The sequence below is a fragment of the Megalops cyprinoides genome, chromosome 7, assembly GCF_013368585.1.
Source record: "Megalops cyprinoides isolate fMegCyp1 chromosome 7, fMegCyp1.pri, whole genome shotgun sequence".
Taxonomy (NCBI): domain Eukaryota; kingdom Metazoa; phylum Chordata; class Actinopteri; order Elopiformes; family Megalopidae; genus Megalops; species Megalops cyprinoides.
In genome coordinates this window covers 29,721,540-29,986,555 of record NC_050589.1, presented here as the reverse complement: position 1 = coordinate 29,986,555, position 265,016 = coordinate 29,721,540, and the positions used below count along the sequence as shown (strand labels likewise).

At 43.4% G+C, this 265,016-nt stretch overlaps 10 protein-coding genes across 11 annotated transcripts; 7 read left to right on the top strand and 3 right to left on the bottom strand.

Moving 5' to 3' along the window:
* Positions 1-21,093: 21,093 nt before the first annotated feature.
* LOC118780971 (calcium/calmodulin-dependent protein kinase II inhibitor 1-like) lies at positions 21,094-23,467 on the bottom strand. Its single transcript, XM_036533780.1, has 2 exons — positions 22,427-23,467; positions 21,094-21,700 (listed from the first exon to the last, which is right to left on the bottom strand). Exons 1-2 carry the CDS (start codon positions 22,590-22,592, stop codon positions 21,630-21,632), a joined length of 237 nt encoding a protein of 78 aa, XP_036389673.1. The 5' UTR covers positions 22,593-23,467; the 3' UTR covers positions 21,094-21,629.
* A 14,950-nt stretch (positions 23,468-38,417) lies between these two features.
* Positions 38,418-40,484, top strand: fam43b (family with sequence similarity 43 member B). Its single transcript, XM_036533635.1, has one exon. It carries the CDS (start codon positions 38,540-38,542, stop codon positions 39,482-39,484), a length of 945 nt encoding a protein of 314 aa, XP_036389528.1. The 5' UTR covers positions 38,418-38,539; the 3' UTR covers positions 39,485-40,484.
* A 40,660-nt stretch (positions 40,485-81,144) lies between these two features.
* On the bottom strand, positions 81,145-89,727 carry LOC118780589 (trypsin). Its single transcript, XM_036533175.1, has 5 exons — positions 89,673-89,727; positions 87,263-87,422; positions 85,191-85,332; positions 84,067-84,333; positions 81,145-81,315 (listed from the first exon to the last, which is right to left on the bottom strand). The coding sequence occupies exons 1-5, from the start codon at positions 89,725-89,727 to the stop codon at positions 81,145-81,147; spliced, it is 795 nt and encodes a 264-aa protein (XP_036389068.1).
* A 5,421-nt stretch (positions 89,728-95,148) lies between these two features.
* Positions 95,149-99,780, top strand: LOC118781037 (trypsin I-P1). Its single transcript, XM_036533880.1, has 5 exons — positions 95,149-95,203; positions 96,759-96,909; positions 97,789-97,930; positions 98,880-99,137; positions 99,622-99,780. The coding sequence occupies exons 1-5, from the start codon at positions 95,149-95,151 to the stop codon at positions 99,778-99,780; spliced, it is 765 nt and encodes a 254-aa protein (XP_036389773.1).
* A 3,727-nt stretch (positions 99,781-103,507) lies between these two features.
* cdaa (cytidine deaminase a) lies at positions 103,508-108,103 on the top strand. The gene is made up of 4 exons (XM_036534331.1): positions 103,508-103,731; positions 106,737-106,848; positions 107,263-107,320; positions 107,792-108,103. The coding sequence occupies exons 1-4, from the start codon at positions 103,584-103,586 to the stop codon at positions 107,900-107,902; spliced, it is 429 nt and encodes a 142-aa protein (XP_036390224.1). The 5' UTR covers positions 103,508-103,583; the 3' UTR covers positions 107,903-108,103.
* A 475-nt stretch (positions 108,104-108,578) lies between these two features.
* Positions 108,579-114,305, top strand: pink1 (PTEN induced kinase 1). The gene is made up of 8 exons (XM_036533189.1): positions 108,579-109,314; positions 109,969-110,244; positions 110,714-110,817; positions 110,927-111,109; positions 111,525-111,688; positions 112,053-112,180; positions 112,536-112,772; positions 113,303-114,305. Exons 1-8 carry the CDS (start codon positions 108,958-108,960, stop codon positions 113,579-113,581), a joined length of 1,728 nt encoding a protein of 575 aa, XP_036389082.1. The 5' UTR covers positions 108,579-108,957; the 3' UTR covers positions 113,582-114,305.
* Positions 114,306-117,088: 2,783 nt separating this feature from the next.
* agmat (agmatine ureohydrolase (agmatinase)) lies at positions 117,089-121,349 on the top strand. Its single transcript, XM_036533802.1, has 7 exons — positions 117,089-117,500; positions 118,172-118,374; positions 118,939-118,987; positions 119,133-119,328; positions 119,952-120,131; positions 120,482-120,566; positions 120,736-121,349. Exons 1-7 carry the CDS (start codon positions 117,181-117,183, stop codon positions 120,807-120,809), a joined length of 1,107 nt encoding a protein of 368 aa, XP_036389695.1. The 5' UTR covers positions 117,089-117,180; the 3' UTR covers positions 120,810-121,349.
* A 549-nt stretch (positions 121,350-121,898) lies between these two features.
* On the bottom strand, positions 121,899-131,928 carry dnajc16 (DnaJ (Hsp40) homolog, subfamily C, member 16). The gene is made up of 15 exons (XM_036533193.1): positions 131,798-131,928; positions 130,756-130,935; positions 130,482-130,548; positions 129,982-130,312; positions 129,515-129,699; positions 129,239-129,343; positions 128,972-129,130; positions 128,377-128,507; positions 127,780-127,957; positions 126,741-126,923; positions 125,702-125,778; positions 125,213-125,293; positions 125,014-125,103; positions 124,495-124,665; positions 121,899-124,186 (listed from the first exon to the last, which is right to left on the bottom strand). The coding sequence occupies exons 2-15, from the start codon at positions 130,923-130,925 to the stop codon at positions 123,739-123,741; spliced, it is 2,376 nt and encodes a 791-aa protein (XP_036389086.1). The 5' UTR covers positions 130,926-130,935; positions 131,798-131,928; the 3' UTR covers positions 121,899-123,738.
* An 82-nt stretch (positions 131,929-132,010) lies between these two features.
* Positions 132,011-139,558, top strand: casp9 (caspase 9, apoptosis-related cysteine peptidase). 2 transcript variants are annotated; one of them, XM_036533190.1, is made up of 11 exons: positions 132,011-132,142; positions 132,763-132,895; positions 133,031-133,229; positions 133,987-134,085; positions 134,422-134,489; positions 134,833-135,009; positions 135,125-135,214; positions 135,717-135,864; positions 137,378-137,566; positions 138,237-138,346; positions 139,023-139,558. In XM_036533190.1, exons 2-11 carry the CDS (start codon positions 132,764-132,766, stop codon positions 139,152-139,154), a joined length of 1,344 nt encoding a protein of 447 aa, XP_036389083.1. In that variant the 5' UTR covers positions 132,011-132,142; position 132,763; the 3' UTR covers positions 139,155-139,558. The 2 variants fall into 2 exon arrangements, with proteins under 2 accessions (XP_036389083.1, XP_036389085.1); XM_036533192.1 differs by lacking the exon at positions 132,011-132,142 and adding an exon at positions 132,611-132,665.
* Positions 139,559-147,025: 7,467 nt separating this feature from the next.
* On the top strand, positions 147,026-263,528 carry hspg2 (heparan sulfate proteoglycan 2). The gene is made up of 83 exons (XM_036532836.1): positions 147,026-147,321; positions 181,985-182,120; positions 182,758-182,829; positions 196,035-196,144; positions 196,969-197,027; positions 197,544-197,704; positions 198,029-198,061; positions 199,564-199,689; positions 200,040-200,231; positions 200,371-200,490; positions 201,188-201,319; positions 201,495-201,639; positions 202,184-202,335; positions 202,556-202,702; positions 202,941-203,104; positions 203,498-203,677; positions 205,295-205,491; positions 205,805-205,952; positions 206,572-206,699; positions 206,887-206,973; positions 207,193-207,251; positions 207,518-207,579; positions 208,050-208,190; positions 208,833-209,006; positions 209,417-209,596; positions 209,804-209,922; positions 210,292-210,403; positions 210,608-210,721; positions 211,138-211,265; positions 211,354-211,440; positions 217,945-218,012; positions 218,771-218,838; positions 219,129-219,269; positions 219,474-219,665; positions 224,570-224,662; positions 224,779-224,868; positions 225,250-225,480; positions 225,689-225,802; positions 226,332-226,459; positions 226,786-226,872; positions 226,974-227,032; positions 227,479-227,643; positions 228,179-228,289; positions 229,457-229,557; positions 229,975-230,155; positions 235,428-235,487; positions 238,355-238,477; positions 238,934-239,086; positions 239,180-239,322; positions 239,580-239,657; positions 242,203-242,338; positions 242,740-242,891; positions 243,632-243,761; positions 244,445-244,588; positions 244,982-245,116; positions 245,894-246,075; positions 246,729-246,924; positions 247,653-247,832; positions 248,062-248,322; positions 248,710-248,872; positions 248,973-249,070; positions 249,405-249,671; positions 250,259-250,371; positions 250,605-250,752; positions 250,857-250,973; positions 251,256-251,273; positions 252,132-252,216; positions 252,694-252,838; positions 253,193-253,295; positions 253,460-253,569; positions 253,766-253,874; positions 254,430-254,528; positions 255,136-255,357; positions 256,034-256,278; positions 256,413-256,584; positions 257,078-257,200; positions 258,093-258,149; positions 259,331-259,406; positions 259,688-259,766; positions 261,463-261,533; positions 261,743-261,826; positions 262,450-262,553; positions 263,263-263,528. The coding sequence occupies exons 1-83, from the start codon at positions 147,247-147,249 to the stop codon at positions 263,433-263,435; spliced, it is 10,623 nt and encodes a 3,540-aa protein (XP_036388729.1). The 5' UTR covers positions 147,026-147,246; the 3' UTR covers positions 263,436-263,528.
* Positions 263,529-265,016: the final 1,488 nt, after the last annotated feature.

The following is a 265,016-nucleotide window of genomic DNA, read 5'->3' as shown; positions in this document are numbered from 1 at the left end:
TCCAGTGATTGCATCGTACTTTGCCCTCTTCATCTCATTGTGACGCATCACCTATGCATGCAGCCAGTGGGGAGCAGGAGGGAGATAATCAGTTAGGCCAACTCGAAATAGGCTGCCCGTGTGCCACCTTCGCTCTCGTTCTGTAATGTGTTCTCTTCCTCCTGGAATCTCCCACATCTTTTCCCTGGTGGTTTTCGCCATCTTCCTTTGCAACTCCAACAAGTACAAAAAAAGCACACTCTATATGATTAGCTTGTCCAATAGCATAGCCTTGCATTGAGTTCAACTCAAGGCTGACAGTTGTCTGTGACCAACAAGTGGCTGGTTTAGAAGAGCATTCTGACAAAGACCCCATTGCTTCAAACATTCAAGGGTTTTTCTACATCATTTTCACAATACAATGCATTTAATTAAATTCCTAGTTTCTCATGGAAATTAATTACTTTAAAAGGCTTATTAAACTGCTGTATAGATGATTTTTAATTTGATAAATTGTTCTCTTCAGTCAGTAATTTAAGTTCTCTTTTCCCTCTGTAATATGTAGACAATGATGGAAAAAAACATTTCATAATGCACTAAAAGAAGGCTTGACATATTCCCACAGAAATATTTTTTTGTCTTATGAAGCCTCCAAAGTACTGTACCATTATGATGTCTGCATGCAGTTCCATAAAATATTTATAAATACTTTACATAAGCATCCACAAATCTCAGGTGAACTGACAAGCATTGCTTTTGACAACTTAACTGGTTTTATCTGTAGTTATCTGTGATCTGTGTCACCATAAGCAATCAAGATCTTCACAAATTGCATTTGTTTGTTTATTTGTTTTGATCCATGCCCAAAAATCTAGGTCACATCTACAGCTTTACTGTCAGTTATCATAAAAACACACCGCTATGTTTTTAGATAATAAAATGATCTATGTAATGGCACACTTGGAAGGATTTTGTCATTATCCAGCATAGAGTGTAGGGTCTTGGCGTACTTTAACACAAAGGTGATGTATTGGGTATCAGCATAATAATGGAACTGATGAATAATTTACATTAGATTTAATTGTTACTATTAATAAATGATTAGGGAAATTAAAATAGCCTGGTGAGAACTTTAATTTGTAACACACAAGACTTGAATTTCTGCTAAATAGATGAAAATATGCAATTTAACAAAAGAAACCAGCTATTACTGTTAAACTACTATCAGTGGTATACTTTTATGTCTATTAACATAATTTCACATGCACAAAGTCTTCTGTGTTGTTGTATCCTACGAGGAGTTCATTTGTTTAAATTTCTTAAAGAACAAAAAGCATAACAGAAGATGAGGTAGTAATCAAAAGTCCAAGGAGCTGGTTGCACATACTGTAGTAGTAAGACATTTTCCTCTCACAGATATTCTACCTTCTGTGGTGGGAAAAAAAACCCCTTCCAGTCTAGGCCTGTTAGACCAGGGGCTCCCTCCACACTTGGACAATTATTCACCAAGTTATGCAATTTATATATACTTTTTTGTAATAATTTCAGAAAGTAAATTCCAGTGCCCAACAAAGAACAAATATAATTTTCAAGAGTCTGCTGTAACAATTCTGAATTAAACAATGTTATAAAATAATCGCAGGAAATGAGTACAGGAAATAATCTTAAGAGTCTGATGCAATAGATTTATTGTATATGTGCGCAAATCACATACAGTAAACCTGGGCTGGTCCGCGGAGCAGTCTGTCTGTCAGTCAATTCCCCAAGCAGTCTGAAAAACCCCAAAATACATTTTTCTTTTATGTCTTTACCTTAGCCCCTCCTGTTTTGGAACTTAGATTCAGACCCCTCCTGTAGTCTCACGCCTTCTTCTCCTGTTTTCTTGCATGCTTTTTCAATACACCATTATTTTCACGCTTTCTGTTCACCTTTATTTTATTTTTTCAAGCAGCCTGAGGTTCCCCATTATTCTCCAAACAGCTCTTCATATATCTTTTTTTAGCCCTAAAAGCAACCTGAATTTACCCATTATTCTCCAGGCCGCACCTGTTACAATTTTTTTTAAACTTAAGTGTCTGGCCAATTTACCAGGGTCATCCTTACTGATACCAACTCCTTGTTTTTCTTACCTAAAGTAACCCTGTATATGTGTTTTTATGAGCTAACATAATCCCGGGCAAACTGAAAAACCCCTAAATGCATCTTTCTTTTATGCTTTTACCCTTAGCTCCTCTTGGAGCTTAGACTCAGACCACCTCCTTCAGTTTCATAACACATTTTCTTGTACACCATTGTTTTTCATTCTGGCATCATTTTCATTCCATGTCTGGCTTTTCCTGATCCAGTCCACACCTGTTTAATTATAAAAAACAATTATTCTGCCTCGGCTGTACACCATTATCTCCAAGGCTGCACATATCTAGTATATATAAAAAAATAATATAGCTAGGCCCTAATAACAAGCCTTACTTGGAATACAGTATCACGGCTGCTTACCCTCCCATCTCTTCTTTTAGTTTCTGCTCACTTGCATACAAAGTATAATAGGATACATATTGTTTATTAAGGCTAACATTAAATTATCTGTGCATAGTTAAATTAAAGTGGTTAAAATCAAAAACTAACATATACTGGCAATGCTTAGAATTTACATATGGGGTATACATTTAGTCAAAAATTTTTCACCACACTTCCATCATCACAAACCCCAGTGTGGCATTCAGCAATCAAGCAATCACCAGCTACAGCTTCCAACTGCAAGTGCTAATGTCCAAACCATGCACAGATCATGTACAATTCACCTGCGTACAAGCACTGAATTATTTTCGTTACCCAATACATATGCATTTTCTTGTGTAGTTAACTACAGTTGTCTAGTGTCCTTGTGATAGCAAGTTTGTTGATCCAATCTGATCCTGGTCCATCCTGAGGTGGACTCTGAAGTTTTGAATGTCTTCCTACAGGTCAGTGGAGGTCTGGGAGTTTGACACAGGAGTGGATAAAGTCTTACTTTTAAGATGATAGTCCTGACACCATTTTTGTTGTGTGACAAACCATAAGCAGCTGATTCAGGTTTAGTGTTATTTATAACATGAAAGATTGGAATGATGTTAACATAGATCCCTAGTCTCTTATTTACAATGAAATCATTCAATGTGCTAAAGTTTTCAGATGTGAGGTACACAAAGGTATGTAACGTATTACTATCTACTACTAAGTAACTGAGTCAGCTACCAAGGAAATACCCATTCTTAAACTGACACTTGTGAATCACTTTGATTGTAATGATCAAAAACAGATTCAGGACAGTTAACACTTTAAGAGTAAATTTTTAGCTTTCCCTGTTTCAAACCCAAAAGCTCATAAGCCTCATGCTGCTACAGTCCTGTCAGTTCACCCCTGCCCTGCCAATCAGCAGAAAAATAAATCACCAAAAAAGCACCAGGGACTCAGGAGCTGTTAAGCTGCTTCATGCACTGTGGAGGAAGTGAGGCTGACCCTGAAGGAAGCGGGCTGGTATTTGAAGCTGTCTGTCTGGTTCCGCACTGATGCGGAGCGGGACGGATTCGCCTCAGCAGATGCGTAATGAACAGATGAGTGAGACTCACCCTGCTCACTTTAATTAAAAAAGGGTTGATTACCAGATGACCCCCATCAGGGACTGTGCCCGCACTTGGTGTGCGCCTGTATTAGTCCTCCCTCTCACCTGGCTGCTGTGGGTAGGAAGGGAGCGAATCACTGCCCCTGCCCGCATTTGAATTCGAGCCCTGCTCCAAAAAAAGCTCCCGGGATTGGCTGGGAGACCTGGGGTTGCCATGGCAACACTTGGAGGAGAGGAACGGGAGACGGCAAGGTGGCGTACTTCAGTTTTAATTAAAGCTGAACCACGGCAAGTTGCGATAACCTGCGTGTTCACGGTTCAAACATTTCTGTTGATTACATTCACCAGTGGTCGTCTGGTGGCAACCAATATGCTGTTGCTTGGCTATTGCGTTATGCCGCTGATTAGCTTTGAAATAACAAGTGTTTATCGAAATGAGGACAGGGCATGCTGAACTGAATTCATCATCATGCAAGATGTTTAATGTGTTGTATTTTCCTCAGGAGCATAACATCATCACGGAAACTCTTAGGACTTCAGAGAATTCACCGTAAAGGATCAAGTCTTGTCATGTGGGATTCCAAAACAATCATAAAAATAACACTGATGGTTAGGGAGCAGAATCTGTCTTTATGGGTGTTTTTATTTTCTATTGGTTTTTGATCTACACCCCAGCACAGCAGGTGGGGCTATGTATCCGTAAGATGGTTTGAAATCCACCAGTAAATGCACTGAAGAAGACAAGAGCAGCTACATATATTTATACAATGCTGGGGTTAACCTGCAACCCCAGTTAAACACATTTGCAACGGTTGTTACCCAGCATGCTCTTGAAAAGCTACATATTTCGCACTAAATTGCACAACATGGAGTTACTTCTTCACCTACGTCTCAGTGAATCTCCAGACAAATGAACAGTGGGAGCTGAAAACAAGAGCACAAATCATAGAGTTCTTCTCTCTGTCTGGGGAACACTGGTCTTGATGCAGTTTAATTTGAAATAATATGAGGGTTTCTCTGTCCAGGGAATTTATCTGAACCCAACAAGGAGTGAGATATTTTTCAACAGCATTAAAAGAAAAAAAAAATCCAGCATAACTAATTGGCCTTTTTCTCTTTCAGATACACTGGCACAAATCTTATTGTGTATCTAGGCAACCAAAGCCTCTAGTTGAGCCTCTAGTTGATTTTTTTAGGTAAGCATATGAGCTTTCTGAGCATGTAAGATTTAGTATAAAAGCCTTGCTTCTAGTTCTCTATTTAAAATTGATATCTTGTAAGACACAGCAGAGTAGCCTTATTATCTAACTATGAGAACAGTCAGAGGTTTGAGCACACCACCCTACCATTCTGAAATGAGCTCTTTAACCAATTGTCACCTTGTTATGGAATCCTTGTGAGAATATTATGGTTTGCTTGGGTATAACAGTGACAGGTAACCTAGACACTCTTTACACCTACTCACATGCAAATTTCCCACTGTACATATGCATCACTCAGAATTAATCTTTATTATGAAACAGTTCATGCAAAAGAAAGAGATTTTAAAGGTCATTATTACATTATAATACCCCTTGGCCAAGAATCTCAAGCCTGAATTACATCATTGTATTCTGCCTGACAGGAGCTATACCTAAGTGATGCCAAGTGGGGGTTTAAAGCTGTGATTGTTGCTGCTTCAGCTAAAATGCTAACAACACTCTCATTGTGTTTAATGTCAGGAAAGCCATAATAGTTGGGCAAATTTCAATGCCAATGATAAATGGTCAATTTTGCAACAGTATCTTGGTTGTTTGAAAGACATACCTAACTATCAGTTTGAAATTATTACCTCTTGGGTCTTTGCGCGTGCTTTTCAACCTTGTCTATTTACGTCCTGTTTTCCAACAAGTAAGCTCCACATGCTATACAGGGGATATTAGGAGGAGAGGAAAAACCAGAGAAGGGAATCGATTAGCTCTCAGCTCTCAAAGCTGCTGAACACTACAGGGCAATGACAATGTCAGCCACACTGCAGAGAGCAAAAGCTGGAAGGTTTACTGCTATTGCTCTGGAAACTTTATTCACTTCAAATTGGCAATGTAAATGTGTCAACAAATCTGTATAGCATATGTCAATTCCCAAACACGGTCTTTATAAACAGCTATTCCTCTAAACAATGCCTGTCAGCCATACAGGAAGTGGCTATGCACAGCTATCACTGCCTGAGCCCCAGCTGCCCCGAACCATAATAGCCTTCCTCAGGGACGCTCCCGGGAAACCACGGCGGGTTCTAATTGGACAACAGCAGGTGGCTGTAGCTCTAAATTAATCATGATGGACACATGACTGATTCCATTACTCTGCCGAAATCGTGGAGGATTGGGTGACCGTTGGTGACATAACCCTGGCAGACTTGTAGGGCTCTAATTAAGCTACCAGTGGCGACGCTCCATCTTAGGGGCCATCATTTATTCAAGGGGCTCAGTGACAACCCCCATCTCTCCAACAGGGTCAGCCTAGTTTTTCAGCGCTCAGGAATAATGGAGAACCACTTTGCGCTGTTGCAAGAATCACCACTTTGCTTGTTATTCCGAAGCGTGTGTTTTATTTCAAGTAATATTTTGAAGGGCTTTGTGTCCGCTATCTGTGATTATGAGAGATTTGAGATTTCACAGAGATACAAAATTACTCACTTCCTGACTGGATACGTCAAACTCTCCACCGTTAGAACAAGCAAATATATTGTGCAATGTATTGTACACCATGTTGTCTGTGGCACACATTTTAGTGGAAGAGGTACGGAGATTCTGTAAAATCTCACTCATCCCATTTCTGGTTTAAGTCGTCAGGGGATCACTGTCGTCCCACCTCCACATAGGCTCATGAAATACTCCAGTTACAACAATATTGCAGACAAGTGGTTTTTGACAACAGTCATCAACTTGCAATTTTAATTAGTCTTGTTTAAGGCAAGCCACTGATACATTCCACATAGCTTGTTATTGGCAAAAGCAATGCACTTGGACAGCTTAGAAAGTGAAACAGTTTGTTGCCGGGACAACAGCAGGAACCAGGTTATAGCCATTCAAAATTACAGGCAATAACGTGACAACAGAATAGCATGGTGATTAAGGGACTCCATCCTCAAACTGATTATAGAAAAGCTCTTGTAAGCAACTCGGGGCTTACCAAACCTCAGTCTCCATCTGGAGCAGCATTCTTGGGATGTCCAAGTGCTCAAATGTATTCATATCATGTATGTAATGAGTTCCAATTCTCATATTTCTGGGTTGCTCAAATGCAATGCATAACCTGAACTGATTGCAAAAACGGAATGGATTTTTAATACCCTTGTTTTACAGGTACAGCTAGCTTTTGCAGCAGAAGCACACCATTAATAACATTGTATATATAATGTATATGTTGTAGGCGCCCCACTGACCTCTGTAATTCAGAACCCTTTCGGACCCGCCTCTTCTCAGTACTTGCTCCACACTGGTGGAATGACCTCGCTGCTGGGATTGGTACAACAGAATCCCTGGGTAACCTCAAGAGAAAGCTGAAAATCATCTCTTCAGGCTGTATCTCTAGTCTACCTTCCTGCCTATCTATCCCATCTATCCCTATTTTCTATTAAAAAAGCACTCTACAGTAATTTATCACTTAATTCAGTATCTTACTGACCTCTTGTAATACTTCTCGATAATTTCTCTTAGTGTAGTGATGCACTTATTTGGAAGTTGGTCTGGATAGGAGCATCTGCTAAATGATGTAATGTAATGTAGGCAGGTTTCAGTGAACATTTTAGGAAGATTTCTATGGCAGATCTCTAGGGAAGATTTCTATGGCAGCTCTGTTATTGAATCAGCTCACAAAGGCCAGTCTGCTATTCCAGCTGCCCCAGGGTGGTGAAGTGAGAGACCAGTCTGAACCTGTCACTGGAATGGATGCTAAAAGCTGGCATAATTGCCAAATATATAAAGATGTTTGCATCAAAGAACAAAGGATATCTATTTCATAAATGTCCTACTGCTTTTGAAATTGAGTGTGTTGAAAAAAAAAAAAGGTAATTGATATTTCAGTAGTGACATATACTTAATCCTGACAGATGCACCATATATTAGCTAAGTGAAACAGTGATGTTCTACTCTGCCAAACAGATTCCACATTTCTATCTAAAACCAGGGTTCTGATATTAAACACTGTTCATTATTCTGATGAACTCAGTTTCAGACACATCCACAGTGAGTCTGCCATGTGTCTGCTTCACAGCTTTAGACAAGGTGAACTTGGATAGGATTTAAGGGTGAATTTGGAGAACTTCACTAATCCCTCAGTGCCTTATACATGTTTAATTTGCAGGCATCTGTAAATGAGTGGACTCAGGGATTGAACTGAATGCCTGCTAGGGCATTTTAACTCAGAAGTGACACTATTTCCATGCATGATTATATTACATTTAATTTGGTTGTTCTGTCTTGTCATATTGTTAGCTTGGATTTGCATGGAATTTCCAGTCACCGTGATCACCTGAAAGAGCTTTTACAGGGCATGCTATGTGCATGGGTCAAACCTAGTAACTCAGTGAAGCTACATGCTGTCATTGAACTGTCATTCAAGCAGTTTTGCCTTGAAATAAAAGAGCTCAAAATAACCACAGGGTCTCAGATACTGCCAGATGGAACATAACAATGAATTTGAATGAGTATGAACAATGAATTTGAATCAGAATTTGAATATAAACACTGTCTCAAAATATATTTGTCTACAGTTTTAATTGCAACTCCTCTCTGCCAGGTGAACTAGTGTCCACGGGTTTCAGATCTAATAATAATGAGGAAACTGGACAGTTATAGTTTCCCTGTCCCTTGGACACAAGAACAGATTTTGGTAAAGGTGAAACTCTCTCTGAGTAAGGCTGCATCATTCATTTTATACGACCAGACATACTTCAAGGCCAACATCTCTGTTAAATTTAACAAGAATTAAAATGCATGTTTTCATACATCTTCCATTGCTGTGAGTCGTTAATTATTTTGAGCTGCAGCCCAGAGGGAGCATGCCATCCCTCTCTTTACAGAACCCTCTGGAGTGCAGACCTCTTAAAAAGTGTTACAGTCTGCAGTATACTCCATAAAACTCAATTACAGCTTTATCTTCCATTTTCCATACATGTTGATGTTGCAGCAAGGACATTTACTGGCTAGTATTTAAACATTTTCTTTAAATTAGTTTTTGAGATTGAATGTCTGATTGCATTTGCATTTTGCATAGGCTATGCAATTTTCTGTCTTTGCACTATTGAGAATGTGCACAAGTTAAACACAAGATAATCAAAAGGTTTTGAGTTTTAGTAACTTTCAAATGAATGTAAACAGATCAACCATTCATAGTGGCAGATAATAGCAATGCTTTCCCTGTCCTGATCTTATTCTGTGATCTCTGGCTCCCTCCACCTCTCTAAAGTTGTGCCTTCTATTGCATTCTCAGACTCTTGATTATGCTCAAAACCTTTGCACCCCAGTGGTTTTCAAAATGAAAAAGTGCAATAAGAATCAGTCCAGGAGTTCTACATAAATTACCCCAAAAGAAATGGCCAGTCATCATTGGCTGCAACAGATTCTCCACAAAATTAGATATCATTTTCTAGCTCAGTGCAGAGAAATTTCACAAGGTATATTAAGTAGATGTACCAGAGTATACTGGAAACAACAGCAAAGGAATACTCCCATGCAGCCAGACTGCGCATTTGCAAAAAAATGGTCAAATGCAGGCAGAGTCAGCAAAGCTCAACAGAGGTGTGGCTCTGTCACTTTTTGGTTTGAAGCATCTGCTATTCCTGTCATAAGACATTACTCTAATTCCAGCTTGCTTGTCAGGATTCAATTTAAACAGGGAATTGACATTAAGCATCATATTTATGTACAACTCGCAGCTACATGGAGGGTATTTTTTAGATCTTGTTATGCACTTATCCTGAGCTCATGTAAGTGTATGTCAGTACAAAAGTGACACACGCTTCAGAGGGAGAAGACAAGAGAGAGCACACAGGTAAGATAGAATCATTCAGTTTTACATGGTGTTATTAAGACATCAAAACAGATGTTGCTTTTTGATCTTAAGTATGTAGACAGTTTTCAAAACATAGCTCTAGTTTGAGTAAACTGTTCTCCCTCTCATATTATGACAGGATGACACTTCACATATGGTCCCATTAATAAACCATTTATATGGCGTTATAAACGTGTAATAATATTATCAATTACATATTGTAACATTAGATACTTGCTTTTCAGTTCCTGTAATCAATATGCATTACTTTTGCTATCCTTTGCCAAGGTAGACATCTCACCCTTGTAACTGACTTACAAATGCCAGTCTGACACTGATTAATGCAATGAAACACTAATTGATTTGTTTTATGGTTCTTGAGCTAAAGTAATTTGTAAAGGGTAATGATGTCTGCTGTAGTCACTGAAATAAATGTTAATGTTTTAACACTGACAAAATGTACTATTGCTCTCAATTAAAAAACAATGAATTTTCATTTCACTTTAAGGAAATGATGTAAGGCAAAAAAAAAGAAATAGGTGGCAAATTAGAAAATACAAAGAGATGTGTGGCTTGCACATTAAATTCAAATAACTATTTGACTTTAGTTTTCCCATGTCGTAGACAGCCAAAGACCAAGCGGAGGGCAGGACACAATAAAATTGCTCATGGGTTTATTAGAATTTCAGTCTTCAAGCCATGCTCATTTATCTGTTGGTTTAGTATGTGAGGCTAATTTGTGTGTGGTGCTAGGATGGTCCAGAACAGCATCTGTCATGGGGGTAATTAAACATGCAAATCAGTTCCAAGGACAAGTTTGCTTGAAAGTTCAGTTTGTTGCCTGGATTATGTCCTAATGCATGCTTTAATTAAAGCACACATAAAATAACACAGTGAAGGCACTGTTGTTCTATGCCAAGATAGATGTGAGGAAGTCTGAAGAAAATGAGGATGGCACAATTTATGCATTTGGAAAAGCAATACTCCTCTCTATAATGTCTCTGCATGGTAATAACTCTGGGCAATATGACATAGCTTTGTGCAAGCTATTGCTTGTGTCACAGGCTAAATCTAGTGTGACCTTTTACGAACAACAGAATATGCTGTCAGCATTGCAAATGGATTTGAATTTAAGTTTGCTGTTCAGTTAGTTTAAGGCTGCAGGCTCAAATAGAAGACACATTCAACCATTAATTTTCTTAAGTGCCCTTTTCCTCTCTTAACACACTCTGTCTCTCTCTCTGACTCTCTGCCTATCTCTCTCTCTCTCTCTTTCTCTCTCTCTCACACACACACACACACACACACAAACATACACACACGCATTTTCATAACTATCCTGGATGACCTAAAGCTGCAGTAGGCCAAAAAAGCCCCATATAAAGTTCCTCGGAATGCAAAAAAATTTTAACACTAAAATGGCCAGTCTCCCGCATTGACAGCGGCGTTTGTGTAAGCTTTAACGTTCGGTGTGGTCTCCTTCTATTTTTGCCACGCCTCATTTAATATACAGTTCTCGAGCTCTTCATTTCAGGCATCCCAGAATTCTCAAAGGCCTGGATGAAATTGTTGTGACCTAGCCATCACTACTGGGCAGATGTGCCTGCTGTGGACTGCTGGATGGTGCTGAGAGGCCATCTGGAAACTTGAGAGCTGGTGAGGACAGGCGCCAAATGTTTTTTTTTTTTTTTTTTTGCGTCGTGATACTCAACCTCAGCAGCATGCGTGGGCAGGTTTGAGAATCGCTCCAAAGAACACCAGGTTTTGTGACTTTGCCGACAGACAGTTCTTTGGAAAGGAATAAAAGAAGGGCGAGAATAACTTTGTGTGTATTGAAATGTGTGAAATTCTGTCTCATTCTTGGCCTAGTTCTGGCTAGAATGGAACTATTGCACATTGTAACGATATTGGAATGTATCTGCGGTGAGTTTGTTCTCCATGTTCATACTTGCACTTCTGCTTGGGAGACATGACACTCTCTATTCCTGAAGGAGAAGAATGTTTTTAATTATAACTTGAATGGCATAGTTGTGAATATGTAATTGTCATAATTTGTCACAAGATGGCTGCACTCTCATACACAGTATAAACTTTTCATGGATTTCTGTGTAGCTGGATTAATCAAAATAATCAACTGAGAGTGTTCAATCATAAATATGGAACACGCACGCACAGGAACGCACACACACACACACACACACACACACCACATCAGTAAAGAAAACGCTCTCGCAGTGCCACTGCGGAGAATTTCCATTTTGGCTTCGCTGCGACTGCAGCGGGAGCGCCGAGCAGGCTCGGAGGAGAGGTTACCATGGAAACAGTCCAGGCAGCCTGTGTTGTGTTTCTTGGGCTTGCAGTTGTCATATCGAGAGTGCCTCCGTGTGTTGTCACAGCTTCCTGGGAATGTAGCGAGTCCCGCGGCGAAACACAAGATGTCCCTGTCGCAACTTCCTAATCACCACAGGGGAGGGACATCAAAAGCCAGCCAGTGGAAAAGGACACCAGGCCCTCTGAGAGGATTTCCTCAGGTGGAGGGAACCGTGAAAAGGAAGTGGGTTCATCTAACCCTTAAATCCTGTATGATCAATGCTGAACATTATTATGTACACAAATTATTGTAAAAAGCCAACACTGACGTTGACTTTGGATTGAAAAGTGACGTTATACAGAGAGTTTTTTTTTTCCATTTTTGACCAAAACTTTCAATTTGGATGGATAGGTTCTGTTTACAATGTTCACATTGCAGTGCCACTCTTAGAAAAGCATCCTGCATTGTTCTTAAAGTGCCACCATTGACGTGGCACTTCATGTCTGCTTAACTGTTATTCTCAGTTCTGATCCTTGTTTTTTGTTCCTTTCTGTGGTGAAAATGCCTTGTTTTTGTACAGTTCGTAGGTCTGAATCACTTCAAATTAAGCAGTCCAGTGCATTTGCCGTGAGTCTGAAAGAGCCCAGCTGTCAAGCTGCCCACCTCTGTGATTCTCCTGACAAACGCAAGGTTATCTGTACGTTGTGGGGGGGGGGGGGGGGGGGGGATAGAGCTGACCGACAGTTTTAAGGAGCATGGATCCCAGTTCCCTCACATGTAACAGACCCTCTTCCATCTGCCATATAATGTGAAGCATCCACTTCAATCAAAGGGGCTTGATTTGAAAAGTGTCTGTGGAAAAGACCGGATGGACAGAAGAGGGGCCGAGAGCATTGCACCAGACTCTTTTGATCTCCGTGATCAAAGACTGCTTGACATTTTAACCCGGCTTTGATGAGGGAGTTGAATCGAAGTTTGGACACTTTGCAGCAGCATTGAGACCATCTCTGTGATGCGTAAGATGCACATATACGCATGATAGTCTGATTGGTGCGTGGGCAATAATGAGACTGAGCCAGGAATGCAGATGGCCGTGTCAGTAATTGTGTTTACCAAAATCTTCAGGATATGTTTTAAAGCTGTTTGTCTCAGCTCCCAGAAGGTCTTTTCATGAAGGAAGTTAGCAAAATCTTGAGGTTTTGGTGAGATATAAAATTGTAATAATAACAAAAGTTCATCGATACTGCTAAAATTAAAGCTAAGAAAGATAACTAAGGCTAACCTCCTTTTTGATTAATTTTTTATTATTCTTTCCTCTGTTCATCTCAACTTTCGGAATGACCAATCATCTATTAAGCTGGCCTCATCATGGTGCTTTTATGGTCTCCTTTGCCTCTCGCTGTCACGAGTACTGAGATGGCCGTGTGGTGATGTCACACCATGGCACGCTGTTTGATCACTCCCTGTAGGTGTAGAGAATAACTCCGCATTCCAGCGTCCAATGAAGCTCTTTCCATTTTCAAATACTAACTGCTTTCTCAAAGATATTTTTATTTATGGTTGTAATGCAATGTTGTTTATCCTGTTCTAATTCTTGCTGTCTTGTAGTCTCTAATATGCAAATTAAACCTGTAAATAAACTTCAGGAGCATAAAATATTCAATAGTTCTTTTCAAAGCATGTTCCCATGAGCTACCGGGAAGTATTTTCCTTTGAGTTTCATGGGGTTGTTTCAGATTTTTTTTGAAAGTAGAAATCAGTAATGACATTCATCAACATGGTAGAAAGTGTGTATGTGTCTCTGAAAAACATTTTTTCGTATTTGAATCCATTCAAAATCTTTTAATTTTAATCATTTTAATTCAAGCTTCCAAATTATATACCCATTCATACAGCCCATCCAATCAATTTTAAGTGTGAAGGTAGATATTGCAATATAAGGCAATAAATATGACAGGCAGAATTGCAATATAAGATATTGTCTATTCAAGGGTCTATCAGCAATGACTCTACCTGTGGATAAAAGTTAATTTCATCACACTGCATTGCCATCAGTTACTCTTCACACTAGATCAGACCAAACCAGCCAATTCAAATATTTAAAACAAACAATTGCAACACCAAAAAATTTCCACTTGAAACACACATTCCAATGAGTCAGCCAGTTAGCCAAATTCCCTCTAGAATGGATAGAGTTCATTTGTTTCTGTATTTTTTTGGATTTCATTTAGCACACACCCATAAACTGATTCATAGACATTCATACATGTATACACAGATTGTCCAGTGGCAATAAAGAAAAGATTTTAATTCAGTGATACTGTTAGGAAGGACAGGACGGTAGCAGTGCATACACTTTGAACACTTCACTGCATAACAATGCATACACTTTGAATATCTCACTGCATGTTGATGCCGGCTGCTTTTATTTCGGCGGGCCATAATTTCCTTCTTCTGGTGCGAAGAGGCCTCGGGAGGAGGTCTGTTCCATAGCTGAAGGCCATTTCTCTTTGGCCATTATCGTGTTCTCCTTCACCAACAGGCTCAGCTGAAAACACAATCGAATGGATCACTGCTGAGGGACAAATGATTTACAGAGGGTGGCATTGTGGGAAGAAAAGTGACAATTTAAGAGGCTCTGCCAGATCAACGATCCGGTGAGAACGGGTTTAAAAAGCACGAGTGGCTGACTGCCCCTTCCTAACAGAAGCAGCACAATAAATCATGATGGGTGTTGCTTTGTTAGATTAAGTGCCCATTGGTTTGAGCCTATAACGGGCCACCACTATGGTCAGTGTGACCTTAGCAATCTGAATTTTTTATGAACGTTTATGAGTTGTACCCAATCTGACCAGCAGAGATAGAGACAAGATCATAGATGAGTTATTGTTTACCACACATAGGTGTTAGCCAATGGTCTGGCACATACTGCTGAGGGAACTTCAAAATAAAATCTCTGCTTGTCTAACAACATTTAAGCTGTAAACGTGAGTCAAAACTGCTTTCTTTACATGGTTCATTACATTTCATGATGCAATTTTCACATTCGGAATAATGGTCAGAGAACAAAATGTTCAACCAGAAGGTAACAAATTTGTAGCCTTTATTGAGGAACTGAACTTGACTGGCATGGAAACATACAGCAAGTAGAACTATCTGTAGACTGTCCTCATTTAGATTCTTTTTTGAGAGTGCATTTTTGATGTCTCCTGTCTCTACGAGTATTGTGTACATTCAACTCTTCCAGAACAACTGCATGACAGCACTGAAGCCATATAAGTTTCTCATGTGACACAATCAGTAACTGATTAATAATAACCAGAGATAGCCCTATAACCACTTTTGCAGTTCACCAGACTCCTTCATAAGACAAAGAAAATGGAATCACTGGAAATAAAGCAGAGCCCTTTTGTATGGCTTTTTCACCAGTATAACAGTGGCAACCAGCAGTAATGGTAAATGGTCACGACTGCTGATTACACAATAGTATTCTTTCTCTCTTTCGTCTCATCCCTGTCCTGTCCATAGCAGTGGATTTAATTAGCTTCATGTAACCAGCTTCAGTGAAGCATAATTCGTTTTCTCTGTCGTGCGGACTTCACCGCGGCTCGTGCTGGTTACCAATATCCACATCACCCTCCACGGCAGTGCTTACATAACTTTTACCCCCCAGCCCTAATTCACTACCCACCCTCTGAAGCACACATGGTGATCAATCTCAAAAGCATCTCTTTAACTCCTGCTAAAGGCAGTGGATTTAAGCCTCTCTGTAAAAAACAAGGCTGGCTGCCCAAAACCAGCTTATTCCACACTGGCAGCACAAAGGCTCAGACAACGACTAGGCCTGCAATAACAGAAAGGTAAGCTAATCATCACAGCTCAGAGCCCAATAGTCTTAGGAAGATTTTCCCCTCAGTCAGGGCATTTACCCATTGATTTTAACTTAGCTAAATGTCAGTGACCAGGAAAACCTGCTGGACGCAGGCTCTTTCGGACACAAGCTACACTGCTTTGAATGGAGGGGCTTCAAACGCGCTCTCAGCGTGGCCTCTTCGGGAGCTGCGGGGGCAAGCCGCAACACACCAGCAAATTGTGTGAAGCCAGGCAGTGTATGATTAAAGTCACATGGATCAATACCAGGGCCCCAGCTTCCTGGGTTAGAAGCATAATCACTCTGCGAAAGAATTTGGCAAGACAGCGTTTTACCGAGGTGTCTGTTCCACCACATGGTCACTGAAGAGCTTTTGACAAAGACTGTCGACTCCCTGCTGACGAACAGTAATTCCCCTTTTCATTATATTTATTTTATTCTATTGAGGAGTAAACACCATTATGATGTTTCAGAGTCAGTGCAGTGTCACCCTCTTCTCACATTGCTCTCAATAGATTCTGATGGGCTGAATTTGCGTGACTTCAGATGCCTTGCTGCCTGAAACAATAAACAGATATTTCAAAGGCAATATTTGAAAATAAGAAGTGGGACAGGCTGGAGCTGCCGGCTTGCCAAGACACCTCCGTATCTCAGCAAACAAGTTTCCATAGCAACAGTGAACTTTTCCCCTCAGACAAAACTTTAATCCCTGATTGAAGTTAATGGGAAGCCATTAAGTACAAGAAGCGTGAGGGAGTCGGACATGCCTGAATGAATGAACCTGAAAAAGATGCGAGCCGTGAAATGTACCGCTGGGTATTCCACACTAACTCTAAGAGACTGGGGCCAGAACAGGTACAGACAGGTGCGTGGGGGGAATTGATGCACCATTGGGAAAGGTAATATGTTTGGGTTGAGAAGTACAATGCCATGCTGTTGACTGGAGTATAAAGGCAGGAAGGCAGAAAGGTGATGGTAAGAAAGAATGGAATAGGGAGGGGAGAGCAAGAATAAGGACTGTACACGCTGCAGGGCAAATAAGACACCAGTGAAAGAATATGAGAAAATGAAGAGAGGTAAAGTGTGATAAGCACAGTGGATATCAGCAAACTACTCTTAAACAAGTTGTTCTTCCAAACCCTGCAGATGACTTTAGCTTTCAGGCTTTTGGGGTCTCTTGGCCATTATTTATTGGTGCAATGAAGATTCTCTGTATGTCATCTACTGCCACCAGATGTGTGAAACAGGAAAATTGGGCTACTTAGCCTTTGAGCTATGAAAAGGCTGGGACTTTAAACTGCGAATGATGGAGAGCAGACGCGTTGCTTTGATGGAGAGTCTGTGTGCATGGAGGGCTTCTCTTTAAGAAGCTCTGCCACACTCGCCATGCCGTTTCCATGGCAGCAAACCCAGGCAGTACTTTCATGTCCATGGAACTCAAAGGATGAGCAGCTACTGTAGGTGAATTTATGCCAGCTTCCAGCCCAGCATTTTTGGAAACAGATATTTTGAGTCTCCTTCAAGAATCATGCGCAAGTCAGAATGTGTCTTCATGATCTCAGCACATGGAAGCCAAAACACAACATGCTGATAGAAAACAATGCCAGATCATTAAACATTTAAGCACAGACAATTCTGGAAATGTCATGTATTATGATTTAATGTGCATTGCTGTTTACGCATACCGAGAATGAATTGATGTTAGAGGAACTGGGTGTTCTGTTCTTTTGCCCTCGCTGCTTCTGAACTATTTTAAAATATATCCACTTATCCAACGAGAGCAGAGAAACTAAATACTCAAGATGGCAGATTCTGTATTTGTCATTGATTACTCTGCATGGATGAACCTTCCTCTATCAGAGCTCCTGTGTTTGATCATTTCAACAGCAACCAGAGCTCCTTGACCAAGAACAAATAGAGTGCATAGACCTCCTAGTTAAAAAAAAAAATCTCTAAAGAGAGCCTGAACAAATCAAACGTAGAACTTTGAGAATAAAAACAGGAAATCATTATTTTGTCCTAGAACAATATGACTAAACTGAAATTATACGGCAGTGAGAACTTTAGTATTTGCATTGTGTTAGTCTACATTACACAGTAATTGGGGTGTTTATGCTTTTTGTTGTTGTTGATTTCCACCTCTTATATTCTCCAGATGCTGATCAAATCTGCAACTCAATTCACATTTAACTGAATTAATATAACAGTATAATTTAACGGTTGATTCATGATTTTATACTGGATGAAACAGCGATCAGTGGGATATTTTGCTGGTCCAAGCAACGTTTTTAGCTGGGATTTCAGGTTCTCTTTCACAGGATCCAAGATCATATTTAATGTATTTAGTTTTATGCTCCATCCATGTTATGAGGCATAGCAGGCTAGCAGGCAGATAGGTGGAGCTATGTGAAATATCCTAACAAACATGACTGGTTTACAGTGTCTTTCACTGGCTGCTATGTGCTGTGAACATGGATTTAATGTGCTTTTCTGAGAGCATGATTCAGAGTCAGATTCTTGTACACTTTTATTAAGTGGTGGATTAGGCAACAATGCTGGTTGGTTGTAGAATGACAAATGTGGAGTATCTAAATGTATATGTTCAGCAGGTATAAATACATATAATTATTTTCTGCACACCAGCATTCCCCCCCACACACACACACCACCACCACCACAACCAAAATAAATATCAGAAAGTCTTTGCATTTCAGACTGAAAAAATAACTACTGCGCACTGTTTATTTAAAAATGAAATGTACAAAATGAATCTGATGGTCTCATAAAAATGAGTCACACTCTAAACTTCTCAAAGAAGTAAGTTCTGCTGAGTGCTCCAAACAATGACATGTTTCCAGAAATGAAATCGCTTTTGATAAATAAAAAAAAAAGACCAAAGGGAGTGCCGGCAATTGATGAGCTGAACAAGTTGGAGTGCAGGTGAATCATTGGGAGCAATCCAACTAACAACAATGTGGGTTTTGAAATGCATTTAAAAGTACATCAGGAAAGATCGGAGGCCCATTAGATTCCCTTTGCTTGATTACTCTACCCACTCACCTCATACCCTCGGCAAGCTGTTACAGAATGCCATCTTCTGAAATAAGTCCACTCAGCATCCCTCAGTGTTATTGCACCTGTAGGCTGGCACAGAGGGTGGCATGCTCCCATGGAAGCCTGCCTTTGTGGCCAAATACAAGGCCATTGGCTAGAGTCATATGGATATATGTGGACATGTGGCTGAGTGGATGGGTGTTAGCGCCATTCGTCACCTTTCGTCAGGTGGCCTGTGAGGCAGGTACATAGTGTGATTTACTGTGACTGTGTGTCACTTGCTGTGTGTCATGTAAGAGTTTAACAGCCTGTCTCTTTGGAGGTCAGGGTGGCATTAGAGTGGTTTAAATAAAAGGAGGTTTGCAAGGCAAAACTGATGCCTTTGCCTTTGCAAATTCAATGGCATTGCACAAAGGAAAGTACATGATAGGTCAGACTGTTGCTGTCAGATCCAACCCGTGGAACAGCGTCTCCATTGTCAACACAATTTGAACTGTTTTATGTGTTGAAAAGGCTGGTAGGAATAATATGGAAAAGGAAAGAGTAATATGAATACGCCAGTATCTATTACAATGTTTAAGAGCCTATGATAAAAAAGCAATTTCCGGAGCTTATTTGCAGGTGAAATGTGCCTTTGAAAGTAAAACTAAAAACAGAATCGGTTAGATTTTCAGCACTGAAGCTCCAGGAAATCCGTTCCTTTAATGGAACCTTGTTGACTGAATTGATTCTGTGGAGCATTTTCCCCGTTTTCTTTCTGCGTGTTCAATACTGCATCGCACCAACTGCTCTGCAGCTATAGCTACGCTAAGGGCCACAATGGCAGCGCATATTACGGCAGATTGGCAGCTCTGAAAGTAATTACTAGTACACTGATCTGTTTCAGTTTCAAAAGGGGTCAGCGCTGAAGGGTTGAGAACAACAGGCTAACAGCTCCTCCATTGTGGTTTTCAGCTCTGATGACTTCCTTTCTGTCATCAGAAGAGTAAATGATGCTGCAATCATGTAGTTTAAAGTCATTTTGTTATCATACCTCAAGCTGCAGGGGAAAGGGTTTTGCTGTGATAGGTGTAATAAAGCCAAGCTCAGTGTGTGTTTGTGATGTTGAGGTTATGGCAACTCCAAAGCAAGAAAACTGTGAGGCTGATTCTCTCTCCGCTTTGATGTGTTATTTTGTGTGACCCTTCCAATGCTGACATAAATATGAATGTATATGTCTGTGTCCTGTTTACTTGGTAAACCGGACTGAACACCTCTTAGGAATCAGTGTCATGATTTTCACTTTCAAGATTAGTATTATCACTATTATGAATTATGATCATACTGTGGACCTCAAAGGTGTATTTTTCTCTAGGATCCAGGGCATTAAATTTCACTGAGATAAGATAGCTGGGTGACAGATATATATGATCTTTTTTTCCCCTGTTAACAATTTCTTTTATGTTGAAGCACATCATCACAAAGCACGGCTCATTAATCATCTGCAGAGTTCAAGAGCGAAATAATTCTCAGGGTTAGCTGAGTACATATTTATATTTGTGTGAGATGATGATGATGACGCAGTGGTAGCTCCCTGCCCAGCAATTCAGCTCTCTCTCTCTCTCTCCATCAATGAGGCGAAAAGGAACATGAAGAAAAGGAAGTACAAACCACACCATTCCTGCTGCGTTTAATTTGTCCTTTTAATGTTATCATTACATTGCAGAAATAGCCCTGTTCGGTGAATAAAGAGGTGCAACATACACAATATTCAAATAAGTTCTCGAGGTCTGTCATTCAATGTTGCAAACAAGTGTCCTATAGTTGACAAGTTTCTTTGCCACAAAAGGCTTTTAAGCCTGTTTCATGCAAGAGCAGATATTTCACCATTAGGAAGAAAAGCCCTGTAACATAAACATGACAGCCAGAATAGCAAAACTTTACATTTACTGAGAGCACAGAAATCCAGGTTGGCTGGCCTCTTCAATGATATTTGGCACAGTTGTGATTATGTTTCCATACAATATACTCATTATTTAGAAAAAATGTAATGACTACCACCTTTTTCAAAAACATGAAATGAGCCTTGCTACGTTGTAAACAGCTCCCTAATATAAAAAATAAGCTTTCTCACTTTAAAATGAGCAGGCAGTTTGAAACGACGACAATATATAAGTCGAGCAACATCAAAAATTCATACTTAAAAAAGTTAAAACCTTCATTTTATCATTTCATATAAAACATGTTGTTCAGTCTTTTCAGCACTGCAAAAAAAGGTATCCAAAAGTTAATAAATGGTGCATTTTTACAGGTGAAGAACATCGAAATGCGTTTTACTTCCATTGTGCACAGAAAAAAAACGATCATAGTATATCATTTTGCAAGATATGGAGAGTAAACAAAGTGCTCAGTCACAGCCAGCATACAGCGACAGAATGCAACAGGGGTTGAGATATACAGTGGTGTGCTTATCTGTGTCATTTTTCCTTCTTCCTGCTCGCTTAGGTGTACAATACTGGCTGCACTTGGGGGGGGGCACAATTCCTTCTCAGCCTTCAGCATATTCGGATTGGGTTAAATTGATCGATAAGGGTTTAATTGCACGCTGTCAACAAGAAAAAGCTCAGCGCTCGAAGCCGATTCGCTCAGCCTTTTCTGTTTGCAAGCCTGCACCAGGACACTGACCGCTGATCGCACAGTGGACCGCAGCCCCGCTCTGTGAGGGATTTCAAAGTGCTTTGTTGCCAAACGTGGGTGGTGCATGGTCATTAGTCTCCTCTAACAACGTCTTTGGGATCCTTCTAGACACCTGGGGGTGCTTTCTCTGTCGTGTTCTCCAGCACGCCGTCGATGCTATCATCTTCAATCACAACTGCAAGGAAGAGAAAAGAACACAATAGAAAGGCAAACTTGTAGCTCACACCTTAGCCTATGTGACAATGGGTGGTGGCGGCATGCAAACCGTACTGCAGCATTGCCACTACAATGTTTAGAATTTAAAATGATTTCTTGTGCTGGGGTGGGGGTATTGGGTGTGTGTGTGTGTGTGTGTGTGCTTGTGTCGGGGGGGGAGTCTTAACTGAGTGATTTACATAATGATAAATGTCAGTGATATATCTTCAAGATTAACAATTAAATTTGAAACCATGCACAGTGCCATAAAATTAAACAGGACACATTGGATATCAAGGCTTTTCCAGAGCTATAGCCTCTTCACACAACACCTTAATAAACATTACTAATGAAAACAGGATTTATGAATCCTTTGTAATGACACACTGTGCAATTTGAGAATGTCAGACATTTAACATTGCAACATTGCTTAGAACTGATATAAGGAACACCGGGTACCATTCCTGACAAGGTAATATTATGCAGAAAACGCGTAAGTCATTTGGTATCAAACTCTTTCGAAACCACCTAAAAATAGCTATGTTTCTTTAAAACAGCATCCTCGTATTTTCTTCTTACATAAACTACAATACAGAGCATTTCATTGAAACGACCATGTCATTGTGTCATATAATGGTTTTACGTAAATAACACTGATAACTTCAACTGACATATTATTGTCGTGAGATTTGAAAAATTCCCTCACCTCGTTTACTTCTTCCAATCTGGCCGAGTTTAGGGGGTCTTTTGTTCTGGGAACCACCGAAGAAGTTACTGGTATCCTGCAGACGACAGGTGAGGGAGATTTGCCCCACGTCCCCATCATCGCCATAGTGAGTAATTTTCTCCTCGTAAGGCAGCACCTCCGACATGATGTCTCCTACTCTCACCTTACCGAACACACTCGACGCTAATCAATACAAAATTTAAAAAAAAAAAAAAACTTCCAAAGAAAAAAAATGAAACGGCTGAGTAGCACGTCTGTATGTAGACTAGCTGTCGCTGGTTACAGCAGCATATACGAGCGGTTCACCTGCGGCTGAAATGCGATGAAGCCAGTGTATTTCGCCTGGCCGCCCTCACATCATTTAAACTTTCCACTTGTTTCTATCCGCATACAAAGCTATTAAAGGGATGACAGTAACGTACACAATTGCCGAGGCACGCGCAGGTTCGGACGCGTGGAAACTCGCGCGGAAAAAGGCTAATGTAAAAAATGCAAATTGCAGAGCGATGCAAAACACGGATCCTGGGAGAGTTGGCAGCGAGAACACGTCACAGAGCCTGAATTTTCCTGGTGCATCCAGCAACTCTCCCCCAATTCCCTCCGCTTCGCATTGATTTTTTACTGTCTGCGTTCAGAGGGAGGCGTTCCTCCCAGTTGTCCTATTGTTTCTATCTAGCACTTCTTCATGGAAGACATTCCCCGTCGCTCCGATCATATGTATGACCATTCAAAAGTTACTTTAATTTTTACGGATATGTACGCAGTCTAAGACTCCCAGCCGTGTTCTGTGTGGATCGTGGTAAATTAAACACGTGTTTGTTCGAGGTGCAGTGGTTGCAGCATACTATGCAAAGCGCTGAAGCCTACCAAAGCGCGTTCACCTAAACTCTTGTGTACAGTGTGGGTTTTCACTTGGCAAGCCTTGTAGCAAGATAACGAGGTGTAAACTGCAGAGGGAGAATTAGGCGGTATTCAAACAGTGTCTCGATGAAGAAAAATGATCTTGTGGCAGTGGCAGATGTCAACAATTACAGATGTGCAGCTGTGCCGACGCACGTCACTTAACGTCCAACGATATTAGGCAAAACGTGCCTTCCCTGTGCGTTTGTATGCGTATGATAATTTAGTAATTTGGCAGTGGGCTGTGACTGCGTGGGAAATGCTAATTACCCCAACGTTATACTGTTCTATCATGCAGCATCCATTAGGTGAATGCACGCATGTACATTATTGTGGCCGATAACGAAGTTATCATTTCTGAAAATTTGTAACACGTTTCGAACACACTATTATTTTATGAAAAAAAATCGATTTACATGATCTAGCAAAAACCGCTATATTAGTCAAATTCAGTTTGAAAAATGCATTCATCATATCACTAAATCATTTAGATAATGTCCTTAATGTATTGCCCACGTATGCACTTGCAGTCACTAATGATTTTAACCATTCAGTACCTGCCGCACGTGTTTCCTCCACAACACCACGCCTGCAGCAGCAGACAAATAATGCGAAATATGGCTTTTGAATGCAATTATCACCCTCTTCTGGTAGAATGTGATACATTCCCTTAACACCACGCATAATTTATGCAAAATGGAAATTGCCAGAGTAGCTTTCATTCAAGTATTAGATTTGTTTTATCCAAGAGGAATAAATGCGAATACAGGCACCAATAAGGGTTATAAACACCTTTGCGTGTATGTAGGTGCTGAATTTGGACCGTTACGTCATTAACATCATTTAAATGTGATCTCTGCTATAACCGAATTTATCTTCAACAGCTCAACAACCATGACGTCTGATCCCATGATTTACCTTAATGAACACCCAGCTAGATGAAGGGGTAGTTTCCCAAAATGAATAAGAGGTCGCAGTACCCTTTGGCCCCAATTTTTTGCTGCCTATAATTTAACGTCTTCAGATTGGACTGGTGCATGCGGCCATCGTCCTAACTGTAATCACCACGGACTCTATGTGAGAGACCGGATCAAAGGGAGGAGGTATATAGGTATATAGATTTTCCATCGCGCTGTTGTTTTTGGAGCACTGCAAAGCACAGATTTACTGGTGCCCCCTCCCCCCCCCCCAAAAAAGGGGGGCCTGGACATGTTATATCAAACAATAGAACCTGTCTGCATTGGGTACACTCTAAAGCTTACATACATCTCTAGTAAAATTGTGACAGTCGTTTTATGACAGTCCACACTGTACCAGAGAAGATGCCTTATTATTATATAAATAAGATACTCTTATTTTCTGATACCTGATATTCTGATATTAATAAACTATGAAATATGAACTGACAAGAGAGATTGTATGAACGAAGTAAACAATCCATAATTTTATGACTTTCAACCTATAATAAATAGGAGTTATTTTTTCCTGTTTTCTGATTGGAAGACAGCAGTCAAAGCTGAGCTGGTGTTCGAGTCATTTCAAAACAAGTCTCAGTCTGTATTTTACCATTTCTTCCGAATTTATTTGCATTCAACAATTAAGATTCTTAGTTAAATTCGTGGGTATATATTGCCACCCAAAGGCAATAATGAGAATTGCAAGTAATTGCATAAAATTTGATCAAAAGTAAGCAAAATAAATATTCATTGCTGTATCCCTGTTACCTTATCAGACTATTACAGTCCCTCCTAACCCTATAACAATGCCAACAGCCAACAGCCAACAGCTGGGAGGGTTTTGGACTGTTTATTTTCGGTTATTACCCCAAAATAGCTGTTGTTAAGTCATAGTAAATATACTGGGGTGGCAGTGTAGCATAGGTGCGAGGATCAGAGCTTGTAACCTAAAAGTTGTTGGTTCCACTGGAACACTGCCACTATACCCTTGGGCAAGATAATTAAACCTGAATTGCCTCAGTAAATATCCAGCTGTAGAAATGAATACGATGTAAAAATGTAACCTTGTAGTTGCTATGGATAAAAGCATCTGTCAAATGCCAATAATGTAATGTAATAAGGCAACATGAAAATCCATTGGCTTTGATAACCAATAAAAATCCATTGGTTGTGGTTGAGATGATGGTCTTGGTTATTAGCCATTCAAAACTGATCAATACTCAAATGTGACAACGTTTCACATTTGTCACCAAATAACTGAACTGTGGCAATGTAGAGAAAATAACCCTATACATACACTATATCCGCTTAAAAACCTAAACTACCAATTAAGAAAAAATTAAACACTGCAAATAACATTTTTGCAGTTATTGACTGGACGTGATTGTGGTAACACAGTAACACTCTGGTAAAGTGTGCCACCTCTGACTGTGCAACGTGTGAATACTCTATGCCAGCAGATGGCAGTATGTACACATATAAAATGAACTAATACCCACCCCTTGTACAATTTTTTAAAAACATTTATGTGCCTGCTTGTGTGTGTGTTTGTGTGTGTGTGTGTGTGTGTGTGTGTGTGTGTGTGTGTGTGGTTGTCATGTTAATCAGCACTGATAAAAAAAATTGGTTGAATTAATGAAGGCAGCACAGTTCATTTGTAAACCTTGGATGGAATCAACTGCATAAAGGCACAGAGAAGCTGCACAAAAGCGGTTTTCAGTGCAGTTCAGTTCCAATTGATTTATTTTTACTCAGCTGACAAGTTTACTGTCCAAGGAAATTCATGCATGACCCTCTTCTTAGGGTTGGATTGGCTCCATTCAACTCTGTGTAGTATAGCATAAGTGGAGGAAAAGATTAATTGTGAAAATAATTTGAATTCACCACAAGAGTTGAATTAATTATAGCCTTCCATCCAGATGAAAGCTAATCGTCTGCTAACGGTTTCATAAAACTGGGTCATGGTCTCTTGCCTTTTAATTGAACAAAAGGGGGCAATGAAAATAATATTAAACCCAAAACAAACACTTTGACATGCAATCATGTGTGACCCAAAGGGATGGCACAGCAAAACAAAGCAAAAACCTGGCATAATGGTTTGCCATGACTGTAGCACGCAGTTAAACACAGGGCATGTTGTGCAAAGACAAAGGGATGGACTCAAACAGAACCTTTATGCTCTTTACAGGCATTGTACAAGGACACCTCCTGTATTCCGTACAGCAGGAGCTTTTAGGAAGACTCTTGTCTCTCTTTACTCTTGCTTGCTCTAACACCATACTTGGCAGAGTCCATCTGCGCCCCCACTGGCCCGCCCCTGGGTTTGGGTTTTTCGGCTTACCAGGATGTATTCAAGCATGGCTGTAACCAGGCCACCTCTGGGTGCTGTTCAATCTATTCCGTAGATTGAATCTGGGCCCAGCTATATTTGCTCACTCTTAAGGATCAGTCTTGCTAGACCATGTCAGGCTGAAGACGACAGTTAAAGCTGTGTGCTCACAGCCCCCTCAGAAGCCCGCTATACCTCAGCGAGACCTCTTATCTAATGGACTTCCGCCAATATATTCCAATATTGCATGTCAATCATTTCATTTTGCTCAAACTTTTAATAAGGAAATATACTGCTTCTTTCTTATTGGTAATCATCACCTTTTTGGCTTTTAAGTCACAGCTGATTGGTTCTGAGTATGTAATGTGTCATTCATAGACTATCCTTTTTCAGGTCCTGGTCTTGGCAGTGTGACAGCTAGTCTTCCTTTGAAAACTCACAAATACTTCAACACTTAAAATTGCACTGCTGAACAGCACAGGGCAGCAAATTATACATCTGGTAGGAAAGGTTGCAGTATCACAAAACACCATCTCTATGTATATGTAGCCACTGATAGGGTACTGTGGATTTAACCAGGTGGAAACATTAAGAAGATAATTCTTAACAGCTCACTCTATGACTTCAATCAAACAGACAGGGCACCACAAATCATTTCATCTATATACTGCAGGGGACACTGGGAGATGAAGTTCAGAGCTTTAGGTTGTGGATTATGAACAGTATGCTCTGGACTTTGTGTCATATCAATCTCCCTGCAGAGCATTTTGTGACAGTTTGCCCAGTGCTCAAAGGGATTTTTTTCCACTTCTGTTCCTCATTTTTTAGCAGAGTCCCTTTTTTCCAACAGGGAGTCAATCAACACAGCATTCAGGGTGTAGAACAGCAGGCCTCTGGTGAGCTGCCTATCTCAGCAATGAATCATAAGAAGCTGTACTAGATCAGCACATGAAGCAGACGATCCAAGGAGAGCAAGTGGACGATGACGCAAGGTCACATTTGAGGATATTGTACGTCAACAGAGGAGACATTATGTAATCATTCTCAATTTATGGCTATACTAGATTACGAAGCAGAAGGTCAAGTCTGAGTAACTGATTGATATACAATTTCCTCTCACCCTTATAAAGACATTTGCCGCGACAGCCCCCGTTACCTGTCGCCCTAGGTGTAATGGCATCACGGAGATGGATGGCATTGCGCCTGGCAACATCCTCATTGTTGCTTTGGAAATTACACTGTCACTTTACCCAGCGATCCAACAATTTAATGAAATGGAGCAGCCGGCCCGTGGCTCTTTCACGCCCGAGAGCTCAACGCGACCTCTGACCTCGTCACTAAGAGGATTGCATCTTGCGCAAACGGTGTGATGGTCAGGTGTACAGTGGGCACCAGCCCCGGTAATATATCTGAAGGGCACTCGGGCTCCTCAGCGGATCATCGGGAAGTGTCAGCGGGGGTCAAGAGCGGAGTGATCCGTGTGATGGTAACCACTTGAAGATGCTCAGTGGAGCCGTGGCGATCTGAGCCCAATAAATCCATACGCTCAGGCTTCTCCTGTTTCTGCTCTAGCCTGGGCGTCTGGCAACAGCTCTGCTCTAGCAGCGGCTTTGTGAGCCAATCATAATTGAGGGCAAATTAGCATAATATTGTCCTGCCTTGTCAGCTCATTTCCAGACTCACCAGCCACAGCCAATTTGCAATCATGTCTGAGGCAAGAATTTGCATTTATCAGCAAACAATAACCGTTGTGAAGTGTAAACTGGGGTGGGTGGCCAGAATGTAAACTGGGGTGGGTGGCCAGAACATAAAGTGACCTAACTGTGAATACCCCCCCCCCACACACACACACACTTTTAATATCAGGTTACCCATTTATCCACATTTATACATTTCTTGGACATTTAAATGTGCAGTGATGGTCTTTCTGCCTGGGGCACTGTTTAGGTTGCAGAATAAGAATGCCCAGGCATAAAACATGTCACCCATCCTTGAAAGTATGCCTACAAGATATTTAAACCAGGATTACATGAGTTCATCTACACTAAACACACAAACACTGTACTAAACAGTAAGCGTTCTTTCTCTTTAAGATCGGAACACCTGGCCAGCAAGTAAATAATGGTTATACACAACATGCCCCGAAGCAAGGTGGTCTTTAGGAAGGATACAACCTTCTCTCTGCCCACCTGTGTCAAAGTGTGACTCAGCACAGTCAAAAGACAAAACATGCCTGTAGGCTTCGGCCAAACATTAGTCATCGAGCTGAGCCGGCAGTCAAAGAGTCTCTCTCTTTCTCTCTCTCTCTCTCTGTCTCTGTCTCTCATGAAATGGGAACCACTGAGGCAGCGCAGTGATAACATTTTGCACAAAGCACTTAGCGCCTCTGGCCTATCTATCCCTCTACACAGGTTTCAAGACAGATATAGCACAGGTAGGTGGGGGGTCGAGGGGCTACGAGGGACAGCCGCCAGGCGATGACAGGGAGCGCCACCGGGGGCAACGCACCCATTTCACCTCCTCTCCATTCACCGATTACCTCTGAACACCCCGCCCCCTCCCACCCTGGATGAACTCACTGATGACGTCAGGGACCAGCACAGGTGCGACCGGTATATTTTTTGTGGCGGCACAGACATCACCTCAATTGATAAAACCAGTCAAAATGCATTTGTTATATTACATTTGTAGAATTGCATTGTCCCAAAGCACTGTGCTTTGACAATAAAACAGTAACCCAGTTGGGGAAAAAGGGAAAATGATTCCCAGGTAATCCAGAGACACTCTGAGAGAACAGACACATGTGGAAAACAGGGTCGTAAATATAATAAAATGATTAATTGATTTAAATATCTGTGGTTCAGGAGCTGAACAAGATGGTGGTACTGTGTACAGTTGTATGACTGATGGGCTAATGCTTCCTATGTGATATGCCTGACCATCAAGGGTAAGTACCTGCCATTGTAAATACTGTAATACTTGAATGCTCTGATATATGTCAACCACCATTTTATAAAAAGCATCCAAGGAAAACCGTCAAATGGTTCATAATTCTTACATAAGAATTTTCAAGCTCCTCTTTGTTTCGTGCTCTCATAAACATCTTGTTCATTTAATGGCCTCTCATGGCTTTGTTATGGCTCTCCAGTGTAGCTCTTCTTCATAAAAAAGCAGAAATGAGCTCATTCCTCGCTGGTGCACTTGTTAAGTGGGCTGCTTCTCAATTGCCTGCAAGAGAATCTACATCGTTTCATATGGCACCGGCTCTCTGATTGGACCATGCAGGCTGCCTAATTGCAACAGACAAGAGCTTTGCGACTTCCTGTTCTTTGTCTTCCGTGAGAGTGCTATCCCTGGGCAGACAGCTCCCTTATGCTTTTTCGCTGTTCCACAGGGACCAACACATTGGAAGCAATTACACACCTCCTGCAGGATTTATGCTTCTGAATTTAAGAGATTTTCTCATGTCGAAAAGATAGTCCCACAGTGCTGTGGACGCACTCGGGACTGCATTTAATCTGACTGGTATCACCAGTGTTAAGATTTTCCTTTTCTTAAAAAAAGCTACTATGTTAAGCTACTATGTTAGTTCAGCGGTCATGGAAAATATTTTTTACATGAAAGTGAATGACAGCGCTCCTCACATTATTTGCTGAAGTCTATTCCTCAAAGCTAAGGATTACGCAGACTGCAGTTAGGTGGAATCAGCACCTTGAAATATTAAACAAATTGTGGTAACAACAGGATGAAAAAAGGGGTCTACAGTTCAATCAGGCACTCATTAACTCCCCACAACATCTGCCGAGAGGACTGAGTGCCCATCATGTTGTCATAAATCAAACAACGATGTGACCTTTTTATTAGTCTACATTGAATGAGAAGAAGGAATTATGGTGCTTTCCTTTTGCTCCATTTCTTTCTCCTTTTGAGAGCAGCAATGTATCCATTAACTTCAGAGTGCATCGGTTTGGGCAGTAGTGCACATTGTCTAAAAAAGGGATAAGTAGATGCTAACTCATTGTAGCAATAGACTTTTCCTGAGGTAAATTTACTTTCTACCTGTTTACCTGCTGGATCCTGGAGTGACCTCAGAGAGGTGCTACATTATGACATAAATAAGGTATAAATAAAACACACCAAGGACACTGACCATTATAAAACTCATTGTCAGTTGTGTTTTGTGAATCATTCGAAGGTAGCAACTGCATATGAAGGCAACATCAAATGATGTGTGAGGACACACCCTCAAGCTCAAAGTGAGTCACAAAGCGTAATTATCTAGGGACAAATTACACACTTAGACTCGGTGACTGCCCTTGTGTGATGTAGTCACCAATTGCGACGCTCGGCGGTTTGTGAAAAACACACCAAAATAGACCTGGAAGTTTTGAACCTGTCTCTTTTCTATACTCTGGTCCACTCTCTGCTCCTTTAAGATTCTGATGTATTCCGGTCTTTTTCCAGCCAGTGAATGCAAGTGATGAGAAAACATCTCTGCCACTCAAAGATATTAAAATCAAACCAATTTTTGAGAGAGGAAGAAAGGACCCCAGTGAGTGCTTCTGAGGCTTACCAAACAAAAGCCTCTAAAATTCTAAAGAAGAATAATAAAGCTGTTTGGCAGGGCTCACATCACCGAGCTGCTCATTTCCTGGCTTTAGAAACCACTAATAACATCTGGTCCATTTTGTACTCTATCCTGCAAATTTAGCCAAAATCAAATCCTCTGCTGCCACAAAAAAAGTCTTTAGGTATCCATTCTTCCTAATAGGTATATATTCATAACAATATTCATGCTGATATAGAAATGCATACTGTTTGGAGTTGGGTTAAGTCCAAATGGGAGAACTTTGTTACTGCCGGTGAGTTTCGGGGAATTAAAATTATGTTTGGCCTGAACGTGAGCTGGATGTGGCCGGCCATTGTGAATTGAAGTGTTTTGAGATTAGTATTTATTGAGAAGTAATAAAAATGAAATTGACCCCCTGAGCACCATTTTCCAGGTCTGACACCTTTGGAAATGAATGTATACTGTATGTACAAAGCAAGTATGACTGAAGTGGGTGGGTTTTATTTTCATCCGTATTCCCTCATTGAATGCAATTTTATGTACAATCTCCTCCAAACCACTCCCCCTAGACTACTGTGCAAGTCTGCCTCCAACCATGTATTTTCTGTGCTCAGCACCTAACTAAGAGGGATGTTCCTTGTTCTATTCAAAATGGACACACATAGACACACACAAACACACACACACACACACACACACACACACACACACACAAACTCACAATGACACACACAAACACATTTCCTATTCCCTCCATAGATTGGCCCTCAGCTCCTCAGCGTCCAGCTCATGTTACATCCTCCTAATCAATACCCCACTTCTCAACATCGTAAATCACCACTGGCACTCGCACTGATGCTGTTCCGATATACGTTGGGGAAAGCTACCTTCTTATTATCCCCCCAGGTCACTCCCGCTCCTCTATTAAAAAAGGCCTGCCTGCTCATTAAGTCAATTTCCTCAGCCTCCACCCCGGTTTCCTGTAAATCCTCATTCTGAAAAGCACTACAAAGAAAAACCCCAGCGCTCTGCTCACAGAAGCGAGATGCCATGTGATTCTGTTGACAAGCGACCCACACAGTCAAAGACATCTATGACCCCGCTTTTGCGCTCTTTTGTTTGTCTGAGGCTTGCCCGTGTCACAGTTTGCGGCGGCAGCTGATCCAACCTCATCAATCTACTTTCTGGTCCTGTGTGACTTATTTTTTTGGCAACAGAAACAAAGCAGAAAGTTACTTGCGGTGGCCCGTACGCAGCCTCTTAAGGGAGTGCGTGCTCCTGTCTTCGATTGGGCACCAGTGGGGAGCCGGCCTGCGACAGGATGCTGACTGAGGAGTTACACGGTGCGCTCTCTCTCATTTTCCTGGCTCATTTTTTCCCCCGGCGAGCACCGGCGCTCGGCGTGAGACCATAAATCAACTGTCTATTAGACGAAGCCTTTTCTTCCTGGCCCCTCTCGTTGATTACGGTGCATCGGATAAGCGGAACGTGATGAAGAGGGGTCCAGATTCTATTAGCCTGCCCAAGCGGAGGGAAATATGTGGCGAGAGGTGCACTGGTGTAGGGGAGCGTTTCCGAGCGCAAAATGAAGTGAGGAAATAATAAAGACGAATGTATCCACTTTTTGGGTTTAGATAACGGTAATTGTATTGATTCAGTAGCGTTCTGCACCCTGGGCCACACATATGCGAACGGAGGCGGGGTACTGAATGGGTTTTGGCAGAGGTGCCCAACAAGCTGGTCTGTTTGCTCTGGCGAAACTTCCAGCTAAACATGACAAATAAAAAAAAAAAAACAAAATGCATCCTCGAGATGTATCGTGCAGGCCTCCCTTCCAGATTGCCTTGTAAAACAGTGACATGGTATGTGCCATTTGCCAGTGCCCTTCAGTGTCATTTGACCAACAGACAGTGAGACCTTTTTTGCTCATTAGATAAGGGTTTCCTCCTCTCCTGGCAGCACCATTAATTAGCACAATTTGGATGCTGCCCTTAAACTCTCAGAAGAGGTTTGTTAAACACACTGAACAGTTGAAGATATTTTTCACAAATACAATGAAAAAATGCACAACATGAACTTTCTGAGAAGTAAGTATGAATGTAAGTATGAAACAACAAGTGCTATTCATATTCTTTTACTGAATATTCCTTGACAGATTCAACTCAGTCACTTGATTCAGTCTGTCCATGGCGCTTGAGGTCTGTCAACCACTAAATGCCCTCTGTCTACTTTTTAGAGTTGCCTATTTCCTCCATTGTCTTAATAATAGTAAACTTCAAAAGTATGACATAAGCATAGGTGATTTTGGTGTCCTACAAAAGGACCCCCCATGGGAAGAAAGAGGCATAATCAATCAATATTTGACATACCCTAAGATATGGGAGATACTGTCAAAGACAAATGAACTGTTTTAAAAATGTTGTCAAAGTACTGTAATTTAAAATGCATATCTCTGTTTTTTTCCTGTCTGTGATTTATTAGGCTTGCAAGTGAACAGGATAAAAACTGGGGCTGATTGAACAAGTACTCATTGGTGGCATGAGTTTCTATATTACAGGGCACAAACCTCTAAAAACCTTTCCAGATTTCTCAGAAGTATCATATTCGTCTCAGTGCCTCTTAATAATGGCAATTGATCCATTATATGCAGCCAGAAGATGTTAGGGTTTGTCTTCAGTGGCAGACAGCTTGTCACTATGGAAACAAACTGACCGTCAAAGCTCACGTAGGGAGAGGAAAGGAAAGGTCAGGATATGTATGACATCCAAATCTCATGGTTGTATCAGATAGGAAACCAGAGTCTTCTTCCAAGAACGGTTTTGTCCCAGTATACATCGCAAACTTCAAAAGGAAGTTAAGGGATTAAGACAACTTGTTGTTCACTTTAAGATATGTGACTTCATTATGCAACTAACTTGTCTCAATCTAAGAAGCCATCATTAGGCATATTGGATATGGTAGTATGCTTTTAGCTGAAGAGCCACAGTATGATTAGATTACATCTGTTGCAGGGGTGGGCACAGGCATTTGAAATGGAAAAAGGAGGGGGGAATTATGGGTGATGTCATTTTTTGGCATTAGTTTGACAGAATTCCTATAAGTTCCCCCCGGAGAGGGCTGTGTGCATAGCAAATACTTTCACAGTGGAATGAGTACGCTGTGAAAGCCCTTGTGCTCTCCTCCTCTCCCGCTGTATGGGTAAGTGTACAGATCGCTGAAGGAGCCTTCAGCCACACCATCACCTGCATTTGGAACCGAGAAGCCTGCTACAACACATCTCACTCCACACAATCCAGTGTAATACAACCTTCAGAGTGCAAGTGAAAGATTCACTCCCTAAGATGACACCACTAGCAGCATGCGAAACAGAGACCTGCTCGGGCAGCGGAGAAACACAACATTGCTGGGAATAAATCCAGCCTCCGCTGACATTTACTAATTTTACTCACAGTTACAGCCATAACCTCACGGGCAGATAAGTCAATATAAGATGCTGCCATCAATCTCTGTAAAGGCCAGCCAGCAGCGGATGACTTCAATGCGCAAACGCCTAGGTTTAATCACCTAAACAGGAAGACGGACACTTCAAATTAAAACGGTAATTTATTAAACCTTTGCTATGAAAAACAGCTGGATAGTAGGCCTGTACAGACCCCCTCTAACTGTCTTTTATTTATCTTCCTCTATCTCCCTTTCCCCTCTCTCTCATGTCCCTGTAGAGTCTGACAAAGAAGTGCTCCTTCTTACCTCAGTTCTCAGACATGTTTCATACAGAAAAAGGTTCTATAACCACAGGTCCAAAGAAATAATTACATAAGAGAAGGTCACACATAACAGCTAAACAATGCTGAACTCTGAAAGGAAAGTTTTTTTTCTGAATTTTGTAAATTTGACCCCTGACCACTGTAGATAGGACATGTGGAAGCTTAGAGCTTGTGACTTAAGTTGGTTATTGAACTGTGATAGTGCTGCTGAACGTGGATTCAATTTGCATTTTTCCATCCAATCCCCCGGTATGAATCTCATTGCAGGAATAAAAGGCAATTGAATTCAGGGTTAAGGACACAGGCATTTGTATGCAGATGTGCGTAAGGGACACCTTGAAAAACACACTGTCGTTTGATCAATTCTTATCAACTTTATATATACAGTATATAAATATATACATATATTTATATAGTTCTTAAGAATATTTTAGAGGATATATTCAAGAATATTTTAGAGGATATATTTTTTAGCTCAAAAAATGTATTTAAAATATGCAAATCCTTTCCATTTTGTTATGTTGCAATACATTTCTGCCTTGAATTAATGTATTTAAATGCATTTGCAATATATTCTTGTGTTCAACAACATATTATTTTATTACAATATATTTCATTTCTGTACGGATCTCTCGTTGCCATAAGAGCTTATGTGCAAAGGCCTCAGAAAAGTGTGGCAATTTGTAATGAACCTTCACACAGTATTATGGTTCCTTGTAAAATATTTAGAATTCAAGTAGTGTTCAACTTGATAAGGGTGTCGGCAAAGCAGATACATACATAATGCAATGTACTCACAAATGACAGTGATTCTTCGTAAATTGAAATTGCTTCAGCATTTGTGATGCTCACACAGTGTTATTTTAGTGTCTAATAGAGGATCTATAGCTGATAAGTTTGTGACAAATGAACAAGACCACGGTATGAAGATACATGTCTAGTGTTTCTATCCTATCTCAACACTCAGCATTCCATGTCTGCATTCCAGCATCTCATGCTCACTTTCACAGCCCCAATCTTCTGCACATCCCCACTGCCTCCTACATCCCCTTAACACCCCCAACTTCCCATAACCCTCTGTTCTTCCAACTTCCTATGACCCTCTGTTCTGCTTACCACATTTTCTCACATTTTCTTTGAAAAAACAAGAATGGAGATGCCCACAAATGCATATTTTTATAAATAAATACAATAGGCATATGTAAAAGGGATAAAATGTGTAAGACAAGGACAAAATAAATTAAACAAGGGAGCCCTTTTCTCTAATCTTACAAGCCACAACTCATTTATATCACTTGATGGGCGTGGCCAGTCAATAATACAATTAACTCACTATCCAATACCTGCAACAGCCACTCACACACATTCAAGTGCATCTGAATCAACAAAGTCAAAACCAACAACAAAGCCTTTTGAAAGACAGCACCTTCAACACACACACACACACACACACAAATGCACCTTCATACATTAAAACAGGAAGGCAAATACATCTCAATATCTGTGAATACTACCCTGTCTTCACACTCCAACTTCCCAAATTCCCCCTTAATCATCAATGTCCTATACCTTCCCTATCTCCCACCTCTCTACCAACCACATACCGTTCCCCCAACTACTGCAATGTCCTACACACTCTCATGATGGCTAAAATTCTCAGTCCCCTTTCCGCCTTCAACATCCTAATGCCCCTGTTCACCTCACATTACATCATTTGCTAGCTTAAAAGATGCCCTGATATTCTTTGTTTTCAGTGATTGTACAGTGAATTGCAACATTCAATGTTATTACTAGATAGATGTATTGTAGAATTAATTAAGATCAGTGCAATTTGTTAGTGAATTTGATCTCATCAGGACATATTTGACAGACAGTTGGAAAGGTAATAATAAGCAAGCGTTGATAAAAGTATTTATTTAATGCAAAAACTAGTGGGGGTGACAAGGTTTTTTTTTTAAGAATATACATAAAACATGGCTTTGGAAATTGGGGTTATTTATATGAGCTTATTGCTCTCTCACTCTACACTGTGACCTAGAATGAAGAAATGACCAGTGCATTTCTCCGGGCAAGATTTTTTCCTTTTCAGTCCATCTCTCTCATGAAAAGATTTCATCGTCTGTACCTGTCAAAATGCAATCCCATTTGCTCTCCCGGCTCACCCCACCCAGTAGGTAGAAATGACCCACGAAATGAATCATCTCAGCTGATTGGCCTACTGGGGCAGCACCCCTCTGACTGCATCCTCTGAATAAGCGTATCTCCCTTTTACTGCCGAAAGAAGAAAAAAAATGACAGAGAGGACGACAAAACAGTGAAAAAGACAAAGGAAAATAGCAAAAGACAAATGAGTGTACACTTTATGATAGAAGAATGCTCACAGCAATGACAATAGAACAGGCGGCTGGTCTGATTGATGTCTGGATGTAAAAATGTAGAGTACGCCCTGGTTATAAAGGAAGATGAGCACACAACCTTCTCTGCAGCACTGCTTTGGGATTTTTTTAACTACCACAGAAAAAAAGCATTGCTTTTGAATTGTTGTCATTGACAGAGGGGTGCAGTCTAACGATGATTCATAAGTGCATTATGAGGGAGAGGAAGAGCCTTTTTTTGGTATGAATTCCCCTGTGATGGAAAGCCAAAGGCCAGGATGTATCATTATACAGTAGTAGCACTCATGAAATGCTAAAATAATAAATGTATATTTGGACAACAGTTTTATTGTGTATTAAAGGCAAACTTAAAAATACATGTTTGTTTTGTGGAAATGTAGGTCCAGCTACATCCAATGTACCTCACATTATGATGCATAAAATTGGCACATATTTGCACAAAATTCTCAATCAACACAGTGAGGTTTTGGTTGTTTTTCTGCGTGCCGAAGTTCCCTGTTTTCATGCTTTCATGGGATTAGGCATGCCTTATGTGAAAAGAACCAGGAGGGAGTGCGGGGGCTTCCGGAACTCTTAGCGATACAGAGTTCTCCGGTAGCCATGGTGACGTTTCATTTCATAAAGCCTGCGTTAGTGTGTTTTCTTTTTTTCTCCCAAATAAAAAAAAAAAAAACAATTAGAAAAGGTGTCACCCCCTGACCTCTCTGACGCCTCGATCGATAACACAAATCAGTCCCTGGAGGCATGCCGATCTCTCCTCCCTGCCTGAGCGTGTGAAGCGGTGCCGACTGGTTCTTAAAAAGCGAGAAACAAACAGAGGTCCGGATGGGTGCGATGTGTCCGCAAGAAGGTGAGCAGGCCAAAATGCGCAGGGCTGAAGGAGTTAAGGGGAACGTGGTGGAGAGGGTTCTCAGCGCTGCTCGGAGCTGTGTGATGTAGGCAGGAGAGCAGGAGGAGGAGGAGGAGGAGGAGCAAATAAGGGAACGGACTGGCTGGTGCTTGCTGCTCTCACTCTCGCTCTCCCCTCCGAACGCAGCAGAGCTGTTTCTCAATCTCTTTCTCTCCCTCTCTCTCTCTCCCTCTCCCTCTCCCTCTCTGTCTCTCTCACTCTTTCTCTCAGTAGAACTCAGATCCTGAGCCAGCAGAGGGACTGCCCTCCCTCCAGCCTGTCCCAGCCATGCTGCCCTGGCGGAGGAGCAAGTTTGTGCTCGTGGAGGAGGAGGCGAAGGGGAAGCCCAAGAGCCTCAGCGCGGGCCTCACCTACCACTCCATCCTGTCCTCGCTGGTGCGCTCCTGCCCGGATCTGCTGCCCGACTACCCCTTCGAGAGGCTGGGGAGTGTCTTCCGCACCAAGCGGCAGAAGGTGGAGCTCAACAAGGAGGAGCCCACCTACACCGTGCGCTACCTGGGAAACGCCGTCACCCTGACCGCCAAGGGCGAGGGCTGCACCGAGGAGGCCGTCGCCAAGATCTGGAGCCGGAGCGACTACGGCGGCCAGAGCACCAAGATGAAGCTGACCGTGGGGCCTCAGGGCATCCGGATGAGCCACGACAAGGGTTCCAAGAAGCCCGGCCACCTCTACGTGCTCCACCGCATCACCTACTGCGCCGCCGACCCGCGCCGGCCCAAGATCTTCGCCTGGGTCTACCGGCACCAGATTAAGAACAAGGCGGTGGTGCTGCGCTGCCACGCCGTGCTGGTCACCAAGGCGGAGAAGGCCCGCGCGCTGGCCCGCAGCCTCTACCAGACCTCCACTTCCGCCTTCAATGAGTTCAAGCGCCTCAAGAGGCAGAACGACTTCCGCCACTGCCAGCAGCAGCTGCTCGGGGGCGACATGGTCCCCCTCATGCCCCTGCGGAAGCTGCTCAACGGGCAGTGCCACTACCGGCCGCCCACGGACAAGCCGCGCAGCGCCTCCCGGCTCTGCTCCATCGAGGAGGAGGACGAGGAGGAGGAGGAGGAGGAAGGGGAGAACCGTGCCGGGGCCCGGCCTGACAGCCGCCGCACTCAGCTGCCCCCCGAGAAGGACATGGGGAAGATAGTTAATGGACTGGGCGCCTGCAGCATCAGCAGTGGTGGCAGGTGCTCGGACAGACGCCTCACCGTCAGCAGACTCTTGTGAGGGGCACATGGACGTCCTTCTGAGCCTGTAAACTGCCCCCCACCTCCACCCCCCACCCCCTAGCACAGCGACCTATTCCAGGATCTGTCCCTTTTTTTAAATCAAGGACCCCGCAGTCTCTCCAAGGAACTGCCTATCCACTTCTCTGGCACTTTCCCCACAAAGCGAAAACAAAGGAGACCCAGAAACAACTTTTCCCTTTTTTTTGTCCCTCTCAGCTCCAATCTCTGCTGCACTGCCAGCACCAGTGTGTCCCGTCGAGCTGTTTCTAGAAGGGCTGGAATGTTTGGACTGACAATAGCACAACGTGGTGAGGGGGAGACGGTCACGGAAATAAGCGGACTGTGGAGAGGAAAACAATCTACTGACTCGATGCACATCCGTCCCCCCGTGCAAGAAGTACACATTTCACACCGAACCAGAATGTGAGACGTGCATTTCACTTTCTTTCCTCGATGTTATTTGTATCTTTTCAACACTGTGCTTGTTATTTATTGGCTGTCAGGAGTTTTTGACGGACTTGTAATTCATTTGTGAGTACGTTAATTTGTGCAGAAGGCGCATTTTTGCAAATCAACTCATCCTGTTCTTTTCCGCGTCTGATTTAATCTCTCTAAGTGGGCAAACGCTAACTGCGTGTACTCAGTTCTGATGGGAACAAACAATCTAATACATTTTTTTTTTCTGTAACCAGGGAACTGTTTCCACTAATGAATTAAGCCATAATTCAAGTATCGAACGGTGGAGCTGACATGTTTATAGCAGCTATTTGTTAGAGCCCTGCTTCTCTTATGTGCATGACAACTAGAGATGCGAGTCCCATTTCAATGTCAGCTTTCCTTTTGTTTTAATTTTTTTTAAATGTACAACTATTAATATCGGGAGTGTTTTAGCTCTACACTGTGACACCAGTGCACTTGCGGTGAAAATATTGAGACTGGTGATTGGTTTGTGTTACATCTTTACAGTGCCATGCAATAAAGTGAGATGAATTAAAGAATCAAAGACTTCTTATCTATTCTGTTGAAACGGTGGACACATCACATGCTGGGCTTTAAGAAGGGTTTTTTTTTTAATGATGTTAGGTGGGTAGCAGCTGTGACAGAAGTGTCTACGGCTCTGTGGCAGGGATCTTTTTGTTCCCCTCCGAAGGAAAATGCAATTTTAGTAGCTTGTATTGATTGCTTGATTGCATTACTGCCAGATCGCCGTTTCTGTGAGTTAATTGCTAAGGTGTGCACATGCCTTGATGCGAAGGGGGTCAGATTATCAGGAATTCTTTCATCTAATGCCCAGGTGTATTGGACTGGATGTTTTTTTTTTTTTTGCTTTGGTGGCATCAGGTCTTTGTGAATGAGGGGGTTTGATGGAAATGCCACATTTGTTGAGAATTTCTGATGCAATCTGGCTGAAACACTGTAATTACGTATGCATTTATTTACTGAAGTGTAAATTTAAGAACTGTATACTTGGAAAGAGATTTTTTCCCCATCAAAGGAAAACACCACTTGTGTGAGAAAACCAATATTCCCCAGGCTGCTGTTTGAATTTATTTAATCATGCTAATATGAAGGATTACATGATTATATGAGCTAATATGAGAGATTGGTCTCTGAGGTCACAGCAGATGAGCACCTCATCACTGGCCCGCCGTAAAAGGCAGGGGGTCGTGTCACAGTAATGGGAAGTCGAATCGTTACTCGCCATTTGTCCAGGGTGGACCGCGGGGCTGTTGGAGCTGGCTGCTCAGCACAGGCACTCTGACTGGAACAATTAATCAGCTGATTGGATTGCTCAGAGAACCGCGAGGAGAGCAAACACCGGGATTCAATAGGGTCTCAGACAGACGCAACACCATCAAGACATGAGTACCTACAAGGACAGTGTCCACAAACTGCACCGTTACTGTAACAGGATTACAGGATTATGGTTGCAGAAGTCACAAACAAAAAAATGATGGACTAAAGAATTAAGGGATTATTTCAGTGATGTTCCCACAAGAGCTACAGTAACAGATAATGGGTTTTGGGCAGAAGCATTTCAGTTGTATAGAATAACTGACCAAACACCGCTTGAGTTGGCCATCTTGATTTTATGTTGTTGCTGTTGTAGGTGTCTGAAAAGAGTTTTTGTACTGTGATTTTATTTTTTCAAAAATTTCAAGTTCTTAACTCTGACTCATAACTGAATACAAGTGGTTCTTTGTTCACTGATCAAATTCACCAAAAATGAATGAGAGAAAAAAGAAAAAAGATAGACTTGCATTTATTTTTAAATTGAATTTAAGGAAGAAGGTTAATAAAAGTTACTGCATTTTATACTTTCGTTCTGAATGTACTCGTGCATCAGCATTTAATAAAGATAAAGGGGGTATGTCAGCCCATTCATTAATCAGAGAGGAGATCCTTTGCAGTATTAGGTCTGGGCTCATTTTGCAGATCTTTGAGAACACACAGTCCGTTAAATTCACTGAGCTTTAAACTGCTTAGACAGATTTGTCTTTGGGGACTGCTTCCAGATCTTTTATATTCAGTATATTCCCAAATTAAGTTTCCTGGACTGTACTGCATATGACAGGAGCAAGAAAAAAGGGCTATCAGAGTCCAGTGAGTCCAAAAGAGAAGATAAAACTTTTAATCAGTGGAAAACAAAAAAATCGTATTGTTATTGCGTGCATAATGTGTGCATATTTATTTCAAAGCAATCGGGTTCCCGTCAATCAAAAACACCTAAGCAGTGTGCATTTTCAGAGTCAGAAGGATATTTTTAAAAAAATAAGATGCCCCCCCTGGCACTCGGCTGTGTAGTGTAGGTTGTGTAACTGAACATATGCAGCTACTGCGGGAGCCGTCCCGTGTTTGGCAAGCGCGCCTTTCACAGAGACAAACAAGCGCACGCACAGATGGTGCGATCTCCACACATCCTTCATCACGGGCGTCTCCTGCCACACCGCCGCATGCTCACACCGGCGGTTTTAACCCGGCTCCGCCTGGCACCGCCACCTGGAATGCTGTACCACGTCTGAATCAGACCTGCATCATGTACAATGCCGCCAAGCTTTAGTCATTATATTATTTGCTTAGCAGACAGGCTTTTCCATACAGTAGAGTACATTTTACATGCTATTCATTTATGTTGCTAGATGTTCTATAAAGCGGTTTGGTTTAATGACTTGCTTAAGGGTACAACAGCACTGCCCCTTCCAGGAATTGAACCTGCAACCTAAGAGCTACAAGCCCTGGTCCTTGCCATACCACTACCGCGTAAACAGACGCCTCAAAAAAGCACAGAGAGCTCAACATCTGGCAGCCCCGTATGGGATAACGCTGGTGATCAAAGTGAACCCTTAAAAAGGGGTGGGCAGTAGTGCCTCCACGACCATCATTGAACTTCTCTCAGGGGTGGCTGGGGCTGTTTGACACCCCCCCAGAGCAGTCCGGTCCCCCCTTCTCACGACAGCAGCAATCCCGTGATTCTCTGGGAGGATTGTGTTAGTGGGCTCCTTGGGAGAGCAGGATCAGGGGACAGGGTGCTGTGGATGAATGCCCCATTGTTCCCGGACAGAGAGAGCAGGACAGTAATCAGCCTGTGGTCATCTGACACGGCGGCCACAGTGAGTCTGACATGGAGAGCAGTGAAAAAGAAAAAAAAGAGATAAAGCTCTATTCTACAGACAAGAGTTTCTTCACTGCTTTTTTCTCCAGACAATGCACACCTGATATATTACTTTAAGGCACGCCATGTTAAACCACCTGCATTTAATTTGAATTAAATTGTCTTTATGCAGTAAAATTGCCATCCACACCAGTTATCAAATATATTCATATTGTATATTAAAAAAAAAGAAAATGCAGAAGTGGTGGCAGTAATTACAGGCCATTATGACTAACATTTCTCTTTGCTTTAAATAGATGTGGAGGGAAATTTCCTCTTGTTTAGTCAATTTTTGCATGTTGATGTCATAGAACAATGAAAAAAAACAGGAGAAAATCAGATTTTCATAATCTAAAATGGACACTTGCAGAAAGATACCATTAGCATGCAACAGCAATTTCCAATTCTCTCCTTGTAGCTTTTGGGATTGTGGTATTAGACATGGGGTGGAGAGGGTGGCATTAGACACAGGGGGATCACTGAGCCCAGGGTGTTGCTGACAATATCTGAACAGTGGAAATGAATAAAATATATTAAATCTGAAGTAAGTATGGCTGAAATTAATGTTTTTCAATGTCGAGCTCTCAGTGTTCATAACACATCTGCTCATGTCAAGACCTGTTATGTAATGTGTCACCCATTTTGGCTTGTGTTCTTTTTTAGATGATTATGTACAGTACAACAAAATCAACTTAACTGAATTATGCTGTCTCACCATATGTTCAGGCTTTTAACCTTCCCTTTAGGAAATGTGACTGCTCTGCTTAGAGGATGCTTATAATCACTTGATCTCAAACCCATAGTGAATGTCAAAACACATTTCCTTGCATAAACTCACCCTGGTGAAATAAAAAAAGTGAACAATGTAAGTTTATTCATGAGCCACATTAAAGTGCAACTTCTTTCCAACTATTCAAAAATCAAAAACATTGCAGATGTGGCAGATCCACAGAATTACAAACTGAACAGTCAACTAAGCATTTAAAGTGATACAGAAACAAAGGCTATTGAGCAAAGGGGTATCCATTGGATGCATTTTTATTTGCATCTAAATGAAACCACATGCTTTTTTTCAACCAACAAAGGTCACTGAAGTTCACTGGTTTTTATATGTTCTTTAATTTACACCCCTGTACAAAGAAACAACTACCTGTCTAAAGTGGCTCATTAGAGGCCCTCTGTATTGCTGTTATGCAACACCGTCATAAATAAAGCAAAATAAGCCATCTCTTAAGAATCAGCAGAACACATGAAGGGGGTGCTATAAAGGCATTCGGATGATTAGCACTATAGAGCGATACTCTCAGGATACAATCTACCCAGGAGGCCTGAGCTCACTGACAAAACTGACAAAATAAAGCACTTTTCCTGTGTTGAATATTATACCACCCTTCAAAAAAATAAATAATGCACGAGAACTCATTGTACGAAGATTCCGAATGTTCCCTCGACCTCTGGGTTTTAGGTACTGCTAATTATGTGGTTACTGAAAGCATTCTGAATACCTCAAACGCCAGACGACCTGAATCTCCCCAGCTCACTTAATTTATGTGGTTCATGTTCATTTGAAACTTTGTTTGAATTTTTCACCAAATGTCTTTCCAACATATTCATCTGAAAGCACCAAGAACAAATGATACATCACCGTCTTTCTGATGTGAGAAATCTGTACTGTGCAGCAATCTGGAACAGTTTGGATTGCATATTCTCTCTCTCTCTCTCACACACACACACACGCACACACACACATTTTTTCTAGTCTTCTACTTTGTACAAAGATGTTATGTAATTATGACCTGGATTCAACTGCCTTCAACTTTGACTCACAATTACATGCAAGTGTTATGTTTTTCAACTCACAAAGACAGTGTGACAAGTTTAGGGATCTCTACAATTAACAAAATTAATTGTGCTTTAATTGAAAAGCGGTTCTGTTTGCATTTAATTGTGACCCAAAGTTAAGAGCAAAGGTAAGGGGCATATTTTACTGCTCAATGGTAGAATTAGATGATAGAGAACTAGGGTACTCAGCAGACCTGAGGGACATGCCCAAGCCAAGTTCCTTCAGCCTGTTAGAGTGTCATATTCCAGTAAATGTTTTAATAACTATGGGTGAGTTCACACATACCTTCAGAACACTTACTTCTTTTTCCTAATAGACACAGTTGATTTAACATTACCCATACATATGTAAAACACTGAAAGGCTCGGTACCACAGATTGCAGTCTTGATTTGTTTGCCAATTCTGCCTCACTCAATGGTAAGAAAAATTGCTAGGATGAAAATGGCTGCCATCGAATGCAGCCAGGTTTATTTAATGGTCTTTTCTACGACATGAATTCCGTTTCTCTGCAGATCCAATATTACTGTACAACCAATTGAATTGGTCACACCTCAACAAGCCCTTGCGAAGAAATAGGCCTCTAAAAAGCTTTCATGTGGGTGAAGAAGTTTGGCGCTCCTCAATCCTGCACACGGCATTAAATATCAATTATTCATGTATTCATTTTTATTTTACTTCTCCAGGACAGGACTCTAAACTTCTACTCCAAGCTTCTCTTATAAGACTTTCTCTGACAACACAGGACAAAGAAGGTGAGCTTTGTTTTCATCTTTTCCCCCCACTGGCATTCCATATTAGCTCCATAATTTGTTCCATTAGGAGAGCTAATTAAAAAAATCAATAATGTGAAAAGCTGATTACATTTTACATTTTGCCCTGAATCCCTGCTGTGAACGCAAAGCTGAGGGATATCTCTAGCACCTTGGAGAGGCGTCAGAAAGGATTACTGTGGAATTACGGACACATCCAACATCCTATCTATTTAAATATATGAACAAATAACTCCCACGACTTCCTTTTTCCAGGTTTGCTGCACCAAGAGGTGTCCCTCGTGTCTGTTTTTTAATAAGATATTGGCCTTAGAGGGAAAGTGAGTGCTTTTCTCAGAATTTCCCTTCCATAGGCTGCATCACAGTTCTAATAACCGATCTGCTGAAAGCCATGGTGTATATTTTATGGATTCATTTTCTGTTTCAGTAATCACTTTTGAAATTGGTCTTATAGAGACTTTTTTCAGTCATAATAAATTATGGTGGCCTACAGCAGTGTCATAGGAGGACAGACTCCAGTCCCTCCTTAAAACATTCCATCCTCCCCAGAAAATGCCAGACTATTCTGTGAGCACCCCTCCATCACCAAACAGGCAACACTTTCACCACTGCCACTCGTTCCCAGCGACTAACTTTCATCTGCCACTTTCCCTCTTTCCAAAAGTTCCCATAAATATTTATGATGCACTCCAACGAGCGATGTTAACGTCCACGCATTCTTCTGTGCTCTTTGATACGCCAGTCACATCACCACAGAATCCGCCTGCTGTCATCCACATTCCAAATTAAAAACATGGGGGGATGTACACACAGTTGACCAATCCCACCCCGCGGAGCATTGCCGCAATAAGGATAATGCACCCTTAAGAACAATCTTTTGTGATGTCACTGTTTTCACTGCTGCTGTCTGTGCATGGACCTTAGGGTGGCCCAGTAAAAGCTATCTTTTTTCCTCACAGAAGAACACAGCCTGTTCCTCCATGACCTCATTGTTACCCTGTACAGGAAATGTATGCCGGCCAGTTGCTGCTGTAGTTGTCACGGTGGAAGAGAGAATACAAATCAGATAATTTTTGGCTCATTCATAATTTCCAGCCTGTTTGTGGCACAGCCTCCTGTGATATGTCCATCCATCAGGACACCAAGGTCATCTCAGAAAGTTTGCTCACCCTAATATGAAATTATGAAAAAAGTTTGTCTGCAAGTCTGCATCTGTCCACTGGCATTGCTTGTCAGGTCATTCTGGGCTGCTGTTTGTTAAAGTATAACTTTGTGGGAAAAAAGTTTTGCATTTAAGTTTTCAAAACTCTAAATAAACCCGAATGGCAAAAGGGTTCTGAAAGGAAGGTGTACTGCTAAAAAAGTTTTTTTGACCTAATGAAAAAACCCCTTTATCCCAACGTGTCATTAATCTTGGCTGAAGTCTCTGGGGCTATGAGGAGGCAATCAGCCGAGCAACCTTTTATTCAGGGCTTTTAATTATCAGGAGAACACACACTAGGAACTGGGGAATGCTCACATACACACACACAAACACATGCACGCACACATGCATGCATGCACGCACACACATGCCTGCACAATCACACATACACACATGAATGCACTCACACACGTCATACACACAAGTGTGTGTACACATAGGCTCACCTGCACACTCCACACAGACACACACACACACATACACACACACTCCACACACACATAGACACACACACACACACACACACACACACACTCTACACACACCCATAGACACACACAGACACACACACACGCACGCACGCACACACACACACACACACACGTTCACTTAGCTGTCGACTATGACGACAGCTTGTCTCAAGGCAGCTGCACCCATCCCTCCCCCTTGAAGTGCGCCAGTCTGTGACAGGTGGACAAAGCCAGCTGAACCCGTGTGGCACGTGAGGCAGGGGGCACGTGCCGCGGAGCTGCATGGACTGTGTCCACCGCCTGTCCGCCAGTCGCAGCCCGTCACTCAGAGCAACCAGCCAGGATGGAGGTATTCAGATCAAAAACATCACTGCAAGCTTGAGTGCTGTCCATTCATTGTTTTTTTTTACTCTTTTTCTCTGTTTTTTTTTTTCTTTTTTCTACGGGCAGCAGACCTCATTCTGAGACAAAATGCTGGTTCACTTTCTAATGCCAAAGTCACAAACAAAGTACTTAACATGTGCATTACTTACAAAATCAATTTAAACTCTGATGAATCAGCTCATGAAGTGATACAGCTATATACAACTTACAGGACAACACACAAAATATATATGTATATACACATCTTATCCATTGTTTATGTGTGTCTTATACATTATACAGTACTTACATATTACAGCATTTATACATTATATATGTGCACACATTTTTATTAGGCACTTTTACTGTAAGTAGTTATATGAGTGTATCAGATAGGTTCATTGATACACAAGCTTTGACAGACCATCTTTTTTCCCTTTCTATAGGGAATACAAACATTAACTGTAAAAAAATAATTGTCAAAAGGGCCTGTTGGAACGTACGTTTTCAATCATCTAATTCCTATGTTGATTACCTGGCTCTGAGGACATTTTCACCAGTCGGGAAGGCTGCCTGACTTCTTGCGCTCTGCTTGGCTGGTTTTAAAGCCCAGAGGTTCACTGTAATTGACATGTGTGCTAAAATCCTTTCCGTTCCAGAGAGGGGCCACATTCATTTGGGATTATCAGAATCTATCATCACTGCCATCAATCAAAACTCATAATAAGCCTTTGTTTTTAATGCTTTTATAAGTATGATGCTTTTAAAAATGAATCAGCAGTGCTTCAACTGATTCTCATTTGATTCCTCTTTTAAGAACTTTTTAACCTTCCGTAAATTTCCTCTCTCTCTGTATATATCTGCATTTACGAAATTCTAGCATAACAGCATTTTCATGGAGTGTTTTTCACCATCTTCATACTGTATGTACAGTATCTGTGTAAAAGGCATTGTAATAAATGAATTACATTGCACAATAACACTGTGAAGCATGTGGTTACAGCACTGTCCAGTAGGATTGGGCAGGCTGCAGGGATGGAGCAGCGATGATGTGGAGACGCTTCAGGGTGAGCGACTACAGAGGCTGATTCCTCAGAGGAGCTGGTGAACTCGAACGGAAGGGCCGGCGCAGCCCTGCGCAATAAAGTGTCAGCCAAAGCCTCCCTGCTTTATGACGGACGAGCAGCCGCCAGCCCATATTGATCTCAGAACCTGATCCTGTGCAGGGCCAGATGTGAACGCCTCTTCCCCCTCCCCCGCCCGGAATGGGAGAGACCCCGCCCATTCATTCGCCACCTCACTTGTTTATTTCGCTCTTGTCACTCGAATTTACGGCCCTTGCGAACAGGGGGCCGTTCCCATTGGCTCTCCGGAGTATGTGTTCTGTCAGCTGTCTCCAGCTGGGTGACATGTCTAACCCGCAAACCAGGCAAGAGTATCGACTGGGCTGGAAGAAGCCTTTGACATAGATAAGCAGGAAAGGGACTGCAACAGCCTTAATGAAACCCTTCAGTTCCGTGCCTTATCGGTCACGGCACCAGTGGGAGAGGTGTATTTTTACACATATATTTTACAGCCATTTCTGCAAATGGGGAAGACTTACTACTTCTTCCACTCTGAGTGACCCCCAAAGTCTTAGAAGAGCAAGTATGATGAGAGAGCTGGCTTCATATTCAGTCCAATCGACTGGAGCTCGACGGCCCCCATCTGACTTCTAGCTGAGACCTGTGGGGTAGATTTATTGAGTCATGTGAAAAGGGCCGTGACTTCCTGATGTGACTGTCAATGGACAGGCTCTGGGGCTCTTTCATGCGTTTCCTGATCCACATTCCAAATAGAAACTTACGCCAGAAACTATCAAAACAGATATGCCACAGAGAAGCATTCTGGGAAAAACTAAACTCTTAAATGTATCCCTCTGAAAATCACATGTACTTACATCAGAAAAAGCCTAACATTAAAGTGATTATTGTAAATTCATACAATAAATGACTACAGAAAAGGGGCTCCAAATGGTTGCGTGTTGAATGTTAGGTTTGACGTTTCTATACTTTACATCAGTACACGCTAATAACACACCAGAATCAACAATTTTTCTTTTTACATTATTTATGCAGACTTTAAAAGGAATTAAATATATGTATGATGACATAAAAAGCTTTAGTAAAAGCCACTGGACCCTGTTGTTGCATAAATTTAAATACCAGCTTTTGAAAGAGATCATTTGCATCTGTTCCCTGATGGAAAATGCCACATGGAGGCAAATTGATCAAATGCCCACTTCCTATAGGGAGCTGGTGACACTCAGGATCACAGACTGCCAGCAAAAACTGTTCTCCTCTGTAGATGCTTGGCACAAAGGATCAGGCACTGAATAAATTTTGATACCATTTATTAACATCTGAGACAGAGATTATTCACAGACTAAAGATACGGTAAAAAAGAATGCACACATATTATCTAGGTATGTTTTACAATAAACAACATCTGCTACTTATTTTGGTTATTACATTCATAACTTTCTCAATCTAAATGAATCATTACATCTAACATCTGTGTTTAATGGTGTTTTTGCACCAGTGGTATATGTTATACATTTGAAAATTCAATCTCTCACATTCTGTTTGTTGCTAACCAACACTTACTCCACCTCCTAAAGTCAGACACATTGTTTTACCTCCTTTGTGTCAGCAGTTAAATATGTAACCCTTGGTTACCTATGGCTTTGATACTAACAGTGGTTCAGTGGTAAAGCAAAATGATTAGAACAATGCAATGTGTTTCAATCAACCATTTGTGAATCATTCTGGTCATATTCCTTGATTGTGACCAAATGCCAGTGTGGCAATATAAAAAAGTGATCCATGATTTAGCCAGCACTGAATAAAGATAATGGCCATTGAAATGAAAATGACTGATTCACATTGCTGTATCCTATAGTAACTTCCTATCTGAGTATGACCACTTGTGATGTTCACAGCACTCAGCGTTTGATTGGCCAGTGTTCAGCTGGGCTCAGAGAGTTCTACAGTTTCACTCCTGTCCCTAGCTACAGGATGTCAAAATGCATTACAAATGATAGCCTCCCCGCAAAAATCAACCTTTGTATTGTGTGTGTGTGTGTGTGTGTGTATGCGTGTGTTTGTTTATGTGTGGTGTCATTTCCCCGAAGCTTCCCTGTATTGATAGACCAGCACTTACTCAAAGCTTTTCTGTATTGATGGACGAAAAATTGGTGAACTTTTAAGCTAACAGCACTCAGTGAAGAACTTTAAGATCACTGAAGGTACGGTGAGTGAATTTATTCACAAGATCAAAATGAACAGTTGAAAGCACGAAGAGCTCCAAACTCTTTTATTTGTTTCTCAGTGGGAACTCTTGAGCTCACAAAAGCAAATGACCACTGTCTGAGAAAATGGGTCCAAACTGAAATGCATTTTGGATTCATATGGGTGTAGTTTAGACAGCTTTTTCCTGGTGCACGCAATGTGGAATAAAATCCAAATGTGTGCCTGCATCATATCCTGTATTTTTACTGAATATAGCATGTTATCTAAGCTTTAGTAAAGAATATCAAGATTGCAAATTTATTGTGAAGAAATGTTTGGGAGCTCTAAAACAGTAGCTCAGTGGTTATGGCATTCCCTTTAAGCGCATGCTGCATTCTACAGCCAGTGTTCAATCCCAGCCATGTCATCAGACAGGGCTTTGTTCTGCTGGGGATAGGGGTGTGTATGTTGGCAGGGGTTGGTTGTCTCGCTGCTCTCAGACACCCTGCACCTGCAAGTTGCCTGGATGATGTTAGAGAGGCTGTTCCCTTCCCCCAATTTGTGCTAAGCCACATTTGCTTAGTCACGGTTGGCTCCTCAGCATCCTTACATGAGTAAAGTGGCTATCACGGTGAGATGAGTATAACATGTCCAATTGGGAATTTTAAAAAAATGGGTCTACGTAAAGTAAAAAGGGCATAAAAAAGAAATGTTTCAGCTAAGCATACTGCTCATACCTCTGTGAAATGTAATGTATATTTAAAAACGAAGCAGACAGTGGGTGGGCATAGCTGATAAAATTCCTTTTCAAATACCATCACACAGTCAGTCATACCTGTGTGAGTAGGCCTATGGGTATAAACATTTCGATTATATATGCAAAAAAAAAAAACAACAAAAAAAAAAAACAAAAAACAGTGGCTGTGCTAAGGTACTTTGTTAAAAACTCTAACACGACAAAGCATATTTCTGCTGTCCAAGGCTACCTTACAACATCTCTTAATCACTGATCAGCTATCTGTACCCTGCAACAGAGCCAACCCATGAGAAAAAAAGAAAGATTGCAGAAGTTATCAGTCGCAAAATCGAGAAAAAATGTTGTGCTTGAAATTAACTGTGACCTTCCGACGATAGTGCGCGCGCTTTTGTTTTTGTTGTTTTTGTTTTCCTGGAGAGTCGCGCAAGCCCTATCTCTGTCTCATTGCTCTTCAATAAGGAGCGGCCGCTGAATGGAATTTCGGAAATGTAAGAGATCGATTTGCAGTTTGTGCTGTACTGCAGGGACACTCTGTACGGAACAGATAAAGCTGGAGCGTGTGCGATGTGCGCTTTACTTACTGTAAGCCAGGCTGTGCTGTGTCACAGCAGCACCCATGGGACCGGCACAGCTGCTTCTTTCCCGTCACGGCAAGCGGCACCGGAACCGCGGCTGTACACAATGGGAGCGAGAGCAGGAGTTGACAGATTTTCTTGTAAACAAACCGAGTTGCAACACTGCAGAATTATGCAAATTTTTGCATGCAGGAAAGCATGTAAAAAATGATCAGTCATGAAATGAAAGAGTTTGAAACAGCAGTGCCTTTAAAACCTGTGCTTTGCTTTTGAAGACAAATACCTCCTGTCAAAGCATTAGCCTACGTGCTGTCTTTATTGAAAGCGCAAACCCAAGGATTTGGTCAAGGACAGCTTGAATGTCATTTAATTGGACTCAAAATGTATGCGTACAAAGTAATTAGGATTAGAAAATTTTCTCTGCTGAGGTTGGGTTTAAGAATAAAAGGATTATTACTCTAACTCAAATTTTATCCTTAATACTCAGCGTAACTTCATCCTTGACCTAAATTCGATACTTGAAGCAAGAAAAGTCTGTACCAATGTGACTATTACTATTATATATATGAACCTTACTTGTGTGCTGCATACATAAAATGGACCAGGTTATTTAAACAATGTACTCCCATCTCCTGGTAATTGCTTTGTGTAATGATAACTAGAGCAGCAGTGTGATATTGTAGTAGGGAGCAGGGCGCAGAACCCAAAGGTTGCCAGTTCTGTTTTCAGGTGACCACTACTGTTGGAGCCCTAGTCAAGGTAGCCTGTTCTTAGGCAGTTCAGCTTTATAGGTATAAAGACCTTACCCCTGTAACCGAAGTATGGTATAATTTTACCTTCCATGTCTTGTCGTAAATTATACAAATCTCCCTTGTAATTATTGTAGTTTTACATGGTCTCTGTTATTGTCTTGCAGCTTTGCTCTACCAGTTTCATAAATTAAGACTTTAACCCATTTTTATGACCATACCAATGACAGGCAGGTGTGTTACATGCAATGTGTAAGAGGCTTTATTGAAGTAAAGGTGATTTTTCCCCCAAAAGAAACACATTATACATTCCATCATGCCATTTTTTGGTTATAGAACACCTTAATGATAAACAGTAGGCAGGATTTATGGGAAGTTAAGAGGGCTGGGAGACTGTGGCAGCCTCTCTATTTCCAAAATTACAGGTGTTTATTCCTGAGCTATTTTTTCTGGAGCAGTTGCATAATGTTGCAAATGATCCATGGAGGAACAGTTGCAGTGAATCACTTGGAGAGTGAGCACGGCAAGATGTGCCACTAACAAGACATTCAGCTAGATGAAAGAGCTACCCGGGCCTCAGAACGGAACCACACGTCTTCATTATGGACCTGCGCGCTTGATGGAAGAACTCAGATTTCAGTGAGCGGATTCTTTCTGCAAAACATAATGATCCGAGCCGCGCACACGTCTCGTAGACTGGCGGCTTTGTAATTGGCCCCCACGGTGAGCGGTGAGACTCCTGACTTGGGAGGTGCAGTTACACGCCTCTTTTTCCTCCAGACTTTGTGATTATGCAAGCAGATGTGTGTCTAATCCTGGCTGGTGGGAGGCTCTCCCTTTGCTGATTGGAAACCTCTCACCTTCTCACCCCATTGGCCCTGAAATATGCACCTGTTTAAATGGGGAAGTTGTAAACTCCACATAAAAATCACCTCAGCTTTCTGTTAAATAAGTAAACCATTAAACAAATATCTCTTTAGAAAACAAGATGCTGAGGGAGACCAATTACAGCCCTGCAGAAAGCTGGATTTGTGTCACTGTCCTCCTAAAGCACACTATAAAACGGTGCCCTCTCATCACGGTTTACAAGGCTTTGGGATTCAAAGAGATGAGCCAGGCTGATATCCCTCTGGACAGGGCGCACGTCAAACAGTCTTAATGAACAAAAATAGATCAATAAATGATAGCCTGGTGTTGGATGCTTTGACTTGTAATAATCCTGATTAAAAAAGGAGTCATTACACAAATAAGAATATGTAAAGCTGGTCATAAATCATTCTGCAATCACAACAGGATAAATGTAATGACTTTAGCAGGGGTTTAAACCTTGAGTTTAGTCCACCAGTCCACAGAAAGATCAGACGTTTCATTTTACATAAAACCAGAAAGAAATAAATGAATTTTTTAAATAAATAAACAAATGCCATCTGAGCCTTTAGTCTTGACTTCTATCAAACTGACTCCAGTCAGTGTGTGGTATTTGTAATGAAAAAAAAAATCAGCTAATAATTAATCAAAATTCAAAGACACATCCTCAGCTTCATGGGGGCCTCTTTAAAAATTCACCACACAAGCAGGAAGGCCATCAATCGAAGTCTGTCAGATGAAGTGGCCAAAGAGTGAAGCAGTGGGCAGTATTAAAGGAGTAAATAATATTGGCTGGTTTATATTCTTGCGGCCGCTTTCTGGGGATAAACGCCCCGTCCGTCAAGCCCCAGGCTGGTGCTGAGAGAGCAGCACAGTGGGCCTCTTCACTGTAAATCCACCCACACTCGTATCAAGTCCTCGCAGATGCTTGGGCAGAAAGTAATCTCCTTACGCTCCCATTTTGCCACTTTGAACAATGTGTCTGTCAGACTGCTGTCCTCCGAGCTTATAAAGCCAAGCACCCTCCCAAATAATCAAATGATCCACCATTCCGGCTCTGCTCTGAGACGTGCGTTTCCGCTGTGTTTGGTCATTTCTCAGCCAGGAGGCAGCTGGGAATTCTGATGTATCCAACTCCATTGACTGTCCTTAATGTGCATTATTCCAGCTCAGCTATTCTCCCCCCACCCCCTTAAATAGTTTCCATGCTTGCTGGCAGAGCATATGTAAATGTTTTAGCTCTCTCAAATCATATATATTTTCAAGACTAGGATATCTGCATTGCATGACCTGTACACATCTTGCCCTTGGGCCTGTTGTTTGCCCACTATATGCACTTTTGTACGTCACTTTGGATAAAAGCATCTGCTAAATGAATAAATGTAAATGTAATGTAAATTTCAGCATGGCCGTACTTGCCTATGGCCAGCTGTTAGCACAGACTCCTTGGGTAATATTTTGACACACTGAATGACAAAAATACAGAAGTGACATACATGTTGAACTTCATAAACTTTGTTATGAAGTACATATAAACACCAAAAAGTTTTTGAATAACAACATCTACACACCAACAACTATATGTAATTATATTACATACAAAACATAATTGTGGTAATACTTATTACAGATATTTTATATCCCTGATAAAATATAGATAACAAGCCATCTTGCCAGATAATGTTGTCAGTATCATTAAGTTTGAGATTGATATCTGTTTCTCAAGCAACACAATATGTAATACAATTCAATACATGCATTTCAGTTTCTGTAGATCCCTGAATAAATATAGATTTTGCACTCATAATGCAGGGTACAGCTTGCCAGATCATGCTGTTAATGTCAAGAAGTGTACAGATGACTGGAGAGTGAGCAGTAAGAGGCCAAGAAGGACCTCTGTGCTTTCATGAGGGGGTAGAAAAAAATCAGCGCAGATTGCAATTTCAGGGAAGATAGATCTATGCACCAAGGGAGCCATTGCAGATTAGCTGCTGACAAAAACCTTTGCTGGGTAATGTGCTTCTTAATCCTTTTTGTGATTTGCAACCAGGGCATTTTTCTTGTGCTGTGACACTTTTCACCCGAGAAGGCGGCATGGTTGTTATTATCTTGATTCTTCGTCCCTACAGATGACATTAAAATGCACTTTGAAATGGGCTTCGCCAGTGCTGAGGTGCAGCAGTGATTCATGGGTCCTTTTTCTCCTCAACAAATGTGTACAATGCAATCTACCCTCAAGTATAATTTAAAAAAATGTACTTCAAAAAATGAAGAATTTTCCATCTAAAATCATCATTGAAATCATTACTCATGCAAGTATTGTAATTTGTTCTGAGTTTTGGGAAAGACTGACTGCTAGATTATAAAGAAGTAACAGAGACTATGAAGTCTTTTTGGAGTGGCGATGTGGCGGATTGTCCCATGATTGTATATTCTGAATGCATAATCTGTAACCTTTTTTCACAGGTAACTGCAGCAAACTAAAGACACAACAGAAAGAACAGCAGGCAGATTCAACAATACTGTCGAGTTCTTTTTCTGAGTCGTATCTATAATGTATGTGCTAGAACAAGGCCTAGTGTAGCTCCTGGGCTTCAAAAAAAAAAAAAAAAAACTGTTACAGCAAGCTTGTGTTCAGTGTTCACTGCAAGAAAACATTGCCTGGGGTTACGCTCTGCTTCTTATCCTGTTACGGATTTGAAATATATATATTAAGAAACATTTCTTATTAGATTATATAATAAAACTTTCACTTGTTTCTGAAATCTGATTATTAAAAGAAAAGGCCAAAAAAAAAAAAAAAAACAGAAATGCTTTTTGAAAAAGGGGGCGTTCAATTTACAGGCATAGCCCAGAAAAAAACACTGTCGGCTGGTCTAGAAGGCTCAAGGAGTGGTTGTATTTGTCAACCACGGTCTCCAAAGTGGAAATGCAGCAAAGCGATGTTATGGCTGTTCTTGAGGAAAGCATCTTACGTTAAGTAGGCCTTTGAAGAGCTGCAGGGGTAGTCTAGCCTGAATACTATCTGCTCTCTGAATATTAAACACTTCCCAGAGCAATTCATTATCTTCCTCTTTTGAAATACTGTATACCAGCAAATCAGTAAGCAAGAGGGTCTGGATATCCACAGAAAGCAAACCTGGAATATTTCTTTGTTTCTAATTCCAGATTCTCCTGGTAATAGTTCAGTAGTAATTAATTGCCATTGGAATATTGATATGGTAGTTATTTATACTTACATCACATTTTATTTATTAATACCAGTTATGTGCCACTTCTTATTCAAACGAAATACATTTTTTTTCAATGATTTTTTCAATATGTTGTATGAGTGGGTCATGTTTACTTGGGTTCATGGTGGTGCAACAAATGTGAAAATGACACAATGGATTATAGCCATCAAACTCTTTGATGAGGGCAAAAAGACACCAGCAATTTGTATGATTTGGGGGGTGTTGCTGACTACATTTCCAGATCCAGATTCCAGTAATGACCAATCCTAGCATTGGCTAACATCTGGGTTAACCGTAGCCCAGACAATCACATACATCTTTCCTTTCAGATCTGCTACAGTTCATTTCAGCATGGCCCATGGTTGACACCCATAAATATATCCAAATTTGCAGACCTCCATTTCCACTGCATTATTCAATGAAATGGTAACTTTGGATGATGTACTGTGACTACCCAATGGCTTAATGGGTCATTCACGGCAGTGCTGAGAATGAGGTCAGAGTCTCTCACCAGTGAGTGAAACCCGCTACAGTGGCTGCTACTCTCCCTCCTGTTTACCGAGTTGATGTTCGCTATTCTCCCTCCCACGTCACAATAGCCTTCACAATGCTGTTGAAAGATGGAGTGAATGCAGAGGAGTGAGCTGTCTATTCAGGCCTGTGAAGAGAAGTGGGGCACTGTGCTAGTTCAAGGCTCGCCTGGGATAGGAAACAGGACCGGTCTCGCGGGTCGAGCTCTAGCCTCCTTTCCCCGTGCATTCTTTTACTCTGTCGGCATTCTGTGATCCATTACACTGGAACAGAGCCTGTGGCTCCATCACCAGCTCACTGAGGTGCAAGAAACACAAACGGAATCTGCAGCTCGCCATGAACTTCACCATACTCTGGGGACTTTTGTCTGATGACTACAAATAACAATAAGAAGATCCACCAATGCATATTAGCATAAGTCTTCATCAAAGTGGTGCACAATATTGTGTTACATCATGAAATTTTAAATGTTTGCAATCCAATCAAAAAACAGTCACACCATTCGTCGGTCAATGCAATGTCAACATTGACCAATAATAAGGAGATGCTGTGTGTATCCAATCAGCTAACGAGGAGCAACAGCTGACCATTTAAAAAGTCATTTAAAATGCTAAATATAGGCATTTGCAGCAGTAGACCAACTGGGACAGATGTTTGCACATTGTGACCAATGGGAGTTGGTGATTTGTGATCTGATGAGAGAATACATTTAAAGCTGTAAATCCAGGAATCTCTCAATTTCCTCATTCTGAACTGACATCCTGTGATCCAGACATGCATTCAGACTGAGCTGTCACAGGCATTAGATGAAATGAGCATTTCACGGCGGGGTCTACCAAGTGTCATCTATTCAGTCTCTCTGTAATTACTGTCTTCCGTATCGTTCTAGGGGACGCCATCGTCTAGGAGGAAGCTCAAGCGGAAAAGAGCCCTTGGGTCACTGAAATCAGAATTAATGCAGCATTGGTTTTTGTCATAACTTGCGTGATGTCCTTAACATTTTTCATTTTGAGTCGAGACATGGGGATGTGGATGATCAATTGTTGAACGTCTACTGAAGTGAACAAATAAACAGTCAGACGCCTTCTACAGGTTTGATTCAGCAGGCACATTCAGTGAATTACACTTTTTGGCACTGATGCTTAGCTACAGAGCCTGCCCCCTGTACAATATGCACTAATGCTCTGACAGTTTGGACCACCTAGAGCTCACCTCTAACACTGAAGACAGCTGGGTTGCCAGGTCTTGGCTGTCTGTGGAATTTCACCTCAGAGCTGGGCAGAAACAATAAGTGAGTGGAAGACCTCGATTTTAAAGGTCAATATCCTTTTGTCTAAACTTTCTCCCTCAGTCATTCTCCTTGCCTGCTCCTCAAAGTTCTCATTCTATGGGAAGGAGACTAGAGGAAAGAGAGAATGGAATATATTTATGGTGATTTATTAGTGCACTGGGTTCACCTCCTCCTTAAAAGTCCTGCATTAAATAAAATCCCCTCCCCTGGACAGACAGCCACAGAGGCTACAGATGTGACTCGGTTAACAGTGGCAGAATTGTGCCTATGATGTTCTCGAGCAAGCATGCATTACAGATACTGTGCAAGCGTCTTTTGTTCTTCTCCTTGCTGAGGTATGGAGAATGGTGTGCTGTAGCCCAGCTGCACAGCTCTCAGATCCCATGCATCTGCACCGTGTCCCACTCCCACATATCTGAATGAGTGAGATGTTACTGCTCGGGCTTGTGAGAGTGAGACATGGTCCAAATGCATAAGTCTCACACCTGGTGCGTGAGAACTGAGAGCCATGCAAATGTCATGCATAAAACTACCCCGATCTTTGTCACTTGCGTCTGAGTTGGAAATTAATGCAACCAAACAAAATGAAAATGCATCCCACCTGCAGAGCTGTAAATGTCACACATATGTCCTTGAGGAAATGTGTCAATTCCTATTGCATATGTTTTATGGCAAGCATAAAATAAAAAAGTTACATAATTTAAGGAAATTACTCATGTCCTATGGCTAATAATAGTATGGGGAAGTGTAAGTGAATCAGCACATTAGAAATGTTTCATTACTGAGGCTGTATTAAAGTTTAAAAAATCCCTGAGTGCTAATGGCCTACTGTGAGAATATCATAGATATATTTGGTGGAACCAAGACGAAAGATGCTCAATGCATGCAGGAGATTGAAATGTGATTTTCTCACCCTCTCCAAATGCTGACCTCAGATGGGGAATAGAAATAAGGAAATGAAGAATAAAATTAGACAGCCCTGACAGGGTAAAAATGGAACAGATGAATCCAGGCTTTGCTGTATGCAACGTTAAAAATTACCTCTGTGGAAAGCCTCTTAGGTAACACTTCGACTAACCTGGGAAGACAAAGACAGTACCGAGAAATTACCCGTCAGCATGCTTGTATGTGCTGAGCCCGACAAACAACTTGAAAGAACATCACCTTGACTGTCTCAGATCATCTTTTATGAATGTAATGGTTGGTACACATATCATGCATAACAAAAATACCTTTAAAAGTTGCAGGAATCCATTAATTTCTCTAAATATTCAAAGGCGGCCCCATCAAAGTGACAATAATAAAGAACACAACATGATCTTTATTCATTATGCCGGGCTGCAAGCAATATGCAATTAAATAGCAAGTGTTTAAGTCTGTCGATAACTTTCTCCTTCTGCCTGGTTAGTATCATTTTTGGCTCGGAGAGCGCTGTTTGAACGCTAACTCTTACCCTTGTAGACGGAGAAATTCAAATTCATGTCAGTCTCCCCAGCTGCAAATTGAACAACTCATCTTGTCTTTTGGGTGCTAATTGAAGTCTATCTCCTAGCTCCCCCCGCCTTCCCTTCGTCTTGCTTTGTACAGCATCGCCCTCACAAACTGTCTGAAAGTTCCGCTCGAGCAGGGGGAAACAGGAGAAAATTTACATTTAAATTCGGCAGCTAGTAATTTAGAGACGCACTGCAGAATTGGTTTGTACACTCTCTGTAAAGCTGAAGTTAATTACTGATTAAAAATAAAGCTGACAGAGGGGAAAGAAAAGATATTTTGCTCTCATCAAACTGCCCCCCTCCTCACTGTAGTTTTTCAAGCCCTAAAGTGCTTGTGACAGCCTCAAATAAGTCTTAAACATTGTTGGGATTTGAGTAGTGGTGCTGGAGTGCATTTCATCTATATAGCTTCAAAGGCCTATACAAACAAACAAGCAAATGTGAGCTAAACCAGAGTGTAATTAACACAATAAAGCAGAAAAGGTACCAGGCGCATTAAATGACAACAAAACATTTTTAAATCCCCAGGTTACCGTAGTAACCAAAAATTAAGGTTCTGTCAGTGTCCTTGTGAGATTCATACGTCAGTTCTGATGTTTTGGAGTTGAAACTTCATCTCTTTCATTGCGATCTTGAAAAATGGTTTGCTGCAGATCCATTTATTCATACAAGCAACACAAAACTTGACTGCAGGACTGCTGGAACCAAACAAATTTTGTACATATTGGTTGGCAAATTAAGACAACCTTGGATGGACCTTTGCTGCTAGGTATCACTGCCACGTTACCAGGAGGACTTTTTATTCCTCTAAGTGAGATGAGTGCACTTCTAATAGGCAGAGTGCTCATTAAGCCTCTGCCAGATTGCAAGGCTTGGAGTGGCTGGTTCTGCAGTGTCTCTCCTCTCCTGTAATTAAGGACATTTATATTCAAGCACATTTCCTGTGCCCCCACGTGTCCATGGACTGTGGAGGTAGGAACGGCCTCCAGTTCTCCTTGAAACCCCTGTGTGAATCCTGGGTGATGGGGGTCAAGGCGACGACCCCCTCATATAAAGGGATCATTGCGACACCACTCTGCCCTTCCACTTAGTTAAATGCAGAAGAAGAGTTGCCCTTTTAAGGGTGACAGCTTCCTGAATGCCTTTCTGGATTAACACCTGAGTACCGGAACACTCTAAACCCTTGACCGCTTTCAACAGTGTGGCTTTAAGAATTTTCTTTCGGCTTCTTTAGTCTCAGTGCAGGAACAGCAGGCCACAGCACACCATGTGTATACATTTAGACACATTTCCTAATGACCTTTCAAACTACTAAACCCCAATATCAGGTAGCCTCTTTTAATGTCATCTACTTTTCCTTTTTCATCATAATGGAATAGAAAAGAGTAATATAAACAGAGTAATGGAAAGATATGTAAGCAACATATGTGAAACTGAATCATGCAGTTTGCTAACAAAGTTAGTGAACCACTTAGGTGACCTGTGAAAACAAATTCAGCCTGGTATCCAAAGGTTTTCATCTCAAACTGGAAAATGGTGGTGAAAATGTTTTTAGTGCATGCTTGCTGTGGTGCTGAGAGAGCAATGTGCTTCTTTCAGCCTGAGGACTCTCTTATCATAATTCACCAAGATTTCAGGCTCCCCGCACCACTCCCCAGGGACGCAATTTGTTGTTATTGTCACATGCTCAGCACAGCTAATCTCGCCAGCACAATGGGATGGTGTGAATCACAGTCGGGCGGGCTGGACGGGCGCCAAGCGGCGGATCGCAATCGGATTGTCCCTGCCGAGATGAAGATACATTTCCCAAGCATCTGGATCCCTGAGGTTCTGATCCAAGAATTCACATTCATCCCAGTGCTCTCCGTATTTAATCCTCAGCCACATCCGAGGCGTCTGGGCATAATTAAAATTCATATCCGACCAATGGCAAACAACAGCTTTGTAGGCACTTATACTCCCCTCCTGGCATATACAAATCATCGGACACTCTGGGAATTGGATGTCTTGACTTAGCCAATGTGCCCTGAGCTATAAATGCTTGTTGGACAACTTTATGTCCCTTGCTGACAGTGATGTTCTTCCAAGGTGGCCATATAGTGCACAAACAACAATTGTGCCGTGGACATTTTTCAGGGAGAAAAAATCTAAGCATTGGATTGGAGGAGCAGACTATTTAGATTGCATTGATGTTTTCATGAACCAATCAGGTTTGAGGGTGCATTGAGAGCAAGCCAGTTATAATTCCCTGTCCATCGTGGCACAATGGAAAATAAAAATTATTCATCTGCACAGCAGAAGCTACAAACATCAATTATTTAGACTCTTCTAGATTTGAGACTGTGGAAGTGGGAGGTAACAAATAGTTTGCTGATCTGCTCAATGTTTCACATTTTCAAGGACCCACTGGTTCACCATACACTTTAGAGACCAGATTTAACACATTATTATGTGCTAGACAAAAGTGGAATCCCTAAAGACATGTAGCTTCTGCATGTACCAGTATTATGGATGATGAATGGTAAAACCAGTATAATGCCAGATGTCAGAACCCATATGTCCTCAAGTGCTTTGGTTTTGCCATCTGAAAGAAAGAAGGAATATTCATGTGAAGGACAGGAACAGCAATACAGGTCTGTTTGGCTGCTCAGACATTTCTGAACAGGGCTGTAGGAAAAAGCCGTGCTGTTCTGTGCCCCCTGGTTTTCATGACCTCATACTTCAAATAGAGCTCCACACACAGATCCGCAGTGGCATCTCACCAATTGCCTGCTCTCACAGGACGGCCTCTACATTAAAAGTCAGCAGGTGGAAAATAAGCAATCGGAAAGGGGGAGCCCATGTGAGACATTAAGATGTGGGAGAGAAAAATGGTTGGCAATTTCCTCCTGCGCCCCCGACCCACACACACACACGCACACACACACGCACACAGACACACACACACACAAACACATAAGCACACACAGATACACAGACACACACACACTCAATCACTTGCTCTCAGAAATTATAAAGCAGTATTCATTATATTAATCAGGAATCACTTTCGGCTTGACTGCTTACTGATTATTCCTATGGTATCATAATGGTGTTGAACCACAGAACAAAACAGCATATATCAAAATATGAGGGTTTCTATTTGACCTAGGACACCTTTTATTACACTCAGATGAACCAACTAATTAGTACAAAGATTTTTTGCTGACAATTAAACAGCCTCTGCCCACAGCCAAATATGTCATCATTTATATTTACATTCATGCGACAGACGCTTTTATCCAAAGTGACTTACAAGTGAGGTAGAGTACAACACAAGCAAAAAACCATAAGGAGTCGACAATATTAGAAGCACTGCATGACCAGGCTTCAATGGCTGGCCAGACAAGGTACAAGCTAGCTGGTAGAGATAACAAGTGCATTAAACCATTAGATTACATTTTTTATATAGTTTAGTAGGAAACAGTTTGGAGACATGAGAAATTCCTTTAGGTGGTAGTGTTACAGGTACTCAGGTGACAGCGGAAGAGCTGTGTCTTCAGATGTTTCTTGAAAACAGAGAGGGACTTGGCAGAGTGGATGAAGTGTGGAAGTTCATCCCACCATCAGGGGACAACAGCAGAGAAAGTTCTGAATTGTGATTTTGCGCCACCGGGACCACCAGACACCTCTCAGTGGCAGAATGTAGCCATCAGTAGGGAACATGAGCTTGCAGTAGTGAGTTCAGATAGGTAGGTGCTGTCTTGCTGGTCATCCTGTTCACAAGCATGAAGGCCTTGAACACGATGTGGGCAGCTACAGGGAGCCAGTGGAGTGAGACCAAGAGAGGTGTAACGTGAGCCATTTCTTCCCTCCATGAACATTTTTACTAGGTATTGAACCCTCTTTTTCCATTGCCTTTGAATAGATTAATATACATATTTTTGCATTAGAGGCTGGTGTTCATTCAAGTGTAACAGCCTCTCAAGTTCCATATGCTATGACTGGCTCATTGCTAGCTGTCAGTCACCTGAGTGCTGTTGCCTAATTGTGAAGGAGGTGGTCTCTCTTTGAACTGGAATCTCCACTGTTCTTCATACCCTTGTCCTCTCTGCCAGTGTCCTAATTGTCGCTCCTGTTCATGACAAATTTAAAAGGGCAACTTCCGGTAATAGAGCTGTGACCACAGCCCCTCTTTTCATTAAGAGCTAATGCTGCGAGCCAAAAGCCAAAGGCAACTCTGTGGGATGTGATGTTGCCGGAATGATGTATGGTTTCCCATGTCTAGATGATAAAACATAATTATAATGGAGAATGGGAACAGGCCCAGAAAGTGCATTGTTGCCTTATCTTGCTAAGGGTGATATTTCTCTCCCAAGGTGAAGAATTATGAAATAAAGGTCACTGGGAAAGGAAGGGGCAGAGAGAAAGAGAGGGCAGAGAGGCAATGAAAGAGGGGAGGGTTTTTAAACACAATTTTATTTTGTGCATGTGAGATCTACAAACCTTTTGCCTGCCAAGCAGTAGCAAGGAACATTTCTCTGGGGAGGATCAGGTGGGTAATTTGTCGTTCCACTAACTAGAGACAATAAAAAAATCTATCACCTTTCCATGAAATCCTGGCGGAAACACTTAAAGCCCGAGGATGGGAGCTCACTGTGCAAGTTAACACCTACGAGATGGAACTTCACACATTGATCAGGTGCCAAAACGCATCACTGTCAAACACCTTTCAAGACTAGAACACTGCCTTGCTTGAGATATCGGCACCTATTCATGAATAATTATGTGCATTAACATGGATAGGGCGTACCGCCATGTGGCTGGAATATTTAAGTGCCTGAAAGCATGACCTCCACTGTGCATTGTGCAGGAGAGAACAATGCTTGCCTTACTCTATTACAGAATGGAAGGATGGACCTTGCAGTGACCTTGCACTCAAGTGACAGAGAGTTTTCATTAGCATTTGATCACTGTTGCGTAATGTAAGGTGAGCTGAAATGACCCCCTATGTTAAGGTCCATACTCTAACAGTGTGATCACATATAAAAAGCGAGGTTGTGTTCTACTTTGACTTTGAACTCAGGAGTAGCATGTAGGGGTGATTTTTACCTTTGAGTGATTTAAGTGCACACTACTGAATTTGTATTGTACCTTTGGTTTGCACGTTGAATTTGATGGTGGTCAGGTGTCTGTGACCCATCTTCCTTGTTCATAATATGTTTTAGTGCAGTGCATAATCTTGGCAAAGTCTGCCGAGAATCCATAAGGTAGGTAAGACAAAACCTCTGGATGGCCAAGAGGAGAAAGTCTATCGCCGCAATAAGAAACCATCTATCTGGCGTTTATTTGAGGCTTGAGGCAATGTTCAGAAATGTCAGTTGTAGTTCACCTGTGCCACAGAGTTAGAAGATCAGAGTCCAGTCAGAGTTCCCTTTGAAGCAAAAGTGCATCTGTGAACATGACTTAAGTGTCAGAGGTCATTCACAGAGTAGAGATTGCATTTTCACTAAAATGTGTCCCTTAGATTTTATTTTTTTAATCAAAAAATTCTAGATTAGAGCAACATGCGCACTACAGGTTTCAGTGCCAAAATGGGTAGAACACCCTTTAATCCTTCTGAAAACGTCAGTGTCACTTTTTGTTTGCATACACAAATGAGCACTGTGTGAATCCACAGGGCCTATAGTAAGGCAGAGAGAACACAGCAGCAGCAGCACGACACCAAGTGAAACCTATAACTGAGCCAAACAACAACTTACATCATGTTCCTGATCATACTGCACTCTAAAACTATAACAAATAGATCACAGACCTGCACAATCTTGCAGATGCTTTACAAGCTTCTACAGTGCAGAGCAGAATGGCTGTGCACTGGTAAATTTACCGTGCATAACTACTAAAATCACCACATCGCTACAGAAATAATATACTGTACCAAGCAAATATGTTCCTGTAGTAATGACTCCTTTATGGTCAACACGGACACCATTAACCATTAATAACATTTTCTTTATTTCTTTCTTTGTCAGATGCACTGATCCAGAACATATTACTGAGCAGGCAAGTTAGGAGAGCAGAGCACATCCAGTACCACGTATAAAACACCAGGGAAAGTGCAAGTGCAGCAATAGTAAGATCGGTCACAATTACTAGCATGGCAAAATTCTGTAAAGAAATTACAGGGCTAAGGCAACAATGCTGTAGTCATTTTATCAAGCTGCTGAGCAAGCAGCGGACTCTCTTCCCTATCAGCCTCCGTCCAGATGCAAGTTAGAGGAACTCAGGTATAGGCGGGAGAGCTGAGTTTTCAAAAGGCAACGGTAGGGATGGAAACTATCTCCTCTGTTTTGGCAGTGGTGAGCGTCTTTTTCTGCCGTGTGGAGACTAGAGGTGAAAATGAAGAGGCCAGCAGAGCGGAACAAAGAAAGAGCAGGATTAGAGGAGCGGAGAACGAGGGAAGATGCAGGGATGCGCCCGCTCTGCCAAACACGATGCAGGCAGCGGCCGTTAATGATGCTGTCCCGTATCCTCTGCGATACAGATTGCTTTGACCAGTGGATTACGTCTATTGATTTCTCCGCGCGCGTTATAAAGGACGGCTTATAATAGGCTGTACATTTTTCGACATAACTGACTCCGCAAGTGGTGTCCTTGATTGATGGAACGTGATGGTCATCATGTTGGTATAATGAGATCTCGTCCCATTGTGGCTCTGCTTCCACAGCGGTGCCGCATGAAGATGCTTGCGAGGCCTGCGCTGGAAATTGATTTTGTGTGTAAGAACCGCCACCCCTTCCATCTAAATGGATAGTTTAATCTATTTTTTCTCGAAAGGGACTCCGCTATGAAAATGAGTTTCCAGTAGCCAGATATACTCCCAAAGCCTGTGGGAATTTGTGTCTCTTTGTGTTGACTACCGCCGCCTGCTCTCAGTCTTAATAAGCATGTCTACATAGAGGGAAGAATAATAAAGCAAATTTATGATGCACTGTGTTTTCATGTACAGTGATAATAAGGAGCTATGCTGAATTTGCCTTCAGGCTCCACTGGTGGGACATGTCCAGTGGAGGTGGCAGTCAGTGGAGGTGGAAGTGACGTAACATGACATGTTTTTTTCCCTGTTTTTCATTGGTCAGTCGTGTTCTGAGGCTTGAGACTCTCGGTTTACCTCATAATGGGCGTTTTTCACACCGCCACATTGGAAAGCAACAGGGGGTAAAGTTACTTCTGGTTAACAATGGCTACCTTCAATGAAGATGTGTATCTCTCTCTGATTTTCTCCAGATCTTTGGCATATCTGCTAAAATTCCAGCTCTCAATGGTTGCTGAAACAGTGTATATATATATATATATATATTGCAAAACAAAATGATCCAATCTGGATCGTGGATATAAACTGTTCCATAATCAGTTTATCTTTAATTATGAAGATAATGTCAGCTAGCTACGGAGAGATGGCTAACGTTAGATCAAGCCACCTAGCAGCTTATAAATACACATCAATAAAGCTGTGTAATGAAATTATCCAATGGTTCATTGTCATAACATATGTCATGATAGTTTAATATTCATTCATGTTTCTTATGTGCATGTTCTCTTTGGTATAGTGTCTGACGTAGTAGACAGTAGTGTTGTAATACGAGCACAGTGCTACAGGTCACTTAAAAAGAATGAGGAGCCACACAAACTGGAGGTGTAGTGAAGATAACATTGTTAAGGGGCAAAAGGAGCAACAGCACTTTGTAAATTATTGTTTGCATTGGTCTGTTGAAGGAGATGCTTTGGCTAGCAATGCTAGCAACATCAACGTTTTCTCGACCACAGCAGTTTGGCTCGACGAACATCAAACCCCAGTCTTTGTCGATCTGTCATAAACTTGACTTCCTGGCTGGGGTTCTGTCAAAGACCCATGAAAAATCCAAGGCACCGTATCTTTTTAAATCTATTTAGACCAGTAGTTGTTGTAAACAGGTCATCGCTGCGAAAGTGCATGCTACAAACAATTGTGTCATCACAGACGTTAAACAGCTCTTCGTGGCTTGAATCCATTCTCTTGCCAGTGGTGTACTGGCCAACGGACATACCGGGACAAATTTTGGTGGGCTGATGGACTGTCAAAAAATCCAATAAGTTTTTTTTTTTTTTTTTTCTGGCCCTCTCTGTGTGCCTATCATCTGATGACATGGTTCAATTGGTAGGACAGAGAAATGAACGTTTATTTCAATAACAAGGTACCATAATTTCATGAATGCATCAACAATGTTGGGGGGGGGGGGGACACCATATACCAAGCACGCAGTTAGTCGGCTTGTTAGCTAACGATGTTTTAAAATGAAAGGAGTTGTAAGCACAATAGTGATGACAATAACAATAATGCAACAACATCACCTTACAAATGCATAAGGCAAGCAACATTGCTAGAATTGCTGGGCTACCGATAGCCATTGCTAGGCTAGTGACTATGCTCCTTTTCCCCAAATTAACCGATAAAAACATTGGAGACTATCCTTCATGTCTAGCCAGCAACTACATGAGACATGACATGGCCAGTCAGGCTATCAATAGAAATTAAGCACCATTACTCTTCATCTCCGATTAAAAACATTGAAAATATCGGCTATTACGAGGCAAACCAAGAGTCTCAAGCCTCAGAACATGACTGACCAATGAAAAACACGGAAAAAACACGTCACATTACATCACTTCCACCTCCACTGACTGCCACCTCCACTGGTAGGACATGTTCAACCAGTGAAGCCTGCATCCAGACTCTATTGCGGGAGATCTCACATTCAGGGTCATTTTTGGTATGTGCACCCTTCACTCATGATTACCACATTGGCATTTAATTCATTTTACCAACTAAACATGGTAAAGCAAGAAGTCTGAAGCAGGACAGTAAAGTGAGGGCTGTAGTGTGCTGTTTGTGGTTTGGGACAGAGATTTGTGTGTTGGACTGGAAGTAGAGGGATCTATGCAGGAAGAATTGAATTTAAAAGCATTTGCAAGAGACTTTGCAGGGCACCCACAAAGTTCTGCCAAGTTCACATCTTATGCTCACTGCACAACATTATAAAGGCTTTACAGCAGTCTATCGACAGATTAAAAAAAACGAATGACAGAGAGAAATGGCTGTCCCGTTGCCATGGCGCTGGATAAATCAACCTACCGTCAGCCCGCCGAAGATGATGATTCACTGGCTCCCTGGCCACTGGGTCGTTTCACGTCCCGGCTGTATTTTTCAGGATGAGAAGAGCACAGGACCTCATGTCTGCCACTTTTAGTACCCACTGCTATTTTGGGATGCCTCAAGGAACAGAGGGTTGGCACACCAGGCTCATATTGTGACTCTCATCTTGTGATCAATGTGGCAAGCACACGTGAAATTTGATTTGTCAAATCTGTCTTAGCAGTTAAGGCTGCAGTTACCAGCTTCGGCACTAAGTGTTGACACAAAGGCAGTTCTGTTTAACCAGAAGTCAGACCCTCCACAGCTTGAAAGCCTGTTGCTAGGAGGCTACAGGTTTTGCAGATTGAAACCACCAGTGTCAGTCCATGTCTAATTATTTACACGCCACACAATGAAGCACTGGTTGAATCAGCTTTAACATGTACTGATGAGCAGACAGAGTGGTGTTGATTTAAGAAATGAGATGTTTGGTCTTCCTGCAGCGGTGGCTCCACAGGGCCTCGTTAATCCTAATTAGAGCCTGTCACTAATGAATCGGTCTTGGCCTCGCAAGTGGCGCCAGGAATGTCACTCTTATCTTGTCCCACTTACATTCAACAAGCGGACGCTTCTCCTGGAAATGCATCCAACATTAAACATTCAAGGACTGCTCATTGCAGCAGGCTGGCAGAAAATGCTATGCGTGCATTGAGCTTTGTTTTAGTATGGCTAATTGGAGAGTTAGTCCTGACAGCATCCCATGCTTTAAACTGTCTGTCACTCTCCCCAGTGATTATTTACTTCCTGTTCTGGAGGTGTGTATACACTTTCCACTTCAGTAGCCTGTTGCCTTTTGAAACAGTTTGCATATGTAAGAAAATCAGTCTTGATGTTTTATTTAATATGCTTTGTTAACCTTCTTAAGTTGCCATTCATAATTAGCTCCCCTAAGTTAATGTCAGAAATCAGGTATGTTAAGTGGAATATTACACAAGCATCTGGCTGTAGCATGCAAGCTGGCCGCAGCAGCTAGATCCAGCGCTAATGTTAGTTGGTGACAAATAACCTGCTAGCCAAGACTTCTGGATTTGATCTGTGATCATGTAGTTATTGTAAGCACTGCAGCGGCGGCTCACTTTTTCCATCAACGGCTAACACTGGGTCAGTCACTGAAGAGCTTTGCTTATCCTGGTCCACATAAACACCCCAGAAGGTCAGGCCTTTGGGGTGACACAGCGCCCCAGATTTCAGGAACGCCATCCGTTCCTTTACCAGACTCTGTGTCTTCTTCTGACCTTGGCATTTAAACATGTTTCCAATGCCGCAGGAAACCCGCTCTTAAAGAGAGGGTTAATGATCTTCGTTGGATCTCCATTAGTGTTGCGTGGAGCATATTTTCTCTCTGATGTATTGATGTAAAGTCCTGTGGTCGATGGTGTTGTTCTATCCACAGTGAATGGGATAAGGATCCGTCTTCAGCAGGGGATCTGAATTAAACAGATCTGCAGCAGAGTACGTCTTTGGTAGTTTACTAAAAGCAATGACAGTGAGCCTAATGTCTCCATTATGACTGATCTATCAAGCCCAAGCACATCTAATAAATAAAGGATTATATTTCTTTGTCTACAGCGTATCTCTGCACGCTGCATGTAAATGTACCCTTGAGCTGACTGAAGTGAATGTTTCAGTGCTGTGTTTTAGCATACGGTCATGTTACCATTTCAAAAGTGACTGCATTGATATATGCTCCCAAAACAGCATTGTTCCCATGCCTTTGTCTGACACCTAACAGAAATTGCATCAGCCTCACAACAGCAATAACAAAAAAAAAATCCTCTCAATCTCAACAAACAACATATAAAACTAAAAATCAAAATACTGATGTCAGTGTTGAAAATACATTTTATATGCAGTGTATATGACAGTATTAATGATTTGCTCAGCAGATACCCTCATCAGTGTCACTACACATCCAATGTTTCGGTCAAAACAAGCTTTCTTAAGACTTGTGTTGACCCAAATCTAATTGTCTAATAAATATGCAATTTGAAGTGTATGTGTAGAAATTTTCATAAATAGCTTAAACACCAGTATATTCCATCACACATATTAGTCATGTATTATTAATTATATTATTTTATTATTCCCGATATTGAAGTATAGTATTACACTTACATACATTCTACCATTCTACTGCCTCAGTTTCTTTTAGTTGTAATGATCTGTCACATTGCCAGTGTGGTTGCTTGTCCATTTCCAAATATTTAACTATTTTATCTACTTGTCAGACATACAATCACACAATGTCTCATTGTATAAAATTATATGTGCTGTTTCAAAAAGATATTGCTTTGGAGTAAGACCATGATCTGAATGAAAGAGGTTTCACTTCAATCAGCCACTGATCCTGCATACTAACATTAGCCACACCTGATGAAAAAATATGAAGAATTTGTCAAGGAATATCCTCTTAGAAATCATCCTTTGATATTAATCCTCCCCTGCCACGGTGCTCAAGTCTGATCAGGCGTGCACGCTGCCCGTCAGCCAGAATTTGCCCCCTCTTGGCTGCGCCTTTCACAGGAAACCGCATCAAATCTGACATCTGGGCCTGCGTCGTCTTGAAGACAGCCCCGCTCCGTCTGTGCGGGACGGGCGGGATGTGATCCAGCCTCCACCTGCCGCGTTTTTTTTTTTTTCCTCCCTGCATCGATTTTCCTCCCGGCTCTATTCGTGATCAGTCGCTGGTGGTGAGCAGGACTGACAGAGGCTGCGGAGCACGGCCCCGGCATACAGATGAGAGGCAATCCGTCAGGGGACCTCCAGGTCCCGGCTCCTCCCTCTCTGCTTCAGGGCACTGTGAGGAAATGACCCGGCCCAGCCCGATCGCTATCGGTACCCAGCGGGCTTTAACGATCCAGGTCTGAAGCGAGTTCGAAAGTTTCTGTGTGTGCTGACAGGTAGACCCGCCCCCTCTGCTCCGACTTCCTGCCAGGATGCCAAGAAGTGGGTGGGGCCACAGCACGAAGCAGCTATTGGGGCACTTATGGTCAGGGGGTTGAGGGCCTGAATCACTCATGTGCCTGCTACTGTTCAACCACGCAACTCAGCACAAAGTTCAGCAACACTCAGGGGCCCTATGCTGGATAAAACTATTAGTGAAAAAGCAGCCCTGAGTTTCGGCCGAAGCTGACCAACTGAATTTACGTGTGAACACTTGCAGGATGCAATCAGAGTGACCTGTTTACTTTAAGGGTGGTTGCTAATGAAATCATCCATTAATAATAGACTGCATTCAGTAGGAAGTATCTCGATACATTGGAAAACATGGCATATTTCCAAAAAAATTCACATTGAAACATAGCCTTTTACCTTTTAATTATTCATCATGTGCTGTCAAACTGTGTGTGCTGTTGGCCCACCAAGCGATGCTGACAAAAAAGTGAAACAGGATTATTTATATCTACTCCAGGGCTTAAGATGACAACTACACAGAACATTAAAGCTGTCTGTACACAAACTTTCTTTGGCAAAGGGAGAAGGAAAAAAAAATGCACTACTAACTGTCTATATTTTAATGGAGAGAAAAGACTGGGGGAGATTGGGATCAGTTCTCCCCACATACAACAGGAGCTCCTGCATTTCTCCGGTGTTCAAACCAAATATGGAACCACCTGCCAATAGAAAATGACACAGCCCCCCCTTAGGAAAGAGGAGCTTAGGAAAGAGGTATCAAAGATCAAAGTATTAAGTTGCTAGACGAAGGGAAAAGGGCTTTGGTGCTTCTGCTGTGGGCTGGGCTGCTATTCGTCAGAAGTCAGGAGCTGGAGACATTAAAGTGTGCTACTCTGGGAGCTGTCGTGATGATTCAGGGTCCTCCACATATCTCTTCATGATTAAATCTGAGTGACTCATCTTCAAAATGATAATAGAAAAAAAAGTTTACTGCAAAATTGCTACGCTCACACCGACCAGCGTCAGATTTTCTCATGCCCTCATTGTTACATCTTTGTGGGTATTTTTTAACCTTTTTTGAAGGCAGTGTGATCTAAGTCTATTTTAAATGGTGGCATTGATGCGACGCAACTAAGGAAGCAGACCATCTCATCATCATGACACTCTTAACTCTCTGTAGAAGCGAGAGTTGTTTTGCTTTTTTTCACGGGATCTCTCTGTCTTTACTGAGGTGAGCTGCAGAGAAGGTGTTTGACGTTACATCTTTACTGCAATTGTGCATTCCATGAGTGAAGCTGTCAGTAATCCTTTTTTAATGCTTTCGTTTTGATACAGCATAATAATAGTTTTTGCCTGAAAGATCCATGTGAAGTGTTCACCTCATTTGACAAAGATTTTTTTGAAATAAAACTTTTACAGACCTTTTTGAAATATTTTCCTTTGGTAGTGTTTTTGCTCATGGTTGCTTGCTAATCCACTTTGAAGATTCTTCAGATGTATACAGATACTTTTAAACACTGAAAAATATAGATTTCATTCAGATGAAAACAGTACACCAGTAAATCAAATGCTTTCAAATGAAAATTCTGATAAATATAGATACTTTCACCTACAAAGAACTTTAAATGAAACATGACTCAGGGAGCTTTGCAGTAAAAAAAAAAAAATGGTTTTAAAAAATCATTAAAAAACTGGAAAAAAAATCATAAAAAACTGAAAGAACTCAGAAAACACAGAGCTTGTTGAAATGTATTCAAAGGGAATATCAAATGGATTCTTGGGATATTTTTATTTCAGAATTACAGAAGTGAATTTAGTAAAAGCGCATTAACGCCCTGAAAACGTGTCTCCCACCCGCCAGCTGTTTGACATGCATCAGACAGGAGTGCGTGGGTGCTTCACGACGGGCCTCGTGCTGTAATTAGCTGTAACACGAAATGTGTGATTAGCCACATCGGACGTGACTGGCTAAACAAAACACCATCACAGAACCTCAGCCTGGCGGAGCCCACTTACATAAAGTGTTATCTGAAACATTATCTTCATAGACAGGAGCTGATGGATTGGCTTAACAAGAGGGCTCTTGCGCAAGCGTATCAACACAATGGCTGTTTATCAGTCTGCTTCAGAGAATCCCAACCACCTTAAACATAATTATGTGCGTGGCAATGAATTACCCGGCTGGCAGTTCAGAGGTGCAACATGAAGTTTCACACCATTCTGACTGCTCGGGGGTATAACAGTCACCCCCACCCACCCCCCACCCCAAGGCTGTGTCTTCAAGAATAAACCTCACAGCTATTTCATGGTGTCAAGTGTGAAAAGGAAGAAGTATAAGTATATGACAGAAAGTTTGGTTTGTGCATCTGGGAGTCTGTGTGTGTGTATGTGTGTGTGTGTATGTATACATTCGAGCAAGTATGAATGTATGCACATGCGTTTTTGTATACCTTTAGCTATGTATGGGTATATGCATGTGTGCATCTGTGTGTATACTTTCAAATGTGTATGAGTGTGTGCACATGTGTTTGTGTGTACCGTTGGATGTGTATGAGTGTGTGCATGTGTGCATCTGTGTGTGTGTACATTGGGGTGTGTTTAAGTGCGTGCATGTGTGTGTGAGTGTACATATGACTGGTTATGAGTGTGCGTAGTCTGTGTATGTGTGTTGGGGGAGGGGCAGGGCAAAGTAGTCAGGGAGACCCTATTTGATCCATGGCAGAGAGGAAGTCATCAGCAGCATCTCTGGCAGAGAACAAAGTAGCCACTCCGTTTGATGGCAGGACTAACTTAGGAAACATGATTAAAGTGCTCCACTTTCTGCCAATCCTCCCTGGGGCAGCTTGATAAATTCAGCCTGCTGGGCTCCAAAAAAGAACAAGAAGAGGAGAGGTAAGGAAAGGAGAAGAATGGCAAACTATAGCTACAAAGTGCTTTTCATAAATAATCGCTTTGCCACTACTGGTTATTACAAAGAGATAAATTGGTTTATGAAGCAGTTTGTATTAAGCATGTCAAATAGCCCCACCAGGTCTTAACTTTCAAATCTTTTCCTGTTTGCTGCTTGGGCAACCTCGAAGTGACAGCAAGCACTACATGAGATGACACACTGATGATATAGTTTAATATGCTTTGTGTTCAAAAATGGGCAGGACTTTATTTTTATATATATAAATGAAGGTGTTTTGTGTTATTGCTGTCTTAGGATAGAAATAATTGAATGATCTGGAGCTAATTATTATTTCATCTCAAGCCTCAGCTCTTTTCCCTCTTGACTTCACAGAGATTAAAGTCCAGAATGTCAGCAGTGCAGCACATTTTCAATATTAGCAGACATTAGTTGTTCAAACACTAAGAACTCTGCAACGGGGGCTGTAGATTATCTTTCTATTGAGAAATAAACTTTCTAATCAACCACACCACCTTATTATCACAACTGAGCGTAACCACTCAGGGCACTTTGCCTTTCAGTTTTTAAACATCAAGTGCTCAGTCGTACAGCTTTTCTAATGTTGTTCTTAGAACAGTTTTGTTTATTTTAGTAACTCCCAAACTTGTGATGTGCAAGATAATGTGCAAGAATACATTTTTAAAATGGTACCTTAAAGAACAAGTTCAATAGTGAATCAGGGCCTAGGCATCCAGCTTATGTGGATGGAGAAGCACAGGGGCATTACGCAGAAAACTGGAATCCATGCAAGTCATCCTCATTTCCAAGTCTCTCTCTCCTCCAAAAACGAGAACACAATTTTCTCTTTTAGTGGCCCAGTAATGTTTCACAGCCCTTATAAATGTCATTGAGTTTTAATGTACATCTGTGCACTCCCAGCAAAACTGACAAAAAACTGACGGGAGTTTCTGATTGGGCGATTTATCTCAATCTGGCTGTGTCCCTGCCTCCTGCGAAGAAGGGAAGATTAAGGGGACTCATTTAGTGGTAATGGATTTAATGCGACCTGGCTGTATCCATTTGGTCCTGTCGCCTAAATATGAGATAAGAGAACCATTAAAATCTGAGGGCTGCTTGGTTCAATTCTGAGCTCTGACCTACGTTCATTATTAACTAATGTGTCGCATCGTGTTATTTTGTCTTGAAGGAAGAATTAGTACAACAGACCAGGTTTTGTCAGTTGTAACTCAACACTAAGGTAGTACATCCACGAAGCTTAACACTGAGTAGCACGTCAATTTTAGCAAATTAAGTGTCATTGTCATTTTTTGATCCGCTGTTGGGGTACTTATTAAATTAGTGAAAATCAGAGCACAATAATCTGAAATATCAGACTTATGGGCTTAAATTTAGGTGCACAGCGTGCTCCATTAAGACCATTACATAGTGCCTGATATTACATCAGTTGCTGTGTTTTATCCTGTACTTATGGTAGATAGCCTCATGCAAGTTTGAGAAGCACGAGTTTGACCAACACATGGACTACAGCCACCGTTATCAACAGCACTACTGTTAATTACCTCATCGAAACACCTACATGGCTCTCACAGCAGTGTACTATGCATAAATATTTAGTCCAAAACTACAATTTTGCAAAGGCTTTTTTCTGGTCCTATCCACGGGTGTGAAAATTCTCTGTGCTCAACCTTCCGCATTGATGCTTAGCACACGGTACATTAACTTCGACAGGATGCCAACTCAAGGCCAGATCTATTTCCTCTTCCACAAGCTGCCATAACCAAGATGCCAAGCGCCACTGATCTCTGTCCATAATTTACAGCTCGAGTCGGCGAAGCAAAGTTTGACAAGAACAAAATTAGCAAGGGATGGTAAGGTTCTGAATAATGCACTTGTGTGGCACCATCTGTCTTGATTACACAGCACACAATAGCAAAGTGCTGTTTTCCAGTACTTGTCCTGAAGAGGACCCACAAGTGTTAGTGGCTTCTCTACGTGATCATAATCAGATAAATATGAAAACCTTGCCATTGGGATGCACAGAAATTTCTCCTGTGATGTTTTTTTGCAGTTATAGTACAGTATAGAGGAGGAATACAGTTTGTCTCTGTGACCCTGAGAAGCTTGGTGTGGTTGAAGTCAATTAGCATTGTCAGCATTGTCAACTAATGATGTTTTCATCAGGTTCATGAAATATGCATGGTGGTTGTAGTCAATGCTACTTTGTAACTATGTCCTTCTTAAATTCATCAAGGATTCTTTAATGCTTTTATTGGTAATGTTGGCCTGGCTAAAGACACACCTTTGGAGATGTACAGACACACACAATCACACACACACACACACACGCGTGCGCACACACAAACACGGGTACAGGAGCGTGCATATCATATGTGTGTATTCACATAACATTTCATTCCCTTTCCCTGAAAAAATAAATCACATTCTTGGTCAGTTTTGTAATTCAAGCTGTTCTTTATATGGGTTTCCTATGTAATTTTTGTCCAAACATATTAAAGGTCAAATATTGATAACCAAGTTGTGTAGGTCAGGAGATTTGGATTTTCCTTTTGGGTCTCTCTTGGTGTGCCAGCTGATTCACAAACAAATCCCTTCTCTCTCTCAGAAAAAAAGAATAAATAATTCATCAATCGATGTATTTTGAGTATTAGTGCATACAAAAGCTATGAATGAATGATGAAGTATTTACCAAAACATTTGGTGGAGTGGATAGCTGGAATTAGGGAAGCCAGGTCTGCCTTCGCCTCGGTCTCGCGTCACACATCGCTGCAGCTCGGCCGCAAATTTTGGGCAAATCCACCTCTGTCGTGTTGCCTCCCTCCTGCCTCTGAACGACAGGCACCAGATGTCCTACATTTCAGTGATAAAGGAGGCGGAAGGGAACATGGTGCAGCTGGCGTTATTCCTCAGCGCTGGCCATCCGTTTGGAACAAATGCGCCACGCTGCGCGTCCTGGTGAAAGCCCCCGCAGGGCCGGAACACGGCCGCAGATCCGAGCTCTGAGGCCCATGTTTTGTAAAAAGCCGCCCAGAACCACGGAAAGCGACGCTGAGAGAGAGAGTAGCCGAAGGAAGCGGGCAGTCCATTAGAGGAGCTGAGTGAGTCCTGGCTCTCTGGAGAAGGACTGACAGATGCTCCATGTCCCCTCACATGACCCCCAAATCTGTCAGGCAAGAGTATTCACTCAAGCTACCTCCCCCCCAAAAAAACAATTCATCTTCTATATCCTCCTTACAGTTGCTGCCAAATGCATCCCAGCAGTTTCGTACATGTGCATTGTCAGGGAAAAATATGTGAACAAAACGTTCCACGGGCAATGTCTCCGCTGCTAAGTCAGTACAGGGACAGTGTGCACATTTCTTGAGCTTTCACATGCAAAATAAAGCTTTATATGAAAAATAGTATAGGTGTACCTATCTTGTGAGGAGCACACTGTACAAAGCAGAAGAAGCAAAGAAAAAGAAAGCAAAGAAACCTTCGTACATTGTGCAGGGATATTTCTGGCCTGCAGGTGTTTGTGGAGGATTTTATGATTCTGAATTAAGAGAAACGTTGCCATCTGCCAGCTCTGTTGCTGAGCTGGTGGTGGGGAGGGGGAGACAGTTGAAAAAAAAGTTGACGGCCCTGTTTGCCACAGCAGTGGTCAGGCGCCCCCTTGTGGTGAGAACAGTAGAGTCCAAAAAGGGATACCGGACCTTACAAAAGGGAGGAGAAAAAACATTATCATAAAGGTGTCATATGCAGTCATATCAAGTGATTTATATGAGTGCTTAGTTTGCAGAATTATAGCTGTTAGGCTTATTTTTGCCCCTAAACAATTAGTTAACAAAATGTTTCATCTCAAGCTTCATTGCACAGATACTGTATCTGGCATGTTTGATTTATATCCTATTTTTGCAAACACAATAGAAATCCATACGATAATTAATATGATTAATCCTCTCTCTATTATTCGTGTGTGAACTCGTTTAGCATCCCCAGGAGGTCAGATGGGAGCAAGCCTTCACTTAAAGCAAATCAAATATGGAGCCGTGGACACTTTCCGGCCTAGTTTTCAGCATAAATCCATTTCATCTTGTTGATTCGCGGACTGCTTTGTCCACTCGACCATAAAGCCAGTCCCTTGGGGAACTGTTGTCCGGGGGAACAAGTGTTTGTCAGAGCCCAAACCAATACTGAACGTACAGCGCCACGGGGAGTGCGTTCACATGACCGAAAACAACTTTGGCTCCCTCTGGGACAGCCTATAGATGGCGAATTTGTTTTGAATGTGTAACCTGAACTGGGCTGCAGAACTGTAACACCCCCTGGAAAATCCGAGCCGATGGATATAACAATGGATGTGGTTTTTTTATGTAACACTCTTTAAATTAGAGTACTCCGAGGTGGAGTCTGTCATATCAATCATACACAGCTGGCCACACCCATGGTACAGCGATGGCAATGGTGGTGAAATCAGAGAGCTCTCCGAAGCCTGTTAAAGTAGGCCATAAACTATTCATGGTGGTTGTGATCAGGTTTGCTTGGGGCCTGTAGAGATTTCCCAGCTGCTATCGGGTGTCTCTACCAGTGGGATACACCAGTGCATTATATGAATCCTTACTGGAACCCCAGCTCCAGAGACAGCACTTCTGGAAAGTGAGGTTTGATTAAATGGCATGGTGGCCCTACAGAGACCAGGAACATAGGTGGGGTTTTCTGCCATTGAAAACAGATACAGATGGGAAACTCATCTATGGTTTATTATACAATCTCATGAAATGAGGAAAAAGGAACAACATCAAAGGGTTCCCAGCTATTAAGACACAAAAGTTTAAGGAAGTGCAGAAACCACTTTAGAACTTGATTTGTCAGGGAGCATTGCACTGATGGTACACAAGTAGACTGTGTTCCCCTTCGACAATAATAAATGACGCAGATTTAGAGTTTTAAGGTTTTTTATTACCTTATAAAAAGAGCAAATACAACAAACTGTCTGTGACACATTGTTATAGAACATTTATATTTTCTGTCTATTTCACATTCGTTCTAATTCACACGTTCGACTCAACTCTCAAGCTTGAGAAAAGGTGCAATTTCTGTTCTTCCCCAGTCAATTTTTTTCTGCAAAGAGTTCTGATTGATCGCTCTAACCTTTTCCACAATCCAGACTGTGTTTGCTTGGCATTTTCTTCTCCTGTGGCAATTACAAGCTTTTTTTCCCTGTGATAAACTGCGAGAATATGGCACCTTTGCAGAGTCTTGCAGGAACATATAAAGCAGCCTACATTATAGATAAAAACCTTCATGATGAACATGATGAAAAGAAAAAAAATTAGCATTTAAATAAAACTGGATCTTGGTCATATTATCCTCTGAGCGTATTAAATATTCAAGCATGTAACTCAACACATGTCAATGCAAAGTGAACATGCACAAAACAAGGATGGAGACATAACCAGAAGTGATATGTGAGGGTGGGAAAATCATTACAATGAGCTGACATGTGTTAAACTGTACAGTGCGGTTTCAAGTTCGTGCTCAGGGTCGTGTCTCAGGGGAGTAACACTGGTGGTCTAATACTTGAGGCACCTGCCGTAGAAGCTGAAGATGGTTCGGTCAATCCACCTGCGGAACTTCGACACGGCCGTGTAGACTCCGGGATACCTGGCGTCGGCGCAGCCGTTCCCCCAGGACACCACGCCGTAGACACGCCCCTCACAGACTAGAGGGCCACCAGAGTCCCCCTGGGAAAAAAGGACAGCGCAACCTCAGGGAAAGCCGTGGCAATGCGCCACAAAAGTTTCTGGCATCAGAAACACAGGTCTTCTTTGTGAGGTGGGTGACAGCCCTTCCTTCTGGCACCTTACCTCCAGGCATTTTCCTCGTCAGCATGAAATTTATCTCATATTTTGCAGCCTCTGAACAAAGCCGGTATGTTTTTAGACGTTTCAACCTGGTATTGTTTTCTTCAGTGTTGTACACAAACTGTATGGCACAGCGAGACTCGGTAAAGGACTAACTGAGAACGCTTACACACTCACACGCTCGCTGAGCACACACCCTGAAATCGTACCTGCTGCCTCGTAACACACACGCCCCTGTTTTGCCAGGTCAAAACTTCTTGCTCTTCCTCTTCCCTACACTCATCTCTCTCGGTGTTCTCCAGCCTATCCATCCGTCATCACAGTCTGGATGTCCTGGGAGGACCAGCATGCCCTATCTCTGTTGGCTATCGCCTGGGTTGCTTGAATGGTGTCTTCTCCTGCATTGTTCTGCGTGGCTCTGCACAGTGTCTAATTTCACATCAGCAATCTGCTTTATTACAGTCTATTGCAACAAAGGATGGGCGTATGTGTGTATGTGCATTGGATGAGACAATGAGCGCATGCTAACGCAGTGGCTACTACACTTGTGTTAGTTAGACAAGTTAGGCATCGCTGCACTTGAAATGAAGATTAGCATCACATAATCTGGCCAGACAAACAGCCCAGAACTGGCTGCCAAACTGTACTGAGAGCCAGAGATGAATCCTACATGGGGCAAAGAACAGTCCATTATTAGAGGCAGCACCCAAAGGAGGGAGTCTCTCAGGGCCTTATGCGTCATTAGCCATGTAGAGCATTAAGGAATTGAGTAATACTCCACACAGAAATGGCAGATGAGTACTGCTCACTTTCAGCACTGCATCAGGAAAGCCTGAATTTTATGATGACACTACTTTTGTGATGGCCGTTGCACTGACATTTGTTGAAGGGCTCCTGACAACAACAGTTAAAGTGTCTGTTGGCAAATCAGCTGTGATTTTTAATTGTTGACTATGCTTGATAGGCACTTCAGAATAGCTCTGTTCCCCGTGAAAGCAGCCTGCGAGTGTCGAGCATGGTTAAGAGTGAGCCAGCCCGTTGCGGTGATACGCTCTCAAACGTGAAGGGGTGAGAGGCTGGTGATATGGGACAGCACCAGACCCATCTCGGGTTCCTGAAGCCGAAGGCTCCAATCACTCGCGGGGGTGGGTGATGGGCAGGGAGGAACCTAATTCCGCACCAAAGCCGAATCCGGTTCCCACGGAGAGAGCTGTCAGCTCACCCAGGTCCAGCTGGTCTTGATGCAGGACCAAGGCCACGGCTCAGAGCTGCTGCGCCCCTAAGATCCAAAACTTTTTGGGGTGTATCTTTCTCCTGTGAAGGAGATTCAACCAAATGCCACAATTCTGATTGTACTTCACCTAGATGAGATACAGGAGACCTTTGCCATTCAGGGATTTGCGATTAGCAGTCATGAGCACTCTCAATTCCTGGCTTCACTCTCCGTCCTCAGGTGGCAAAGTATCCCTCAACCCACACCCTCTTTATTTTACATATTACACTCCTTATTGCATAAATATACATATTAATCTTGTGTTTGTTATATTATTACATTTCTTCTATACTGAAAATGTGCTTGTTTTGTGACATACGCCCGTTGCACGTCTATCTAATTGGTGCATTACAGTATTCCATGTAAACACAATAACACATGTTTTCTCCATTCATGTGTATCTCTAGATTGTACTCTTTATGAATGGTGAGGAAATGTGTTTATTTGTTGTCTCAGCCATGCATTCATGCAGCACGTGTTGAATAGCAGGTTGCACAGTGAGTGACAGGCCTCTGTCTGGAGGCTATTGCTTCAGGGCTGAATCCTTTAATTAGGGCCTATTGTTCATGGGGAGGGTCAAGTTCCACTTAGGACACTAAGGGCTGTACTGGGATGCTTAAATGTTACCTTTATAATGCTGGTAATGCGATGTGTCCTGTGAAAATTTTGTGTACTTTTGCTACATCACAACATTAATATGCTCATGCAGTATAAACTTTATGGTTGTTTTTTTTTTACTTCAATACTTTACGTTTGGTTTTTAAAATAAGACTGTCTTTTTAAAAATGACCTTTAAATCTTTTTCATGAGGATTAATACTTCCCCTCTTGGATCCCAGTTAAAACATTATTTTGTTACTGTTGAAACTGCTGCCATATATTATTGTGTATGTATTTGAAAAGCTCATTTTCTGAATTAAAATCTCCCATACTTCTTAAAATGCGAAAGCAATTACTTTACTTTATTTTAATTATTTTCATCAGAAAAGTGAAATTCTTGCTCACCACTGCCAGTGAAGAATGTCAGCAGCACAATGCTACTGTGAGGACAGGATGCTTGGAAATCCCATTTTAACTACCTTCTGAAAAATCTGTGTGTTTAGTGGCACTTCTAAATGGTATGCTTCAAAAATAAAGGTATATTGCTCCTCTATACATATACTTCTATACATGTACTCATACAGTTTAAATAGATTAACAAATTTAAATGATTTTCTCGGGAGCCAGTCTATGAGCAAGTGTGACCTCAGACCAGACTGCAGTAGATTTAAATCATATCTGAGTCCCTCTTTGTAGCTGCTGTCAGCAGTGAGCCACAGACATTGTTTTCGCCCCTAAAGAAACCGTGGTAGTTCCCACCTTGCAGGCGTCCTTGCCGCCGGAGCTGTAGCCGGCGCAGATCATGTAGTCGGTGATGTTGCCGTTAAAGGACTCGCTGCTGTTGCACTGGGCGGTGGAGACAATGGGCAGGTTCACTGTGCGCAGGGTGGACGGGATCTGACCCCCGCTGGGACTGGTGTAGCCCCACCCCGACACCCGGCACACCCGCCCCTCCGACACCACGGCGTCCTGCCGCGGCAGGGGGGTGACCGTCACGAAACTGTTGAGGTACACTGGCGCTTTGAGCTGAACATGGGGCACAAGAAATGGGGACAAGGGGGGGTTCAGATTTTAGGACCATGGCACCATTGGCTCACAGTATCAGGCATCAAGATGTTATTTCCATCACAACAGTTTGAACAGTGAGTAAAAGCACTTGTTATTAAAACAATCAAGGATGAATCAATGCCAGCCAGATTGATGGTAGTTATTCTCAAGTTGCCTCTTTTTCTACTGGGCAGAGGACAGTTTTATAGTTTACAGTCCCATTAGCAATAAATGTGCTTTTCTTGGTTTCAAGGGCAAAAATTCTTATGTATCTTGTGCACGCTGCCATCTGGCTGAGTAGGTATAAAAAATGGAGCAGAAAGACAGACCTTTAAAATATTTGTATATTAAACTCTATAAATGTTTTAGCTCACGTCCCTCTTTCCACCACACTGGCCAGGAGAGCATGTTCATTTGAAAGGCCATCAATCAAACTACAACAGCCTTAAACCGCCATAGAGCAGTTATGAAGAAATGCAGATGCAAACACTTCGCTCTTATGAGGAAACAGTTTTGAAGATCGCCTTAGAGACAGAAATCATTATCATAATGCCCTGCTGAGGCAACATGAGCTTTAAATATGGATCGCCTCTGAAAAATACATGTATGGAGTTAAACTCAGGGTTTGACACTGCCTTAAATTTACCAAGCATGAATTGAGCAGTCCTGTATCCTGTAGATCCAGACTGCTGGATACAGATACAGCATTCAGGTCTGTTCCTCTAATAAGATTTCATTGTATTTCCTTTTCAGAGCTGCTGAATTGAAACTCACATGCCAAAGAGCTGAACTCATGCACCATGGAGCTAATCGTGTCAGACAGAGATAAGAGTCACCTTAATAAGCATGATGTCTGCATTGTTGGTGCTGCTGTTGTACTGTGGATGGGGGATCAGGAGGTGTGGAATGAAGAACTGTTCAGTCCCTTCGTACATGCCCAGGGAGTAGTCACCGGCCACTATCATCATCTGGTCTGACCTGGGGGGCAAAGAGATGGCTATTATCAAGGAGAATGAATGAAGTCGAGAGCTACACCTACAATAAGGGTTGTGGGATCTAGCCCCATGTGAAGCTGCTGTTGAGGCCTCAAGCCAAGCACTTTACCTGAACTCCTTCTTTTAAAATGCCATCTATGCAATTACATAATTACATAAAGTGTGAAATTTAAAAACAGCAAGCACTAATTAGGACTAACTAACTAAGACTGTCTTATTCTGTGTTTGCTGGAAATATTCTACAAAAATGCTGCATGATATTAGTGACAGCTAAACATTATTTTACTATGTGTATTTAACGTTCTGATGGTTTGATCCATTTGAAGTAGCTTTCCTCCAGCACATATAGAGAATCCAACTACTGTATCACTTCTTTCTCAGGTCAATTTTTGAAAGAAATTACATTACATTGTTATCATTTAGAGCAGCTTAAATAGGTTACAAGTGTTTTTCATGTTATCTATTTATACAGCTGGATATGTACTGAGATAATCCTGGGTTAAGAACCTTGCCCAAGAGTTCAGCAGCAGGGCCCCAGCAGGGAATAAAACCAGCAACCTTTTGGTTACAAGCCCTGATCCTTACCACTGGGCTACACTGCTGCCAGGAATGTGGTAAAACTATTATCTTATGTTTTTGCATGAAAATCCTAACCCAAACTGAGTTGGATGAAAAAATAGATTTCATCCAGGTTTCTCAGCAACCAAGCTAGTTCCTTTCTCTTGTGTTCTTTTTCTTGCCAAATTGTCTGCTCTGTGGCATTAATATGAACAACTTACAGCATCTTCACTTCAGGCTGCCAAAATACCCATTTACAGCCACAGACCATCTTTGAGGAAATGGATAAGGGTTACTTCCTCCCCGGCTGTGGCGTCAGTGTTTTGAATGTGTCTGAACATTAATTAGCCTCTGTTGCATTGCGACCCGAGAGCCGGGCTGGGGTGCCGTGAATCTGGCGGGACAATGCGTCCCATTGTTAAATTTGCAGGAGGTTGCCCATATCACTTTCCGGCGTTTGCTCTCCAGCTCGATTAGTTACAGGTCCAAACAATCTGATACCCTGCCATGGATCCTGTGTGGTGGCACAGGCAGGGGGAGTGAGAAGTCAGTACTGGCCTACTTCAGCTGTGGGACACTTACATGACTGTACTATGTCCTATATGACTGTGAAACAGCAGCACTGCTAGTCTTCCTGACAGGACTTCTTTTTCCCTTACATCAGGTATGTATGTATAAGGCAGGTATTGTCTCATTGTATGTAGGTCATCCAGACGTGATCTGATCACATATTAACAAGAATAGCCTTCTGAAAGGAAACATGGAACAGTTCTCATGTGTGTTACAATGCCCTTGTTTTGATATTCACACCCCACACATTGTAACCCTCTCAATACATTCACCTTAAAGGGCAGCTAGGACCTAAAGGAAAAATAATCAGTATTTCACCATGTTATTGTCATTTAAAATTTCTCTGATTGGAGTTTAATAAATGCGTAGCTTCAATTTGTCAATAAGTATTTGAAAGTGAAATATGGAGAAAGTATTTAGTTGAAACACACTAAACAGTCACTGAGCTACTGGCCCCTTAAACATAAGTTTAAGTTCTTGGTCATGTCCAACCAGATTCTTTCCCTGGGTTTCAATACTCTCGTTGACCAAGTCCAGGTGTCATTTAAGCTAAAAAAAAAAAACAAAAAACAAGCAACTTCTTGTGAAAGCTGGAAATGTAAAGTTAATAACAAATTTATTATTCACAAATCACTAACACAACAATTCCCTTAAAGAAGCAGGTGTCCCTCAAAAAAGTAGTAAATCATCTTTTTAGCATCCAGAAACGCACACACACAGCATGCTTCTGAGCTGCGCTGGACGCAGCCCTGCAGAAGACGGAAACATGGCGTGCAGCAGCTTACCCGATGTTACAGTGCGCCGCAGTCAGTACCCAGTACTTGTTTATTAGCGACCCTCCGCAGAAGTGCTGGCCTTTGGTGGTCTGTATCGACACGATGTATTTGATGGAGTGCGGCACCGGGGCGTAGCCTCCCACGATCCGTCCCTGCATGAGCTCCTGGCCTGCGACGTGAAACAGGACGCCGATTTATTGCACCCCGGGGGCTTCGCCGTACGTGTGCAGGCAGAAATGACAGCACGCGGTGGCAACGCTCCACCACACCTGGCCCTAAAGGCTACATCATCGGAACACCGGGGGGGAAAAAAGCAGCAGCTTGCGTTTTAGCAGCAACTGGGGTGCACTTTCCAGAGGGACAGTGGCACAGTTCTTCTAATCACATGATTTACAGAATGGAGGTGCACTGCTGAAATGAGTGATGCAGGAAGGAATGATGATTGATGATGAATGATGATGTGAGGTCTTTCTGTTTTAGTAGTGTGATTTGAGATACAGTGCAATGGAAGCCTACCAGGACAGATCTGTATGGGAGGTTGCGTGCAAGTTTTTGGATTTGGACTGAAATACAATCAGCGTAGTGGTTCCCATGACAAGATAGATGTTCACATAGTTGGTATCACACGCCCAGCCAAAACAAGTGACTGAAACATCCAAGCCGGGATGCATAGTGCAAAAACAGCCTGAAGGTCTTCAAAGACAATCAGAGTCAAATGACCGTGCTTAATGGCTTCTTTGGTAGACACTGAACCTACGCAATGATCAGTTGTTCTCGCTGCATGTGAGAAGGAGTCAGGGTAACCCTATACGTTATGAACTTCTATTGACTGCACCTCATCACGACATGTGAAACAGACAGAACATGTGCTGTATTAAAAGCGTTACGTAAGGACACGCCGGCTCTCCCGGAGCACACTAAAAACTAGGGACCACACACAGAAAACTCCCCATCAACTCCCCATCAAGCAATTGCCTTTTTTGGATTAAGCAATTTCCTTTTTGGATTAATAAAGTACTATCCTATCTCATCCAAACTGGTCTTTCACATGAAAGCTCTCTATAAGATGAAAGAGCTTGTGTGTTCTTTACATTCGGAAAACATCAAAAAGTTATTCAATTACAAAGTGATCAAATTTCATAAAGTGATCAAATGTCACAATATGTGTTACACCATCACACTCATTTTCATTATGATATGTAAATAGTCCTCTCTCTATATTAAATGTTGAATACACATATTTTATTGATTGTGTTCTTTCTTTTCTTCACTTTATTTCTCTTCTGTGGAAAAGTCTCAACAGAGTGAATGAATTAGAGACGTTCACATTAAGAAATGGATTCACATACTCTGACTGTGAATATTCGGGATGCGTTCTTTAACCTTATCTGATTTGATCTATACTTGAATGACTAACACGTTTAAAGGTTGGATTGACATTTATAAGGTGAGATTCTGTTGAGGGAAAGTACAGGAAGCATTCTGCAAGCCTTCTGCAAATTCATCAAATGGTCTCATTGAGCACCACTGTCAATAATTCAACATCCATTAGGAAGTTAGTTATGATGCTCCAGCTTTGCCTGCATGAAGATGGAAGCAGCTTGTAATGATTCTGTTGCTCACAAACTGTATCCTTCACATTTTCATGTGAAACGTGAAAACATATGTCTGAATCCCAATTCTTACCACTTGTCAAGGTCCACTGTGGGCTGCTATTTCAACTACATCTCAACTTAACATTTTTTGAAATCTAACAACAGCTACATTAAACCAACAAAGTCATTTTTGATTTACCTTTTTATCAGCCAGCCCAAAAAAATCTGAAAAGTGATCTTAGTGCTATTAATAGTGCTATGAAATAATCGCAAGACAAACCAAACAATGTTCATTGTAACAGTTTTAGTGAGAGTGCTACTGTCATTGTAGAAGCTTACGAGTAACAGGAAAGAAATCTTGCCTTTATGGAAAGTTAATTTGATGTGTGATGCATCCATCCATCTTAGAACTACCACCAAAGGAACATACAATGAATGTGCCTTTGCAATTAATTATTTCCCTCAAGGAACACCCCACAGAGACTTTGTTGAGCCTATTTGGAGTTATTTTTCAGACCAGAAAATGCATGTGCAAATACATTTATTCATTTAGCAGACATTTTTATCCAAAGCGACTTACATAGGCTACAGTTCTGTACAATGCTATCCATTTATACAACTGGATATTTACTGAGGCAATTGTGGGTTAAGTACCTTGCCCTTCAGGGATCGAACTGGCAACCTTTCGGTTACGAGTCCGGCTCCTTAACCATTATGCTACACTGCCGCCCAAGTAAATCAAGTAAATCAAGATGACACAATAAACTGTCTTGCCCACAAACTCACACAGCTTGCAAAGTGAAATTAAAGCAAAGTACACTTACAGTTTGCGACGAGCATCTCCACAAGCACACATATCAAGAGGATCAAGAGTTTCATAGTGAGACGATAAGGTCCAGAAGGTGTCGGATGCACAGACTGACTGCTTCCCTAATTCCTGCGGACGACAAGGGCTCAAATGCACCCTCTTACTCGGGTTTCTAATGTAGTTCCAATTTCCGTTTCCATGGACACCTTGCCTTCCTGCAACAATACACTGTGGGTTTCTGGGAAGCGTCCATATGATGTGACTTTCCCTGATCTGTTCCCTATCCCGTAACATTCTTACATTGTTCACTTCAATTTATGCCCGGATTCATATTTCATATTACAGTGGCATGTGTCACGTCCTCAGCTTCCCTACATTGTCAATTGACAACATGGATAGACTGACTTAGACTGACAACTATTTAAGTTGCATATTGTGAAAAATTGTAATGGTGACGTGGAAATAATTTGTAGAGTAGAGTATAAATAATTTAAATAATATAGTTACTCGTAGATTCACTCTAGAATATAATCACTCACTCCAATGTAAGCCATTGATCTTGAGTATTGAGAAGATAGGAGCTCAAATGTGTTCTTTTACCGTTGTTGCCAGAACATTACATTATTACATTACTGGTATTCAGCAGGCACTCTTATTCAGAGGGACTTACATAGGATACAATTTTTAGATGCTATCCATTTATACAGCTGGATATTTACTGAAGCAATTCTGGGGCATGGAACCAGCAAACATTCGGTTACAAGCCCTGCTCCTTACCACTATGCTACACTGCCGCCAGAACACAATGTGATTCTCTTTACTGGTCAACAGTTAATGACTGCTTGGCCAATCTGACCCAGAGTTTCAGGGGCCTTTAAAAATAAAGTGTTACTCCAACAGTGTCCTTTGAGCCGCTCCCCTGGGCAACCCTCAACCCAGCGAGCTAATGACCCTCCCTGCGCCCAGTGAGGCAACCTCCTCCTTGACCTATCATCCCCTGGACTGCTGACTGAGGCCATTTTTTCCTGCTGACCCACTCTGGTCACCCTACACTCCAGTAGCATCCCCGCTGCAGCCATTAAGACTCCTGTCTGCAGGAAACGCAGTTCTGTCCCCAGCCACCTACATTTTATATTTGCATTTAGTCAATTAGCAAATGCTCTTATCCAGAGAAACTTACAAAGCAGGTACAAAGGTACACAAGCAGAAATAATGAGGCCACATTTGGAATCGATAAAGAAATACTGAATACAGTTTTGGTTTAAACGATCAGCATTCTACATTTCTGGCTCTCTGATTTTTGATTATGATCTTCAGGCAAAATTTTTCGTAATTAGATGGTCAGGATCCATGTGACCAAGACGTTATTCCTGTCTCACCAATCCAATCTAATATAATCCAATCTAATTCCAGTGTACTTCCTCCATCCACCTGAGCTCTATATTACTGAAGACAAACAAACCAAAAAAAATCCAGTAAAACTTCATTGTGAGAGCATTGTTCATTTGCATGTGCCACTTAACAAAAGCCACTTGAGCATTTGACCTGTGTGCAGATTAACATGGCCAGGTTAACCGCTCCTTTCTTTGTAAAGCGGTGAATAATAAACTTGACTCCAATACAGGGTTAATCCCTGTATAAAAGACTATCGTGATCACCTGCTAATCTGCAATGAGTTTGATGAGCTAGCGTGAAGAACCAGGCACAAGACTTTATTATCAAAAGCTTATAATTTGTCATTTTCAATTACTCCTACTACAGATATTTCCAGTAGCCCATAATATTGAATACAGTGAAAAGCATTCACATATTCAATATTTGCACTTATGTAAATGAACGAAAAACAACTTAAAACAATTTATTGCAAATCTGTAAAATCTAGAGATCTATATATCAGATGGATAAACACACTGTCAATGTTAATGTCAAATGTTATGATTCATCAAACAACCTTTTTATCTATGTGCCTGAATATATATTTCATTATGAATCGTGTTTTCCAGTCTGGTCAAGCTGGGAGCATATAGGTATCTGAGAAGATATGGTATCTGAGCTTATTTTGAATGTAAGTACTTCTGTGGTTTGATTATAAAGAAAGGTTTATATAAATATACTGTGTAAACGTTATAATATTTGTGTTTTTATTATGTCTACATATAATTTTTATAATTCTTGGCAAATTACTCAAACACGATTCTTTTAAAACCAAATCAAATAGCTTTTTTTAACATATTTTCTCAAACAGCCCAAGAGACAGATTGAAAATATACATATATTAAAAAATAATAATACTAAAAAAAGAAACAAATCATGCACAAGCACTTGATATTATACAATACACACTGCCCAGTTGTAGTATACATGTCGCCGCTGTGAAAGACAAGAAACTGGATGCGCTCAGCTAGTCCCTTCACAGACGCGTAGGCACGCCTCAGACCTGACCTCGATTCAACCCCCTGCTTGCCGTGAGACGGACGGCTGAATGTCAAGCCCGACCCTGGGGCCTTGGCCGCTGCCCAAAACCCGCAGGCCCTCTCACCCATCCGTGAGAACACTCTGTGCCACCCACCGCGCGTTGGCACATGGACGGGGAGGGGCAGAAAAGGGGCGAGGGGATAAAGCACGGCCCGCGCTCAGCTGCGTACCTTAATGAGATGAGGGCTAGGCTCAGCGTGAGCTCTGGCAGAGGGGGTAACTGCACGAACTGCTTTTCCCTCCCTCCCGGATGAAACAAGACTGCTGCAAAAATGCTGAGAAGGCAAATCGGCACTGAAGTTGTAAATATTACAGCGTGGAGATCGAGTGTTGCGTATTCCCCAGCCGGACAGAGTACATGTGAAAAGGGACAGAGCTCTGCAATGCAGCCCCTGCTTCACATGCACAGCAAGACATGTTCCTTCTCCATTCACGAGGCATACAGTAAGGGACACGTTATGATGACGAGAGTGATTATTATGATTACTATTAAGTAGCAGTAGTATTATTGTTATGAATTTGTGTCTGAGCTGAATAAATGAGTGAATGTGAGGAAAGTCAAGGAAAATTGCTGATATAGGACACTTTTCACATGGTTATGTTCCTCACTAGTCGGACACTGTGAATACTGCACTGTACTGATAGTGGGCTTTTGCACAAAGGGGAAGTTGTTCACACACACACACACACAAACACACACACACACATAAGCATACATACACACAACACATTTAATGCAACATAAAAATAGTGGTTAAAGGACATTAACAAGTGGTTAATATGAGTATTCATGTACTGGTGAAATAAACATGTGCAACTTGTGTAACTAGTAAATTCTAAAAATGTAAAAGGTAGGGTGCACCATGCTCTGTGGGCCAGGAACAGAGCAATGCTGGAGGCAGGTTCTGTTACCGGGTGCTGATGTTCAAAACTGCAAATGGCAAATGCATAACTGCAGAGGATCACCTACATACTTTTTTATTGTCTGATAAGAATGAAACCAACAGACAGATTCATGAGTTGTTCATTTCCCTATAGTTATCATGTTGTTACATAACACTTTCAAAGTGGAAAAAATTTACCAATCCAAGCCACTACCCATGAAGCCATACCACTGCTGTAGCCATGAGTGTCCCACACACTCACCTTTCCTATCATCCTTTGCATGTACTCTTTGTATGACTTGTGATTTCGGTTGATTTTCATATTTTCATGCAATATATCTGATAACAATCCTTTTATGTCATCGGACCACCCAGTGTCACTGGGACCACATCAATGCAAATCTAAGACAAGACAAGCAAATTGGCCCTCATTCCTCACCTCAAAGGTAACAGCTTGGAAGGACAGCAAAAAAGTGTCATTTCTGAAAGGCTGGAAATATGTATGTATTCATAACAGTCAAGAAACTGTTACAAATACCTCTCAAGTAACAAAATAGGATGTTGTTTGTTTTTTGTTTTCTTTCTCAAAACTTAATAATGCTGAGATTTTTCTCAAAGCAGATATGAAGGCTAGCCAATGTGCTGACAGCCCACATCACAAAGCATGGGTGATACTCACCACCACTGGGGGGCATAACTGTAAACTTGTTTTTCAATGAAGTAATACCTTCTTATGTGTATAGGATTAAATGCGCATTTACAAGTGACATGATATTTAAGTACCTAAGTAATGTGAATAACTGTTAAACAATGCACTGAATGTTAAGATGTAATAAAGCAGGAATTGTCTCTGTTTATTCAAGTTGCTGTGACGGTATCACTATGCGCAAGTTGTTCCTTTGCTCTGCATTTACGTTCTGTGATATGGAAACATAGCAGTCACCGGTCACTTTCATCAGAGTGGTGATGATATTGGGCGTGATGCTGGCTACCTTTTGTCCAATGGCTGTGTTTCTATTATGGCACCCTATCCCTGACCGTAAACTGTACCCAGGAAATGGAAAAGGAGGAACCAACATGTCAGGATTCTGGTGAGGAAACATGTGATGTAATATATGAGATATCTGACAAACGGTAAATGATGCACAACAGTAGTAAAAACAGTTGTAACTACACACTACCGGGCCCATTTACACAGATACAGGCCCTTTACAATATCATATAATTCAACATACAGAATTAGGTTTTTTTTAGTACACCACAATGCTATTTTATAGGAACACAATACATTTCTCAATTCACACAGTAATTCATGTCATGTCAATGGCAAACTGCCCTTTGATTGACATACAATAACATGCTATTATGCTATATTTGTAGGGGAAGAAACTGATAGGTGTTTTATTTCTCCTCAGCTGCAGTCAACAATGAATACCAAGGAGGAGTAAAAAGAGCCTTAGAAACAGCAGCATTATGCTGGAGGACATCTTCTCCTTTGTCGCATTCTAGGTCAGTCCTTTTATCGTGCTGCGGGATAGCCCTAGTACATTTTGGAAAAAATACATGAAGGACTGGGCAAAGCACAAGGTAAGGATATGGTTGCAGTATAAAAGCCATGTGGAAATTCACAGAGCCACCAGTTGGACATACCTTTAAGACTGGGCAGTGAAGGATTGTTCTGTGTGGTATGTAGACTGCAAAACTGTGAAACAGCTTTAGTCATATTTAAGTTATTAATGAAAAAAATTGTGAAAGTTGTCAAATAGTTTTTTTTTCCTAACATGTATTTTATGTTGTCAGTTTTATACATATCTAATGAGAGGCTTGACAGAATAATATTTTTATGGCTATTTTTAAGTGTGGCATAATGTGTACCAAATCTTCATCTAAAATCTGTTAACTTTCGACTGTGTGTACCCAATCAAATCCTTCTGGATCTGGAGCTGGCATCAAATGAGATTATGGCAAAACAAAAGATTCAAATACTGCATCAAAACTGTGGTCATAGTATGATAGCATCAACAGAGATATCCCTGTGGGTAGCACATTTCAATGGGGTCTAGTCTGCCCATGGATTTCTCTGTTTAACAGTGATATAATCTTAGATATTTTTATGTTTCAGAGGAGGTGAAGATGTGCCAGGTCTCCCAGAGTGCAGTGCTGCTTCTTGTGGCTCTCACAATCAGAGGTAGGAGATTAATGTGTGGCATCTTATTAAATATGCTTACTGTGAAAAATCTACTACACCTGGAATCTTAAATCATATAAAACCGGTGTTTGGAATTCAGTAGCTGTCCTTGAAAGGGAAGAAAAATGTGTTTGAAAGGTACCTCAAAATCTGTTTACTTAGACATACCAGTAGGCCTAGATATTATTCATTGGACAAAAAGCAGGCAAGTATTCTCACTATTGTACATCCAACACTAATCCTGCTCTTGGATTTATCTAAATATCAAGTATGTGTCTACTTTTTGGGATTGTGGATAGTGAAATTATAAATAAGATGATATATGTGTAAAAATAACCTGAAAGTATTGATATTTGTTTCCAGAGTAAAGCTCAAATAATTCCTTTAAAGGTCACTTAGGCCTGTTCTCTGAATGTGAATTGGTAGCTGTCTTATACTCGTCATTTTATATTTAATTGAAACTGTTTTAGTTTAGAATGGAAGAAGTTAATAAATGTTTACACAGTTAACTTAAAGCACACACAATGCAAATAGCCCTTAAATAGCACATTTGTAAATGCATGGTGAGGCCAAACAAAAACTTTCACTAAGTTACATTTTCTCATATAACAGTCCTTGGTGCATTTTAAGAGGGCAAATGCTAATTTTGTTGAAAAGTCTGTTAAGCCTGAAACACATATTTCAGAGTTCTGAATTAGAATCTTTTCCTTTGCCAAACACAGATCCATGGTATACATTGCAATGGTGACTTTGAAAAACATTTTTCAAAATTCTGCCAAGCATTTAATGCACTTTCAATGCAAAAATGCCTAGGGTTGTATACATTTTGACCATATACAATCCACTTATCCAGTTCTCTGTGACAAAAGTGTGTCTAATCATTGAGTTAACAGAGTTACAGTAAGCGAGATGTTAAATCAAAGTCCATTGCATGGAATAATTGACTACAAAGCTGCTAACCTTTGCTACTCTGTCTCTTGACTGCATGTTACAATTCTTCACACTGCTCTGCATTTGATAATTTTAAAACTTGATTGCCCAGACAATTTCCATTATTCAATGCTCAAAGAACATTAAGTCAACAAAGTACTGAACATTTAAATGACAATGATATTGCTTCTAACAGAAGAGCTTGACAACTGAAAAGGCATAAAGTCAAAGTGTGAAAAGAGGTACTTTGGAAACAAACAGTAAAATAAACTAAAGATTCAAAATCAGTGGCAATTGGGATCAGAAATACATGAAAAGGAGAACAACTTGATCTTGGGTTTTTGTGCACAATGCATTCAAATTTAGTGTTTAAACTGTATTTGTAGGCCATTGCTATAAGTGTATTTATTTGTTATTATCAGCTTCTTCTTGGATTGTGCAGTATGCTTTGTCAATGTTTAAGAAGTTAATTTCACGCCAATAAAGCATTTTAATTAGGAAACAGGCAGTGACAGAAAATGAGAGAGAGAAGGAGAGAGAAAAACAAAAGAAGGGGAGGAAAGAAAGACTTTTATTGCAACTTTATTTTCATTGTAATAGAAGACATCCTCAATTCCTTGTTCAGGCACATTTGAGCAAAGGATCATTGGGGGTCAGGAGGTAGTGCCCTACTCCATCAAGTACCAGGCCTCCATTCAGTACAAGAAGATGCACTACTGTGGGGCTACTCTAATTCGGCCTCAGTGGGTAGTGTCTGCTGCCCACTGCTGGAGACCGTGAGTACTGCATGTTAATTAAATTTACACCTGAAAACAATCAACAAGAGTACAGTTGACCCACGTCGATATGGAAAAACCGCATAAAATTTTTGGCCCCCCCTAGGTGAGCAAAGCGAGCATGCGAGCGTAGCGAAGCGAACGTAGGAGCGTAGGGCGCTGTGAGTGTACAGCAACTTACATACACATCTCTCACACAGTTCTTGCCGTCCAGTTTTGAGATTTGCATACTAATACGTAAGCACACAAAAAACGTATTATAACACAAATGATTAATAACTAACTTACTATGTATATTACACTACGCTAATGTTTATTAACTGTAAGGCGTTATTATGACATACTGAAGAACTGGTTTTGGATCCTCAGTCTTCTCGTAGGCTACGTGTTCGGTAGATTCCTTTACTTTTCGTCTGCTACGCGCGTCGTCTGCAGTGCTAGGCGGTTTCCCGCACAAGGCGGCAGTGGTCTCAAAAAATTCCCATTTAATTGTTTGTTACCGACCCGCGAAAAATCAAGGTCCCGATGTGGAAAGCCACGATGTGGGAGAATCAACTTTATATTATCTCAGATCATTATCAAGATTTATGATTATTTAACCTGTTTTATGCAGTTATGTTCTTTGTTTAGTGAAATGGTATCTCTGTAGGCAAAAATTAAAATAAACAGAACAGAAATGCGATCAAAAACATATTTCTAATGAGTTAATTGCATTATGACATTTATTAGATTTACATGAAAATAAATTATTTGTCTCGTCTAATGCGTTAATAAAGCACATTATGCATTCTTAGACTGTCCCTCTCAAAGGTGACAACAAAAATCTGTGGCACCTGATTTTGAATGACAGCACTAACAGTTGGACTCCGTCTTTCACAGGAGCTCTCTGATCCAGGTGGTTTTGGGTGAGCACAATCTTATGGAAGAGGAGGGATTTGAGCAGGAATTCAACGTCTCCAAAATCTTTGTTTATTATAACTACAACTACAGGACATTCAATAATGATATAATGCTAGTGAAGGTAGGCACAATCACACATCCCGTTTAAACCCTGGAAAGAATGTTGGTTACGTTTATAAAGTTAATATTTATGGGCAATACCGCCACCCAGAGGCATGATGGACAACGACCGAACATGACGATGACAGATTACTGTGGTTAAATGAGGGCTTTTCATACAGTGTTTCACGTTGGATGATCAGAGCTTCTTGGTAATAATGAAGACAAATGGGATACATCATATGCAATATTATGATTTAATGGATAATATTCACGAAGCTAAATAAATGAATGGTCGATGGCTACAAAACAAAAGTAATGATTTTACACAGTGAATATTGCAATTATACACCATAAGAATATGAGGTTTTAGATGGTATCTCATATACATTTTCAGGCTTGTTTCATTCAGAATCAATGTCCCATAGATAAACTGACCCAAGCAAAGCCTGAGATCATTGTGAAAAATACTCAACATGTCCAAAAAATTGGTTTTCTTGGCATTTAATGTATCCAATGCTTTAGCAATCTACCCAACTGACTGAAATGCATCCAGATGGTACAAGTTCCTAGATTTTTCCAGGCAGTGTGTCTTTACAGCATGTTATAGCAATATGACTGCCCATCCTTATCACGGTTTCTCTCTTCCGCTGTGTCATTTGTCCTTTTCAAAGCCTTGAATTAATATAAAGAGAATTTCCTCATGAGCAATAAAGTCTTATCCACCTGTCTGCTCATGGGCAGTTTATCACCTGAAGCCCCGCTAACACCGAAGCATGAAACACAGAAATGAAAGGCAAACATAAGCAATAAAAATGCATCTATATAAATTAACACCTACTATCAAATCCGCTTGTCTAACTCAAATCCACTTATTAAGATAGGGATCTCCACTATCCACTGCCACTTTTTGTTTCTTGTGTCCTGTTTGGACGCTGTCTGACTGTTGTGTACATTTGGGCCTTTCTCAGCTGGATCGGCCTGCCCAACTCAACGCCTATGTCCAGCCTGCCCCCCTGCCGGACCTGAGCACCCCCCCGCTTCCCAGAGACGCCACCTGCACAGTGAGTGGCTGGGGGGTCACCCGAATCTACAGCTACTACCTGTCCAAGGTGCTGCGGGCTGTAGACGTCAACATCATCCCAAACTGCTATCGCTACTACTACTGGAGGATCACTGACAATATGCTCTGTGCTGGCTCCAGATTTGGAGGCAAGGACTCCTGCCAGGTAATAAGCTATCATGTATATACGGGACCTTCCTTTATAAACCAGGTGCAGTTCCCATGGGTAGATGCACATTGGAGGTAACCGCTGTTTACCACATGGGACTGAGCTGAGTTTTACTTCAGAACATCCCTCCTGTCTCCCACCCCACCCTTCCCCAAACTTGTTTGCATTTTCTGGTCCTTTGACTGACAGTTTCTAGCCCGTCTCCCCTGGGGAGCTCCTGACCGTAATCGGGTGCCTCCCCTCTACACTCCCTGACCTCAATCACTTGCAGATGAGTCAAAGGGAGCGGATGAGAAAAGCTCCATTCAGCGGGAGCACAAAAGGTCTGTAGTGGCAGTTTGCGGGTGGCAGTTTGTGGGTGGCGGCTCGGGTGACGCACGTCAGGGTGGATCAGCCGGTGTCGAGCCGCATTCAGGAGACAGCACAAAAGGGAAAGCTTTGTTCAGTGCCAACCCTTTGTGTCCCTTTTTTGCCTCTCCAGGGAGACTCGGGTGGGCCACTCATCTGTGACGGCAACTTTGAAGGCATCGTCTCCTGGGGGATCAGCTGTGCCAATCCCTACTATCCCGGAGTCTACACCAAAGTGAGAAACTTCGCAAGGTGGATCAACTGGATCATCAACAATGACAGTGGCAACTGACACCCACGGCCCTGCGAGGTAACGTGCATGGCACTGATTGGCTCAAGAATGGTGCCACCTCAAGTCTCCCCGTGCACAGTATCTAGAGATTCCAAGACGACGAGATTGTATGTTGACAAGGGCATTGTTTTGAGGTTACACAAACAGGGGTGAGTTCTCCAGTGACAGTGTGCAACAATGTTCAGGACACTAGTTTTTTGTACCTGTAAGCTGCATTACGAAATGCACAGTATTTCTTGTTTGGCATGAATTAGCCCAAAAACCGATATAGTGGACATAACAAAACTATCAATGTCTGACAGCTTGGAACAATAAGTAATAAAAATCATTATCACACCAGTTTAAAAAAAGGGTTTGGGGGATTTTCTGCATCACTATATTTGATAATCTGCTTGATTTGACCTGTTAGAAAAGAAAGCAAACCACCTTAAGAAACTCACCAGCCGAAAGAAGAATATACTCGCATGTTCTGTCAAATTAATATGAGCTGAGAGCAAACCTGGGCATCATTGCTTCAACCAAAGTTTTAGCAAAAGTATTGGGAGAGAAAGAAGCATAACATGTGATGTGAGAGCACTAACGGGATGTGTGTACAAGTCAAATTGCTGTGCAGCATGGTCACTTCCCTTTGGAGACCCCGCATACAGACAAAACAGGACCCATTTAATACTTAATTATGTTCTTCCTCCCTAATTTAATGTAGAGAGTTTTATTGCTCTGCTCACAGAAAGACGTCCCAAGAGCTGAGAAGTGAAATACCTGTGGTTTTTCACCTGTCATCATCAAGTAAGACATGTAGACCCAGTTGGGTAACATGCATGGAATTTATTGGCTCAAGAAGGACCCCACCTTACGCCCTTCCTTGTACAGTATCCAAAGATACCAAGATGGCTTACCTGTTTCACCTGGTTCATTGTCAAGTACAAAAAAAATTATATGCTTTGCCAATTGTGAATGAAAAACATTCCTGCATCCTCCATCAAGCTGTATGCAATGTGTCTCATGTCTTCAGAACAAAAACACCTGAAGTATCCATGCCAAATGTTCACAATGAGCCATATTCAGTACCCCTATTCAAAAGAACACCTCAATTCATACACCTTACTTCCAACATTGGTATTAAAATATGGTGATTTTGACAAACAACAACTATCATTGATACAAAACATATTAAGACCATGTAATTACACAAGATACCAAGACAATAACACTGTATGCTGACCATGGCATTGTTTTGATGTTACACTTGCAGGGCTGAATTCTCCAGTGGCAATGTGCACTAAAGTTCAGGACACTAGTTTTTTATACCCCTAAGTTACATTAATAAATGCACAGTATTTGTTGATTGAAATGAATGTACTAGCCAAACAACCGACATAGTGGACATAACAAAACTATCTATGTCTGACAGTTTGTAACAATAATTAATTAAAATCATAATTACACCAGTTTTCTGAAACACTATATTTGATAATCTGCTTGATCTGACCTGTTAAAAAAGAAAGCAAAGAAGAAACTTTGCCTTAAGAAACTCACCAGCCGAAAGAAGAATACACCGATGAGCCAAAACATTATGACCACTCACAGGTGAACCGAATAACGTTGATCATCTCCAAACAAGGGCACATGTCAAAGTCTGGGTAGATTAGATGGTAAGCGAACAATCAGTTCTCGTAGTCAATGTGTTGAATGCAGGAGAAAAGGGCAGGAGTAAAGACCTAAGTGATTTTGGTAAGGGCCAGATTGTTATGGCCAGGCAACTGGATCAGAGCATCTCTGAAACAGCAAGGCTCCTGGGGTGCTCCCGGGCAGCAGTGGTGAGCACCTACCGACAGTGGTCCGAGGAGAGACAAACCACAAACCGGCAACAGGGTGTTGGGTGCCCAAGGCTCATCGATGTGTGAGGGCAACGAAGGCCATCCCGTCTGGTCCAAACCGACAGAAGGTCTACTGTGGCACAAGTCACAGAAAATTTTAATGATGGTTACAGGAGGAATGTGTCACAACACACAGTATGTTGCACCCTGCTGCGTATGGGGCTGCGTAGCCATAGATCAGTCAGAGTGTCCATGGTGACCCCTGTTCACCGTCGAAAGTGCCTACAATGGGCATGCGAGCATCGGAACTGGACCTTGGAGCAGTGGAAGAAGGTCGCCTGGTCCGAAGAGTCCCATTTTCTTTTAGATCACGTGGATGGCCGTGTACGTGTGCAGCGTTTACCTGGGGAACTGATGGCAGCAGGATGCACTGTGGGAAGACAACAAGCCGGTGGAGGGAGTGTGATGCTCTGGGTAATGTTCTGCTGGGAAACCCTCGGTCCGGCCATTCATGTGGACATCAATTTGACACATGCCACCTACCTAAACACTGTTACAGACCAGGTACACCCCTTCATGGCAATGGTATTCCCTGATGGCAGCGGCCTCTTTCAGCAGGATAATGCGCCCTGCCACACTGCACACATTGTTCAGGAATGGTTTGAGGAACATGATGAAGTGTTTAAGGTGTTGCCCTGGCCTCCAAATTCTCCAGATCTCAATCTGACTGTGGGATGTACTGGACCGACAAGTCCGATCCATGGCGGCTCCACCTTGCAACTTACAGGACTTGAAGGATCTGCTGCTAATGTTTTGGTACAAGATTCCACAGGACACCTTCAGGGGTCTGGTAGAGTCCATGCCTCGGTGGGTCGGCAATATTTTGGCTCATCGGTGTATACTCGCATGTTGTGCCAAATTAATATGACCTGAGAGCAAACCTGGGCATCATCGCTTCAACCAAAGTTTTAGCAAAAGTATTGGGAGAGAAAGAAGCATAACATGTGATGTGAGAGCACTAACGGGATGTGTGTACAAGTCAAATTGCTGTGCAGCATGGTCACTTCCCTTTGGAGACCCCGCATACAGACAAAACAGGTCCCATTTAATACTTAATTATGTTCTTCCTCCCTAATTTAATGGAGAGAGTTTTATTGCTCTGCTCACAGAAAGACGTTCCAAGAGCTGAGAAGTGAAATACGTGTGGTTTTTCACCTGTCATCATCAAGTAAGACATGTAGACCCAGTTGGGTAACATGCATGGAATTTATTGGCTCAAGAAGGACCCCACCTTACGCCCTTCCTTGTACAGTATCCAAAGATACCAAGATGGCTTACCTGTTTCACCTGGTTCATTGTCAAGTACAAAAAAAATTATATGCTTTGCCAATTGTGAATGAAAAACATTCCTGCATCCTCCATCAAGCTGTATGCAATGTGTCTCATGTCTTCAGAACAAAAACACCTGAAGTATCCATGCCAAATGTTCACAATGAGCCATATTCAGTACCCCTATTCAAAAGAACTCTTCAATTCATACACCTTACTTCCAACATTGGTATTAAAATACGGTGATTTTGACAAACAACAGCTATCATTGATACAAAACATATAAAGACCATGTCATTACACAAGATACCAACAAAACGTTACACCTGCTGGGGTAAACTTTCCAGTGGCCGCGTGCAACAATGTCATATTAAGATCATCTCATTACACCAACATCAAAGGGTGTCATAGAGAACATTAATAAAATTGCACGTCAAGCACGTGGGTGGTGACATCTTTTTTTAAATAGGAAACATTATGCAACATGGGCCATTCGCAAAGTAAAGTGTCATCACCCCTCCCATTTAGCTGTCCTTTAATACCACTGGGCACAGCCAACCAGACAAGGAAATTACCGTGTACTCACACATCAGGAAAGCTCTCAGTGGTACACTGTCATCCATTGACTCGCGGAGAGACGCACGCAGCGCAGGTAACATGGCAGCCAACCAGACCACTGAGTACGGCATTGATGTGAAGACACTCATCATGGCATCAATGGAGGCCAAAAAGTACGCCTATTGCCCCTACAGCAAATTCCCTGTGGGGGCAGCCCTGCAGACTGAAAATGATGCCATAATCACAGGTAAGAGGATGCCTTCTGCTGTCTTCACTCCCATCCAGTGCCATCCCATAAAATGCAGCTGAAAGCCCTTGCACAACAGACTTTTGCTCGGAGTAGAGTGTGGGGGAGGGGGCATTGCGGGGTCAACTGAAAACCTGCAATTATTAAACACAACAGAACTAAATTAACCCGAGGGGCAGCTAAACTACTTGTTAATATTCAAAAGCTATTTGGACTGAAACGTATGGTACAAGAAGATATATGACAATGAGTGCTGACAATCATCTTTCTTATTTTCTTTGTCATGAAGACAGATACAATAAAACTGATGACTGAGGGTGAAACAGTGACTGAGAGAGGAACAGTCAGTAAAATGCAATGCTCTTAATGGCACAGCTGGGTGTGATGCTGGGATCGTGTTCAAACAATTCATTCTGCTTCCTGCGTTTGCACAATGCCAGTTATTTAGTAATCCATCTTGTCTGCATTGGACTACAAATTAATCTGCCACTCATATACACAACAGCACTGTTGCTGAATATGTTGACAGACTGGAGACAAGTGGGGTACCAACAACAATGATATATGCAGGACTTTATACCTTGTAGATCTGGAACAGCAGATCATCTCTGTGGCAACTTAAACTTTTGGATGAAACTAAATTCAATGCTATGCACTAGTGGTCTTGTTTGATATTCCAGGTCTACAGTCGAAACCAGGTTAACTCAATTTCTTCTACACACATTGGTCCTTTCCTGTAGTGCAGTGCAAAGGATGAAACAAACATACTCTGGACATATGGGCTTTATTCAGTGGAAGGCAAATATGGATCCAATTTCTAAATAAGTGGCGACATCTGTCATCAGCCTATATGTAGTAAAAATAAGTCAAATAAAAATACTGATAGGTATTGACGAAAACAAGCCATCGCTGCCTTTATCTGAGGACCTCTCTTCAAAAGCATATTTTGTGATTGAAAGTCTGCCCAGAAAATTATGTACGTGAAAATAAGAGCAGTGGTTTTAACAGAACGTTTAAGGAGCACCTCCATGAGTTTACCCACTTTGGGAAACAACCTGCTGGGTAATATGTACTGCCTCAGTGGGTTAACGATTGATTTACCCGACAGTTATTCTCTCATATCATTCATGGTTCATGTGAGGGAACAAATCTAGATCTCATGTGATCACATTCAGCTCAACTAACAACCCACCCTGTAATGAAGCCTCCTCTATATGTGCTGTAAATGGGCATTCTCCCTCAAACCTACTCTAAAGTAACAAAACTTCTCCCACAGCAACATACCTTTCTTTTGTAAACTCACAGATCTGGCCACACCGCAGAACAGTATTTTCCTCTGAGCCAGGCGTATGTTAATACACCCAAAGGCTGTCTAATGAATGAGTAATTGAATGAATGCCTGAATAAAAACACACCTCCGGAGATGATTAATTCTTCACAAATACCACATTCACACTGGCGTAGTGTCAACTACATAACTACAGTATGAGGAAGCTAGCTAATGCTGCTCGACAAAAAAAAAAAAAAAAATAATAATAATAATAATAATAATAAATATAAACCCAACCTTGAATACAAGCACCACAAGCTGCTCACAAAAGCGAGCCTAGCAGCACACACACACACACACACCTGTATTTAACGTGCCTCTGATTAGGCAGGTCTTGTCCACTAACCAATGAACATTTAAACATTTTAACAATTAACACAAACTAATAATTAACACTCAGTTTCTAGGGGACAGGTGAAGGTTCTTCTTCACATACAGCATGAATATAGTGGGAAACCGCCCTGTCATTGGCATGAGTCATAGTTTTACCTCTGACTTTCCCTTCAAAGATCTTTGCCAAATATATGTACATATTCATAACACGCACACACGTATATATATACATATATGTATGTCAGTAATTTCAGCTTCACCCTTTCAGCTGGCTGTGCAAAAACCATGAACTATTAATTCATTTCCTTGTCTCCACAGGACAAAGCTAAGTACCACTTTTAGAACTTGTCTATTGCATTACACTGTTGTATTGTAACAATATGTTAGTTTGCACTGTAGGGAATCATGTATTGTATGGCTATCACATGATTGCTTATCCTTGGTTTTTACTTTGGTTAGTTTTGCAAGAACATTAAATTGTTAATTAGCCAGTAGTTTAGTCTTTCCCCTCTTAGCTGACTGCTCTTTCACTTGTTAACTTAACAGGGCATTTATTGGGTGTGTCTACATAGAAGCAACAGCCTCAAAGACTACACAGACAAGGGACTCTATCTGCAGGAGTCCACCAGGGAAGGCCACTGGGGAAGGCCCTGTCAAATCAATATTCCATACTGTTGTTGTAAATTACCTTAATTAATTAACAATGTGCATCTTCCCCATCTTTTTATGTGTAAGTGTCACTTCGGGGGATGTGCTGGCATTATGTTGGAGTGGTTTCACTCCTTCTGTCTAATATATTGTGTTGCAGATTAATGTGGGGCTGGGTGAATACTTGTGGTCTTGGCACTGTGTATGTGTATGGTTGCTGGTGCCCTTGTTTCTTTAATATTTTATTTTGTGTCACTTTGTTGAATGCACTTTGTGCTTGACTTTGTAGCTTTGTGGGTCATTCTGAATAGTTCTGAATAGTTGTTTCAGAAAAATAAAGACACATACTGGTAAATGCAACATTGCACTATGATTCCTTTCAAAATACTGTATTTGCAGGGACTATGCATGATTTATAGGAAAAAGCTGAGTCATGTCAATGACTCTGGGATTTCAACATATCAAAAGGAAGAACCTGCCATTTCAAAATATACCACAAGCCTCGGTCTGAGAAAATTTGATGATAAATATATGTGGACATTCCGGAATTTTCCTTCAAAGTGTGACGGCATAGAAAAGGCTTATTGCGTGCTGTAAGACTCATAGTTTCACAATGCTTGACAAAACATGTCTCCTAGGCAAAAATCAGGACTCACAGAAAACATGCTGAAATCATTCACCTTTTCCTTTACAGGCTGCAATGTAGAAAATGCCTGCAACAACTTAGGTATCTGTGCTGAACGGAATGCCATGGCAAAGGCTGTATCAGAGGGACACACACGCTTCAAGGCTATTGCCATCGCAAGGTAATATATCGCTTGAAATGAAGTTGTAAAATCCTGTAAAATTGTTCAGTTAAAAAAATTAGTTGATGAACGTGTTTCATCAAAATTATCTAATTTCAAAAGGCCACTTAGACACAAGTAAACATTTCACAGCCTTTTCATAATTACTGAGCAAGTGGCCACTGTATGATACTCCTGTTCAAGCACCATACCTGACTTGTTGCTTACACACTACTGACTCCTGGTGTCAGTATGGGGAAACAACCCCCAGTGAAGGTTCCATTACTTTTGGCTAAGAAGGCTTGCACTAAGATAACAAATGCACACAAACAAGCAAACCTGTTTTTAAATAAAAAGTGCTTCCCTTCAACATCCAAATATAACTTTATCTGATTCTAAGGATCCTTATTATTTCTGAATTTTGTCTTTTTATAGTAACCTAGATAAGGAGCCCATAACTCCCTGCGGGGGCTGCCGACAATTCATGAGGGAGGTGAGTTCTGTCTGTCTGCAGTGTGTCTACATGCATCATTCCTTTTCATTCCACCATTATCTTACAATGTTTCATTTACAACACTGTCTTCAAGTAGAATGTTTGTTTGTTTTGTCACATTGTTTGATTCGAGAGAGCAAAATTCTCTCAGACATTTAGGCCTGTCTGTGAAACAGCCTCAACAATTCTGGCCAGCAAGTTAAACCTGGTTACCAACTGACCAACCAGTAGCATTTGGCTCAACTGCAGCTGGACCTTGTAATTTCTGGACAATGCCAAACTATATGTAAAACCTAAGACTGAACTTCCTTTAGCACTGCCCTCTTGGCCAGCAACAATTCACTGCAGGAAGGAATGCAAACAAATCCATATATTATATTTCAGTCATTACCAGCTGAACAATATCATTGTTCATCGTGACCAGCCATTTCGCATTTATCATTTATCACAACACTTTCATTTCCCTTGCAGTTTGGTGTGAAGTGGACTGTGTACATGACCAGAACTGATGGGACCTGTGAAGCAATGACAGTGGGCCAGCTTCTGCCTGAATCTTTTGGGCCTGATAATGTGAAGAACTAGGAAGTGTGCTAGTCTATTCAAAATGATTTATAACATTTAATGCATTGTTAATCTGAGACTGGCACTTGTCTCCTCTGAGGTGAAACATGACCAAATCTACCACTCAACAGGTGTTGGGGAAATTACTGCACTGGAGATTTTAACTGTCTAATTACTTACAAAGGAAGTGTTTGAAAATTGACACATTTATGGTTTGTGTTTTAAGGGTGATAAATTGCTGCAATGGGTGTATGGGTATATTTCAACAACGAATATTGCAATTATCTGAGTGGATTCTTTGAAGCCTTCTCACAACTGTAAACATTTTCAAAAATCAGTTTTTAAAACTGCTCATGAATGCATTCTTAATAAACGTTTACGTTTTAAATCAGCTGTGAAAATCATCATCTTTCATTATTGAGGTTTAAAGTAAGGATGACGAGCTGCTTGAAAGTCTGCCAGTGTCGAGAACATTCCATTTATTATTGTTTATACATAACATTCCTTGCAAGGATACAGATCCCAAAAGCGTCACTTTGCTCAACAGGCGCAGACACAGCATTATAAATACAAACTCTGTCACTCAAAGTTTTGTTTCAGCTTGTCCGGACCAATCCTGAGAATATTGCAAACATGTCTCACTTCTTACAACCTTTTAAGTTTTTGTTTATTATTGCAATTATTGTTTTGCTTAGTAGGAATCCATGAGAAGGGTAACGTTAGCTAGCCAACTTTCTGATTTCCACACTGCATTCTACTGGCCGAGGTTCGTCCTTTGGATCTTTCCTACTGCATTTTCACTGGAAGACTTGGGTTAAAAAGGCACGTCAGCGGAATCTCACCTGAGCCCGTAATTCCCTAAATGCAAACCCATTGACTACATACTGCCCAACTCGGTGTAAATAGGTGTGACGCAGCAACATAAACACCTCGCCAGCTAGTGGTGACGGTGTCGCCAACAGACATGCTCTGTTAGACCGTGTTTATGTCCTGTCCTTGTCTGTGATGCATTACAACGGATAGCTGAAAAGGTCGTTGTGGAAAAAATCCTTAGGAGGACGATCTCCTCGTAGATCATGTCCGTGAAACATGCCATCAGCCGGGGGCTGCAACTAGGGAGGTCGGTGCTCCATTTCGGTCTCCTGAAACCAGCCGCCCGAGTTGCAGCGAAGTTCCGAGGCGAGCGGCTTCGCGTAGGCCCGCCCGCACGTACCGTTCAGCCTCAGACTTTCTTGCCAGCTCGTTACCGGTATTACCGCGTTTCCCTCACCGGCCTGGCTGCGCAGCTGCAGTCCCATGGTTTCAGGAGGCTGCTAGGCGCCGGCTCCCCCAGGAACAGGGCCGTGTTTTTGGCATTCGGTCTTGGCCTAGGTTTGATCGAACAGCAACTGGAAGATGACCGAAGAGGTACCGCAACATGTCAAGAAATTCAGGTAAGTTAAGCAAAGGACTCGAAGACCGAGGTAGGTGGCTAGCAAGCTTCGTTTCGTTAACGTGAGGACATGCCAGTTACTGTTTAGCTAGCCAGCAAGCGAAATTTCAGAAGTTAATTTTATCAAAGCTACTAGAGAGGAGAAGGACACATTCAGTTTTGTACCCTACAGAAAAGCGATCTGTAATTCTAATTGAGGTAATAATAATTTCGTCAAATTTGCGTTCCAAATGCGTTGTTTACAGTATACAGGTCACAATCCAGTTAACGTAAACTCAGGCGTAATATCGCCCATAGCCTGGCATTACAAAATAGCAAACAGACAAATTAAGGTGTGTGGTTTAATTAACCGTAGTAAGGTCTTGCCGTAATGAATGGCCGTTGTTACAGTGTGCTTGTTAATGTGTGGGCAAAGAGATTACCGCGTTACAATTCGAGTGGGTAGTTTCTTGTCACATTGTAGACAATTAGGCATTAAATGAAAAGAGAATACAGTATCTTAAGCCAGCACACTGTCCTGCATTGCATAGATTGTGTAGTTCTTTAAGGCATTGTTAGTGTCCCAATAATCTTCTGCAGGAAAGTTGTATTTGTGCATATCCTAGATACACAAGGCAGTATTTTGAGCTCTTGGGATTGTTCACCATGTTTAAAGGCACTGTTCAGGAAGAAGAAGTTCCAGAGCCCCCTCAAGTCATTTGCCTCAGGGTACAAGCTGGAGGACTATGTCATCGGGCGGCAGATCGGGAAGGGCTGCAATGCAGCTGTGTACGAGGCCGCGGCTCCGTTCGCCATCCCGCGGGAGGTGGAGAAGTGCTCGCTGGTGGAGCTCAGGTCGGGCGGGGGTGACAAGCAGGAGGATACTGGGCCTCTGAGGTGCCACTCCATAACCAGCTATCCACTGGCCGTCAAGATGATGTGGAACATCGGGGTGGGTGTCCCTTTCGCCTCGCTTCAAAAACCCAGAGGCGGTCAGTGTGTAGACTGGGTCCACAGTCCATAGACAGACATTACACTCATTACAGTCAGAAATGTAAAAGGTCATATATAGGATCACCAGTTTGGTTGTTGAGAGTTAATGCATATTTTTTTAATCAGTCATCTGGTCATTACGGTTTCTCAAAAGGAAATGAAAGGCTTAAACTCATCTACACAAAGATCATTCACACTTTATTTCGTAATAGGACAGGAAATTAAGAAATGCACTCCAAAAATTGGAATGGAACTGGGATCTGCTGGAAGACATAATTTTCTCGTACTTGCAACTTTGAAAAGTTCAGTAACATCTGTACTGGTTTCACAATGTCTCCCTGACCACTAAGATGTACTTGAGAGTCATATGTTTATGCTCAGCTTGGATGTGTTGTCATGTCAGTCCCTGTTTACCCATTGCTTTGCAGGCTGGTTCATCAAGTGAGGCCATCCTGAGCTCCATGTGTCAGGAGCTGGTCCCAGCAGGCCCACAGGCAGTGAAAGAGGAGTCAGCAGTGGTTGCTCTGAACGGGTGAGTTTTGGCCACAGTTGACCAGTTGTTATCATCCATTTTGTGACACAGCAGAGCAGTGCAGCGAGATGAGTGTGAACTGAATAGAGGTGTTTGTCTTCATGCACAGGCGTTTTGGCTGGGCGCCCAAAAGGGTGTCTGCGCACCCCAATGTGATCCGAGTGTACAGGGCCTTCACGGCAGAGGTGCCCCTGCTTCCTGGCGCCCAAGAGGAGTACCCCGACGTCCTGCCCACCAGACTCAACCCCACGGGCATGGGCAACAACCGCACCCTCTTCCTCGTCATGAAAAAGTGAGTGCGCTCTCTGTTTCTGTCTCTCACATTGTACAATATGTTTGTGTGCATGTGTGCATGCAGCAGCATGGTGTAGTGTTAAGGAGCAGGGCCCACAACCCAGCTGCTGGTTTGATTCCCAGGTGGGCCACTGCAGTTGCTCCCTAAGCCCATAACCCATCTGCTTATGCAGTAGGCATTTTTTTCTAACCACATTTTAAATTAACATACCACGTTACAATAAAAACTGATTGGCTAAGTCTCTTGTCTGCATGCACATGCTGATGCTCATTGAAAAATATAATTTAAAGCTTGATCAAGGGAAACTTGTCAGGCTTATATTGTGATACTGAGAGTATCATGGCCCCATGGTAACATGATCAGAAATTGGTGTGTCAGAGATTTACAGGAGTGACCTTCTCTGTTGCTGTAGCTACCCATGCACCTTGCGGCAGTACCTGGAAGTGTCTGTGCCCAGCCGGAGGGAGGGCTCTATGATGGTCCTGCAGCTGCTGGAGGGAGTGGATCACCTGTGCAAGCAGGGTGTGGCACACAGGGACCTCAAATCCGACAACGTGCTCCTGGAGTTTGACTCCGGTAAGAACAACAGGGGAGGCCAGGGCCACAGGAGTCACTATCTCTCCTGCAGCTCAGTCTGGATTATGGTGTGAGTCATAAAAAGTCGGGCTGGGTATTATTCAGTTTAAATCCAAACGTGACCTAGTTTTTGGCAGAGTGCATTTGCTTCCTGCTTTGTGGATTCTGCAGTGGCACCTTCAGGCTTTTTTGCTCATCGACACAGCCTCGATCTCAAAAATTCAGGGTTTCAGGTGATTCAGGGAGATCTAGAAAGGCTGCACCCTCGTGCATCTCCACAGACATTGTGGTCCTGCCCTGATTTGTGATATTAGTGCTGTGGTAATTATACAGACTCATGTCTGTTTTCGCCCTCTTCATGTAGGAGGGTGCCCCCGCCTGGTGATCACAGATTTTGGCTGCTGCCTGGCGGAGAGGGACTGTGGCTTACAGCTACCCTTCACCACTCGCTGTGTGAGCAGAGGGGGGAATGCCTGCTTGATGGCCCCTGAGGTAAGCGTGAACACTTGCCAGAATTTGTGGTTGGTAAAGGCTGGGCAAAGGCTGGGATATGTGTTTGTGTGCCTCATGATAGCAATTGTTGTGTTTCTTGCAGCGTTTCCAATAGTGTTCTATTTCAGGTGTTGCTCTACTGATTTAGTATCTATATGGCTACTTGCCTAACCCTGTTGAATGCAGTTTTGTTAGTTGCTGTAAATGGGAGCATTTGCCAAATGAGTAAATGCAAATAAATGTAAATGTGAATCATCGCCATCACTCAGTGGTTTTATTCACTGCGGTTTTCTGCTCCTACTAAATGTTTGGGAAAATATGAGACAAAATAAATCCATCCGTCTGTTCGATTCAGGTGGCCACAGCAGTTCCTGGCCCTGGCATGGTGATCGACTACAGCAAGGCTGACGCGTGGGCTGTAGGTGCCATTTCCTATGAGATCTTCGGGCAGCCCAACCCGTTCTACAGCCTCGGGCCGGACGGGCTGGACAGCAGGAGGTACCAGGAGAAGCAGCTGCCCCCGCTGCCCGCCAGCACTCCCACCGACACCCAGCTGGTGGTGCGGCTGCTCCTGCGCAGGAACCCCAGCAAGGCAGGTGTCCATGGCAACCGTTGCGCACTCAGGTTCACTCTCCTAATGCTGATAAAGGAGCAGGCTGTTTTGTTCCGGTAGAGCTGTAGAGATGCTCTGTTGTTTGTTGAATCAAGGTTACTACTTAATTAGGGCAGTTGTGCTTGAATTAGGAACGAGGCCAAATGGTCAGAGTCATTCAGGGTATTCCATAATTTCCAACTTAAAGATGTAGGACATCTTGATGACCATGGTTGTCCAGGAAAAGGGAGGTCGACATTATCACATCTTACAACAGTAGCGGTGTCATAATGTTATGATCAACTGTCTTGATTGAGGGCAAACAATGAATTGAGGTAATTGTTACAAAGCTGGGTGTTCGCTGTATTGTTGTACAGCAAACGATATAGGTGTTGAATAAAAATACATTATTATATCTGTATATGTAAGCCACCCCCTGGCAAAATGAAGACCCCTGCTGTAGTTCTGTAGCACTGCCCAAAGCCTCTCTGAAGCCATTCAATAATAAATGGCCCATTTTGTCCCTGCAGCGTCCCAGTGCCCGCGTGGCTGCCAACATGCTGCACCTGAGCCTGTGGGGCGGGCGAGCCCTGGCCAATCAGGACAGAGCCAGCATGAAGAAGATGGCTGATTGGCTGTTGTGTCAGTCCGCAGTGGTGCTCCTGAAGGGCTGTGGTCTGGGCGGGAGCTCCGTGGAGGCGGAGCTACAGAAGTGTTTCCTTGCCAACCTTGACCTGGAGGACCTCCGCACTGCCATGGGGTTCCTGGTGTTTGGGTGTGAACAACAGAGAGCGGTCCTACCGAATTAGGCTTGCTGTTGCTCTAAAGGTTTCTGTTGTGGTTTGAGTTCACTTTGGTATTTTCAGAAGTGTGCACAAAGCATCATGTATTTGACTACAGCTTTCATCCCTTTCAACCTATTCTCTGGATGTGACAAGTGTGGGAATTTGTTGAAGATTTACTGTAGTAATAGTAAACTTGGGGCTGAAGTTTTATTGTGGTGTTCATAAAAGCACTTTTAGTATAATCCTAATTTGCATGTGCCCAATGCCAAGACTAGGGATTACTGTGTATAATTGTGTCAGATCTACATTAATGATAGAACTCTCACTAATCCTCAGTGTCCATGTTTAAATAAACAGATCTTGACATTGTAACATGAGCAAATTGTGATAAACACGCTACTTTACATAAGTGTAGATGCTGCTATATTTATACAATGAATTTATTTTTTACAAGTGTGTAATGACTACCCTTAAAATGTGCTGATTTACAGAATCAGTAGGCTTGCTGCTCAGCACTAAAAATAAACACTAAATATGGTTGCTTTCTTTAGCATTAAAGCAGAATCCTTTATACAAGGTTGGAAATCATTTAACTATTAATTAAACAATGTTAAGGTGGATTTCCAACTAATCATTTGGGGTTAATTTGGCAGTGTAGCTGTGTAGAATAAAATGGTCATTACCAAAACATGAGGATGATATAAAACACATTTCTGAATTGCAAATAAAATTGTAATTATGAGTGTTACCTGTGTCATGTTCTTTTTTTCAGTTTGCTTTAACAGTGATATTGCATGAGTATTACATGTTGTAATCAAAATGAGATTTATGTCACTGTGCACTTGCTGGCACTGTGCGAGCTACAGTGTCATAGCACAGCTTATGTCCTCATCTAAAAATATAAAATTATTCATCTGGCTCATATTAAGTATATTTAATGGTCTCCGTGGTCTCCCTGATAATTGGCTGCACAATGGTGGGCTACAGTCCCTCAGCAAAGCCAGTGTCCATAATGAAGCTAACAACATAAAACAATGATTTTCCACTTGTATATTATTTCTGATTTTTCTCCATGATAACTGGTGCTGTGGTGCCTTGCTGGTTGGTATTCTTTTTCATGTTGTGTTACCTTCTTAGTTCTTGGTAGAATCACAGTTCGTGTAGGCTGTAAAATGCCCTGTTTCTCTGGTGTTTTTCTCTCATCATAAGACCGTGATAAGACCCATGGAGGCAGAGTTTTTCATTTGTAGAGACTCTTTCTTGTCTCTGCCATGTTGACTGACATCCAAGCCTGTCTCAAAATATGTTTTAGATACTTTTGTAAGTAGCACAAGGTAAGATGTTCAATTCTAAGGGACTTCTCTCCATTATTATGAGAGCCAAATTGTTTCTAATAAACCTGATTGCTGCATTCTTACAAGCTTTGTTTTTAAGCAGGGTTGCTATAGAATAGAATGATTCTATCCAAATAATTTTATTTACTATGTGTGGTTGATCATGACAACAGTATTTTTTTACAAGGAAGGTCCACACTTGTTTAAAAATTGCACAGGAGAAAGTATAAACCAGATGATTACTGAAAATGTATACAGATGAAACAGTTTTTCATCTAAGAAAAACAAGATTGTCTCCTTTAATGAAACAGAGCAGAAATTTCAGACTATACCATTAGCAATATCTCTGCAGCTGGTGTGGTTGATGTCAAAGTCTACTTGATTGACTGAACATTAACTCGCACCCCACAGCATGTGTGTGTGTGTGTAAAGGCAGGACCAATGGCTGAAGGGTGGCCAGCATTTGCACCGAAATCTCCTTTCCAATAAGAGTCATATGAGCGTTGGAAACACTCAAGAAAAATTCAGTTCAAGGGAAACGTGCAATAACAATCAAGAAAAGATCTAGGAAACACACACTTATGCAACAGAAGATGAAATTGCGATAGCCCTGGTGCCAAAACAGCTATCATGGTACCTTATAGAATTTTGTCACTGTCAAGAATTCGGGGGTTTTGATCAATGAAACGCAGGGGGCAGTTTGTCCCTTGAATTAGGTTCAGGAGAAGGCTGCTTTCGTATTGGCAGGTTGGTCAGAACACAAGAGTCAGGTTTCCGGTTCAGAGCTTTATTGAGGGATTGCAAGTATATAGGGTGTGTGTGAGTGTGTGCGGGAGAGAGCCTGTCTCACAGAGAGTATCTGTGTGTTTGTTTGTGTGTGGTTTCCTGCAAGGGAATGAACAGGAACAATGGATTAACAATGGAGTTAGCGTACAGTCACGAATGTGAACGATTCACACTGCATTAATGACACAACTTCATGGATATTGCAGTGGAATGGAAGCCCTCACGATTGCCTCAGTAAATATCCAGCTGTATAAATGGACAGCATTGTAAAACAACTAACTGATGTATGTTGCTCTGGATAAAAGCGTCTGCTAAATATCAATAATGTAGATGTAAAATTGATTTAGTCAGCAAAGAGCTTGGGCGTCATCCTCGAAGGTAACCTGGACTTGAAGGAGTACATTGTTCGCACGTCACGGGCCTGCCGATTCCTCCTCCACAACATCAGGAGGATTCATCCGTTCCTGACAACATACGCAACGCAGCTCCTTATCCAGGCCACGGTTCTCCCTCGACTGGACTACTACAACGCTCTCCTTGCAGCCCTCCCAGCCTGCACCACCCAGCCTCTCCAGCTCATCCAGAATGCAGCTGCCCGGCTGATCTTCAACCTCCCCAAATTCTCCCATGTTACTCCTCTGCTGAAATCCCTCCACTGGCTTCCTGTCGCTGCCAGGATCAGATTCAAGACCCTGACCCTCGCCTTCTCTGCAATCAACAGGACAGCCCCTGCCTACCTCCAAGAGCTCATCCAGCCCTACACACCAGCCCGACCCCTGCGCTCAGCAGCAACTGGACGCCTCGCTCCTTGCATGGTCAAGGCAGGAGGTGCTCATTCTGCCAGACATCGGCGTTTCACCTACATCGCTCCCCAGTGGTGGCACGAACTCCCTGTCTCGCTACGGACAGCTTCTTCACCCCATTCCTTCAGACGGGGCCTGAAGACGCACCTCTTCAGACTCTACCTGGACTGACCCAGCACACAATTGCTGCCCCCCATCAGTGCTGTCGTAAATTGCTGTGCTTTTTAAATTGTGCTTTTTAAATTGTTTCTTGTTGCCGCCTTTACCCTGACGCTCATTGCGCCGTTTGAAGTTGTCGAAGTCCGCCGTTTGAAAGTGTATCATATTAGTTGCCGTATAGGCTGTAATTGTACAAATATAATAGTACTGTGTCCTCAAACAGACCTTGCTCTCAGCTGAGAACTGTCTCATTGTGGAACTGTACACATCCTGTCCCCGTACTGTCGCTATACTTGCTGTATGCACTTTTGTAAGTCGCTTTGGATAAAAGCGTCTGCTAAATAAATAAATGTAAATGTAAATGTAAATTTAACTGTGCGAGGATTTACGGCAGTGGATTTGAGTGTACATGGCAACCCCAATGCTACGTCTCCACGCCGACCCGCCTCCCTGATAGTATTTCTTCAGCTGTCAGCCAATATTATTAAAATAGTTTAGTAAAACTTTGGCCCCTTCAAAGTGAAGACATTAACTTGCCACCATGTTTACCTTTCTTAAACAAGCAAGCAAAAGGTCTGTTAGCGTTTTCGAAGCTTTGCGTGCGACGGGCACCATTTCTGGAATTGCACCGCAAACGGCAGGGTGGGGAGGAGAATATGCTGCAAGAGCTACAAACACAGATCCGAAAAGGCGATTCTCGGACAAGCGTTACAATGTTCCTCCCAGTGCTGAATTTGTAGCAAGAGTTTCTGGAATTGCTACCATGGGCAAGTTACCTTTCCAGGAGTCAGCAGAGGGGCTAGACGCGGCTTTTGTTGGAGTCCCGATCGACACGGGCACTTCCAACCGTCCTGGTGCGAGGTACTGTAAGCGTGAACGAATCCTAAAACGGCACGTCCTGCAATACTGTCTTAATGCAGTTTAGCGAACTACATTCAGAGCTTGCAATGCATAGCAGCAGTCACTCACCATAAACCGTAATTTGTTGTGACACAGTTAATTTGTAATGAGCAAAAATTAGGTTTGCACCCAAAACAAACTACTGTAATTAAGAAAGTGTGCACGAATTCCACGGTTAGTTTTGGCCTATTGCAGTTACACATGAACAATGACTAGTTAACACACTTTCAGTTTCATTTCAGTAGTTGATATTTGCAGAGGAATTCGCCAGAATTACCTTATCACCCTTACCATACCACCCCCCCCCCAAACCCCCCCCCCCCCCCCCCCCCCGACATTATAATATAATGATAGTACAACTTCTATGAAGAGGTGGAAACTCGGGCTGGAAAAAGTACTTCCACTATTTGTTCTAATCGCTTGAATTTTCGAACAGCCCTTAAGACAGAGCAGGAACAAGTCAGTGAAATCAGCTGGTTCAGTGCATGGGTGAACAAGTGCTTCTTCTGAGGACCAGAGTTTTCCGCCTCTGCTTTTTTGACTGACACAAATGGCGCTGTGCTACGGTTCACTCCTTGACCGTTCTTGCACGCATTTTCAATGAGGAACTGAGCGCCTGTGATCTCCTGTAGGTTTGGACCACGTCAGATCAGGGCGGAGTCAGCCATGCTGAGGGCATACAACGGGGGTACGAGGGCGGCTCCGTATGAGTCCCTGATGGTGGCAGATATCGGTGATGTAAACGTCAACGTTTATGATCTGAAGGATACCTGCAAACGGATCCGTGAGGCTTACCGCAAGATCGTAGCCACGGGCTGTATCCCGCTAACACTGGGTAAGAACGAAGTGTTTAAAATTAAGTCAAATTTACTGTTTTCACGATGAATGCGGCAGAAAGTACTTTTATTAATTCTGTTCAATCATTCATTCATTCATTTAGCTATTCATTTGTTCGTTCATTAATCAATTAATTCATTTGCAATGTCATGCATTTAATGTTATTATCAGCATAGTCTGGGGATTCAGGCAGTCACGTGTATGACAATTTGAAAAGTAAAACTGGACTGTCAGTAGGCTGGAGTCACAACTGTTGTTCAAGTTCACCTCCTGATTACTGATATGACTAACCTACCTACCTGTCAAGTTTGTGTCATTGATTAGCCAGAAAAATGATTTATCTCAGATATATATCTTCCACATTACAAACTGTCCTCTGTCTAACAATGGCCTTGATAAAGTCTCCAATGATTATTTATCACAAGAAATTCAATAGTTTAAGCCATGGCTGGATAAAATGTCATGTCTTTGTTGAGAATTGCATTGGTGTATAGGCCTTTCTCCAGTCTTTTGTGTGGCTCCTTCAGCCTTAACTGGTGTTAACTTGTTTTACTCTTTGTAGGTGGTGACCACACCATAGCATACCCGATTCTCCAAGCTGTTGCTGAGAAGTAAGTGTGTATAACTACATTCCAAACACCTGACACGACTCAGCAGCAACCCCTGAGGGCTAAAGGCAGCTCAGTACCACAAACTGACTAAATGACAAATGTCACCAGAGTCCAATACTCGATTCTTGTGTGTCTGATGTGGTAGGCACGGTCCGGTGGGCTTGATCCACGTGGACGCACATGCCGACACCAGCGACGTGGTCCTGGGGGAGAAGATTGGTCACGGCACGCCGTTCCGCCGCTGCGTGGAGGAGGGGCTGCTGGACTGCAAGAGGGTGGCCCAGATCGGCCTGCGCGGGACCGGCTACTCCCCAGATGCCTACCAGTGGAGCCGTGAGCAGGTGATGCTTACAGAGGCTCGCCACTTCCGTCTCCGAGAATTGCGACCAAAGAGGTCCTGTACAGCTGCAGCTTCCTTGAAGCAAATATATGAGGGGCTGGACGTAAATGTAGATTTAAACAAAAGAACATTTCTGGTGATGTTTCATTCACCAGAAGTCCCACCAGTGCTCTTCTTATCGGTCCATTGAAAACATCTGACTCTCTGAGGTAGAGTTTAGCAAGTAAACCATGGAGGGAAAGGTGATCCAGACTCTGATCATAGAGAGTATGTGAATGCATGTTTTTTCAGATCAGTTCCACAATGCTACATTTGATCAAATTGAGCAGAAAGATGAATTAAAAAACCAGTTCCAGAACCTAGAACAGTTTATCAGCAATGTATTTCTTACTATTAGCTTATTATCATCATGAAAATTTCTCTACTTGACATGTTACTATTGACAATTTCGTAATGTAATTGAGAGCAGAAGAGCCAGAAAAAACACAGAGCACCACACAGTGGCATGAATTTGAGCGTAGTTATGTTATCTGTGGGAAAAAAGTGCTTTATAATAGGCCTGCATATCAAAGATGATTGCAAATGAACTAACCTCAGTGTGGTGTATGGTGTGTCTGCATGCAGGGTTTTCGTGTGGTGCAGGTAGAGGAGTGCTGGTTCAAGTCTCTCACACCCCTCATGGCTGAAGTCAGGAAGCAGATGGGGGATGGTCCGGTCTACCTCAGCTTCGACATTGATGCCTTAGACCCTGCCTTTGCTCCAGGAACCGGCACGCCTGAGATCGCCGGACTCACTCCCATCCAGGTGAAGACGCACTCACATTTACATTCACTAATTTGGGTGATGCTCTCTTCCAAGGTAAGGTACTGTACAATAGTGCACATAATAAGACCATATTAACAATAGTACAGATCCAGAAAACATCAGTAACACCTTTGAACAAAGTGAAAATGTATTAAAGATTGCTCCAATAAGCATAATGCTATACTGGAGATTGAAGGAATACAGTGCCAATGAAGTGTTCATTTGAGCCTAGTTTGATGTATTCGTCTTTTGTTTTGTCAAAATGCTTTTAAGACCGCAACCTGCACATACTAAGAACAACAGTGGTGACTTAAGTTTGCTTAATGTGTCCCTCTCGTGACGACATTCAGGCACTTGAGATTATCCGGGGCTGCCGAGGCCTAAACCTCATTGGCTGTGACTTGGTGGAGGTGTCACCGCCATATGACACCACAGGTACTGTACATCCAATGGCGAGAGACTGTGTCACAAGATGTGCACTTGTCAAAACACTGTCCAAGTTCAGCTGCATTGTTGCAGATTAAGTTCAATACTATCGGAATTTTCTATACAATTCCTGTGAAAGTAAGTCTTCCATGAATCTCGTCTGTGCTTTCTCCTCTAGGTAACACTGCACTGACTGCTGCTAACCTGCTGTTTGAAATGATGTGCGTTCTTCCCAAGATAAAATACTACTGAAGTACTCCACAGTACAGTGACACCACCCAACAGTGTTAACATTTTTACACTACAGGAAAAATCAAGATTGTAGTGAATATCATAATGGATGGTCCACATAAACAGTCCCACAAATTTTTTCACGTAGTGCTCATCACTCTTCTTAATCAGTCAATGGTTACTGTAATTTCCATTATCTAACACTTTATGATGAAATATTTCACCCTCACTTTCCACAAATACTTATCCACTAGTCATAAGTCAGTCTCCATGAATAGGTGTCAGAATGTATGATGTAAAATTTGTATATGCCAAGCAAACAAGACAGATGTGTAAAATAAAACAGTAAATTAATAGGCTCTTTATGTCTGAGAAGAGAAAAATCCCCAGCAACACCACTGGAGGAATATTTCAGTCATTCAATGACAGGTGTGGCAATAAGTCATTTCTGAATGTCAACTTTTCACTATGCAACAAGGAAATGTAAATTAACCCATAATTGTTGTGGCCATTGCTACCTTCACATAATCCCAATCCTTCACAGTGGATTGCATTTATTTTTCTTTTAAATTAAACACTGCACACACTAAAAAACACAGCTCTCTTTCTCTGATGCACTGAAGCTCTTTAATGTATGAACACAAGGGCAACTGAACTAGAAATAACAGTTAATTATTAAACATGGAGAAGCAAAGGAATATCTTGTTTTCATACCTCTGAATAACAGCCTAGATATTATGGTATCAAATCTGTGCCAACAGTAACGAAGAGTTCTCACTGATTCTTAGTTAAGTCAATATGACCACACAGAGCCAGTTAGTACAGATGTGTTCAAAGAAGTTTTACCTCATAATTGTCAAATGAAGAATCCCACAAATGTATATACTTTGTTACAAATAAAGGATAAAAGACACTGGTTTAACTTTGGTATTACTACAGTATATAAGTTCATAAAATAAATCATTTTGAAAATCCACTTTATTATAGTTTCAGAACATTGATGCAAATTCAAGCAAATTCAAATAAATATTTATAAACCACATCACAAACTATGTATATACAGTATTCACATCTTTTTTTTTTTAAACACACTTAAATGCTATCCCCCTGCCCCCGCCAGACACACACACTCATAACTTAAGACTTACTGTTGAAAAATAGGTAAACAGACTTATTTGCATCAGTGGTACTACGGACCTTTTTTCAGACGGACGTAGTTATATGTTACGGAGACATTCCAGTATTTCTGCCCACGCTGCATGCGGACTCAAGCAATGGCTGAGCCAAGATGGCCCACCCCTTCTGTCCTATACTACTTAACGCAACGCCACTGGACACGAAAGCCACCTTTTAGGCCAAATTCAGGCCACTATTGCCCGAATGAAAAGAGGCCTGGAGGAGTTTTCGCCCTGTGGCCTAGCCGTTGAATTGTGTGCACTTGGGTGTTGCCCAGCTGCGCTCAGAGGGCTGACTCATTTGAACAAAAGCATGGAGAAAAGTCAACAACCAGAGTCTGTCGCAGACCGCTGTCAAGGCAATGGGGGCGATGCCAGGTATGTTGAGCTGCAGGGATACGCGGCTTCACTTTCGGGTAGAATGGGAGCACACGGTGGAAGACAGGTTCACTTGGCATTCTCTTGAATGTATTAGTGTACATGGAGGACGCTTAGCCTCAGTGAACAGCTGGCCTTCACAGCCAATCGCAGCACGTCATTCCTAAGCAGCTTTCCGAAATTCATAGTATACGGCATCCTACCAGTTGGGTTACAGTATGCAAAAAATCATATACTTGGATAGTTAATGGCAGTAGATCATAGAGTGGTTATAAAGTATGAACATGTTCTTTACTTCAGTAACTATAAGAGATGTATTTACACTATGCAACTGGTACCATTTAAGAGCACCATTTCTACAGCATGAGCTGAACAGCCTTTGCCGCTACATACTGCCATTGGTGGGCAGAGGGCTTTTTTGTCTGAAGGGGAATCCATAAACTGGTTTAATGAGGATTAGGTGGGTTTTTTTAGAAAGTAGCATGTTACATGCTGCAGTAGCAACAACAAACCAAGCACACACCAAGCAAATATCTGATTTTGAACATGCATAAAAATAAGAAACAGAAATGGAAGTGTGGCTGACTGTTTTGTCCTTTCTCATTATGTCATACTGATAAAGAAAAGCACCAAATAAGGTTAAGCAAAGCCACATAACATAACGGAAGGCTTATTAATGGACTTGCACAAGCATGAAAGAAATGTCAAGACTCAAATGTGCTAGCTTGAGAGTCTAGAGGAAGATGATGGTAACGTGGCATTTAAACTTGACAGTCTGACACATGGCTCAGTTCACAGTGGCAAAAAGCCACAGCTGAGCATCTGCGGTCAATGAGACTTGCCAAAGAATGACAGAAAATCCTCAGAGAATAAGACAAGGGTCTGCCAAGTCAGAAACATATATACGCTCACAGTGATTCAATTTGTTAGTCTATGGGTATGTATAGCAGCAGTTATAACTGTTGGACAATACAAAGGAACAAATACATGCAGGAAGGAAGCTAGTAGCAAACTGGATGAGAATATGACATTTGCAGCTGGACTGATAATAGGGAAGTTGGGCTTTAAAGCAAAAAAGCACTATTGGTACTGAAAAAAACCAGCATGGGGGAAACCACGTCTACACTTCAGGGATCCTGGTGGCCATCAGCACTTTCAGGGTGAGAACCCAACCTCCCAAGTTTTCCTACATTACGTTTCCTTCAAAAAAAAAAAAAAACATCACTACCAAAGAGATCCTTGAATGCAGCATGGTCAACCATACTCCTTTAAAAACTGGCTGGCAGTTTTTTGGGGGGCCTCCTGTATTCCCAGTAGTGCACCAATAGGAGAGGGAGCTGCATCTGTGGAGGGGGCATACAGGCATTCATGGAGGGTTCAAGCCTCTGAAGAAGGGTCTATTTGTTGGCTGTTATTTTCTCCAGGCCGGGCCAAGCAGGGATGTAGTGCCGGGGCAAGGTTCCCTCCATCAGTCGCTCCATCCAGAGGCCCAGGCGGTCCAGTTTGTGGTGGATCTGGAGGGTGGAGGTGGAGCGGGACCGGGGAACGGTCTTGCGGGGGTGCTGCTGCTCCTCCCTGGAGCCCGACCTGGACCGGCCCCCGCTGGCCCCCTCCTCCTCCGAGGACTTGCTCTCCAGGTCCTCCCCCGTGTAGACGGGCTTGAAGAGGCAGAGGTACTTCTTGTGGCCGTTGAGGGCCAGCACGTAGCCCGTGTAGTCAATCTTGTGGTTGGCATCGTCCTCGTCGCCGTCCATTTTCAAGGCGTCCGGGGCGAACTCCATAAGCGCGTCCATCCACTCGCTGTGCTTATCCACATTCAGGAAGGAGAAGTGTAGGGTCAGGCTCCTGTGGGAAAGAGGAACCCAAAAAGTATTGGCATTTTTTAAAAACATTTAAAGAGGATGGACCCACATACTTTTAATCTACATTTGACAAAGGATGTGTACTGAATACCTATTGAAGTTGTACATATTTAAAGACCATGGCATGGTTTCCTTTCTCAGGAACCTACATTATTTACACACCCTAGGGTAGAGTCAGTGCCCTCGAACACTAACCCCAGACAACACCTTTTTTCACAGTGGTTTGGCTTAACTGGACTCAGATCAGTGTTTAGGGAGCCCCTTCTAGCTGGATGTGTGAGCCAGACTCACCCAGTGAAAGAGTAGACCTCCTTGGCGAATTTGCTCAGCAGGACGTTCTTGGAGGCGTCGGTAAGCACCAGCACCACGTTGATGTGGCCAGGTCTCAGCTTCACCAGGTTGCTGGTGTATGTGATGTCCGTCAGCTCTGTCACCTCCACAAAGTTCTTCTTCGGGGGACGACTGCAAGACGCATCGAGATGCACCGTAGCATTATAGTCACCCTCACAAAATGAAAATATTGTTAACAAAATATCGTTAACATTTAAACACTATTGGGTTGACAATCTATTTCGCTCCAAGTCTGCCTTGTGGAAAATGTAATTGATAGCTTTGTAACCCTGAATGCTCAACTTAATACAAATGTCAAAACTGGTCCGATTTTCCACATTTTGGGTGTTATAGGATGCAAAAATGTTAACTGAGTACATGACTGAGTACATGAGTATATGACTTGATAGCATTTATAATCTGACCAAAGTTGTTATCAAAAGTCCTATACACTGAGGTGATTTCACAATGCTTCCTTGCCTCGATGTGTTTGCAGTGCTGGGCGATCCATTCTCCGTCTTCATTTCATCTTTTGGCTTTGGTTTTGACTGCTTCTCCTCACTGGAGTCACTGAAAATCAACCAGCAGGAGGTGAAATGACTGGATTCTCTGCTGATTGATGTGGTCAATGAAGCAGAATATTGGATATCCCCCACAGACCAATGTCCCCCAGTCTCACCTGAAGGCCTGGATGACAACTGTGCCGAATAAGATGAACAATGCTGAGAATATCAGAGACAGCAGAGGCATCATTTCACGCCTAAACAGAAATATTTCAGTCAGGGAACTTGACAGAACCACATACTGCATCACCATGAGTATCAATATTCCAATACAATCAACAGAACATATTATCACTGACAACACAGTAAACAGTGACATTTAGACCCTAACTACAGGGGTTCCCCGAAGGAAGGTGAGGAAAAACAATCCACACCTGCCTTCAAGGAATAAATATAAAAACCAAAACCCATCCTGACTGGAAGATACCTTTATCCAGGGTGACTTCCATTAGTGTGAACAGTACATGGTACACATGTTTCTGTAGCCCACTCATTCTGCAGGATTTTAACTATACACATTCAGGCGAGGTGGCCTGCAGTGCAGAACTACATCTCCTTGCTTTGACTGTGTCATCAATAAGAACCGGGCACAGCTGCAGACCTACCAGTTGTTGTGAAGGAGGTCATCACCGATTTGAGAGAGGTAATCATATGCTGTGTACATCCACTGGATGAGAAACATCTGTAATTTGGGAAAAAGAAACTATTAGTGTACTGCCGTATATGAAGACAAATCCCAGTAATTACAGAATAATAACATACAAATATCAATGCAATCAATTACTCAATGCAAATGGTTAAGTACAAACATCACCAATATATAACACCATGTACGTTTTAGACTTTTTTCGGAATTTTGCATCTCCATGTAAAAAAACAAACCATACAAAGGTTGCTCAGTTACTTCAAAACAATTTACCTTCCCAATGTTTTTCACTCTTACTACCAATGCTAATCAATTACAGCCCGACTATGATCGCAGTCTGTAGTCAAGGAGCACTGCAGCAGCAATTATTCCTGATAGTCGATGCCCAATTAGGCCACTCTCCACAAGCCGATGCTGGGACCGTTCTTCTGCTACAAGAGGAGAGTAAGTGCCTCTGCTGTAGCTTTTGGAGGATAACGGAATGCAGGTTATTCGAGGATACCGTTTCTGCAGCTCCAGGCATCAAAATCCAAGGACAATGCCGCAGTGAGCCAATAAGAAAATCTACTCTCAGCAAAACCGCGACTGAATTTGCCACTTTCGACGCTGGCTGTGAACGGACCCAAATACACGTATAAAAAATCCACAGTATGCATCAAGCTAACAAGCGATGTCAGTGTCTGCAGTCTAGGTCAATGTGCGAGTGAGACCTAGTTCTTTCATGCCAGTACAGTACATTACATAACTTGCCTCTATGTTAGCATATTCATCACTGTAATCGTTATCCCAGGAACCTCATTTAAGAGTCTCGAACTGCAGCGCTGGACAGGTGAATACGATGAAAGAATTGTGGCCCACAGTCCTCAGTTTTTACAGCCTAAAATATTGCTCTAACCACTCCATCACATTTCTTCCCAGCTCTGGCCCAGTCTGCAGGGCCTGGAAAATTAGGCCAGTTCTCCCTATGGTGAAGAGGAGCCGCAGAGGGAGGGGCTCACCGAGGCAAACTCGTTGTTGAGCTCCGGCAGCATGGCGTCGTAGTTGAGGATGGAGGGGTCTTTCTGCAGGCGCTCCAGCTCCTCCAGGAGGCGGTGTTTATCCTCCTCACTGCCGTTCCAGCCACCCGTCACTGGCTTATAGAGGACCTTCCCTGCTGTGTTGCGCCTCTCCAGGATCACCACCTGTTCCTCCCCCAAACACACACACACACACACACACACACACACAGACGTATTGGTTACTGTCTCCAAACATGATTTAGAAAATCTATCTGTACCAGCGTTGTGGTTTAATTGATTAATTCAGCCAACTGTTTCCTAAGCCATTAATTGATCTGAACCATTCTGTGTTGGTTCATGCAACTCAACCCCATTTGTTTTGAACCATTCAAAGTCGTGCTCATCCCAAAAGTCTGAGAACTAAAAAATGTAAAAAAATACTTTGATTTTCTTCAAGTCCTTTAATGCGATTTTGGGACACATAGTTACTTTTTGTCTCACTAGAGTTCAGTTTAGGGTAGCACCACCATCTGTCACACGCTGTGGTCAGCCACAAGGGCCTTGGGCGCCAACACTGTCATCTGGTGTTTGTTTCATCCAAACCGTGTTTACTTAACTGAATCCATCATTAGACTCATTATATTGAATTTATGTCACAATGCACTCCGTACTTGGACAGAGAGAGAAAGAGAGAGACAGAGAAAGAAAAATTTACAATTTGCAAGCTTCCAGGCACAAGCCTGCTTAGTCAGGGTCAAACTGGATGGGTATTCAGTAGCCACCAACTTTGGCTTAACTTTATCAGTGCTTTTAAAACTAAAAACTACAAAACTGTCCTCCATTCTATTAAATAATTCAATATGAACTGCTGAAGTTAGTGCAAATACAGAAAAGTACATGTGCACTTTCAGCACTAAACGGTGACCTCCCCTTCCTGATGAAAAACAAACAAACAAAAAATGCAAGGGTAGATTTCAGATGGCAGTAATGCTTTATGAATACAGATCTTAACACAGTCTGTGCAGAGGCCAATGCTGACCTGAGGAGGCGTGCTGTCTCTGTTTTTCAGCAGGATGTCACATAGGGGCTGCTGCTGCCTGTGGTAGACGTAAGCAAACCTCAGCACCTCCTTGGTGTTGGAGGAGGCGAGGGAGAGGAAGGCCTTATTCCCGGCGGTAAAGGACTCTTCTTCCCCAGTGATCAGTAGGACACAGTACCTATCGGACAGAGAGTATGCAGATGAGATGGGAGGAAACTTGTGTGAAAGCTGTCTTTAATTCATTGCCTATAGCTTCCAAGTTTGAGGAATGCCATGACATTCAAAGGTGTATGCTGACTTTAGAACAAAATACTAAAACACATATTTAAAACAACTATTCAGCAAGTTGGACCCTGAAAATTCATAAATTCCAGATTAATTACAATTAATCAACAAATAAACAAAAAAATAATGTTTTCCCACTGTTAAAGTTATAAAAATGTTGTTTTAGGTTTACTTGTTTTGAGTTTTTCAAAGTATCACCATAGGCACAGCAAGTGGACAGACTGCACATACACATCTGGCCTGCGTTCAGAATGTCCAAACAGACACGTCCTGAAGAGACCAAAATGGGAAGAGGAGATGTGAATGTCTTACTTCCGGCGCCTGTGGAACTGTTTCACCGGACAGAGCTCGTCAAACAGCTTCTGGTTCACTAGTCGAGGCACCAGGAGGAACTTATTGTTGGAGACAAACTCATCAATGATTTGCTTCTTCATCCCTTTGGCCTGAGAGCACAAAGAAATGTTTAAATCCACTAAGAAATGTGTAACATACCTGGTTTAAACAGTTTGTACTGATACCCAAAAGACAACATATGGGTTCTGACATGCTGTCATCTGTTATTACTTCATTCCAACAACATTACATTTTTGTACATCCATTTAAATATTTTCAAGGACCCCTGGCCTAGAAGTGCCACAATCCTACAGTTTTTCTGTGTATCTCTAATGGAAAAGTAACAAGCACCATATCCACGTGGACACTTCCATTAATATTTAAAGCTTGACATGGAGTGACAACATTTGGTTCAGATAATATAATCCATTCCTTTCAAACATCAAGCCAATTCCTCTGCAGTCATATTCAAGCTTCCATAAAGAATGGTTTTAAATGAACACATGTTGTTAATCAACCAATGAGCTAAGCACACTGCAAATAGAATCCGCTGTGATTAAAGAAGAAGGCATGCCTGTATAATGTCGGCTGGCTTGTCTGTATTCTCCTTGAAGACGAGCATGGTAGGTGCGTAGGTGTTGATGTTAAACTGCCTCAGTAGGTTTGCAGTCTCCGACAGGCCCTGGTCCACATAGCCAAACTGCAAGTAGTCTTTGTAGGCGAAGGCGGTCAGCTGCGGAGAGAAGGGCAGGTTACGGGCATGTTATGTATAGCTTATGTACAGCATCGCAAACAGTGAATGCTGAAACTGCTGCAGGGTCAAAGCTATGCTGCAGTGTACCTTGAACAGGAGAGGGACCGTGGGAACCTGGTCGAACAGCAACACATGGGGCTTGTTTTGCTCATGCCAACTGTTCAAGAACTCAAGGTCATTCCTGTCTGTGACCTACAAAAAGAGTTTCATAGATTTACTACAAAGAACAAAACACTAGCATATTGTCGGTGGAAATTCGTACCCTGGACTGACTCAATGTGGGCTCAGGCTCTCAAAGGACATAGTCCAACAGTACGGACAGTCATTGTTGTCAAAGAAAATTAAGATGTTTTCATTTCTTACCTTCTCGACCAGCCGCTGAGGGAGCAAATCCTCAACAAACTGCCTGAGATGCTCTCTGACCACGGCGTAGTGGAAGAAGGTGACTTTACCATTGATGAGCCCTAATATGGAGGGGGTACGGTGGGCACCAAGGTGATTAGCCAAGCGCCGCTCATAGCCAACATCCACCACGCCAATCCCCACGCCTGCCAAGCAAAAGTGGTGTCTTATTACTTTTCCACACCTCAGAATATTTCTGTCTGTATTCAGAAAGAATCTGGAACTGTCTTCATTGGCTACATTTTTTCTGTCTATCTACAAAGTATCTGGAATCAATCCAGGACCATTAACAACAATCCATTCTTCAATAAGCATCAGAAACATGTAATGTGAATTCACAAGCTTTTCTCAGGTCAATCAGCAAGGCAGTCAATCAGTTATGAAATAGCTTATTCAATGAATGGTTTATAAATAATATCCCTTCGTACCCAGGGCCTCCAGCTCCTGCACAGTGTCCTTCCACACCGGTTCAATGTGGATGCAGCTGAAACACCAATCCGATGTGATCTTGATCAAGTATGGCCGCCGAAAGCTGTCTGGCACAACATCATTGATGTACTGGTTATAGTGCAGCATGTATTTGCTGTCGGCTGCGTCCCGGCTCCCCTTGTTGTTGAAGGGGAAGTGGAAGAAGGACTCGTCAAAGTAGAAACCGTCGTGGAAGTGACGGTAGCCCTGCTGTGGCTGCCCGTAGGCTTGGTTCTCATCCGTCTGACCATATCGGTCATAGTTGGCTCGCTTCTCCTCATTGGATAAGATCTGGAGAGTCAGCAGAGGGCATGTTGTGAGACGCAGAAGCTTCATCACATTCCTACATAAGTAGCTCTGACTTGTCTCCATGAATGGACGGCTACATGTCAAGGATACGACAAGCCCCATTTCTTTGATTTACTTTTCCAGCTTTTTATTTAAAACGTTTGAACTGTACCTCATAAGATTTGGTGATCTTGATGAACATGTCCTCTGCTTCTGGGTTTTTGTTCTTGTCCGGATGCCTTCACAACACAAAAAGGACAGTGAGTTTGGTGCCTTGTGCATTTCAGCCTTGTATCCTATGTTGCTAAGACAAAAATAAAATATATAAAAAACTCTTTATATTCTGCCAGTTTTGTCTAATACTGCATAAAAAGGACAATCAGCCCAACCTGCTCCTATCTTGTGGCTAAGGTAGAATGAAAAACGAGATGGGAGAATATTCTCACCATTCTTTGGCAAGCTGTTTGTACACTCTCTTGATTTCAGCTTGACTAGCACTCTTGGTCATTCCGAGGATTTTGTAGGGATCGAAGTCGGTGGCCGTCTCCACAGGTCTATTCGAGAACAGCAGGTAAAGTGTCACGATGGCCACGGACAGACCCCATGATCGGGCCATCTTCCCCTGTCTGGAACGCAGAGTAAGAAGAAAGCAAATGTGGATGCTGCAAGTGTTGGGTGTTCGAGGAAAACAAAACCCCAATGCTGATAAGACGCCTTTTCAGGAACTGAGGTATCAAAGCAGATAAAAGAGTGTCGATAGCGCAACAGTGCCAAATTAATCTAGTTGACATCTTCAGTCATTTGTAAAGTGCACCTTATCCGATGAACGTTTGAAAACAAACCCTGACAACTGTGGCTCACGAAAAGGAAATATATTTGTATTTTGATTTATAATGATAAAACATGATAAGTCTCAGCAAGCTTATCAATTATGTAGTTCTTTACAGGTGAATGAATATATCAATAGACTACATAGCTAGTTGGTTAAATTAACTGGTAGCTAGTTGGTAGCTCAGACAGCTAGCGTATCTAGAATGTCATACTTTCATTTGAAAGCCTAAACGTGCTTGACAGTATACTATAGAGAATGCGGGTGTTTGTGTTTATGTGTGTCGTAGGGTGCCAAAGTAGGTAGCTAGGTAGCTATGTAATGTATTGTAAACTGTATCATATGGGATTAGCTAACAGTAGCTATGTAGCTAACGAGCTAGCAAAACGCAGCGGAAGACATCATACCAGCTAGAGTCTAGCTACTCTGAACAAGTAGCAAATGGACATCTGAAGCTGACAAGCTAATGACCTTCAGATTTAAAAAGAGAATACGTTTGCCTTTAATGAACTCATTCGTTATGGACACAACGCCTACATAGGGTGTGTAGCTAGCTATCTATTTAAATCCCTTGTGCATCAACCAGTGCAATTCCCTGCCCACTGCCCAGTTAAGTATAAAATAGCTAGAAAGCTCATGCAGAATCAGTTCAAACGCACCGCAAGCAAAATCCCTGTTTTAGGCGGTCCAAAACACCATACCGTAGTGCTGATTTCGTAACACTGTCTTATTTTTATTCCTTAGAAATAATCTCGTGTGCCTCGACGCGGCAATAATCAAGAGACCGGTGATTTACTACACGCATTCTGCGCTGCAATTTGCTCCTCCTTGAGTCACGCTCGGACTGCGTCATGACGCGAGGGAACGCCAGGCGTGTCTTCACTATGAAAACACGGAAGAAAAAGAGCAAAACCGGCGGAAAGGTTCGGAAATATAAAACATCGTAATTGTGATGCCTTTAATAAAATAAACGTAGGATTTCCTTATCCTGAATGAACTTCAATGTGAGTGTTTTTAACATTTTTTTTTCGTTTTTGGATGTTGTCAACTGTCTGTAGTTCGTTCGCTGAGGAGCGAAAGAGCTGGCTAGCTTTACGACCTGTTGTTTCCAGGTGAAATGGCTGGATATTGCTTAGGACGTAGAAGTAACAATCAATTTACGGTTGATCAAATACAGTTATCGGTTGGCAGTCTATCTTCCTTGGGTTTTGAAGAGCTCTGAGAATATGAGATTATTTCAACACTTGTTTTATGTCAGCACGTAGAGATCTAGCAGCCATTCATAGACAAGGACTTCTCTAGGCATTAGATACCACACCGTAGATAGATAGCTTAATCCAATATCATTTATGAGCTCCGAGTCTGAAAATGTAGTAGACGGCGTATGCTCAAGCTCTGATTGTGTTATATAAAAGTAATATGCAGTAATCGACGTGTTATAGTTGAAAGTGAATTTCAACATAATAATAAGTGACAAGTAAGCCAGAATCAGATGGAAGTGCTGTCAGCTGCATTCGTATTATGAAGGTATGCTGACTTTCCAAACACTCACGGTTTCCTCACCGTTGTTTCACCTGTGTCTGTCATGCCCTTAACCCTTAGCATCGCGTTTTTTTTTTCACAGAATGGACCCCAGCCACAGGAAGATTCTTCAGAACAATCGATCCAATCTCGTGCGGGAGTTGGACCCGTCAAAGCTGTACGATGGACTGCTGTCGAGGGGGATCTTTACCCAGGACATGATAGATGAGATACAGGTAGGGATACATGTCACCTCATATCTCTGACCCTGCCTGATAGCTGTCATCATTGTAGAAGGTGACAGTTTTATACACCTGTGAGTTCTCCCCTATGTGCTTGCCTATTTGAGCTCCCCACATTTGTTTGCGCAGAGCGCACGGACCCGTCGGGACCAGGCCAGGCAGCTGGTGAAAGACCTGGAGACCCGTGGGAGCCTCGCCTTCCCTGCATTCCTGGAGTGTCTTTGTGAGACAGGACAGGACAATGTGCTTCAGTTCCTACAGGATGGGGGCTCTCCACATCCTCCTGTCCCCGCCCCTGTGCGGCCTCACCTGCTGCCTGTGCAGATTTGTGAGTGAAGCATGCTTTCCTCTGCCCTTCTTTCCACTAATGTACATTTAACATGTTACACTGGCCTGTGCAGAGCACAGGTGAACAACCCTGCATGAATTAAAAATACACGTGGCATAGGGGCAGCAATGTGAAGGAGCAGTAGTGGTTAAGGACAGGGCTCATAACCCAAAAGTTTGATTTCCTGCTGGGGCACTGCTGTTGTACACTCAGGGAAGCAACTTAACCTAGAAATGCCTCAGTAAAATATCTAGCTGTATCAATGGATAACATGTAAGAATTGTAACCTATGTAAGTCACTCTAGATAAGCGTATCTCAGCAACTAAATGTAAATGTAAATGTGGCAAGGAGATGGTCAGTGATTAATTACTTATGGACTGTGCCTCTGTCATGCAAACTCACAAAGATGACACTACTTACAACTTTAATCTCTTTGTGCATTAAGTTATGAACCTTGAACCCCCTAATCAAGACAATAAATGGAATGACTGATTATGAAATGCTGAATGGATTGATAAACTTGGAAGTTCTTTACTAAAACAACCAATATTCTCAAGAGTGGGAAGCAGCTGTTTTGACCACATTGCTATACCCTACCAAGTTCATATAGTGCCACCTGTAATATATTTGGCAGTTAATTTTTGTCATATAAATAATAAAAAGTGATATCTCAAGCTGTGCCCTTTGACATCTGAAGAGAGTGGACTTTTGCCTAGGTTTTCACGTTTTTGTATGTGTGCAATCATTGTTTGACAGACACTCCCAAGGACACTGACAAGCCTGACAAACGTGATGGTACCCCTCAGAAAGAGGTGCCTGTGTATCCAGCAAAACTTGATCCTCTTCCCTCCCCATGTGAGTGACATATGAAACACAAACATTATATATTGTCAGGAATCTGCTTGTATGCACCACACAGCACCTTGTGGCCAGAGCCTTTTTCTTAACAAGAATTGATTTAGGGCATAGAATGCTCAGTATGCAAATTTACAGTCAAATCACTGGGAAGCTAATAGATCCAGTAAATTGTTTTAGGTATAGATATGTGCTCTTCAAACTTTGGGAAGTAATGCATTAATCGAGTAATGAAGGCCAGAAGCCAGAGTGAAAGCAGCTATTATGCGGCTACTGGTAGTTTTGACACCTTTGTATTAGAGATTTCCTTTAATTAAGATTGTCCATCCTGTTTAGTTTCAGATCCTGAAAAGGACAAGTTATCGCCTAGGCCAACAGGAAGACCTAGACGAGACAGTATCCAGGTAATTTGTACTACTTACTGGCTTGTCCAGTCTAGGATTTTCAGTTTCAGTTTTACCTCTTGTCTATTTAGTTATCACCTTAGCTAAGGCAATTCAGGAACCTCATCCAAGTATTCTGCTTCTCTGTCCAACTTGGACTTTGAACGTTCAGTCTGGTGCCCTAAACACCACACCACACTTGGTGCATATCCTTGAATATCTACAAAATATCCCTCTATATCCTGAAGCGACATGGAAATTATTCATAGTAACTCAAAGAAAGACATTCACATGCAATATTAGTAAACCCTTTTTTGCTTTCTAAGTGGTATAATAGAACTTTTGTCCTCTAATGCACTTTCAGAACTACAAGATGGATGCCAGCCCATGTGGGCTCTGCCTGATAATAAACAATATGGATTTTGAGCCTCAGTCTGAGCTGAAAAGTCGAAAGGGCTCTGACATAGACTGCAACAGGCTGGAAAGGCGATTCATGTCCCTCAACTTCGTTGTCACTGTCAAGAAGAACCTGAAGCAAAGGGTAAATGGCTGCCTTCTGTGGTGTCTGCATTCTATAGCTTTCAGTGCCTGGTCCTGTTCTTGCTCTTCATGCATTCACACAGAAATAACTTCATTGTTTCTTTTGTTCAATGTAGCAAATAAGGCAAGAGTTGTCAGCCCTATCGAAGAAAGATCATTCAAAGTATGACTGTTGTGTGGTAGTCATCCTGTCTCATGGCACGGAGGTAAGACCTGTTCATTTCCACCGTAAGCCAGGACATTCAGGCCTGTGTGTGAGACAGATACAGTACCAGTCAAAAGTTTGGACACACCTGATTAATTGTTTCTTAGACAAATAGTTTATGCCTATATATGAATTTATTTCCAAAAAAATAAATTTTTAAGAGATACTTTTTGGCTATATTGAAGAATCTAAAATATAAGAATTTTGATTTGTTTATCACTTTTTCGTTTTGATGTCTTTACTATTATTCTAAAAAGTGGAAAATAATAAAAATAAAGAATAAAAGCTAGTCCAAACCTTTGACTGATATTGTATACAGTATGCAGTATGTCTGCTTTTTTGATCACTGCTCTCCACACTTGATGTAATTTTTCCATATATATTCATAATTCTCAAATTGGTTGAATTACAGAGCCTTCAGAAGTAATTGCTGTATACACTATGTTTTAGTGACTTTAACATTTGAGCCTCACCGGAGGACCTCTCCTGTTGTTTGACCCCAGGCAAGCCACAATCGGTTCCCTGGTGCCGTGCACGGCGTGGATGGACCTTCTGTCCCGGTACAGATCATCACCAACTACCTCAACGGCCAGAACTGCCCCACGCTGCAGGGCAAGCCCAAGCTCTTCTTCATCCAGGCCTGTGGAGGAGGCAAGTGGCCGCCTATAAGCCAACACTTCGTTTTGCTGCAGCATGACACAAATGCCATGGGAAGGGTGGCCATCCACTTAACGTGAAAGAGGAAGAGAGCTGCAAGAAGAGTAAATATGTGATGAGATCTAATCTTTGCCTCTTCCTGCTGATCAACAGCTAACCCTGCGGAAGGATGAATGAACAGTGAATGAAAGTTTCCTAAGCCTTCACAGCAAAGCATTTTGTTTGGAGTTTTTTATTTTAGAGATTATCATAAATACATGGCCGTAACCAGGGTCTGAAAAATATTGAGGTCCAGGGGGGTTGGGGCACGCGTTGGTGTTTAGGTTTTGTCAAATTACACATATAAACATTACATATATAGAAAGAGATCTGTTGCTATTTACAAGAAACAAATTTTATTTGTGTTTTAATTGTAAGGTACACCATCTGAACTGGATTGTACTGAATAACCTCTCATGGTTGGAGCTTTCATATTAATACGCATTGCTGAATGAATAATAAATCGTTAGAACATTATCTAGAGCATCAAAATACATAAGTCTACAGTATGAAGCATGATAATTAAGCTACGGTTATTTGTAACCTGAGCTAGCTATAAAAATAAAAGAAAAATGCTTGAGAGTAATACCATTAACATTTATACACTTATATTCATTTCCAAATTTGGCTTTGAAATGTTTCATAGGCCTACTATTATTGATATCGTGGCCTACATCAGCTGTTTTTAATCAATGGCGTTGTGTGAAACGTTAGCTAGCCTACTAATATGAAATAAATAGCCTAGCCTTCATCATGGCCAGAGTATGCATATTTAACATGTTTCATACAATTGCCTTTACTCCAGACGCTGCACCAGGTTACTGTTTTGAACGAACAGATAATGGCATAACAATCATTGCTTTGTCTTACCGAATGGTATGCTGCCATTTCACACACAAGCCACCTGCTGCTGCCAACATGCGTAAATTTCAGTTGCTGCTGTCAGTGGAAGTGCTGATGATGCAAGGGGCTGCGCTTGCGCCCTCTCTCACAACTCTCACACACAGCGGACACTAAATAACAATTCTAAACTGAATTAAGCATGCATTTGTCTTGGAGGAGAAGTTCTCAACCACTGATTTTTTTTTTTATCCAGTTGTATTTAGCTTCAAATTTTTTTTTTCCAATGTTTTTTTTTTATAAAAAAATTACTGAGGTCCGGACCTCGGTGACCTCATAGCTGGTTACGGGCATGCATAAATAGAATAAGCACCGCTGTAAGTTTTATATATAATTATCCATTCAAATTTTGAATTTGATCACAGCCTCAGTACATGTGACAGCTTCTTTTATGACTTTGCTGAGGACAGCTTGTGTTTGCTTCAGAAGCAGGACGTGTGGTATGAGCTGCCTTCCTGATTTGCCTGAAGCAAAGCATTTGGATTGATTCTGTTTTCAGGAAGAAGGAGGTGTCCCACAGAGACAGTCCCTGCATGCATTCATCACGTCACGCTCTGTGTGATTGCAGGTGAAAAAGACACTGGGTTCGAGGTCTCTCCCGATGAGGTCCAGCCCTGTGCCGGCGGTGTGGATGACCAGACTGACGCCATCCCCATGTCCTCCAGCAGCGACTCCCTCAGCATGTCAGATGAGCCGGACGCCCGGGCGACGCTACCCACGCCCAGCGACATCCTGGTGTCCTACTCCACCTTCCCAGGTTCACTTCTGACCACGCGTGTGTTTGAGCATGTGAATGCGTGTCTGGATCAGAGTTAAAGCATGGAATAGCTAGCCAGGATTTGTAGTGGAAGAGACTAGAGATCCTTAGACCAGAGAGCAGACTTGACACAATGCCAGGCACACTCTAGACTATAGGAAAAATGATGAGCCTAGCTGGGCTGGGTGGCCTGTTACCATCATTAAATGTCTTGTTCTTCTTGTGCTTGTGTGTGAGAGTAAGCATGAAAATGTGTGTGTGTGTATGTGTGTGCGTGTGTGTGTATGTGTGTGTGTCTGTAGGTTTAAATGTATCATTTTGTGTATGTATGTGTGGCATCCTCCAACAGCATTGTATTTCTCTGACAAACTCAGCAAGATCCAGATTTGCAGAAATACAGCTACTGTTTTGACACTGAGGGAATGACTGGCAGCTGCTCGAAACCAAGGCTGTTAAAATATACCTTTTGCAACATCATAATTTAAGAAAGGGTGCAGCCAGCATGCGTGTTTCAAGCAGTAAGGCTACAAGAAAGGACATGTAGTCAGGCCACAAAAGTCCAATCTAGCATTGCTCCGTAAATAAGAATAACTCCAGCATGCTGTGAGATCGATGCTTAATCTGATGTGCTGTTGGGACTGAGTCTGTGGTCTTGACTGCATTTGTGCAGGATACGTGTCTTGGAGAGACACGTTATCTGGCTCCTGGTACGTTGAAACCCTGGATCGTATCCTGGAGGAGAGCGGTGCGACCAACGACCTGGTGACCATGCTGATGATGGTGGGCATTTATCACTGCCGGAGAGACAGACCTCCTCTTCCAGTTGGTCTTATCACCAAAAAATTGCGGATACCACCCGCTTGCTTTGCCTTGCTGTTTGCACTGCCTGGAGTCTGCAATCTTAACATTGGATTGTTCCTGACAAAAATGTAAATAAGCTTGAAAAATGGCCAGTGTATTTAAAATACAAGGCATTGGGGTTATAACATCATTATATGAGCATTCACATTCCTTACAACACATTTGTCTGCTTCACCCTATTTTCAACTCTCCGCTGTAGACATAAAGTGAGTCTCACATACCATTGGATATAAGCAGAGAGGCGTATGGAATTTGTTTCTAATTTGCACCAGAAAGGCACAGTTCAGTCAGTACTGCAGCAGCAGGCTGTGTTTAGCACAGGTCAGATCTCGCAGGCCTCTCACGTTGGATCCACAGAACCAACAGGCGACAGGCTGCTGTTTTCATTCAGAGCGCTCAGCAGGGGCGTTGGGTTCAAAAGAAGCTAAGTCTGTTGCCTGTTCTCTCAAAGCGATCCCCCCAGCCCCAGACAATATTCAGACTAAGCCACAGTCACGCAAGGCAGCGCATGCCTTGATTAAAAAGAATAGCTCGAAAAGCTAGACGTGGCACATTTGACATCGTTTTCATATCTGCTACTGTTTTGTTTGTGCAGGTCAACCACGAGGTCTCCCAGATTTCCGCCAAGGGCCTCTACAAACAGATGCCCGGATCCTTCAACTTTCTGCGAAAGCTTCTCTATTTCCAGGCTCCGCCCCTGGGCCAGAGCCAGACTCCGCCCTATTGACAGTGACTCTCACCCGGGTGTTCCCTCTAAAGGCAGTTAAGACTCATGCTCCCCCTTCCTCTCTGTTCTGCTGTCTGTTTTCAGTGTATCAGGATTTGATTTGGTAATACAGAGTCCTGTGAGACACATAAGCAACATTTATTGTACCAGCACATTGGAAAAGGGATTTTAATCTATGTTGTAAAAAATTGAGCTGCAGCAAAAAAGAGCAATAAATTGTGCATCCTAATTACTTGACTTTCTTGGAGGAGAAAGTGCTGACAATCGACATGGGCAATCGTTTAAGAGACTTTAAGCAAGTGTTGGAACTGAAAATAAAGTAACGCTTGCTCTAATTCATCTGTGAGTTCACAGACTGGTCTAACTGAATCTTAAGAATCCTAAAATTCAATGAATTGAGATTACGGGTATTATGTTTGTGTACTCTACTTTTCTTATTTCAACTCTGATTAGATAGAATGTGGTTTAACTAAATGGTAAACTTGTGATACGGACGACTTTTTAACTGAGTCTTCAGTGAAAGTGACCACTTTAATGTCTACACATTGAAAAACAATTAAGAATTTTTGTACATCGATTTTGACTTGAATACATTTTTACTATGTTGTGTTTTAAAGCTTAATAAAATAATCACATAACGTATGTGCTTTCTCCTTACTGTATTCTCATCTGATTTAGGAGGGGACATTACTTTGCAGGTGCTGGGTAGTGACTCAGTGACATGCCTGAGTCATTCAAGCATGTTTCAGTCCCCTTGCCACATTTTGCCCCCTCACTTAAACTTATGTGCATGTTCCTTTGGGCCCCTTTCCAGCTCAGGGACTCAGAACAGCTCTGATTGCCAAGCAACACAGCCCAGGAGGACGGAAGTGGTTTTGTCCTCTGAGGAGTCTCTTGCTCAGTGTTGGGGATGTTTGTGCACAGCTGCACAATCAGTCCCATTGATTTTATGCAATGCACACAAACAAACGTTAACAGCCTAGAAATGCCCAGAGGCAGCATGGTTATCCCATTACCCCACTGTGCTTGCAGATGTGAGTTACAGTAAAAGTCATAGGATGCATTTAGTTTTTAAATTTTTAAACATCATGAAATGGCATGCAGGTTGTCTTAACACCAGTGCTGTGCAGTGCATGTGTGAAGTTTTTGATATTTTTGGAGTTTTGACCAGCAGGTGGCAGTAGTAAGTCTAATTTGTGGGATGTTCCCGTTGCCTCATGTGAACCACTAGGGTCAGCTTGTCCTTCATTTAATTAAAGTCTGATGTCAAAACTTCTTATTATCTTATTATTAACTTCTTATTATCATCTCTCTCGGGAAATTGCCTCACTACCAAATAATTCCAAGACGCCAGATGTATCTACACTATCATGATTAGTCCCTGAGGGCTTTAAGAAGTAATTTACAGCCCATTCCCTTAGTGTCAGTGGATTGGTTTTAGCCCTTCTGCTTGAGAACTTAGAGGACAGTCTTTTTAAATAGAGCTCCTGTTGTAAATTTCATTTTGCAGGTACTAAATGTTCATATTTTCATTAACTAATTCTGCATCTGACTCATGGGTTGCCCATCACGCATAATTTACAGATATGTTGATGTTTTGGGTTCAAGTGCCCATCATCATGGTGAGTGCCTCTTTTAATCTTGCACCCCAGCCTGTGCCATTTCCCTCCAAATAAAGGGCTTTTTGAGAGATCAGCTGCAGGGAGAGTCCTTCAATCAAGCCATTGTGGTCTTGAAGACAGGCTGCACAAAGAGGCCTTCAAGTGATCCTTTAATCAGAGCGAGAAGTCAGTGGCTAGAGCCGGCAGCCAGCCCCACTGCTGGAGCCGATAAGTGCAATGGAAAAACCTAGTCTGACAAAGCAAAGAGACCGCAGTCTCTGTGCCTGAACGTGGAGGGACCAGAGGATACATGCCTCTCAATCAATCCCTGACTATTTGTCCCAGCCGTTCCTGAGGCATCCCATTGCATTAACACACAGCAGCCACTGTACGCAGATGTATCTATTTGAATTATTTGTAGAAGATTACTTTATGTCTTCAGGATGCCAATTCAGAGCTACAGTTAATGAAGTTGTCCGTTACTGTTTATTTCTGTATCTGTGTATTGGTTTCTGTGCTTTTGAGAGTACAAAACAACACCCTTACCCTAACCCTAAAAAGAGCACAAACACCAGAGGTATTCACGCTATTTTGATGTGAACAGCATGGGGTGACAGTGTGGGAATCTGATTTGCAGCAAAAGGCTGCAACTTTGAATCCTAGGTGGGGCACTGCTGTTCTCTTTAGCCACATATTTAGCCTGAATTGCTGCAATAAAGCATTCAACTTCATAAATGGACGTGTAGGTCACTCTGGATAAGGGCATCCGCTAAATCAGTAAAAAAATCACGCTCGTAAAGGAGCTGGATCCAAAGTCTCATAGATGTCTTTTGAGCATGTATGTGCTTGTTAATATATATGGCCCGCCACATTAATTGATTTGACTCAGCATACCTTTTGACACAGTTGCAAACCAGCATACCCACAATTCTGAATGGATATGAGTAAGTAGTGAATGAGCACACTAACAGACAATGGAGAATCGCTACACACAGACAGTGGTTGAATCAGCTGAACTGTGGAGACAGGAATAGGTGATGTCATGCCAGTGTTCATCTGACTCAGCTGCACCCTGAGCCTAAGGCCCTGTCATTGTCATGAGCATTTTTATGACCTGTGGGTGTAATGGGTGTTATACAGCCTGCCATTACAATAAACCAGAGAATTGTTGGGTCGATTGTGTCACCAAAACTCACTTCTCTGAGTCTCTGATATGTATCAGCTTGATTTCAAGTCCCATGTAAATTGTATTTACAGGATCTGAACACATCTTCAACATTGAATCATGAATTCAAGTCCAAACTAAACTGTATGTGAAAATACTGTAATGTCTAAAACAATGCATTGATTCCAGCAATAGAACATATTGCAAAATATTGCAAGACATATGTTTAACAGTGGATAACAGAATTAATGCATATGTATTGCATATTGTATTCAAATGTGAATTGCACTAAAACACATGCCTCTCTCTCATCTTCTTTCTCCTTCTCTTTCTCTCTCTCTCTCTCTCTCTCTCTCTCTCTCTCCCCAGTCTACTGTGACTTACATTTTAACAATTAGGTATTCCTCTTAATCCTCCTTGTGGTAACAGAGAAATCAGATGCAGGTAGAAGATTTCAAACAACCATCTGACAGTCAACCTCTGTATACTGTAAGAGCAGAAAGAGCAGTCGCTTGAGTGTGAAGAAATGATCTCCGCCATCTGAAAGCCCCACCCATCTGGGTACCAATAGGTGATTATTTCGTTGTATTACCAGTTGGTAATTCTTTTCATCTGTGTTTGGTCAGGAGGCAGCTTTGGGGCACCTCAGCTCAGAAAGCAAAAACACGGACTCCGTGAGGAGAAACCACCTCACACACCTGTGCGCTCACAAAATTCCTACAGATACAGTTACATGTTTTTGCCATTTTATGCCCTCTCCTCTTCTTGCTGCCTTATTTCGGTGGTGATTACATGAGTGAGGAGGTGACTGTGCTGCCAGGGTTAACCTCCTGAAGCTTTTTAATTAGAAGCAGCTGCTTTCTGAACTCCATCCAAGAGGGAGTCATACTTTGTCCCAATTATAAAAATGAGAAGAGACATACATAGATCCTGGGCAGAGTCTCTCGACTGACCTCTTGGAGATGGAGGTTAGGTTAATGCACTGAACTGAACTGCCTGACTTAGTACTGAAGAGACGGAAGCATGGAGCTTGTAGGTTCAAATCTCAGGTGTCTGTGTACTCTCAGTCATAATATGAGTTGCTTCCAGTATTGTGATTTGTTAAATGCAAGCTTCTATATCTGAAGTATTATTGCTGCATGCTGAATGAAGACTTTAGGACCACATCATGTTTTTCTAGCCCTTTTGGGAACAGCATTTAAGACTCTCATTCCAGCTCACTCCTGACATTCCCACAAAACATCTCCTGGTGAGACACTGTGAGAATATCATGTGCTGGACGGGGTGTTTATGATGGGTGCTTTTCAGAGCATGTTGTGTGGAGAGGAGATTGCGGTTTGCCACGTGTAGCACTTCCACTCTCATGCGGTTCCTGGAAATGTTCAATGGAGTTGAATGTCCTGGCCCTCTCTGCGAGCACCAATGATCTGATAATCTTATCATTTCCTCTTCTCTTTCATGTGAGCTTGGATCAGTTCCAGCTCACGGCTCAACAAAGCTGCTCTTATCAAGATCTTCTCGCAAAGAAGCAACTCCAAACAGTTCCTTATGCTGGGGAGAGATGGATGGAGCTCAGGTCAGAAAATGAAACTGTAACGCTGCCTGTTTCATGATGCAGGCCAAACAAGATATTGCCTCTTATTTCTGGCAGAAGAACTGTATTCTAACACTGAAGTCTATGTTCAGAGCTGATTGGTCTGCCTGAAGTCAAATGTTATTGACTTCTGTTATCGAATGGATGGACAAACATTTCAGATAAGTTTCACACATACTGTATTTTGTGCTTTCCATTGTATTGCATGAGACAGAAAAAGCAAACAATCCAAATATGACCCATATTGCCATACAGATTTATATGGCAATACTTAGCAATACTTGACCTACTTAGACATTATCAATGTAATATATCATATCCAAGTAGCTTCATTACTAATAGCTGAACTCTTGTGATGTCTCACTGAGCAACTAACCAAAAACACTCTTCCATTCAAACTGGATAGGTACAGTACATTCAATGAGTGTAGCTCTTACCAGAACTTCACTATTCCAGTACAACTGCTCACTGCAGATAAAGAAGGTCATAAATATTCATGTGGGAGTGTGCAAAAGAATTTGAACCATGTGGACAGACTTTCTAGCAAATAACTGTGTGATACATTCTGTTTCTATTGCTATGATTTTTGCCTGTCTCTCATCCAAACAAAAACATTAACATTGAACTATTAGCGAAAATCAGTTAAATGCAACATTCTAATAAAGACAGTTCCAACCATACAATGATTAATAATTCAGTAACTCCCAACACACCGATTTATCTCTAAGTATTTAATGATCCAGCTGGGGGCATATATCCAGAGCGGCTGGAGTGTGTATGTGCATATGCGTTTCTGTGTCAGTCTAGCAATGGACCAGACCAGCAGAAATGATGACAGATGTAAGTATACCGGTGATAGCTTAATTGTACGCTGCTCCAACTCAATGAATTTTTCCAGTTGCTCTGTGGCTCTCCCCATCATGCACTTTGAGGTCCTGCTTTAAGTGAGACCCAGCCCTGGGAGGCAGGGTTTGCCAAGGTCAGACCGGGGGGTGTACTTTGGGGCAGGGAGAGGATGATGCCATAAGTCCATCTGGCAGGGCGCCAGGTGGTTTCCGCGGCTGGCTCATGTTTTTCTACCCCTCCTGGGGTGCCGGCTAGCAACTAGAATTGTTCTGCAGGGCTGTGCCAATCCGCAGATTTGGTATTACTGAAAGCTTTGCAAATTCCAGGCTGCGTTTGATGTTCTGGATCCTCTGAGTAATGTCTAATCGTTAAGGTGGGTCTCACGTTTCCGCCGAGGAGACAGCAGTGACTGCACTGCGAAGTGACTCAGCCACTGGTTCTCCTTGTTGCACAGAAGAACACAATTAAACAAGTGTTTCAGTTTGGAATGCTGCTAATTCGTTTATGTTTTATGGATTTTTAACGGAATTTACTCCAAAGAGGGTTTACAACTGTGTTCTGGCTTTTTTACACAGTCAGCTTTTTATGAAATTTATTCGGCCCAAAGTTATGCTGTATTAGTGCAATGAATTTGAGTGTCATTAGAATGTATTTTTTTGGGGGGGAAGGACACCAATGGAAGAGAAATTCCTGTATATTTGCAGGTGTTCTCAAGACACAGGGTGTACGATTTGACAAAGAACTTCAACACAATTCGTGTTTTGGTCTTGAAATGCAAAATGCTACTGTATAATCAGCTCATCTCTTTTATACATACATACAACTATCTTGACAAACTATCTGCTATCTTGACAAACTATCTGCTCATAACTTTTTAAACGCAGATTTTGAGAAAACCAGTCTGTAAGCCACATTTCTGGTTGGTAATTTAGAGTAATGTGATCATTATATAGACAAGAACACACTGCATATATCTGTACGCTGCAATCTGACGGAACAAATGAGTTGAACGTGAAAAGACTGCTGAAGTTAATGTCGGCAGCCATGCTTCTTTTACGACAGGTGGCGCTAAAAGTACAGGCTTGTCCAGAGTGACCGATTATCAAACTCTGACCAGTTCGATCTTATTATGCCTTACTTCAATTGACTTGAATTGATTGAGAAACGCTTCTTACAACCACATTAAAGTTGAAAAACTCATTACTTGTAGCAGTAGGGGAAAATGAGTGTAATTATGAAAGCAAGATTATCAGACTATATAGCCAATATGATCTGAATAGTCTGCCATTAAAGTTCTGGGTTTCTAAGATGCCTTGTTCACCTACAATAATTGCTGCAAAAATTAACGTGGGTACTGTTATATATTTTATTTATTAGATTACAACTGGATTTCCATTGAACCTTAATATGTCATATAACATACAACAGTAGATAGTTATCTGTTCTATAGTTTAGGGAGTCTACCATCTAGTTGTTATGTCTTTTAGAAAAAAAATGCATTTGTGGCTGATGAAAAAGTATTGTATTGATCTGCAGTTTCTTTTTCTTGTACCGTCTGAGCTAAACAGACTACTGTGCTCTCACCTTCCAAATTTCCATTTTGATTGTAAGGAAAGGTGAATCAGCCTATGTTTGAAAACCTCTTTTGGCTGGAATAGCAATGTGTATTTGGGTTCTTTTAAACATGAAAGTAACAGTAGGTGCATACTACGATGTCCTCAAATCCCATAGCTTTTTTGACACTGATACTGATAAACACTGATAAACTTACTGTAATAGTAGATGTGTAGCTAAGCAGTGAAAAAAAAAAATATCGCAAATATTATCCGTTGTGTTGTTGAACGCTGAAATTAGACTCCGTCACTGCGTAGATAAACACTGTAGTTAAACATAACCCTGATGATACACACATACATGTGAGGTGGTCCCTGTCTGCAGAAGTGCTTGGCCTTCGTATATGCAGTGTTGCTTCCCGACGGAACACCACGCAGTGGAATACTTGCTGAGACGTGGATGAAATGAATGAAATGAATGCTCGTATAACTGTCACATGGGCACTTGTGGGGGACTGCAAATTCCCTGAAAATGACTGCTTGGTAAATATAAGTTAGGGGTCACTCTGCTAGATCTCTGTATAGATACAGGTTAATCGAACACCTGTGGAGAGGAAACGCTTCAAATCAGACTGGGCATGTAAGTGACACAGCTCCAGGTCTAGCACAAACCCTGAGATACAATCCCCCATCAGCAACTTTAAATTCATTTTAACTGCAATAACCAATTGCCAATTAAATTCATCTATACTGTATCAAGCGTTAAAAAAAGTCATAAAGTGACCCCTATCAACAACTATTTATACTCATGTAAAATGTGCCCTCATTATGCCACCAAGACAAAATTTAGTCATCCTCTAAAGCCCCTTTTAGCCTATAGTCCTGTCTTGTGGTATTCGGTTCTCCCGCAGAGGGATTTGAAGCTGGCTCCGTCAGCAGTCCCTGATATAAGCGGCGAATTCCATTCCGCTTTTTACCTCAGCCAGTGTGGCTCGTTTATCCCAATGGAATCGGAGTTGCAGCGACTCTTTCTGGCTTTGCAGACGTGAGTCGCGGAGTGGAGAGTGAAGTGGGGTGTATAGAAAGAAAGAGGATTTCTTTTCTGCAAGTATTATTTATTTTTCGTTTCATTTAATTTGTTAAAGCAAAGCTGCAAGTGGACCTGTGTTAGGTTGATGAAGTCCCCGTCGGGAGTGGGGCGAAGAAACAACAGAGGCCTTGCACAAGTATAAAGTGTAAAAAGTGCACGATATAAAGTCACCCAGTGGCACGAAGTGAAAGAACTTGATTTTCCTTTTCCCAGCGTGCGAAGCTTTTGCTGGGTTGGAGGAAAATGGGGACGAGGATAGTTTTGCACAGGATCCCAGGACTTATCATCTCTCTAATTTTAACCTCACATCTGATCAGTGTAAGTGAACAACTACTCATTTCTCTTTTGACAGAATTCAATGCGAACAGTAATGTGTGTTTTTTTGGGGGCTATGTTAGCATGTCTCTGTATCAAGTATCTCTGTTGATAGCGTACACACAGGCTATTAGGTAGGTTCATTACTTTAAAGTTCTGTGCGTGCAGAAAAATGCATGAGTGTTTAAACTTTTTCCGCTCGCGCACTCTTGGTTCAGCGAAGAGTAGCGCAGGATAGATTTTATTTCATTGCCTACCGTTATCTCTGCGATACTTGCGTTTCCACTAAATGGAATTCATCAGTACAGTTTCAGGCATGCGGTTTGACCCGCCATTCCCTGTGCGGGTCATTACCGGAGACCTTACGTTTTAAAAACGCATAGTTTTAGAAGTTTGTCACTCGCGTGGAGATGAGCTGCGCTGATCTAATTTTGTCCATAGAAACAGGCTATTCATAGTTGGTCTCGCTGGCGTCGGCGTGCCTTTTAACTTTATCAGCTTTATTCCTGTGAACACACTTGAGTTGAAACACCTGAAACACCTGAATATTTTACAGTTTGAAGTGGTTGCCAGTAGCCTACAGTGAGCGTTTCACCTGCATGCTAATATGGCACAATTGAATGAGAGTTATCCTCATCATCCTCGGTCACACAGTTTACCGTAGGGTAGGCTGTACCTTTTTCTGCCGGTCTCATCGCGCATCCTCTGTTCAGGTCTTATCGCAGCGCTGGAGATTATATCAGTATTTCGCCTGTGATGCTGTTTCGAAGGATAAGAAAATTACCTCAAGGCAACTTAGTTAATTGCTCAGCCCTGAGATCCCCTGCATAGCTTTGTAGTGGGCAGTTGTAATTGTTGCGGGTTGAAGAGTTCACGGCTTCGTTACGGCTATTCCCATGTTTGCACTTTTTAACTTGTGTCTTTTTAAAAACGATGCAGTTTGCCTGGCTCGAATCAAAGAACAACGCGTTGAAATTTTGTCCTCAAGTTTATACCAAACTAGTTGAAAATTTCAATCCTTTAATACTTCTTAGAATTCAAGTTCCATTTGGATAACACCAAGAAAAAAGTGATGCTTTATGACATTATGTCAGGATAAATTCTGACAGCATTCAATTCTGACAGTCCTTGCCACCAGGATAAATTAGACACTGCTCACCTTCAAGGTTATTAATAACACAGCTATATGTGTTCAAAAAAGAAATTTAAGCTGCACCACTGTAACTGCTGTTTAATAAATGTGAAAGCTTAATTACAGAGAGAATATTGCTGACTTAACATAGCTAAATAAAGGAAAGCATATGGTAAATAGAGGTGTAGGTTGGCTGTGGGCCATTGGTTGCCCTTTTCCATAGCCTGGAAAGTAAAATGCATGCTGTAAGCTTGCATTAAGATTGTAAACCTTCACGGAACATGAACTGTGGAAGGATGTTTTATGGACCCTCAACTATAGCTGTCACCACCAATTTAAATTAAAGGTGTCAAGAGGTGATGCTTGATGTTGTTATAGAGTCTTGCAAATTCCTTAACTCCAATCGCAGGAAAGCCATGGCTAATCGATTACCAGAGGACATCAATTCCGTGTGTGCAGCCTGGTATGATTAATGTAACATTGTGTCATCGTGTCTGGAATGCATATTGGCTTCAAGGTATGTGAACATATGCGAATTAGTTACGCCTTTCCATAGGTAGCGAAACCAAACAAAGACAGAGCAGGGGGAAGATTGAATGTGAGGGGAACACTCCCCCATGCCAGTGAACTTGTCAAAGCGTGATTTACACAGTACCTGCCAATATCAAATAAGTTAAGGACTCGTGTCAATACTTGAAAGGGTCTAGTGCATTTTCCCTGGAAAGTTTAAAGCATGAGGGCTGTTTGTTTGTGTAGGAGATGGAGGTCCTTGAACTGTGACCTGGGAAGTACAGTAAGTCAACCGTAGCTGTGGAGCGAGGTGTGCAGGAGGACAATGTGTGCATTCTTCCCGGCCTAGAGCCGTGTCGAATCGCTGGGGTTGTAAGTCTCAGCATTGAGCTGATATAGTTAGCCAACCTTTCTCGCTTTTCAGCTGTGACTGCTCTTTGTTTTAATTTGGTCTGGAATCATAATGCAATTAAGAGGTGGCCTTATTCTGCTGGGGGGCTCAGATGGCACTTCAGCACCTGTTTGGGGGGGTCGGGCGTGAACAAACCGCAGCCTGGAAGGCTCTCCGACACAAAACTTCTGACCCCTCTTGAAGTGGAGCCTGTCCTAATTCCTGAAGCTTTTGTGGTAATTGAAGGCCTTTGTAAGGATCTCCCTCTGTCCCCATATCTTAATTAACTGGGATATGTTATAATCATTGACTCTAAGTGGACCCTAAATTTCTGTCTCCCCAACATTTGGCTCATAGGAGTGATTTATATTCAGCTCATTGAAGTTTCTGGGGTCAAGAATTGTGTTTTTGTGTTGTTGTATGTAAAATGTGTCATCATATGTAATCTGAGGTGACATCCATATTTGTACTACCACCTCAGTAACAAGCATGGAAGATGCACTGCGAACATAATTGAATTATGTGGGACCTAAAGCATCTGTTTTTCCACTTGGAGGGTGAAATGTTATGACCCAGGCTGCTCTAATAACTGTGTTGAGCGCTAGCATTCGTTCCACCACTGGCATCCCCAGCATCCAATTAGAATGCTGGGCCTGTGACCAATAAGCAGCAATCAACACTAACAATACATCAATGGCAAGACTTTATTGGTTTATTGTTGACCAATCACATCAATTGCCTCAACCCTGCTGTTCATTAGCAATGAAGTGACAGTTGGTCAGGGGATAATTTGAAGTACTCTTCCACACACATATGCTCTCAAATAAAGTGTTTTCTGATTTTTGTATTATTTTTGAAATCACAAGAGCCTGTTCAGATGTTGGCCTTGAGTGGTGTTTTCCCTTTGAGAACTTGCCTAGTACTTGAATTTCAACACTTTGTGAAGGATTCGCACACTTGAGTTAAGGACCTCACATATATCAGCAGTTGAGTCTTAAGTTAATCTTCTGTTTTACCAGTCATGCACTTGAATTCTCTTTCACCAGGTGACACTGTAGCCACTATAGTAGTATTATGAACACTACTGTAAAAAGAAAAACAAAGCAAAAAACTCCACAATGTTACTAATTAACTAAAAGACTGGGGAAGACAGTGTGAGATGCACTTATTATTTTCTTTGTTTTTATCATCTCAGGGTTGCAAAACTGTGGAAAACATATATGTGAACCATGGTTTCAACAGCACTGTGACATATATTACTGTTCAACAAGGGGCATTTATCAGTGCACACAGCAGGGAGTGGAAAGATAGCTGAATGGAACGAAATGGTCTTACTTCCGTCTTGCACTGTTTGTCTTGCATGGAAATCTGTCAGCCACTGGGGATCTGGCAGGCAAAGTGTTAGTGAATAAACAGCTTGCAAGTGGTAGAAATCTTGAGATGTTTAAATGGCAATCTGTGAAACTATGCAAGATAAAGAGAATTTCAGTTGTGAAATCTTTAATTTTCACTGAACTGAGATGTAAAACCGTTGAGCAGTTGACCAAACCATCCTAACTAAATTGGCACTGAAAAGGTGGATTTTCACCAGCTTGAGGACGAGGGAGGAAAACTGTATTTGAAACGGCAAGTATTTGAAAAATACTCCTAATATGCTCATAATGTAAGTTGGTATGAATTCTTATATACAGTGGTGCAACAGGAGCATATGAGTATCCATAACATTTTACCACATACCTCACCACATTTCTCCAATCAAATACCCTAACCACCACTCAGTAACATAGCCATTTCCTGGTGTTCATAAAAGGGGTGTTAAAATGACATTTTCCACGCTAGAGTGGGCTGGAATCGGCATCTGTATCCAAGGGGTTGCCACCGTCACTGGTGTCTCCTGAGTTCCTGATCATGTGCACAGCTTGACGAGAAGAACAGTTAGCCTCCTGGTGTCCCATGTGGATGTGTGCCACATTCATTCCTAGATCCAGCCAAAGGCATTCACTGACTTCATGGGGGGGGGGGGGGGGGGGGCACAGTGGTGGTACCAGGTTGGCCTGGATTCCAGTGTCTGTATTATCTACGGCCAGAGTCATTGTCACAGCTCAGCAGACGTTTTTTTTTGGCTTGTTTTCTGTAACACGACCTAGGCCATTCCTTCTTAAAAGCCTCAGTGTAGACCTCACGTCAAGAACATTTTAACGGGTCATGTGGTATATAAAGTAAGCAGTGAAGTCACTTTCTGTACGGCACAGTGACACCTTAGTCCTAAATACTGAGTATGATTTAAAAGTCGGTGCATTAGCTGACGCACTTGGCTGAATTTCCCTGCTCTTTTTTATATCTTGTTTGTGAGCTCCTTGTCCAGCGCTCATGGTTTATGCAACTCCCAGAGCCAAATGCCTGGGGATTAGACGGCACTGAACTGATCCCAGTCCAGAGCAGATGGGGTTTGGTCTATCTGAGTATAAAAATGCCATTTGAAACAGTGTTAGAACTTGTATGCATTGGTGTTAAATTCTCGTCTTCAATTTTTTTCTATTACTTTTAACTATGATTTCACTTTTCTTAAGTTCCCTCAGGTTAACACCAGGTACAGTGCCCCTCATACAGCAGAAATGCAGATCGGTTGATCCAAAAACAGAAAATAGCATCATTTCAGGATCATGTTTTACCAAAATCACATTCTGCCATTGCTGCCAAGAAGGGAGACATTTCAACCTAATTTGCTTTGTGCATTCCTCTGCGTATTTGTTCAGGTTTTCCGTCCTCAGCTGCTTGGCTAATTTGTAACCTTGCGCCGGAGTCACACAATGAGTTAAACGAAGCGCTCCGGTAACTGCCAGGGATTCAGGGGCAGGAAAGCAAACAGTGACTCCCTAATGCAGTTTGAAGAGTTAACAACCGCAGGACCCCGGAGCACTGGCTCACCGAGGGGGGAGTTTTGGGGTCGGGGGGGCAGGGGGGTTCAGGTATGGGTGGTGGGGGGGACGCCTTCGCCTGATAAACATTACAGGGTACAGAAGAAACTCCTAGGAGGAGCCGGCTTATCGCAGTCAAGCTCTCCACTGCTGTATCGCCGTGGCCTCGGCCAAACACGCCGGCACACATGGTGTGGTTAGCAGTGATTAATTCACCCTGTGGCGAGGTGTGGTTCGAAGTTGGCCAGGGGTGTTTGGATGGGGGTGGGGGAGTGAAGGCATATCTACGCTCACACAGTAACAGCCCAGGTTTAAAGCTCTGACTGTCTACTGTGTGTGCTGACGCACAGCCGTGCTGGTCGCTAATGGCATTTTTATGGGTTGATTTACGTGGCAGAAGATTCTGTCCATGGAACACTGCTGTGGTACATTTGTGTGAGATACTTAGCTTGAACTGCTTGAATAAAATATCACGGTCTGTATTTTTTATAAAGATGCTCAAGATTTTTATGCTGCCCTGTATAAGCATGCCTGCAAAGCCGACGATGATGATGAAGATCATGATGATGAAGATGATGAGAATAGATTTATGGACAGTGCATTGTGATTGGAAGAAGCCCATTTTTATTTAAATTTGGCCAATTTAATTTCTTCTTGGTGTAGTCTCTTTCAAAACACACACAAAGAATAACGATACTTGGCAAGTACAAACTCAGACAAACAATATGTAAACGGTTGAAATTGATTTTTGATGTTTTCAATTTTCTCTGACCTCTGTTTGTTGACTTGGGTCTGCAGAGATGAGATGTGCTATTGTAGTAAACCGAACTGATGGAAGCCAGCTGCACTGCTGTTCCAGTTGATTCCTGCTTTCAAAGTTAGTTTTTTTCCTTTTTAATTGTTTTCATTCATATGTAAATTTCCTTAAAAACAACAGCACATGCGAAACATTTGCACAGCGGTGAAGCTCGAGCTTGCTCCTTGCTTTTTTTCCGGTTTGTGAGCGGTCAGTGTGTGTCCCGTCATGCCGAGGCTTGTGGTCCTCGCTTGGTGGCATGCACTGCGTTTGACCGCTCCGAGTCCTCCATGTCCGCGCTGCGCTTTCATCTCCGCCGCGTGTGTGACGGACGGGGAACAGTCTAAACACAGCTGTTCCTCTGCTGGTGCAGTATGGTGCCGTGCATGTGCGGACATGAGGAGGAGAACACACACAAAACACACGCACGCACACACACACACACACACACACACACAAATACGCACACACACATACACAAATGCACACATACACACACTAATACACACACACACACACACACAAAAAAATCCATCTGTCTCACTGGGAGGATGTTTGCTGTCATACATTTCATAAAGACATTTATTCTGCATTTTACAGATGGGCTGGTGTGAATTAACAGAGCTATTATGTTCTGTACTGTATAAGCACATAAAAGAAGCATATTTAGCATTTCTTTGTCAGGTTAAGGAGGAGAAAGGTTTTTTTTATTTCAAGGACAACATAACCTTGGCAGTTTGAGTTATTAACTGTGTGGGTGCATGTGGTGTAGATAAGGAAATAAAAGTGTCATTTTAATTCCTTTCTCGTCAGCTGTTAAATTGTGACCTCCTTTCATTTTTCTGACGCACAGACACGATAGGGGTCACTTGAGGTCATAAACTTGGTGGTTACTTTTTTTGGGACATTTTGAGGGCTCTGCCAGCAGGAGGGCTCATTCTTTCCTTTTGAAGCCACCCTGCAGTTGCCATTCATTTAAATTTTGTCTTCTCTATTGTTCTGAATGTGGAGCAATTCCCTCCCGGTTCCTGAGCATTTTCCCCAATGGGTTGCTTTTGTGCCTGCAGTCTACCCCTTGACATTCACTGTAGGTAAACTTGTTTTAAAAATCATAAGGCTCAAGCTTTATAGGCAGAAGTTTAAAGAGCATAATGCAGTACACTCGACCCATGCTGAGCTGATGAGTTGCAGCTTAGATTACATTGAACCTTGCCTCAGGATTAATATTGCAAAATCAAGAGGTATAGTGATAATATCTACTGTAACACATGCATAAGCTGTGCTTTGTACCTGCCTGCCTTCCTTTCTTTTGAGAGCTCTCTCGGCTTCATTCTTAGTTTTGAGTACCACATGTCCCACTCATTGTCTCAAGCAACCCAAATCAGTGACAAAATACCCCTCAAATTAAGTCCTCAAGACCCCTGCTTTTTTCTCCCTTTGATCCGAGGTGACCTCATGCGCATGTCCCGACATGTCCCGAATAAAAGGAGAGGCCAATTTGGCAGGGCTTCTCTTAGCCCCAATATGATGCAAATTCCTCCCGGCTGTTATTACGCCTCTGACGTTCCGCAGGGCGGGCGGGTGAAAGGAATTTCGCCGCCCTCAGGCTACAGCACCTCACTGGGAGGGGAGCATTAACAGCCGAATAGGCGCTCCGGGCAGCGCCCCCATTACCCTCCCACCGGGGGCGCGTTTGGATTCGCTTTTCGCTATTGTGGCAGCTTACGTCTCTCAGCTTACCTTTTTTCCAAGTTTATGGAAAGTAAACTTGCATAAGCCTTGGATACATTTAACAGAGCAGGTTGTTATTCTCCCAGGCAAGGCTTGTCACAACTTATGTGGCATTGTTTGACCAGAAAAAAAAGAATAAAGTTTGGACTGACATTGCAAAGGGATATGCCCAACCAGGTGGGCTGATGACAAAGCAGAACAATGCATTTTTAGGGAGCAGATATTTTGATATAACAGCCAGGGTTGCCTGTACGAATCTTCCTGCACCCTCTGCCTGGAAGACCTCAGCTCTCAAATCGGCGCCTCTCTGGCCTCTCTCGCACCCCTGTACACTACTGGAGGCCTGTGAGAGATGAGATAAATCCAGGAGGGTCTCAGGGAGTCCACTGCATGTTTGCATGTCAGCAGGTTCTCTCTGAATGGTGCCCTCCCTTTGTCTCCAGGGTCTGTCTTTTGTCCTCTATACCCAAGATTGTGTCTCTTTTTAGAGCTTCAGACCAGACCTGGTTTTGGCTTGATTGCAACACAGTGTTACCGATAGCGTTATCTTGACCTGTCTGAACCGAGTGACAGGGGTGAGCAACACTGTCCACTTTAACCAGCCTGTAATCTGGCTTCTGATTGCCTTAAATGTTTGTCGTGAGGGGTGCTGTTTTTTCCCCAGCCTGTGTGCTTGATCAGTGCATACAGACTATGGGGGGCACCCCCTGTCCTGTCCTGAGTAACGAATGGGGAATGCTCTCCATGTGGTGTGTTTCACTAAGGCTGGTATCTGTAGAGCGGCAGCCAGCAGAGGGGAGGTTTAGAGGGAGCAGATCATCGCTCAGCCCTGCTGTTTGCGGCCGTCTGAAAACGGGGCCTGCCGATTCATCATCCCAGGGGAGGTGGAGTCTCGCGTTATCTGTGAGACGGGGAAGAACCAGTTTACACAGGCTTTCCTGTATGCCTTTAGCTTCACCTCTGCATTCTCCCCAAGACTACAGTTTCCAGCCCCGAAGTACGATCAGATTAAAAATAACTGTAATTACATGGATTTGTTTTATGAACACACAACCCCCTTTTCTGGTCACCCTTAAACTATTAAGTCATTTGCATTACTTAATACCAGGAAAATGGGTGACCATAGGTCCCATCTGCCAGCCCCCATTTGTCCATTGCTTTCACCTAACCTACACCAGCAATGCTGATGATGTATTGTGAGATTGAGGAGTGTTTTAGTGTTTTACTTAATAAGACCAATAAAAATGTCAGGTGAAGGACCCAAAGGCTGAAATTGAAGGGAACTATATATGTCTGTTCATTAAAGTGGCCTGTAAGACAGTCCTCTTGAATAGTCATTCAGTTGTTGTGGAAGTTCAGTCCACATTTATTAATACAAATTGTCTCTTTAAATGCAGACTTCTGATGGTATACTGTGTCATTTTTTCTCTGCAGAGGTTGTATATCAAAGGATACTTTTGAACTTCTACAGTTAATACATTTTGGTCTCTGTTAGTAGTTGAACTCTTGACCCAAGCACGCTGTACTCTTATTTCAAGAAATAGGAAAGAAAGAGGAAGTGAAGAATGTGACCAGTGAGGTTGAAGGTCGCTTGGGATCGGACTGTTAGTCAAATTAGATGTGTGCATAGTGTCCGTGAAAAATGGACCACGTTCAAGCATGTGAACAACTCCGTGTGTGGGCGCATTAGGAGTGTGAAGAAATTCCAAGTAACTTGGTTGATATTTTCCACTGTACCCACCCGATGTACAATTGAGCAGCCAGATTGAGCATTTCATCCTCTCAGCTAGCTGTCAAGTTACAGTCACTGAAGAAAAATAAACTGTCGTGGCACATGACACAGTTTATTTTAATGGAATTATTTGCTTAGAGTCACTGACAAATTTACAGTTCACTTTTTTATGGAAAAGACAGAATGCAGCTGTTGCCAAGCCAGCTAATAATGTCACACAATAACCACAACTGAAGTCAGAAAAAGAAAGTATGAGCTGAAACAGACCTGATGGTGTTACTGCTAATGCAAGTTTGAAATCTGAAAATAAATTTAAATTGAATTTAAAAATTAAACAAACTTAGATTGGGCCTGTTAAAAATATATGTTAAAGTTCAATAGCTGTTGCAGTGCATTGTATCAGTGCCAGTAGTAGATAGCTGGGCGAGTCTAATGAGGTCTACACGCCGGCCTTCAACTGACAGAGATAAAGGTGAGGCTGCCAAGTGTTTCATTGTTTACATTTTTAAATTAATACTTTGCTCATGGTCTTATCTGAGGGCGGCGTATGCCTTTGGACTGCAGAGCTCCATTTCCAGTGTTGAAACTCAAGTGAAATACCTTGCGTGGTGATAACACTGGTGCCACACCCAAACTTCCTGGGTCCTTGGTTTTAGTTCTCTGACCGCTGTTTCATGGTGTTGCTCTCAAAACATCTTTGGAAGGGAGTGTTCTCAGCGTTTCTGCTCTAATGGTTGGTGTTCACAGGTAGGGCAGTCACAGTAATGCTGAGCAGGTCACAGAGTGTTCCATGTGGAAGGCTGAAGAGGTAATAGGTTACCCAGATGCCTGCAGGGCTCGGTGCAGCGATGCCTGGGAGCGGAGGCGCTCATGAATGAAAAGGTGTGTGTGGGGGGGGGGGGGTGGTGGAGGGTGAAATCTGAACCTATGGGGTGATAAGGAAAGAATGCTAACTGCTAAGATCAGAATCGCTGTGTTTCTTTTTTCCCCCACCACCTGTGATTACTTGTGTTTTTCAAGTGCTCTCCAGACACCCTGTGTAGTACATTGTTTAGGGTGACACTGCAGTGTAGCGGAGAGGGAGCCATACTTGTAACCAGCAGGTTGCTATTCTACCCTAGCTGCTGCGCCCTTGAAAAAGATACTTAACATGTGCAGCTTGATGAAATAGCCAGCTGTCTGAATGGATAACATCTCACATGTAAGCTGTGTAAGTCGCCAAGGATCAGGGTGTCTGCTTAGCAAACAAATGGTGGAATAATGGAATTATTCTTGCTCAGAGGTGTGCTGGGTTTGTCTCTGATAAGGGGGCTTATTTCCGGCACCGGCAGTGCTGGTAAACCCATTAAACCACAAAAGGAGGCGTCTAACTGCCTGCTGTCATTTGTTTTCCAGGTAGATCTTGAATTGGCTCTTGTCTAATGTGGGCACAGGACCGAATGTGCTGTCTTTTGAGGGCCGTCTCCCTGCAGCCTGAGACTCTGCAGCAGAATGGGAGTTGCACGGTGCATTGGCGCACTGGTTTTTGACACAGAGGAGGAATGTCTGTGGTTCTGAGAAAATAACAGTGGCTGTGTGTCTCGCTCTCTCTCCACCCTAACCTCATGTTGATTCCTGGGGCAGCGCTGGGCTCTGACCCACAGCATTTATGTCCCCCACAGCCTTCTGGGAAGCCAGTCTCCCACTGGAAGGGCACATTCCAGTTGCATTCTAAATGCAGTTTTCCCATAAATGAGAAGTAATTACATGTCACGTTGTGCAGTCTCCTTGCCTAGAAATGAGATTGAGCTTTAAGGACTAAATGACAGTGTTTGATATTTAAGTAATTGCTCATATTTGTTCTAGAATCTTTGAAGCCCTATCATGTTTCTGTGTGGTAAAACGGCACTAACCAGGCTGAAGGAAAGGGGCAGGAGTATGGGTCTAGGTGCACGCTGCACCCCTGAATCGGTTTGTACTTTTTCATTGCATTTAGAGGGCTGCCTGAAGTAAGAAGAGGTAATCTCAGAGTTCAGATGCAAAAAAAGCAACAAAAAACAAAATGCATGCATATATATATATATATATATATATATATATATACACATACATATATATTTATATTTATACATTATAAATGTATAAATATAAGGTACAGAATCCCTAACACCTATGGTACATTGCACGGGCATCATTCCACCAGGTATGAAATCTGGATCTGAACCTGATATCAAAGCAGGCTGATGCATAACAGTGACCTTGAGATACGGATTTATGTCAGGCGAAAGGGAGCCGAAATTTTTTCCTGGCCGCCTCAAACATGGCGCATACTTGCAAACATCAGACCTTAACCAAGATGTTCACCTCATCGCATTATCTCAAGGGAGGTGTTATTGAAAGCGTATATCTTTGGTGTCCAGGAGGCATGTACATTGAAAGTGGGTTTAATGCTCAGGTTTTTTTCCTAATTGTCGGAGCAAAGACTGCTCAAATCTCAAAGTGGCTTGGTTGTGCTTCTTCTTCGTTTGGCCAGATAGTGCATGACTCACTGCACAAAGGCTTTGAAACATTAGATCTGCGAATTAGCTGCGTCTTTAATTTCTCTTGGAGGCAAATGAAAGATACACCCTCGGAAATGCCACACGAATGCAAGACGTGGTGTTTTTTTTTTTTTGTTTCAACTTGCTACAGAAACTGAATCAGAGGAGCTTTGAATGGTATCTTTGTTTGGTTGCTGGCTGGACAATAATTACACACATTACCAGGCTCTCGAAAACAGAATTTTTTGTAACCCGGATAGACACCGCCCAGATGGAAGCAGCTGGGTTGACCACTGTCCAGCAAGCTGGTTTTTGGAAACCCACGCCACTTTTGCTACCCAAAACAGCAGAGAAAGCCATCCGTTCCACCACTCCCAGAACGGCTGAAGTCAGATGTACCCAATCCATAGGGGGCTTTGCTTTAAACAAGCTTTTGTTCCACCTGCCCACTCAACCTGACCCAACCAGTGATTAACTCAGTAGCACCAATTAAGTGAGTCTTCCTCTCAGCCAGACAGTGCTTGTTATTTAGTGCTGATACCTGCTGCACTGCTGCTCTCCAGTAAGCAGGGTGCGGAGCCTCGTATTAAGCACTGTGATCCTCCTGCCGGGCCATTATCTACCCTGTCAGGGGTACAAAGCCTCACAAGGGTTGTAACTTGGCACAGGCTAGTGCTGCTCTCAGACTTTTTGGCAAGGGTACAGGGCTTGCCCATGGGTACTGGTTTAACTTAGGCTTGTTATTTCGCTGGAGTTCCCTTGTGCAGAAATAATGGGGGTGATTGCATAGAAGAGATTTGGCGATAATGGAATAATGGGACCTGGGGCTTTTTTTTTGCAACCTTTTTTTTAAACTGAGACGAGGCTGGGTGGCTGTGTTCTCATGGTTCGACCAACCCCAGGGTGCAATGTCTCTGAAAGCCAGTCAGTGCTTTTCACCCACAGCTAAACAAAACCTGGAGTTTAAACATTTTTGGAACTGCTTCAAGGAAATGTGCCAGCTTCCTGGGTTTGAACGGACGAGGGGTGTGCACGAGAGAGAGAGCAAGAGAGAATGGGAGCTAGAGGGAGAGAGGGAGTAAGAGAGAGCAATAGAGGGAGAGAGAGAGGGAATGAGAGAGAGAGAGAGGAAAGGAGCAAGAGGCAGCAATAGAGGGAGTGAGGGGGAAGTGTCTCAGTGAGAGGTGTAGACGTGTTCAATTGGCAACCCTACTGTGAAGTGTCGGATGGCAGTGCACCGGGTCATCCTAACGCTATGTCAACAGTGATATGAATCAGAACCTCATTTTTCTCACCTTTTTTTTCAGCTGGACTCACGGTAGAGGGTCTGCAGTTTTATTCTTCTGTTGTGCTGAGCTCAGCAGTGCACTGAAATATGTGAAAGAACGGTCAGTGCAAGCCATCATGTGTGCAAACATCATTACCTCAGCAGATGCCTTTATGCTGAGTGACTTGCAGACCTTTTATGTTTTATATCCAGGCATTTCCACAGCTGAACGTACTGGCGCAGCTCAGGTTAAGTGCCTCATGCAAGGGTGCAACAGCAGGGCCCTGCTGGGGATTCAAACCTCTGGTTATAAGATATGCTCCTTATCACCACCCCACCCCACTGCCCTCTTTGGGCACTCTGTCACAAAAAACAGTGAATGTCAGATATAAAAGGCAAAACATGTAATTTGTGGTAAATCTAGTATTGAATATTGGTTCCACCAGAAATCTTTACCTGTTAGTGACAGTGAGTATAGGCACTCACAGTGCATATCCTCTCTGAAGCACGTGTGCTCAGATCTTTGGCACAGTAATGAAAAAGTCCAAATGAAAAGGGGGGGTGCAGCTGGTCTGTGTATTGTAGTGCAGTTTCACGCAGATACACGGATACCTGTGCACCTGTAATTACCTGTATTATAGTGTAAAGGGAACCTTCACATCTGCTCCCACATCAGTGGGCGGGGGAGGCATCCTGCCTCCTTGTTTTGTTGGGTAAATTTTGCTGGCAAACAGATGGCAGATTTAGGTGGAGAGGCTAGCATGCGAGCACACCTTCAAATTAGACCCATGTTTGGATCTGGAGCACAGGTGAAATATCCAGGTTGGCTGATGTGTTTTTTTGTACTTTTGGACAGCTGCCTTAAAGGAACTGTCATGTTTTTCTTCATAAGTTTACTGTATCAAATTGCTCGTTGGTGTATTTTTGACTGTTTGCCTATTGTTAAGGCAGCTTAAGTACCTCATTCAAGTGCGCAACATCTGTGTCCCTCAGCCACACAGGGCTCTGTTCCAGACCACAGTGACTGTACTAAAACCACACATTGCCATTTCGTACCTCCAAAACTTGTGGAACGGTGACAGCGCGAATGTAAGATCCAATAACGCTGTCTTCATCCACAGTACAACTTCCTGACTTGGGAGTAAAAGTTTTGAGAGCTCATTTCCCAGAAGACCGTGCTGCTCTTTGTGGAAGCAGTTTGTTTGGCTGGGGAAAAAACAACTGCATGAGGAGCAGAATAAAGAGAAGTCACCAAAAGTATAAAGGAGTATCAACAGTGCCAAAGGATGTCAGGTTAAAGAAAGTCATTCCCCAGAGCCCAGCCATCATGGGATACAGGCTTTCCTGTGCCCCGTCTGCTCTCAGCTGACCCCACTTTCAGGTCAGCCACTCTCTTTTAAGCCTTACTCCAAGTGGGGGCTACCTAATTTTTGCACTGAGTGGTCTTAGCATTCAAGAAAGCTGTCTTTGGAGGGCTAATTTAGTGGACTTCAGATGTATGCCAATTTGTTACACATTTGAGATGACACGGCTAATAAACCCGGATGTATTTCACATCTCCCGTCTCCTGAAGGAGGGGATTATGGTTCATTAGTTTGGACACTGTTACATCTCAAACATTAAGGGGACGTTGCCTTTCATCTTCCGTTAGACTCGGCCTGTCCGCTTTTGATTGGGCCTGAAAGGTATTTTTAAGCATGGATGAGTAGGTGCTGTGCCGTCAAGGCCTGGAATGCAATCTTGTTCAACTGTTGCAAGGCATCTGTAATGAAATGACAGGATGTGAGACATGGAAACCTTTAAAGTTAGTACCGGTTCCTTCTTCATCTGGTTTTCTTTGCCACGACTTGCAAATGTTGAAGAACAGAGTTTTCTGTTTGTGCAGTCTATAGCTGTTGCATGACACAGGTAGTACGTATAAATCAGTGTGGTCTGGCATTAATCAGCATCTCTTTTGAAATGCTGCTGTAGTCATAACTTGTGCTCTTAATTTAGATTTCAATTGTTGTCTCGGGTATTAATATGCAGGTTTATTTTGGAACGTTCAGGGAAGGAAAATGACTTGAAGTGGGGGAAATGATTCTTTCATTTTCGTCTGGGGTTTTATCTGGGTTTCCTCGTGTCCGATCAAGCGGGCGTGGTGTGGCCTGCAGAGAATTCCTTCCTCGCCCCCATCCTGAACAATGGATCGCTGTCAGAGCTCAAAGGCTCATAGGGATGACTTTTTACATCATGGCCACTCTCTACACCGCGTATACCCTGCCTTGTAATTATTGTGATTTGAAGAAGGAAAAAAATGCCGCTTGATTGAAAGGTTTTAATTAAGGCAGTTATATTTGATGTTGAGGAAAAAAACAACAGAAAAAAAGCCAAGCAGGGCACCTGGACTGGAAGGTATAATTGATAATTCACAGCCTTGTTCCCAGGGTCCACAGAGTCAAAGGGAGAGAAGACAATTTGATTAAGGGGGACTGGGAAATCAACGGGAGCAGTCAGAGGAAAGCTATCCCTGTTATTAGCGCTAATTAAGCAAGGTGAATGGAGGGAGGATGGTGGCAGTCTCTCACGCTTGTGCCAAGCCACAGTTATTTTAAAATGAAGGGCTTTTCTTTCTCACACGCCAGGCTGACATCAAGTGCCTGTCGGTGGTCAGTTTAATTTAAGTGCCTTTTCACCTCACAGCTTCTTTTGTTGGAATTGCATGGGGCAGATTGGAGCGTTTTTTAACCCCTTTTTATGATCACTGTTATGTCTAAATCATTCATATCATAGCTTGCATATTCATGTAGTACATGTGTTTCATGCTAGTAATGTTTATTCATTTAACAGGTGGTTTTTGAGCTTGAGAAAAGGCCCACTTATGCAGCCTGGCCTTTGTCAGAGGAGTGGAAATGGAGTGCATTGCCCTTGTGTCCAGTTCTTGAATGAAACCCACATCTTTGATCTGGGGTAATGCTTTTTCTACCACTACTCCATGATGCTGTTAGTGTGATAAGGTGCACTTAAGTGGCAGAAAATATGACTGGTTGCATTCGCCAAACTATGACATCATACTCAAGCCAGACTGACACTGGAGACCGTTAACCAGCTCTGTGCTCAGGCTGTCCCCCTCTGTGTCAGAGTTCTGGTGCTCTCAACACCGGTGTGCTCACAAAGGATGGTCTGCATTTGGCCACACCCCTTCATTAATATTCATAAGCAGCAAGGAGAAAAAAATGTGACAGGCAGAGACAGACTCAGTGCCAAACTGAATATCTGCTGATTAAATACAATATCATACACTGGCACCGTTGAAGAACCTCTACAGCATTGGGTGGTGTCTGTTATGCTCTCATTTACATGTTGCTTGAGGCAATGCAATAAAAAATAACACAATGATGGATCATTCATTAACATGCTCATATTTATTACACCATCCCTGCACACTGAAAGACGTTTTTTTCATTATGAAGTCATTGCAGTGGAAGTTTAAATGATGCCTTTTTCTTCCTTGTATCAGGTAGAGTTATTAATGTCTGACTTTATTGTTCAGGGAGGTGATGTATCTGTCAGACTAAGTCTGACAACCTGGAAGAGAGAACAGGTAAACCAGACATTCCGTCAGAACTTTCTGCCTGGTTTCACCTACCTACAGAACAAAAAGCAGTTTGTTTTCTTAGCTTATCCTGCCCGGTATTAGCAAGCTCTTGGGTTTAAGAGCCCAAAACTTATCTCACTTTCTTTGAATCGGGTTGAATGGGCTCTTAGGGATAATCTTTGCGATGGCTGATGACCTCTTCTGTCTGCTGCAGAAAGCACGGGGCTTGATGCATCCTCCATTCGCTCTCATCATCCGTTTAGCACTGATATTGGATCTGAAAGTTTTACCGGCAATGTCTAGGGAGTTAAGACAGCCCTGCCTGCCCTGACATTGACCAAGTATTTGGACCAAAAAACCGCTTGGAGTTTCCATCTGTGCTAGCCCTGGAACTTTCCACAACAAAACACATGACAAAACCTGTGTCTGCTGGATTGGCTATGTTTCCCATCAGTCATCTTTTTACAGAGACAGTGCAGGTTCATGTTCTGCCCAATGTAATTCTAGCTGCTTGGCAGTAGACTCGTCCTCCTTGGATTAGATCACATAGATGTGAGAAATCCCTTTAGGGCTGCTGGATGTTTTGGGGGATTAATGTCACGATCCCTGTCAATATATTTACATTTGGCATGGTTTACTCAGAAAACCTCATTAGTCTCAATAATTGCCTGTCTGAACGTCTCCAAATCCCCGGATCCGCTACAAAATCAAGATGTAAATGGATGTTCTGGAAGAAACCTATAGCCAGCTGTTTTTAGAAGGAGTGGCCTGTAACCCCTGGTTTTGAGATTGGACTCCAGCCATGGAAAACAATATGCAAAAAGTAGAGACATCCCGTTTTGAATAACCTTGTTGACCTTGGACAAGCGGAGTGGCTGGCTCTCTGTTTGTCTCCGGCCTAACGGCTCTTTCCCCGCCAGCCCTCATTCACAGCGCTGCCCTTATCCCTCTGTTTCAGAGGCCTCTTATCCCTTGTCTCTTCCTGACCCCATTCACAGCTCTGCCAAGATTCCCACACAAGATCTGAGGCTTGAGAAAGCCTACCTTCATAGCTGGAGGAAGTCCACAAATGTTCTGCAGAGCGTATCCGCAGCTTTAAAGCGTACACAAAAAGTCAGATCCTCGTAATGTGCGTGTTAGTGCTCCTCTGTCTCACTTCTGCTGTCCTTGTGTTGATTTGAATCATAGGAAAATAATCCATTGTTTTAGCTGATGCGTTTTATGCATATTGGGTTTTACTGAATGGTTCCACTCAGAGCAAGTACGCTTAAGCACTGCTTACAGAGGCAGCGTTTACAGAGGCAGTTGACCACAAACAAGAGCAAAAGGATATTTAATGCCCGAATACCATTATGTCTAATAAACCTTGACAAGTGGTTTTGGGAGGCCTATTTTGCTAGAAATGATTTGGATCCCTGCCTGAAGGTGCAGAGTGCACATGTTTCAAATGGTCCTGTAGTGAAGTTGCATGCTTTCTGCTTGTGATCTCATGGAAAGGCCTCTGCACCTGGTGAAGCTCCTGACCCCCCACCCCCCCACCAACTCCCCGAATTCTCCAGACCCCTCTCCTCCGACTCAGCCACTGTAGAGATAATCCTTCTGGTTTGTGAGTGGTCTGCTCCTTGATCCTTTGTCAATGGGTGACAGGGGAGTCTAAATCCAAGGATTTAAAATGGAGAATGGGTCAGGAGTAAGCCAATCGGAGAGCAAGGATTTCAGGCAGACAAAGCAGGCACCTGATTCCTCTTCACATGCTGAACCTAAATAATTAGCCCAAGGAATGTCCACGTTTGCTGTGCAATAGTTCAGAAAGCCACCCCTCGAGTTTTTTTTTTTTGGGGGGGGGCACAATTGGAGATTTGCTGTAATCCGTAGATGATCATGGTATGGGATTGTGGGGGGGGTGGGCAGATAAATCGCTTCCTGCGAGAGCTGTGACCAACTCCCCCGAGTTGCTGGGAAGTGTCTTGTGAGGGTTTAATCTGCCCACAGTTTAGGGTTTTGCACAGCTGGCGAAGGAGATTTGCCTGCTGAAATTGTCAGTGGGACCCGCTTTGGGCTGGGAGTGCCGGAGCTGGAGGGCCACTGAGCGGTCACGCCATGGGATCGCGATGCAGACATTCCAGGAGGGAGCGATGAGCGATGCGCAAAATTGGCGTGACGCGGCGCTAAACGCTCCAGTGTTCCCTGGACTCTGGTTTCCTGTGGCACACTCAAATCGAGCGAGAGGTGAGAAATGCCAGGTAACGTGGAACAGAACCGCTAAAAATGAGGCCTTGCTACTGTTTGTGCTCTCCATTTTGTGAATCAGTTTTATCCTTGTAAAACTTAGACGGTCGCTAAAAATTTCTATTAAATCAATTGCAGGATGTTTTTCCAATAGCATCAGAGTCCAACAGATGTTTTACCATATTGTCATACTTTGCTACATATGAATGGAGTGATAATGGCTCCAGTTCTCAGTAATACTTGCTCTGTTAATAACATCTGCAAAAAGGAGTGAGTAGTTTAAAATATTACCAGCATGTATCTCAGTGTTTCCAAATGTGCATCTGTCTTTGGTAAATATGACCTTGCCAGTTTTTTAGTTCATAGTGCAGGGGCTACTCCAGCTCAGCGAAATGACTCAGCTTCCAAACTGTGGTGGGATGCATCTTAATTCTCACCAACTGATTCATAACGCCTGCGGTCTGAGAGAGGGCCAAGGGCGGGGGCCGAAGGGAGGCCCAAAATCGCTGCCGGGCTGGATGAGCTCACCGACAGTGAAAGACGCCATTTGTGTGTGTTCCAGGGCACTGAGTAGCAGGCCGGGCGCATTCACCTACCCGAGGGAACGGGAGAAAACCTGAAGCGCTGCTTTCTTCCTCGCACCCTGACTCAGGGCCAGCGGTAGCCTTGGCAGGAATGATGTGGACGCGTTACAGAAAAGACGCCAATGTTCTCAGGCTGAGGTGCTGCGTGGCCCTGAGGGAGAGGAGTGGGGGGCTCTCACAAAAAAGGGCTTTCAGTGCACACCAGGGTGCAGATCTCACAGAATGCACCTACCCTTTCTCACACTGCACAATGGGATGCTTTATCTCTGACTGCACTCCCATCTGCTACTGTGCCGGGAACACGGGGACCACTTGAGACAGTGCTCAGTGCTGTGAATACACTCTCAGACCTCCTTCTTTTGTGTCTGCTGTTACAGCCTCCCATAATGGGGCTGTTTTGTCAACTGTCCTCCTGTAACCTTACCTGGAAGTGGGGATTCAGGTGGTCGTCAAGACGCCACAGGACCTCTGAGGAAATTTACAGGGGGATGGGGGCTTGCCGTAGATTGCTTAACCCTTTGCTGCCAGGGAGCATTTTGTTTCAGGCTCTGAGCATTTGTGCGTCCAGAGACACCAGCATTTTCTTAATTTGGCAGTTTGAGGTGCCATTAGCTATCTATGTTTTGATGACAGAGAACAAAAAACATTTTGGATTGAAGCGGGGAAGGATACTGTTGCATATGCTTGGGATATTCAGAGTCTCAGATTTCTAGGTGTATAAACAAAAATTGGCCACTGTTTATATCTGTCTTTTTGTATAATAACACTGTAATTACTTAAGTAGTGGAATTGTGTTGAAGCTGCTTATTTTCACATGGCATAATTAGATTATTTGTAGTTATGTTAAGGGAATGGTCATTTTGGAGCACATTAAGAACTTGCAGTTATGTGGGTTGCAACAATGTGGTATTTGCAGAGAAGTACGATGGTACATATTATGCAACTGCAGTGTAATTACAGTAGGAAAAAAACACCAAAAAAAAAATCATTTCATATAAAATGGGGGCCAGAAATGTTTTGATGTCTGAGATGAATTTCCCCTGTGGTGGAGCTGGGTAATTCCATGTCATCTAACTTTGTATCTGACTTAGTATTTCATTTAAGTGATTGAAATACAAGTTGAAATTAAAGCAGGTATGATTCCTAGCCTTGAAGGTGTACATAACAATTTATGTTTCAGTCCCTTGGCAGACGTTCTTACCCAGAGCTACTTACAAAGCAAAGGCACAGACATTTGTATGATAAGGCCACAAGAGCAACAGCACATACAGGAAATGGCAGACCACATCTGAAGCTGTCAGTCACACCGTGCAATAATAACGAGTACAATGCTGAATACGCAAGAAATTCTTAAATAAAAAAATGTAGGTGAGCAATTGGAATCACTGTGACCCTTCTGAGCCGAGAAGAGAACACTCCTTAGCTGACCCATCCACACCCCACCCAATTCTGGCAGAGGGGGGCCCCCGAGAGGGATGAAATAACACCTGCAGCCACCCAGTGCCCATGGTATTTTCATCTCCTCGTGGAATTTGCCCTCTGACCCTGCTCCTGCTCCCCTGTCTGGGTGGGAAAGGGGTCAGGCGCGCGGCAGCATCTTCAGGTTACTGCGAGTCACCTGTCAGACTACATTTCACTTATCCCCTGTAACAACGGGCCTTTCCTTCCAGGGCACTAGGGTGGATTTCCCATCTCTGAGACCGTGCATTACTGTGGGCAATGTGAATAACTCTCCAAATCTAATAATGCACTGCATGTATTTAATGCAAAATTCCTAAGAACACAAAGAAGCATGTGTGTGTATTTTCATGGGCCTTTTCATCGTGCCTGGTATGTTCTGTATCTTGAGAAATGGTTTCACGTGAATGGAAAGTTATATAGGATGGACAGCAATGATCGCTGTCTGACTGAGCCTTCCTCCAGTAATAGCGATGTTCATGAAATGCTCGTTACACAAAACCATGTACACCAGAACTGTAGTCAGAATTGTCACCTAATGCATATCGTGTAGTACTCTGTTGAAATGATTTGTTGACTTATTGAGCTATAAATGGATTTTAAGTATTACATATTCTTTTTCTGGGTGTATCTTATCTTATCTGGGTGTAACTTCATGGAAAAAAAGCCTTCATGGAAAGATGCATATAGTGTAGCATTATCAAGGGGTGTACAGAATATGAGCTGGAATGATTGCACGTCAGTGATTTGATTTAGTTTTTGTTTTAGGCTTTCCTTTCCATTCTGCTATTGCAAAGTTACTGCAGTGCAATAGGCAACATGTCTAGCTATGTGATATGTCAGAGTTGCATTTGTATGGTGAAGGTGCAAAAGCATGGAAAAGAATACATGTAAAAGTGTTTAATATTCCAAAATAAGGTATTTTGCATTTCACCAATGTTCCCATGAATCAATAATGATCCCTTTATGAACTCATGTGAACCAGCGTTCACCACACATATGAAATGTAGCATAAAGTAGAATGCCCTCATAGGCCTAAAATATTACTCTGTTCTTCAGCCCATTTTGTTCTCAATAAAGATTTTATTAAACTGACAGCTGTGTGAGGCAGACTGTGTCTTCAAATCCATAGTAACCAATACATTTTTACTGATGAACCACAGTATTTTAGTCTGTACTGATTGTTCATTGGACTGTCATAGCATACAAAGTTGCAAAGTAGCAATGCTGTATAATGGAGTCAAGTCAAGATTGTAAGTGATTGTAATGGTGCAACTAGACTCAAAGTTGCATATTATAGCCACCATATGTTGCCTATAAGACATTATTGCATAGAATTGTAAACATGTACTACTGTAAGCGTTGTACTTGCATTACAAGGTGCTCTCTCATACAAAGAATGTTGAAAAGTCTACCCACTGCTTCCTCCTATCCGCATGGCAATGGTGTCCTTTGATTGCTTGATTATTACAAATGACAAATTTGATGATGACATTGACAGCTTTTATTGCTTTTTGATGTATTTTTTATAGGTTTTTAGCAAATTTATTAAGCCATTCACAATATTAACAATATGTTCATTATTACTAAAAAAAGAAGTTGAACCAAAGGAGAGCAATTCAGTGAAAAGTACTCAGTTGCTCTCATCTGGATCAACTCCTTGTTCTGAACCAGAGGAGAGGAATTGGGTACTTTTCCCCTCAAGTAGAACACTCTCACCATCTGGAACATAGCAGTGTGCTTCAGTGTGCTCATTATATTCTCTGACTGTCACAAAGTTCATCTTTGTCCTTAGCAGTTTCAATACCTCAGTTGTTTTCTAGGTTCGCTTATCCATGAATACTGTGAAAGGCCACATGCCTAGTTTTAAGGCTCATTTTAGAGATTCTAGGCATGGACATTGCAGCTTGTTGAACAGAGTTGGTTTGTGAAATTGCATAAAATCTGACATCAAATTGATTTCTCATGTAAAAAGGTATAACAGACCACTGTCCCTGCATTTTGTTAGCAGTTTGCAGTGAGTGTGCGCATCTGGCTGTGAATATGTCTGTTGCTTCACCTTGGGCTTTGTGCTCTCTGCCCCATTCTTAGCATCTGTGGGCGTTTCTCTTGTGAGGTAGCTCAACTATTTTTGAGACTTACGATGGGAGCCAGTGTAACCAGAGCAAGCTCTTTTTTTCGAGCTGTCTCGCTAGGTTCCCTAATCCAATTACGAGGCCGGGATTTGAGTAAGCAGCACCAGGGCCGCATACGAGAGTGTGAGGAGCTCAGCCACAATGACACCAGTCGGGAATGGCAGCCATGTGGCCATTTCAGCCGGGTGACACATCGAGTAGCCCAAAACCAAAACGTAATTGACAAAGTCTGAATGCACAGTAGGGTGGGAGGTGACGTTAGGTGTCAAGTTCTCATGCTTCCTTTCTTGTTTGATGTTTCGCTTCACTGTTCCTTTTGTGAATGATTGATTTTGTACATGACGTGTACAATGTACAACATATGTATTTTATGTATTGCATAATATATGTGCCTTTTTTGTTTTTCAATATATGTTTCAGGTTCTTGCTAATTATGACAAAAAGCATGTTTCATGTCTTCTTGATTCAATTCAAACTATGACATAGTGAAGTATGGTTTGAAAATTTCCACATTGCACAGAAGACAACAGTGTTCTCATATTGCCGGGGCTTGTCATGTCTGTGCCTCTGCTACCTAGCCTTTCACAAAGGCTTAGGAAGTAGATTTTAAGAGTTGATATGTGTTTGAAGCAACGCCAGATCTCATATCCATCCCTAGCAGTCTTATCTTTCCTCTTCGTGTTGTCTTTCCCATGGAATCCCTGGATAAAAGAAACCAGCTGTCAGGTAATTTCCAGTGTTGAGGCAGAGGCAGACTTTTTGAAAGAGGTGGCTAACCTCTGAATTCCTCCCCTCTCTCTGAATCCCTCCAGGGTTTTGTGGTGATTGTGTTGTCCACATGGATTCTGCTCTCCCTCAGCTGGCCGTATGGGAACATCTGGGCACTACTTTTGTTATCAGCATATTTGTATTATACACTCTGGCCCGGACTGTTGGAGGGAAATGAGTTAGCCACACTTGCTGATTCCCTAAGAAGTGAAAATGACAAGCTGTCAGAGGCCAGAACTCACCCGTACATGCGACGTCAGAGGCAAGCTTGAGTCTTTCGAGAACTGGTGTTGGAAGCCCATTTTGTGAGGTTGCAGCTTTGTTAGAAAGGGATTTGTTATGATTATACTTGTCAAAAGTGTTTGTCTGAGGTTACCCGACAAAGAGGCTGAACTTGCGGTCCCTCAACTGCTCTGGCAGAGGCGTTATCTGCGCTAACTGTTCCAAAAACACTCCACAGTGATAGCTGGCCAAATCGCATTTAATTACACGATGGTCGTCCTGAATAGAATCTGTAAACTGAACCATGACCATGGGAACAGGCTGAAAGTGGAAACAGATTTATACCAAGAAACAACTCTGGCTTGGAAGAGTACCCTCTCTAGGCGTTCACGCTTAACTACATGGTTTTGTTTTGCACCAGACCGACATTTTTTCCTGAAAGAGTCAAGTGCATGAAACAAGTAGACTCATATTTAGAATTCAGTGTGTTGTTTTTGGACTCAAAAGTCAAATATTTTTATTATGACCGATGATTTTTCCAGTCCACAAGATGGCTTGTGGGTCTTGTCTATTTTCATGTTCTTGAAGTAAATAGCACTGAAAAAAGCAAAGAAAAGAAAAATGATGAAGATAACTGTGCTTGGCAAGTATTCTGTGTGGCAGTGAAGCATATGATTGTGAACACATATAATTATGATTTATTTTCGTGTGACATCAAATACTGGTAAAACATCCTGCAGTTGCAACCTAGGCAGCCCTTTTGACTCTTCCTGTATCAGCTCTGTCTCGTAAAATCAAGTTCCATGCTGCAGTTGACAATGCACTTTAACAACTATGCTTACGTATAAAAACAGAGTATATACAGTATTATGTACTGTATCCATAATGCCACAGCTAGCAATGAATGAAAAACATGTTTTCCTGCAGTGATGCAATGATGAAGTCCTGGTTTCCCTCTGTAGATTCTCATGGGTATCTTTTCTGACTGAAGTTGCGAGACCATTCTAATGTTATGGGAAATGGCATAGTGAATATTGGCAGGGGAAACAGGTGGTGCCCGATCAGGTGATTCTGTGGTGGGAAGCACAGGGCTCGATGATGTAAAAGTCCAGATTATCGCTGCTGTTGGTGTAGGAAACTGGATCCCTATCAGGCTGATCAGAAGGCTGCAGGTCTGGTTTTTATCACATTTGGCCTAATGAGCCCTAACACACTTAATCCCTGTCCTAGAGTTTAACGAGGAAGATCTCCCAGTATACAGTTACAGCTTCTGGGACTCCTGAAGACAAGACAGCCACACTAATTGAGCCGGAGGAAATGGAAACAGCCAAGGTCGGGCATTGGATTAAGCATGAGTTCCCAGTGTGGCTCGGGTGGTGGTACAGTATTCCACGGTCACGGTTCCCTCTCTTGAGAACGAAATACAGTAGAGCGAGGTCAGTTCTCAGAGTCGCTGCAGTCATAAATACTGTCATCCCCGTTAGAGTGCATTCCGACTCCATCTGGAGCTGTCCAGCAACGCTCGGCCATAATTCAGCGAACCACCCTCAACGCCCCTCCGCCACCCCCCCCACCCCCAACTACAGCATGCAACGTGCCACGTCCCTCAAATTTTGGATCTTGTGCCCTGAAGGTGCGGGACCTCAGGGGAGGTCGTTCCCCGTCTGCTTGGAGCCCAGAGTCCCCTTGGCAGGCATGCTCAGTAACCCAGCGAAAGGAAGAAGGGGCGTCTTAAATATCCGGTGGGGCCACGTTCCAGGACTCCTTCCCGTTATTAATAAACACTCTGCTCTTTTCCCCCCGCAAGCTGCCACCGGTTTCAGCACCTCGAGTCCCCAGCTGTCGTCTGGGAGGACAGGAGCTGGCCTGGGTCCCCTGACGCTTGGTCACACGCGGAGTCAGGTTACCGGAAACGGGGAGGATATTCAGCCCCACAAAATGCCTTTTGCTCTGTTTATGTTTATTTTCCATGGCCGTATCGAATAGATAGCTTGTATTGTTTACTATCCTTTTGAAGTAAACTATACATTCAAAGTTGGCTTCAGAACAGCTTGGAGTGGCTTTTTAAGGTGGCTAGCTTTCTACCAGTTGAGAGCATTTGAGTCTCATTTAGTGCTTATATTGACAACTCATTACTGTATTGAATGTAAGACATAATCATGCATAATATGTAATGCATAATGTTTTGATGTGGTTTTTGAAACCTTTTACCGTTTAACTGGCCTCTTTTGCTACGGCAGCAGACTCACCATTAGCTTGCTGCAGGGGGGAAGGGAGTTGCACTACAACAGCCAGCAGCTACATATTCAGAGCCTGTAAGTTTACATTTGGAAATAAGTCGGAGGCTGTTACCAAACCTCTAGCAGGTTGCTTTCTCCTCTTAAAGTTTGCAATCCCAGTGCACAGCAAGAGCACATTTTCTCAATAAATTAATGCGTGTTGAACTGAACTGTCCAATAAAACAAATATTTAATAAAATATCAATGCAGTACTAAGTAATACCAGACCTAGTCACAAGCCTTCCAGTCTCACCGTCTGCTGTAAGTTCTCCTTTTCATAATGAATTGAGTGGTTAAAGTGAGGAGTGGCCTCCCTCACTGGATCTTCTGCACAGATTTAAACACGCTGTTAAACTGGAGATGAATGAGGTGATGGATAAGCTTGCAAACATCACAGCCATGGAATTCTTTCCGCTGTGCTCAGTCTCACAATAACGCTGTATAAGGTTACGGTATTGTTCAAAGGAGTCGATTCTGCAGACCCAAAACACATGGCTAACCCGCTCTCGGTCACCCTTCACTCTCCACACTTTTGAGTGCCCCCCCCATGTCGCCACCATTGTGTCCTAGAAGATTTACCCTCCCTCACACCTCTGAGTCATTCTGACGCAGAGACCAGCCAAAGGTCTGTTTCCATAAACTGTCATTCATGATTAAGGTGAAGGAAAAAGTGATCTGATAATTGCAAACAGCATCAGTTTTAATGGTTTATTTTCGAGGCCAGCTTGGTTACAGATTAACACAGGGCACCAGATTTGTAAAGAAGAAGCCAAATATTTCACCCAGCACGTCTGTTTGCCCTCTGTCACTGGTTAAACGAGCTTGTGTGGAATGTGCATGCTTTCTTCGGCCATATGCTCCGCAGGTCTTTGATTTCAGGGAGGCCGTTGCTCCACCGCAGAGCTGGCTGCCCACAATCTTTACAAACAAACTGAACAGAAGTCCTGTTAGTTCTACTCATTTTACTTCAGCCCTGCCGCTGTCGGGAGTGCCAGCAGTTTAATCTTAACAGTAATTTCATTGCAGAGGTCTGTTTTTAAATACAATCTCTGCTGGGGTAGGGCTCTGGCTTTGAACATAATGGTATTTCCTAATGCACATCCAGTGTTACGTGCTGGCTGAAATTTTGTGCATTACGTAAACCTTTTCCTTTTTTCCTTTTTACTTGGCTTACTACACACAGATTGTAATTCACCACTGGTTAAAAGTTGAATAGCACACATTTTACAGTTTTAAATTATCTTCATCTGTAAGCATCTGTTCAAAGAAGCTTTCTGCATACGTATTTAAATTGAGGATGCCACACTCTCAATCAGGGGTTAAGGTCTCACGCCGTAAACCTAAGCGCCTGCAAAACACGGCACTTAATTAAAAAGGCAAAAGCCCTGCTCATCACCTTAGCGGCAAACTCATAAGTGTGGCTACCTTTGATGCCTTGTTTTGACAGCATGCGTAAATAGGAGTGTGGCCCGGGGGCTGGGTGTATGGGTGGAGCCTGCTCATTGGCTGCAGGGCCCTGAATTAGGAGTCAGTTGACAGGAAAGGCCCAGGCTGTTTGTGGAGCTAGGCCTCAGATGGGACTCCTGCTGGGGTGCTAATTGAAATGAGCGGTCCTCTCTAGGTGCCATCTGTGGAGCCACATGCAGGGAAAGTTGGACTGGAATGTAATCAGCCTTAGACCCACCCACAAAGTGCTAATAATAAACCAGGTGTTATTTCCACTGTTATTAGTGCTTCGGGGGCAGGAAGGTTAACTTGATGCTGACAGTTTTGCTGATGCAAGAAAACACGGTGTTTATAAGTGATTGTGTTTTTATATGTTCTGGTAGAGTCACAGATTTGATATAGCCCGCCCTTTGGTTTCTGTTTTCATATTGCACATTTTGGTTCTTGCAGTGCTTTTTTCCTGCTCTGTGCTTTTTCAGATACCATAAATGTCTGAGCCTTTGGTTCATTAAAGGTGTTAATTCTGAGCACAGAGCTGCTACATGTAAACACACTCCAGGCGCCTGTGTGCTTACAGTCCCGAGTGTACTTCAAAATGCAACATTTCTTCTTAATTTGTTTCTTATCTTACATATAATTAGTCATTTGTGGTGTTTTGAAGAGCTGAGTCCAAGCCACACTCCAAAGAATTTACAAAAGTGTGCATGTCAGTGTTTGCAGGAATTGTGTGTGTGTGGGAGAGAAAGACAGGCTAAGGTGAGTATGTGTGTGCATGTGGTGGTGTGTGTGTATGTGTGCATGTGTGTGTAAGAGAGAGGCAGACTGTCAATTGTAGATATTGGGGGTACCCTGTGTCTCCCAGTATTCAGCTCAGAGCCCCTCAGATTAGGTCTGTAGTCTCACCGTCCCCTCACCATGAAGCTGGGAGGTTGTAGAAATGGCAGCCCCTGCTAGCTTCTGAGGCTTTATTTAGGGTGCTGTTATAAACCCCGTCTCTGGTTTCAGAGCCTCGCCTTTCCCCCTCTTTCCTCCCGTCTTCACCCTCTTCTGTCTCGCCCTTCTGTCGCCATATTGAGAAGCCGAGCTCTGTCGTCGCAGACCAGTAACATGTTTTTGTCTGTCTGGCAGAAATACAGTTAAAGTAAAATGTGGTGTAGAACACCCTCCCCTAGGCTTTTCTGATCCACCGAATGATCTCGTTTGTCAGTTATTATTAGTTTTTTGTCGTGTTGTTTTTTTCCCTGCTGAATATAGTTGGCAGAGTGTAATTTTTTCCATCATGCTGTCTGAACGGATCTGATATTTTAACATGCCTGGCATTCTGAGACATCAGGTTTGGGTTGTCTTGACCTGCATGGACTTTTCTCCAATGACAAGGGAGTGGTCCGTGATCTCCCTGATGGGTGTAAAGAAAGTGGTGCACTGTGGGTGCTTGAAGGCTACTGCTGTTATAGATACTGTATATATCTCCATAAGCAGCTGGTGCAGCCCAGGAATAGTCGCTGATTCTACCCTCCCTGATCCCTTCTAAACTGTGACCTCAGTCTTGTAATTAAAAGGGATCCTTATACGTCATACCTAGGTGCTGACATTTGGGATAGGATTTTCTGTTGGAGTCTGTGAGTTGGGAAACCTTGTTTCAGCTGATAGATCTTCTTGAAGATCAGAGGGGGAATGCTAAACAACAACAAAAAATCCTGTTGCTGCAAAGAATTGAGGTCACCCCCTTCAAAGGAGCATATTTCCTACTTAAAATAAGTTACAATGATTGGCCCATTGGCAGACCACAAGACATGTAAACACCCAGGCCAAGTTGATTTTGGCTCCAGGTGAAAAAACAATAGGCAGACTATGGCTGACTCATGAGCAATGTACGCTACAGGTTTCCATTAAAATGTCGTGCTGAGTAGAACTGTGAATCGCACTGTGTTTGATACTTTGTTTTGGAGCGAAACCAGGTCCCCAACAAGTTGAGACTCCGCCAGCAGACCCTCGTTTTGTAACTTGTAATTAGTGGCTTTTGCGTTTTAATTCCTCCAGGATGCAGCTCGGTGATGTGGGCGGGCGGAATCGTGTTCGGCTGCAGATGTGTACACCCCAGCGTGCGTGGTCGAACACGTGCTCATCTCGGGCGCATGTGCGTGCCATCATGTGTGAGCGTAGCCCCCATTCTTGTCTGTTTGTGCAATGGATGTTCCTCAGACCCCCAGCAACTGCACATCCCTGGAAGGAGGAAGAAGGGGAGGAGAGGGTAAGCAGACGCAAAGCGGCCAGACACCTCGTTTTTCCCCCTCTTAGTGGCCGCTCCTGACAGATTGGCCGCTTGGGCCTGGCGTCCCTCCCTCTGAGCAGCGAGGTTTTGGTTTGACATGCCCTGCTGAACAATGAGGCTGGTGTAAATAAGAGAGGGAGAGAGGGAGGCGTAGCTCCGGGACAGCCCTCACGGGGCCTCACCTGGCACGCACAGCCGGGGCACCCTCGGAAAAAGTGAGAAAGCTCTGGCACGTTGAGAAAGGGCAGGAGCCTCGTCCTGCTAGCAGCAACAGCGCAAGGCTTTGAATACTTACAACACTCTAATCCTGCACACAGGCAAGTCACTGCACTGTAGCAGCCAAAGCAGGACAGATTGAGGTAATGGGGGAGAGGGAGGTGACATTGCTGACTGTGGACAGTGTGAAATGCAGAATGCGTTTCTTTTTCCTCTCAAGCCATGAATGACACGTTAAACGCCCTGGGCAGGGTGGATGGTGAGGAATGCGCCCTGATCGAACAGCTCAACTTTGCCGTTTTTTACGCCGCATTGAAAGCATATGCCGCTAACGCATAACAGTGCGGCCAGCTGTGCTGGGGACATCTGAAAGCTTGCATGTGTTTTGCGAGAAATGCCAGCGCACCTCGGCCCCTGAAGTGTTGTAAAATGTGTGGCATGATCCGCATGCGGTGTCAGAACCTGTGACCTGGGGCAAGATTTTCGGTCGTCGAAGGAATGTTCCCAAAATCTCCCCTGTTTGTGTTGACAAGTTCACATCCATGGAGCTGTCGTTCAGATTTCAGCCTATTTACACTGTTGGGAAAAAGGGACTGGGATTATAGGACTCAACAGACAAAGAATGCCTGTCTTCTGAAAGAGGAGAGCATGCTATTCCTTCCTGCTTCCTTCCTGGCCAGTTATTTGAACGGAACCAACTTGTGTGGGGTGGTGTTAAGTGCTCAAGGGCCCTGCTCAAAACCCCATTCAGCTGCGGAGGGCTCAGGCAAAGGTTTAGTGTCAGAAAATGGCAGCTTGTCAGATCTTCGACGGTTGTCTCGCTCAAGGGTTAAGCGCACTTAGGGAGCACACGCACATACAAATGCATCCGGCTGTCATTTCCCCCCGGAGTCAGCCCTCACTGTGGGATGGCGCAGCACTCTTTTTTTTATGCCCTGCATACAATAGGTGCGGAAAATGTGGATTTCCCACAACCTCCTTCTCTCCAGGGCCAATCCCTCATCACTCCTTCCATGTATGTTCGCTGTCATGTTGCTTTTCAGAGGAACATGAAAAGATGAGCTGTGTTCCCCCGGAGCAGGCTATTGCTCCCCTGGGCTTGCAGTGTTCTCTGCCTCATGGCAGAACCCAAAACGGTGAAGAGTCCCCCCTGCAGAGTGGATTACTGCACTCTCGGGCTTGGCAGTACCAGCTCAGCTGAGCTTCAGCGCTTCCTGTCTTGGGACAGACCCCAAAACAGCAAAGTCTGCCCCTCCCCAGAGAGGATTACTGCACTCTTGGGCTCGCTGATAGCATCTCAATCAGGCTTCAGCATTTCTGCCTCTCACTCGAGGTCAGGGAGGCCCACGCAGGCCCTGGGTGCCAGGCAGTGCTTGGGGGCCCGCTCGCAAAACCAGCGGGGAAGCACCCTGTCAGGCGTTAGCTCGCTTTGTTCCTGACCACTTACATTCCATTCCCCGTGTGAACATGCAGGGGACTCTGTCTTCTGCTCCCCGGTCTGTTTACAAAAAAAAAAAACCCTCCTCTCCCTCCTCCGCCATCACCCAGGCATAGTCAGGCTCACAGGCCTGGACACGATCACTGCCTGTGGCCCTCTGTCACACATCACTAAACTCTCCCTCATTCATGAGGGCCAGAGCAAGTGGCTGAAAACTAAAATCCTGTGGTGTGTGTGTGTGATAAGGGAAGAGTGTCACTGGAGCTGCTCTCTGAAATTTGGTTCTGTTACACTCTGATTCTGCCCTAATTAAACCCGGCCAGGCGCAGGTCAGAAACGCGCCCCCCGGTCAGCCGGCCAACGGTGACATTGCAGCTGACCGTGGCCGCGCGCCGTGAACCGGGGTCAGCAATGCGAGCGGCTTTGGCTGGCCGCGGCGATGGGACAGCTGCGACAGCCGGCCCCTTTTTTCTCACAGCCTTGTCGCACAGCTGTGGCCAGGCTCCGCGGCGGAGTGGGCGAAACGAAACCTCCTGGCTGCCGTTCTCACGCTGCGCTTGCCAGGCCAGGGCCTTTAGCGGGAATTAGACACGGGAGGGGACAGGAGTGAGGGGGGATTGAGGGGTGGGGGGGTGGAGGGTGGACAGAGCAGCAGGGTGAGACCGCAGCCCGCCCACCAGCGCACATCTGTCCGGCTTCATCACACTCAGCTGGGATTGGGACGAGCCTCTCCCGGGGCGGCCAAATCCTTTCTGATCGTTCTGCTCCTGCCCCTCATCGATTGTCCACGGGGAGGAGATGGGATACCGGAATTTTTTCCCTCCGACTGTAAACAACAGCTGAGAAAACCTGCGGAAAGCTTGAGGCGTGCATTTGCCCTCATCCATCCCCGAATCGCCGTGATCCCTCGCCCTCTCTTTTCAAATTCCTTTTTGGCATCTGAGGAAGCCAAACAGTTGGAATTGTGGATCGAGTAGTGTGAAAGTAAATAGGTTGCATTCCAAAGGGCTGGAATGCAGTTTTTTCCCATCGCCCGTGTGTATGCATCTGTTCTGACCAGGTGAGGCATTCTCAGCCTGTGAATGTTGGCTTGGAGTGGCAGATCAGGTCTCTGGGAGCACAATGCCTGAAACTCAATCATGGCCTAGAAACAAGTGACTGAGGTTGCACCAGCTTCACATAAGCTGTAGGTGTGGTTGGTCCGAGTGTGGTGTGGGCCTACACCTAAAACGCTATCCTATTGTCTTTTGTCACAGAACTTGGTCTGTAAGTGTTGTAGTCCACACAAACCAAAACTGCTAATAATGATGTCATGTCTCAGATGCTCCTGGTTTTCTTGTCATTTCTTGTACATTTTTGTGAATGGCTGTAAGGTAAAAGTTATGTACAAATGTAGATTTTGGAAATGTGCAATTTGTACGAATATGTACAGAATCTAGAATAAGTAGCTATTATTTTCCTATGAAATAAATTTACAGCTGTTCATGGTTATGCACATGTAACAGATTTATTTTTAGTCTGAATGTGTTTTACTGCTTTGGTGTTGAGGTCATATTTCCATAGCTTTCATGCTAAGAGTGAAAGGTGATTAAAGATTTAGGTCACTGGAAGTGACTTTGTGTGAGAGCTTTTGAGGAAAGCCCCATGAATGGAGAACTGGTTCCTGGAGAAGGTGGGGAACCCCCCCCCCCCCCCCCCAAACTTTACTTAATGAAGAATTTGAGCTGAGATGGACTTGTGTGGCCCCAAGTCCCGGGGATTCCGTCTCGGGTGGGGTTTGTGGGGGGGGGGGTTGATGATCACATCAATGGTTCTCTGGCCAGCTCCTATGAAAAGAATCCGGCCAGTCAGCGCTTTCCTTTAGAAAAAGGCCCAGGATTGTTATTACAAGGTGCTCGGTCAGAGGAGAAAGGATTTGGGCTAGAGATCAAGTTATTTATTGGCTGGAGCCATTTAAATGGTGGAATCCACCATGATGGAGTCGGTGGGAAATGGGAGCTGGTGTGCCGGGCGGACTGGAAAGGGTGGGCAAGGCAGCCTGGGAAGGGAGGGCGTGGAAATGTACGCAGGTTTTGAGCGGGTGGGTGTGGCAGGGCAGCGGAGAGTCGCACATTGTGACAATCGGAGTCATGTTGGAAGACATGGGTGTCCGTATTCTCTGCTGCTTGGCTGTTGGTTTTGTCAGTGGCTGTCGTGGACATGATCACGAATCAGACCTGCAGTCCAAGCTCACCCCCAACCCCCACAGTGACGAGAGGTTACATTTTTCCAGGGCGAGTGGACTCAGGAGTCGGCAGCGTGAGCCCATTTCAAACACACAGATTTTGAAACGCCCAGGCAGTCCAAAGATGACTGTGAACGTGAGGGAAACGATACGATCTTTCCATGACAAAAGCACTTCCTAGCGCATTCCTCGGGAGGTCACCATAAAACTCGCAGCAAGGTATGCTGGACTTTGTTGCTTGGGGCGGTGGTGTTTTGAAGCATGCTGGAACAGATTTGTATCTTTCAGCTGTTGTCAACATGAAAAGAGCAATTCTTCCCTTTTCTCCCGCAGTATCCAGCATGAAATAGACAAGCAGATTGAGCAAATATAAACAGTGGCCTGGTATTTAAGCCAGTCTTAGGGCGTCCTTGTCAACAGCTAAGACAGAAACAAACTGGGCTCATGAACAGAAGACAATGGAGAAAAAAACCTTGCAGAAAATGGGATGGAGAGTTGAGCGAAATGGCAAATGACGAATGGCAGTATAGAAATCTCTCCTTGAGTCTGTTTACCTTGCTTGTTTACCCTGCCATTGTTTTCAAATGATTTACCTTTCCACTTTGTGACAGCATCAAAGAGATAAGCGAATCAAAAGTAAGCAAATGCAAGGTGGTGGCTTCTTTGGTATCTGACCTCCCAGTTTCTCTGGGGTCAGATCAGTTCTGTTTCAGTTCTCCTCTCCTGCCTTGGTTTCTTGGGACGGCGGGTGTGGCGACGGAGCGCAGACTTTGACCCCTGTAAAACCCCTGTAACGTATCGTATTTTTTTCCTTTGTCCCAGGTGGTGCAGGGGTCCAAGGTGTGGGACGAGGTCGCGCTGCCTGAGGACCTGGAGGCTGAGAGGGGGAGCGAGCAGTTCGAGAGCTTCCTGGCTGAGACCGACGATGAGGACTTCGCCGCAGATGACGCCTCGGGAGGTGGGCTGGGCTTTATGTTGGGGGGGGGGGGGGGAGCAGGGCAATCTCCCCAAAGCAGCAGTACCTTAAATTGCTTAAAAGGGGGAGTTAGTCCTTATCCACACCCCTTTTGTAGGTTATAACTAATTGCACTTTTGGGAGCAGCACTATATGTGGAGTGAGTGGTGAATTATTGTCTTGTGAATATTTCCATGTGTGAGGATGTGGGTGTATGTGTGTGTGTGTGTGCAGGCATGCATGCTTTCAGCTGTATATGCATTAGATAATCCTTGCACACGTGAAATGCTACCAGAATATTAAAGCCTTTCAGTTTGGACAACTTAAAAAAAACTACATAAGTATCACAAATCTTTACTTTGTGGTAACAAACAAAAAAACCTGAAAAAAAACAATCCAAAATGACCAAGACAAAGTGTACTGTATACACCCTACATACCGTCCCTCTCAAAGGTAAACTCCTGACTGGGAAATGTGCTCTTCTAGGCATGTTGGACATTTTACATCGGCCTTTCTCTCAGTGCTGCAGGTCAGCTGTCTCCAGCTGAGCTTTGTGATGCAGAGGTCACCAGGTGGTGCCGAGTCACCAGGCTTGTTGCTAAACTCACCAGCCCCCTCCCCCTTTTTCTGTTCTCCACAGACGAGCCCAGCGGAGATGAAGATGGAAGCACGGTGGAGCCCACAACCGACGACCAAATCATCACGTCCACAAGTAAGAGCCTGTACCCCCCCCCCCCCACCGCATGCCCCAAAGCCCCCAGCTCCACCATCTCTCATGTCTGACAGAAAGCGCTGCCAGCGTACCTAGCCATAACTCTCATTTACGCAAGGAACACTTGTGCGATAAATCCCACACACAACTGCCGGGTTGAGTCCCAGAGCAGCACCCAGACCCAGACCCACCCTGAGGCACGACATCACGACTCTCGCCGGGGCCTTGCAGAGCTGACGGCGAAAGGTCAGAGAGACCCACAGCGACAGAGCTGCTCACTGGGGGCTGTTTTTGGCCACAGATTTATACGATGCTACAAGGTAGGTCTCGTGTCCCCCAAACGTGGCGGCCAAAGAAAACATGGGAGGGAACAAAAAACATGTACAAAGCGTGGCTGTGTGGACCTCCTCCTCTGTTGTGCCACGTGCCGTCTGCACGCCGTTGAAGCTTCTTGCAAAGCTTCCGCTGATTGGCTGGTAGGGTAGCTGCGAGAAGGGAAAAATGCAGGCCTGAGCAGTGAGGCTCAGCCTGCTGCACCTCGCCTGTCTGTGTTCTCACTGTCAGAATAAATGTTCTCTGAACTGTGTCAGATGCAGTCTTCTGACATCCTTTGCTCTGATGAAAGGCAAAAGGAAAGAAGATACCTGCAGATGAAAGAAATGGTGAACAAATGAAGGCAGCTGGGGACAGAAATGATGACTTTGATTTGCACCACTCCCCTCCCCAGAATGGAGAGTCTTCTCCTTTTGAGGTTGTGGACTCAAAACAATGTGCAACAAGATGTTTCTGTGGGATGCACGTGAACCCCTATCCAGCACGGTATCATAAACAAGGTATAAAGTAGCAAAGGGAGAATGAGGCTTTGTGAACCCTATAATGGGGATAGTTACCTTGTGGTGTAAATCACCGATTGGATTCTTACAAGCCAATCAAAAAGCTTCTGCAGCACAACATTGTGATTGATTCAACATGGTGAGCCAGTGATAACACATGATACCTTCACTCATTAAAGGATGCAAAAAGCCTTAGTCCCATCACTTGCGCAGAGAGATAGTAGGAAAACAAAGTCACTGGTGTAATCTCTACATCTGGCTTCAGCCTTCAGGCAGGGCTGTGACCAGGAGGAAGTGCTGTACGTCATACCATACCTTCTCCTACACCTATTTCCTGTTCTGACCCCTAAGATAGAAAGACTGCATTTCAGCTCCCAGGTGTTTACCTGGCGGTCTGTTAGACGTGGCAGTTGTTGACGGAGAGCCTGAGGTTGGCGGGAAGTGCTCCCGCTGGCAGTGAACGGGGCGCATCCATTGAAGTCTCTCCCTCCTCCCGTGACCTCAGCGTAAACACTGTCATAACGTCCATACATACGGCGCTTAAGACGGCAGGGGCAGGAAGAACGGCCTCTCTGTTTTCCACTCTTTCACTCAAAGAAAAACATCTTGGACTCGTCAGAGCGCCGAACAGAGCCGCATTTACTCTGCCCTTGAGCTGCGTAGATTGATGATGTGCACATTACAGCAGGAAAAATATAAACCGCACAGTGGCAGAACCTTTTATTTAGTGTGATGCCCCAACGGTTCTGTATAACTCAATTTCTGATTTTTGATTCCAGAGCTGTAGCTTCAAATCATTACCAAAAAATATGGAGTCTTTTTAAGAAACATTTCAGGAAACTTTGCAAATTCTATTTAAGTGTCTGTACGCGTGTGCTGTTTGTTGTACACAAGCACTATCATTTTCTTCTTGCTGCATTAAATCAAGTCTGATTTAATGTCATTGCACAGTTGGTCCCCACTGACCATTTAAATAGACGCTGTCCATATTTAACCTCAGTTCAAAAGCATCAGTGAGCTGGTGTTCGAGGCGAGCCATGTGAAACCTGGTGTATGTGTGTATGTGTGCATGCGTGCATACAGGAGTGAGCATCTAATCTTTAGCATGACCTCCACATGCAGTCACACCAGGGCCACTGGTGCACTCAAATGGTCGTCAGCTGAGAGGTCACTTTTGGCCCCCGTGTCCCTGCGTAGCTCATGACATCATGGCGGAATAATTGTTTTTCGCAGGAATGCCACGGGGTGACATCAGAGCTGGCGGGGGGATCGGCATCTGACCGCGGCGTTAAAATAGCGCGGCAGTGAAACCTGGCCCGACTCCTCGCTCCCTCTGCAGGAGCCTTCAGTCTGCCTGCGCTTTTTCTGCTGGAATCCTGCGGGCGGCAGGGCATTGTAGAGGTCGGGACACTCGGTTTGTGACCAGAGGAGTTGCAGGTTGGATTCACTGCCTCTGGCTGCGGCCAGAGTAAACACAGCTGTACCAATGAGTCTTTACAGCAGACAATGTATATTTGAAATGTGAAGATTGTGTACATATATGCACACCAAATGTTAATGTTGCTGCGTACCCCCCGTCAGGTTGTGTTCTGAGCAAATGAATACACTGACATTGAAAATAACTAACAGCAATGTAAACTAGCAGATTCCCCTTTTCAGTGACTAACCCCCCACAGATCTTGATCCATTCCCATATGAAAAATGACGACCCATCGGTTCCACCGTCTCAGTTGTTGTATACTCCGCATGAAGCTGTTTAGAATTCTGGACGTCTCAGCCAAATCCTGCCGCGCTGTTATTATTATCAGATGACAAACTTTCGGAGACGACTGTGGGTTCAGTCTGACTACAGATGGTCTAAACTAATTTTGTGCTGTCATAAGCATTTTGGATGAGCACCCAGCACTAAATAAAGCTGCTGATAAAAGCTTTTACCATCAGAGACACTTACCAGCACGCTATGTAGCTACAGCAATTGAAATATACAGATACTCAGTACACGTCTTTCTTCACAATGTACAGAATAGTATAAGTACTAGTAATAACTTTTTTTGCACTAAAGAGATTGCAATAATAAATATGACTTTTATTATGACTAGAAGTATGGTAATAGAATCACGGTTAGGTTACCTCACATTGATGGTTTCTCACAAAAATGTAATTGGGAGGACATTATTGCAGTAGACCCCATGTGGGTACCTCTTTTGCTTCTCAAAAAGATTTGTTTGTAAGCTGGGGGGAAAGGAAGTCTTTTAACTCCTATTTAGAGGTCCTTTAGATGACAGCAGTTTGGAAGGGGCAGCACTTTCCTGTGCCGGGAGGTCCTGAATGCCCCCTTCCTGCCCCCCTGTAGAGATTGCAAGCCTGCCTTTGCCCTCGTCTCTTCTTAAACACCAGAAGGATGGGTGGGGTGGGGTAAGAAAGCTGGGTTCCCCCGCTTCCCCCTGTTTTCAAAGCCATCCTGTTTTTATGTTCACATTGAGGTATGATCTTCAAGGTTGAAGGGCAACTTGTAGTGATACTGGCAAGGGTTTGTGTGCAAAAACAAGTTTCCATGGGGCTTTTTTCCATGGAGCTTCCCGTTAACAGTGACACAACTTTCTCCCCTGTTAATACGACTTCATATCTTTTGTTTCTGATTTCAGTGATTAAATAATAACATTGAAATGATGACATCATTATTATGACAAGGCTAACTTGTCCATATGATATTTATTTGAAACATTCATGATCTGCTCATGGTCCTTATTAAAACATCAATTTTTTTCTACCTTCTGTGGAAAATATTGGATAAAGATCTGACACATATTATTATTAATTGTAGCTGCGATTGCATTTGTCCAGGAAATTTTACATAGTTTGTCTCTTTTGGTGTATTATTCAGTGATATGGTTGGATATTTACTGAAGCTTTTATGGAGAAGCCTCTTGTTTGCGATCATAACAGCAGAGGTCCCAATCAGGGTTTGAACCTGCAACATCTTAGTTACAAGTTCAGTTCCCTGATCATTATGTCACACTGCTTGGGAGTCGGTGCACCATTTAAGGCAGGATGCAGGCACAAAAGTGTTAAATGACAGCAGCAAAGTGGGTCTTACAGCAAGCCGCTCATTTTCAGTTTTGTCCCGCCCACATCCTCCTGACGCTCTCGCCCACCGGCTCCACAGAGGAAGAGCAGTGGACACTCTTTCCCAGCTCATCTCAGTTATCTTGGCGTTCCCTCGTTCTCAGGCCCCCTGGAACCTCTCAGAGCTTTCGGGCAGACACAGAAACCGCAGACGCAAAGGTTATATCCATCTCTATAGGATGTCTGCAGGAGTAAGGGAAAAGAAGCCATTCGGTGGCTAATTTTGGATAGGGGGCTTGAGAAATGTCCTCCCTGTAATCGTCTGTGGAATATCTGCTGGTCTCCTGTTGTGCCTGTCCGGATTGAAGCATTATGTCTTCAAAAGTGAAGTACTTTTGAAAAGACGGGTTCTGTTTGAAAAACTCGATAAGCCACATTTGATTTGATTTTTTAAGGTCGTCCCCTTTTTACATCATAGGACACTTTAAAAAATCTGATTAAGATTTTGTTTTACTGCCCTTTAGAAAACAGTTCTGAAAATGCGAAAAGGGCTCAATTCATTCGGAGACACGAGTCCTCTGAGGAAGAGGACGGAGAATGCATGAAACCAGCCCTGTGGTTCCCAGCGAGGCTGTTTAGTCTTCCAGGAAGTTTATTTTCTCGTTGACTCAGACAGACACAGGGACGTTCTCACGGGGTGCCATCCTCTGCGCAGCTGCCGAGCGAAGCTTTTGGAAATTGCCTCGGGGGTCAGAACGGCTGATCGCAGACCCTGAGCCTATTAATCAGGACAAATGGGGTTTTGCAAAGCAGTTTTTCACTATGGGCGGTGATTGTCATCCTGTGAGCTGTAGCCAGCACACCATGAGTACCCAGTTCGGCAGACCCAAGGGGGGTAGGGTTTGCAGGTGAAAGATGTCAAGGCATTAGATAGAAGAAGTGCTGTAAAGGGGTTTTCTGAGATGGTGGTACAGGGGGATCACTGACAGGCCACCCAGCGGTATACCCCCTGTTTTGGCAGTTGGCGTGATGTGTGTGTCATTGCCAGGATGGGCCGTCGGATAATTATACCACAGAAAAAGACACACCGCGGCAGCTGCAGTTATTTCGGTGCCCTCTTTGTTGTCGTAAACGTTCCGTCTTGGGGGTGGCCGCCGACACTCCAGCTTCACTGACATTTAAAGAAGTGAGAGGACAGAGCACCAAGCAGGCGAGGGAAGGAAGGAGCTTTAAAGGCAGAGACAGAACCTCGACACTGGTTGGGTCAGCTTGGGGTTTGCACTTTGGGCTGGTGGCGACGGTGGCATAGCAGAGAAGAGCATACACTGTCACTCGCTTTCTCAGTTTTACAGGACCAGGTTCTAAAATCTCCAGCACTGAAGAACATTAGGTTGGCTGCCAGAAGAAACACCCGGAAAAGAAACAGGCCTAAACCATGTCCGTCTTCTCTGTAAATTGTACTATTTCGAGTGTTTTAATGTACAGTTGAAAGGAGAGACAAATCACCCAGGGCATTACTGGACACTGCTGCTGAGTCTCGACGCTCTGCCCGCTTTACTCCCTGACTCAAGCCACTCTTACTGTGCTCTGTTGTGCTAATAACAGACGTGTTGCCTTGGAGAGCAGGATTTTCCTCGCCCTTGTTAGGAAACCATTTCAGCCCTGTACTCAGAGGACAAAATTGCCGGCCTTCAAATTAAGCAACATCTTGCTTTTGGGGGGTGAAAAAAATCTCACAAATGAGTTAAACATAGATAGAATCCCTGCTTTGACGCTCACTGAGCGCACCATAAATTTCAGCTTTGGTGGGTGCATGTAACCCTGGTGCATTACTTAACAGGAACATGTTATTTACAAAACAAGAACGGCACGAGGAAGCAAGGCGGGACGGCGGTGGTGATTCATTGGCTCTGTGCATTCAAATGACTGCAGTCCCAGCAGTGCCGTTTGTTTTTGTAATAGATTATGCTTTTGTCATGGTTTCCTGCTGAAGGTTTAGGAGTGCCCGTAATAATGCAGATAATCTATCTCTGGAGATGTGTAACATTTTTTTTCACGGCTTTAGTTCCAGTAGCTTAAGAAAATAAATAAGTATTCACCACAGATTTGATCAAAAGCGTTCATGCATACATTTTTCATGCCGGAAAATTTTGAAAAGCGCATTTGCTTTGCTTTCTTTTTTTCTTTTTAAAAGCACAATGAACACTATAGCAAGCAGTACCATCCCAGGACATGAAATGATTGTTTTGTCATCTTTGTTTTTACTTTTTTTTTCTTTCCTAACCAGCTGATTCTGTCTAGGATCACAATATTTCAATGTCCTTTGAAGTCACAAGCGGTTCATTAACACCAATTAATCTGGGCTGTCACAACTGCAAAAGTCTCCATTCACAGGAAATAGATGAGAGGCCAGAAAGTTTAGCTTTGGGCTAGACAGTCCTTTAAGTAGTATTGAAACGATTATTTCTCTTTAATGGTTTTGTTGAAATGTTTTAAAGCAGAAAAAATCCTCAAACTGTTGATTTGTATAATCATCAGTCAGTTCCCTGACACACCTACTGAAACCACATTAAACCGTTGTCATTAATTCACACCAAAAGGGATACGGAATACAGAATAAAAAGTCAACAGAAAAAAGGAAAATATGGTCAGCTAAGAAGAAACCATCTTTGTGAGATGCTCTGTATAAATTGATATCGTGCACTGCTTTGTACATCTGCAGCTGGGGAACAGCTGGAGCTAACAGACTTGATTACTGTCACTGAGAGATCTGCAGACAGACAGAGTTTCTGAGATGGACTTATGCAAGCTCCCGGAATGGAGCGTTTCGTTGGCCGTGGGGGTTACTAGTATCTTACGGGTCAAAGATGACAGGTGTTTGGAAGGAAATAATGGCAACGTTCTGGGTTTGTTCTGAAGATGTTGTTTGGACGAACTACTGTTGGTTGATAGGCCTGTGCTGGACGTACTGGCTTTCTTGAAGGCTTGAGGGGTCTGCAGTCCCATGGTTTCACTCAGTGCGACTGACTGAGCAGTCATCAGAGGGAAATGTGTTGGACCTTCAGCCCATGGGAAACTGACAAGCCTGCAGCTGAACCACTTGACATTCCACTTATTATAGGGCTCCCCATAGAAATGAAAAGATTATATTTTGGGATCTGATGAACAATAACCTGTCTAAATAAAGATGCCATTTATCCACACATCCTCAGCACTGTGCTAAAGCAGTATTTCAGAAAGGTCTGTGGGCGGGGCCTCGGAAGTGCGGATGGTTGCACTGCTTCCTGCAGGAGAGCACATCCTAGCCGGTGAAATGCATTAGCAGGCCGTTTTCGGTAAAGCGCCCAGCGCCTTTGTCTCAGCGACAGACCTCCGCGGGCCGTTGGCATCCTCTCTTCCATTTTGTCACAATGACAGGAAGTGCTTCCTCCTCACGCACGGTGCTCCGGCGGGCCCTCTTTTTGAGGTGGGATTCCCCCCTCGCTGTGGATCTGGAAGGCAGACAGTGGAAGTCTGCGCAGACCGGAGGATATCCTCCACGCTCCGGTCACTGAGATAATGTCTGACCACTTCCCAGAGGAGGGCCAGGCAAAAAAGGCCTCTTGCCACCATGTGTTTCTGCTCTTCGGCACCAGGATGAAATGCTTGAGATTTAGGATATCTGATTGTCACGCACTAAGTGTGTGTCACGCAGGAGTGCATTCCCATCATGCCCCTTGGCCACTTGGTGGAGGGAGACCTTGAATCGGCCAAAGGAGCATGGAGTTTATAAAAACCCTGCAGAGTAAGTTTCTGTCAGCAGGTCTTCAGTAGAGCTTCCTAGCATTGTGGCTTTTCTTTTCCATTAATTTTTCTTCAGCCCAATGAAGGGACCCTTGAGATTCTCTGTTTTTACTTGAGGCTTGCCAATTTAAATATTTTTTTGCTGTTCAGTTTCTTTTAAATTATGGATAAGCCCTCAATGGTGACATCAAATGAAGATGCAGAGTTGAATGTCTGTGGCTTGATTGAGGTAGCGCTGTGAAGCTAAGACTGAAAACAAGACAAAACAACATAAAATGATCAGGGGACCAAATCATCGCGGTGGGCCACAGTATGTGCGGTGAAGTCCTTGCAGCAAAAGTATTATCAATCATACAGTTTGCATAGCTGCAAATTCAGTCTATCCGTTAGCATGTGCACCTGTTCATCTGCTATGTAATGCCACCTGCATAAAAATAGAATATATTACTCTTTGACTGAAATGTTAGTGGGCTTTGTTGTATTTTCTGTGTACATATAAGTAAATCAGAATAAAAAGTTCAGCACCTGGCTTGACAGCAGAGCTCAAATGGCTGTTGGAGGAACGCTCTCCTCTGGTCGTTGAGCAAGTAAGTTGCGTGCTCAGCTTTGCCTCCTTGCTGATCTTTTTCCTTGTTCTATGAAACAATCTGAACAAACAATGCGGTTCCTACCCCGCTTTACCCTCTTTAATATCTAGTCTAGCAGCCTGGGATTGTAGTTCAAGTACCCCTGGTATTAAGGTGAGTGGAGTTTGAAATCGGTTTTCTGTAAAGTTAACTCCTGGAATAGAGATAAAGTGATGTGGAATGGCCAGAGAACAACAGAGCAGACTCCCTTGTTTTCTAAAGCAGATCTGAATGACTCCTCAGGCAATACTTACTCCCACTCTCATCCTTAGAGTCAATGTTTCCACAGAGGAGTGGACAGTTAGAGTGCCTTTCTGCACATGACCTTGTCAATCTCTGCTTATTTCTGTCTAAGTAATGACTCATCTGCAGAAAGATCTGCATTTACACTCAGTCTGGGAAAAAAGTTGAGTAAATTACTGTTAACTAATGCAGTACCTTCATGACACTTGATGAGGGAAAATAAAAATTTGGATTTTTCTTAGTTTTTTGTTCATCAATGAGCATAATAATAGTTCAAATAGCTGAACAGTGCCTGATCATTAATATGTAGCTGTGCACCTCTGGCAAGACAGTGGTACATGCTTTGGCTGGGCTGGGCATGCCTGGAGAAATTTGGGTGAAAGAGCAGACCACTTTTACAAGTGCTAAATCGAGTAGTACCGTATTCTCTGGTCCATCAGCCGCGGTGTAATGATATTCTCCTGCATGGTCATGAGAGGACCCTCCTGTAGCACTCGGACACACGCAAAAGATCCCGCTGAGGCTGAACTGTGTTTCAGAACTTGCGGTCTTGGGTTTTGAATCCCTTGCTGCTGCCATGAATGGCATTGAGCAATGTGGTAGATGTGGGACGTGCTTCGCTGACAAACCGAAAAACAAATTTCCCTCCTACATTGCACCCTGTTCTTCCTGAGAAGTAACGGCTGAGGGAAAGTATGCGCTTTTGAATTTACCGAGCCAAACTGTGGTTCAAATGAGTTGACCATAAATGAATCACAGCTTCAGCTGGATTTGTGTGCTGTGTGCAAGCTTTTTCCCAGCATCATTACTGACCTGCACCTTCTCAGTGTGGTGCACTTGGTGTTTTAGCGTCTTGAATGTAGCAGGATTGCTTTGAAAGGGGCTTTTTTATTTTCAGTTCAAACAAATTAAAGTCTTTGGCTTTTAATTTTGGCAGACTTCCCTGTGTGTTCTTTTGAACAGATTGTTGTTAAGCATTTAAAAGGGCATACAGCGCTTTGCAAAGCGCGTCTCCTCGCGGAGCTCAAACGCAGGCAGGATAGCCGTGGATTTGGGCCGCCGCTGTGGGTGGCGTGTTTCCTGCGGTTTGTAAGGCTGCATTCTAAGCTGGCTGTGCAATACACTCACCGCCGCTGTAATTTCATGGCAGCAGCAGAAACACAGCGAAGGTTAGTGGCTTTTTGACATTTGCAGCGCGAGAGCTTGGGAAAACTGAAAAGGGAAACAAGAAGGTATTGATCGTGGGACTGCAAGGACACTCCCATGAGTGCTGTAGTGAAAGAGAGAATTCTCTCAACAGTTTGGCCATCTTCAGGCCCCGACTGGGGAATGGTAGGGGTCCCATCAGCAGAGGCCAAAACCGTGAGTGAATGACCCTCCCCCCATCCCCAGCCCCCCAAACCCACTGACCCCCACCCGCCCCCCCCCCCCCATGGGATGCTGTGCCCACTCAGCAGCAGAAAGAGAGCTCAGATTCAGTGGGCCCTGCTGGGCTTGGCAGAGCATCCCGGGTCCCCCCGTTTGGCGGCTGCGCTCGGTGCCGTGGGTTTGAAGGTCGCACTGAAAGCGGCGGGGCTTTAAAGGCCAGAGCGGGCGCACGGCTCAATCGCGCCTTTGTCTCCTGCGCGGAGCTCCGCGGGCCCCGGGAGCCCCCTGACAAAGCCGCCTCAGTTCTGCCGCGCGGCTTTAATAGCGAGCAAGTTTGTGAATTAAGAGTTTGGAATGCCATTTTTTCCTGGCTCCTTTTTTCAGCCCACCCCCCACGCCTCCCCTCATAGTCCCACAGTGGTGATGGGGGCTTTCCCTAATGGAAAAAGTGACTGTTGTCCCAGAGATTTAGTGCCCAGGAGTGCGTGGAGCCCTCATTAGAAAGGAGATGGAGAGGGAGACAGGCTACAGTCGGGCAGGGTGTTCGCTCACAGCAAGCCGCGTGAACCGGCTGGTGAGGGCTGGGAGACAGGCCTCTGTCCGTCAGTGCGCGCCACAAAGGAAAGTGATTAGATTAACCCTGGGTTAAATGCAGCAGATTGATCTGGACTTTGATGTTCAGGGTGCTCCCTTTACAAATTCATTTTGTCCCCACTCGAAAAACGCCCGGGGTACGCCGTCGTTTGCCAGGACCACGATTTCTGTCACTTGTAAAATGAATAACAATAATAAAAAAAGCGGGACTGGATGTTTCTGTGAGGAAATTTTCAGTTTAGTCAGGGACAAATGAGGCCTTTCCTTGCAATCAGTGGAAGGCGTCTGGGAGGAACTAGGCCTCCTTGCACCAGCGTGGGGTGTAATTAGAGTCATTTCTGTTTGGAAAGGCAGCTGCATCCAGAACACTGCAAGTCGCACAATTCGATTCATTGGCATGTTACGCAATCGAGGTGGTCTGTGTATGGGAGGGAAGCGCGGTTCAGCCTTAAATTATAGAGGATTGAAAAAAAGATAAGGCATGCATGCAGTATGAAAGCTGCCTATATCTAGATGAGACCTGTCTGGCAGTTATTTGCTCTCTGTGTATGTGTGAGAAAGTTCAAGACCTAGGGAAGTGTGTGTGTGTCTTTGTCTGTGTGGGGAGCAAGGGAGAGTCTATACGTGTGTGTGTGTGTGTGTGTGTGTGTGTGTGTGTGTGTGTGTGTGTGTGTGTGTGTGTGTGTGTGTGTGTGTGTGTATGTGTCTGTGTGTGTTCTGACTGTCTGTGCGGATGACTAAGATGTAGCAATTTCTAAGGCCTTGTGACACGCCCACCTCAAACATGACTCCTCAGAAGTGCCACGGCAAGTAGCAGCCGACTGTAAGAAACAGCACAAATATTGACTTCCTCTCTGCCCCGGGCCGACAAACTGAAATCAGGAGCTGGTGAACCCTCCCTGTCTAAGTGTTGGCAGGAGAGTGAGAATGGGGCACCCCGTGGGGCTTGAGCTATTTAAAGGCCGCGTGTTTGAGTGGGACGTGGCATAAGCTGGCACTTCTGTGGAATGGAATACATAAAACTGTGATGTAAAATAAATGTTCAGATTCAGAGTTTTCAGAAATTAAGTCACCACAAGTTAAATCCCTTGCAGGTTGAATTTACTTTTGTGTCAGATGATGTAAAGTAGGCTGTATTTTTTTTTCCCTTTCCATCATAGTTTTCCAGTAGTTGCCAGTAGTTTAATAGTTTCATTTAAAAGCCCTGACGAAGCAGACGGTGATAGGGAAGCTTGCAGTGCACTCAGTTCCTGCACACTCACATGCAAAGAGAGTGCCCACCAGGGTAGCCCTTGCCCTAGTGCTGCTGTGGGGGGAGGCTGACCTATTTAAGACAGGATCCGCTGTGCCCCTCCCTGTGCAGATGCCCTCTGATCCAGCATGTTTGATTTCGTAGGTGTGAAGGGAATGTCGCGGGCCGTCTCCAGAATCATTTGGGCCCTTGTTCCTTGGAGCGCTCAGTGAATCTGTGTGGAGGCTCCTGTTCGGGTTGGAACTCGATGATGTCACTCTGTCTTTTCATTCACAGCTAAAAAAAAAAAAAAAAAAAAAATCTTGAGGGGCCGCCTCCCAGCCCTGTCCATCCCCTGCTGAGATGTGAACAGAGGAGGCCACTGTGCATATGTGTGTGTGTGTCTGTGTCCTTGTGTGTGTGTATATCTCTCGTCTGTGCATGTGTGTGCGTGTGTGTGTCCGTCCTTTTGTGTGTGTATATGTTTGTGTGTGCATGCGTGCGTGCGTGCTTGTGTGTGTGGGAGTGTGTGTGTGTGTGTGTGTGTGTGTGTGTGTGGGAGTGTGTGTGTGTGTGTGTGTGTGTGTGTGTGTGTGTGTGTGTGTGTGTGTGTATGTGCACACACGCGAGACTGCATGTGCACGTGTCTGTTTTGGGTCTGCTCATATGTGAGCATTCCAGCCTGTCTGAGGCCAACCCGGGAAACGGGGCCAACATTCTCTATATCAGAATGCTCCACTGTAAAATGGGCCAAAAAGCTACTACTGTTTAGCCTCTGATTCTTGCTAAATTGCCTCATTCAGGCAGTGTAATACAGATTGTCTGTTCAAACTCTCTTTATTTGAGTATTGTATTTTACTGGACTCAGCCTACGGTCATTCCTGTGAATTCTGTGTATTCCCTCTGATTGGCAGATCATTTGGAAAGCCTCAGTTCAGGGCTTGTGCCTGACGTAACCCAGTGAAGTAATAAGCTGTAGTTTGGCAAACCTGAAGGGTCATGTGTTCGAACAGCAGACTCTGATTACAGAAGAAAAAGGGCCCTAAATTTAGAACAGATACATAAATCCAATGTTGTGTTGTCTGTTCTGAATATGACACATTGCGAAAAGCAGTGTCAAAGCTGTCGCTTTGCTCTAGCCAAGCCCTGTCCACCTGCCTCCACCTGAAATTAGTAAAATTTACCTACAGTACAGCACACATGTCTGGGCTCTGTGTGAGTTTCCCTAAAATAAAGGATATGAGAGTGTTTGTAGATTTATGGTCTGTAAAACATGACAGAAAACTAAAATATACATTTGAGAAGGACAAATAAGGTCCTTGGTTCCAGAAGACACCTGGCTGCTCTGAGTAGGATTCTTATGCTCTTCTTGAGTCAAAGAATATATGCTGCAGTTTTTTGCCACACTAAGCGCGTTTGTGTGATTGCAGCAGTGCCTGATGGTCTCCCCTCTGTTCCCAGTGTACTACCGTGCTCTGGTCAACTTCACTGACTCCTTTGTTTACGGGCCCGAGTTGGAGGACATCTCGTCCGATGCCTTCAAGGAAATCTCCGATGCCGTCGTGGACACGGTACGTAAATCCCGGGGGCGGGGGCGCAAGCAGAGGACTTTGATCAGTCATCTCTGTGACACCCCCTTTGACACCTTCACCGTGCGTTTGTCATCATTTCAGAACCACCCGTCCCACAAAGGTTATCCGTCACAAAGAAAAATGCCAGTTTAAATGCACATTCCTTCTACTCCCTGCAAGATGCTTGTATCATTCTTTCCCCAGAGCCTCTAGAAGTCACAGAACTGATATGAATGACAAATTGAACTCATTCACAGCCTCCCTCGGCCAGGGAGTACAAGTTCCAGGCCGTCTGAATGTTAACTGCACCCTGAATATGAATGAAGACATGCTTTAAGCGTGTTAGCACTGTACAGTAGATGATAGTTATCTGTACATTAACCCAGAGCAGGAGGAGGAGACCCTGTGACTAATCTGATTTACCTCAAAGGCCTCATGTCTGTTTTTTCCCCTACAGCAGGCCGTAATGGTTTAACTGAACACATTACATGGTTTAGCTGTCACAACACCTCTTATTACAATCAAAATCCCACTGCTGGTTTAAAGGAGCTTCTAAGGACTGCATTCATTGAAGACACAATTAGTTAGGACATGCTCATAAAAGAACATATGTGATTACAGGCTTAAAGATTGTCTTTTACCTTATTATCTTACAAAATGGAAAAAAAAACTGATATTTGTATTTACAGATTTATGTTGATACACATTTATGTAGATTATGTAGATGTATTTTATAGATTTATTTAAATATTTGTATTGAGAAAGTCTGGAATCCCCTTTTCACCGAAGCCGTAATGGTATGTGTGCTTGTCTGTGGCCCACAGCTGGAATCCGAATACAACAGGATCTCTGGGATCCAGACAGTCAGTGTGGTCATCATCAGGTAAAAGACCTTTAGCACATTACCTTTACTCTGGCCAGTGGGCTACAAGGCAGTAGTGTGCTGGCTGGTCAGACGCTTCATGTAGCATAAATCCAGGGACTCAACTGCACAGATGGGCTGTAGAACTGGTAAGATGAAGCATTAGCCCTAATATATCACTCGGTTTGCTCTGTTGATTATTGTCAAAAATACCAATTTTGAACTGTTCCGAGGTCAGTAGATACACTCTTAAGCCATATATTTAAAGAAACTAAACACACAATGAAAAGTTAAGCAGGTCATAGTACAGTATATTGTGAAATGAGTGCTTTGGAAAGGAATGATCTGAACGTCAAGAATGCCGGGTATTAACTGGCCTGAGTTCAGTCACCTCACACCCAATTAATGCGTAAATTGAAGCTATAATGAAGTAAAATAAATACTTACTTTACAGTATATCCCCTTTATCTAACATCTTATCCTCGGGTTTCCTTCCCTCATCTGTAACCCCGCTGATTCTCTCCCTCTGCCCTGCAGAAAGATCGGAAGGGACGTGTTTGTGGAGCTGGACGTGATGTCCGACTACAACGCGAACGATGAACAGATCCGTAGCGTCCTCTACTCGGTGGTGAAGGAGGGCTCCATCGCCTCCTACGTCACCTCCGTGCAGGGGTTTGAGTTCCGTCGCCTCGGAGAAGGTGAGAGTCTGCAGAGAAAATGCGTTAAGTGTCAGCATTCCTGGAGCACAGGCTAAGGAAGGCAAAGTCAATCTGCTAAATCAAAACGGACAACTCGCTGCGCTAATGGCTAGAAGGAAAGTTTTCAGGGTGTCAGTGCAGCCTTTTTTTGGGTCTTGCCAAAGATAACAACATTGGTAATGAAATGTGTTGGTGCATGCATTGTGAGGCCCATCTTGAAGGCGGGTTTTGGTTAAGGGAGATCCAGGAGATAAGATATCTGGTGAGAGGCGGCCCAGGTGGATTGTGGGTAGCATCCCGTTAACGACTCTCCCCGTTTTTTAGAACCTCCTCCCGTGGAGCCCATCTCTTTCCCAGGTTTGTACGGTGTCTGCTGCATGGACACGCCCAGATCCTCCCTAACTCTCTGACAGAGGCGTGTCTGAACCCAGAGTGCTCACTGACCAAATCTGTGGACCTGTGTGTGTGTGTGCGTGTGTGAGTGAGTGGGTGGGTGGACACGTGCGTCCTTTTGGGTGTGTGTGTGTGCATGTGTTTAACTACATTATCTCACTGTCTGATGGAAGCCATTTGACTGGCCTGAACCTTGTTTGTTTCATCAGCTTCTTAAAGGATAAAAAGGCTTTTTTGATGAAGTTGCATTCAGTGCTGCTGTGAAGGTGGGAAAGGAAAAGAGTCTTGTGCCAAGCCTTGCCCCTTGTATTAATGAACGTTTTTTGTCATTGGCATCACAAAGCAAAGCCTGGTCCGTCTCATTTTATGTCCATTTAGGAACTGTTGCATGCAGGTCATGTGTTGCATGGTTTTTGTCCACTGCACCATTCACAGTGCCAAAAATGTCCTAAAACCTAAAATCTAGTGTACCATTTGATTGTGATTTGAACTAAAAACAGTTTGAAATAACTGCTTTGCATGGCGCGGGTTTGTCTAAGATGCTGCCGATTCGTATCATTTGATCTGAGCTATGATGGGAAAGTCTTACTGAAGACATACTCACATGAAATGAAATCAAATAACTGGGAAACATTTTGACTCTGACGATGACTTAATGATTTATTAATGAATTTTGACAGTCTCTAGTCGTGTATCATCACAAAATGTTTCAAGCGTAGGCAAATAAAGAATTTATATGCAAAGGTTTAATAGCTGCACAATTTAATAGCTGCAGACAGCTGAGACTTAGAATAGTTTCTTAGCGTTAACATTGTTTCTTATGTATCCAAAGTCTGTTATGTTGCTGGTCATTCTGTTAAGTCTATAATGTTTCTCTTGCATTTGCCCTCTCTTTAAACAGACTGGAAGGCTCATATTCATAGCTCCTATGTAATTTTTTTTGTTAAGAAGGGTGTGGAAAGGAAATAGTGATTTACCCAGTGAAGCTTTGGTATTAGTCAGCCACCGGTCATGTCTGAACTGCTGCGCATTTCCTTGACAATGGGGAGGGACAAGCTTTTTATGGTTTGTACTGTCCTTTGCTACTTAGCAGTGACCCCTTCAGACAGAAATTGAGAGTTGCACTTTAAGCAACTTGTCATTTCAACGTGAACAAGCTTAGGAGCGAGGCCCAGGACCAGTGTGGACTCCCTTCATTTTAATGGCTGCCATTGCAACAATGACAATGAGTTTGATGGGTTCTGGGTGAACAGTTGTCAAGGACACCTCTGGAAGATGACTGGCATTGTTCAGCCTTTCTGGTTTCCTGGAGAAGCATTACTGTAGGCTTGGCACCATTCTAGTGTTTTGCATGTATTGTATACAAAACTTCCATGCATTGTGTAATGGGTTTGATCGGAGGCACAGTGCCATAATACGCACACCCATGTCTGCCCTCTGAACCCTGACCCCTGTCTCACCCTCAGTGGTGCCCAGTGCCCGGCCCTGCCTGCCGAGCGAGTTTACCTGTCAGGATGGAGGCTGCATCCCTCAAGAATACTACTGTGACAAGAGACCCGACTGCGTGGACATGAGTGATGAGCTGGACTGCGGTGAGTGACGGGGTGACCCCTCCACCCATCATTCCCGAGGTGCCAAGCCTAGGCCTTAAAGGGGCTTAAAGAGCCCCTAACCATAATGCTGTGGTCTACTCACTGGGAAGAAAAATTGAAAGGGGACTGAATACTGTGGATGATCATGCTAGCATTCATAGCCTGTTAGCATACATACCCTGAGCACCAGGCTTGTGCTCAGGGTATGTATGCATACAGGGTATGTATGTAAAACTTCAGGTTTGTCATCCTGTAAAGTCGGATTCACTGAATTTCAGAGACACAGTTGACAACTACCTTTCTACAAGCCACTATTGAAAGCCATATCAATATTTTTTTCTGTATTTCAGAAATGATCAGTCTGCCAGAAATCCCTACCAGCCCCCCCAAGGTGGTCACCGATCGCAAGCCGCCCCGCATCCCGGTGGGCGGGCCCTGCAAAGCAGACCAGGCCACCTGTCAGAACGGAGAGTGCATCCCCCGCGATTACCTGTGCGACGGGGAGAGGGACTGCACCGACGGCAGCGACGAGATCAAGTGCGGTGAGGGCAACGCTTCGTACATCTGCGCATTCCTGTGGGCGCATGCGCACGGCCAGGCGGGAGACACGCGGAGTGCAAATACGCGTGCAGAAACACCCAGTGCATGTGCTAATAACACCCCGTTGAATGACCTCCACAGGAACCCCGTCTCCCTGCGAGCCCAACGAGTTCAAGTGTCAGAACGGACGCTGTGCCCTGAAGCTGTGGCGCTGTGACGGGGACAACGACTGCGGGGACAACTCTGACGAGAGCTACTGCCGTGAGTGTCTCCCTCCCTCCCCCCATCCCTTCCCCCTCTCCCATTCCCAAATACAGATCTCCCTCTCCGCTCTATGCCCTTCCCCGCTAGCGGGAGTGTGCTAGATCTTGCTAGTGTACGCTTTGATTACATTTTCACGTGTACAGTGTCCAGATGGCTTCTTGTGGCCAGCCGCTCAGTTCAGAGTTTACATTCTGTTGGGCCAAAAGCACGGGCTGCAGGTCCAGGGGTTTTGCGGTCGAGCTCTGTGCGGGCTGAATTCCCGGCTGAGCTGTTATATTCTGATATCTTAGCATTGTTGATTCTATCTCTGGATGCCAGGGATGGCTCGCTAATAACGTTTTGATGTGGTGTTGACAAAAAGCTTTTCAGTGAATCTCTGTCTGTTAAGGAGTGTGAAACGCTGTTTGCCAAAGTATGAGAAAACAAGTTTTGAATTGAAATTGTTTTTTTTTTGTCTCATTTTGTCACTTCACACTTACGTCAATAGTTCTTACGTCACTTAACACAAAGTCAGTAGTTGGCCTCAGACACGGTAGAGCAGCATGTTTTGGTACTTATACTTATTACAGAAAAAGAATGTCCCATCCAGCCTTTGTAAACCTATTTAATTAAGATGTTTACCAGTGCAGTATCATCTGCTGCTTCCTCCATTGGATTTATATTCTTTGAGACATTCTCACTTGTGCCTCTCCAGCCACCAAGGGTCCAGGGGACACCTGCGCCCCGGAGCAGTTTACGTGTGTGAGTGACCGCACCTGCATCCCGGCCAGCTACCAGTGTGACGAGGAGTCAGACTGCGCCGACCGCTCTGACGAGTACGGCTGCGGTGAGTCCCCTGCTCCTTCTGTCACCCCACTGTGCCCCTGTCACTGCAATACCCTCATGCATGCGCGCACGCACACACACACACACACACACACACACGCACACGCCGATCCTCGACCTGCGCTGAGTAGGGCGGCTGAGTAGCTCACCTCATTGCTTGGCTCATTTCTCCTCAGCACCCCCAACCGTGACCAGCCCTCCAGAAGAGTCCATTATGGCTGCACGAGGGGAGACCGTGACTTTCACCTGCATGGCCATTGGTGTGCCAACCCCCATCATCACCTGGAGGCTCAACTGGGGTCATATCCCAGCCAGCAGCAGGTGAGTGTGCACACACCCACCCCCTTTAGTCTTTGGGACTTGACTCAAGAGAATGTCAAATGGAACAGTTAAATATGTATATAGGTTTAGTTTGAGTAGGAACAGATTGTGAATGTGGCTTTATCTAATCTTGTCTTCCCACTGAAACAGCACTATGTTATGCTGCTGCCTACATCTTATGGCACACAGAAGAACAGATGTCTGAGTGAGAAAGTCTGACTTGGAAAATAAAATCAATAATGACACTCATGATACTTATTTCAGGTGTTAATGAGCCTATTTTGTACTGCTTTGTGCTGTGTTTTCATTTATTTCATTTATTGGGTTTGCCCATAATTCCAGTGTTAATTACATGTGTGAGTACAAATGTACCAATATATCTTACCCAAATTAATTTTGTGGTTGGTTTCAGACATGGTAAAAAAAATGTTCTGTGATGCAGCAGACCAGAAAATTAGGGAACAGCATACTAAAATGCTACTGTTTGAAGGCCAGATTTTTCTTTCCTTCTCATCATCTTTGAATGTACTGTATAACGGTGCAGGATCTCCATGAAGACTGAGAATGGGCGTGGCATCCTCACCATCCGAGACGTTAAAGAGGGTGACCAGGGGGCGTACACCTGCGAGGCTATCAACGCCAAGGGCATGGTGTTCGCCATCCCCGATGGGGTGCTGACTCTCAAACCGAAGCCAGGTACTCAGCAGGAAATATCCCACTCTGACACCAAGGGGATCCATGTGTTTTCAGTGTTTCAGCAGAAGAGTGTTTCATTTGTAAACTGAACTTAACTTAAAAACAATGAAAAATGTTTATTACTTCTACTTGTGCAACTGACATCACAGCTCATCCCTGCATGTTTAGCTAGCTGGTTTAGGTCTAGCCAGTTTAATCTGTTTTCTGTTCATTGTCCCAGGCAACTGCCCTGACGGACACTTCGATGTGGGGGGCAGCTCCCGCTGCATGCCTTGTTTCTGTTTTGGCATCACCAAGAATTGCCAGAGCACCGGCCGCTACCGCAACCAGATCCGTCTGCGCTTCACCGAGGAGGATGACTTCAAAGGTACCGTTGCACCTGACACCTACGAGTTTTGTCCAAATACCAAGATTCCCTGTGTTTATTACCTGCTCAAATCTAGAAACACAGAGCTAAGGCTCTGGCCTTTTTCATCCCTGCAGAATTTCAGTTTACTTTCCTCCAGTTTTGGAATGCAGCTAGCGAGAGATTTCGAGACAGCTTGTAAGCCCAACTTTGACCGTTTTTACATTTTCTCTCCACTCCCGATCCCTCTTCTCCACAGGAGTGAACGTATCCTTCCCGTCCCGGCCTGGCACCCCGCCTCTCTCCTCCACACAGCTCCTGATCAACCCCGAAATGGAGGAGTTCCAGCTGGTGGACCTCTCCCGTCGCTTCCTCAACATCGACTCTCACTGGACGCTGCCGCAACAGTTCCTGGGAAACAAGGTCTGAATGGTGGCTGTGGGCAGGAGTGGCTCCGCTGATGACAATGGCTTCACTCCACTCATCATGTCGTAGACAGTTAATCTAGTCTTCTAACCACTCAAACTATGTACTGTATTTGCTTTGTTGTATTCCACAGTTTACAACTTACAACAAAAGGTACAAATGTGCATTTGATATGGCCAAATGAACAACAGAATATACAGAGACCGCATCTGATAATGTGTCAAATCGTCACATGGTGTTATGATAACCAGTGAGAAGATATACAGAAGAAAAGTATACAAAGCAAGTTTAAAGTGTTATAACTGTGTAAATGGACAGCATATTAGAGGGAGTATCTCTGTAGGCATCCTATTGGTGGCTGGTAAAGCAGGTCTGTGTGTGTGTGTGCAGATCGACTCCTACGGAGGGTCACTCAAGTACAAAGTGCGCTACACGCTGGCCCGGGGAGACACGGAGCCGGTGGAGAAGCCGGATGTGATGCTGGTCGGGAACGGACAAAGGCTCATTTATCGCCGCGGCAGCCCCACGCCTCCCAGGGTCGTCAACCAGAAGGAGATCAAGTTCACCGAGGTGCGTGTCTTAGAGAGCTCCTCTCGCAGTCTGGGGTGCACACCAGCGTAGCACAGTAGCAGCTTTTCTGGGTTCCTAGCAGCTTTTCTGGAGCACCAGATTTTTAGGGATGATAGCTGGATTCACTCAGCCAGATAACTAATTGTTGAGTTTGACCAGGTGTTATAAAGCCCTTTTTTAATGCCAGAGTTTCAAGGTCGATAGCTGGATTCACTCAGCCATGTAACTGCCTGCTGGTTTTGAACAAGTAGGTCCAGGCACTTTACAAGGTACAGAAGACCAGAGTTGTGGATGGCGGCTTCCAGGAATTACTTAAAGAGTCTATTTTTGGGAGGTTTTAAACAGAACTGTATGGGTGGCAGTCTCAGGGTATGCTCAGGGCCTGAGGTTTTTAACCAGGGTCCTGGTGGGCTTGAATCTCTGCTGGAACATTGCTGAGTATGTCACTTCACCTGAATCACGTGACCTGTCTGTTAAAAATGCCAGCCTGCTCAGGAGAAATGACGGCTACAATACATTTCTATGAAATTACGTTCTTTGGAAACTGCATTGACTTGGGAGTCGTACAGAACAGGGGAACATTTTAGCGCGTACAAGATTTACCCTAAAATTAGAAATGCCTTTCAAGCTGAAATACTCCCAGTGATGATTGATCGCGAAATTGAAGGAGAGTGGCGCCGCGTGACTCACTTAAGACGCTTTATCCCGGGGTCTGATTTGCGCTGAAATCTGAAATTACACCCTGGACCCCGTCCAATTGCCAGAGCTTTCTCCTGTCACCGTGGGACATTTATGTATGTGACTCATTCCAGGCTCAGCTAAATTAAATGACTCAAATCATTTTATTCCCTTGTTGGAAAAGCATTAGTAAAATAAATATTATTTGGCCTACAGCTATAACACTGTCAGTGGGGACTGTTTTTTTGTTGCTTTTTTCCCATAATACAAGCTGTTGCTTTATCAAGTGCAATTTGTATGCATGTGTTTGTGTTTAAAATACAAAAGAAACAATGTACAAATTAGCATAATGTAACGCTTCTTCCTAAATGAATCTTTAAATCAATTTCCACTTTTAGTTGCTAATGACTAGAGATTAAAATGTAATGGTCATGTTTTTATTAATTTGTTTTTAGTTAGCCCATCTCAGTCATGAGTGTGTGAGTGTTTTCACACACACATGGTTTAAGATGTAGATTTAGGATGTAGCTTCCTGTGCCACAGGAAAAAGGCCACCCCTCCCAGCTCCATCATAACTGTTAAATGTCTGATCCTTCTGATTGCTGAGTTTGAGGACATTTATTTCACTGAATCATAAAGAGTCTCTACATACATGTATCAGTGAAGTGGAAATAGCCTTCATGAACACAATGAAAGGTTATCATGGATGCTGTCATGTAATATCAGTTACTTATACGAAGCAGTCAAAAGACTGCTCTGGAAAGGAACAACACAGACTAGCAAAAAGTGCCCAGTCATTCACAGCAGATGACATCAAAAACCATTTTAGCAATTCATCATTATAAATATATAAACATATAAATGCAGTGCATATAAACAGTGAAGAGAGCTTGGGTTGAGGATGAGGGTTTGACAGTCGCGCCATTTTCCTTCTGACAGGAAAACTGGCAGCACACGTCAGGTCGGCCAGTGACCAGAGAGGACCTGATGATGACCCTGGTCAACCTGGAGAGCATCAACATCCGCACCATCTACGACAACCGCATGGTCAGCGTGGCCCTCAGCGACATCGTTATGGATACCACCACTGTGGAGTACAGCATCCAGGGCCCCGCCCAGAATGTGGAGGAGTGCAGGTGAGTGACAGGGTTCTGAGCCCCCCTCCCAGCCTTTAGGGTGGCCATGAGAGGCACCATCCCTGTCAGCTTTTTGTCTTAAAAGAGGAGAAATCAGGCCACAGTAGCAATAACAGGTTACATAAACTACATAAATTACATGAATGTTAGGTGCAGGTATTCAGTAACTCCTAAGCTTGCGTTCAGAAGTACTGACGTATAAGGTAGTCGTCATTTTTTTGCAAGCCTTATTTGGAAAAAAGGTGATTGCAAAATGGGTGCACGAAGACAGAAAGCCTTGAAGTTGATGTGGTTGGTGGTCGTCCCTCCCCAGGTGTCCCCCCGGCTACTCGGGCCTGTCCTGTGAGACCTGTGTGTCCGGGTTTGAGCGAGTGTCTGGCGGCTCCTTCCTGGGGACCTGCGCTGGCTGCAATTGCAACGGGCACGCCAGTGCCTGCGACCCCATCAGCGGACACTGCCTGGTGAGCCCCCTCGCAGATACTGCGTCTAACTGGAGAACATTCGCATATTAGGGCCTCTCTGATTAGTGGGCACTACTTGTCGTGCAGTGGTGGCATATATTACCTCTTGGATGTGTGATTGTGTACATTGTGTACATAACACATTATATTATATTATATTATTGTCATTGTAGTGTTACTGACACAGTTTTTACGTGTCACCGATTTATACATCTAGATATTTACTGAAGGAATTGTGGGTTAGGTACCTTGGCCTAGGGTACAGCAGCAGTTGCCCCAGCAGTGGGGAATTGAACCAGCAACGGTTACGAGCCCTGCTTCCTACCACTATGCTACACTGACGCCCTAACACAAGGAACAATATTACAGTGTGGAGATGTGTAGTTATGCGGTCTCCAACTTGGGCTACAGTGAACATGTAGAAGAACTAGGAACGCTTGTGGTGAAGCAATCGTACTTGTGGTATCTTTTTGCACTCTGTGGCATGCATGCCCATTTCAGGGGTTGTCTCAAGGTACTGCAGTACACAGAGCGTCCGTGTGGTGATTGTAGTTGATGTGAGAGGAGGATATTTAGCATGGTGACTGAGGAGACTGAGGAGGGTATTTCTGTCCTCCAGAGTTGCCAGCACAACACCGAGGGGCCACAGTGCGACAAGTGTCGGCCGGGCTATTTCGGGGACCCGCGACGAGGCCGACCTGACGACTGCAAGCCCTGCCCCTGCCCCTACACAGAGACGTCTCGCCGGTAAGCAGCAACGTTCACACTCAGCGTAAGCCCCTCGGGAAATAAACCAGGAGGGGTTGGTTACAGACACTTACTGTAAAACTAAACTTACTTTGGTTTACTGTACCACTCAAGGCCTGTTTGCTTCCCATCAACTAAAGTGTCTGAGAATTATGCAAATTTGAAGTGCTCCTCTTTTTGTTTAAAGATTCTCAGACACCTGCTTCCTGGACCATGACTCCCAGGCGACATGTGATGCCTGCAAGCCTGGCTACACGGGAAGGCGCTGTGAAAAGTGAGGAAGTGACAGAGCTTTTATTTTGATATCCTGAATTTGTAAGCATGTACAGTTGAAGCACCATGTATGATCCATAAGATCCATTGTATGATGTGAATTTTCAGGTTGGAAAAAGTCATGTGACTCCTGGGCTTTATTCTACCTTTGAGTCTATGGCAGTACTTACGTTTGAAAGCTTTGGCCTGCTACATTTTCGCTGCCTTTTATGTTTCTCAGATGTGCTCCTGGTTACCAGGGTAACCCCCTTCAGCCAAATGGGAAGTGTGTTCCAAGTCGTAAGTGTTTTTTTTTTTTTTTTCTTGCCATCATGAACTGTCTGAATACAGACAGTTATGGCTTCCTAATACACTCCCATTCATTCACTCACCTTGAAAATGCACCCAGATAAGTTCTATTTTAACTTTTGAAATGAAATGGCTGCTTGCATCTTCAATGTGTCTGTGTCTTGGTACATAAAGTTAGCTGATCTGTGCCAAGTGAATTGAAAGCTCTTGGGAGCAGAATGATTCCTCCTGATGTTTCAATCTCGTCCCGCACTCAGAAAACTCCAAGTGTGACAACAGGGGAACTGTGAGTTCCAGCAGCAGGCCGTGTACCTGCAAGGTAAGATCTGCAGTTTGTGAAATGAGATCAACCTCACAGTCCCTGCACTTCTTGTTATCTTGACGACACCCTTTGTATTATTCCTCCACTTCTGAACCCCTATTACAGACAGGCGCTTGTCAGAGGCTCAGATTCAATCCAGGTACCCTTTGATTCTTTGATTAATCAAGCCTCCAGTCCTTGATAAGCCTAACTGAGATAGCATTTGCAGGAGCTGTATGGTGAATATTTCACAGACACAAGAATAGGCCAGATATTTGTCCAATCACCTTGGTCAAGTGGACAGGTGAACCTCCTCTGGATCAGAGCTAATCAAAGTCTGGGTGTCTTCAGTCAATACAAATCTCGCTCTGCATGGCCTTTTAACTGCTGAAAATGTGCATGTTCCCTGGCTCATGTGTGTGCTGAAAGGGTCAGGCTAGCTCCACAAGAAGCTCTGCGTGACAGTCACAGTTGTCTCTGCGTTGCAGCCCAACGTGGTGGGGGCGCTGTGTGACGAGTGCAAGATCGGCTCCTTCCACATGACAGAGGCCAACCCCGACGGCTGCCTGCAGTGCTTCTGCATGGGCGTGACCAAGCAGTGTGCCAGCTCCACCTGGAGTCGTGACCAGGTGCGCACTCACCTACACCTTATCTCATTGGCACAATGCACAGTGGGTAACATATTGGTACAGCTGTGGGGATTAGGGTGGGCATTTCACTCAAGGATAAAATCGCATTTACTTCCACTTGGGATTTAAACCTGCAGCTTTCGACAAGTACAGTATCTTAAACTCCACCCCTTTACTTGCACTTCTTCTCTGCCAGAGACCTGATGAATACCATTAGGGTTGTACTTCAAACCGCCGTTCTGCTGTGAACTTGTATAGTCTGTCAGCACCGAGACTTATGGGATTGGCATGCACAATAGAGTTGTGGTAAGAGATGCACACTGCTGGACAGACCCGTATGTTCGGATTCCAAGTATGACTCATACAGGCACGGATAAAGTACTTTACCTGAGTCCAGCTGTACTGTGTGTGCAGCTGCTGGGTAATCTGTAAATTATACTACAGAGGTAAGGTGTGCCACCCATAAAATAATGTTCTGTAGGTTTGCCAGGGCCTGCAGCCTGTAAGTAGCTTCAGCCAATAGATAATGTAATGTTATGTCTAAGCCTTGCCTGCTACCACACATTGTTTTTGATGTGAGACGAACCCAGAGGAGAATCTTCTGATGGTTTTGTTTCTCACCCCTTTCCTTGCATCTCAAAGATACGTGGTGGCGTCAATGGGCAGCTCTTCTCCCTGGCCAACGGGGCCAACACCCGCACCATCACTCAGGGCATCATCCAGCGGGGCACCTCTGAGGTGGCCTTCCGCTCCTTCAACGAAATCCCCAGCGACATCTACTACTGGGTCCTGCCTGAGAACTTCCGTGGAGACAAGGTAAGTGAGCCAGATTCACCCAGGCCCAGATTTCATCATAAACGTTTAGCCTCTGATATGTATTCATTGAAAGTGAATGTACTTTTCCCTGGAGATGACCCAGTAGGGAGATTTTTTTGGTGGGTGATTGCATTTTGTATGTAGACTTATTTCTGATTTAGGCACTCTTAAATGCTGTCAGTAGCTAATGAATCAGATAACTATGTTTATGTATTGATATGGAGATATGTTAACAAGGGTTAAGTGGAAATGAACAAATTTGTCAAATGTATTAATTAGTATAATATGAATTAGTCTTCCATTGTTTAATTTTAGATATTTAATTTTGCATGCATTCATTTTCTGTTACGGGTAATAGGCTGATTTGCTCATTTGAAGCAGTTTCCATGGTTCCCCCCTGCTGTTCCTAGGTGACAGCCTATGGCGGAGAGCTGCGCTACACAGTGCGCTATGAGCCCCGCGCGCGCTCGCTGGTGATCGACGGCCAGCCAGACGTGGTGCTCCAAGGCAACGGCATCTTCCTGGAGCACTTCTCCAAGACCAAGCCCCTCCCCCGCGTCCCGGCAACCATCACCGTGCCCTTCAGGGAGGTACGTGTGTCTGGCCTTGGACCACGGGATTGGCTGATTCTCATTCCACCTCATTTGCTTAATTGTTTAATGGACGTCATGCTAAAAAGTCACCATGTGCTGAAGAGTGTCTACTTCAAAGGTCACTAGGAAACCCTCAGAGCCCCGGCCCTAGAGGGCCTGGCGTCTCTCATCACTTGTCTGATTTCTTTATCTCTGTCCCTCTAGTCGGCATGGAGACGTGCTGATGGGCAGCCCTGCACACGAGAGCACCTCCTCATGGCCCTGGCCGACACTACAGTCTTTATGATCCGAGCCACCCATGCCGACAGTATGGCCGAGACCAGGTACGGAGGTGACAGCAGTCACAAGACTGAGAGACTGTTTTTTCCAAATGAACTACATGAACATTACATTACATTACATTCATTTAACAGATGCTTTTATCCAGAGCGACTTAGAACATAAGTGTATCCATTCAAGTTGAATGAGCAACAGTGTCAGACCAGGCTAACAACACTCCCAGAGCACTGTGAGTGTCAGCATAACAATATTAAAGCCCTACCACACGTTAACTTGTGCAACCTGACTAGACAAGGGAAGCCAAGTATATAACCATACATCAGTCACTAGATCATAGAATCCAAAACACATTGACTTTGGTACTTCAGAAATTATGATTATAGAATGATTTTGACTGGTCATGCAATCCACAGTATTTCTGACATTCGGATGGACATCGCAGTGCCCCACTCAACAGGCCAAGAGCGGGCCCTGGAGGTGGAGGAGTGTGCCTGCCCTCGGGGGTACAGAGGACCCTCTTGTCAGGTATTCTACCCCCCACCCCCACCCCTACTCTGCTTGATGCACTCTAATGAGTTGCTAATAGAGTTCTTAATATCTTATTGTGTGTATGGGGCTCTGTCAGACCCACATTGGTAAGCCTATTCTTAGCAAACTTGTTAAAAGCTGCAGAAAGGTATTCATTGGCAGCCAAGTGACTGATCACCTCCGCTCTGTTGGCCCTTGCAGGAATGCGATGTGGGGTACATCCGCACGGGATCGGGGCTCTACCTGGGCACCTGCGAGAGGTGCGAGTGCCATGGGCATGCCAGTGGCTGTGACCCCGAGACGGGGGACTGCCTGGTGAGTCCCGCTGTAGTGCCACCACATGGGAATGTCCCACTGTCATCCATTCACTGTGTGTGTATCTGTGTAACTGTGGGATGCAGTTTGATTTGCGGTTTTTCGAGATTCTCATTTCATTTGAAATGTCAACAACACTGCTGCTCCACAGAAACCCAGCAACCCAGGACTTTATTTTTGAAAAATGAGTTACATGTAGCTGTTTTGGTTAAATTGCATACAATACTTATCGCCACATATTTGCTGAATCCCCCAGTTGCAGTACAGTGGTATTCATGTTGAAATGCTGACAGCTCAGTTCACGCTTCAAGTAGTTACTTGACAGTTACTTCAGGCATCTACCTGAGGCGTGCTACAACCGAATGCAGCAGGCCTGATGGCCCTCATCATGACGTCCCCTGTTTGCGCTTTCTCAGCAATGTCAGCACAACACAGCTGGGCCACGCTGCGATCGCTGTCTGCCCGGTTACTATGGCGACCCCAAGACCGGCGGTGCAGCAGCCTGCCGGCCCTGTCCCTGCCCCGGCACCTCCCCCGTCAACCAGTGAGTGGAACCATTCCAAGATATTACCATCGGTTTTCAGGAGAGTTGAAACATTTGAAGCATGGTGTCAAAATGTCCCATTCCACAGGTTCTCACAGACCTGCTACCTGGCCTCTGATGGCCAGCCCACCTGTGATAGGTGCCCTCCGGGCTTCACCGGCCGCCGCTGTGAGAGGTAAGAGCTCCATTTCCCCAGTTCACCCAAAGGGATGATGGGTCTCCGTGTGAGTAGCCTCAGAACGCTTGGCTGAGGATTGCAGTAAGTGGAGACTGTCTTCATCTGTTTCCTTTTAAAATAGTGGGTAAAGCATGGCTTGTAGCTGCGTTCATCTGTCTTTTCCCATCGTGATTGAGTGGCCTCTGAGTCCGGTATGGGATGCGCAAACACCAATGAATGCCACCCATTCCACACTGTGAAACGTCTTTGCAGGGGGTTCTTTTTAAGTGGAAACTGCTGTAATCCTGGGTATTATCTTGATGTGAGCGTTGAACGAGAGCCGTACAGTATGCAGGTAGATGATATGTGGGTTGAAGATGACCAAGGGTATTTGCTGTGTTTGTGCTAGAGGCAGAATTTTACAAGCAGATTATGTGAGGCAGAGTAGATTATGTTTCTGACAGTGGTTTTGTATTGCTAGATGCCGTTCTTCAAAACTTCCATTTTATATACATGGAAAAATTTACTTTCACCAAAAGGCATTGTTGTTGCCAAGCAGAGGCATAACTGTTATAGTTTAATAGATGAAGTACCCTATGACAGAATAGGCTGTCTGATGTACACAGAAAAGCATTTTAATGATTAAAATGGAAAACATTTGCTGAAAACCATTCTGACCTTGTTTGATTGACCTCAGCTGATGAACAACATGATTTGGGAAACCTAGCTTGTTTGGGAGATCTTCCTGAGTACGGTCCTTGTTACCTTGCAACAAGTGACATTTTGTTGTGTTTCTGATTAAAAGTTGTCCCACACGAGCCAAGCTAATGGTCACAGGTTTGTCTTTCAATGACCCTTTTCTTGAGGTTTCTGCTCTTCAGGAGTGGACAGTTGTCTGTAGTGGTTGCTTGGTTTGTTAGCTTGATAATAATAGAGTTTGTTTGCCATTTGAGGCAAATACTGAATTTTAACAGTTTCCTGCATAAAACCTCTTTTATTTGTTTTCTGTCTTTTGCTTCAGCTTTGGTGCTATTCTGGAAATTTCTTAGACCCTCTCTATCATAGCAGAACTTCAGTAGTCCAACTCTGTGGAAACCATGGGGTGGTGCAGTCAGCAATTCTGCCTGCGATATGTTTGCATAGTTTGTTTTTCGAGGCCTGAACACCGCAGTGCCAAGTACATTTTTTGCCTTTTGAATCTTTGCCACTCACTGAGAGTGCAAAGATGACTGGGTGATTGGGAAATGAGCCAGAGAAAGAAAGAGAAAAAAACAGAATTCAGCAATATGTTGCAGAAAGTGTGTGCCTCCCTGACATAACCCTGACCTTGACTCTTAACTCTGCACTGAAGAGTTGGCTCCACAGACGATTGCGACGACGTGTTCCCGAGCAGTTTCCTCCCATTCGGGTGCAGTGACTCAGAGCATGGCTCCGATCACAAAGATCCCTCCCACAACTCGCAGTCCACAACCACTCACAGCCTGCTGCCTGGGCGGCTAACCAAGCCCACAGTCCATACGGTCAAGGTCAGCTTGAACAGGACCGCCCCCATGGTTCCCCCCTTGTACACTCCCAGCCCCAACTCCAGCCACCGTAGCTTCCAGTTCCTGCTGAGATTGACCATGAACAGCTTCAACCGGCGCCTGAGGATGCTGGAGAGTAACATCTTGGATGTGAAGGAGAGCCTCCAGGCCATGAGCTCACAGCAACGGCAAATGGGTTCTCAGCTGGAGAATGCAACAAGATTTCTGTCAAAGGCAGGAAAGTGGGACAGAGTTGCCGAGCTGGAGAAGGGCTGTGCCGACATGCAGGTGAGGTTGAGTCGCCTGGAAGGGAAGCTGGAGCTCCTAATTGGCAGTTTCATTGTGCTGGCCCAGGAGATTGATATGCTTAAGCGGTTGAGGCACTCCACCCAGTCTCCATCCGAGGGGAGGCCTGCAACTTCTATCACTGCCACCCCTGCACCCATTGTACCTCCAGCAAGGAGTGTGGTCAGAACAGTGCCACCCGAATCCCTGAACAGGCCCAAAGAGTCACCGGTTCCCCACCTTGCTACACTAATACCCACGGTTGTTTGGATAAAAAGAGTATACAACAGTATGACAACTGCTTCAAACTCCCCATCCATAATTGTCCACACAAAGACAAACCATAGACCAGTGACTCGTTTTACTTCTTTATTTGCTTCCTCCTACTCATTTAAGTCAACCACTCACAGACAGAGGAAGACCCATGATGGGTCAAGGAATAACATCAAGTCTAATGGCACAACAAAAACACTGGTAAAGATGGCAAGGCTGGGGAAACAGACTGTGATAGCATCTAAGCCTGTTTCAAAGACCACTCAACAGTCAAACCAAGTTAATTCAAAGCATGAAGTAAAGAACGTTCACTGGTTTCTCAAGTCTTTGCATGAAGTAAAAAATATGAAGAAAGGCTCAAAGAATCCATCTGCATCAAAGTCAGCTGCACCCTCCCAAGCCAAGAAAAGAACTCCTGATGTTGCCAGGGACAAAGGAAAACCCAGTATTGCCTCGAGGTCTTCCAAACACAAGACAAAAACTTCATTGCTTCCCACAAGGCTTGTTCCAGCGAAACTCCCTCTATTGAATCATCCCAAATTGAGACAGAATGGCGAAATGCCAGCTCCCACATTACATCAGTTTGTCCTGCCTTCCCAGACAGTTAAAACCACCTCAAGACTTGTATCAAAGTCATCTGAGCTACTGTACAATTTTACACCAGATGCTACTAAATCCACTACCTCACATAGAAAAGCAAAGAAGTCTGTTTTCAGCCGTGTCAGGAATGGTACCATCACTCTGCCCAATGAGGCAATGAAGAAGCCCCAGCCTAAGTCCAATGTGCGGAACCTTCTCAGACTGTTGCAAGAGAGCCAAAAACACAGTAGGAGACAACAACAGAATCATTCCCTCCATGTCATCCTAGGAAAGCTTGCTGTACCTGTCAAAATTATTCCAAATTATTAGTGACCTTTACAAACACATTTGTCCATTCTGCGTCCGTAGGTAGGAGCCTGATGTCCTGGGGATGTCAGATGCACTTAAAACTGATTTTGCTTGTCCTTGACTACAAAGATGTGGAAGTTGTTTGTTCTGAAGGATTAAGATGAACAGAATATTTTTCTTCTGTTTTTTGCTTGTCAGCAATGTGATTTTATTGTTTTACTTGAATTTGTTATTCTGCTTTAAAAAAAAAAAAACCTTCACCCTTTTGGGACGCAGAAAAGGTTTGAGGCTCCTGGTTTGAGGTATTGAGTAAAATCTGGTTCCCACTAGTAAGTGATTGCTCTGGAGGGAAGAATGTGAATTGATTACTTTTGGGTCAAAAGCCAACATACTCATGCAGTGTCAGGAACACCTTTCTGAAGCTACAAGATCAAAACGTTCTCAATACTTTTTATGCTCACTTCAGGGGGCTTAGGTTTTGCTGTAGAAACACATGAAATTTCACTGTATATTATATAATTCAAATGTTCCCAAACCAGGAAGAGGTTGTGCAGCTTCAACACAGAAAAGAAAATGAAATTCAGGCTAAACCTGCCTGTGCCATTGCTTTGATCATGGCTTTACCATTAGCGCTGTATATTGTAATAGGGATCACTGGCTACATCTATGAAAAACAAGGGTTTGAAATAATCTGACGAAGTCAGGAAAGATTACGTCATTTTGTTTCAAGTTTTAGCCGTGCAGCCAGTTACCTAATTGTTTTCATGTTGCATTAGGTTATTACACTTATTTCCATTGGCAGTCTTCTCATAATCCAGTTTTTTCTCCCTACCTTTTTCTGTTGTCAACTAGCCACTTTTCTTGAATGTTCTAGAACAGAGCTTGTTAGAAACCCTGAATAGCAGTGCAGTTCTTGCAAGCAGGCCAGGCAGTTGACAGTGACAGCAAGGATAGTTTGTCTAACAATACTAGTCTAATAATAATGATGAAAATGTCACTGTGGTTCTGTCTCAGTGCCACATAGTCATGTGGGTAGGTTAATACTTAATATAGCATTAAAAGCTAATATAGCCTTTATGCTTTGAATGTGTCATTTCTCTTGACCTTTGCAAACACTTGCATATAGAATTTTGAATGAATATCAGACTACCATACAAATGGAGATATATCCATAGTGAATGTATACAGATTAAATTATAATCTTCTTTTTCCTGGTAGCATTTTTAAAAAGTGTGAAGTCACATGTTTTATGGGTTGGATATGGTCCTTGCTGTTGTTCTGACACTATAAAGCATGCACACACACACACACACACACACACACACACACACACACACACACACACACACACACTCACGCACATACACACACATGCACATACACATACACATACACATTGTGTCATGAATCATTTAACTGGTACAGTGTTGTCTGGAATGGTTTACGGTGACTGCCATCATGGCTATGTGAGACATTTCACACATTCAGACGTGTCTGAATTGTCCTCCCTATTTATGATTAATACATTCTACGTGTGGAGTTTAAACCTCGTAGGTAATTTATCGACCACTGTAGAACTATTTTAAATGTGCTTGTTTCAGCAAAACACTACCACTAGTCTGTCTTTGTGATTCTGTATAAATTTAAGTCTGAGTTACACATTTCTATATTTTGTACATTTCATTGTAAAAGAGCACAGTTATGTTTTGTCATAAACTTTCCGTTCACCTCATGGACATTTGGTTAAATTCTGTGGATACTTCATACATCATACTTCATGTTTCATTGTGTATGGCAGACTAGATATTACTTACATGCATTATGTTGCAAAAAATGAAGAGCTGAATGTATATATATAACGTATAACATACATTAACTCCATAACTTCAGTCCATAATTTCTTGATGCATTTCTGACATACGATGAGATACATGTAACTGAACTCTTCATGGCTTACAAAAAAAGTGAAAACCAGTAATGCTTTTTCAAAAGTCTTCTTATCCCACTGTGGGAGAAAACAGCGAATCCCAACATGCCTCCTGAAATTCCACCAAGTTTTATCTTTGATGTTCAGATCAGACATCAGAGGAGCATCAGGAGATCAAGGTAAGACTCACAAACAGTTCTCCGGTACTGGTACTCATCAATGGCTGTGATACGCTTTTGGTAAGATGCACTTTGGCAACACTGGTCTGAGTCTTCAGTTTCTTGTGATGGGTGGCGTTGAGGCATCCTCTCAAGTAGAGGTGACCATTAGCTTGGCTTCTGGTTTGGGTTCAGCATTTTAATGAACGCTGTGTCAGTAGGGAGTTTTTACACTTGAGCTTTTTGGTGTCAGGGTTTCTATGGTGAACCATCAGCAGTCTCATTGGTTGAGGTGAATGGTCACATTCAGTTTATTGCAAGACATGTCTGCTTTTAAGAGAGATGGCCTCAGCATCTGATGCATATTTTGTTATTGAGTCTGGTGCCTCCATCTTTCCTACCTCCTGTATGTGTGTTTATGGAACTTCAGTTAATGCTTTTTCAAATAAGCATTTTTTAATCAATGTGTAAGTGTATGAAGTATCTCTCTAAATGCTTATAACTTTCAAGTCCCATTGCACTTTGTAATGTCCTTCTTGTAAGTTCAACCCAAAGTATGTAGCAAAAGATGATTCTGCAAAAACAATGGGATGTCACCCATTTCCATGTTTCCAGTAAAAGCCTTTAAATGAGTGTGTTGTGTAGGGTGGATAATGCTCACAAACACAGCTGAAGTGTTTTACAATATTCCTGATAAATTGTGTATAGTGACAATTTCATTGATAAGGATTTTAGTTTATGTGCCTTTAGCTGTAAGCATTCAGCTGGATTTGTACTTGACCAGTCAATTTCATGATTATTCATCAAAATTTAGGATGAGATTCAGCATTAGAATTTACCCATAAAAATATGCCTCATGTCATATTTTAAAATACATATTTCCAGCTTAAATATCGAACTATAGCATAATGTATAGAATTGTAGGCGTACTGATTGAAGTATTGAATGAGGACTAACATGGGATGAACCTTGCTAAGGTGCCCCTGTAAACCTTCATGACTGCATTGACAGGGCCTTGTTGCAGTCAGTGCGAGGGAGAACCTTATGAGCTCCAAATGAACATTTTCATTCTTGCACAGATATAACCTTGAGAATACCGCTGAAGCACTTTCCATTGTAAACATAATCTTTTTATGGCAGGATTATGTAGTTTCTGAAGGGGGCGGGGGGCATGATTTGTGCTTTTCTGTTCTGTTGTACTTGAGAACTACGGAGTTGTGATTGGTAACAGCGATTTCTATAGTTTTTGGAATATAAAAGAAGAGGGAGGCTTTGAGTTGGCTGCCGGTGAAATCCGAGAAGCAGTTTCATCCTATTATGCGTCTTGGTTCTTAGGCATCTGCCATCTTCTGTTTCCTGTTTGAATGGTGTGCGTGTATTCCCCTGCTGCATAAAGGCAACATTGTCACCTGATTGGCGTATGGCATGGAAAGAGTTGATCTGTTTTTTTTTTTTGTTTTTCTTTCAGATGTGATGCAGGGTACGCAGGCAACCCTCAGCTTGGACAGGGATGTACCAGTAACAATTACCCCAACGGTATGAGCTGTCTGGCACTTCATTTAAAGAGCTTGCCCAGAATAAATAAGCCATGTCTGTGGATGAGCAGAGCTCCTATTTTAATTACATTGCGTGTTTTCATTTATTCCTTATATGACCTGAATACCCAGGCAAAATAAGCATGAGGGCACATCAGAGGGACAGCAATCAGCACAGCTCTGACCTCGTGGCGTGCTGTTGTTTTTGTCACCACATTGTCTCGTCGCATACCAGTTACGGAAAATCACGTCACCCCCCTGGAGAGGGGTGTCTAAAAGAGCAAGGTTATTCTCAGGCCAAGTATCGATGCAGATTTTGGAACCCTTTATTTTTTGGGTCCATTTTTAGTTTCACCTTAGACTTCATCTCCCATTTTTCATAAGGGACTGCTTTTACAAAGGAAACCTTTTTAAAGCTGCTTAGCTGTAGCCAAAGATTTCCTGCATTTTTGGTGTAATTTTGTGCGTCATAGATTAGATCAGGAACCCTATAATAATAAGTGTCATCTAATAATACATTATGATTCTGTTAAGCAATTTGGCTTTCTGTTGGTTTCTGTCCACATTGTTGCAAAGAAATAGCAGTGCATGAGGGGTTCTAAAATTGCATTCCATTTGTTCAAAATTTAATATCAGAGGACTTACTGAATACAGTTACCCAACAGATTGCCTTTGAGCATGTATAATGGACAAAACTGTCAAAACAAAGGACCAAACAGGGTTTGAATGGGACTAATTTAACCTTGTTTGTTTTTGCAGGGAACTGCTACAACTGCTATCAGAGAGGAAGTGAAGGGTGTGATAGCACTGGAGTCTGCCGCTGCAAGGTACAAAATTGTGGTTATTTATCCTCCAAGACTGATCTGAGATCACCATCAAACCTCTCAGAAGTGATAAAAGATTTGTCTGTGGGCGTTAGCCATTACCCAGGGAACTGCTAAATGCTAATATATGGGCTGACATGCAGTCTGTATCTGTGTAAAATTTAACCATGATGAAAGTGTCTCAGTGGTCACAGGAAGCCCGAAGCAGGGATGTGTTGATGCAGATCCCCGGTCCCATCGATGGGCACGAGTTCTGGACAGTTTTTCATTTTTTCATCCATCCCCCTTCGCAGGCGAACGTGGAGGGACCCACCTGCAGCAGCTGTAAACCAGGCCACTTCCACCTCAGCGCCGAGAACAAGGATGGCTGCCTCTCCTGCTTCTGCATGGGCGTGACACAGCAGTGCACCAGCTCCACCTACTACAGAGACCTGGTGAGGCAGGAGATGGGGCATTTGATGCCGTGCTGTAGGTTATACATGACCAGGCAGTGGTGTTATTTCAAAATAATCCAAGTGAAATATCTCCCAGGCTCCAACTAGCCTTGACTGTAAAGAAATTAACTATTTTGAATTATTCAGTGTTTTATGTCCACTGTGCCAGAGACGACTGCTTGAGCTCTACTCTCCGTGTGGCAGGTGTCTTCGGTCTTTGTCCCGGGCAACTTCCTGGGCTTCGCGCTGGTGAACCGGCAGCGCACCAACCGCATCTCCACAGGCTTCACCGTGGAGGTGTCCACCGACGGCACCCAGCTCTCCTACAGCAACTTCGGCAACCTGGAACAGGAGCCCCACTACTGGCAGCTGCCTGAGATCTACCGGGGAGACAAGGTAAAGTGAAGGGCGTGTGCCGCCCCCTAGCTGCCCAGCCAGATAGTGCATCCCATGACACTCTTTTTGCAGCTTAACTTCCAGCACTCTTGTGTAAGGGCTTCTCCTTCCTTGCTAAAGCGCCAATGCCCTTCCCTCCTTTCTATTAAAAGCAGTTCTTCACTCTTGCTGCTTAACATTTGATTTCTCAATGTCATTCTTCTCATGAAAGAAAGGGTTTACGCTCTGTCGAGTATGTTGTAATATTTAGCTTATGGAATTTCCTGTAGGGTATGGTATTACTTTTTTTCTGAAATTGGGGGCCATTTCGAAGCTGGCCCATAGTGTTTGGTGACAAGACTGGTCCTAGTTTTGCATTTGTCACCTAAGACAGGTATTTTTTTTTGCCTCTGTCATCCTTTTTTTGGCTTTTGTTAAAGAAGAATTGAGAGTTGTGCAGCTTGCATTGTATTAAATGCATTATGTCTGTCTTCTGCCCACTTTTAGAGGGAAGCTTTCTATGCTCGTATGAGGCGAGCGCACAAGGTAAAGCAGAAAGTTGCCTGTTGCCTGCTGTTGCTGTTGACTCATACAATATAAATTTGACTTTTTGACTTCTGCAGAACAACCTCCAGAATTAATCATGTGGTCCTGACCATGATTAAAATTAAGAATCGTGATTGTAGTTGTTTTGATGTGGCTGCCAGTTGTGGAATGTGTGTATTTATGTCTTTGACGCTGCAGTGATGTGATTGCACTAATTACCAGGCTGAGCGAAATGCAGCACTTATTTTCATATGCATAGAGTACGTCTCTACACTCTGTGTAACCTCCTAAACCAATCAGTCGTGGGTAAAGGGCCAGGATGTGATTGGTGTGGCTGGATTTAAGCTTAGTGGAGCTTTCAAGGGATCTAATTGTATTTCAAATTGAAAGCAGCATGGGAAATTAGGAAATACATGATCGCAGTTGATGTTCCAGGCATCTCTGTGCATTAATATAAAACGAGAGCTCTCTCCAATATGCAGACACTTTTTTTTTCTTTTTTGCAAAAAATAGGCATGAACTTTATCTGACTGTAAACAAAATCAGCTTAGACAACTGAGAAGTTTAAACTCTACAGATATTTGTGTCTAGCTGTTTTTGTTTTGGGTAGGAACTCTAACTAATTTGATTTGCATTGGTGAGTGTAGATGTTATTAACATATTTGTAGAAAATGCGCGGGATGTGGATCACTTTTCGTTGATACTAAAAATGTTCAAAAAGCAATTTAAGTCGTGAGACGTGAATTATATATTCATCAGAGATGTTTTTGAAGTTGGTATACTGCAGTTGTTTTTAACTTACAGATGAAAATACTGGTTATATAATACCCTGAATTTTGATGAGCTTAATTACATGTTCAGGATGTTCAGTAAGTCAAGTTTAGGAAGCTGCTGTATTTTTGCATTCACTCACATCGGTAGTTTTACACACACTCTATTAATGACTGACATTACTTCAAAAGTTTTCATTTGCTCAGTTAATGTCGTGGGGATCGTTGAGGTGATCAGTTTTAGTTTACTGAGTTTCCATAGCACACATACTGAAGAGAGTTTAGCTTTGTATTTGTTTGACCCTGGCAGGTGACCATAGAAGGCTGAGAGAGGGTTTACTCAAGCACCTCCTCACATGAAAGAATGCTATATCAATTTGCTTTGCGTATGAGATGGAACACCTCCAGATGAAACATCTTAGGGCTGGACAATCCATTGACTTTGTAGAAACAGCACCAAACCAGCCGATTCATTGTTATCACACTGCCTTTTCCATCTGTAGTAGAGTGTATATGTTAACCTCATTTTCATCATAACTATATTAATCTCAGAGGGAGGGTTACTGGGCCTTTGCTTTGTTCACAAAACTAGAAAGACTCCCCGTGGACAGAGGAGCAATTGAGGAAGGACGAGTCCATTTGGAAGTTAGTGGACTCCATGGGAAAAGGCAACTCCAGATCAAAACGAGCCAGCAAGGTATCCGTAGGCACTGGGTGGCTGCAGTGTCTTGCATCTTCATTGATAAGCCTCCACAAGTCACCATGGCATTCTGTGTAGCCCGTGTAAAAATGAATGGGTTGTTTTGTTTGTGACATCACAAATAGGGGGTTTTCTCTATTCCTTGCAGTGTGCCAGCCACATTTACTGTGACTGGGTGGTGTGTAAAGAAAATACTATTAAAGTAATTATCAGGCCAATGAAAACAGTATTTGTTGCAGTTGTGAGTTGCTTTTATCATCTAACAGGAGTGAAGATGGATGGGGGTGTTGACAAAACACAGAGAAATTACCCATAAAATAATAACAGCTAAAGTGATTGAATGTATACACACACACAACATACACACACACACATGCTCCTGTCAGAAGATGAGTGCAAAACACAACTTTACCACTTTGTAGTTTCTGCTCACATGAAACTACTGTCTCTACTTGCCATCCAGTTTGTTTACAGTAAATGTAGGGAGGTGACTTGGCACGATACTGTGCAGTGCACTATGGGATATAGCACATCACAGACATGAAAACAAACCCTTTCATTTAAAGTGCAACGGTGTGGTGGCATGAAGTTACTGCAGCATGTCTACTTACGTCTACTTACTCAGCATTTTTGGAGAATAATGCAGTGTTAGATGTCCTCGATCGGCATGCGTATTTAGTGTGTGTGTGAAGTTTTCTCGGCCCTTTGAAGCAGCACGTTGTTTCACTCGGTCCAGATTTGTGCTTGGAGGCTGGCAGACCATTGCCGGGCATCTGACGTTGATTTAACATCACAGCGGTTCATGTTTTGACCTATTTTTACCAAGTTTGCGTCTAATTTTGCAAGTCACAACCTCAGCAAAATCTTCCAGCTGGTTCTGAGAAGATTCTGGTGTCCCCTTCCCGTGGTGTGGAAAATCACCCAGCATGCACCAGCCAACCCTCACCCCTCTCCCCTGTGTGCATTGCATGGTGTGCCTCCAAAACCCCTCCCTTTTGATGAGCCCCCCCGGGTCACTGTGTGTCCTTCGCCCCTCCCCTTGCAGTCCTCCTCTGACGAGATTCAGAAGCTCGACGATGAGATCTGGGCGCTCATATCCAACTTCTCCAAAGAGTCGTCCCCTCCCGGTTCCCTCCCCCTTCCCTCCTCTGTCTCCTCGTCTCGGTCCTCCTCTGCCTCCTCCTCGTTGGGTCCCCCAGGCCCCCGCTCTCCCTCTGGTCTCCGTGCCCCTGCCCCCCTCCCTCCCCCGTCTGGGTTCTCCTCCTCCCTCTCTGCCAGGGCCTCTGAGCCACACTCCTCCGCCCCTGGATACTCCTCCCGGCACTCGAGCTCCCAGGTACCGCACGTGCCCTGTCTCAAGATGCAGGTCTGGGCCAGCTTCTCACTGACTTCTGACTGATTTTTGGTTAATCTCCAGAATCCAGTAGCTGACTGCTTTTGCTTCTGTTTGTGGGGGGCGGGGTTATTGACAGGCCAGGCCTCAGGCTCAACAGGGCGGGAACATTGTGGGTGTGCACGGCGCCAGACCCGGCTCCACCCGCAAGGTAGTCCTGAGCAACCGCATGCCCCTGCCCTTAATGGCAATAGGAAAATACCATCTGCTGTTTCAAGTGACAAAGTACACACTAGGACCGTTTTTCAGTCCTTCCACCCTCTTTCATGGGAAGAATAATTAGAGTCATGATCTGAAAGTTTATTAGTGGATTTCACCCTTGATTGACTAGCAACGAGGACCATAAAGATTGGTTTAGCCTGGGGGGAATTTTCCTATGGAATGTATGGAGTGATTACTGAGTTACTGTTCAAGAGCTACAGTCTGTGTAAATCACGTTTTCATCAGGTCTCAGTAACAGACGGTTACATTGCCTCTGTGGTATGTGCCAAGTGTTAACTCCTTATCTTTACTTTTGTATTCATGGGAATGTTTTTATCTTTGATTTCGCGCATGGTGCAAGGCAGTAATTGAGACTCTGTAGTGTGGCAGGTTATTAGAGGACAGATGTGTTAACCCTTTCTGTTGTGAGTCGCTCTGCCGGTGCTTTCCTCTCGGCCTTGCTCGCCTGCTCTGTGGTTTCTCTCCCTCTCTATCTCTCCATCTTTCTCATGCCTCTCCTCCCCTCTGCCGCAGTACGCTTTGGTCTACAAAGGTTTCAGCTTGCATCCGGAGGACGTCTTGTTCTGGCAGCTCCCGGCTCAGTACAAAGGGGATAAGGTAACCAGACAAACCGAGGCGGCCTGGCCCGGCGATGGGGCGTTTGCCCTCCGGGAACCCGGTCAGCCATCACCACGCTCCCGCCTGAGCTAATGGAGGCATGTGAGGGCAGTGCCCAAGACAGGTGTTGATGTTGGAGGAGCCGCGTGTTTACCCTGCACTCAGTCAGCTCTCAAGATGCCGTTAGCATCGGTAGTTAGCATAGACCCGGAGCCCATTGGCTCTTTCCACTCAGTAAAGATGGAATGTGTGGATATTTGATTTTTTTTTCATATTCTGTTGGTTTTGGAGTTTACACTAAGTCCAAACGACTTGAGATGTTAGACATTTTATTTGTGCAATGCTTGAGGTTAGGTTTGCTGGAGTGAGAATTAAAGCACTCGTAGATCAAACATATTTCAGAGCTAAAAGACTGACTTCTGAAGTTTATGAGCTCCTCGATTAACTTGACTCTGCTGGCCCAAATAAGCCAAGTGGCTTTAAAAATTCTTTGCTCAAAGTCTCACCTAGGCCTCTAGCAACATTCTAGACACAAATCTTTTTCCCTAGTCATTGTCTGAAAAGCAATGAATTTAGCACATTGAATTTAGAGTGTTTCACTTGAAAATCAGGTTTTTCATAGGTTTGGATCTCGGTAGCTCAGCACAAATCATGCAGGGCTGTACTTCATCTGGGCTCTGTCTCTCCTGTCTCACAGGTGGGGTCATATGGCGGGCGTCTGAAATACACCATCTCCTACGTGGCGGGCCATAGGGGAACGCCCATCGAAGACGCTGATGTCCAGCTTATCGTGAGTATGGACAAGGGTGAAGGGTTTACAGCCTTTGAGGAAAGTCAATGAATTGAGAGCCGTGGAGAGCCCTCTAAAGGTTCTGCAAATATGTTTTCCTTCTTTTTGCCTTTCAGGGTAATGACATCACCCTGGTTGCTAGGCAGACTTGGCACAGGGGACAGGGGACAAGGGAGTCCCGTCAGTTTGAGGTCATTTTCAAAGAGGTGAGTTTACCCTCCCTTTTATGGATCTGATCTCACTATAAAGCTCCAAACATCACAAACCCTTCAGGCTAATAGATTCTTGGCAGCAGTCTGATTTTGTCTTTTTGGCTGATTTCAGCTTCTTTCATTTATTTTGTGTTTAACCTTATGTGGTTGTTGAATGTCTTGCTTCTGTGCTTGGTTGTTTCTGGTTCTGGGTTTGTTTTAAGAGTGGGTTTTTCCATATTCAGGGTGAAATTTTCGTACGCATCTATAATTCTCTATTCATTTGTTCTGTCATTTTCCATGCAAACTAGCCCCATCCAGTTGGCAGTACTGTACAGGCAGGTGGTACCTGAAATAAGAGCTGGTGTTGCTGTGTCCTTGCTCTCTTCACTGTAGGAATACTGGCGCCGTCCCGATGGGATGCCTGCCACCCGCGAGCACCTGATGATGGTCCTGGCTGACCTGGACGACATCCTGATCCGAGCCTCCTACTACACAGACATGCTGTCGGCCAGCATTGCTGACGTCAGCATGGAGGTGGCCGTGCCCAACTACAGCGGCCTGGCACAGGCTCTGGAGGTGGAGCAGTGCCGCTGCCCGCCCGGGTACCAGGGCCTGTCCTGCCAGGTGAGCCCTGCTCTCTACCACTCCCACTACCATGTCCCTGACCACACCGCTATGATGATCACACCCCCTACCATACCCACAGTTACTGGCACTACAGACAACCCCCAAGGCCTGTTCACAAGCCCGTGGCCATCCTGTAGCATTTCATCTGTAAATGGCACTTACATATATTTCCGGATGTCCTTTGACCTTTGTGTTTTGTCGGCAGGACTGTGCCCCGGGGTACAGCCGCACTGGAGGAGGTCTTTACCTGGGCCACTGCGAGCTGTGCGAGTGCAGTGGGCACTCTGACTCCTGCCATCCAGAGACTGGTATCTGCACGGTATGGGCCACGTCACGCTCCCGCTCCCTGGGAGACAGAGACGTCAAGCAGAATTAACCTTTGAATGCAGGAGTGTCCACTTCTGGTCCTGAAGGCCCCTCAGCCAGTGAATTTAGTGCTGTATTTGTAGTAACAGCAAGGATGAGCAATGCACAAGTTATTCACTCATGACACCCATTTAATGTAACAGCTAATTAATTCAACAAGGACAAGAAATGTAGTCATTTATTTTTATAGCTAATTAATCCCGTAATATGGCTTTGTAATAATCAGACCCAGAAGAATCTGAAACATTCTTCCAGTATGCAGCTGCATGGGCCGTTCCCTCCTAAGAGCCCCTAATAATAGTTGGTTGGGAGTAGCAATAAAACAAAGTATAACAGATCTATCATTCACGCACTGGATTCATAATGCATAGTCCTGGTCTAAAAGGTGTGGTGTACTAACTCACGCAGTAAAGAGGCCTCTCGGTCATTTTCAGAGAGTGGTGACTGTATGTAACCTTTCTGTCCTCTCCCTGTGCTTCCAGAACTGTCTCCACAACACCATGGGGGAGCTGTGTGAACAGTGTGCCCCTGGCTTTTTCGGGGACCCCACTGCTGGGACCCCGGAGGACTGCCAGCCCTGCGCCTGTCCCCACACGGACCCTGACAACCAGTGAGCAGTGACCGCCATTCTCCAGCACGATCCCCAACATACCCACAACCACAGCACAGGCAGCAGAGTGCAGTACAGAGGATAGAGCAGACACTGTTAGCTGCATACATAGCTCACATGTGTACATTTGATCTATTTATATAGCTGGATATATACTGACGTTATTCAGGACAAGCACCCTTAAGTGTTAAGGGTACAATGGAATTGGCCTACCTAAGAATCATACCTGAAACCTTTCAAGCCTAGCTCCTTAACCACATTGTTGCCCATTGTTGGAGCAATGTACGTGTTACAATAAATTTGCTCTCTGTGTGTTTGTTTGCCAGGTTCTCTCCCACCTGTGAGAGCACAGGTAATGGAGGGTACCAGTGTACTGCCTGCCAGCCTGGCTACACAGGCCAGTATTGTGAGCGGTAAGCACCCCCTCTCAACTGTTCTCAGGTCAGCCATCATAGGAGGCGGGCATTCCTTTCAGCAGCACTGCCTGACGTGCTTGTGTGTCTCTCCCCCGCAGCTGTGCCCCAGGATATGTGGGTAACCCTCAGGAGAGGATCAAATGTCGTCCTTACAGCAGTAAGTACCTGCATTGGCTAACGGAGGGATTCATACCGGGGGATGATACTCATACCTAAATGCTGACAGCTTTTCTGGGCTCTGATTGGAGGACACAGCCCTAGGAGTACCCTCACTGGCTCACTAAGTGAGAGGATCCTCCAATAACGGCATTTAATCACTAGACAGGAAAAGACTCACCAAAGTAGTAATATTGAACAATGCAGTGCAGTTCTTATGATTAGGGGCAATAATTACAAGGACAATATTAATTTCTGCCATTCAGGCAAAGAGTGCCAAGGAGCTTGCAAGTGATAAAATTGGCATCTGTAATTATTCATTTTCAAATGTAACCCTTAATAATATGCGATAACAGCTGCTGTGTTTCCAGTCGTGTTGAACTCTGGACTGATCTACTGATGCTAGATGTGTGATTACAGCAGTGCTTGACTTGGTCTTCGTTGCAGATGGAGCCTCCTTGGTGGTCCGGATACACCCAGAGAGAGCAGTGGTGACTCAGGGCAACCCCGTCACCCTCAGATGTCAGGTGACTGGCTCCCCGCCCCACTACTTCTACTGGTCCAGAGAGAGTGGGCAGCCCCTGTCCAGCAACGCGGAGAGGCGCAGACAAGGTAAGCGGCTGATTCCAGAACAGCTGGGCAGAATGGAGGAACAGCTCCACACAGCTCATTGGTTACATTAACAATAACGTATCAGTCAGTGTGCTCACCCAGCATACGCCCCGAATCAAGGAGCACTTCCTCGGTGTGTGGCACCTATTTATTCAGCTGGGTGTGCACTCAAGCTGCTGAGAGATTTGTTTACGATAGCTTATAAAAGCTTATTTTTCTTCTAAAGGCTGCCCCTGTGTGGCAGATTATTGGTGTTAGAGGGGAATGGCTTGAAAAAGATTGCAGTGAAAAGTAACAGCTTTCTAGAAAATTCTGTTCATGCCTTGTTTTTTGGATACTAACAGTGTTGTGCAGCTAGTGTTGAACAGAGCTAAAACAACACATTGACAATACACCAGGTCTGGTGTCTTGACTGAAAGCATTGGTGTTCCTGAGAGTCAGACCCACAGCCTTTTGGCAGCGAGTCCAGCGCTCTGACCAAAGCACCACTCTACGCTGCAGCATGGTTCTGAGTGTCTCTGTCTCCGGCTTTTAGGTGAGGAGCTTCACTTCTCCAGCATCCAGCCCAGCGACGCTGGCGTCTATATCTGCACCTGCCGAGACCTGCGGAGCACCAACCGGAGTCGGGCTGAGATCATCGTTACAGGTAGGTCACAGGTGGGGCTTAAGCACTCCACCCCTACCGGGCTGTGTCAACATTGGAGTAACCCATTTTTACAGTTTACTCCCTAATGACTTGAGGAGTGCTTTGTGGAGATTTCCAGCGCTCATAACAGTTTATCTGTTGTTCTAGTCATTGTCTGTGTTGCATTAGTGTTGTGCTAATGTTCCAGTTCAGTCTTCATGTTCTGTGCCAGTCTCACTCAATAGACTGTGATAGCAGAGCACAAGTTCGATGAAAGGTAACACAATGGACAAATTGGCTTACATTACAGGAGACAATACTCGGTGCTACCGAGCAATTCATGAAAATGTAGGTAAGACTAACACCTCTGTTTCTACAGAAGGCTTTGATCTAGGTTATGCAAATTTACGGTCATTGATTATAAAAGGCAAGCTGTTTTTGTTGAAACATTACAAGAGATTTTTCAGCTTTCTTGCTCTTGTACCAAATTTCTGTATGTGAAATGATTTCTTATAAGTTTATTCCATGAATCAATGATTGGAAAGATTGAATCAAACAAAAGATCCACTGATTATAAAAATAATGAGCTGTTGTTATAGAAACATCATGCAAATGATATTCTTTGTAACTTTCATAACTGGGTAATTACAAATTATGGTAGAGTGTGAGAAATGGTTCTTCAGAATAAAAGTAAGACAAACAAAGCCACATTGCTTTGGTCCAGAAATTTTAAATGTGCTCTCTGCTGATTCTTGATATACTGGCTAACATGGAAAAATTTAAACTTCTGAAGCTATGTTTGCATGTGTGTGTTTGTGTGTGTGTGTGTGTATGTGTGTGCGTGTGTATGTGGTATTTTACACAGTATGTACACACACACAATCAGTTCATTGCTCTCTAAGAAATCCAGAGTGCATACAGTAATAAAATAATGTCTATAATGTCCAGAATATGTGAACATTTTTCAAAAACAGTCTGTCAGATATATAAAGTAGGTGTTTTTATGTAACACCTTTGATTTTTTTTTTGTAAAAAGCTGAGAGGCAAAAAGTGTTAATAAACTCATTGTCTGAGTAGCTTCTGCCATTTTCTACAGACACAGATTCCATTACCAACTCTTTTAAAGCTTATAACGTTTCCTGTTTCAAGACGGCTTATTCAAAATGACCTTTACCTGAATTCTTCCAGCTGTTTCCACCAAACCCATTGAAGTCACCATTGAGGAGCCAAAGACCCAGAGTGTGACCGTGGGATCCACTGTTAGCTTCATCTGTACTGCCAAGAGCAAGGTAACGAAAGGACATAGACCTCTTTTTACAGCCACAGAACTAGGACTTGCTGCTGCATCCTTCTAGTTCACTGGGAAACTATGTGAATGAAATCTGCTTCTGATGAAAGTATGCACACTTTTAATTAGTTTTGCCTTATTTGTTACTCAGATATAAATTAAGTCCTCAGGTTTATTTGAAAATGCAGACACCATTATCCTGGCCAGATTAAGTAGCTTATTTTATAATTTATTTTATATGAGCCAATTACTGATTGAAACAGCTGGAAATCGTCTTAGGCTAAGTAACATTCCCAGAGCCCACCTGGGGTTTGAATGACCTCGCAATGCTAGCTATATGTTTTATTGTGGTGTCGCTGTAGTTATTTGTCGTCACTTGCTTTGGCTGATGTGTTGAGGCTGTCTGTTCTTCTCCCAGTCGCCCGCCTACACCATCGTCTGGACCCGCCAGGGCAACGGCAAGCTGCCCAACCGTGCGATGGACTTTAATGGAATCCTCACCATCCAGAACGTTCAGCCGGAGGACGCCGGGATCTACGTCTGCACGGGCTCCAACATGTTCGCCATGGACGAGGGCACTGCCATTCTCTATGTCCCAGGTTTGTGATCCCACTACAGGGTACCCATCATTCTCTCCTCCCACCAGCCCTACCCCTCCCCGTCCCCGCCTACCACCTCACGCAGTGCATGGCTCCCTGTCCCCCAGGCCCTCTCATGCCCTGTTTCTGTCCTCCATCCCACTCTGAGTAACACCTTCTCTTCGCACCACTCCCTGCTGCCCCCACCTTACCCCGTTTCAGCTTTGATAACCCTGTTCACATAAATGTCCCCTCATGTCCACTTCCACCTGTGCACTCTTCTGTCTTGGTTTTTGATCTCTCAACTGTTTGATCATCTCACTCTCTCTGTGTAAAACCTTTACTTTTGCTTGTCCAGGAAGTGATAGGACACAATTTTTAAAAAACTTATTACAATGAACAGGGACACCCAAGTCAAATATTATGCAAAGGTGCTGAATACCATTTCTATCTGAGTGCTTAGTTTCTTTATTATTCTCAATAGAGAATAAGTATGGCATTTCTAAAGAAAGCAGTCTGGACCATACAGTACCTTAGTCTATCTATCTGTAACACTGCTGATTCAGATAAATAAGCCAGAATATACTCAAAGAGGAACATGAATATCTGCCTGATAACAGAGCAACTAAAAGTCAAAACTGCTACATAACTGTCAATAAGTGCCATCTGCAACAATTCCTCTTTGCAGAAACAGATTTTGAATGTAGAAATAAAATTAATAATGAATTTGAATTCATTCAATTATAGATTAGAACAATGGGCATTTATCTAGTTGTCATTTCAGCCATTTTGTCAGGTTGAAAGCCTGTTGCACAGCATAAAGCATAACCATTATGTTTATTTTAAGATTGTACTTTTACAAGTGTACAGTGTTTGGTGACAGTCTGTTCTGTTTGGGTTCACAATCACTTATTTAGTATTAGATATTTAATATTATATTAGATATTTAATATTATGTTATATGTAATCTAATAATATACAATATTAGAAAGTATTGGACTAACTATGGATATCCTTCCATTTCAGTTGACAGAATAGCAGCAGCATCTTGTGTCAGAAAAGCAGTTAGATGTGACTGAAATCATTTTATCATTATTATTCAAATGACATGCACACATTGATAAAGTTTGCCATTTTGAAAATAGTTGTGTGTCATAAGAGGCTAGTTCATGATACTGAAAACAAAACTCAGTATGCTGTAATTGGCTTTTTTATAGGTGCTAATGTAAGCCTTACTTGGGCACAGCATTGGTTCTGCACTCTGATTTGAGTTAGCCTTAAAAAAAACAGACATACTTTGCCATTCTCACTTGTTGCCAACTACTACAAACCACTTCGCTGGTGACCTATAAGGCATATTTATCTGCTGGCCTCTAGGCCTTGAATAACCTGCACCAGTTAAGATTGACATCATCATTAGTCAGTACACACTGAGAGTTTTTTCAGAGCCTGGTTTTGAAACTTTGAACTATTGACTGTCATTTGTCCTACACCCCAGACAACATCAGAGAATCAGTTGTTGCTTTTCCAGACAATTCCCAGTATTATCCTGTAGAAGATTGCCTCTAACTCCTTGTTTCCTTGTGAAATCTTAGTTTAGCTCATAAAACCAATGGACTGCAAGCTATTTTGGCTTATTTTTTGGCTTGTTTTGGCTTTGTCTAATTAGGTCTGAGTCAACATCTGTATTTTTTATTTCATCTCATTTTGAGATACAGATGAAACAGCATTGCATCACAAGCCCCTGTGTGATTTCTCTATCTCTCAAAATTCCTCTGGGCATAGACTGATGCTTTCATGTGCTGCCTTTGTCTCTGGGTTGCCTCAGTTAGTTTGGTGGTGGTTTCAGTGGGCCTTGAATAGATTTTCTAGATTTTCTGTGCTTACTATTTCCTTACTAGCAGGGTGTTGGTATTTGGCGTTCTTCCTTTTTACGTGCTAGAAAAGAGATTCCCTGTCCCCCCTCCTCTTTTTGGGACGTGGACCGGTTATTTCGGTGACAGTTCGTGTCTGCCCCCCCACCCCCCCACCCCCTTCACCCACAGGGTGTACTGGTTGTTGAGGTGTGAGAACGATGTGGGGGAGTACCTCTGGGACTAAACGTGAAAGAGGATGGTTTTACCCTCCCGACAGAGAGAGACGTTGTGGTCCCTCTTGCTGCTGTTCACTCCAACATGTGGGATAAAACTGAACACTGGAATAACAAATGATAATTCAAAAAAAGATTTAGTACTTCCTTGATTGATAGTATGAATGTTATTGTTTTAAATGGTGCTCTTGACTATACAACAGGTACAACCTCTTAATCAATGGATGTTTTTAGAGGAATGGGTCTTAACCCCAAGTTTAAAAAGCTGTATATTTTTTACCTGATTGAATATTTCTGCTTCATTGCGTATTTCCAGGAGAGATACTCTTGGTTTAGTGGCATCTCAATTCATGGCATTTCCCTCCACATAACCAGTATTTTGTTTTCATTTTCATTTTTTTTTTTTGTTAGATCAATCATAGTATTGAAGGACTGTATACAGTGGAGCTCATAAACATTGCATCACACATGCACCAAACACACAAATTTTTCTACAGTGGAGGAAGTAATGTCTATATTCCTGTCCTCAGATTCAGAGAGCACGCTGTTTCTACTATAAAGGCCTCATCCTAGAATTAATTTTACCATTTACATTCAAAAGCTTGAAAAATATAAGGTTTAAAAATTGGGTAGTTTGATTTGTGAAAAATAGAAACACAGGTGATAAATAGTAACAGTTTTAAAATGGTAAATGATTTATAAACTGTATAATAGATTACTGCAGAAGCAGTTCAATTCACTTTTCAAATACTTTAAAACATGCATTTCACATTTTATAGAGCTGTGCACTAATTTACAAACCAACAAATAGCTTTTTAATGCATCTGTATTTGGAAATAATTCCAAAATTCAGCCAGAAGAAGTGTTTCAAAAGCATGAGTGCTGTTTTTTCAGTGCTGTACCATTCCTTAGTTTGTTTCATAGTCAGTGTCATAGGTTTTGCTGTGTGTGAATTTGCAGTCATATCGGTAAAAAAAAGCACATCCTTTTTTGATGTTGATCTTCTTTTTGCTCTAGACCACTTCAGCAGGGTGGTCTGTTCTCAGTGTTGCTATGATGTTTACTCCCAAATAACTGCTGTTTTGTACACATCCCATAATCCGTTAATGAGTGTTGCTATGTTGAAACATTTGCCCAGGTGCTATTTCGCCATATATAGTCATAGAAATTTGTTGATTTTTTTTTTTTTTTATTATTGCTGAAAAGAATCCTGTTGTTTGTATATGTATATATATGCCAGTGTACTATTTATCTGAACTGTGAAGTTTTTCACATGTATAAAGAGCTAAATTTTGTCTCTGGATCGATTCAAACAATAAAAAGGGACGCAAGGCAAAAATTGTCTGGGTAAGAGTGAAGTGGCTTTCCAACACATGAGACATATTCAGGTAGCTACAAGGCTGAAATCAGTTGATGGAATGTTTGACTATTGATGATATGAGTGTGACAAAATATTATAAGCTGAGGTAAAGGTTGCCTAATGTGTGAGTCCAGGTGGTTAACTGGTGGTAGGAGGCATTTAGACATATATTTTTTTGTTATATTTCTCCAGTGCAATTTCAGAAAAAGTCTATCCACTAAAATCTATCCACTTCTTTTAGTGAAAGAAACAACTACAGTGGGATCAGTTATGGGGAACTGTCACAATTGTGAGTTCAACAGAAGTAAAGCTTTTACATACAGTTTGTAAATGTACATTACTAACCTGCATGCTTTCTTGTATGGCTGTCATTTCATTGTATGCCTTTTTCATGACCTTTGCATTCATGTGTTCACATCTTACAGGTTGTTAATTATGAGCATTGATTGATCTCAGACTGTTTTTAGACATTAATGGTCCAATAGGCATTTTTTCTTCTTCAATACAAGATGGTAAGTTGGGTGTCCTTAAGAAAATGTGGGGTCCCAGGGCAGTGATCAATAGGCCAGTAACCTTTTCTTAAAAGTCAATGAAACTCAAGGAGAATTGTGGAAAAAAAAGGTGCTGGTGAAAATATTGACCACCTCCCATTCGCTTCATGAAAGATGAAACCCTGGTTATGCATGAATCTTATGGTATACTGTGTGTGAAGCAGTCAAGGTACCTGCATACAGATTGTGCTATGAGAAATATGTTGGTGTTGTGTTATTAGCATGTTGGTCACAGATCTGGATTTGTTACCCTAAAGCTGAACCGGCACTGAGATGTCATGCAATCTTACAGAGTGAAATGTAAGCTGCATGTCACCTTACAGCACTCCACTATGAACCTGTATACAATAACAAAATTTCTCAATTCTAGTAATAAGCCTGGCATCCCAACCCAAAAGCCCAGTCAGTGGCTCACAGACCCGTATTAAACAATACACGTAATTATGGTCTTTTTCTTCAGAAATGTGTGCATTTAAAGATCCACACCCTAAACTGCCCAAGCAAGGAGTTCTATTATTGGTGACCAGTTTTACAAATAATATCTCCACATCCATTTTTGTGGGCTGCTTTATTGTTATGACTCTTGTTAACAAGAACTCCAATTACTCCCTTTTAATATGATTATTTATTTATCCTTCATTTTTTCTGATAGTCCCATGGACATTTAAAATGTATTCTGATCTAGCCATGAGGACAGTATAGCTACAGCACAACAATGAATCAAGCTGGGCTTGAGGAGAATGTTACCCAGGAAATTTTTGCAGTTCTAGTCCTCCAGTCCTATAATGATTTTGTTCCTAGTGATACCTTTAGCTAAAAATCCTACAGTCCCTGGGAATGTAACCAAACGACTTTGCCAGAACCTCAATGAAGCAATTAACACTTGATGTTGATTAGTAACCAGAGCTGTTTTGCAAGTCAAGGACCAGCCTTACTGCCAGTAATTGGAGGGTGAAGGTTCTCCAAAATTGGTGGACCTGTTATGTGTTATCAGTTACTCATTGATTTGAATCAGTCATACTGCTTGGCTTTTGAGAGCAAAGTGTACTGATTGGTTTAAACAATTCAGTGACTGGCAGCCCATTGTACTGTGGCTCCACCCATTATGGGGGTCTCAAAGCCTCACTCTCCTGTTAGCACTTGATGGGACTAACATGCAGGTTCAGTAAAGCCCATGTTCTTGGGAGGCCACTAGACGATGCCAGCGCCAGCTTTCTCTCCGTGTCCATTCGGCTGTCGTTCTGAGTTTTGTGGAGTCTCACCTGCCAGTCTCTGCCTGTCCCTCATTCACAGAGGCCTCACAGACTCAGATGTTTTACACGGCCTATGAAATGTTTGAAGGACACAGAGCGCGTAAGTCCAGCATGGCGTCCTCTCTCTCCCCAGAGAACTTCATTACGCATGCACTCATCACCATCTCTCTTTTTTTTTTTGCCTCCACCCCCACCCTCATCATTGAGGTGGAGGTCTCAGCATGGATTCCATGTGACTCAATGCTCATGCACAGTAAACCCCACACAGGGCATGGGACCAATGTCAACCTGACAAAGACAAACAAGTAATCAGATGTGAGAAATAGATTGCATCATGCACTATTCATCTTGGCCGTTTCACATAATATCCTCTTTGACAATATAAATAATATAATGGTGCTCCTTATAAACATTCCTGCATAGGTTTTAGACCAGGGTACCACACTGGTTCCGGCTCTTGTTCATTGTAGACTGCACGTGAGCATTCTGTGGCACCAGCCTGTCTCATCTGGTTCATTCTGCCCTCAGTGCTGGAAGACTGCATGCTTATTGATGGGGGGGGGGGGCATCTCACTCTGTGATTGGCTCTGGTTATTAGCAAGTCTGTGCACCTCTTTATGTCCCAGCTCACAAAAGTCTAGTGAGCAGCTGCAGTCCTTCCTGCTCTTCCAGAAATGCACATGCATGTTGTTTGTGGTAAAAACTGCATTTTAAAGCGTTGGCAAAATGCACTCAAACATGCATGTGCAAGTGTGTCCCATAGCTGCTACACCTGTCAGTCACACAGTGAGCAGACCCCCCCGGCCCCCTAGCCCCCATCCCCCCCCCCCCCCCAGCCTCCAACACTCCATCAGCACGGCATCACGCTTGAGACGCGTGGGGGTCACAAACAGAGCACGTCCGCTCCGGATCACTCATTGCAGTGCAGACATCATGGTGTGCTGTTTTACAAGCGCCTCGTACATCACACATCGCATCTGCACTCGGGGTGGCATGGCTGCCAGCTACCATGCACTGGTGTCAGCAGTGGGAGCTCACGTCATTCATGTCATCAGACTTGGACTAACCTTTATTAAAAGAAACTGGAAATGAAGCACCACTGAATGTGTTGTAAATGCCATTGTAAGATGTTTGTGAATGAAATGTGTGTGGTATGGGGCATATGGCACCAGAACTATGCCCTGTTAGTACTGACCAGCTATATGGGTAATTCCAGGAATATAGGTGGGTGAGTGGGGTTCACGATCATCAGTAGCATAGATTTATGTTGCTGTAAATGAGAGCAGACAGCTTAGACCTGCTGATACATATTATAACCAGATATTTTTTTTCTTCCCCAAGACTTTATTGAGGTTTATGGTCATCTCAGCATTGTTCAAACTCAGCATTAAATCTGTAACTTCTTAAAACAAAATTTAATTTAAAAAGCCATATAAGCCTGTTTTGAAACCATATATGGCACACCACACCTGATCATGTAGCAGCCTGTAGAGCTGTCATCATATACAGGTGAGAAATCATGTTAACTCCAGAGGAATAACCACCTCTTTAGAGATTGTCACCATCCCCTAAAGAGTTGGGGTTGGGGGATAATAGGTATTTTTACAGCATCTCTTCAGAGACTGAATCTTAGGCCACAGCTTAGTGTGGAGATTAGATAACTTGGTAGCCCTCCCCCTGCTGTGAAATGGGGCTTTATTTTCTGATGCCCTGGGATCTTATGGGATTGAGTCCGGGGCTCGATGCCTAGCACTGTGTGGCTGGGACAATGCCCTTGTCAAACTCGGCCTTCCGCTCCTTATCTGCCTTGCCTATATGGAGGGACTCTGGTGCCAAGACCAGGAGCAGCTCCTCCTCAATCACTGTACTTGTCAGCACATTGTGTAGGCTTAGAGGGACAATCACCAGACAAAAGCAGTTGATGCTACGCCCCATTAAATTATACAAGCAAACATATTTCATGGGGAGCACTGACACTCATTAACGTGACCTTTTCCCCATGGTTGTTATGGTTTTTGCACAGAAGATCATACAGGGTGAATTGCAGTGCTATGAAAGAACAGTCAAACTTGACAGCAAATAAGAAGCCTTTTACAAGGCAATGCAAATATTTTGAATTTACCCCTGTGCCTGTGCCCAGTACGGTTTGAATATGCCTCTTTAAAAATGGCTGCTCATGCAAGTCAAGTACATGGTTCATCATCACATTTGCTGGTGGAGAATACGGTATATGGTAGTGTGGAGAGTCGATGGATGGATGCTAAGTAGGTAAGTGTTTGAATGCCTGATATACAATCAGTAGTAACTGGCATATGATAAGTGGTGATTTTATCTTGACTTTTGGTTGAATAACAGAATGGAAAAAAACTTTCATTGATTGAGGTAAAGGATCTGGATTAATCAAATCAAGGTAAAATAAATTTTTAATAGTTCAATCTACAATGCAGCTTTCACTGCATTACATTATTTTATTGGCTTGTGACAGAGGAGTTATTCTGTTGTCATTCTGTAGACATCCTATTACTTTATTGAAGTGCCTATAATTGAAATTGGACATTTCAGAGATGGATAGCGTCAGACATGAGTCACAATAGGTAGATTTATTATGTAATAACTGCAAAAACGTTTTTTTGCTTGGCCACACATGGCATTAAAATTGGACTTCATTGTGCTCATTTGATGTTTAAAGCCATTGAATCAGTTTGCATTTAATCTCATTCAAAGGGATATCTAATATATGCTGAAAGATGCTATTGATTGAGAAAAATGCCTTTAGCATATGCCTGCTCACAGTTTATTAAGTCTGCAGAATCCTAGATGTGAATAATGCCTTTGTCACATTGAGCATCTTTTATTTGAGGTGTGCAGTGTGCCTTTTGGCCTGAATGAGGCCCCTGGAGACATTTGCTTGGTGAGGTGTCCTCCTGACCTCTGAACTTTGCTGATGTGACCTCTGCCTCACTGTAGCTGCTGAGGGAGCTCAGCCTGTGGCCACCGTCCACCCGCCCGTGCTGACCATCCAGCAAGGCCAGCGAGCGGAGTTCCGCTGCACCGTCACAGGAAACCCCACCCCAGCTATCGAGTGGATAGGTAAAGAAAGAGTTACTCTGCAGACCATCATGATGACCTCTGAGTACCACACAGAAAAAAAAACAGTTTTATAAAAATAGCTCACCTTTGTTTTGTATCTTGCCCTATAATATGATGCATTTTATTACATTTCATGCAGAGTGTTGAAGTTTATTGTAGGACTGTAAGGGTAGGCTGACAGTGTAGCATAGTAGTAAGGAGCAGCACATGTAAACACAAGGTTGCTGGTTCAATTCCTCACTGGCGCAGACCTTTCTGTACCCGTGGGCAAGGTACATAACCCACAAATTGCCTCAGTAAATATCCAACTGTATAAATGGATAACATGTAAAAATTGTAGTCTATGTAAGTCACTCTGGATAAGAGTGTCTGCTAAAGGACAGTAATGTAATGTAATGTGGGACTGCTGCTAGACAGCTCCTCTAATCTTTTTTCTGACCTCTGGACTGTGTGCAGGAGGTCCAGGCAACCGGATCACTCCCAACGCCATCATCCGCGGAGGGGTGCTCACCATCCCGGCGGTGGAGCGCTCAGACGAAGCTGAGTATATCTGCAAGGCCCTGAACACTCACGGGGAGCACACTGCACGAGCGATTCTCTACGTTCACAGTACGTTCCCAGGAACAGGTCATGTGATCAGGGTCCGTGGTAGGTCACCTCTTTGCTCACACCTGTGTGTGTGTGTGTGTGTGTGTTTAACAGGTGCCAGCCTACCCCATGTCCAAGTGAGCCCCCAGCGGGTGACGATCAACGAGGGTGAAACCCTGAGACTCTACTGCCGGGCTGGGGGGACGCCTAGCCCTGGCCTCACCTGGAAGAAACATGGAGGTGAACTCCCCAGACAGGTGAGCCTCTGTTCCCTCTCCAAAATCCTGTTCTGTTATGCTCTATCCTCTGCCTCAATCTCTGGATCACAACAAGCCTCTACATTGATTGATTACTTGAAAGTGACTTAAAGTTGCGCCTCCTGGTTCTGGTTGCTCTAAGGTGTTAAAGCGGTTAAAGAGATGTCTGAGATGGTTTGTGGAGTTTTATTGCTGTATTTTTGACTTTTGTTCCTCATTTCTTTCCTTCTTTCCTCCATGTCTTGTCTTTGGTTCAGGCCATTCCTTCTCATGGTTTCCATCAGTTTAAAACCAACAGTGTTGATGTATTACAGAGACGCATTGAGGAGCTTCAGGTCTGTCTGTGTGTCTGCTGTCCGTTTCACCACCCTGCTTGCTATCCTCTGTTGCCTCCATATGCCCTCAACTAAGTGCATGATTTAAATCTGTCCTAAATTCACGTAACACCTGTTAATGTACTGCAAGCAAACCATGGTACTCACAGTTAAATGACCAACGATGATTTTTTTCAAAGATACCAATTCTCTTAGCAAATGGTTTCAATCCTGCTATGTGTAGAATGCGAGTTACTATGTTACATTGATGGAAAGAGGTTGTGACAGGAAATTTTTATTTTTTTAGCCTATTTTTGTGCACCCCTCCTTTTCATGCTTTTATAAAGTATTGTCCTTTTTATTTAAACTTTTTTTCACTATGTACAGTAATCAAGTTTATTCAATTTAATTCAATTTTATTTCATTTATTGGTCAGTTGCATACCCATATCTGTACAGACTAGGGTCCTTTTTGTTAGAATTCCAATAACTATTTGAGTATTAATTGTCCTTTTTACACATATTTAATTGCATTTCAGTTTAAAACTCCATGTCCCGTGTGTGAAGGCAGCATTTTGTAGCCTGTTTTCTTAGGCGTCAGAGCCCCCTGCTGCCCCACAGCATTGAGTCAGCTTTTCCCAGGGAGCGTTCAGGCCTGCTGTGCAGCCGGGCAGAAATTCTGTGTGCGGTAGCAAACGGTCCGCTTTGAAAGCCTGCTAATGGGCTCAGCCTCTCATTCAGTGACCCCATCATGTTAGGAGTGGTTCGTATCATTTCCCTTGCGGTCGACTGGAGGCGTGTGAGCTGAGCGCCTTTGTCTGCCGGGCTTACTCCCCACCTCCCCCCGGACACTGTAATCCCCACCCTTTTAAATTCTTTCTGTACGTGTACATCAAACCCCAGACTGTCCCCAGTTTTGTGTTTTATCGTGTTATCTTTATGTCGAGTGATGTACAAACAAAAGAGCTTCTGGGGTTTCCTATGCAGTCCAGCCCACCAGCACAGCCTGTACCCACCTCGTTGTACTGTGTCAGGGGCAGTACTGGAGGGGTGTGGGGTGCTGCCGTTGAGGTTCAGCCAGTACCTGTCTGAGGAACGCGTGCTCAAATTGCGGCATGGATTGATTGCGTTCACAGGATTGACTGGTTTCTGATTTATGAGTGGATTTAATTTTTTGCATCTGAGTGAGCAATATGACAATATGCAAAATCAAGAAATAATGTTGTCAAAAAAAAAAACTTCTCATGGCGGTTCTTGTTGAAGCAAGTTGCTTACACTTGTTTCTAATGGATTATCTTTGTATGTTATGCTCACTTCACGTTTACAACTTGAATGAGAAGCTTCTAGAGTAAGAAGGGATGCAGTGAATACAGTTTTGACTTGCAAATGAAACTTGTTACGATTATTTAGTGTAAGTTTTTACATCAGTGGGAATGTTTGGTAAAAGGCTTTTGGTAAAGGCTTAAAGGAAAATTTTGTATTGCTTGTAGTGTACCGGGATATTGACTCTAGAAAATTTTTCTAACCACCCTCAGCAGTGCTCACCACTAAAATGAACCATAATCAATAATATAATAATAGTAATTATTAATACGGTGGAAATTATATTAATAATAATGTACATTATGGTCATATTAATGACACTATTAATAGAAATATGATTAATATTAATCATACTAATGATTACGATAATCATTGTTATAATATTCATGATGATACTAAACGAAAGTAACTCTTGCTCAAAAGATGGATGGATGGATGAAGATTACATCATATTGTTTATCCATTGTGCTTTTGAGAGGTAATTTTTTGTCAACAAAGTAATACCTGCCAATACATGTTCCGATGATCATAGAAAACATACAGTGTTCATCACAAAAGAATTAGTCTTAAAGTCATCCATCTGATGAAGTCTGAAGAAAACTCAAAGATCAATGTCAAAAAAAGTCAAAAAGTCAAAAGTCAGCTTTATTGTCAATTCTCCAATATGCACAGGACATACGGAGGATTGAAATTGCGTTTCTCTCAGACCCACGGTGACAATACAACAGTTGACATAACACAGTGACACTGTTTAATGTTTATTTCTGCCACAGGTATTACTTAGGACATTCTTCATGAAACTAAATTTTTAATCATTCAGTTATTATTAGTTGTTCTATTGCAGTGGAGTTTTTGCTTGTTAGGTAAGTATTACACTTTTTATGCTTACCATTTATTTTGGGTTCTTATTTGAATTCCCAATCTGTTATTTTAACATTAAAGTACGTATCTGTACTTATATTATAGTTTATAATTTGACGCAAGTTAATGAGCCACAATTTGCAGTGAATCATAATGTACCCAAAATGCCTTCCTCACAGCAAGTGGTGGGTAAGAGAATTGTGACACAGCAATTGTAACACTGATATCGTGACACAGCGGTGAGAAATTACTCGTTGAACCACATGATGAAGAGTTTTGGTGGAAGGGTATCCCACAGTTCTCACAGTGGGCATCACCCTGCCCCCCCCGCCCCTCCCAGCAGCCCTCCTGCCCCAGCTCACTGCTTGCCCCACCCTCCACAGGCCCGCATGGAGCGCACGGACATTGGCACCCTCCTTATACCCAACATCCGGGTCACTGATGCGGGTACCTACCTGTGTGTGGGCACTAACTCCATCGGCTCCTCGGAGGCACGCATCGAGGTGACCGTGGCGCGAGGTGAGCGGCCTTGCCAGCCCGGAGCTGCAGGCTCATTTTGACCTTTGTGCTGTGCGTTGACCTTTGCCCAGCTCCTCGGGTTGCTGCTTGTATTATTGCAGTTCTTGTATACATGGTGGCACCCATGACAGCAGTGTTGACTGGTGGATTGACACATTTGGAAGTGCTCAGTCATATTTTGCGCGCACTGATGAGCTTGTGAATTTTGACAACGAGTGAAAAATATAAAAATGTAAAAATCAGAGCTGCGTGCTTGTGAACCTGTTTTGAAGGCAAGCATTTAAAAATGTGGTATGTAATGACATTTAGAATGGATGTTGCTCATTGGGATGGTGATACTATTTAAATGCTGTGCTTATACTGATATGCATTTACAAACTTGCATCCTGTTCAATATCTAGCAGACACAGTTTCCTCGGCGATCACCATCCAGCCCTCCATCGCCACTGTGCAGGAAGGACAGTCAATCGACCTCAACTGTGTTGTCCCCGGAAACCCCCCACCCTCTGTCACCTGGCTAAGGGCGGGCGGGCTCCTTTCGTCCAATCACCAGGTGCGTGCTCTCACTCACACACAGAACCACACACAGACACACACGCACGTCCATGTCGTCTTGGTAACTTACGGGCTGTTATGATAGCTGCACTCCTTCCCTGGGCTAACTTTCCAAGGTGGCCAGCCAAATTAATGCTTAACTGCACCAGGCTGGCAATAAAGCTGATTTATGCCCCGAAGGTCATGTGCCCCACGCAGTATGTGCCCTTATGGGTTTCAGCGAATGGGATACTTTTTGTGTTATGTGCAGCCTGAAAAACATGCAGCTTCCTGTTCCCACACTGAGCGACTGAAAGCGTTTTCTGTTCCCCTGAGTTATGTCCCAGCGGGATAACTTCCAAGCCAGTGTCGTGTTGCATTTGACAGCCTTTTAAGAGGCACATTTCCACTCAGGGAAAGGTGAGATATCACATCACAGTCTGTCACATTGGTGTCGTTCAGAGGAAGAAGCTCTAACATTTCACCAGGGCTAGCCTTGTGGAACTCTGTAGTTCGTCTGACCAAACTGTGTCTCTGTGTGTGTGTGTGCGTGTGTGTGTGTGTATGTTCATGTGTGCCTGTGTCTGTGTGGATTTGTCTGTGTGCAATATATGTTTGTGTGTGTATATGTTATATGTTCTGTGTGTGTGTGTGTGTGCGTGTGTGTGTGTGTATGTTTCTGTGTGTCTGCGTGTCCATGTTCGTCTGGCTGCGCCTGTGTTGCCACGCGTGCGTGTGTCTCTGTTTGTTTGGCACCAGGTTCTGGGAAACCAGCTCCGGATCCTGCAGGCCTCTCAGGATGACTCCGGGGAGTACATCTGCAGGGCGGAGGGTGGGCCGACCGTGCGCCAGGCGTCCGTGTCCGTCTCGGTGACTGCCAGCTCCTCCCGTAAGTGGAGCGGGGGTTTATTATTGCAGCAGAGGCAGGCTCACTCCTTCAGCACCAGCCGTATCCACAGCCAGTTAGCGTGTTATTTTCACTCCCGTGTGTTTGCCCAGCAGACACGCTTCCTCAGGCTGACTTACGACCGCTTGCGGTTTATCATGTATATTTGCCATTTATTCACATGGGAAAATTCAGTACATCACAACAGATAATTACGCATGCAGCAGTGGTAGGTGAATGACTAAAACGTAAACAGAAAAAAGAAACATGGTTGTCACATTACTCTAATGCCCCCCAGAGGTTGTAGTTGAACGCACAAATATTATGGACAAGACTGATCCATGGTGATTGAAACAGCTGTTATTAGTATATGTTCTGTTTTTGAACTCAGTACGTTAGCTTTTTCTGAGAGCACAGCAGCAGTATCCTGCTAGGGGAGCGAATCTGTGGCCTTCTTGGCACGCGTCCAGCATGCAAACCCCTGATGCCCCAGGCATTGACATACCTGACCCAACACCTCTGGAGCTGGGACGAACGGACCCTTGTGAAGTTGCCAGTTTATGCAAACGCCAGTGGATGAAGGGCCATGTCAGAGGTGTCACTGTGCAGTGTTATTGTAGCATTATTGCTTGCACAAGGAGGTGGGCTCTAACCCCTCTGGTTGCGACCTTGTGCCCCTGGAGCAGGCCTACAGACGCCCATCATCTCCATTGAGCCCCACAGCGCCGTGGTGCGGCTGGGCGAGTCAGCCAGCTTCCGGTGCCGCGTCTACAGCGGAGCGCAGCCCGTGCGCCTGGAGTGGAAGCTGTCCAGCAACCAGCCGCTGCCAGGTAAACACCCAGATATGCTTTACCTGTCATTTCAGGTGTTTGCCAAAATATTGCTCCTGGGGTAGGTATTTGTGTACAACAAATGGATATTTCCATATAGATCCCCACCTTTAGCCTCCCATAGTACTCCGTAAGGATCATTCAAGTATCAGTCCTAGTGGTAATCTCATTTGTAAGCATTACTTTGACGGCCTACAGTCACCCTTTACATGTAAGTTTGTATCAAATAATTATGTGCTCATATGGTTTAATTTTACTTTGTGTGACACAGCTGTTAACATTCAGCACTATTTAGAATCTCAGCACATTGTGAGCATTATACAGAGCCTATTGTAACTGCGGTCCCACGCAGGTATGACTGAGAGAGGCTCTCTCTTTTGATTTGTTTGACAGATAATGTGAAGGTGGGCCCTGATGGTGCCGTGATCACCATCGCCAATGCTCGCCCCAGCAACCAGGGCACATACCGCTGCGTGGCTAGCAACCTGTTCGGGATAACACAGAGCATCGTCTCTCTGATTGTGAGAGGTAAGAGATGAGAGAAGGTTTACCTGAAACACAGGCTGGAAATTCTAGATTTGAATTGGTTGTGTTCAGGGTTTTTTTAGATGTTAGAAGAGGTAGTACTCCAGGTATACTTCAAAAGGGTTGTGGAGCATGCTTGGAATCAAGGTAAGTAATCACAGGTAGAAATAATCACAAGGAGAAATATCATGAATTCATACTTGAGTCTTGGGCCAACAAGGGGACCTTTTCAGTAAGGCTGTAAAGCTGTGGTTTATGTCACATGACCCGTCAAACCACCAGTCAGAGAGTTGGCAGATTTTAGGGGTGGTTGGTTGTGTTCACTTACTCCTGTCTAGTTGACTTTGAAATGAATGTCAAAAAAGGAAAGTAGTGGCCTCTGAAGTGCAAAGTCGGCATTTATGATTTAAATTTTGTGCAAAGGTAGCAACTGTGGACAAAGTGGTCAGAGGATCAGAACATTGTGATTTAACCATGCTGGATGGCCTTTGGTTTCCTGTGATCATGTGTACACACTGCACTGCAATCTCATTTTCAGTATAATCCAATCATTAGCTTTGTGCCACATTTAAAGCTGATAAATGTCTACCTTTTGCAAGTCGGCTGATGAGTTATCTCCCTCTTTTTTTGCTGTTTACTTTGTATTTTGAGGAACTGCCATTTTTCCCAGTATATATTATGAATTGGAAATGAAACTTCAGACTGACTGAAAGGTTCATTAGGGATCTGTATGAGGAAGCTTACAGTGTCCGTTCTCTTCTGTTTCTCCACCCGCCACAGAAACCCCGAAAGCTGTAGTGACCCCTCAGGGCCCTGTGCGAGTGAGGGCCGGTGAGCCCATTAACCTGGAGTGCCAGGCAGCGGGAGAGCCACGCCCATCCGTCAGCTGGCACAGGCTGGACAGCGGGCGCAAGACAGTGCTGACCAGCCCCGTGCCCATGGACTCCAATGCAGTGATGCAGGTCACTCCACCTTATAATTAAACCTATATGTCTGCAAAGACTGTAATGTAGCAAATTCCAGTTAAACTTCAGCCCTCAGGTGCAGAGTTGATTGTCTTGTTATATCATATACTTTTAAATAGGATGGCTGCTTTATCCAATTAAAACAATGTGATTGACTTAATAGAGGCCACTGAAAATGTTAAAAGTCTGAGTGTAAAAGCCATGTAGATGAGGCAGTCTTCACAAAGACAGTTCATTTGACATGTTAATGCAGAAGTCACAGAGTTGAGTCTTTTCTGTCAGTGGTTGAGCTACAGTGACATAACTGCCCATGTCTTTCTTTTCGTTCCATTCACAATGGAGCTGTTCTAATGCCAAAAGCATGTGGGGTCAGAAGCTTTTATGATCAGTGGGACTTTAGAATCAGCATTATGTCTCTCAATCTGAAGCTGATTGACAACTACAGGTAGAGAAGCAGTGACTGACTTTGTAGATAGTAGATGTAAATGACCTTTATATAGCCAAGCAGAAATTAAGACCAGAACTGTTGTTCCCCTCCTAAAATTAAAATATAAAACATCCCACGAAGCCAGATTTAAAAGGCATTGAGAAACGGTAGCAGTGGACCAATCAGAAGCAGCAGCAGTAAACCCCGCCCCCCCCTTCCCCAGGTCCTGGCAGCCCGGCCGGAGGACAGCGGCACCTATGTCTGCACGGCACGAAACAACGAGGGCACCACGGAGGTGAGGGTGGAGGTGGTCGTGGAAGGGGGAGGGCAGGTTCCCACTGCACCCCGTGCCTCCGTGTCTGAGCCTCTACTGGTGGTAGTGGAGGGGCAGACTACCACTCTGCGCTGTGACGCCTACGGTAACCACCGCACGCCTCCACCACACTCTCATATTCAACACTCCTATATAAACCCACACATCCTACCCACCTAACACTGTAATGCTGTTCCACCGTTCTTCCAATGTGTTCTCAAAGCTAGTCTCTGCATAAATGGAAGGGAATCAGCAAATTCTAAGGGAATACAACTAATACTACTCAGAATGTTCAAGGGAACATTTAATAAAATGTTATTGAATATGTTTCTGGCAAGTCACTGACATATAGTAGCCTAACTGAGAAACAGTGAGGATCAAGTTTAAAAGAGTCATCATCTCTTATGTACACCTGGTATTTTTAAGGCACTGATCACTGCCTCTTCAGGTGTAACAAACACCAAGTTTGTATTATAGAAATATTACAGTGACAACATGATAGCTGGGTTCTAAGCTTTTGTCAGTCTTCTGTTATGGTGTTTAATTTACAGTTTTACAATTGCATTGTCACAAAGAACTTGTCATGCCCTCTGGAGGGACTTGCAAATAATGACAACTGATAACCAGGTGGGGCTGTTTTTCTTTGACTTTTGAAGTTGGTTGAGAGACAATGGAATTGGAAAATGTTCAAATGGAATACAAACAGCAGTGTAAAAATTTATGAAAACTTGTGAATGAATATGTCATCCATTTACTGAGAAAATCCAGAGACTCTCAGGTGGCTGGTGGGATTACTTTCGGAGACCTATAACATTTCATCTCTGTCCATTCTAGGTAACCCCACCCCTACCATCACATGGTCCAAGCTCCGTGCCCCTCTGCCCTGGAAGCACAGAGTGGTCAACAACACCCTGGTCCTGCCCAGCGTCGGACGCCAGGACTCTGGCCAGTACATCTGCAATGCCACCAACAGCTTGGGCACCTCTGAGGTCACCATCATGCTGGATGTGGAGAGTGAGTGTTTCTGAGAGTACTCCCTTGGATGGCTTGAAAAACAAAAAACAGGATATCCAGGAAATTCCCAGGAAGAAAAAAAATCTCATCTCATTTGCACACATATGTGACCCAGATCTTCACTGTGGCCCTAAGTCTTCTCCTGCTCTACTTATGCTATACTCTTGTTCCGAGAGTCAGAGGAGCTTTCTTTCCTGTGTGTAACCGTCATGTCCTGTCTGCCCCCCAGCACCTCCATACGCCACCTGCCTCCCCGATGACCTGGCGGTGCGGGTTGGCGAGGTGATCCGCCTGCAGTGCCTGTCGCACGGGACTCCGCCCCTGCGCTACGAGTGGACCAAGGTCGACGGCACCATGCCGGCCCGGGCGGAGGTGGAGAACGGCAACCTGCAGATCAACCTGGCCACGGTGGTGGATGCGGGCACCTACAAGTGCGTGGCCTCCAACAAAGTGGGCTCCAGCGAGGCGCTGGCCAGAGTCACCGTGCGCTGTGAGTAAACCCGCACTCGGGCACGTTCTGGGTGTGTTCATTCGCCTAATCTACCTAATGCTTTGTTTCTGTTTCATTAGAGTTGCGAGTTGTGAGTGGTTGGCTCATAGAATTATTTTAGTTTTCTGTTCAAAAGAAAGTGGATCCAGACTGACTTCCATAGGTTACAGTTTTTACATGTTATCCATTTATACAACTGGATATTTACTGATGCAATTCTGGGTTAAGTGCCTTGCTTCAGTGGGAATCAAGCTAGTAACCTTTCTGTTATGAGCCCTGCTCCTTACCACTATGCTACGCGGCCAGCCTGGGGGTGGTAACGTCTGATGTGGTCTGTAGGACTCGCCACAGCCTTGAAGAGTGACTTTCTCTCCTCTCTTTCCGCAGCCCCCCTGTCAGTCCGTGTGTCCCCCCAGGTGGAGGTGAGGGCGCAGGGCAGTGCCGTGGAGTTCACCTGCTCGGCCAGCGGGGGCATCCAGACCACCATCGAGTGGATCAGGGAGGGCGGCCACCTGCCCCCCAACCACCACATCAAGGACGGGGTGCTGAGGTGAGCTTTGGCAGTGCAGGGTTCTCCCGATCACCTGCCTGTTCTCGTTCAGCTGTGTTCTGATTGTGTACTTGTTGTGACCTGAGTGGCCGTTCCTCAGGATTGAGAACCTGGAGCGGGAAGATGAGGGAGTCTACATCTGCAGAGCCACCAGTGTGCATGGGCAGGCCCAAGACACCGCCAAGCTCACCATCCAAGGTCTGTTCATCACATAGCAAGCAAGGAAGCAAGGTCTGCCTCCTTCAAGACCCTGACTAAATTCACCTCTTTACTGGGCTGTCTGGAAATTCTAAGCCACTAAACAAATATACAACAACTTTCTGTACCTTACAGTAAAGTGCACAAAATTGTCTGAGGGGTAGATTGCCTCATTTGTAATGGCATAGAACAGCACATACATAAAAAGATAGCGGTTGGATTAAACTTAAACTTTAGTAGCATAGTGGTCTCAAACTTACAGACAATCACCGCTCACGAACACCAGTATCCTAGCTTGTGATTGGTCCTGACTGAGTGTACTCTGGTCCCGTAGCCCTGCCCAAAGTGATGATCAATGTGCGCACCTCGGTGCAGACCGTGCTGGTGGGAAACTCGGTGGAGTTCGAGTGCCAGGCCATCGGCGACCCCGAGCCCATAGTGAGCTGGAGCAAGGTCGGGGGCGAGCTGCCCGCCCACGTCATGGTGAAGGGGGGCATGCTGAGGATCGACCAGGTGACGGAGGCCGACGCCGGGCAGTACCGCTGCACCGCCACCAACGACGTGGGCTCCGTGCAGTCCCAGGTGGTGCTCAGCGTCCAGTGTGAGTACAGTTCACATACGTTACACTACATTATCACGGCAGAATTTTGTTATATTCTCAAGGAACAGAGTTTGTGACCTGTTAGTTGCCAGCTCAATTCTCCCACGACAGGGCACAGCTGTTTTTGGAGCAGTGTGCTGCTGTCCTAGTCTGGGACAAAGTACCTGAATTGCCTCAGTAAATGCCCAGGTGTATAAATGGATATTATGTAAAAGTTGTGAACTATGTAAATTACTCTACAGCTCTTATTGTTGGTGTTCAGAGCCACCTCCATGGTTTGCATATCATCCATTTACTGAATGTTTACTGAAACAGTTCAGGTAAATACACAGCAGGGCCCCATATTTAAACTGAAACAGCAGCCTTTGGATTACAAGCTCTGCTCCTTACCATTGCGTCACACTGCTGATTTAAAGCAAGGAACCGTATTATTCACAGAAATTTCTCAACATAAGCATTCATCTACCACCACATTTCACTGGAGCTCTTCTGAGGAACTTTCCCCCAGAGTCCCTTTGTCAGAGAGACTCAAGAGTTAGAACCTTGTCACCTCTGATTCCCACTCGCTGTGTGTTTTCCATCTGAAGCCCTGCCCCAGATTTCTGGCCCCCCAGAGGTGGTTGAGGTGACATTGGGGTCTGCCGCTGTGTTCCCCTGCGTGGCTTCTGGATATCCAGTCCCAGAGATCAAATGGACAAAGGTAACTACAGGTCATATCTGAACAAGCCAAAGGGATTCTTCAGGCAGGGATTCTAGGAAAGTAGCCAAAAGATGCTTATTTAAGTGTATTATTATATATATGGAACTATTACTTTGTACTTTTTTGTACATATATAATGCATTTTTCTGTGTGTTTGCTAGCCTTAGTGGGATTGGAACCCTCAATCCCCAGATGTAGTTAACTCTAGTTTGTTCCATGCCCTCCTCTTGTAGCTAGACGGGGAGCTGGGCCCAAATGCTGTGCAGGAGGGCAACGTGCTGACCATCCCCGATGTGACCGAGGAGGACAGCGGGACGTACGTTTGCACTGCCTCCAACAAGCAGGGCATGGTTCAGGCCTTCTCCACGCTCCGGGTTCACGGTAAGAACACACAGGGCTCAAACGCTGCCGTGGGGACGTTGGCTCGGTGTCGGCTGCTTTGTTCCTTAACTTCATGCTTCCCTCCTTTGTGTCCATCCCCCCAGAGAGAGTGATGCCCCATTTCACACAGACCCCCCTCTCATACCTCACACTGCCTACCATCAAGAACTCTTACAAGGCCTTCACTGTCAAGCTCACCTTCCGGCCAGACAACCCTGATGGTAAGATCTGGTCCAGCCTTTTTTTTCTTTTTCTTTTTGAAATTTGTCAGTTGGAACATTTATAGAAATCTTTGACAGAGTCCCAGTTAATTTCTTACTGGTCATCAGAGTAACAGTAAATTCTGGGCTGGCTGTATTAGTGGTTCTGATTTTCCTGTGGAAAGTTCATCGTGTTTTTATGCGGCCAGTTTTCTTACCAGTTTGTTCGTTGATGGATGTTTCTCACTACTCTCTTCCCTTGTGTCCCCTCTGCCCTCCCTTTCTCACCCGCGTGGTGTGAAGGTGTTATATTGTACGCTGGTGAGTCGGAGTGCGTGAGCTCACTCTAAGGCTGAAATTGGGGTGTTGCTGTCCCAGACTGTTTGGCTCCCGGTCGAGCCAGGCATGCCTAACGCTCAGTACTGCATCCCGATTTTGACGACAAGCAGAGGTCTTTGGAGGCTCCCCACCCAAAAAAACGAATGCCCCATTTCTCGATGCAGGTTGGGTGGGAGCTGTGGCAGGACTGCTTGTCAATGCATTGCAAAATGGTTTCCTAATTAAGCTTTGAACTCCCAGAGGGGGAAATATTGGAAGGGGCAGAAAGCCTTCAATATATCCCCCTCCCTCTGTTTCATCCCCTTCCATTTCACCCTACCCTTTCAGAGAATGCAATCCCACTTCTGAGAATGCATCCTTGAATTAGTGTGGAGGTGACACTGGGGAGAAGGGCACACTTGGTCTTTTTGTTTCTTTTGAAAGCCAAAGAAAGAAATGCTTCATTTTAGTTGCCCCTCTTCTTTAATGACAGGGAGAACTAATTGATTGCAGATTTAGAGATCAGATAAATCAGGTGGCATGGTTTCCCCAAGCTTTGACCATATGGTAAAACCGGATTGGCTTCAGAGGCCGCGGGAATGATGGGTAAACCTCCACAGAGCATGTGAATTGGGCATGCGCCCCGTGTGGAAAGACGGGCAGTTTGAAATGGCGAGCCTCAGAGAGGCTACCAGTTAACCTGGCTTGGACCGCCCCAGCTTGGCCCTTGATTCCTAGCAGCATGCCGCTTGCCCCTTGAGCAGAGAGACTGTTTGCTGCCCCTGTGGACCAATCAGTGTGGAGGGTCCCCAGGGGACAGGGTCAGTGCTACACTAACATGGCTTCTCATTGGTCCACCAGGAATGATCATTTACAATGGGCAGAAGAGGACCACAGGTGCAGACTTCATCTCTCTGGGACTAGTGGGTGGCAGACCTGAGTTCAGGTGAGGTGTATACACTTCTCTGTATGCTAGTATATGCTTTATTTTACAGTAGCTCAATCACAAGGTCACATTGTGCTCAGAAGTGTAGACAGAGATGTGCCCTGGCATAGCAATGGTCAGCTTTTGCAGACAACCAACAGTCTTCCCAGTAAGTATCTGTCATATTACAGATAAATAGATACAGATACATAGATAAATACACAGATAGGCAGATTCATAGAGCAATAGATAGACTAATAAGTGTGTCATCATTACATCTTGTGAGAGGATCAACTCACGTGACAGTGAGAAGATCAGGTCATATCTCGTTTGCATACAGAGAGGTAAAGTACATTTCAGAAGCAAAAGTTGGATTCCTCAAAGCCTAATTATGTTCTTTGATGCATGTAGTTGAATAATGATACTCTTCTGACTGATATGAGCCTATGAAGATTCCAGGTGTATGTGTATGCTGAGCTGAAGTCTCTTTGGCTGCAGGTTTGACGTGGGTTCAGGCATGGCGGTCATTCGCTACCCTACTCCCATCAAGCTGGGCGAGTTCCACACGGTGGAGCTGTACCGCAACCAAACCCAGGGCTCCATAGTGGTGGATGGAGATGCCCCCATTAATGGCAGCTCACAGGTAAACTCAGGGACCAATGGGGGATGCACCCCTCTCCACCTCCCTGCCCAGCTGATCCAGAACCAGAACACTGCCATGTTGTTACAATGTTGTAGCGTCATCATTGCAATTTTACACAGAGGAGGGTGTCTTAGCTGGGTGATTCCCTTGTATACAGCTCCGTCTAAGTAAGAAATATGATGCTGCCATTTTAATGTAATCTTTTGCTGAAGGAGCGCATTTATGCATTGTAGAGTGTGTGTCAATCACATTCATTGTGATCATTGTGAAGCAGTCTTAGCTGTCATACTTCCTGAAGGCTGTTTGTGGAAAGACCAACTTCTTCTTTCTTATGTTTTCTGCCACTTCATGCAGGGTAAATTCCAAGGGCTGGATCTGAACGAGGAACTGTACGTTGGAGGTTACCCCAACTACAGTGTTATCGCCAAAACAACTGGCCTCAAGACTGGATTTGTTGGTAAGAGTATTTTTCAAGTCTTTGCAATTTGGTGTCTTAGACACCAGTCGACTTAATGTTAATAGGAATCTGCCAGTCCAGGTAAATCCTGACATGTTTCAGTGATGTAGTATTTTAATATCTGTCATTGATAATTGTTGATGGCTGATTGTTTTGCTGTCTAGGCTGCCTCCGTCAGCTGATCATCCAAGGAGAGGAGGTGATCTTCAAGGATCTTGACCGCAGCTCCACAGGTGTCTCAAACTGTCCTACCTGTAAAGATCGTCCGTGTCAGGTGACTATATTACCCATCATGCACTTGTAAAACACACACCACACAGCCAGTCTTCCTTACATGAACAATTTTATTTGCTAATGACCACTGGTTAATCTCCTCATAAGCTCTATGTCACATGGCCACATTACCCATGATGCTCTTTCCTGCACTAACTTCTTGTGTTAATGAGCACTGATTTTGTCGTCTGCTGCAGAACGGAGGATTGTGTCGGGACTCTGAGGCCAGCATCTACAAATGTCACTGCACACGAGGATTCACTGGCAGCAACTGCGAGCACCACGCCTCACAGCACTGCCACCCAGGTGCTATCATCACCCAGATAACTCAACCCCATGCTACAAATTAATGCAGCACTGGTGGAAAGCTGTTTATGAATATATGGTGTTATAGTGGCATCATATGACAACACTTTCTTGGAAATTTTGGCACTTATTGGTATATTCCAAGGCTAAATTGTGGAAGTATAGTCACAGCACTGTACACTCATTTGCAACATGCTTGGTTTTAGCTTTAGCTGTTACCTGAATGAAGGTCTCTCAGACTTACCACACAAGGAAATGACACATCCACCAGATGTGGGCAGGCCAGACTTCACAAGTACCTGCCACAGGAATGCAATGTAGGAATGTATGATGTCCCAGAACTGTTTGGTAAACAAAAAAGGACAAACTGGCGTGACCCGATGACCTCAACAGTCGTTAAACACTTTTCAGCACGTCAAAATGTGCAGATCCTCATTTCCCTCCCCAGAATGAACCCACAGCAGAACACAGTGTTTATTCCAACAGTGTGGTTTTGGCTGGGTGAAGCCCATTAAAACCACTAAAACCACTAAAGCTCCTTTTCATCCTCTGCAGAAGCCTGTGGGCCTGACGCTACCTGCATCAACCGGCCAGGCGGCCTGGGCTACGACTGCCGCTGTCACCTGGGCAAGTCTGGGGACAAGTGTATGGATGGTGAGCTCTGCTAAGGCGTGTCTGGGTTTTTCTTTGTTTTTGCCAAATGGCAAAGTTCACGTGCCCACTCTCTGTCTTGTTGAAGAGCGAGTCTAATTCAGCACAATCTTTGACCATGGTCAGTAGTCCCAGATTCTTTATTCAGACTGTTGCTTCACATAGTCCTGGAGGGTGGCAGTATCTGCAAATTGACTCCACAGACTTCTTTACCCTTTTTGTCACTTGAACCCATGTTACCTCCCGGCCCCTTTAAAGATTTCCCTTCTTTAAAGAGAGAAGAAAGATTTATTGTACTGAGTTGATTAGACACATCAAGCCAGGACACATCATGGTCTGTGGAATTGTTCCTTGTTATATACACCTGACATTTCCCCATGATGACCCAAAGAAAAGGTCATAGGTCAATGTGAAGTACCAGGCTGGGTTAGGGAGATGTTGGTGGTCCAGGCCACCCTAAACTTTCACCTGGTCTCACCTAGAATTTCAACCCATGGCAGCAATTTGATTGGCTCTGCTTTTTAATTTTCCTCCCAGCATACCATCTGGCCCACACTAATATTGGGCGATATTGCTGACCCTGTTGAGCACTTTGCTATTTTTCTGACAGGAACCTTGGTGACCACACCCTGGTTTGATGGCGAGTCCTCCTACATCGCCTACCCGCCCCTCACCAACATCCACAACGACCTGCGGGTGGACATGGAGTTCAAGCCCCTGAGCCCGAACGGCCTGATGTTCTTCAGCGGTGGGAAGAAGATGAAGGTGGAGGACTTTGTTGCCCTTTCCATGGTGGATGGTCACGTGGAGTTCCGCTATGAGCTGGGGACAGGTGAGCTCTCCATCATACAGACATTTCACATTCTCTCTACATCGCCATTACATTATGTCAAGATAATGGCAGTGCAGCTACATCACCTTTAACATTGCAGGAATGTTGGCTGGGGTGGAAATGCTGAACACAGACTTTTTGGTACTAAAGCTGCATTTGGCATATATTTGGGAATAACCTCTTGTTAGTACTATCTGATTGATATATTAACTGACAAATCTCTATTGATATGGGCACTAATCCTGCGTATGTGATTTTAAAATCATTTATGCATTAATTTTGCAGACAGCTATTTTTAGGTTGGATTACCTTTGGCATCATACCCATTAATAATGTGAGATTTACATTGAAGCCATTCAGGGTATTTGGTGAAGACTGCAATAGCAAAGTTTAATTCAGGCTTCAAGCCTGTGATCCTCTCATCCAGAGTTCAGTGCCCTAAAGCACTGCCTTGTGTATTTTTTTGTGCTCAGTGATACTGTTGAATAGCTCTTGTAACACTCCAAGTTTGCTTCATTAACATACAGTCAGCCAATGAGAGCAATGAGTCGTCTTAAGTGTCATCTGGGGTGACAGGGTAACTCCATTGTGATGCGTTTTGCCTGAATGACTCCATTGTCATGCGTTCTGCCTGAATAACTCCATTGTGATGCATTCTGTGTCCACATTTGCGCAGGCATGGCTATTCTGCACAGCCAGGACCCTGTCACCCTGGGTCAGTGGCATCGCGTGGCTGCCGAACGACTCAACAAAGATGGCTCCCTGAAGGTGGACCAGGCCCGTGAGGTCAGGAGGTCGTCACCAGGGAAAGCCCAGGGTCTGAACATCCACACCCCTATGTACCTGGGTGGGGTCCCCAGCATGGACATCCTGCCCAAACCAGCCAATGTCAGCACACTGTTCGATGGCTGCATTGGAGAGGTAAAATGTCTGTCACATACCCAAGCTGGCCTGACTCTGCAGTGTACTGTATATCCCATGAGAACTACAATGTAAAGCATGCCTTGCCTTACTGTAGATCAGCAGCCTGGCTGACTGTTTGGTCCTTTGCCTAGGTGTCTATCAATGGGAAGAAGGTGGACATTTCCTACAGCTTCACAGAGAGCAGGGACATCAGTCAGTGTGTGGACACCAGCCCCTGTGACCGCAGGCCCTGTCTCAATGGGGGCAGCTGCATGTCCAGTGCTGAGTATGAGTATCAGTGCCTCTGCCAGGACGGCTTTGAGGGTGAGTCCTGCATGACCACGACCGCTCTGCCGGTCAAAGTTCTGCACAACCACAACCACTTTGCTGATCAGAGTCCCACGTGACCACAAACACTATGTTTAACCTCTCTCCAACCATTACAACCACCACCACCTTGCTGGTATGAGTATTACATAACTAACAGCAACTACTATGTGTTACTACAAGGACAGTCTTTTGGTTTTGGTCTCTTATGACTGCACTGAACAGTGCTCTAGTGAACTAAACAGGCAGACACTAATCCATTGAACGAACCCATTGATCCAATGAAGCAATTAAAGATAGCTTGTCCTTTTTGTACAGTGTTTAGCTCGCACGTCTGTAGTTCATGGGAGTTGAACCGGCAAACCTCCTGGTAACCCTCTCCCATGCTCCATGACAGGCTAGGCATTGTCCCATGAATGATGCTCCCTCGGTGTCCCTGTCACAGTGTCCCAGCAGCCTCACGCCTTCTCTGTCCCTCTCCCCATGGCAGGCGAACGCTGCGAGGTGGTGAAGGACGCCTGCCAGCGGGACGCCCATTGCCACAACGGCGGCACCTGCACGGGTGGCCAGTGCGTGTGCCCGGCCGGGTACAGCGGGCTCCACTGCCAAGAGGGTGAGTGCCACCCGGCCAACCTCTGCACCGCTGCGCAGGACAGACCCTTCCAGAAAGCTCCAGGGCCTCATACTGATCCGCCACACTGAGTCACGAGCGTCCGTGTGCCACAAACCGCATGCAGCGAGTGCCACACCAGCGCTGACTGCTAGCATGGTGTTTACATTTACATTCACATTTATTGATTTGGCAGATGCTTTTATCCAAAGCGACTTACAAGTGAGGCAGAGTACAATACAAGCAAAAAGCCATACAAGGAGTCAACAATATTAGAAGCGCTGCATGACCCAGTTTTAATAGTTGACCAGACAAGGTACAAGCTGGCTGATAGAGATAACAGGTGCATGAAACCATAGATTTGAATTTTTTTAAAAAGGAAAACAAACTTTAAGATATAGAAAATTGCTTTAGATGGTAGTATTTCATGTATTCAGGTGAGCGCGGAAGAACTATGTCTTCAGATGGTTCTTGAGGTCCCGTGTTCCCAGTTTCGGATCTTATTTGGAATCACTTCCCTCTTTGGAGCTGTCTGTCACCATCCACTATGCCATTCTGTAGAATTTTTTGATTTTTTAAGTTTGCGTATGCCTGTAACACTTACACCTGACACCGTCCCACACACCTCTTCAAATATAAAAGTCCTATATACCGAAAAATCTCTCCCTGTAGGAAATTCTGATCTAAGGGAATGGTGAACAACTGTCACATTTACTTCATGGTGGTGTTAAAATGCCCAATACCTAGCCACATCCCCATTTCATTTGCATCCAGTCATTAGCCTGACCTGTGCGGTTTCCCCTCCCCCACGTGTCTGAGATGATGAAGTGCATCTCTCTCTTTCTCTCTCGCTGTCTTTCTCCTGCACTTTAACGGCTATATTCCACACACACAGGGCAGGCTCCCAGCATCTTCGACGCCCTATGGAGTGTGGAGGGTAGCGGGGCGAATGGTACAGTATACTACTGGTCTGCCTGATACCCAAAACTAACGGGAAACGTCCAACCCAGGGCCCCGTGGCCTACCTAACACCCAGAAACAGCACTGTATGCGTCTGTAACTCATAACCGCAGACCGAGACTCCCGTCCTTTTCATGAAAATGGAAAAACAAACACAAGTTGAGAAACGGGAATTCTATGTTTGAGGCAAAATGTAGTGAGGGATATTTTGCCTAGGTTGTGAATGGACTCCACCTATGGTGGACCAACGAGGGAATTTTTTTCTTTTTTGCTTGGTGTGAAGATTTGACAAATATAGGATTCCCCTTTCCCATCTCCTTGTCCAGTCTGTGACAAGATAACTACTCACCGCAATGTGAATTTCATTTGTGTCGTCCTCAAAACTGCCTGAACAAAAAAAAAAAAAAAAAACAAGCCAAAACAAAATAAAAAAAAAAAACAAGTCAGCTCTCTTTCTTCTCTGTCCCACTGTTTGGACACAGAGATTTAGTGAATAAATGTTGTAAGTGGTACTAAGTGAATGTTTTAAGTAACTACTAAACACACTTATTCTGAAATGATTCACCCTTGGGTGAATTTAAAAACCTCAATATTTTGGAGAATTACCATGCATGAAACACATTGTCACCAAAATGTCTGAAATGTTGTTCACTGTGGAAGACTTTTGTGAGTGATATTTTCAGCTTATAATGCAATCAATGAATGTGTTAATACTGGAAGTGAAATTGAAGGTTGTTTGTATTTATGTTTATTATTAATGTGTCTGATAAGTGGGGTGTTTGTGTAACATGAGTCTGACGTGGCTGAACTTTTCTCTTGGAATTGTTGAGGAGCACTTGGAATTGTCATAGAAGTAAACATGAAAACATATTCAGACAAACTAAATTCATTCCTATGAATCTGACTAATTCCCAACATCATAATGTAACAGGAAATATGGCATGTTGTTATTTTAAAAATGCTGAAATGTAATCAATCTAAAGGTAAACTGTTTTTTATATAACTTTTTTTTAATATATACAGTTCCTAAAGTCTAGTCTAGTAAATTGTTTGCTTTAAAAATTTTGCAGTGGAACCAAGGAACCACAAGAGGGCGTTATAACACAGAATGACAGCGGTGCCAACAGGGAAGCCCAGGAGCTGAATGACCGGTCTCTCTTGCTTTTTTTCTAGATTCGCCTATTCAGTACGCAGCCCATTTCCATAACAACGGATACCTGGCTCTTCCCAAGCCAATCTTCCCTAGAGGGTGAGGCAGTTTTCACATAAGCTCATACTGGATGTGAATTTCCTCTGTTTTCTATTAGTGCCAGAATAGCTGCTAGTGCCAAAAAGCCTAAATAGGTCACACGGTGATGTTTCTTAAGTCCTTCATGTAAATTACTGCATTTTGAACATTTTTTCTACATTAAGTTACTGCCTGTTTGTAAAGCATGTTGCTTTGTACATCAACATTGTCTGAAACTGGAGCTGAAGCTTTAGGCCCAACTGGGAGACCATCATCATTAACAGTGATCTGGTTTGTTTCAGTTCCTATGACACCCCAGAGACCATTGAGCTGGAGATCCACACCACCACTTCAGATGGCCTGATACTGTGGCAGGGAGTGGTAGGTCAAAGGTCACAGGTCACAGAAACCGCACTGTATCAGGCAGAATACACCTCACAGTTATACATCAGCTGACACCCCTATCCGGGGCTGTATGTGACACACAGCTGGATATCAAGTCCAGTCCTTTCTAAAACACACAAGTGTTCCACCCTTCAACCCCAAATTAAAAAATGCTTATTGAATCGCACCTGCAGTTAGCGATAATTGTGGGTAATTATCAGTTGATTGTGGGCAAATTATTCAACCCTTGAGGGTTGAAGTTTTGGGCTTTTGTTACACTTGGGAAAGCATTAACTATTAAAGAACATGCATAAGCTTTAGCTTATGATAAATTATAATGTGTATGATATAATTGTTTAGAAATACTGAAAAAGTGATTACTATGACATAAACTATAAGCAAACACTGTAATATTGCATAATTTTATACAACATACTACATTTTTCTATACAAAACTTTGCAATCATACTTTAATCTTTATTTAATCATCACTGCCTGCCTTTTTTGAAAATAGTTGAGTCACAGCTTAATTTCTTTGAAATGTGGTTATGCATGCTGGCTGCCAGCACCTCATCCAAAGCATGTGGCCCTTGGCGTCTGGTAAACCTGCATGTCGCCCACTTTGCTTTGTCACACTAACTCACCTTCCATCTCCCCCAGGAGCCCAATGGCACTTCCCGCAAGCTGCATGCTAGTAAAAAGGTATTCACCCCCAGTGATTCCAGTCCCATCTATTCCTAGTAAAATCCCACCTACCCCCAGTGAAATCCTATCCACTCTCAGTGAAATCACATCCCCATGACCAAGTTCTGCACAGTCCTAAAAGAGAGCTTTATTGAAATGTGCACTTGATGACCATGTATAATACAGTCATACAGTATGAGAAGGAGATAGGGAATGTAGTGTTACAGGCACTGTTGGTGCCATATCAGCATAGGGAGCTACGTTTGCTAGTAATTTTTGCAAGTGATATTTTCCTTTATCTCTCTTAAAGTTTCAAGCTGTAATAGATTCTGTGTCATTTTGTAAGTTAACCTTTTGTCATCTATGTGAAAATGGCTTTAGATGTTTATAGCCCCTGTCATCTCCTTGACCTTGTAAAAAAAAAAAAAAAAAAGATTTGTGTGGTGTTTTTCCAAGAGGCACTCTTCATTGGAGTTCTGGGATCCACTTCACCCATAACCACATGGGGGTGCTCTTCAGAGGCATTAGGGTAATCAGTAAAGCTTTGATATGGAGAGATATTAACTGATAGATTGAAGATATCCGTTGAATGCTGCAAAATGAATGTCTGATGATTTGTCCTTTAGAATTATTTAAAAGTGGAACTCACCACCGTGTTCTGTGGCTGCATACCTTCAAATGCTTCAAATGCAATCATCTGTGGTTTGCTGCCTTTTGCTGGCTATCATTGCATGACTTTTTTCCATGGTTTAACCTTAACTGTTCATGGATATGAACACATTGGACTGGACATTGTCACAATAACACTGATGACATCCCTTTGTGCTTCCCAGTGAAGCTCTTGGACAGATGTTCAAAAAAATGAACTTCTCCTGTTAATACATTTCCAATATGTATTGTGATTTTCTGGATTTGCAGACGTAGTTACTGATTGATGAACCTTAACTTAACAATGCTGTTATTATTTATGCAGGAAACGTTTCATTTTTCAATGTTTTTTTTTCTCTAGGAGCTTGGAGAGCAAGGAAAAGGCAAAGACTTTATAAGTCTTGGTTTACAAAACGGTTACCTTCTCTTCAGGTATATTTAAATGGCTTTCCATGTCATTTTTTAAAATATTTTCCAGCAGTCTCTATAGTTATATTTTCCATCCTGGTTCTTTCTTCCATTATGTTGCACTCTTAAATACTTCTCATAGCATTACTTAGCACACGGTTGTTGCTTGCTGCACACAGTATGGCACTATGTCACTGCTGAGAACCTGGGTGGCCTTTATTTCCCATCCGCAGTTATCAGCTGGGCAGTGGGGAAGCTGAGATTGTATCTGAAGAGCCAATCAATGACGGGAACTGGCACAAGGTCACTGCAGTGAGGTAAAGCCTCTGTCTTCATTCTGAATTGCAGTTCACATACAGAAATTAATATTTATTTATTGATATGCATAATATCTCAATAAATGTGTTAACATACATATATGAGCATCAGAAAAAAACTAACTCAAAGCATAAACTACAAATATATAACTGTCCACATTTTGATGGTGGTGGAGGAGGGCAGATTAATAATTTTGTTATTCTTTCTTTGGTTTAGTTTCATGAACTTTAAATATGTTGTATTGTGTGGTTGGGATCAATTAAAAAAAATGAAAATATCATTATATTTATGAAAGAATAATGTCTTTCAGTACATTCTACTGTAAAATATATATACTTGCCTGTCACAGCTAATTCATTATGTTTTAAAATGTTTTCAAAATGTTATTGAATTGCACTGTAAATGATACATACTAACATGTATCAAATTCCCAACAAGGTACTGAATTCTGCCATGACTACTGCTGACTATATTATGAAACCAACAATACTACAGTATATCATTGACTCAAACGTGACAAAGGATGAATACAGTACTTATGCTTGGCAACTATAATAAGCTTTATGGATACAGTTACATCTGTGTGTGTGGGTAATTAATGCCTTTTTCTCCACATGGGTAGGACTGGGAAACAGGGTTATGTCCAGATTGATGGGGGAGCCATCAGCAGAGGACAGTCACAAGGAAAAAGTATCATGGTGAACACCAAAGGCAACGTATTCCTGGGTGAGAACACTACCACAAAACATCCTCCTGCTGTTTTCTCTCAATCAGGAGAAGAGCCCACAACAAAAGCAGCTCATTGTGCAGCAGCATGTTTTTTTTAACATAAATACTAGCAGTTATATAATTATATATATAGAATGCAGTTATGTGTTACAGTCTTTGATGGAGCCCATATTATTTAGAAGATATGTGCGATTACAAAATTGTGTTTATTTGATGTTTGTGATCAAATTCATGGGTTAGATATTGCGGTTGTGACTCTGATCTGATAAGGATGTTTTTTCCCTCAAGGATGCAATTCTAGCTGATTTTATAAGAAAAATATAACCTATAGACTCTTGGGTGGTTTGACCCACCTGTCCAAGTAAGGCAGTGTGTCAGGGGTTTACAGTTACATTGTTGTTATTAAGTCTTATCCGTAGAGAATTACATGGGGTTCTTACATGTTATACATACATGTATACAACCGGATATTTACTGAGGCAATTCTGGGTTACGTACCTTGCCCAAGAATGCAACAGCAGTGCCCCAATGGGGAATTGAACTGGCAAACCTTCAGTTAAAGGCCCTGCTCCTTACCAATATGCCACACTGCTACACAATCGAAGGTGGGATCATTGCTAGGAATGTCCAGCCTTTGAGGACTGGGTTACCCTATACCTGCTTTGAAACTGGAGTGACGGTCATCTTGTCTGTTCCCGGTTGGAAGGCGGGGCTCCGGACATGGACGCCCTGACTGGAGGGAAATTCACCGAGGGCATAACGGGGTGCATTAAGAACCTGGTGCTGATGAATGCAAGACCCGGGGAGCAGCCGTCCCGGCCCATTGACCTGCAGGTCCACGCAGAGGAAGGCATCAACGTCGGCCGCTGTTCATCGTAGGCAGCAAAGCAGAGGCAAAGCCCACTGACTCTGGAGAAGAAGAACACACACACACACATACTTACACACACGCACACACACACACACACACACACACACTTACACACACGGTGCTTTGCTGCTACCAAAAAAGAGAGAAACACAACAAAAAGGATTGTCTTTGCTCTGTGCTGCGTTAAACCAAAAAAACAAGAGAAAAAAATATTAACAAGTCTTCACAAAAATCTTCCTCAGTGTTGTATTGTCAATGAAGGACTATTACTACAGAAGTTCCAGTTCAGTTTACATACTCCCTGCAGTAGCTTTTAGCCATGAAGAGAAAAGAAAAGAACAGGCCTTCTACTATGGGTCAGATCCTATGGAGTTGGAGATGTTTTTACAGCACTGAATTTTATTTATACACATATATATATTTGTGGGGGGGGAAAATGCAAACTAACCGTAATATGCTCTTCTGTATCCTAGAGTCGATTCTGGGTTCTAAAACTGTGTGTCCAAGGGTTGGTGGCCTCGTTGTGTTAATACTTGAAGACGTTTAGGCCTTCCCCCTTCATTGTCTTTGTCAGCTTGTCTTTCCGGACACCATTCGAACGAGCATGCTCAGAGCTTTTTTTTTTGAGGGGCGGGAAGTTGGGGGGGGGCAGGGACGGGCACAAGCAGCACCAATGCACATCTCAGGCAAAGAAGTGACAAGAAAGAAAAACACAAACACACGCTTTAAAGTAACGAGGGTTTTTGCCAAACCACTTTTTTATGTTTTGACCCGGGGAGGGAGTCACCTTCTGTGTGTGCTTGTTTGCCACGTCTAGGGTCAGAAAGGTGACTGAACAAATATGGTGCTAATGTCAAACGTGGAAAAAAACATTAAATGGTAGAACAATGTCACTGTTCAGTGTGGTTGTGGTATAACTGTTTCCATAGGTGTGCTGTGCGTTTTATTTTAAAATTCAAGATGTAAAAATAGCTTTTAGCCCCATTCGCCCCCTCTCCCCCACAAATGTCATTTGAACGCTTTTGCAGAAATGCATGAGATTTTGGAAGAAGTTGCTATTTGATTCAGATGATGAAGACAAACATTACTTCTGTGACTATCAAGCAGAGCTCACTCAGCACGTCCCCTGCGTTCTGGAGAATCTTTTCTCACTGAGTGGATCTCAAAGACATGAAACAGGTGTAAAATATGGAATATGTTTTTATTTGTTTTTACATGACCTGTTACAATTCAGCTCTGATAATGCCAAAAAAAAATGTAACTTAACTTGCTCAGTCACAATCAGGACACCTATCTGCTAGTCAGGTAAATTTGTTGATCATGTCTTTATATTTTGTGTATTTTTCTATGTGGTAGTGCCTTGTTTTTGTAAGTCTAACCCCTCCGATCCAAAATGTCCCCTTAGTTCCCCGGAGCTGGCACGATGTCCTTCGTTCCAAGCCTCTCTTGGGACAGTTTCAGCTCTGGCGTGTGTCTCTCTTCACCCAAACCTCAGGAGGGTCAACACAAACCTGCCTCAGAAAGACACCTCTCACCTTCAGGGTCACTTAGACTTACCGTAGATTCAGTGAAATGGGACGGGGTCCTAT

Bases quoted from the DNA above. Each gene is read 5' to 3' on its own strand.
- LOC118780971 (XM_036533780.1), bottom strand. From the start codon at position 22,592: ATGTCGGAGGTGCTGCCTTACGAGGAGAAAATTACTCACTATGGCGAT. The intron at 21,701-22,426 runs GTGAGGGAATTT...TCTTCCTTGCAG, and splicing joins GATTGGAAGAAGTAAACGAG to TTGTGATTGAAGATGATAGC.
- fam43b (XM_036533635.1), top strand. From the start codon at position 38,540: ATGCTGCCCTGGCGGAGGAGCAAGTTTGTGCTCGTGGAGGAGGAGGCG.
- LOC118780589 (XM_036533175.1), bottom strand. From the start codon at position 89,727: ATGAAACTCTTGATCCTCTTGATATGTGTGCTTGTGGAGATGCTCGTC. The intron at 87,423-89,672 runs GTAAGTGTACTT...TTCACGTCGCAG, and splicing joins GGAGATGCTCGTCGCAAACT to GCCAGGAGCTCATGCAGGGA. The intron at 85,333-87,262 runs GTAAGCTGCTGC...TTTGCCCCCCAG, and splicing joins GCGGCGCACTGTAACATCGG to GTCAGACCAGATGATGATAG.
- LOC118781037 (XM_036533880.1), top strand. From the start codon at position 95,149: ATGTGCCAGGTCTCCCAGAGTGCAGTGCTGCTTCTTGTGGCTCTCACA. The intron at 96,910-97,788 runs GTGAGTACTGCA...CGTCTTTCACAG, and splicing joins GCTGCCCACTGCTGGAGACC to GAGCTCTCTGATCCAGGTGG. The intron at 99,138-99,621 runs GTAATAAGCTAT...TTGCCTCTCCAG, and splicing joins GAGGCAAGGACTCCTGCCAG to GGAGACTCGGGTGGGCCACT.
- cdaa (XM_036534331.1), top strand. From the start codon at position 103,584: ATGGCAGCCAACCAGACCACTGAGTACGGCATTGATGTGAAGACACTC. The intron at 103,732-106,736 runs GTAAGAGGATGC...TTTCCTTTACAG, and splicing joins AAATGATGCCATAATCACAG to GCTGCAATGTAGAAAATGCC. The intron at 106,849-107,262 runs GTAATATATCGC...GTCTTTTTATAG, and splicing joins AAGGCTATTGCCATCGCAAG to TAACCTAGATAAGGAGCCCA.
- pink1 (XM_036533189.1), top strand. From the start codon at position 108,958: ATGTCCGTGAAACATGCCATCAGCCGGGGGCTGCAACTAGGGAGGTCG. The intron at 110,245-110,713 runs GTGGGTGTCCCT...ATTGCTTTGCAG, and splicing joins AGATGATGTGGAACATCGGG to GCTGGTTCATCAAGTGAGGC. The intron at 112,773-113,302 runs GCAGGTGTCCAT...TTGTCCCTGCAG, and splicing joins TGCGCAGGAACCCCAGCAAG to CGTCCCAGTGCCCGCGTGGC.
- agmat (XM_036533802.1), top strand. From the start codon at position 117,181: ATGTTTACCTTTCTTAAACAAGCAAGCAAAAGGTCTGTTAGCGTTTTC. The intron at 119,329-119,951 runs GTGATGCTTACA...GTCTGCATGCAG, and splicing joins ACCAGTGGAGCCGTGAGCAG to GGTTTTCGTGTGGTGCAGGT. The intron at 120,567-120,735 runs GTACTGTACATC...TTTCTCCTCTAG, and splicing joins ACCGCCATATGACACCACAG to GTAACACTGCACTGACTGCT.
- dnajc16 (XM_036533193.1), bottom strand. From the start codon at position 130,925: ATGGCCCGATCATGGGGTCTGTCCGTGGCCATCGTGACACTTTACCTG. The intron at 128,508-128,971 runs GCATGCCTTCTT...TTGTGCTCTCAG, and splicing joins AGCCAGCCGACATTATACAG to GCCAAAGGGATGAAGAAGCA. The intron at 125,294-125,701 runs GTAGGTCTGCAG...ATTTCTGTTTAG, and splicing joins GACCTCCTTCACAACAACTG to GCGTGAAATGATGCCTCTGC.
- casp9 (XM_036533190.1), top strand. From the start codon at position 132,764: ATGGACCCCAGCCACAGGAAGATTCTTCAGAACAATCGATCCAATCTC. The intron at 135,010-135,124 runs GTAAATGGCTGC...TGTTCAATGTAG, and splicing joins AGAAGAACCTGAAGCAAAGG to CAAATAAGGCAAGAGTTGTC. The intron at 137,567-138,236 runs GTTCACTTCTGA...GCATTTGTGCAG, and splicing joins GTCCTACTCCACCTTCCCAG to GATACGTGTCTTGGAGAGAC.
- hspg2 (XM_036532836.1), top strand. From the start codon at position 147,247: ATGGGGACGAGGATAGTTTTGCACAGGATCCCAGGACTTATCATCTCT. The intron at 225,481-225,688 runs GTGAGCCCTGCT...TTTTGTCGGCAG, and splicing joins ACCAGGGCCTGTCCTGCCAG to GACTGTGCCCCGGGGTACAG. The intron at 226,873-226,973 runs GTAAGCACCCCC...TCTCCCCCGCAG, and splicing joins ACAGGCCAGTATTGTGAGCG to CTGTGCCCCAGGATATGTGG.